The sequence below is a fragment of the Zalophus californianus genome, chromosome 4 (genome assembly GCF_009762305.2).
Source record: "Zalophus californianus isolate mZalCal1 chromosome 4, mZalCal1.pri.v2, whole genome shotgun sequence".
NCBI lineage: Eukaryota > Metazoa > Chordata > Mammalia > Carnivora > Otariidae > Zalophus > Zalophus californianus.
The window spans coordinates 60,596,757-60,885,114 of NC_045598.1; the positions used below are offsets into that span (position 1 = coordinate 60,596,757).

A 288,358-nucleotide genomic window follows, 5' to 3' on the forward strand; every position below is an offset into this window, starting at 1 on the left:
AAACTGTGCTAAACATCATTACTCAGCAGGAAAATGCAAACAAAACCACAATGAATTATAACATTTCACTTGTTAGAATGGCTTTCATCAAATAGAGAGGTGACAGCAAATGTTGGCAAGAATGTGGAGAAAAGAGTATACTTCTGCACTATTGGTGGGAATATAAATTGTCTTAGCCACTATGGAAGACAGTATGGAAATACCTTTAAAAAGTTATTTAGGTACCATATGATCCAACAATCCCACTTCTGGAAATATATCCAAAGGAAATGAAAAAAGGGTATTAAATAGATAGCTGCACTCCTGTGTTCACTGAGCACTATTTGCCTAGCCCCGATATGGAAACAATCTAAGTGACCAACTACGGATGAATAAAGAAAATATGGTGTATATACACATGAAATATCAGTCAGCCATGAGAAAGAAATAGATCCTGCTTTTTGTGACAAAATGGTTGGAACATGAGGGCATTATGCTCAATGAGATAAGTCAGACAGAGAAAGATAATACATGGTATCCTTTACATGTGGAATCTAAAGATTTTTCTTAAAAGTCAAAGTCATAGAAACAGAGAGTAGGAAAGTGATTATTAGGAGCTGAAGGATGGGGGTATTAGGGAGAGATTGGTAAAAGGGTACGAACTTTCTGGTATAAGGTGAATAGGGTCTGAAGATCCAATGTAAAATATGGTGACTAGAGTTGATAACAATATAATTGAAATTTGCTGAGAGTAGAACTTAAATATTATCATACACATAAAAGTGAGGTGATGGATGTGTTAATTAACTAGATGGTAGGAATCCTTTTGCAATGGGTACACATATATAAAATCACCACAATGTACACTTTAAATATCCTACAATTATATTTTTTCAATCATACTTCAATAAAGCTTAAAAAAAAAAAAAGCCTTGTCTCTATGACCAGTGGTGGAAATGAGAAGTGTAGCATCTACATTTTCTTCTGTTTAGTGTTCTATATATTCCCACTTTTAAATGATCTATTTCCTTCAATTCCACTTTCTATTTTTAAACATTGTTGGTGGTGGTTAATTTGACAATTTCACTCACAAATTGAAAATTCATAAAATAAGGAGTCCCTGGGTGGCTCAATTGGTTAAGCATCTTGATTTCAGCTCAGGTCATGATCTCAGGGTTGTGAGATGGAGCCCTATATGAGGCTTTACACCAGGTGTGGAGCCTGCTTAAGAGTCTCTCTCTCTCTCTTTCTCATTACAGACCAATATCCCTGATGAACATGGATGCCAAAATATTCACCAAGGTACCAGCCAATAGGATCCAACAGTACATTAAAATGATTATTCATGGGACGCCTGGGTGGCTCAGTTGGTTAAGCATCTGCCTTTGGCTCAGGTCATGTTCTCAGGGTCCTGGGATCAAGTCCCACATCAGGCTTCTTGCTCAGTGGGAAGCCTGTTTTTCTTTCTGCCTGCCACTCTCCTTGCTTGTTCTCTCCCTCTCTCTCTCTTTCTATCTATCTCTATCTCTCTGACAAATAAATAAATAAAATCTTAAAAAAAAAGGATTATTCACCATGACCAAGTGGGATTTATTCTTGGGCTGCAAGAGTGGTTCAACATTTGCAATCAATCAACATGATACATCACATTAAAAAAAGAAAGGACAAGAACCATATGATCCTCTCAACTGATGCTGAAAAACCATTTGACAAAATACAGCATCCTTCTTGATTAAAACTCTCTAGTGTATGGATGGAAAGAACATACCTCAATATCATAAAAGCCATCTACATAAAGCCCACAGTGATTATCATTCTCAATGGGGAAAACCTGGGAGCTTTTCCCTTAAGGTTAGGAACACAACAGGGATGTCCACTCTCACCACAGTTCAACATCATACTAGAAGTCCTACCCTCAGCAATCAGAAAACAAAAAGAAATAAAAGGCATTCAAATTGGCAAAGATGAAGTCAAATTCTCACTCTTTGCAGGTGACATGGTACTTTATGTGGAAAACCCAAAAGACTCCACCCCAAAATTGCTAGAACTCATACAGCAATTCAGCAATGTGGCAGGATATAAAATCAATGCACAGAAATCAGTTGCATGTCTATACATTAACAATGAGACAGAAGAAAGAGAAATTAAGGAATCAATCTGATTTAAAATTGCACCCCAAAACATAAGATATCTAGGAATAAACCTAACCAAAGAGGTAAAATATCTGTACTCTAAAACCTACAGAAAAATTATGAAAGAAATTGAGGAAGACAGAAAGAAATGGAAAAAAATATTCCATGCTCATGGATTGAAAGAATAAATATTGTTAAAATGTCTATGCCACCTAGAGCAATCTATACATTCAATGCAATCCCTATTAAAATACCATCAAAATTTTTCACAGAGCTGGAACAAATAATCCTAAAATCTGTATGGAACAAGATAAGACCCCAAATAGCCAGAGGAGTGTTGAAAAGAAAACCAAAGTTGGTGACATCACAATGCCAGACTTCAAGTTCTATTACAAAGCTGTAATCATCAAGACAGTATGGTACTGGTACAAAAACAGACACATAGCTCAATGGTACAGAATAGAGAACCCGGAAATCGACCCTCAACTGTATGATCAACTAATCTTTGACAAAGCAGAAGAGAATATCCAATGTAAAAAAGACAGTCTCTTCAAATAAATTGTGCTTGTAAATTGGACACCCACGTGTAGAAGAATGAAACTGGACCATTGTCTTACACCATACACAAAAATAAACTCAAAATGGATGAAAGACCTAAATGTGACAGGAATCCATCAAAACCCTATAGGAGAACACAGGCACTTCTTGCTAGACATGTCTCCAAGGGCAAGGGAAACAAAAGCAAAAATGAACTATTGGAACTTCATCAAGATAAAAGGCTTCTGCACAGCAAAGGAAACAGTCAACAAAACTAAAAGGCAACCTACAGAATGGGAGAAGATATCTGCAAATGATGTATCAGATAAAGGGCTAAAAGATCTAGGCTATCCAAGATCTATAAAGAACTTATCAAACTTAACACCCGAAAAACAAAGAATCCAGTCAAGAAATGGGCAAAAGACATGAACAGACATTTCTCCAAAGAAGACATACAGGTGGCCAACAGACACATGAAAATATGTTCCACATCACTTTGCATCAGGGAAATACAAATCAAAACCACAGTGAGATACCACCTCACATTAGTCAGAATGGTTAAAATTAACAAGACAGGAAACAACAAATGTTTGCAAGGATGCAGAGAAAGGGGAACCCTCTTACACTATTGGTGGGAATGCAAGCTGGTACAGCCACTCTGAAAAATGGTAGGGTTCCTCAAGAAGTTAAAAAAGGAGTTACCCTATGACCCAGCAATTGAACTACTGGGTATTTACCCCAAAGATAAAAATGTAGTGATCCAAAGGGGCACCTGCACCCCAATGTTCATAGCAGCAATGTCTACAATAGTCAAACTATGGAAAGAGCTGATATGTCCATCGACAGATATATATACACAATGGAATATTATGCAGCCATCAAAAGGAATGAAATCTTGCCATTTGCAACGATGTGGATGGAACTGGAGGGTATTATGCTGAGCGAAATAAGTCAATCAGAGAAAGACATGTACCATATGATCTCACTGATATGAGGAATTCTTAATCTCAGGAAACAAACTGAGGGTTGCTGGAGTGGTAGGGGGTGGGAGGCAAGGGGTGGCTGGATGATAGACATTGGGGAGGGTATGTGCTATGGTGAGCGCTATGAACTGTGTAAGACTGTTGAATCATAGACATGTTCTTCTGAAACAAATAATACATTATATGTTAAAAAAAAGGAAGAAGAAGAAGAAGAAGATATTAGGAAGAGAAAAATGAAGGGGGGGAAATTAGATGGGGAGACGAACCATGAGAGACTATGGACTCTGAGAAACAAACTGAAGGTTCTAGAGGGGAGGGGGGTGGGGGGATGGGTTAGCCTGGTGATGGGTATTAAAGAGGGAACGTACTGAATGGAGCATTGGGTGTTATCCGCAACAATGAATCATGGAATGCTACATCAAAAACTAATGATGTAATGTATGGTGATTAACATAATAAAATAAAAAAGATGTAGTATTATATATACAATGGAATATTACTCAGCCATCAGAAAGAATCAATATTTACCATTTGCATCAATGTGGGTGGAACTGGAGGGTATTATGCTGAGTGAAATAAGTCAATCAGAGAAAGACAATTATCATATGGTTTCACTCATATATGGAATATAAGAAACAGTGTAGAGGATCATAGGGGAAGGGAGGGAAAACTGAAGGGGAATTCATCAGAGAGGGAGAAAAACCATGAAAGTCTCCTAACTATAGGAAACAAACTGAGGGTTGCTGGAGGGGAGGTGGGTGGGGGGTGGGGTAATTAGGTAAAGGCATTAAGTAGGGCGTGTGATATGATGAACACTGGGTGCTATACGCAACTGATAAAATACTGAACACTACATCTGAAACTAATGATGTACTGTATGTCCGCTAATCGAATTTAAATAAAAAATTGAAAAAATAGATTATCTCTCTGCCTCCCTTCTTGAAAAAAAAATCATAAAATGAAATTGTGACCTATCTAAAAGAGGAATGGATACCCCTCAAAATTTTTCTTACTTATACCATATGTACAGCAACTCCAAAACCTTGGGTTGTTACAATTTGGGCAACAGGTAAGCACTTTTGTTATCTGGTTCTGTTGGTTTTCTATTAATGCTATAGCAGATTCCTAAAAGCTTAGTGTCTTCAAACAGCACAAATTTATTATTTTACAGTTTTTTTTTTCCATTCAGAAGTGGTTTAGGTCTCAGTACAATAAAGTTGTCAACAGACTGTGTTCCCTTCTTGGGTCTACAGGGAAGAAAACTATTTTTGTTCATTCAATTTGTTAGTAGAATTCAGTTTTTTGCTGATGCAGACCAAGATTCACATTTCTTGCTGGCTGAAATCTAAGAGTAGTTTCCAGTGTCTAGAAATCACTGCATTCTGTGGGTAGTGATCTCATCTTCTCTCATCTTCAAAAACAGCAAAGGCAGATCAAGCCGTTCTTTTTTCATATCTCTGAGTAGAGTCTGGAAAGTTTCTCTGCCTTTAAAAATTTATGTTTTAGATGAGACCCATCCAGATAATCCAATATACTCTCCCAACCCAAGGACTTTAACCTTCATTATGTCTGCAAAGTCCTTTTGCCATGTAGGGGAAATATTCATCTCTTCCAGGAATTATGTTTTTCTCTTTTTTAATTTTATTAAGTAATCTCCACACTGCACATGGGGCTCAAACTCACAACCCCAAGATCAAGAGTTACATGCTCCACTGACTGACCCAGCCAGGAAACCCCAGGATATATCTGGGGACATTTATTTTACATCCCACAGAAAGGATAATTGCATTTTGTCTGTTTTGATTATTACAACCAGAATATAGACATGTGACCTGGGTCATGCCAATCCAATGTATGGTCCCAGGCTTGAAACAGGTAGATAATGACATAAAGAAGCAAGGATCTTGGAGAACCCTCTCTGGCAAGGATGAGATTTGTAGGGAATTTCCTGAGGAGCAGTGGTAATAGTGCTGTTTCCTTTCCTAAAGTTTTTTTTTTTCCATTTTCCACAATTCATTGCTTTGTTCCTTGTGCTATCCCAGTGTATTGTCAGGACTGTGATACATATTATATTTTAACTCCAAACTATTAGTCTCACAGAGGTACACATTTTATTGCCTGAGGAATACCATGCTCTTCCCAGTACAGACCTGAATATATAAATGTGTCAGTCCTTTAGTGAGGACATTTCTGGCATTTTAGATGGAATACTTCTTTATTGTTCAGGACTGTCCTACACACAGCAATATGTATATTGTCCATGATCCCTATACACTAAACATGTCTTGTCCTCAGTCTCTAGACACTGCAAAATAACTCTTTGCATTTCAACTTTTTCCTTAGGAGGTTATATTAACGCTAGTTGAGAACTACTGTTCTAAATATTCAATATATTTTTGAAAAGGTTGTAAAATGAAGTCTGGTGTTAGTAATGTTTATTTTTCATTAATTCCTTTGATCATTTCCTTAACAAACAAGTATTGAGAAATTGCAAAGTGACAAATTCTATGCTGGACACTGCAAGTAGAGTACATAGAAGATTCTTAACCTAACATTTCATCCATTTTTATGTCCTTGCCCTCAGATTAGACGGGCAATTAACATTGTCATTCAGACATTATGGCACTGAGTGCGGCACATGTATAATTGTGTTCCAAAAAGATAGTTCTCTCCTATCTTTGATGACTCTGCCTTCTGGATAAACACTGCACTGTATTCTTTTTTTTTTTCCTTTTTCACTCATATATACCAAGTGACACACTCCTTCAAGTTACAAACCTGTAGCAAAATTGGAAGAAAACAGGGAAGAAGAGGCTTTGCTTGAGCCTTGAGTTCAATTTACATGTTGTCATGGTACATTATAAAAAGTCCTGCATTGGATAAAAGGACAAGTCAGGCTAGTAATTTCTTTTATTTATCATTCGCTTGTGTGCATAAATCCCCTAGCAACTCCACATGAGCAATGACCAGACCAAAATAAGATTATAAGCCTCTAATAGTATGATCTCTCCACACTATAAAACTGGCCATGCTTTGCAAATACTTGAACTCTTTCCACCTCCCACCCTCTAGGTTCCCATAAGATAATGCTAATTGTTGAAATATGAACCTCCCTATAGAGAGTAAAAAAAACAAATCCAAGAACAAGTAATAAAAATAATACAGAATTCACACAAAATAAGAGATGTAGAAATAGGGAAATAAAGATTTAGGGAAGGTGAAGAAATAAAGATTTCTTTATTTAGGAAATAAAGAAATAGGGAAATAAAAAATTCAAGACTGGCAGAACAAGCTCTGCAGTCCACACCAGACCCTAGAATTAGGCAGGAATTTCACAAAGAAAAAAGAGGGCTGTGGGTGCCAGTAAGGGAGGAACACAGTAAATGTTAAGTAGGGCTCATTCCCTGTGGGGAAATACTGAGAACAGATGCTAGCCCTTGTGATTCAGAGCTCAAGTTATCAAGGGTTTGAAAAAGAAGAAATTAGAAAGTGCCTGGGACCAGTGTCTGGGAAAGGTGTAGTCCTTGGAGGACAGCAAAACATGGTAGAAGAGAGTAGAGTAGACTTGAGCCTTGACAGTCAAGGAAAAAGGGATATATTGAAGATAAGAATTCTACTGAAATAAGACAATATCAAAGAATCATGAAGAAGTTTAAAGAATCTTTTACTCATTTCTAAAGGTGCTGAGATCATCAAAGGGTAAAAACACTCCTTCTTATTCTATTTTTAAAGTTTGATTCTGTTATCTCAAGGGTTTCTGCTGTCAGTAGCAGTGGTAGTTATATGAAGGAAGCTGAATACACATAGATATATTTTGAAACCTGGAAAATTTAACTTAAAGTACATTTTAGCTTTGTAGTGCCCTTGAGGGTGGAACTGATTTGCTCAGGAGATGAATAATGGGATTCATTACTATAACTAGTTGAAATCTAACATAACCCAAGGTATTCCCTTGTTGTTGAGCAGCTTAGATATTTTGGAGAGTAATGCAGCCCCACTTCTAGTGGTTTCTTATCTTACCACTTAAGTCATCAACAAATGGCTATTTTCTTCCTACAAGTGAGAGGTGTATTTATGTTCATAAATATGGAGAACATAGGCCAACTCTTTGCATATTCACATGACATTCTTTTCGTTTTATAAAGCAAAAAATAAAAAAGCATTTATCACACATGCTGTAAAAAATAGACTTGATCAATATCTTATGGGTGTAAATAATTACCTATATATTTTGCTTGTGTTAATGTTTCCAAATAGTCACATGAATGATGATGTTAGAACTTCTAATTAAGAGATGCTTTTTGTGTTTTTCACTCTATGTGCAATAAAATGTTATATAAATTCAACAAATTTAGCCCAGTGTTTTCTTTAGAGTATTTAAAATTCAGAGCCAGAATGCTTCTGTAAGGTTTATCAAATAATCAATGGAAAAATTAATTATTTCACAAAATTTTCCAGATAATAGGAAAAGAGAGTTCAACTGACTTTTGTTTTGAGAGACTAAAATTGATGCAAACACCTAACCAGTATGGTGTAAAAAAGTTGTAGGCCAATTTATCTATGAATATATGTAAAAATAAGATGAGTCTCAAGAATCTGCATTTAGGAAGCTCCAATAAGGGACAATTGCCACACTTAACAAAATCACACCAAACCAAAGCGAACACTGTAACTTCAGAATATTAAAGTGACTTGTTCTAGTCCTACTTATTGTCAAAGTTTAGATCAAAACCCATAAATTGATGTCTACTACTAGGCTTTTCAATTCTATGATTGGATCAGTTAGGATAATGTGTGTCACTATTGCAAGTCAACTCACAAGCACTATGGTTTAACACATTTAACATCGGTTTGCTGCTCACCTAAAGTGAGAAATACTGACAGCCTTCCCCCTAGGGGATTAAGGCCTGCTGGCACCTTCCATCACGCGTCTCCGCCATTCTCTAGGGCCAGTTAACAGAAAGAGAAAAGAAATAGAAAAACTCATCTTCTTAACTATCATAGCAAATGTGACATAATCAGTTAAATTCACATTTCATTCCTGAGAAGCTGTCAGATGATTTCCAGGGACCCGGAATGGGGTCTGGGAAGTGGAATCCCTAAAAGCTCCACAAAGATTGTGGTGAAATGCTATCTCTTTATGGTAACCATACAGTGTTCTATTTTACACTTGTCCCATTTAAACCTACTTATTAGCATCCAATCCAGGGGACTTTAATAGTTCTCAAAACTGTCCTGGTTTGAATGACAGATCATATGGTCATCCTATGTTCTATGACAATGCTCTTAGAAAACTGCAGATTTTTAAACTGTTATTTGAATTTGGTTTGGTCTTAATATGTAAAAAGGAAGTGAAAATGCCAACATTATAATTATATTATTAACATACTGTTTAATGTTTCTAGTCCATACAAAATACTTAACTCCAGTGATCCAGAATGTTGCGATGATTTAAAGAATGTTTTCCAGGGGCGCCTGGGTGGCTCAGTCGATAAGCGTCTGCCTTCGGCTCAGGTCATGATCCCAGAGTCCTGGAATCGAGCCCCGCATCAGGCTCCCTGCTCGGCGGGAAGCCTGCTTCTCCCTCTCCCACTCCCCCTGCTTGTGTTCTTGCTAACTCTCCGTCAAATAAATAAAATCTTTAAAAATATATTTTCCAGGGGCGCCTGGGTGGCTCAGTTGGTTAAACCGCTGCCTTCGGCTCAGGCCATGGTCCCAGGGTCCTGGGATCGAGCCCCACGTCGGGCTCCCTCCTCATGCGGGAAGCCTGCTTCTCCCTCTGCCTGCCGCTCCCCCTGCTCGTGCTCTCTCCCTCTCTCTCTCTCTCTCTCTCTCTCTCTCTCTCGCTCGCTCTCTCGCTCTCTCTGTGTGTCAAATAAATAAATAAAATCTAAAAAAAAAAGAAAAAAAATTCCTTCTTAAAAAAAAAAAAAAAAAATATATATATATTTTCCAGACATATTTAAAAATAAAAATTTCAAAGCAATGGTATCAAACTTGTATCATAAATTTATCAAAATAGCATGTATGGGGTTTTTGACCCTAAATAATGTAGTTTTGAACAAATTCATGCATAGATTAGTGAAACACAGATGCTCCATGGTACAGTGAATATTTTAAGAACATGTTGGAAGCAATTTTAAATACACAATATAAGTATGCCTCAAAGAAAGAAAGACCGCTGAGGTATTCTACTGCCTGGAGACAAAAATTGGATGTATGTCCCTTTAAAGTTCCTTACAGTCCCATAGTACTATAATAAATTCTCCTGCAGAGTATAATTTGAATATAAAAAAATGTTTTAAAATGATATGATAAAGGAAGTGAAGATATAGTAATGGGACCCTCTAAGCAGTGAGATGCCCAATATCCTAACACTAGCATTCTGTGATATCATGTAAAATCTGCTTATGAAATCTGAGAAATAGAACTTAGCATGACAAAGTGTTGAGATCCGAGGGTAAAGGCAATAATATTCTATTTCTTGAAATATAATGAAAACTACACTTCATTAAAATGCAATTGTCAACTTGGAGGAATGATACTACTTTGCTATGTCAAAATAACACAAGTAAATAAAATAGAACATGAATTTTCAAAATTCTTGGGACAGGAGCATGTATAATTTAATAAGATATCTCTACTATGCATTTTTGGAATAAAGGAATATTAAATGTGAACATTTATGATCCATTCAACTTATTTTCTTTCCAATCTGCCCAACTTTACCCCAATGCCCTGTTTGCCCTTCATCCTCATCCCAAAATAAAATAAACATAGCTGTCAGATGCCAATGTCACAGTGAAGACTTTATAAAATCTTAACTATTTTGAACTCCAAAATAACAGCCTGACCAGCACATTCTGAGCTGAAATCCCTTAAATTCTTAAATGTACTACTTAATAGCAGATGTTCTGAAAACTTTCTAATAATGACTCATCCCACAGAAAAGGAAAATAAGTAGAATTGGATATCTTCATTCTTTTAATAGAAAATGTCAAAAATTTTCCTTAATTATCTGTCACTTTTGAATGCCCTAAGATTTGCACATTTCCAAAGTTTCACAACTGTCTTTTGGGAATTACTGTCCATTATACCCACCTTTATTCACCAAGATATCATTAATTATCCTCTGAAATCTGAGACTCTCTAACTAGAAATAATTTTAGGTATTACTTAGAAACATGTTATTGGGCTATATAGGGCAATATTAGCATAAAATAGAATTTTATATATGAGATGTTTTATGTAAGTCTCATGGTAACTACAGAGTATTGCCTATTGTGGATTCACAAAATAGGAAGAGAAGAGAATCAGAGCATACCACTATGGAAAAACATCAATTTACAAAAAGAAGGCAGCAAAGAGGAAGAAAGGGAAAAGCGAACAGGCAAAAAATAATAAGATTAATAACAATTAATAAGATGGCATTAGTAAGTCCCCACCTATCAATGATGACTTTAAATATAAATGGATTGAATTATTTAGTAAAAAGGCCAAGAGTGGCTGGATGGATAAAAGAAGATCTAACTATATGTTTCCTACAAGAGATTCATTTCAGCTTTAAGAGCACACATATGCTCAAAGTAAAGGAATGCAAAAAATATATATCTATATTCCATCCAAGTTGAAACCAAAAGAAAGGAGGGACACCTACATTTATAATAGACAAGAGACTTTGAAGCAAAAGTATGAACAAGAGACAAAGAAGATCATTATATAATAATAAAGTGGTCAAATCATCAGTTATAAATATTGTAAATATATGCATTTCAAGTTGCAATACCTGAATATATTAAGCAAATACTAGCAGATGTAACCAGTAATAGTAGGGGACCTCAACACCTCACCTTCAACAATGAATAGATCATCCACGCAGAATATCAAATAAAATAGACCAGAGAAACAATAGAAAAGATCAATGAAATTGAGCTGTTTCTTGAAAAGATGAACAAAATTGACAAACTTTTTGACTAAGAAAATAAGAGAGAAGACTCGATAATTAATAAAATAATAATTATATAATAAATAATAAAATAATAAAAATCAGAAATGAAAAAGAGGACATTATAACTGATATTACAAAAATAAACAGAATCATAAATAATTTCCATGAATGATTATATGCCAACAAATTAGAAAACCTAGAAGAATTTGATAAATTCCTTGAAACATACATCTTATCAAGACTTTCACAAAGATCTAGAAAATATGAACAGAACAATACAAAGTAAACAGAAAAGACTGAGTCAGTAATCAAAAACCTCCCAATAAAAAAGAGTAGAAAACCAAATAGTATCATTGGTGAATTCTAGCAGATATTTACAGAATTAGTTGTAATCCTTCCCAAACTCTTCAAAAAATAGAAGAGGAGGTATCACACCCAAACTCCTTTTGTAAAACCAGCATTACTCTGATACCAAAGCCAGATAAGGACACTGCAAGAAAACTACAGACCAATACCCCTGATGAATACAAAAATTCTCAAGAAGGGCACCTGGGTGGCTCAGTCATTAAGCGTCTGCCTTCGGCTCAGGTCATGATCCCAGGGTCCTGGGATCGAGTCCCATGTCGGGCTCCCTGCTTGGAGGGAATCCTGCTTCTCCCTCTCCCACTCCCCCGCTTGTGTTCCTGCTCTTGCTGTGTCTCTCTCTGTCAAATAAATAAATAAAATCTTTAAAAAAAAATTCTCAAGAAAATATCAACAAACCAAAATCAGTAGCACCTTAAAGAAATATATACTACAACCAAGTCAGATTTATATATGGGATGCAAGGATAGTTCAACCCATGCAAATTAATAAATGAGATATACCACATTAAAGCTAAAAATCATATGATCATCTCAGTAAATGAAGAAAAAGCATTTGGCAAAATACATAAAAACTCTTAAGAAATTGGGTATTAAAGGAACATAATTTTACTTAATAAGGGCCATATACATTTAGCCCATAGCTGAAGCCATAGTTAATGGTGAAAACTTTTCCTCTAAGATCTGGTACAAGACAAGGACAATCAGTCTCACTACCTTTATTCAAAGTAATTCTAGAAGTCTTAGCCAGAGTAATCAGGCAAGATAAAGAAATAAAAGACATCCAAATTGGAAAGGAAAAAGTAAAATCTTTATTGTTTGCAGATGATATGATCTTACAGGTTAGAAAGTCCTAGAGTCCACCATTTTATTGTTTTATATTCCATTATTCAATGTAATTTTGTCCAAACAGAGGTATCTTGCTTAGAATTCTCAAATCCCTTAAATAAAGCTGGCAGCAGCTATTTCAAAAAGAAGTGGTCTATAGAAAAAATTTGGATGGCTGGGTGATAGACATTGGGGAGGGTATGTGCTATGGTGAGCACTGTGAATTGTGCAAGACTGTTGAATCACAGACCTGTACCTCTGAAACAAATAATACATTATATGTTAAAAAAAAAAAGAAGATAGTAGGAAGGGAGAAATGAAGGGGGGGAAATCGGTGGGGGAGATGAAGCATGAGAGACTATGGACTCTGAGAAACAAACTAAGGGTTCTAGAGGGGAGGGGGTGGGGGGATGGGTTAGCCTGGTGATGGGTATTAAAGAGGGCACGTATTGAATGGACCACTGGGTGTTATACGCAAACAATGAATCATGGAACACTACCATCAAAAACTAATGATGTAATGTATGGTGATTAACATAATAAAATTTAAAAAATTAAAAAAATAAAGATATTTTGTGTAATAAAAATAAAAAAATAAAAAAATAATTTGGTGACCAGTGCTTCACTGATGATGGCAATGCAAGGAGAAAGACTATATACATGTAAATACAACTTGAATATAGTCTCATAAGAAGGTACTGCAAGCAGAGAGATCTCTGTAGTAAGATTTACATACTATAATTGAAAATGGTCACACTTAAACTTCATCCACAATTGTGCATGGGGTTGGCATTATAAAACATTATAAAAGGCCATTGCTAGAAAATGGACACACATCTATTTATATCTACATCTATATACAATGTGTATATAGTATATATTTTATATTAAATTTATATATTTATTTTATTAAATGTGTTATATTTATACATTAAATGTATATTACATTTGCATTATAAAACATATATTTATATATATATTTATAATATGAAAATTATAAAATATAATTATATATTTTATTTTTATATATCTTATATAAGTAAATATATAGATATAGAGGATATAGATTGTTTTTGGCACAAGCTCCCCAACTATTCATATCCTGTACCACACTAGTATTTGTATTACATTTGATGGGCCTGCATTTACATCATTATCACCCAGATTCCACAATTTATATTAGACTACACTCTTGGTGTTGTACATTTGATGGGTTTTGATGAGTGTATAATTTGATAAGGGTATAATGTATGGTGATATAATCATTGTAATATCATATAGAATGGTTTACCCTAAAAATCCTTTCTCCTCTGCCAAACCATCTCTCCCCAGCTGCAGTTCCTGGAAACCACTGATATTTTATTGTCTCCATAGTTTTGCCTTTTCTATCTAGCAGATATATCTTCTGCCTCAGTGACTTTATATTTCTGATAATGCAGATATTCTGCTGATGAATATTTTCAGCATTTATATGTATAAAAATTATTTCTTTTGACATAATTTTTTCTTTATATTTGATTGAATTGAATATTTTAAACTAATCCACAGTAAAATAGATTTATTTTTGTCTCTTGGTATATAGCCCTAGGAGTCTTAATACATGTATAGATTTTTGTAAACACCACCACAATCCAGATACAAAATAGCTCCATCATTTCATAGCCATCATTTTTAATAGTATTTTTACTGTGTATAGAATTCTAGATGGAGGGCTTTTGTTTTCTCTTCTTTCAGCGTTTTCTGATGGTCTATCTACTCTATTTTCAAATCTTCTAATCATTTCTTTTTAATGACTTCTTTTTCCATACATAGGAATAAAAAGCAAATCAAGCAAGTATAAAAGCAAATCAAGTGTTTGGGGATCAAAATCTATACAATTTAGAAGAACACCTTTACAAAAGAATAATATAAAATTAAAGTTATTAAATTAGGTACAGAGATTTCACAACAATGTTAATGTACTTAATCCCACATAACTGTATACTTAATGATGGTTAAGTGGTAATTTTGTTATGTGTAATTCACACCTATAAAAAACGCAATGATAAAAACACAACAGAACAAAAAAAATCAGATTAAGACTTTGAAGGTACTTGTGTAAGTAGAAATGAATTTTAAGCTTTATTAACTTCACAGAAAATTCACCTCTGCCTGTACATATTGTCAAGCTATTGTTTAACTATAACAAACATATGCATCTTGAGTTTATTTCTAATATCTGAAATGCATGTACTTTTATCCCTATTGCTGTTTATTGTCACAACAATCTTCATTACCTTACCCTTGGAGTGAGCTGAGGGCATCTTTATCAAGCACGTCCCACTTTTAAATAAATGTGGGGAGGATCTCCTCTTAGACTCATCTTTATTTTAAATTTTTTATTTAAATTCAATTTAGTTAACATATAGTATATTATTAACTTCAGGGGTAGAATTTAGTGATTCATCAGTTGCATATAAGACCCAGTGCTCATTCCATCAAGTGCCCTCCTTCATGCCCATCACCCAATGACCCCATCCCCCCACCTACCTCTCCTCCAGCAACCCCCAGTTTGTTTCTTATAGTTAAGAGTCTCTTATGGTTTGTCTCGCTCTCTGTCTTTATCTTATTTTTCCTTTCCTTCCCCTATGTTAAAAGCTGCTGACCTTTGAATTCTATCCTTCTTTTACTGATAGGTCTTCAAAATCAAATGTTAAGTTTTCCACAATTAAAAAAATCCCCTATGGCGCTATATATATATATATATATATATATATATAGCTTTTTTTTTAAAGCGTTTATTTATTTATTTGAGATAGAGAGTGAGAGAGAGAGAGAGAGAGAGAGAGAGAGAGAGCACAAGCCGGGGGAGCGGCAGGCAGAGGGAGAAGCAGGCTTTCCACTGAGCAGGGAGCCCAATGCGGGCTTGATCCCAGGACTCCAGGATCATGACCTGAGCCGAAGGCAGACACTTTACCAACTGAGCCACTCAGGTGCCCCAGTATTCTGCTTTTCTTGAATAACACGCTGTTGTTTCCAAAACAAAGGAAAATAAAAAATGAATCTACCTTTCATTTTCCCATTACTCGAATATGGCATTATGTTGGCATTTTTTCCCTCCCACTTTTTTAAAGATATTTTTTCATAGTTGTTATGTTCCATATATAATTTCTAAATTAATATTGTATTAAGGAATATTGTTCATGCTATCTCCTTTTTATAAACATCATTTTAGATAGTTGCTTGAGGGCAGGGAGTATGCCCTTCACATCTTCCCTGCTGTTAAACACAGATACCTACTCCCATTAGACATCAGGTTATGTTTTTAACTTGAAAGAGAGTACAGGCACTTTAAGTAGAAAGCTTTCTGGGATAGTCACTTCTTTCTGCCATATTATCTAATATAGTTCTGAAGTTGACATTCTAATAAACAATTGCTGAATTAAATGCTGTAAGACTCATGTTGCCAAGTGACTACACTACAGAAGGAGATGTGCTTTGTGTACCTGAGTCCTTGTAAAGCCCAGATTCCTACTGTGTTCAGTTTAGGGGTATAATAATGAGTTTACAAAGCAATGAATATAGTAACTTATTATTTACTCCAGATAAGAATATTTATCTGGTGACCATTCTACTTGCTTTTGTCTTAGTCTCCCTTTAATCAGTTCTCACTACAGTAGCCAGGATTATTCTTTTATTCTTTTTACATTTTATTAATTTTTAATTTAAATTCAATTAGCCAACATATAAAACATCATTAGTTTCAGATGTAGAGTTCAGTAATTCATCAGTTGCATATAACACCCAGTGCTCATCACATCATGTGCCCTCCTTCATGCCTGTCACATCCCGTTACCCCATCCCCCCACCCACCTCCCCTCTTTCTGATTTTTTTTAAAAGATTTTGTTTATTTATTTATTTATTTGAGAGACAGAGAGTGGGAGCAGAGGGGAGGGGCTGGGGGAGAGGGAGAGAGAGAATCTCAAGCAGACTCTAGCTGAGTGTGGAGCTGGAAGGAGGGCTCAATCTCACAAACCTGAGATCATGACCTGAGCCAAAACCAAGAGTTAGACACTCCACTGACTGCACCACCCAGGCACCCCAGGATTATTCTTTTAAAGTCAAATTGATCATGTCACTCTTCTCCTTATACCATCCAATACTGTTTCATCTCAGAGTAAGAACCAAATCCCTTAAAGTGGTTTAAAATGCATTATATGATCCAGTCATGTTGGTTCTCTGATCTCCTGTCTCACTGCATGGTACTTGCTGTGGTTCACCTCCACTGGCATCTCCACGGTTTCTTAAACACACCAGGTATGCCTGCTTCTCTCCCAACGGTTTGGCATTTGCTATTCTGCCAGGAAACATCCTTCCCTCAAATTATCTCACTCCCTCAAATCCTTAATGTCTCTGTTGAAATGTCCTATCTGAGAATTCTTCCCTTTCTTCAAACAGGCACTCCTTGACCTCTTTGCTACTGCATTTCTTCCTTAGTCCTCAAAATCACTTAGTGTTGTACTTACTTATTTTTCATTTTGGTTTTGCTTTCATCAAACTAGAATATAAGCTTCATGACTAGAGTGTCTTCACCTGTTTTTAAATTAATACAAAACTCCAATGCCTAGCAGCTGGAATATCTGTTTGGTAAATATTTGTTAAAGATATAAATTAAGGAATGCTGAATACTTTATCATGCAGTCAATGCTTTTTTTTTTGTATATAGTCTTCTCTAAAATGTAGAACAACATTGTGAAATTATTATTACCTCAATGTTAGAGGAAATGAAATTGAGAAGCTGAGAAGTTAAGGACCTTGCTCAAGGCTCTACTATATATGTATATCTTTCTCACTCTCCCTTTCTTTTTAGAGAGACAGCAAACATGATGGAATGCCCATGCACCCATGTGAGAGAACCCAAGTTTGGGCTTCACACTAAAATCTTTTTTTGGGGGCGCCTGGGTGGCTCAGATGGTTAAGCAACTGCCTTCGGCTCAGGTCATGATCCCGGGGTCCTGGGATCGAGTCCCGCATTGGGCTCCCCGCTCAGTGGGAAGCCTGCTTCTCCCTCTGCCTCTCTCTCTCTCTCTCTCTCTCTGTCTCTGCCTCTCATGAATAAATAAATAAAAAAATCTTTAAAAAAATAAATAAAATAAAATCTTTTTTTGGTCAAAGTCCAAATCCTTTTCTTTGTATCACGATGAGATATGGATTGAATGCAAATAGTTTAATAATTTTCTGATAATTTTACAACCTAATTTAATGTTAGCTTCTGGGCTGTATTTGTCATTGACATAAAGGAAAAATCCTATGGTTATGGATCTTGAGATTCACATAGTACCCCATAGTAGAAAATAAAATCTTTTAAATTTAAAGGTAAAGAACTCTATGATTTCTCTGTAACATTAAGATAGTATGAAACCTTTTGTTTTCTGGGTTTTTAGACCTCAAGCTCAACATCTGCTCTTAGAGTATTACAGTGGGTTTCATATTCTGAGATGCATGCCTTGAGCCTTGTTTGTAAGGTCTTTCCTTCCATAAACTTTCACTTTGAATGGCTTAACATCTATGATACTGGAATTAGTAGGAAATAGCTCAGAAATAAAATAATTATAGGACCAGAATAATTCTAAAATGTATTCTAAATTTGTATCGCATGCTTAGTAGATTATCACTTTTCTCTCTGTATCTCTTATATTCTAGGTATATTGACTTTTTTAATAAGAAAATTAATAAACCTGAGCTTAGGGCTAGATCCAGTTTCCAAACTCTTTACTCTTGTAATTGTGTTTGACGGCAAAATGGTTGTAAAATTAAAAAAAAAAATTGTACTTCCCTTTAGATGATGATATTATGCATGTCTTGGCCATATATAGGACCAGAACTTTGAATTTATTTGATAGTACAACTATGTTTTTGATGATCCTGTTACAGAGAGTGTTGAATATATATATAAGGTCACCAACTGGGCTAAAATTAATTCAAATATACTTCTTATTTTTCTAATGTGTGTCATATATTTTTCTAGATGATTTTAGGATCTTGTAGTAATAGGATGGAACAGAGAAATGTTGACTGATCCACCAAAGTCTTGGTCCCATTTTCACCCATATTCTTTCCAATGAGGACTAAAACATTGGATTATAAGAGTCTTGATTTATCTTAGATGCCCCCAACTCTACCATCACCAAGGGTATTTGACTCCAAAGTATTACTGTAAAATTACTGACACACATCAATGGCCACATAAAGTTATCACTAACCTATAAGAATATTTAAAGTTTGGGATAAATAGCAGAGAGTTTAGTTCATCTGCCCCCAAAAAATCTTAAAAGTGTGAATATGAAGTATAAAGTGTCTTGTTTTGAATTCCATTATTAAGACCACTTGATCCAAATTGTTTATGTATCTTTCCACTTAATTTGACTTCTTTTGATTTGGATTAGCTTCTTGACTGATTCTGCATCCTCTGGGAGAGGCTCTCAGCACTTGACAAGCAGAATGAGAAATTCAATTATTGCTATGTTAAATCCATCTTCAATTTGACATTTACCCTCAATTGAATATTTTCATTGAGTCTGAGACTCCATTAACCATTCCCTTACTTTTTTTTTCTCATTACTCACATCTCCAGATTTATTTCTTACTCTTCATCAGAAATCCTTCCATTTTAACAAGCTTAAACAAGCAGCATAGAAATTCTTTCTAGAAAATTAGCCTGACTCTATATTCATATATAATGGATATAATATTTAGCTTATAATATTTTAAAGGCTAAATAAGATAACATAGAAGAAATTGCTTAGGAAAACATATATTCCACGGTTAAATGTATTTTTCTTGGACAGGTGATAATATGTGAATATTTATACAACCCTAATAATTAGATGACAACATGATTATATGATTTAGAAAATAGTTTTGTTGATACAGGGTTAAAAATTAATGGTAAAATATCAAGGGTTAGAAGAATGAACCACAAATAAGAAAATGATTTACAGAAGCAAACAAAGAACCACAAAATGAAAAAATAACATGCCCAAGGCCACATGCTATTCATTAATTCATTCATCATTCATTCACCCATTAAGCATTTATTAAATACAAATAATACAATGATGAGCAAAATATACTCCATGTTTTCATGGAGGTTCTAGAGTCCAAGAAAGAGCTCTTCCCAGAAAATAGTAATGCCTCTTGAAACAAAACTATCTAATGTTAAGAAAACAACTGAGATCCTGAAACACAGAGAAATTAAATAGCACTTGAGAAGTCCTCAATCTCATTAGAAATATACATTAAATCTAGTCATTCTAGCTAGATAATTTAAATTTCCTCTACCATTAAGATAATATGATTACTTAGTTTTCTGTATCCATTAGGAAACCATTTTCCTTAATGAAAAGTACACCTTTCCTTCAATGAATTGGGAAAATTTCAAGAGGCACCTGTTTATGAATCATTTTTCTTTCAACGTCCCTTTTTTGAAAGATATTGAAAGATGTTATGCTTCTATACAAAGATTAAAAACATGATTCTTTGTCCCAAATGATCCAAAATCTAATAAGGAAGATAAATGTAATATATAATTGCAAGCAAATGTGAAATAGGCAATCCCATAAGCAGGAGGAATGAATTCTATTGAAAAATGCAAAAAAGGCATTGCATAGAATAAGGCCTGCTCTAGAATAAGCTTTCAAATAAATAGACTTTTCTGTTCATTCTTTTCTACTGCTAATTTGAAATTAATTTTATCAGGTAAGTTGTGTTGTGGCATTTATTCAATAAAAATTGATTGAATATCCACCATTTCACAGATTCTGTGATAATGACTAGGGGAATAAGAAAGAAAAAGACAGTCTATGTCTTGAAAAACCCAGCCAGACAAGAAACAAATCCATTCAGCAAGTACTAGATGGTCTCTTACTACATGTTCAGGATTGGAGTAGAGCAGCAGAAAAAATAAAAACAAAAAAGTTTACCCTTGTGCTGGAGTTTATATTTTATTCAGATAAAACAGACAATGAACAATTTTAAATAGGAAAGGCACTGATGATGGTGGGGACTACTGAAACAAATACTGCAGAAGTATTTACAAGTTACTATGAAATCACAGCCAAATAACTATCAGACAGAAGGAACAGTTGATAATCAAAGGATTCCTGAAATTAGTTTTAAAAGCTAAATAATAATTTAATAATTGTTAAATGAAGGGAAGAGCATGTCAAGAAATCAATCCCCATTTCATTCATTCTTCATAGTATCCTACAATGACATGGGAGGAGATAAACAAGTTCCTATGACTTTCATGAGGATCAAGGATATAGCCACAAGAATTTTGATGGAACTAAGAAGTGAAAGCAGAGCTGTACATAGTTATTACCAATGATCTACCTGGCCACCAAATATGATGATAGGAGTGCATATCTGAGTGGGGATGTAGCAGTTAACAGACTCTCAAAACACACTAGGAACAGTATAATTCATAGATTGCATTGCAGAATAACAACTCAGTAACATTTACTTTAATGACATTATAACACATGAGATTCTTATAACAGGAATGCTAACTTAGGGAGAAAATGAGGGGAAAGCAGTAAGATTGTAAAGTGACTAAGTAGTGAACAACAAAAAAAGACTGTATAATCTAAAATTTTTGATGTCATGTTTCATTGATAAATGTCACTTACTCCTACTGAGTGAAATAAAGCAATACTTTTTTTTCCAAAATTTTATTTAAATTCTAGTTAGTTAGCATATAGTGTAATATTGGTTTCAGGAGCAGAATTTAGTGATTCATCACTGACATATAACACCTAGTGCTCCTCATGACAAGTACCCTCATTATCTTTCACCCACCTCCCTCCTTCAACCCTCAATTTGTTCTCAATCCTGAAGAGTCTCTTTTGGTTTGCTTCTCTTTTTTTCCCCCTCCCTTATGTCATCTGTTTTATTTCTTAAATTCCAGAGATGAGTGAAATCATATGGCATTTGTTTTCTCTGACTGACTTATATCGCTAAGCATAATGCACTCTAGCTCCATCCATGTCATTGCAAATGGCAAGATTTCACTCTTTTTGATGGCTGAGTAATATTCCATTATATTTATTATATATACTGCATATTTATATAAATATATACATATGTATATATAAACACACTCACACATATATGTATATACACACACCACATTGTCTTTATCCATTCATCATTCAACAGGCATTTTGCTCTTTCCAGAGCTTGGCTATTGTTGATAATACAGCATACTTTTAAATAGAAGTTCACTACTTATGAGATAATAAACACATAAGAAATTCTTTGATTATTAAATGTAAAGGTCTGGATAAAATGAATGTTGTTATAAGAAAATGTATTAACAAAATTTACAGAATAAAGAAACCATGCAAAAAATAAGAAACGCTAGCACGCAACTAGCAATAAACCTAGGCACTCTTACAGGTGAGCTATTTAAAACTTCTAATAAACAGGGTGTTCACAGACTACTAAACTAGACTAAGGAAAACTTCCAAAGTATTAAAAGGAAAATTAAACTTTAACATACAAAGTTAATTCCAGGAAAGTAAAGTTATTGCAGTATTAAAAAAATTTACCATAATAACATGGAGGCTGAAACATGAAATTGCCAGTATGTGATCATTTTTATCTTATAGATATTACAGTAGAAAATAGAAATAACAATTTCCTGTGTTGACATATCATATTAGAATATCAAAGAGGAAAAAAATAATATAAATCATTTTGTTAGGTGACAAAGCATTTGAAAAACTCAGCATTTACTTTATCAGTGTTAATAATTAGTAGTCCACTTTTTCCTTATTAATAAATACACCATTGTATAAATATGCCCCAATTTGTTTACCTACTTTCCTGTTAAATACATCGCTTGTATTTTGTTTTTGTCCATTATTAATAATAGTGTTATAAGCAACAGAGTACAAGTCATTTTGCAGATAATTTTTTTCTCTCTTCAGTAAATATCTACACAGAATTGCTGAGTCATAGGTTAATTCATTTTTAACTTCATAAGAAATTATCAGGCTGTAAATACATTTACCATTTGTACCATTTTAACTACCACCAGCAATGTATGCAACTCTATTGCTCCACATCATTGCCAACAATTGATATAATCAGTCTTTATATTCATCCATTATCGTGGGTCTATAGTGGTATATTATTATGATTTTAGTTAGTATTTCCCTGATGATTAAATGGAGTTTATCATTTTTCCATATGCTTATTGCTCATGCTTATCTATTCTTTTTTGAAGTGTCTTTAATCTTTTGCCCATTTTATTTATTTATTTATTTATTTATTTATTTATTTATTTATTTTAATGGAGTTATAAATTCTGGATACAGAATCACAGAAAGCCCGGGGGTGCCTGAGTGCAGCAGATTTCCCAGGTATTGGAGTGGGGAAGGCAGCTGCAGAGACAGAGCTGAGGAGTGGGCTCTCAGCTCAGGGTTGCCATAAACTGTGATCCACGGTACAGTCGGGCCACTGCTCTTCCAGCAGGGACCCAACAAACGTCAGATCCAGGGAGACTCCCCTTCCTCCCCTGGGAGGAGCGGCATGGGAGAGCACAGCAGGGATCTGCTGGGTTTGGAGACTCCACACAGGGCCGAGTGCCAGAGATAGAAATGCTCGTTCACAGGCTGGGTGAGCACGGAGTGTGGCCAGAGACCAGGGAGACAGGAGTGACTGACAGCTTTTCTCTGGGGGGTCACTGAGGAGTGGGTTCCCATCTCCTCCAGGTAGGAGATTGAGAGGCTGCCATTTTCACTCTCATCCTCCAAAGCTGTACAGAAAGCTTGTAGGGAACAAAAGCTACCCAGATCAAACCCGAGCAGATTACGTAGCCCAGACTGGCAAAGATATCTGAGAACCACAGCAACAGCCCCTACCCCAGAAGATCAGCAAGAACAGCCAGCCGAGACCAAGTTTACCAATCAATGAGAATGGCAGAACTCCAGCGCTAAGGGAATGCTGCACATAGAATTCATGGCTTTTTTCCCCATGTTTCTTTAGTCTTTCAAAGTTAATATTTTTTAACTTTTCTTTTGAATTTTTCTTTTTCCCTTTTTCAACATTATCAATCCCCTTTTAAAAAAAATCTTTTTATTTTTCATTTTTAGAGTCATATTCTATTCTTTCATAGTAGTTAAACTTATTTTTGTTTTTATATATATATATATATATATATATATATATATATATATATATATATATATATAAAGTTGTTCTCTCTTTAAAATTTTGGGATACAGTTTCTTCTAACAGACCAAAAAACACCCTAAATCTCTAGTGTATGGCTTTGTTCTAGTCACCTGCCTGAGCACATTCTCTCCCTTTAAAAAAAAACAAAAACAAAAACAAAACACCCTCTTTTGTGTTTTTCAACCAACTTCTTATCATTCCTTTTATACAATCATTTATAATTTTCATCTTTACAGTCATATTCCATCCCTTCATTGTATTAACCCTTATTTTTGTACATATATAAGTTTTTTTTCTTTAAAATTTTGGGAGGCACTTTCTTCTAACAGACCAAAATACACCCAAAATCTAGTGTGTGGCACTGATCTATACACCAGCCTGATCATATTTGATCATATTCTGGTTTGTCTGGTTTTTGTTTTTTGTTTTTATCTTTTTCTTTTTTTTCCTCTTTTTTCTTTCTTTCCCTTTCTTTTCCCCTGGTTTCAGGTCTTTTCTGATTTGTTTAGTGTATGTTTTTCTGGGGATGTTGTTACCCTGTTAGTATTTGGTTCCCTCATTCATCTATTCTCCTCTGGACAAAATGACAAGATGGAAAAAGTCACCTCAAAGAAAAGAACAAGAGGCAATACCGACTGCCAGGGACCTAATCAATATGGACATTAGTAAGATGTCAGAACTAGAATTCAGAATGATGATTTTAAAGATACCAGATGGGCTTGAAAACAGCATGGAAGATATTAGAGAAACCCTTTCTGGAGAAATAAAAGAACTAAAATCTAAACAAGTCAAAATCAAAAAGGCTATTAATGAGGTTCAGTAAAAAATGGAGGCTCTAACTGCTAGGATAAATGAGTCAAAAGAGAGAATTAGTCATATAGAAGACCAAATGATGGAAAATAAAGAAGCTGAGAAAAAGAGAGATAAACAACTACTGGATCATGATGGCAGAATTTGAGATATAAGTGATATCATAAGATGAAACAATATTAGAATAATTGGGATCCCAGAAAAAGAAGAAAGAGAGAGGGGCAGAAGGTATACTGGAGCAAATTATAGCAGAGAACTTCCCTAATTTGGGGAAGGAAACAGGCATCAAAATCCAGAGGGCACAGAGAACCGCCTTCAAAATCAATAAAAATAGGTCAACACCCCAACATCTAATAGTAAAACTTACGAGTCTCAGAGACAAAGAGAAAATCCTGAAAGCAGCTTGGGAGAAGAGATCTGTAACCTACAATGGTAGAAGCATTAGGCTGGCAACAGACCTACCCACAGAGACCTGGCAGGCCAGAAAGGACTGGCATGATATAGTCAGAGCACTAAACGAGAAAAATATGCAGCCAAGAATACTATATCCAACTAGGCTGTCATTGAAAATAGAAGGAGAGATAAAAAGCTTCCAGGACAAACATAAACTAAAGTAATTTGCAAACACGAAACCAGCCCTCCAAGAAATATTGAAAGGGGTCCTCTAAGCAGAGAGAGAGCCTAAAAGTAACATAGACCAGAAAGGAACAGAGATAATATACAGTAACAGTCATGTTACAGGTAATACAATGGCACTAAACTCATATCTTTCAATAGTTACCCTGAATGTGAATGGACTAAATGCCCCATTCAAAAGACACAGGCTACCAGATTGGATTAAAAAACAAGACCCATCAATATGCTGTCTGCAAGAGACTCATTTTAGACCCAAAGTCACCCCCAGATTGAAAGTGAAGGGGTGGAAAACCATTTACCATGCTAATGGACATCAAAAGAAAGCTGGGGTGGCAATCCTTATATCAGGCAAATTAGATTTTAAACCAAAGACTGTAATAAGAGATAGGGAAGGACACTATATCATACTTAAAGGGTCTATCCAACAAGAAGGTCTAACAGTTGTAAATATCTATGCCCCTAACATGGGAGCAGCCAATTATATAATCCAATTAATAAAAAAGCAAAGAAGGGCGCCTGGGTGGCTCAGTTGGTTAAGCGACTGCCTTCGGCTCGGGTCATGATCCTAGAGTCCCGGGATCGAGTCCCATATCGGGCTCCCTGCTCGGCAGGGAGTCTGCTTCTCCCTCTGACCCTCTTCCCTCTCGTGCTCTCTATCTCTCATTCTCTCTCTCTCAAATAAATAAACAAAATCTTTAAAAAAATAATAATAAAAAAGCAAAGAAACACACTGACAACAATACAATAATAGTGGGGGAATTTAACACCCTCCTCACTGAAATGGACAGATAATCTAAACAAAAGATCAACAAGGAAATAAAGACTTTAAATGACACACTGGACTGAATGGACTGCACAGAAATATTCAGAACATTCCATCCCAAAGCAACGGAATAAACATTCTTCTCTAGTGCCCATAGAACATTTTCCAGAATAGATCATATCCTAGGTCACAAATCAGGTCTCAACCAGTACCAAAAGAAATGGATCATTCCCTGCATATTTTCAGACCACAATGCTTTGAAACTAGAACTCAATCACAAGAGGAAAGTTGGAAAGAACTCAAATACATGGAGGCTAAAGAGCATCCTACTAAAGAATGAATGGGTCAACCAGGAAATTAAAGAAGAAAAAAAAAAAACATGGAAACAAATGAAAATGAAAGCACAACTGTTCAAAATCTTTGGGATGCAGCAAAGGCAGTCCTGAGAGGAAAGTATATAGCAATACAAGCCTTTCTCAAGAAACAAGAAAGGCCTCAAATACACAATCTAACCCTACACCTAAAGGAGCTGGAGAAAAACAACAAATAAATCCTAAACCCAGCAGGAGAAGAGAAATAATAAAGATTAGAGCAGAAATCAATGATATAGAAACCAAAAGAACAGGAGAACAGATCAATGAAACTAGGAGCTGGTTCTTTGAAAGAATTAACAACATTGATAAGCCCCTGGCCAGACTTATCAAAAAGAAAAGAGAAATGACCCAAATCAACAAAATCATGAATGAAAGAGGAGAGATCACAACCATCACCTAGGAAATACAATTATACATTTATAAGAACATATTAACAACATATTATGAGCAACTATATGCCAGCAAATTAGATAATCTGGAAGAAACAGATGTATTCCTAGAGATGTATAAACTACCAAAACTGAACCAGGAAGAAATAGAAAACCTGAACAGACCTATATCCACTAAGGAAATTGAAGCAGTCATCAAAAATCTCCCAACAAACAAAACCAGGACCAGATGGCTTCCCAGGGGAATTCTAACCAACATTTAAAGAAAAATACCTATCCTTCTGAAACTGTTCCAAAAAATGGAAATGGAAGGAAAACTTCCAAACTCGTTTTATGAGGCCAGCATTACCTTGATCCCAAAAATAGACAAAGACCCCATCAAAAAGGAGAATTACAGACCAATATCCTTGATGAACATGGATGCAAAAATTCTCACCAAAATACTAGCCAATAGGATCCAACAGTACATTAAAAGGATTATTCACCACAACCAAGTGGGATTTTCCCCTGGGCTGCAAGTTTGGTTCAACATCCACAAATCAAACAATGTGATATAATACATTAATAAAAGAAAGAACAAGAACCATATTTTCCTCTCAATAGATGCATAAAAAGCATTTGACAAAGTACAGCATCCTTTTTGATTAAAACTCTTCAGAGTATATGGATAGATGGTACATACCTCAATATCATAAAGCCATCTATGAAAAACCCACAGTGAATATCATTCTCAATGGGGAAAAACTGAGAGCTTTCACCCTAAGGTCAGAAACGCAGCAGGGATGTCCACTATCACCACTGGTATTCAACAAAGTTTTTAGAAGTCCTAGCCACAGCAATCAGACAACAAAAAGAAATAATAGCCATCCAAATCGGCAAAGAAGTCAAACTCTCACTCCTTGCAAATGATATGATACTTTATGTGGAAAACCCAAAAGACTCCACCCCAAAACTTCTAGAACTCATGCAGGAATTCAGTAAAGTGGCAGGATATAAAATCAATGCACAGAAATCAGTGCCATTACTATACACCAACAAGACAGAAGAAAGAGACATTAAGGATTCAATCCCATTTACAATTGCACCCAAAACCATAAGATACCTAGGAATAAATCTAACCAAAGAGGCAAAGAATCTGTACTCAGAAAACTATAGAATACTCATGAAAGAAATTGAGGAAGACACAAAAAATGGGAAAATGGTCATGCTTATGGATTGGAAGAACAAAATATTGTGAAATGTCAATGCTATCTAGAGCAATCTACACATTCAATGCAATCCCTATCAAAATACCATCCACTTTTTTCAAAGAAATGGAACAAATAATCCTAAAATTTGTATGGAACCAGAAAAGACCCCAAATAGCCAGAGGAATGTTGAAAAAGCAAAGCTAGTGGCATCACAATTCCGGACTTCCAGCTCTATTACAAAGCTGTAATCATGAAGACAGTATGGTACTGGCACAAAAACAGACACATAGATCAATGGAACAGAATTGAGAGCCCAGAAATGGACCCTCAACTCTATGGTCAACTAATCTTCGACAAAGCAGGAAAGACTGTCCAATGGAAAAGACAGTCTCTTCAGCAAATGGTGTTGGGAAAATTGGATAGCCACATACAGAAGAATGAAATTGGACCATTTCCTTACATCACACACAAAAATAGACTCAAAATGGTTGAAAGACCTAAATGTGAGACAGGAGTCCATCAAAATCCTAAAGGAGAACATAGGCAGCAACCCCTTCGACCTCAGCTGCAGCAACTTCTTCCTAGAAACATCGCCAAAGGCAAGGGAAGCAAGGCAAAAATGAATTATTGGGAATTCATCAAGATAAAAAGCTTTTGCACAGCAAAAGAAACAGCCAACAAAACCAAAAGACAACCAACAGAATGGGAGAAGATATTTGCAAATGACATATCAGATAAAGGCCTAGGATCCAAAATCTATAAAGAACTAATTAAACTTATTAAACTCAACACCCAAAGAACAAATGATCCAATCAAGAAATGGGCAGAAGACATGAACAGACATTTTTCCAAAGAAGACATCTAAATGGTCAACAGGCACATGAAAAAGTGGTCAATATCACTTGGCATCAGGGAAATCCAAATCAAAACCTCAGGAAATCCAAATTAAAAACATCAGATGAGTAGTTTTGAAATCGACAGGGTCCAGTAGAATCTCAGCTGCAATATTTCCTAACATGTCAAGGCCTAATTGCCTTAGAGAAATAAAATGACTATGTGCAGAAAGTAATAGGAAACGAAGACTGGTACGATTAGCTGCCAAGAACTTAACATTGCCCTCTTCAAAGGAAAGATTTCGCAAAATCACTGCAATCTGAAGTACCCATTGTTCTTCAATATCATTAATGCCCAGCTTTCCAGGTCGATGAAATAAAGATTCCCAAATCCATTCTCCTGAGGTACCTTCATGAGACTTGTTTCTGTCAGAAATGAGGTCACGTACTTCATTATCATCAACAATGTCTTTCCAAAACTTAACAAAATCTCTCTCAGTCTTCTCCTTCCATTCTTCACCAAATACAGTAGAAAAGGATCCTAAACTGTCATCAAACACCCCGGCATTAGCAAGTAAAAACCATCTCACACCAGTCAGAATGGCTAAAATTAAAAAGTCAGGAAACGACAGATGTTGGTGAGGATGCAGAGAAAGAGGAACCCTCTTATTCTGTTAGTGGGAATGCAAGCTGGTGCAGCCACTCTGGAAAACAGTGTGGAGGTTCCTCAAAAAGTTGGAAAGAGAGCTACCATATGACCCAGCAATTGTACTACTGGGTATTTACCCCAAAGATACAAATGTAGGGATCCGAAGGGGTATGTGCACCACTTTATAGCAGCAATGTCCACAATAACCAAACTATGGAAAGAGCCAAGATGTCCATTGACAGATGAATGGATAAAAAAGAGTGGTATATATACACAATGGAGTATTACACAGCCATCAAAAGGAATGAGACCTTGCCATTTACAACAATGTGGATGGAACTGGAGGGTATTATGCTGAGCAAAATAAGTCAATCAGTGGAAGACATGTATCGTATGACCTCACTGATATGAGGAATTCTTAATCTCAGGAAGCAAACTGAGGGTTACTGGAGTGGTGGGGTTGGGAGGATGGGGTGACTGGGTGATAGACATTGGGGAGTGTATGTGCTATGGTGAGTGCTGTGAATTGTGTAAGACTGTTGAATCACAGACGTGTACCTCTGAAACAAATAATGCATTACATGTTAAAAAAATGACAAAGAAGAAGAAGATAGCAGGAAGGGAAGAACGAAGGAGGGGAAACTGGAGGCGGAGACGAACCATGAGAGACTATTGACTCTGAGAAATAAACAGGGTTCTAGAGGGGAGGGGGGTGGGGGGATGGGTTAGCCTGGTGATGGGTATTAAAGAGGGCACGTACTGCATGGAGGACTGGGTGTTATACACAAACAATGAATCATGGAACACTACATCAAAAACTAATGATGTAATGTATGGTGATTAACATAACATAAAAAAAGTTTTAAAGGAGAAAAAAAATAGTGAAAAGCAAGCTTGTCCCTTAAATCAATGAGAGCATTCTCACTAACTACAGATGAAGTATCCTCTTGCATTTTTATTTATGTATTTGACTTTTTCTAACATTACCCTCTAAGAAGTATGTATGTTATATTTGATCTGAATTTAAGTCTTAAGGAGAAGACAGAGCCATGACCTCAGTAGCAAGTAAGTATTATTAAAATCATACAGTTCACATATTTATTTTTTGTAATAGAATTCACTGTATAAACCAAAAGTCAAGTTTATGTGAAATCTCTTCCCATGCCTCACATATTTTAAAATTAATTTCTGATCTAGGTCAATAGTTCTATCATGTATCTTTGTTTTTCCTACAGCTTTTTTCTTACCAAAAAATGCTTCCATGAAGTTATTATAATGACCTGTGCACAAAACATATACAGTTCAGAACTGTTTTAACAGCATGAGACTGAATGAAGGAAATAAATATGTCAGGGTTTGTATTATGCTATATGTTTAACTAAGACAAAAGTAGCTGTGCACAAATTACATGACTGCCTAAATTAAATATGTATATCCCATATTCTCATAATTTTTAACATCTCATGTACTAGTATGAATATATTTGGAGGACTAAGCACTCAGTTGTTGTTGTTCTTTTTGGTTTTGATTTTACACATACTATTCTCTATATTGAATGATACCACCCTTACTATATTGTATTTGAATGATGTGTTCATTATTCAAGTTTGTATTTTCAATTCTTAGAGTAATGGCTGCAGAAATATGATCACCCTACAGCTGTGTGAGGTAAGTATTACCCCTTACAGAAGATAAGATTCAGAAAGATCAATTGCTTGCCCCAAGTCATAGAATTTAAACCATCTATTAAGTCCATGACATTTTCACTATATGAGTGTGTTATTATTAATAGAATGCATCAATTGAAGTTATATTTCAACACCAATGGAATCTAAAAATTAGCTAGTTTATTAAAATGTTATAATAAAATATATAGAGTAATCAATTACAAATTGCAGAGTCCCATTTCAATTGGAACATGGTCCTTGCATAATCCATGATTTTCCCCCAATCAAGGTTGGATTCCATAGAAAAAAATTAACTTTTCTATTATTTTAGTTGCAGAATTCTCTACTTCAAGGTAATATATTGTCATTTTTTCTTAAAATTATTTTGTATACATTAAGCAAATACATTTAGACCTTGTTTATGTTTAGTATTGTTTGTTCTGAAAAGAAGAAGTTTGGAGGAAGAATAAATGGTGACAATTTCTGAGGCTCTCAAAGTTAACAACACCTTTACAAACATCAAATTATAAATGAACAGAGTGTAAGAATCAAAGAATAACAGTGAGTAAACAGGGGAGGGCTGCACTAAATATTTTTCATTTGCCTCATCAGGTTCACTGTCCACATTTCTCCTTTCTTCATCCTTGCTCTGTGCCCCAAGAAGCTCTCAATGCCCACCACTCTGTATCACTGGACTGTATCACTGGGCTTCCTCAAACCCTGACTTCCATCTGAGTGTGTCCAAGGGGAGCCACTGTAGGAAACAGGGTGTCTAGGTTAACACTGTCCTCACTGTTTCTGCTAGATCTCCACAGGCTGATTACAGAGATTCTCTGATTTTCATCTGCTTTCAAATCATTTGCTGCTTACTCCCCCATCACTACTACCATTACCAACTTACTTTGTGGGGGCCTGTGGAGTTTTGCCACATGAACGTGAGTGGTCAGAAGTCCCAGCTCTGAGTCCTTCACCACATCTACTATCAGAAAATGCCATACCAAGGACTTTAGGATCTGACTTCTGGAGCAGCTACTAATGGGATCAGGTAACTAAACCTGTACTAATAGAAGTTAACTTCCCATGGGGAAAACTGGAGAGATGGTTAAGGGAGGATAAAGATCCTCTCCCTTTAGAGCTTGGATAGACTGTTCCAGGGTATAGTTTCTAGTGTCAGTAAGCATAGAGAATTCTGCCTCCAAGACCAAGAAATTTTACTTTCTGAGCAATCACTCTTATTTCTTTGGCTCATTGTCAAACAAAGTAGACAGCAAAGTATTACATTTCTTTCTATTTTTAGAACCCCCCTGCCATTTTCCTGTATCTCTACTGTTATGAGATTTTACACCCCACTAAAATAGCACTTAATCCTTGAATGAGGTTCTACTTAATAAGGAATGTAAGCAAATTATGTAGAGAGGTATATCACCCCTAATCAAATCTTTCAAATTCATTTCTGCTATTGTTAGTCTTTGTAACTTTGTAAGGGGTAGAAGAGATTTTTTTTTCTTTTTAACTGTTTCAACAGCCATAGTCAGTATCTCTTAACTTTCCTATTTTGTAAGATGACCTTTCCCTTCAGCTCATCTATCTAAATTCCCCTCCCAAACTCCGGTCAACCACACTTTAATTTTTTCATTATGAAGACTATTATATTTTTCTTAAACCATCATTTTTAGTTTAAATTTAATGTGTTTTCTGTATATCAGTTATGAAACAATACAGTAAATATTGCTTATATCATGATATGCAAACACTGTTTACTGCAGAGGTAGTAATGTTATACTTTTTTCTTTTACCACTTATTTATCTGAGATTATAATTGTCTTATTTTATACTGAGATATATGTGTGTGTGTGTGTGTGTGTGTGTGTACACACACACAGATATATGTATGTAACTTCTCCCATATAAAAATATTTTCCACATAACTCTTTTTTAGGGTCTTCCATCTTCTTACACCACACTAATAGATTATTCCTTAGGTGTGTTGCACAGTGCCATCCTAGGATTTTACTCCTAGGATTTCACTCCTTGTTTTAAGTTACTTCTCTTGTTTTTTGGAAATAAAATTCACTATTCATTCTTGGCATAAACTCTCAGGAAAGTAGAATTTAGAATTTCATCAACCTAATACTTTGGGAAACAATCTGACAATTTATTAAAAATTTAAACATGTACAATATGATCCAGCCATCTACTTCTAGGTATTTTCTCAAGAGAAATGAAAGATAGGTCCATACAAAGACTTGAACATCAATGTTCATAGCAATTTTTCAATAATCCCCAAACTGAAAGCAATCCAGAAGTCTATCAAAAAAGAATAATTAGTAATACATGCTATAACATGGAGGAATCTCAAAATAGTTATGCCAAGTAAAAGAAAAGCAAATATATACTGTATGCTTCCATTTACATAAATGTCAGAAATTTATGCCAGTTCATACCATTTCAGAAATACTCAGAAATGGTAACTAATGTAGAGTGAAAAAAAAAAAAAGTTTATATGACAATGGAGACAAAGACGGAGAAGTATGGGAAGGGGGACAAAAGAGGTCTTGCCAAGGGGCAAGAAGAAATTTTGGATTCTATTATTCCTAGTAGGAAGTAGTCAACATGGAAAAAATAAGTTCTGAGATACTGGAAGCCACATTTTCATTCCCCTGAAATAGCTTTAGGCCAGAACTAGCCCAAGTGTCCATTGACTGATGAATGAATAAAGATGTCAAACACACACACACACACACACACACACACACACACACACACACACACACACACACACACTGGAATATTACTCAGCCATAAAAAAATAATGAAATATTGTCATTTGCAATGACATGGATGGAGCTAGAGAGTATTTTGCTAAATGAAATAAGTGAGAGAAAGACAAATACCATATGATTTCACTCATATGTGGAATTTAAGAAACAAATGAGAAAATGGAAAAAAAGAGAGATGAACCAAGAAACAGACTCTTAACTATAGAGAACTGATGGTTATGAGGGGACGTGTGTGGGGGGATGAGTGAAATATGTTATGAGGATTAAGGACTGTACTTTTGATGAGCACGAGGTGTTGTATGGAAGTGCTGAATTACTATTTTGTACACCTGAAACTAATATTGCACTTTATGTTAACTGAAATTTAAATTAAAAGTTAAAAAAACAGAACTGAAATATCACGGATAATATTTAGCTCAAAAATTGAGCTAAGACACCTAGCAATATATAAAAACAATAATAATTCTATAGTCCAGGTATTGTGTTAACAACTCAGTATATACTATCTCATGCAATCATTCCATAAAATAGCCCTATGAAGTAGGTATTCATTTCCCTAATTTAATGAGGATGAAAACAAGGCATGGGTAAATCATGTACCTTGCCCAGTAATGTTGGTGGAGTTTATTTTTGAGCTGACAAATTATTATTCTAGAGTCTGGAATCTCTTACTTCAAGTATTATGTAAACTTCAGTGCATTACAAATGACATTTTTTTGTGTGATTCTAAAAAATGTGAATAGTTATCATGAACCATATTATAAAATGCATTCATTATGGTATTTTTTATAGGGTTATTTTAAGGGCTTCTAAAAAATTGGATGGATTTTTATCCAGGTGAGTTCTACAAAGATTTACATGCAGTGGGAATCAGTGTCAATCTCCTTTTAAGTATCAATAGGTATGTATAGATGATTGAACAATGAAGGCACCTTTATCCAACTCCTCATTTTTTTGACTTTGAAGATACTCATCCAGCAGAGTACTGCATGAGTTTTCATTTAATTAACTTGGGTTTTTTAAAAAATATGTTTGTAGGTATCTTGATCATCTATCACAACTGGAAGACTGGAGTCTCTCCTAGAGACATTTCATTTGTATGTTATGGAATTCTAATGACCACATGTATTTAAACCTATCTGATATATTTCTTTTCAATTTTCTGAGTTAATACATTTCAACTGAATTCTAGCTCAAGTGAGTAAAATGGTTATTGGCTTGCAAGATCCATGTATAGATACAAATAGAATAAGATAAATTACAATGTGAAAAAGAGATAAAACTAGTTCATTTGCAATGCCAAATCAATAGCTTGCTGTTTTATTACATAATATGGTAACAGAACTGTTTTGACTGAATAATTCATCTCAAAAGGAATATCTGACTTGTTTTATAGAACACACATTGAAGAACAGTTAAAAGATAAAAGGTTAATAGAATCTGGCTGCCAAGAAAATAGAACATTTCTCTCCTTAAAAAAAAATACTCTTGCCCAATTCTTGTGCATTTTTAATTAATGAGCTGTGGAAATAAGTCAGGAAACTGTTTCTAGAATTCAGGAAATTAAAAATATAATTAAGAGCACATATTATCATGCTGTAGAAAGATAGTGTATCTGTCATCAAAAAGTAATTTGATCTTTCAAATCTCTACTCATGTACATATAATCAAATAAACTTGAGGAACTGAGGCATAACCTAACCCAGAAGAGGTACACATTTTGAGATTTTTACAGCCCAGGACACACATGCACACAAACAATATACCCCTTCATGAAGGCATGGGGAAAAAAGACTTGACATTTCAATTCTAAGGAATTTTGGTGTTTAAAAAAATCTGGCTATAAATTAAGAGAAAATATATCCAGAATATAAAATGTAATAGAGGATATAATGAAAATATATATCCCCTAATGAAACCTTGTGTCCCAAAATGAAATGTGGACCACTTTTATAATTAATATTTTACCTTTAAATGTTTTATTTTTCTTTGACTTACTCATTTTATCTCTGATCTGTACTTTTTCATTTATGTAATCTTTCTAACTTTTCTCCTTATAAAATTAACCATTCCTTTGTGCCTTACTCTTCTTGACAACATTGTTTCTGAATACAGTGGCCTGACCCTTTTTTTGGAATACAGAAATGTTGTCCCCACCCCAGATTTACTGAATCTGAATATGTGTTTTAATGGAATTCCCCAGTGAAATTACATACATGGAAGTCTGAGAAGTATCATTGAATTCTATCCATTTAAGTCTGTATTTCTTTGCCTTTATTTATTTGCCTAAATGTTTTTCTTCCTTTTTATAGATAAATTCCTTTAGATATGGAAAAAATACTGAAGTCCTTTATCACCACTTCTTAATGCACTGTTGGCACATAGGACTTAATTACTTACTAAATGTATCAAATGCTTTACCCCCACCAAATTATCTTTATTAAACAAGCTTAGACTTTCAAGGCTCTCAATAAGAGAGAGAAATTTAGACTTATTTGTCTCTTAGTAATGTACACTCATTCCTCTGAAATGCATTCACTGACCTTGTGACTAAGATCAGAAACCAAGGCAGACTACAACCATACCTATTTCTTAAATCAATAATTATTGCAGTCAAAGAGACATGGCTTCAATGACAAGCACAGAGGTAGCTTATGGTAGCCCTTTAACATTATGGGATAGTAACATATAATTTCGAATTCATGTCTAACCACTACATATATATATAGATAGATAGATATATCTATCTATATATATATATATATATAACTTTGAAAACATTATGTATCATTTGAAAACACTGAGCACTTTTTTCCTCATGTGTAAAACAGGCATACAAAATGTAACCTCATATAATAGTGTAAAAATCACATCAGTGATAGCAAGCAAAATAGAATACTAGTCTCAGCTATAGTTTCAAAAGCCAAAATAGTAGACTCTTGTCCTTCAGAGGAACTCAATCAGAACAGAATATCTCTCACTCCTCATATGTTATGCTCATGTTATGCAAAATGCAGTTTGGTGGAAATTGGACTTATGAAAATAAGAATATAGCAAGAAACATACTTAGCACCTAGATGTCGGTTTCTAAAAACAAGGCTCCTTGAAGAAAAGGCTAATTTTAAGAAGGGACAGGAAATATAAGCCTAGAGCATCTTGTAAATGCCAGAAAATAAGGGTCTGTTCAAACACAACTAAAGCAATAAAACAAAACACTGCATCAATAGTGGTTTGTAGAAAGGACTCCAGAACCAACTGAAATTATTGCCAATGGCCAAAGTTGGGTCACACTGAGCAACAAAAATAAAGTAGTATTGGAATCTACCCTAAAGTATACAACACATATTCCTGAATCCATACTGATATAAATCTGTGATTGAATAAACAAATAACCAAGGAGAAGAATTTTTCTTCCATGCAGAAGAATTCCAAAGAATTTATATACTCTCCTTTCAAGGAGGTAGAGCATAACTCCCACTCTTTAAGTGTGACCTGTATATAGAGACTTTCTTTCAAATAGTACAGGATGAAACAGAGGGATAAAAGGAGATTTACAGTGGAGAAACTTGATAAACAATACTTGAGCCTGATGACCAAGGTCAATATCAACAGTAATATGCCACAATTACAGTATGTACCATCTATGTGATATGATGAAATCACATTTTACCTCATTGGTGTCCTCCCCAAAACCCATAACCTCAATCTAATTATGGAGAACACTAGACAAATCCAAATTAAGACAGTCTACATATTATTTGAATAGTACTCCTCAGCTGTCAAGTTCATCTAAAACGAGGAATGTCCAAGGAGCTGCCACAGCCAAGAAGAGCCTAAAGACACATGACAACTAAATGTAGTGGCATATTTGTAATGACATTCCTAAACAAAAAAGGGACATTTGGTAAAAAACGAAATCTGAGTATAGACTTAGTTAGTAATGGTGCATCGATATTATTTAATTGTTGTCATAAATGTACCATATTAATATAAGATGTTGATAATAAGGGAAATTAGACGCAGGGTATATGAGAACTCTCCATATTATCTTTACAATTTTTCTGTAAATCTGAAATGGTTCTAAAATAACAATTTTTATCTTAAAATGTAAAAAAATAAATCCCAATGTTCTTAGCCATTAAATGATTTCAGCATTTGTGTAGCCTCTATGCTTCATTTACTTCAAATATATTTAAGAAAAAGCAAGAACTCAGTTGTTTAATTCATTTTTTGTGGAGTTCAAAAGAAATAATCCATGAGAAAATATTTTATAATCTGTAAGATAGAAGGCTACTTCTACCAAAGAGTCTAAAATTCCTATTGTTGAAGTGGTAAAGACTTTAAGTAGGTGAGTTTCTACTCTAGCAAATGGTATCATTAATGAGAAAGAGAAATGACCAAATGTTCAGCAGAATAAAAGGTCTTGGAGAAGTAAAGCAATACTTATTCTTGAGGAGTGTGGAGAAGATAATGAGGAATAATACATGTAAAGCCAAAAGCTTAAAACTTTGAATCCAGAGTGTTCACTAGAAACACTTTTCCCCTTTTTGCAGGATTCCATCTCTGTGATTAGGTTGCAGTTTCCTACAGAAGAACTGTATTTGTATTTGAATATGTTACATGCATTCTCCAGAGGATTAAATATATTGCCTAGCATACAAGCAGTTCTTAATAGTTATTTGTAGCATACATGAATATAACTGACCCCCACAGTCAGGGGGAGTAAACCTGTCAGAAAGCAGGTCTGATAAGGATGTCAACCAAGATGCTGAGTTTAATAAAAGATAGAGAGGGGCTAAATAGGTGGATAACAAGGCTTAAAATTGTTGGAATGGGAACAATATCAACAATTTTCTAAATGAATTAATTCTAAAAAGTATCATTTAAGAAAATTTCTACTAGATTTGTATTGGAAGCAGATTTTCTCAAATCAGAGTTAGAAAAAAATAATATATTTATAACTGGAATGTGCCTGGTCCCATATGGAGGAAAAAATGCTCTTGAAATATAACCATACATATATAATTCCTATATGGAATCACACAGAGCAAGAATTATTCCTACAATTGTCCCCTCCCTTAGGTCATTTAAATGGTTTAAATTCCATTTAGATATTAGTCCTACAGAAGCACCATAATTACTGAAGATAAATGCCTCATCTACTTTCAAATCTTCATTAAAATTAGCTTTGTTATTTTTGTGGTGCCCAATAGCACAGCTATTAGAGTTAAGAGTCTGTCAGCATTTCCATTTACAAACTATGTTTTTTTAGGGTTCATTATCTTTTCTGTTTTGAATTGCATTAGCCTGAAAATTAGCTGTCAGCATGAATATGTATTATATTACTTAAACTCCATGTACGCATCAGTTTGGCAATATAGAAAGCAGAGATCAGTAACCTCTTTCCTCCTTCTTCATAAAATTCTAAAGGTGTGTTGACTGCTTAATAGTTTCATGGCCAGGGACTGATTGAGCCTTTTAATCATGAACTTTCTCAGGAAATTGGTCCTAAATCTGACCTAATCATTTTAATACTTTAAATTTATGAAGAAGTCAAATTGAATATGGACTGTACTTGCTTTTCAGCATACAGTGCATGTTAAAGCTTCTGGACCAAATTACAATCTCACATAACTAGAGATCTAGGAGAAGTATATTTCTGAAAGGAAAGAAAAGATTCTGTGATTTGTGCTATTTCAACCAAAGAACAAAAGCAAAGTAAATCACAAGTGTCAATTTGTTCATTTTGTTAGAGCCATTTCTTCACTTTCAAGTGGGCAATGACAGGAGGTGATACAGTAATCATAACAGAAGTAGCAGCTGTAGGGTTTGTGAAATGGTGTAAATAACATCTGGAATTTGGGCCACACAATATACCCCTTCTGTCCAGAGTAAAATCTACAAAAGCAATTCTATGTTTCTCAGTTTCTCAATCTTGCTTTTGCAAATATACTCCTAACTTATGTCACCACCTGTTTTAACACTGAACATTTTTCAATTATCATTCAATATTTATCAGAAAACAAATCTCATCCCCTATTTTGCCTTTTTTTTTTAACATGGAGTTGAGAGAGGGGAGGAGATAAGGTACAAAGGAAGAACTAGCCTCTGTACTATATTTAAATAGAATACGGGGCATACATGATCTGTCAGAAATAAATAATAAATCTGCCCCTTATTCACCATGATCACAGGCAAGTGGTACTGATATGAGAAAAATATTGTCTCAGATGAAATGTTTGAGTGATCTATTTGTAATTAAATTGGAAATTAAAGTGAAAATGGGAAGGGAAGTCAAGAGTATTGTAATTATTTTTGCTACAAAATATGCCCATATGTCTCAGCCAGGGCTAAAGAGAAATAGTGGCTAATGTCCACAAAAGGAAGAATATGAACAAGTCCTGTTTAAGGTCACATACAAAATAACCCACCAAGTTTGAACATTTTTCAACAACATAGAAGTAACAGCCTGGCCTGGTTGAAAAAAAGAAAATACTTTTGTTTTATGCATTAGATGGGGGTTGTCAAAATTTATAGCTGAAGAAACACCATATGCAAATTCTAACATCTTATTAAAATAGAGGATCATATTCTGTCACTTAAATTATTAACCTTCCCAATAGAATGCTAATTCTTGCATAATGGTTCTTTCCTCATGTTGGATATTAATGAGTGCTTATCATTAGGAATATCTGATCCATGATGAACTTTGAGATCTTCATTATTATAATCTTCCCTTCTGCATTTGACAGTCACACTTATTAGATAATCCAAACAATTTGTAATAGATCTTCCATCTTTCCTCCATTTTAATAGAACATATCGCAGTTGCCAAATAGTTCAAGCTAATGCACGTGATTTTTGAGACATCATTTCAAATGATGATTCCTGTGGATCTCTGTTCCCAACACTGTACTCTCAGGACCCTGCATGTAATGAGGGAGATGAGGCATCCACTGTCCTTAAGCAACAGTAGAGACAGAATAATATAAAGAGCTAGTTATAACATGGGCTCTTTAAAATAAAATTATATGCAGCCAAATGAAGCTTAGTGTATCCCTCATAAAGCAGGTGATATTTTAACTATAGTGTTAATTCTTTCTTGTAGGGGCAAACGAGAACATCCCATGTTATGTGATATGTACCTAATGGATAAGTAATTAGAAATCAATCAAGAGCAAAATAACAGCAAAGAAGTAAATCTTGTAGAATAAGAGGGGTCATGTGTCTCAGACATGTTTATGCTATCAAAAATATTTGCTATATTTATGGATGAATTAATGATTAAAAATTATCAAAACTAACATTTATCTCACATTTTGAAACATGCATTTTCGTAAGTGCTACATACATAGTAGCTGTTATATTGCTATTCCCATTTAATAGATGAAAAAAATTCAACATAGAGAGTTGAAGCAGATTACCCCAAATCACAGAGCAATTTAAATTACAGAGCAGAGACTTGCTTGTAAGCAATTTTCAACCAGACTCCTTAACATATTTTTGTGAATTTTTCCTTTATGAGTTACTAAGATTGGGTATTTGTACAGATATTTCTCAATCTGTCCTAAATTGGACAATAACTGCTTTTTTTAAGATTTTATTTATTTATTTGACAGAGAAAAAAAGGGAGCACAAGCAGAGTATCAGACAGAGGGAGAGGGAGAAGCAGGCTCCCCGCTGAGCAGAGAGCCCAACATAGGGCTCTTTCCCAGGAACCTGGGATCATCATGACCTGAGCCAAAGGCAGATGCTTAACTGACTGAGCCACCCAGGTGCCCCAATAACTATTTTTTTAATAAAATCTTTGTCAAATATGGAATTATTTCTTAGTTTTTCTGTTGCTACTTATGAAACACGAGTATGCTATTATGACAATTTCAGTAGTCACAGGTCTTATCTATACGTTTTTGTAAAAATTACCTTTGTCTAAGGAATAAGTTTTAAAACTTCTTAATGTTTGGCATGTAGAAGAAGAGTATATTTCCAGTGCTAACTTCCAGGCCACTTTTTATACAAGCTATTAATTTTGACTAAAAATCTGTGTCAAATTATTGTTAAAAGCAATAAAAATAATCATTTCATTTAGTGATAAAATAACATTTCTTCTCTTCACTTATACTATAACTTCCACTAACTTCTATATTAGAAATTTATATGTGAATTTGATGTTAATAAATAATAAAAATGAGAAAGCCCCATTAATCTGTTAAAGCAACTATGCCATGAAGTAAATAGCACTGGAATGATGAATTGATATATAACAAGATCATAATTGAGCACTTGCATCTTTATATAAAAATTTCAGTTCGGTTCATGTAGTAAAAATTCCACTTAGTATTACTAATTTTATTTTGAGGTTTGTATTGGGATGTTTCCATTTCTGAAATAAGATGCTGAATTATACATCTTTGGCCAAGTATTAGTGCTTTTCAAGAAAGTAATTAATTGGCTGGAGGGGGAAATTGGAGAAGTAGGTTGATCCTGAGCAGACAGACACATGAAGTCAACAACTAAATATACTGCAACTAGCTCTGGAAACAACGTGAAGAAGGGCAGAAAAGATTATCCACAGCTAATCATAGAGCAAAAGCCAAGTTAAAAAGGGTATGAAAGACAGAAATGCAGTCAGAAACCAAACCCCCAGTGCCACAAATGGAAACACGTCACAAGCACAGTGGAGCAAGGGGATCATACCCCATTCTGGGCATCCCAGGCTGAGGACCTGCACTGGTAAGATGAGTTCCCATAACATTTGGCTTTGAAAATCAGTGGGGAATAACTTTAGGAGATTTAAAAAACAGCAGGCTTGACTCTGGGCTTGACAGGAAACCAAATCCCTGCTCTTAAAGAGCCAGTACACTAGATAAGACCCTGAGACATAGCACAGAAGAAGCAGTTTGAAAGTGCTTGAGATATATCTGAAGGAGATTTACTAACTAATTTTAATACATTTGCCAGAGGGGCAGGGGATATGCAAGAGAAATCTCCAGGAACAAAAGTGTTAGTGGACACCATTTTTCTTGCCCTCTCCCAGCATAGATGGCCAGATGCTTCCAGGAGCCAGTTCTAACACTCTCTATCTACTTTGCTAGCATGAAGTCCCGCCCCAGCATTTCCTTGCAGACCCACCCCACCCAACTCATTCACTTTAGCAGATATCCCTCCAAGGTGGGTCCTACCCTGCCACACTTGGCCGGCAGCCCTGATGTAGGCCAGCATCACTCCAAAGTGACTCTGGCCCTGGCAAGGAGGGGGAGGTAAGTCCAAATACCAGCACAAACCCAGTTGCTACAGTTGAGCCTTTTAGATGGCTCTGCAGGATAAGTCCTGTCTTTGGGTTCCTCTGCAGCTGTGGCAGAGGCTGACTGCAGACAGCAAAGTTGAGTGCCAGTCCCTATCATGGCTGCAGCCAGGGCTCTCAATAAAACAGAGAAAGAGAACCTTGCCCAGTGCACTCATAGCAGGCAAAGTGAGTCACTACAGCTGGGCAGAAGGCCAGCCCCACAAATTGTGTACATAGCTACTGCAGCTGGTCACAATATGAGGGTACACACAATACACATAGGGGAGGCCCCTGGAACATGTGGTTATGATGATGGGGGGGTGTGCTCTAGGGAACCATAGGACCTCTTCTACACAAAGCCATAGCTTCCATGACCAGGAAACATAGATGTCCTATCAAATACATAGAAACAAACACAAAGAGTTAGAAAAAATGAGAGGTAAGAGGAATGTATCCCAATTAAAGAATAAGACCATATGACAGAAAAAGAGCTAAATGAAACAGACATAAGCAATATGTCTGATAGAGAATTCAAAGTAATGGTCATAAAGACACTGGACGTGAGAAAATAGTAGATGAACTCAGTAATAATGTCAACAAACATGTATAAAATATAAAAAGAATTACTCAGACCTGAAGAATACAATAACAAATGAAAAATACACTAGATGGAATCAACAGATGAGAGGATGCGGAAGAACGTATCAGTGATCTGGAAGACAGACCAATGAAAAGCAACCAAGCTGAACAGCAAAAAGAAAGTAGAAAAAAAATTGGCATGTTAAGTGTTAAGGAAACATTAACACTATAGAGTTCTCAGAAGGAGAAGAGAGAAAGAGAAGGGATCTGAAAACTTATTTGAAGAACTAATAGCTGAAAACTTCCTTAATCTGGGTAAGGAAGAGAAATCCAAGTCTAGGAAGCAGAGAGAGCCCCTAACAAAATGAACTCAAGGATGTCTGCACTGAGAGACATAATAATTAAAATGGCAACAAGTAGTGACCAAGAGAGAATCTTAAAAGCAGCAAGGAAATTTAAAAAAAAAAAAAAAAGGAAAGAAAAAGAAAACCGTTACATTAAGGCAAACTGCATAAGGATGAGTTTTCAGCAGAAACTGTGCAACCATAGAAAGTAGCAATTATATATTCAAAGTGCTGAAAGGAAAAAAACAAAAAAAAAAAAACAAGACAAAACAAAAACCAAAAAAACCTATAACCAAGAATACTCTACACAGCAAGATATCATTTGAATTGAAGGTAGAGATTTTCTCAGATGAATGAAAGTTAAAGAATTTCATCACCACTAAACCAGCCTTATAAGAAATGTTAAAAGGAATTCTTTAAGTGGAAAGAAAAGGCCATAAGTAGAAGGAAACTATGAAAGGAAAAAAAGTCACAGGAAAAAGCAAACATATAGTAAAGGTAGTAGATTAATCATTTATAAAGCCAGTATGGATGTTAAAATCTGAAAGTAGTAAAATTAATTATGTCCACAAAATTTAGTCAAAGGATACACAAAAAGATGCAAAATATGTTATATAAATAAATGTGGAATGAGGAGTAAAACTTTCGTGCATTTACAGTGTGTTCAAACTTAAGAGACCATCAGTTTATTTTTTTTAAAGATTTTATTGATTTATTTCACAGAAAGAGACACAGTGAGAGAGGGAACACAATCAGGGGGAGTGGGAGAGGGAGAAGCAGGCTTCCCATGGAGCAGGGAGGCCAATGCAGGGCTCGATCCCAGGACCCTGGGATCATGACCTGAGCTGAAGGCAGACGCTTAATGGCTGAGCCACCCAGGCGCCCCGAGACCATCAATTTAATATAGATTGCTATACACGTAGGATGTTATATATGAACTCAACGGCAATCACAAATAAAAAATCTATAATAGCTATACAAGAAATAAAGAGAAAGGAATCCAAGGATAACACTAAGGAAAGCCATAAAGCCACAAGGGAAAAGAGGAGGAACAGAAGAAAGGAACAAAAAATATCTACAAAAACAACCAGAAAACAATTTTCAAAATAGCAATAAGTACATGCCTGTCAATAATTACTTAGATGTAAATGGAATAAATGCTTCAATCAAAAGACATGAGTTGTCTTATGGGAAAAAAAAGATCCATCTATATGCAGTGTACAAAAGACTCACTTCAGACCTAAAGGCATTTATAGACTGAAAACATAGGGCTAGAAAAACATACCATACAATTGAAACAAAAAAAAAAAAAAAAAAAAAAAAAAAAGCCAGAATAGCAGTACTTAGACAAAATCGAATTTAAAAAACAATGACTGTAGCAAGAGATAAAGAAGGGCATTACATAATGATAAAGGGATCAGTCTAACAAGAGGATATTACAATTGTAAATATCCATGCACCCAACACAGGACCACCTAAACACATAAGGCAAATATTAACAGACACAGAGAGGAATTGAAAAAGATACCATAATGGTAGGGCACTTTAACAAACCTCTTACTTCAATGGATAAACCATGTAGACAGAAAAATCAACAAGGAAACAATGGCTATGACCTACACAGTAGACAGACAGAGTAAACATTTATAAGAACAGAACATTCCATCCTAAAACAGAATATACATCCTTTTCAAATACACATGAAACATTCTCCAGGATAGATATGTTAGGCCACAGAACAATTTTCAATAAATTTAAGATGACTTAATTCATATCAAGAATCTTCTCTGACCACAATGGTATGAACTAGAAACAAATAATAAGAAAAAACTAGAAAACACATGAACACATGGAAGCTAAATAACGTACTAGTAAACAACCAATCACTCAACATAGAAACCAGGAAATTAAAAAAAATAACTGGTGACAAATGAAGATGGAAACACAACAATCCAAAATCTTCAGGATGCAACATAGCAGTTCTAAGAGGGAAGTGTACAGCAATATAGACCTACCTGAGGAAACAAGAAAAATCTCAAATAAGCAATCTAATCTTACACATAAAGAAACTACAAAAAAAGAACAAGCCTAAAGTTAGTAAAAGTGAGTAAATAATAAGATTAGAACAGAAATAAAAGGGAGGGAAAAAATAAATAACAAAACACTGGAAAAGATCAATGAAACAAAGAACTGGTTCTTTGAGAATAAACAAAATTGATAAACCTTCACCCACACTCATTAAGGGAAAAAACACAGTGGACTCAAATAAATGAAATCAGAAACAAAGAAGTAACAACTGATACCATAGAAAAAATTTATGAGAATATGATGAAAAGTTATATACCAACAAATTGTGCAACCTAAAAGAAATGGATGAATTCTTAGGAATATACCATCTTCCAAAACTCAATCAGGAAGAAATGGAAAAAGTGAACAATCCAATTCCTAGTAACAAAAGTGAATTCCCAACAAACAAATTTTTAAGTATTCCAAAAAATAGAAGAGGAAGAAAAACTTCTAAATTTATTCTAAGAAGCCAGCATTACCCTGATACCAAAAAAATAAAACCAAAGAACAAAAAAGAAATCCCCAAAAAACTATAGATCAATATCTCTGATTGACTGAGATGCAAAAATCCTCAACAAAATATTAGCAACCCATACTCAACAATACATTAAAAGAATCATTCCCATGATCAAGTGGGACTTATTCCAAGGTTGCAAGGATGGTTCAGTATTAATAAATCAATCAATGTGATACATCACATTAACAAAAGGAAAGATAAAATTCATAAGTTCATCGCAATAGAGTCAGAAAAAACACATCACAAAATAAAACATTTGTCCATGACAAAACCCTCAATAAAGTGGGTTTGGGGGAACATATCTCATCATAATAAGAGCCATATACATAAAAAAAACCCATAGCTAACATAAAAATGATGAAAAGATAAACACTTTTCCTCTAATATCGGGAACAAGAAAGGATGTCCACTATTACCTCTTTGATTCAAAAGAGTATTGGACATCCTAGCTGTAGCAATCACACACACAAAAAGAAATAAATGGCATCCAAATTAGTAAGGGAAAAGTAAAAACTGTCACTATTCGCAGATGACACAACACTACATATAAAAAAAAAAACCTATACACTCTAGCAAAACACTTTAAGAATGGTTAAATGAATCCAGTAAATTTGCAGGATTACAAAATTAATATCCAGAATTATCTTGTGTTTCTATATACTAGTATTAGAGAAATTAAGACAATTCTATTTATAATTGCACCAAAAAGATTAAAATACCTAGAAATAAATTTAATTGAGGTGAAAGACCTATACTAGGAAAACTATAAGACACTGATGAAAGAAATTGAGGATAACACAAATGAAAATCCAATGCTTATGGATTGGAATAAATAATATTGTCAAAGTGTCCATACTATCCAAAGCAATCTACAGTTACATTACAATCCCTATCAAAATATCAATAGCATTTTTCACAGAACTAGAATAAATAATCCTAAATTTGTATGGAACTACAAAAGACCTCAAATAGTCAAAGCAATCTTGAGAAAGAAGAACACAGCTGGAGGTATCACAATCCCAGATTTCAAGATATGCTACAAAACTATACTAATCAAAACATTATGGTACTGTCCTAAAAACAGACACATAAATCAATGGACAGAATAGAGAGCCCAGAGATAAATCACACTTACATGGTCAAGTAATCTGTGACAAAGGAGGTGAGAATACATAATGGGGAAAAGACAGTCTTTTCAATAAATGGTGCTGGGAAAACTAGATAGCTACATGCAAAAGAATGAAACTGGACTTTATAATACCATATATGAAAATAAACTCAAAATGGATTAAAGACCTAATGTGAAACCATAAAACCCCTAAAAGAAGACCTAGGCAGTGATCTCTTGGATTTTAACCTTAGAAACATATTTATGGGTATGTGTCCTCAGGCAAGAGAAAGAAAAGCAAAAGTAAACTATTGGGACTACACAAAAATAAAAAGATTTTGCACAGCAAAGGAAATAATCAGCAAAGCAAAAAAGCTACCTATTAACTGAGAGAAGATATTTGCAGATGATATATCTGATAAAGGGTTAATATCCAAAATATATAAAGAACTTATATAACACCAAAAACAACACAGCCCAATTAAAAAATTGGCAGATATCCTCAGTAGACATTTTTCCAAAGACATATAGGTGGCCAACAGACACATGAAAGAATGCTCAACATCACTAAGCATCAGGGAAATGAAAATCAAAACCATGTATCACCTCACACAAGTCAGAATAGCTAGTATCAAAAAGACAAGAGATTAGTGTTAGTGAGGATGTGGAGTAAAGGGAACCATTGTGAACTGTTGTTGGGAATGCAAATTGGTGCCACCACTGTGGAAAACAGTATGGAGGTTCTTCAAAAAGTTAAAAATAGAAATACCATATGATCCAGTAATTCCATGATTGGGTATTTCCCCAAAGCAAATTAAAACACTAATTTGAAAATATATATGTACCCGTATGCTTATTGCAGCATTATTTTCAATAGCCCAGGTAGGGAAGCACAGAAGTGTCCATCAATAAATGAATGGATAAAGAAGATGTAGTATATGTGTGTGTGTATACCAACATATATATATATATACACAAAATACACACACACACACACACACACACACACACACACACAATGGAATATTACTCAGCTCAAAAAGAATGAAATTTGCCATTTGCAATGAAATTTGCCATTTGCAATGATATGGAACCTAGAGGGTATTATGCTAAATGAAGTAAGTCAGAGAAAGACATATACAATAAAAAAAACAAAACAAACAAATCAGACCCATATACGCAGAAAACCAGTAGTTCAGAGGAGAGGGGAATGAGGGGAAGGGCAAAATAGGTAAAGGGGATTAAGAGGTGTAAAATTCCAGTTATAAAATAATTAGGTCATAGAGATAAAAAGTACTGCATAGGGTATATAATCCATAATACTGTAATAATGTTGTACAGTGACGTATGGTGACTACACTTATTGTGGTGATCCTTGAGTAATGTATAGAATTGTTGAATCACTCCATTGCCCACTGAAACTAATATAACATTGTATGTCAAATATACTTCAATAATATAAAAAAAGTAACTGTCAAATTCAAATGAGATAGTGGATATAACCTTGTTTGAGCTCTTAATTGTTTTGTATGAATTTATTTAATTCTTACAATAACTTTGTGAGGTATTTTATCAGAGCCAAAATTAAGGTGAGGTAATTGAGATGAGTCATGTACATGCAGGGTCATATATTAATGTAAAAGTTTGATATTTTGCTCATCATTCATACTTTGCAATAACTGTTATTTTTTTAAATTATGTATTAAAATATTCGTTATCTAGATTAATGCATCTAGAGGTGCCTCCTTTGGCATACAAGTCAACTCTAGTTCCAGCCCTGTATTTTATTACCTACATTTTACAGACGCAGTTGAGGATTAAATGTCTTAGACTTGCCCACGGTCACATGGTCAGCAAATGACAAAACTGGCTTTGTCCTTAAGTATTAGACTGCTGCATACTCATCTTTGCATTTCTGAGTTTACCTTCCACTTTCCACCTTATACTGTCTCATCAGAGAAATATAGATAACCTGTTTTTGGTAAAATGAATGCTGGAGACATAATATAAAACAATTATCTCCCTATTTTTTGTCATACCATGGCTTCAGTCCTCTAGTCCCAAAGGTTTATGCTTTGTATCGAGGAAGAATGAGGGTAAAAAATAATTTTAAGTTTGGAGTTATTTATTTTTTGTTTAAATTCTAGTTAGTTAACATACAGTATTATATTAGTTTGCAGTATAAAATATAGTGATTCAATATCTCATACGATAGCCAGTACTCATCACAAGTGCACTCCTAAATCCTCATCACTTATTTAACATTATGTTTATAAGTGAATATATAGAATACAGCTAATTCTGTTTTTAAAAGTAGTAAAAAGGGGACAGCAGAGCTGAAGCATTTGGGGATGGACATATGCTCACTTTTCCCTTGGAGATTATTCCCAATGAACTAGGGTATGGCCTAGATATGTGGACCCCCCCATCAGCTTCTGGAAATCTACCTTAAAGGTGGCTGAGGTATGCCCACTGCCCCTTCTTGTGCTTCCTCTTCTCAGACATTATATACGTGGTAATTGTGGCTGATGCATCCATCTCAGACTATAAATTGACTTTGGGAATGAAGGCTATGTATTGAACTTCATATGAGATAAAAATCCATGTTATTTTATTTAACCCAATATAATTTTGAGTCATATCTACCCTAAATGAACATATAATTACTAAACCCAGGGAAGCATATTCCTGGGAATGTGTTATTTAAATTTACAATGAAAACAAAAATAAAAACAGTGTTTTATGAAAATTGAAGAGAGTTATTCAATGAAATAACTCAGGGAAATGTCAGCAAAAATATTTCCTTTTAGACCCAGGCAGAATCTCCCCTGTATGTGCGTAAAGTGACTTTCCATTCTCCTAAATTGCCCTGTAATTTATCATAGATCCAGTCCTTATTGTAGCCCCAATCACACTGTTCTCGAAGTATCTGTTACTCTGTCTGCCTCTACCCTATACTGTGAGATTCTTGAAATAGACATGAATCATTCTTTTGAAACTCCTGGGGAGAATAATAGCTACACAGAGGCTATCAATAAAGATTGATTAATGAACTCATAAAATTATTTACCTCTTTTTCCAATGTCAGTGACATTCAGATTTACCCAAAGTAAAATAGAGAGACATAATTTTCCAAATAACTTTTATTCAAATTATCAAGGTAACTGAAACCAACCTGCCATGTATGGCATTAAACAACCAAATAATTCATTTTGTTATATGACTTTACTGTCTCAATGCCAATGTTATTCTTCCCATTAGCTAGTAATTCCACATTGTTGCCTTATATAATGCCCAAGCCCATCAATTCCTTTTTGATTATATCCATCTTCCCACATATACATTTCTACTTAAAAATAAATCATGATAATGCATTGAAATCACTACAATTCCTGGACAATGGGTATAGAAGGGGTGGGGGAGGGGCTAACATAGCATTAACATCCTTTAACTGAAATCAATTTAGCACATTTTAAAGCTCAAAATTTTTCATTCTTATTCAAATGAAAATTCCTCCAATGTGCTGTCTCCAAGTGCAGAACAAATCATTATAGAGAAAAATTATGATATCTATTCATATCTAGCATATATTTTGAATGTCAAGACGTGTCAGTATGAATGCATTTTTTTCTTTTCCTTTATAAATTATTATAAAATGTTAAATCAGGTTTGAACTATAAGCATCATACAAATGTCTTTGTCCTGCCTAATAAATTATACTACCTAAACTTTTTTCTTAAATTATTTTAATAAGAAATCTAAATGGAAACGAATCATATGCTTGCACTATTGCTGTCAAAATGAGTTTGCATAAAAAGAATATGTATTAATATTACATGGAGAGACCTTTAGGAAATAAAGAATGTGGTTATAGTATTTATGAAAAGACTACTTTTCTGAATTAAATTTTAGGAGTTTTATCTTCTTTCATTCTGTTACATTAAATACTATCAGATTAAAAATGCCAAAATGAAAATGCTCATATTAAAATACTGTATATCATATTTTAAAGAATATCAATTTTTCACAGCCCTATTTTCAACCCTTCCTCATTCTCTTTGAATGGATCAAATGCATATTAATTCTTTTTTGTGTTCTTCCTGGCAATTTTTCTAGCCTTTGGGGTTCAAACCCCACTCCTGACATTGGCAAACTGTTTGTGGTACCATAAAGAAAGGATAAACAAAGATATCAAAATGTGTTATTTTCCTTAATACATTCTTGGAGCAATTTTCCAAAACTTTGCAAATTTCAATTTTCTATAATGTAAAACTGCTTCCAGTGATATCATCCTGTCAAAACTCTATTGATTAATGAATTTGAAAAGTACATATTTAAGACATTATTATTATGGAAATAGTTCTGAGTGGGAAATTTGGGCAAACTCACTTAGGCTTTCATTGGAAAATTCAGTGGTAAAGTGAACATTATTTTGGCTCAGGGTCAAAAAACCTAGTATCCAAGTAATATCATGGAAGATGATGGAGTATGAAGCTCTAGGAATCAGTCCCTCCCTCTACCAAAAAAGCTATCAGGCTGGCAAGAACTATTAGAATTAACTATTTGGAACATGGCATTTTACTCAAACACTTATAGCATCCAGGAGAACACTTAATGAAGAAAGAGGCTGGTAATATTTAGTGAATTCTGGTGTTTTGCATGGCAGCTACTACCCCCCAGGTTCAGAGTAGGCAGTCATTTGGGAAATATCTGCTTTCATCTTGCAACTTGCTGTTGCCAGGGTGAGTAATTAGGACAGTGTCCTCTAAAAATCTGAGATGCATGTTTTGATCTGCACAGTCTATCACTGAGGGACTGGCATAGAGACTAATAATTTTTTCAATGTCATTGGACTGAAGCAATTTCCCAGGTGGCATCTATCAAAGGAATTTAAGGAGTTAGAACATTTTTTCTTTTTTTAGGATTTTATTTATTTATTTGAGAGAGAGAGAATGGGGAGAGCGGCAGGAGGTGAGAGAGAGGGAAAGGAAGAGAACTCAAGCAGACTCCCTGCTGAGTGTGGAGCCCAATGTGGGGCTCAATCTCACAACCCTAAGATCATGACCTGAACCAAAACCAAGAGTCTGATGCTTACCCAACTGACCCACCCAGGCGCCCCAGAACTTTTTCTTTTTTAATTGGATTCTGGTACGCAAGGAAAGCTCTGTCAGGTCTCTGGCTATCATGGTGACAGAGGAACAGAGACTTCAGTGACCACACATGATGAGGAATATAGTCTTTGCAAAAACAGTTTGGAAAAGTCACTAAACAAATGGATAACTGCAGCCCTTAACATGAAAAAACAATAATCCCTGGAAGCCTGTGAGAATTCTGCTACCCATAGTTAGCACATTACCATAGGTAAAATGCCCCATTATAAACAAAAATTACAGTGAATATAAAGAAACAGGAGAGTGTGACCATTTCAAGAAAAAAAAAATCACAAGGACCATCCCTAAAGAAGCCCACTGAACTTACTAGAGAAAGATCTTAAATTAACTGTCCTAAAATTTCTCAAAGAGGTAAAGAATACCAAATATTCTTTTTGGATGATAAGATAGTTTTGAAATTAGAAGTGGTTTTACAAAACAATATGACTGAACTGCTACTGAATTATACATTTTAAAATGGTTAATTATATGATATGTGAATTTCACCTCAAAACAAAACAAAACAAACAAAATCTGGTATTACAGAAACCACTAGACTAGAATATATAAATTCAATACCAAATTAAAAACAACCACACTTGAAAATCTAAATTGTGAATAATATAGATTAAAAATGATTTCATACATATCAATAAAATGGGTAAAAATATACATAAGGATTATAAATTAAATAATACAAGTGTTTAATACCATAAAAAAACATGCAAACTCTCCCACTTAGGTAAATGCAAAGTCGTATCAAGAACTACTGAATGGAAGTGTTGTAAAAGAGATGCCCTAACACAATGCTTATGGGAAAATATTTAGAAAAATTATAGGAAATTATATCAGGAATCTTCAAAATGTTTATGCCCTTTATCTTAGTAATAATTTCTAGGATTCTAACCAAAAGAAATAATCAGAAATTTGGACATCTTTCATGATATTTAACATTGTTATTTATGAGAAACTTATGACTTATCAGAACATTTAAATAGGGGCAGCTGGGTGGCTCAGTCGTTAAGCGTCTGCCTTCGGCTCAGGTCATCATCCGGGGTCCTGGGATTGAGCCCTGCATTGGGCTTCTCTGCGGGAAGCCTGCTTCTCCCTCTCCCACTCCCCCTGCTTGTGTTCCCTCTCTTGCTGTGTCTCTCTCTGTCAAATAAATAAATAAAATCTTTAAAAAAAAACATTTAAATAAATTATGGATAAATTTTGTTTTAAAAGGCTGTTTATGAAACTAGAAATTAATATCATTCAAAGTAAAACATATGCCTATACAAAATTTGATTTTAAGCATTTACCAATATACATATACTATTTCAGATTTTAGCTATAAACTTATATGTTTGGGTACACAGCAAAATATGGAAAATGCAGAAAATTTTAAGTGTTTATTTCTAATTAGTGTAACAACAGAATTATTTTTATGTTCCCCCTTATTCATGTGTTTCCAAAAATATTTTATAATGACTCTTCATTACTTCTCTGATCAGAAAATAATAAACTATTTTCAAAACAAACCTAAAGCAGGTTTCTGGCATTCACTAATGAAAAATAGCTTATATCAAACTAACCCTCCTGCTGATAAACATTAGCATCTCTGGACAAAATATGAGAAACAATTAATTGAAGGCACTGTAAAATGAACAAAAGCAGGCAGATTTTCAGAGAGTCAATCCTTGAAAGCAGGAAAATATAGAGGATGAAATACACAATTATATAATTTTCCCCTGAGAACACTTTCTCATCCATGTGGCCACCAGAAGGAACTGAAATAGAAAGATAAAGACTTATTTCTTAAGGGGTTAAGAGATATAATTTATGGCTCCAACAGGAGTTGGAAATTGAAAGAGAAAATATCAGAATGATAGAAATCATAGATTAAGAGCTCTAAAATATCCATAGAAACTCCCCTAAAATCTGTCAAGACCACTAAACTATGCTTATTTTAGGCAAAAGTCCAAGAAATCAATGAGAAGACCACGAATAGGAGGCTAAAAATCTAGGCACAGCTATCAGTGCATATAAACAGAGAGTTTGGAGTTTGAGTCCCACCAAATTAGAGAGACTTGTAACAACTTAGGCAGTCTGTTGTAATTCCAGAAGGTCACATGTGAAAAGAAAAGGTCATGTCCATAAACTAAGGAGTTCACAGTATAAATAAAAGCATAACTGAAATTTGAACAAAGTAACCAAGGCACAGATCTGGAAAGCTCAGCAAATACCAAGAAATGGTGATGACTGTGACAATCACAATTAAACACAATTTTAAGTAGCTTTTGATAATTCAAAAATGCATACTGTAATCTCTAGGTCAGCAAACAAAAATCAATGACAACCAAAAAGCTGTGGATAGTAAGTCTACAGAGAGAATGACATTAAAATAAAAAGACTGGAATGACACAAATGAAGACAGAAAAACAAACAAACAAAAAAAAACAGAGGGTACAAAATGATTCTAAACCATACATAACAAAAATTTATACTATACGTGTAAATGGATTAAATACTCAAAACTTAAAGGCAGGTATTTTCAAGCTAGTGGGAAATGGAAGACAGGTAATTGATGGAAAGTCAAAGGACAGAAAAAGATAAAAACAGTAATGTAAGCAAGCTGGTGTGGCTATAAAAATGTCAAATAAAATTGGCTTCTAGGAAACAAGTATCATCAGTAATAGAGGGACATTTCATAATAATGAAAGAATATATTGATAAAGGAAACTCAACAAACTTAAATGTACAGCAACTATAATTGAGATTTAAAATACATGGAACAAAAATTTTCAAAAATACAAAGAGAAATAGACAAATTCACGCCCACAGTTACAAATTTTTAATATGTCTCTTTTAGTAGGTGATAGCCAACAAATTAGTAAGTATATAGAAGATGTGAACCATATTATCCAATGTGATCTAGTAGACCTTAATAGAACACTGTATTTCTTACTAAGACACTGCACATGAAACATTAATATACATCTCACTCTAGGCCACAGAAGTCTCAAAGTACTTTAACAGTTTGAAACTTTACTGAATATACTAACCACAATGGAATTAAAGTAGAAATAAATACCATTAGCATAGCTAGAAAAATCCTAAATACTTAGAAAGTAATCATCGCAATTCTAAATCATCCAAAAATACAAAAATAACAAATAATATGTGTGTGCATATGTGTATGATTTATAGGAACAAAACTTCAAAAATCCATCAATATTTGTGGAACTCAGCCAAAATAGTGTTTAAGAGTAAATGTATATCTTTAAACACTTATTTAAAATCAATAGTCAAAGAATAAATATAATTATGGATTGGAAAACTCAATATTAAGACAGCCATTATACCAAAAGTAATCCCATAAATTCAATTTAGTTCCAATCAAAATATGATACACTATTTTATAGAAATTGACAAACTAATCCTAAAATTTATTTGGAATTTCAATGTATCTAGAATAACTACAGCAATCTTGAAAAATAATTTGGAGGATTTAATCTAGCCAAAGTAAAGGCTTACTAGTATGAAGCTACACTAATCAGGACAGTGTGGCTATATGGACAAATTGAAAAAAAGAGATGGTGCAGAAATAGATTCATGGTATATATCCAATAGATTTTACATGGATGCAAAGGTAATGAAATGGGTACTTCAAAAAAGGATATATTAATGACCCATGACACAGGAGAATATGCACAAAATCTTGAAAATCATTAGTGGTAAAGGAAATTCATGTAAAATTATGAGCAATTTTATATCTAACAATATCAAGTGTGGAGGATGTGAAGCTACTGGCTCTCTAAAACAACCACTTTGAAAACTATGTTAGCCAAATCTTATAAAGTTAAATATAGTCTATCCTGCGGCACTATACCTAGATATTTATCAAAGATAAATGGAAATGTATGCCCACAAATGACTTGTACACAAATGTTCATATCAGCTTTATTCATGGAAACCAAATAGATTTTAACCCAAATGTCCATCCCTAAGTCAAAGAATCAGCAAATTGTGATATATTTATTCAGCAATAAAAAAGAACATACTGTAATATTGATAAATTTAAAAACATGCTGTATGTATACACTTTACTTCCTATACCAACTAAATAATTTCATTTATATGAATTTCTAAAGCAGGCAAAATGAAACTTTGATGATAGAAATTAGAAGTAGTTGCCACTTTGTAGGAGTCAGGGATTGACAATAAAAGGGACACAAAACACTTTCTAGGGTGATGGGAATGAGGGTTATGCCTTTGTCAAAATTAGTATTCTGTACAATTAAAATGTGTGCCTTTTACCTATAAAAAAGATACTGCAATAATAAAAAAAGACACAGAAAAACAAAAATAGCCTATTGAACAAATATAGAATCAAATTTCTCCATGAGTATTAGAATATAGGTTGGCAATACTTCCACTTAAAAAAATAAATGATAATATGATTAAAGGTGTTGGGTACAAACAAATCCTTAGGCAAAGTAAAGAAATCATGAGCTCTATGAGTAGTGAGTTTCAGCAGTCAGTTTACTACCTACTATTAATAGGATTTCAATATTCCCCAAATCAGTACTTTCACTACCCATGCACTTCAGTATGGTGTTGCTTGCATAGTTGCGTGTCTTTTTCAAAATTTGTTCCTCCAGATATCCAGTCTCTCATTTCCATGAAGTACATATTTTATGAAAGTGCAACATATTAACACAATAAATATATTCTCTAGCTTCAAAACATCCAAATTTAGAAGAGTAGAAAAACACATAATCATTTTTTAAGCATTTTCCTGAGATAGTCAGGGTTTCCCGAAACTTTATTCATACCACTGTCAGAGATGAAGGCAAGGTTAATTTTCTAATCCTCTAGGCCTCCTAAATTCACTTCACCAAAGTAACTTGGCTTTTGTCTGCCTTATATCAGGGCTTCTCAAGAGATTTTGTTTGAATAATGCAGTCTGGTGTTAAAAACAAAAGCTATTTGTCCCTATACATAAAATTGATCAGTGGTTGCCAGGGGCAGAGGCAGGAAGAGAGAACTGATTGCAAAGGAGCCCAAGGGAACGTGTTTTGGGCTTACCAAAATATTCAATATCTAGATGTGGTGGTGCTTGCTTAACTGTGTGCATTTTTCAAAATTCATGGAACTTCATATCTAAAATTTGAGAAAATTATGTGCATCTAACCTTGAAAAATCAAAGCTTGATTTAAAGCAGATGCTCTCCATTCTGGTAAGAGCCTTCCTGAGAAGTTACATGTGAAATGTCATATGTTTATTTTTTCCATCCCCTCAGCCTGGATAATTAGTATGTTACCTATACAGAGTTGAGCTGGGAGACAGGAGGACATGGCTAAATACCTTTCATTTTTAAAAGTAAATAAACACACAGTGAGTAAATAAGGAAGGAAATACTTTCTCTTAATGTCACATTCTGAGTGTTTCCTATCTATCTCTTATATTTAGCAGAAAATGCATTGAGAAAAAAATTCTAGGAAATTACTGTGTCCATTTTCTTCCTGCTGCATAATTCATCAAACATGGCTTTTTAAAAACATCCTATTTTAATTCCATTAGAATCAGATAAAATTCTCTATTTTTTCAATTATTTCAATCATCTTAAGTCTGTTAAGATATGTATTATTGTCTAGATTATGGGGGTTTTTTTTAGTGTGTTTCATATGCACTTGAAAAAAAATGTATTCTATTATACAGTTGGGTGGTCTCTGTCAATTATATAAATTTGGTTGATAGTGTTTTGGATATCTTCACGGATTTTCTGATAATTTGTTTTATTATTGAGAAAAGACTGTTGAAGTCTTCAACTGTACTTGTGGATTTCTCTACTTCACCTTTAGTATTGTCAGTTTGGTATCATGCACTTTGAAGCTCTGTTTTTTACTGTACACACATTTAGAATTGTTAATATCATCTTTATTTCTGGTTCTTATTTTTAACTAATGTTCTATTACCTGATCGCTTTCTTTTGGTTTTGGTTTGTATAGTTTTTTTATTTTTAACCTTTTAAGTGGATTTCTTATAGACATCATGTAGTTGGGTGTGTGTGTGTGTGTGTGTGTGTGTGTGTGTGTTTAAATCACAACTGAAATCTATTTTAATTGCCTTTTTAGACCATTAGGCTTAATTTAATTTTTGATATGGTTGGATCTAGTACTACCATTGTACTTTTTTTCCTGTCTACTCTATTTTGTTTTTCCTTCGGGTCTGCATTTTTGCCTTGTTTTCAATTACATATATATTTATATAGAGAGAGAGAATATTGCATTGTGTTTATCCATTGGATTTTTAGCTATGTCTTCTCATTATTTTTTACAGAGCTTCCCTAGGGACTACACTGTCAATCTACTTAGAGTAAATATAATATTTCAAGTATGTGGAAGCCTTGCAATCACATTGGTAGGTTCCCTTATCTTTTCTCACTAAACTGTATGATGTTGCTATCTTATTATGTGCCTTCAAAACTTCATTATAATTTCAAGAATCATAAAGTATTTTAAAATCTTTGATATGTACTGAGAGATTTACTATTTCTGTTGCTCTTCCATCATCCATGTTTCCCTGTGATATTTTGATTCATAATCATAAAAAACTTTCTTTAGTTTTTCATGTAGAACAATGGTACTGGAAGATAGTTTTCTCAGTTTCTTTTATTTGAGGTTTTATTAAGCCTTCATTCCTGGCCTTCATTTTTGATAAGAAATAGCTGATCACTGAACTTACTAACTTCTATGTAATGTGATAATTTTTTCTAGCAAATTTCAAGAATTTTTCATTATTTACTTATTTATTAGTTTTTAGCAATTGATTATGATGTGCTTAGCTGTCATTGTCTTTAACATTATTTGGGCTTTGTGGAATTTCTTAAATATTTTTATGATGTTTGCTAAACTTGGAAAGTTTTCAGTTATAATTCAAATATTTTTCTGTACTCGTTTTTCTTTTCCTTTTTCAGACTCAAATGATAATGTGCAAAAAATCATTGAAGCTTTATTCATATTTTTAAAATATTTTCCAAATAAAATTTACATTGATTTATTATCAGGTTCACTGATTTATTCTTGTGTCATTTCCATTCTAATATTGAACCCCACAAACAATTAAAGAAAACTTTTTGCATTGAATTTTTGGCTGTTAACAATTCATGTTAGATATTTTAACACTTTTTATTTCATTACTGAAAAATTGTATTGTTCCGTTTATTTCAAGTATTTAAGCTTTACCTAATGAGTGACAGTTATAATAAATGCTTTAAGGTATTTGTGTGATAATTCCAACATCTGAATCATCTCAGTGTTAGCAGTTATTATATTACATGAAAACTGATCACATTTTCCCAATTATTTTTTATTGTTATGTTAATCACCATATATTACATCATTTGTTTTGGTGTAGTGTTCCATGATTCATTGTTTGTTCATAACACCCAGTGCTCCATGCAGAATGTGCCCTCTTTAATACCCATCACCAGGCTAACCCATCCCCCTACCCTCCTCCCCTCTAGAAACCTCAGTTTGTTTTTCAGAGTCCATCATCTCTCCTGGTTCGTCTCCCCCTCTGACTTACTCCCCTTCATTCTTCCTCTCCTGCTATCTTCTTCTCTTTCTTTTTTCTTAACATATGTTGCGTTATTTGTTTCAGAAGTACAGATCTATGATTCAACAGTCTTACACAATTCACAGCGCTCACCATAGCACATATCTTCCCCAATGTCTATCACCCAGCCACCCCATCCCTCCCACCCCCAACCACTCCAGCAACCCTCAGTTTGTTCGTGAGATTAAGAATTCCTCATATCAGTAAGGTCATATGATACATGTCTTTCTCTGATTGACTTATTTCACTCAGCATAACACACTCCAGTTCCATCCACGTCGTTGCAAATGGCACGATCTCATTCCTTTTGATGGCTGCATAATATTCCATTGTGTATATATACCACCTCTTCTTTATCCATTCATCTGTCCATGGATATCTTGGCTCTTTCGACAGTTTGGCTATTTTGGACATTGCTGCTATAAACATTGGGGTGCACATACACCTTTGGGTCCCTACATTTGTATCTTTGGGGTAAATACCCAGTAGTGCAATTGCTGGATCGAATGGTAGCTCTAATTTCAACTGTTAGAGGCACCTCCATACTGTTTTCCAGAGGGGTTGCACCAGATTGCATTCCCACCAACAGTGTAGGAGGGTTCCCCTTTCTCCACATCCCCGCCAACATCTGCCGTTCCCTGACTTGTTAATTTTAGCCATTCTGACGGGTGTGAGGTGGTTTCTCATTGAGGTTTTGATTTGGATTTCCCTGATGCCGAGTGATGTTGAGCACTTTTTCATGTGTCTGTTGGCCATTTGGATGTCTTCTTTGGAAAAATGTGTGTTCATGTCTTCTGCCCATTTCTTGATTGGATTATTTGTTTTTTGGGTGTTGAGTTTGATAAGTTCTTTATAGATTTTGGATACTAGCCCTTTATCTGATATGTCATTTGCAAATATTTTCTCCCATTCTGTCGGTTGACTTTTGGTTTTGTTGGCTGTTTCTTTTGCTGTGCAAAAGCTTTTTATCTTGAAGAAATCCCAATAGTTCATTTTTGCCCTGGATTCCTGTGCCTTTGGTGATGTTTCTAGGAAGAAGTTGCTGCGCCTGAGGTCGAAGAGGTTGCTACCTGTGTTCTCCTTTAGGATTTGGATGGACTGCTGTCTCATGTTTAGGTCTTTCAACCATTTGGAGTCTATTTTTGTGTGTGGTGTAAGGAAATGGTCCAGTTTCATTCTTCTGCATGTGGCTGTCCAATTTTCCCAACACCATTTGTTGAAGAGACTGTCTTTTTTCCACTGGACATTCTTTCCTGCTTTGTCAAAGATAAGTTGACCATAGAGTTGAGGGTCCAATTCTGGGCTCTCGATTCTGTTCCATTGATCTATGTGTCTGTTTTTGTGCCAGTACAATACTGTCTTGATGATGACAGCTTTGTAATAGAGCTGGAAGTCCGGAATTGTGATGCCGCCAGGTTTGCTTTTCTTTTTCAAGATTCCTCTGGCTATTCGGGGTCTCTTCTGGTTCCATACAAATTTTAGGATTATTTGTTCCATTTCTTTGAAAAAAGTGGATGGTATTTTGATGGGGATTGCATTGAATGTGTCGAATGCTCTAGGTAGCATTGACATCTTCACAATGTTGGTTCTTCCAATCCATGAGCATGGAACGTTTTTCCATTTCTTTGTGTCTTCTTCAATTTCTTTCATGAGTATTTTATAGTTTTCTGAGTACAGATCCTTTGCCTCTTTGGTTAAATTTATTCCTAGGTATCTTATGGTTTTGGGTGCAATTGTCAATGGGATCGACTCCTTGATTTGTCTCTCTTCTGTCTTGTTGTTGGTGTATAGGAATGCCACTGATTTCTGTGCATTGATTTTATATCCTGCCACTTGACTGAAATCCTGTATGAGTTCTAGCAGTTTTGGGGTGGAGTCTTTTGGGTTTTCCACATAAAGTATCATATCATCTGCAAAGAGTGAGAGTTTGACTTCCTCTTTGCCGTTTTGGATGCCTTTGGTTTCTTTTTGTTGTCTGATTGCTGTGGCTAGGACTTCTAATACTATATTGAATAGCAGTGGTGAGAGTGGACATCCCTGCCGCATTCCTGACCTTAGGGGAAAAGCTCTCAGCTTTTCCCCATTGAGAATGATATTCGCTGTAGGTTTTTTGCAGATGGCTTTTATGATATTGAGGTATGTACCCTCTATCCCTATACTCTGAAGAGTTTTGATCAAGAAAGGATGCTGTACTTTGTCAAATGCTTTTTCTGCATCTATTGAGAGAATCATATGATTCTTGTTCTTTCTTTTGTTAATATATTGTATCACGTTGATTGATTTGGGGATGTTGAACCAGCCTTGCAGCCCAGGGATAAATCCCACTTGGTCGTGGTGAATAATCCTTTTAATGTACTGTTGGATCCTATTGGCTAGTATTTTGGTGAGAATTTTTGCATCCATGTTCATCAAGGATATTGGTCTGTAATTCTCCTTTTTGATGGGATCTTTGTCTGGTTTGGGGATCAAGGTAATGGGGGCCTCATAAAATGAATTTGGAAGTTTTCCTTCCATTTCTATTTTTTGGAACAGTTTCAGGAGAATAGGTATTAATTCTTCTTTAAATGTCTGATAGAATTCCCCTGGGAAGCCATCTGGCCCTGAGCTTTTGTTTGTTGGGAGATTTTTGATGACTGCTTCAATTTCCTTAGTGGTTATAGGTCTGTTCAGGTTTTCTATTTCTTCCTGGTTCAGTTTTGGTAGTTGATACATCTCTAGGAATGCACCCATTTCTTCCAGGTTATCTAATTTGCTGGCATAGAGTTGCTCATAATATGTGCTTAGAATTGTTTGTATTTCTTTGGTGTTGGTTGTCATCTCTCCTCTTTCATTCATGATTTTGTTGATTTGGGTCATTTCTGTTTTCTTTTTGATCAGTCTGGCCAGGGGTTTATCAATCTTGTTAATTCTTTCAAAGAACCAGCTCCTAGTTTCGTTGATCTGTTCTACTGTTCTTTTGGTTTCTAGTTCATTGATTTCTGCTCTGATCTTTATTATTTCTCTTCACCTGCTGGGTTTAGGCTTTATTTGCTGTTCTTTCTCCAGCTCCTTTAGGTGTAGGGTTAGATTGTGTATTTGAGATCTTTCTTGTTTCTTGAGAAAGGCTTGTATTACTATATACTTTCCTCTCAGGACTGCCTTTGAGGTATCCCAAAGATTTTGGACAGTTGTGTTTTCATTTTCATTGGTGTCCATGAATTTTTTTAATTCTTCTTTAATTTCCTGGTTGACCCATTCATTCTTTAGTAGGATGCTCTTTAGCCTCCATGTATTTGAGTTCTTTCCGACATTCCTCTTGTGATTGAGTTCTAGTTTCAAAGCATTGTGGTCTGAAAATATGCAGGGAATGATCCCAATCTTTTGGTACTGGTTGAGACCTGATTTGTGACCTAGGATGTGATCAATTCTGGAGAATGTTCCATGGGCACTAGAGAAGAATGTTGTTCCGTTGCTTTGGGATGGAATGTTCTGAATATGTCTGTGAAGTCCATTTGGTCCAGTGTGTCATTTAAAGTCTTTATTTCCTTGTTGATCTTTTGCTTAGATGATCTGTCCATTTCAGTCAGGGGGGTGTTAAAGTCCCCCACTATTATTGTATTGTTGTCAATGTGTTTCTTTGCTTTTGTTATTAATTGGATTATATAATTGGCTGCTCCCATGTTCGGGGCATAGATATTTACAATTGTTAGATCTTCTTGTTGGATAGACCCTTTAAGTAGGATATAGTGGCCTTCCTCATCTCTTATTACAGTCTTTGTTTTAAAATCTAGGTTGTCTGATATAAGGATTGCCACCCCAGCTCTCTTTTGGTGTCCATTAGCATGGTAAATTGTTTTCCACCCCCTCACTTTCAATCTGGGGGTGTCTTTGGGTCTAAAATGAGTCTCTTGCAGACAGCATATTGATGGGTCTTGTTTTTTAATCCAATCTGATAGCTTGTGTCTTTTGATTGGGGCATTGAGCCCATTTACATTCAGGGTAACTATTGAAAGGTATGAATTTAGTGCCATTGTATTGCCTGTAAGGTGACTGTTACTGTATGTTGTCTGTGTTCCTTTCTGATCTTTGCTGCTTTTAGGCTCTCTCTTTGCTTAGAGGACCCCTTTCAATATTTCTTGGAGGGCTGGTTTCGTGTTTGCAAATTCCTTTAGTTTTTGTTTGTTCTGGAAGCTTTTTATCTCTCCTTCCATTTTCAATGACAGCCTAGCTGGATATAGTATTCTTGGCTGCATATTTTTCTCGTTTAGCGCTCTGAAGATATCTTGCCAGTCCTTTCTGGCCTGCAAGGTCTCTGTGGATAGGTCTGTTGCCAATCTAATATTTTTACCATTGTAGGTTACATATCTCTTCTCCCGAGCTGCTTTCAGGATTTTCTCTTTGTCTCTGAGACTCGTAAGTTTTACTATTAGATGTCGGGGTGTTGACCTATTTTTATTGATTTTGAGAGGGGTTCTCTGTGCCTCCTGGATTTTGATGCCTGTTTCCTTCCTCACATTAGGGAAGTTCTCTGCTATTATTTGCTCCAATATACTTTCTGCCCCTCTCTCTCTTTCTTCTTCTTCTGGGATCCCAATTATTCTAATGTTGTTTCGTCTTATTGAATCACTTATCTCTCGAATTCTGCCCTCGTGATCCTGTAGTTGTTTCTCCCTCTTTTTCTCAGCCTCTTTACTTTCCATCATTTGGTCTTCTATATCACTGATTCTCTCTTCTGCCTCATTTATCCTGGCAGTTAGTGCCCCCATTTTTTATTGCACCTCTTCAATAGCCTTTTTGATTTCGACTTGGTTAGATTTTATTTCTTTTATTTCTCCAGAAAGGGTTTCTCTAATAACTTCCACGCTTTTTTCAAGCCCAGCTAGTATCTTTAAAGTCATGATTCTGAACTCTAGGTCCGACATCGTACTAATGTCCGTATTGAGTGGGTCCCTGGCTGACGGTACTACCTCTTGTTCTTTTTGCTGAGGTGATTTTTTTCGTCTTGTCATTTTGTCCAGAGGAGAATAGATGAATGAGAGAACAAAATGCTAACAAGTTTACAACATCCCCAGCAAATATACTGTATACAAATCAGAAAAGACCTGAAACCAGGGGAAAAGAAAGGGAAAGAGAGAAAAAAGAAAGAGAAAAAAAAAGAAAAAAAAAGATAAAAACAAAAGCAGAACAATACAAAAAAAGCAGAATGTGATCAAATATGATCAGGCTAGTGCATAGATCAGTGCCACACACTAGATTTTGGGCGTATTTTGGTCTGTTAGAAAAAAGTGCCTCCTAAAATTTTAAAGGAAGAAAGACATATATGTACAAAATAAGGGTTGATACAATGAAGGGATAGAAGATGACTGTAAAGATGAAAATTATAAAAGATTTTATAAAAGGACTTGATAAGTTGTTTGAAAAAAGAAAGAAGATTTAAAAAAAAAAAAGAAAAAAGGGAGAGAATGTGATCAGGCAGGAGACTAGAACAGAACCATACACTAGTGATTTAGGGTATATTTTTATCTGTTAGAAGAAACTGTATCTCAAAATTTTAGAGAATGAACAATTTATATCTATATATATGCCAAAAATAAGGGTAAATACTATGAAGGGATAAAATATGACTGTAAAAATGAAAAATAAAAAATGTTTTTTTTTTTTTTTAAAAGAGATTGATAAGATGTTGGTTGAAAAAGGGAAAAAGAAAAAGAAAAAAAAAACAGTTAACAAAAATTAACTTTGATGAACTAATGAATCATGGTAAAAAAAGCCATGAATTCTATGTGCAGTATTCCCCTAGCGCTGGAGTTCTCCCGTTCTCCTTGATCGGTGAACTTGGTCTTGGCTTGCTGGCTGTTCGTGCTGATCTTCTGGGGGAGGGGCCTGTTGCTGTGGTTTCCAAATGTCTTTGCAGGAGGCTGAATTGCCCCGCCCTTGTCAGTCCCGGCTAAGCAAGCTGCTCGGGTTTGATCTCAGGAGCTTTTGTTCCCTGCAAGCTCTCTGTACAGCCTTGGAGGACAGGGCAAAAATGGTGGCCTCCCAATCTCCACCCGGAGGAGCTGGGAACTCGGGGCCCCGCTCCTCAGTGCGCCCCCAGAGAAAAGCAGTCACTCCCTTGTCCCTGGTCTCCGGCTGCACTCCGTGCTCACCCGGCCCGTGACCGAGCGTTTCTATCTCTGGCACCCGACCCCGTGTGGAGTCTCCAAACCCAGCAGATCCCTGTGGTGCGTTCCCGCACCGCTCCTCCCCGGGAAGGAAGGGGAGTCTCCCTGGATCTGCCGCCTGTTGGGTCCCTGCTGCAGGAGAAGTGGCCCGACTGGGCCGCAGATCACAGTTTATGGCAACCCCGAGCTGAGAGCCCGCGCCTCATCTCCGTCTCTGCAGCCGGCTTCCCCGCTCCGATACCTGGGAGCTCTGGCGCACTCAGGCACCCCCGGTCTTTCTGTGACCCCGAGGGTCCTGAGACCACACTGTCCCGGGAGGATTCCACCCCCTGCTTAGCCACTGCAGCGACGTCCCTCAGCGGAGCCGACTTCTAAAAGTTCCGATTTTGTGCTCCTCGGGTCTAGCACTTGCCAGAAGCGGCCGACGGAGGCCCCCTCCCCCGCCGTCTATCCTCCCGAATATCGCCTCGGATTCACTTCTCCGCACGTCCTACCTCCCAGTAAGTGGTCGCTTCTCTGTTCAGATAGTTGTTGCTACTCTCCTCTTTGATCTCCTGTTGAATTCGTAGGTGTTCAGAATGGTTTGATCCCTATTCAGCTGAATTCCTGAGACCAGACGAAATCCAGGTCTCCTACTCCTCCGCCATCTTGCTCCGCCCTTCCCAATTATTTTTGTGTGACATAAACTTGGATTGTATTCTAGTTATTTTAAATGACATATTTTTTAGACTCTCAACTTCATTATGCTCGTATGGACTATGATGATGATTTTGGTTTATTTATTTTAGGAGGAAATCAGCATGATTAGGTTCATTTTGCAAGTTTTCCCTCACCTTTATGAGAACTAATTTTAATCTCAGTTCAGTTTTTGAAGCCTTTATATGCTGCTTTGGTTATATTCAATTCATGTATTGCTTAAGTGTTAGTCTGAGACTCAGGCAGAGGCATACATTTTAGTTCATTTCTCAAAGTCTTTCCTAGGATATTTTGGGTCACCCAGGTGTAGCTCAGATGTAAGCTCAAGAAAAGATATGTGTAAATCTATATACAGAATTAAAAGATCTCCTTTTCAGCACTTTCCCTTGGAAATCCCCCATACTCTCTTCTCTGCAGAGGCCATTTTTTTCTTTCTGTTTGTATTAGAGTTTACCCCCACACACTGCTGTTTCACCAAGAAGCAACATGACTGGGGGCTGGATTTGAGGCAAAGCCACAAGAAAAAAAAAAAAAGGAGTATGGGCAAGAAAAGGAAATTTAATTTGTGAAAATTGCTTCTCCAAGTTTTGAAAACCCTTCAGATTTCGCATGTTTTTGATTACTTTTAAGAGTCCTCAGGTAATTGCTCCTTTTTTTTAATTGGGGTAAAATACACATAAGACTTACTATCTTAACAATTTTAAGTATACATTTTAAGTATTAAATATATTTAATATCGTGCAATTATCACCATCTAGCTCCAAACTTTCTCATCTTATAAAACCAAAATCCTATACCCATTAAATAATAACTTCCTATTCCCCCAATACCCATCACATGGCAACCATCATTCCTCTATGATTTTGACTAAGTACCTCAGAAAACTGGAATCATACGGTACTTGTGTTTTTTTTTTTTTTTTAAAGATTTTATTTATTTATTTGAGAGAGAGAATGAGAGACAGAGAGCACGAGAGGGAAGAGGGTCGGAGGGAGAAGCAGACTCCCTGCTGAGCAGGAAGCCCGATGCGGGACTCGATCCCGGGACTCCAGGATCATGACCTGAGCCGAAGGCAGTCGCTTAACCAACTGAGCCACCCAGGCGCCCATGGTACTTGTGTTTTTGTGACTAGATTATTTCACTTATAATATCCTTAATGTTCCATGTTATAACATGTCATAACACTAAAAGTGGTGAAAATGGGCATCCTTACCTTATTCCCAATATTAAAGAAAAAGCTTTCAGTCTTTCACCATTTACTATGATGTTTACTGTGTATGTTCCATATATGGTTTTCATTGGGTAGTTTCCTTCTATTCCTAGTTTATTGGAATTGTTTATCATGAAAGGGTGCTGAATTTTGTCAAATGCTTTTTCTCCATCGAGATACTGGTGGGTTTTTTGCCCTCTTCATTTGGTTATGTAGTGTATTACACTGACTAATATTTGTATATTTAACTACTTGTGTTTCCCAGGAATAAATCCAACTTGGTTTTGATGTCTAACTCTTTTAATATGCTACTGAATTTGCTTTGTTCGTATTTTATTGAGGGATTTCAAAACAATGTTCATAAGGGATATTGGTCTGAAGTATTCTTTTGTTATAGTGCCTTGGTCTGCCTTTGTTATCAGAATACTGCTTGTCTCATGGAATGAATTTAGAAGGGTTTTCCCCTCCTAATACTTTGGAAAAGTTTGAGAAGGATTGGTGTTACTTCTTTTAAATGTTTGGTAGAGGGACACTTGGGTGGCGCAGTTGGTTAAGCATCTGCCTTCGGCTCAGGTCATGATCCAGGGGTCCTGAGATCGAGTCCTGCATTGGGCTTCTTGCTCAGCGGTGAGCTTGCTTCTCCCTCTGCCTCCCCCTGCTTGTACACTCTCTTGGTCTCTCGCAAATAAATAAAATCTTTTAAAAAAATGTTTGGCAGAATTTAGCAATGAAGCCATCATATCCAGGTTGTTTTTCATTGGGAGATTTTTGATTATTGACTCAAATTCCTTACTAGCTATAGATCAACTAGTCATAGATCCAGATTTTTTTCTAGTTCTTTATGATTTAATTTTGGCATGTTTGTGCTGTCATAAGCTTTTTCATTTTTCTGTAAGTTAGCCAACATGTTGGTGTATAATTATTTATGTACTCTCTTGTAATCCTCGTTTCTACATAATCAGTAGCAATGCCCCCACTTCCCTTTCTTATTTTAGTACTTTGAATCTTAGTCCATGTAACTAAAACTTTGTTAACATGTTATCTTTGCAAAGAATCAAATTTTAGTTTTTTAATTCTTTTTATTTGTCAGAGAGAGAGAGTGTGCAAGCACAAGCAGGAGGAATGGTAGGCAGAGGGAGAAGCAGGCTCCCTGCTGAGCTAGGAGCCCAATGCAGTACTCCATTCCAGGACTCTGGGGTCATGACCTGAGCTGAAGGCAGATGCTTAACCAACTGAGCCACCCAAGCATCCCTTATTTTTTTGTTTGTTTTTTATTCTCTATTTTATTTATCTCTGCTTTAATCTTTATTAGTCCTTCCTTCTATTACCTTTAGATTTAGTTTCTACTTTTCTTAATTCCTCTATTTGTACAGTTAAGTACTGATTTGAGATCTTAATATAAGCATTTATAGCTATAAATTTCCCCCTTAATATTCTTTCACAATGCTTCATAAAGTTTTGTTGTGTTGTGTTTTCATTTTCATTCACCTCCTTGTATTTTCTAATTCCCCTTGTGATTTTTTTATTTACTATTTAAGAGTATGCATAATTTTCTCAAATTTTTGGATTTTCCAGTTTTCTATTATTGATTTCTAATTTTATCCCATTGTAAATAGGAAGATACTTTGTATGATATCTTTTTAGACCTCCAGACTTAATCTGTAGCTCAATGTATGGTCTACCCTGGAAAATGTTTCATGTGCACTTGAGAATAATGTGTGCTTTTGTTACTATATAGAGTGTTCTAAACATGTTTACAAGATCTAATTGATTTGTTTATTTAATTCTGCTATTTCCTTACTTACCTTCTGTCTGGTTCTGTAGATTACTCAGAGTGGGTTATTGAAGTCTTAGACTATTTTTGTAGCATTATCTACTTCTCCCTTAAGTTCTGTCAATTTTAACTAGATACATTTTGATGGTCTTATTAGGTATATAAATGTTTATAATTGTTAAATCTTCTGGCTGTGTTAAACCTTTTATTACTGTCTGTTGTCCTTGACTCTTTTATTATTTAAAATCTATTTTGTCTGGAATTAGTATAGCCCCTCCTATTCTCTCTTGGTTACTATTGGCATAGAATAACATTTTCTATCCTTTTGATTTCAGTTTATTTGTGTTGGATCTAAAGTAATCTCCTTACTTTAGATAACTTATATATCCAACTTACAGCATATAATTGGGTCATGTGTTTATCCATTTGCCAATCTCTGTCTTTTGATTAGGGAGTTTAATCCATTTACATTTAAAGTAATCACCAATTAGAGGGAACTTACTGATACCATTTTGCTATTCATTTCCTGTATGCCTTATATTTTTTTGTCCCTTATTTCCTATATTAGTCTTTTGTGTTTGATTTTTTATAGTGAATTGTTTAAATATCTTTTTCATTTCCTACTGTGTATATTATACAGCTATTTTGGGAGCTTTCCATGAAGATTAAAGTTATAATACACTAATTTGAATTATTACCATCTTGCCTTCAATAACATACAAAATCACTACTCATTTAAAGCTATGTCCACACCTCTTTTGGTTTGTTGATATCACAAAATTATACCTTTAGACATTGCATGCCCTAAAACAAAGAATTATTTTAAATTATGCAGAAAATGAAATATGGTTGTAAAAACAAAGCTATAACACTATCATATATATCTAATATATAACATATATATATATATATATATATATATATATATATAAGTGAATTAGTCCCTGAAATCATGTACAAAACAGTTAAAAGGTATTGTTACAATATTACTAGTTTTATGCATTTTATGAATTTCAGGTCTTGCCCATGTATTTAAATATTTGAGATCTTTAATTCTTTAAATGACTTCAAGTTATGGTCTAGTATCCTCTCATTTCATGCTGCAGGACTCTTTTCAGCATTTTTCATATGGCAGATCTAGTGGTAAACTCTCAGTATCTGTTTATCTGGGAATCTTATATTCTCCCTCTCTCTTAATGGACATTTTTCCTGGACATAGGATTTTTGGTTAACATTTTTTTTTCTTTTAACACTTTGAATATATTAGTTCATTGGTCTCTAGCCTCCAATGTTTTTGATGAGAAATATGCTAATCTTTTGAAGATTTCCTATGTGATGAGTCACTTCTCTCTTGCTGTTTGCAAGATTCTGTCTTTGAGTTTTTAAAGTTTGATTAAAATATGTCTAGGTGTGGGTCTCTTTGAGTTTATCTTATTTAGAATTGCTGAATTTATTTGATGTTTATATTCATGTCGCCCATCAAATCTGGATGGTTTCAGCCACTATTTCTTCAAATATTTGTCAGCCCCTTTTGCTCTCTTTTCCTTTTGGGACTCCTGCAATGCATATTTATCCATTTGATATTGTCTCACAAGCTCCTTAGGCTCCAATTACTTTTCAATCTTTCTTTTCTTTCTGTTTCTTGTACTAAATAATTTTCATTGTCCTATATTCAAGTGCCATAATTATTTCTTCTACATGGACAATCTGCCTTTGAACTCTGTAGTGATTTTTTTCATTTCAGTGATTGTACTTTTCAGGCCCAGAATTTTTGTTTGTTTTTAGGTTCTCTATCTTTTATTGATATTTACATTTTAAATAAATCACTTTCTTGCCTTTTTGTACATCGTCATTTAATTCTTTGAACATCTTTAGGGTGGTTGCTTTAAACTCTTTGTATCATATATCAGCCCTTAAGTCTTTTTCAGGGACAGTTTTATTTTTGTTTATGTTTTCCTTTGAATAGTCCATATTTTCCTATTTCTTTGGATACCTTAAAATTTATTGAAAACTGGAATTTGTATCTAAAATGTGTTAACTCTGGAAATCATTCTTTTTCCCTTCAACAAGGTTCACTGTATTTTATTATTGTCTTTATTTTTTTAAATCTTATAAGCTGTCTCTAGACTAAGGATCAGCTGAGGTGTAAATGTAAGGTATTCCTAGGAAGGTCTTTTCTAAGCCTGAACCTTTTCCTGGACATGTCTGGTCACTTTCTAATTTTCCGTCTTTATGCAATTACTTTTGAATATTCTAATCTTTAATGTCTGGCTCCCCCAAAAAAAGGAAAAATAGAAAAAAATGTAGGGAATGGGGAGGAAGGGCACTAGCCCTTTAAATGCCGTGGAAGTTACTTCAGCCAGCCAAAGAGGGACTTGCAAGGATGGAGGGAAGGGGTGCAACAACACTGGCCACTGACCCCTCTTGTCTGTACCTTTGTGATCAGAAACAGCAATCAGAGTCCAGATCTCAGATGTTGGGAATATAGAATCTTTTTTTTTTTTTTTTAACCAAGTCTTGTTACTGTAAGCTCTGTGTTAACTGCAGGAGAACAAGTGCTCAGTGGTCTGCTATAAGTCTGTAAGTGGGAAGGGTAGCTACCCCTAGGCTAAGAGGTGAAATGGAGAGAATTCAACTTTGATTTACCCTCCAAGCCTCCCCCTGTAAAGCAAAAGCCTTCAATAGAAGGCAGAGTTACAAAATAGTTACAGGATTCTGTCATTGTAATTGTTTAGATGGAAAGACAATTCCTGGTGCCTTCTTTACTACCACCTTCCCCTGCTTTTTGTATTTTGTTCAGAATTTTTAGTTGTAACCAGTGGGAAAGATAGGCTATAGTAGACTTATTTAATCTTGGTCAAAATCAGAATCTTAAACAGTTGTTTTAGACCATATATAACCTTGAAATAAAAATACATAATCTGATTTGCTGTCAAACCATTTTCAATATAGAAATCTAATATGACTATGCAAATAAATATAAATTATATTGTTTAGCCCATTAGGATTATCAAATTTATTATGTACAGAAAAACAGATGTACATTTTTCCTCTGTATTAGACATATAAATTTCTATATGTAAATAAGTTATCTTTTAAAACAGTTTTTTCCGTGTCCTATACATTGATATAATTCTTTTTATGACTTTATGAAACCCTTAAAATTAATCAATTTACTCTGGAGCTTCTAGTGAATAGTGAGGAGGATACCATATTTTACCACATAATCTTTTTTTTTTTCCCACATAGCTTCTCAATGGTCTAGAATTCTACAAAAACATTTTTAAAGTACCTCTTAGTTGTCCATCTATATTAACTAATAGTCTTAATAGAAAATTACTCTATAGAATTACTTAAGAAATTGATTAGCTCACAGGATTCAAGGTAGCATTTTCAAGCAGGAAATAATTCTACTTTGGTATTAAATTGGAATTGGATCTAGCAGGATGCATTAGTTTTACTCTGGAGGGCTACAAGAAAAATGAAGAGAAGGTTTACTATATGTCAAAATAATTCTACAATCAAAGAGTAATGGACAGTCATGTGCAGGAAGAGGAATATCCATATTGGTTTGACTCATATGACTTTGCTTTATGAAGTTATACATTATCATAGTAGTTGGCAAAAAAAAAAGGATTACAGTATAACTACTACATTTAAATAAATGAGTTGTTTCATTATGTACTGAATGAAAAATTAATCCAACAGGAATTGTATTTCTTTTAATGTTTTTCTGATGGTCTTTGATTTGATAAAGGTATACTCTACCAGTTAATGTGAAATCAGAATGCTCACTACTCCAAGAAGCACACCTGTCATTCTCATTTGTACATTTAAACACTTGCACACTTACTCTAAATAGAGGCAATCGGTTCCAAATATTGTAAATGGCAGAATAAATTACAGATGTTTTGGGGATTGAATTCTAAATTTGCTTGATTTAAACTTACAAAATCAGACTAAAAACTACATAAATGCACTTTGATATTTAATTATCTAAAAGCATAGAAACATTATCATCTTGAAAGTGTTTTATTATAAAAATTCATATAAGTAATGTATGTTTTTAAATTACAAAGCTCTCTTCTAATCTTGTTTTCATAATGAAATTTATTTAAGTCTAATATAAGCATAATGTAGAATAATGTGTCTTCTGTACCACAAAATGAATGTGGAGGATAAATTCATTATTTCTTCTTCAGCAGATCTCTTTTTAATCTCAGAGCTATAGACAGAATAATTTTTTTCTCTGACTATACTGATGAGGATTCCAAACTAATTTTCAATAAAACGAGAAGTCTTTAAAAATATGGTTTTATCATATTCAGCCTCCACAACTTCCCAAGTGTACTCCCTTTTAATCCCCGTCTTAATTTTAATATGCTATTGTTTGCCCTGCATTATCAAATATGAGATAGTAGACATATGTATTCAAACTCTCTGAAGGTAATTTTGTAAATAATCTTTATTTGATACATCTTTTTATCCAGTATTCCTAGTTTTTGCATTTTGTAAATCAACTTTTTTTTATAAATGGAACAAGAATTTTATATGTAAAAACTCCTATTTGATTAAGTTTAAACTTAGTGACTTTGCAATGTAATCTCTCTTTAGTGGGACCAGTCCTTTTCAATCAATGGTCTAGAAATTGGATTAAAAATAGTCCATATGGCAATGTAAGTATTTGTGGAGGAGGTAAATAGTTGCATATGTTTTAGAGAATTGATGCAGACAAAATCAGTTGCAAATCTAAAATAAAAAGTTTATGTCTTACAAAATGTTTATTTATATTTATTTAGCATTTTAATTTATTTACATTTATTTAGGGATTGCAATTTCTGGAATTTTAACAATATGAGTATTTTTGTTTTGTTCTGTTCATTGTGATTTGATTCTCTTTATCACAAATGCTGCAATAGGTGGTTTCCAGTTAATTAGGAAATTAACACATGGAGTTTTAGACTTGCATTTTGAAAATTCTATCTAGAGTGAGACTGAAATTGAAGTGTACTTTATTCCTTTGCTTGATACAGGGGCTTCCTACTTTGAGTCTTTAGGAACGCATAGGCCTACAACCAGACAGGCTTCATAAGCATATTTAATCTGATACAAGACTAAATCTCATATGTATTGCCAATGAAAACTTGTATATCCATTATTCTTACCTTCCCACACTTCTGAATTTTTCAGTAGAAACATATTCTAAAAAATACAAATTCTAGGGATGCCTGGGTAGCTCAGTCAGTTAAGCGTCTGATTTTGGCTCAGGTCATGATCCCAGAGTCCTGGGATCGAGTCCCACATCAGGCTCCTTGCTCAGCCTGCTTCTCACTCTGCCTGCCACTCCCCCTGCTTGTGTGCATGTTCTCTCTGACAAATAAATAAAATCTTAAAAAAACAAATACAAAATACAATGACTGTATAAGAAGTCATTATTTAAGATTGATTGATTAACCTATATAATTTTCTTTCAAAAAAAGGAATTTAAGGAAAAAAAATCCATTCTCTCTCCTTGATCCTTGAGAAAAATATTAGGTACTTATTACTAGACATTTTATAAAATCAATTGATAATTTATGGAAAATATGTAATTTTAAAATTATATATCAATATGCTTCATGGTGTGTGTTCTTAAAATATACAGTTCAATGAGTTTTGACAAATATATCCAGTTATGAGTTCATATCACATTAAAACAAAATATTTTTATTACCTCCAAAAGCTAACTTATGTCTCTTTGTATGGTCAGTCCTTTCTCCATCCCCACAGTCCCTGGTAACTGGTCACTTGTTTTTTGCCCCTAGGATTTTGTTGTTGTTGTTGTCTTTTGACTTTTCTATAGGATCACATAAACAGAATTATACAATGTATAGCTTTAACATAATGTTTTTGAGATGCATGAATATATATATTATTTATTAAATATCTCATTGATATTCATTTGAATTGCTTTCAGTTTGGGTTCTAATGAATAAAGCTAGTTTGAGCATTATATACAAGTCTTTCTGTAGACATAGGTTTTCACTTTTTTTGGATAAAAACCAGAAGTGGACATGGTGGGTTGAATGGTAAGTTATTTATTTAACCTTATAAGAAACTTCTGAACTGTTTTCCAAAGTTGCTATGTCATTTTGCATTGCCATTAGAAATGGGTGAGAGTTCCAATTACTCCACATCCTCAACAGGTATTTTGGTATCTTCAAACTTTTTAACTTAAAATCATTCTAGAAGGGATATAGTGACATTGCATTTGTATTTCCTTAGTGATTAATGATATTGAGCATCTATCCATATTCTTATTTCTTAGCTCTGTATCTTATTTGAACTAGTTTTTGCTCAATTTCATTCTTACTCAGTATTACTGAGTGGCTTGTCTTATTACTGACTTTTAATGATTCTTTCTATATTCTGGAGGAAACCAGTCCTTTACCAGGCATGTGTTTTGCAAACTAAAGTGTATAGCTTATCTTCTTTGTTAGTTTTTTAAAAGAAGGTTTTGATTTTGATGATGTTCATCCAATCTATTTTTTTTTCTGATTCAGTATGTTTTGTGTTTTAGTCTAATAAATTGTTGTCTAACCCAAGGTCATAAACATTTAACATACGATTTATTCGTAATATTTTATAGTTTTAGTTTTTTCCATTCATGGCTATCATTCATTTTCAGTTAATTGTTATATATGATTTATGATTTATGTAAAAGTTAAGATTCATTATTTCCTTTTGAGATTTTATGTGCAAATTTTCCAACATAGGATGAAAAGACTTCCATCATTGAATTACATGACAAGTTATATTGAAAATAAAATAACCATTTATGTGTGGATCTATTTATGAGCTTTCTATTCTGTTGTTTTATCATTTTTAATCCATAAGTTAAAATCATGCCATCCTGACCTCTATACATTTATGATAGGTAAAAAATAAATAAATAAATCATGTGGTATGCATTCTCCCTTTCATTCTTTTTATGCATCATCTTAAATGGCAGAATACACTTAAAAATCATAAATCCAAGAGAGTACTTAAAAAATACAGAGTACCATCAGCTATATAAAAATATTGAATATAATTAAGAATACAATGAACATAATATTGATGGTTTCAAAAGGAAAACGTAAAGGGTTCTCTAGAGAAACACAATCAATAAAATATATAGAGAGAAAGAGATCTGGAAGTCAAGGTAATGGAAAGTACCCAAGATGAACAGCAAAAAGAAAAAAGAATAAAAAAAGAAGATAGGTTAAGGAATCTCTTGGATAGTATGAACAGAACAAATATTGACAATACAGAGATTCCAGAAGAAGAAAGAAAGAAAGAAAGAGGCAGAAAATGTTTGAAGAAACAATAGCTGAAAACTTCCCTAAGCTGGGGAAGGAAACAGACATCCAGTTGAGGACAAATGGAAAGTTCCAAACAAGATGAATCCAAGAAGGTCCACACCACACCATATAATAATTAAAATGTCAAAGATTATAGATAAAGAGAGAATTTAAAAAACCGGTAAGACTGGGGGCGCCTGGGTGGCTCAGATGGTTAAGTGTCTGCCTTCGGCTCAGGTCATGATCCCGGGGTCCTGGGATCGAGTCCCGCATCAGGCTCCCTGCTCCTTGGGAGCCTGCTTCTCCCTCTGCCTCTCTCTCTCTCTCTCTCTCTCTCTGTCTCTCATGAATAAATAAATAAAATCTTTAAAAAAAAAAAAACGGTAAGACTGTTGAATCACAGACCTGTACGTCTGAAACAAATAATACATTATATGTTAAGGGGGAAAAAAAAAAGAAGATAGCAGGAAGGGATAAATGAAGGGGGGAAATCAGAGGGGGAGACAAACCATGAGAGATGATGGACTCTGAGAAACAAACTGAGGGTTCTAGAGGGGAGGGGTGTGGGGGGATGGGTTAGCCTGGTGATGGGTATTAAAGAGGGTACGTATTGAATAGAGCACTGGGTGTTATATGCAAACAATGAATCATGGAACACTACATCAAAAACTAATGATGCAATGTATGGTGATTAACATAATAAAATAAAAATAAAATAAAATAAAATAAAAACAGCAAGTGGGAAGCAACAAGTTTTACACAAGGGAAACCCCCAAAGCAATCAGCTGATTTTCCAGCAAAAGCCTGGCAGGTCAGAAGAAAGTGGCATAATATATTCAGAATGCTAGAGGGGGAAAAAAACTTACAACCAATAATACTTTATCTGGAAAGTTTATTCAGAACTGAAGGAGAGACAAACAAGTCAAAGAAGAATTAAACGAGTTCATCACCACACTCAACTAGCCTAATAAGCAATGTTAAAGGGAAGTCTTTCAGTAAAAAACAATAGGCCATAAACAGAAGTAAGAAAATTATCAAAGGAAGTAATTTCATGAGTAAAAGCAAACATGCAGTTAAGATAATAGAACTATCACTTATAAAGCTACTATAAAGGTTAAAAAACAAAAGTAGTAAAATGTATTATATCGAAAAAAATAATTAAGAGAACTCACAAAGAGACATGTTAGGCCACAAAGCAATAAATTTAAGAAGATAGAAATCATCAAGCATCTTTTCCAGCCACAATGCTGTGAAACTAAATATCTATTACAAGGAAAAACTAGATAAAAAACACACGGAAGCTAAACAACATGCCACTGAACAACCAATGGATCAATGAAGAAATCAAAGAAGAAATAAAAAAAAAATTACATGGAAACAACTGAAGTGAAAAAACAATAGGCCAAAATCCTTGAGACACAGTGAAAGCAGTTCTAAGAGGGAAATTTATACCTGTACAGGCAACCTCAACGAACAACAACAAAAAACTCTCAAACAATCTAAACTTTCACCTTGAGGAACTGAAAATGGAACAAAGTTAGAGAAGAAAGAAAGATTAGAACAGAAATAAATGAAATAGGGAAGTAAAATAGATACATACATACATACTAATGATTAATAGCTAATTCTTTCAGGAAAAAATGAACAAAATTGATAAACCTTTAACCAGACTCATCAAGAAAAGAGAGAAGAACCAAGTAAATAAAATCAGATATAAAAGAGAAATAACACCACAGAAATACAAAGGACTGTAAAAGACTACTACAAAAAATAATATGCCAACAAATTGAACAACATAGAAGAAATGGATAAATTCTTAGAAACATACAATCTTCTCAAACTATTCCAAAAATAGAAGAGGAAGCAAAGCTTTCAAATGCATTTTACAAGGTCACCATTACCCTGATACCTAAACTACACACACACACACACACACACACACACACACACACACACACACAAAGAAGCAAGCAAACAAGAAAACTACAAGCCAATATCCCTGATAAACATAGATGCAAAAATTCAGTAAAGTTGCAGGATAAAGGATACATATTAATATACAGAAATATCTTGTGTTTCTATATACTAATAAGGAAGTAGTAGAGACAGAAATTAAGAAAACAGCTCTATTTATAATTGTACCAAAAAGAGTAACTAGGAATAAACTTAATAAAGGAAGTGAAAGATATGATCCGAAACTATAAAACATGGATGAAAGAAATTGAAGATGACACACACACACAAAATCTAATGATATAATGTATGGTGATTAACATAACATAATAATAAAAAAATAGAAAGATATAACATCATCATGGATTAGAAGAAATATTTTTAAAATATCCATACTATCTAAAACAATCTACAGATTCAATGCGATCCCTATCAAAACACTGATAGTATTTTTCAGGGCACCTGGGTTACTCAGTCAGTTAAGTGTCCAACTCTTGGATTTTGGCTCAGGTCATGATCTCAGGGTCATGAGATCAAGCCCTGTGTCAGGCTTTGAGCTCAGTGAGGAATGTGCTTGAGATTCTCTCTCTCCCTCTCCTTCTGCCCCCCACCCTACTCACAAGCACACTCTCTAAAAATAAATAAATAAAATCTTTAAAAAATTACCAATAGCATTTTTCACAGAACTAGAACAAATAATCCTCAAGTTTGTATGTATGGGACCACAAAATAACCTCAAATACTCAAAGCAATTTTTTTTAGGTGCTTTTACTTATTTATGAAGAGAGAAAGAGACAGGGAGAGAGAGTGTGGGGTGGAGCAGAGGGGGAGGGACAAGCAGGCTCTGGGCTGAGTATGGAGCCTGACACAGGACTGATCCCTGAGATCATGATCTGAGCCCAAACCAAGAGTTGGAGCTTCACTGACTGAGCCACGCAGGGGCTCCTAGCCAAAGCAATATTAAGAAAGAACAAGAGGTATCATAATCCCAAATTTCAAAACATACTAAGGTCGGATAATCGAAACAGTACGGTACTCGCACAAAAATAGACACACAGATCAATGGAACAGAATAGAGAGCCCAGAAATAAACCTACACTTTTATGGTCAATTTACAACAAAAGAGGCAAAAATATATAATGGGAAAAAGGCATTCTCTTCAACAAATGGTTTTAGGAATATTAGACAGCTACATGCAAAACAACGAAACTGGACCACTTTCTTATAAAAATAACCTCAAAAGAGATTAAGATCTGAAACAGTAAAACTCCTAGAAGGAAACATAGGCAGTAATCTCCTGGACATCAGCCTTAGCAACATTTTTTTATATAGGTCTCCTCAAGCAAGAGGATCAAAAGCAAAACTAAATGACTGGTATTACACCAAAATAGTGAGCTTTTGCATACTGAAGGATACCATTAACAAAAAGAAATGGCAACCCATTTCCTAAAATGCAAGAAAAGATTTATAAGTGATATATCGAAAATGGTTAATATTCAAAATATATAAGGAAATTATACAACTCAACACCAAAAACCACGATTAGAAAATGGACCGATGACCTGATTAGGCTTTTCTTCCAAAAAAAGACATACAGATGTCCAACAGACACATAAAAGAATGCTTGACATTACTAATCATTAGGGAAATGCAAATCAAAAGCACAATGACATATCACCTCACACCCATCAAAATGCCTAGTATCAAAAAAGACAAGATATAAAAAGTATTGGTGAGGCTGTGGAGAAAAAGAAACCTTCAATTCACTGTTGGTAGGAATGTAAATTGGGGCAGTCACTATGGAAAACAGTATGGAGTTTCCTCACAAAAATTAATGGTAGGAATATCATATAATCCAGTAATTCTGCTACTGAGTATTTATCCAAAGAAAACAGAAACACTAATTCAAGAAGATATATGCCCTCCTTTGTTTATTCAGCATTATTTATAATAGCCAAGAAATGGAAGCAACCCAAGTGTCCATCAACAGATGGATAGATACAGATGTGGTATATATATATACACACACACACACACATATATATATATAAAATTTTTTCTAGGATATTGTCATTTGCATCTCATTAATTGAACTGGTTCATATGCCTATCTAGTACTCAATGGAATGTTACTTAGCCACAAAAGAGAGAGAGAGAGAGAGAGAGAGAGAGAGAGAGAGAGAGAGAGAGAGAGAGAGATCTTGCCATTTGCAACAACATGGATTGACAGAGGGCATTATGCTAAGTGAAATAAGTCAAACAGGGAAAGACAAATACTATGATTTCACTTATACGTGGAATCTAAAAAAAAAAAAAACAAACCACCAGGCAAACACAAAAACCAGAAACAGGCTCATAAATAAAGAGAATTAACTGGTCGTTGCAAGAGAAAAGGGAGTAGGGCAATGGGCAAAATGGGTGAAGAGCAGTGGGAAGTATAGGTCTCCAGTTATGGAATAAGTCATGGGATAAAACGTACAGCATAGGGAATATAGTCAATGGTATTGTAATAACATTGTATCATGAGAGATGTAACTACACTTGTGGTGAATACAGAATAACATATAGACTTATTAAATCACTATGTTGAGTACCTGAAATTAACAATGTAACATTGTGTTCCCACTATACCGCAATTAAAAAACAAACTACTAAATCATAGTTTTCTGCTTAGGGTTGACTGACACCATGAGGCACTGGGTTGGGAGAATCTCTTTGGAGTTGTCCCTTAATAAAAGGAGGGCTTCAATGTTATCAAATGCATCTATGGGCTCAGTGGCATTTGGAAATGATAACTGTATTTAAACAACCAACCTTCCATTTTAGTTAGGATATTTTTAAATAAAGAACAAAATTAGAAAATAACCTAAAAAATACCCTACTAACTTTACTTATATAATATTTAATTTTTTTCCATATAATAAGGTTTCAGAAGGCAGGAGTTTCCAGTTGTTCATTGATAACATGGGTATATTTATATTCATGATTTTTTTGGTTGATCCTCATGGTTCAAGGAGAGCTGCCAGTCATTTAAGAAGGATGGAAGGTAGAGAAGGGGGTTTCTCTTCTCAATACTATTAAGGTTCAAATATATGAAATAGCCAAAGTTCAAGCATCTAGAAAATGTCCATAATGGGACTGTTACAGAGACTAACTCAAAAAATTACTACAGAATAAAAAAATTTTTTTCTAGGATATTGTCATTTGCATCTCATTAATTGAACTGGTTCATATGCCTATCTAATTTAAGGCAATCACTAGCAGTTGCAGGTTGAGCTCCCCAGGGAGTAGTTGCTGAGATAGACATTAGTATGCAGGACTTTCATCAGGGAGTCCTCTTGAAATCAACACCTATGAAAAGGCAGTGAGAGGAAACAGGATTGGACAGAGGGTGAAGTTCGGCTTCAATCAGGAGCATGAAGGCCTCCTCCGACCCATAGGAAGCTTTGGAAATGGGGTAGCCTTTTCAGAGTTTCCGATGTTGGGGTGAAGTTTCTGGGCTTTCTTACATTCAAGCTACTTAAAGGTTAATATAGGCTGACACTGGGAAAAGACCTTACATTTGGTGAGTCATCTGTCTTGAATCAAACCAATCCTCAAAGAGGGCTGATAGCTGTGGGGTATCTACAGCACATTCGACAGCTGGGAGAATCAATCCTTCATTCCCAGAGATGGTTCTGAATTCTGCATCACAAAATTGAAAAAGAGAGATGGAATTACCATAAATGGATGAAAATATTTATGAGTCTTGCTGAGTGGCTACAGTAGGGTACCACTCTCTTGAAGGTAAAAGTTCTCTATCCCATACTTACTGCAATTCTGCAACTCAGAGAGAAATTTGTTCTTTGGTAGACAGCAAATGTCTCTCTTTCTTGTTGCCCTTTACCCTACTCCACTCCCTCTTTTTCTCTTTCACTCTTTCTCATTTTTTAAAAAAGATTTTATTTATTTATTTGAGAGACAGACAGAGATAGCAAGAGAGAGCATGAGCAGGGAGAGGGAGAATCTGGCTCACTCCTGAGCAGGGAGCCCGATGTATGACTCGATCCCAGGACTTGGGATCATGACAGGTCTGAAGGCAGATGTTTAACCAATTAAGCCACCCAAGCGCCCTCACTCTTTCTCATTTATCTATACCTAACACACTACATAGCCAGAAGCAGTAGCCTTTACCCGTAGAATAAAATCCTAGGAGCTGCTCAAAAATACTCTGCATGGAGTTTTGTGGTTGGTGGGCCCTGGGAGAAAAGCAGCCTAGAGCGGTAAGTAACCTAGGATATCTACTCATCCCAGGGTAAAAAACAATTATGGAAGGAAAATTATATAATAACTCAAAATATTATTCTAATGTAGTAATTCTTTGAGTTAGTCTCTATAACAATCCCATTATGGACATTTTCTAGATGCTTGAACTTTGGCTATTTCATATAGTTGAACCTTAATAAATTTTTATTAATCAGAAAACATAATACTGAATTGGTAGAATCATGGTAGAAATATACATTTACATCTCACAGTGTGTACTTAACACAACGGGTTGGAGTTCTCATTACCTGGCCCCTGTATTTATTATTGGCTTCCTTTGTATTACCTCTTCATTTCTCACAGTGTAAATTTAACGAAAACCTTCAAATAATTACACATGCCATACTCTGTCTTGATTCTGTTCCATTCTTCATGTACATCAATCTTATTTTTTTCAATCTTATTTTTGATGGAAAAAAAACAAATTGTGTCTGCTTATTACAATGTTGGGCAAAGTGTGGAGACATTAAAAGGACTTTCTAAAACCATTTATGTTTAATTTGTGGTGAATACTCTTTATGAAAGTCAACTGAGATATACAGCTATAAGCAGAGTAGGATGTATAAGTAATAGAAGGTAATTACTAAATTTTAATTGTTGAGGTTTAGTTTATTTTTGCTAAGTTTCAGGAACATACTGAAGAAAAATCATTCATAAATTAATGTATTTTTAAATTTTTTATGTATGTTAATCACCATACATCATTAGTTTTTGATGTAGTGTTCCACGATTCATTGTTTGTGCATAACACCCAGTGCTCCACGCAGAACGTGCCCTCTTTAATACCCATCACCAGGCTAACCCATCCCCCCAACCCCTCCCCTCTAGAACCCTCAGTTTGTTTCTCAGAGTCCATCGTCTCTCAGGGTTTGTCTCCCCCTCTGATTTCTCCCCCTTCATTTTTCCCTTCCTACTATCTTCTTCTTTTTCTTTTCTTTAACATATCATGTATTATTTGTTTCAGAGGTACAGGTCTGTGATTCAACAGTCTTACACAATTCTTAACCTCAGGAAATAAATCAATGTATTTTTAATGGATTCTAACTTTAAAATTTGTAGAAAATTCTTAATAACTCGTAAATAACAGACAACACTGAATCTTCACATTAATCCCAAACATCCCTTTCTTATTAAACCTTGAGAGATAGCATACAATTTCCAAACAGAAAGCAATTTAGCCCTTTTTGTGCTTAGAATATTACCCATCACTTTGGATAGGCAGGTTTCCTTAATTGCTTTGTTGCAAAAACAATTTATGTGCTTTCTAAATGAGTTTAATTTTCTTTTAAGTTTTTCTTATAAAAACATGCAGCATAGTAAAATCAAATTATCCACATGGCAGACTCCATTCTCTCTTCTTCTATCAATAAAACTAAATCCCTTAAGACTCCATCACCAAGGCATATTGTATAGAAAGGCATATGTTGGTGGAAATTTTAAAAAAGGAAATTATTATTACCTGTATTATAAATCTCCCCCCCTCTTCACCTGAATAGTCATTGTAAATAAATAATTTCCTAAACCTAAATTGTAAAGATTATGGCCTGGAATACTGCTAAAGATAACAGATTATGGTGTGTTTGTAAAGAATTTTCATAACTAACTTTAGAGAAATTTTAAAATTCTATTTAGGATTTGAATGATTTTAAAAAATCATGGACATCTTTCAGCTAACCACAAAAATGTTTTAGTCTCATTTATTTTATACTGCAGCAGTGAGAACTGGAGAAGGAAACACTGAGTATGAGATAAAAAAAGAGATCTAAGATATTCAACTACTTGATTGAGCCACTTAAGAGGATAGTCATAGCATAAACTTTTAGTTAGGCTTTGTAACATAATTAAGTTAGGATTTAGGCAAACACTTTATATCTGATATATACCATGCTCAAAATTTCCAGCTGGAGATGAAAAACACTGCTTCTCCAGTTCACCAAGGGATAGCACTGTGCTTTTCTTTTCAGGAGAAGATGATAACTTTGGACACCACTGACAGAGCTTGTGTTTTAAGATGTTTTGTTCTCACATTACGTGTGTGAGTACGCCTGCATCTCTTGCTTTTATTTAGGAGCTATACAGACCTGTATTCCTTTCAAACTTTAAAGTCTCAAAGTGGGTTAAGATATGTAAAACCTTGATGTTGGCCTTTACTGGATAGATCTGAGGCTCTGTCTAAACAATTCCTTTCTCCCTCTTACTCCTCTAATATTGTATTTTTGTTTTGTTTTGTTTTAGGGCATCAAGTTGGAGCTCACAGCCCATTAATAAATCCTACTGCACTGTGCAATTGATTAAAGCAAACTTAGGAAATCTAACAAAAAAAAATCTCATTATGATATTTACTAGTATTATTCTTATGTATGATCTTTATTTAACCAGTATGTTCAGATAGCTTTTGCTAAGATGACTGCTTAAAGCTGCTAGCACTAAAAGTAAGATTAGCTACAACATATAACCTCAACTGACCTTCACTCCTTGGGAATAGGAGGGCCAGCAATAAAAGCCACGGATTCCCATGGGGCTGCCATGTTTAGACAGAAGAGCTACAGACCAGGTGGGAAGAGTCATCACTTAATGGATACTGAAACAGATCCTAAAACAATCTCTGGAACTTCTGGAAGAAATGTTGGTAGACAGGTCAAAATGGCTCCTTGATCCATGGGCTGAAGAATGGATATTGTATTAGCAAGCATGAAAACAGCATGATTGCAGCTGATCTCCATCAGATCTCTCAGGTGACCAGGTGCATTGTAGATGAACAGTAATATTCTAATTTTTTTTTCCCCTAAGCAGTTCTCAACCATCAGCTTAAAATATTCAGTAAATCTCATTGTAAATAGATGTGCTGTAATGCAGGCTTCGTTGTTTCGTTGATAGAGCACAGCAAGAGTAGATTTAGCATAATTCTTAAGGACCCTGGGATTTTCAGAATGGTAAATGAGCATTGGCTTCAACTTAAAATTACCAGCTGTGTTAGTCCCTCACAAGAGAGTTAGCCTGTCCTTTGAAGCCAGGCACTGACTTCTCTTTAGGTAAGAAAGTCCTAGATGGTATCTTCTTCAAGTAGAAGGCTGTCTAAACTGAAAAGCTATTGTTTAGTGAAACCATTTCCCTTAATGATCTTAGCTAGATCTTATGGATAACTGTTGCAGCTTCTCCATCAGCACTTGCTGCTTCACCTTGCACTTCTGGTTATGGAAACCACTTTAAAACAAAACCAAAACCAAAAAAACCTCATAAGCCAACCTCTGCTAGCTTCCAAGTTTTCCTCTGCAACTTCCTCACCTCTCTCAGGCTTCACAGATTTGAATAGAGTTGGGCTCTAGCCTAAGGGAATATTATGGCTGGTGTGATCTTCTAACCAGACCACTAAAACTTTCTTCATATCAGCAATAAGCCTGTTTCACTTGTTCCTCATTCATGTGTTCACTGGAGTAGCTCTTTCAATTTCCTTCAATAACTTTTCATTTGCATTCGCAACTTGTCTAACTGTTTGGCACAAGAGGCCTAGCTGGCCTTTGGCCTGTCTTGGCTTTTGACATGCCTTCCTCACCAAGGTGAGGCTTGTGCCAAACAGCTTTTGACTCAGAGTAAGAGATGTGTGACTCTTCCTTTCACTGGAACACTTAAGTGTAGGATTATTAATTGGCCTATTTTCAACATTGTTGTGACTCAGAGGCTGGAGGAGAGGGAGAGAGAAAGGGTTAAGTTGGGTTGGTGGAACAGTCAGAACACAGAGCATCTATTATGTTCACCATCTTTTATGGTTGCAGTTCATGATGCCCCATAACAATTACATTAGTAACATCAAAGATCACAGACAACAGATCACCATGACAAATAATGAAATATTTGAAATACTGTGAGAATTACCAAAATGTGACATAAAATGAGCAAATGCTGCTGGAAAAATGGTACAGACTTACTCTATGTAGGGTTGCCAGAAACCTTCAATTTATACAAAACATGGTATCTGAGAAGCACAATAAAGCGAAGTGCAATAAAACGAGTTATGCCCGTATTGCTGAGGCTTATTTTCAAATTTTTCTGTTACAAAGAAGTTGGTTAAATCCATGTGTTCATTCAAATACGAATTAAAACATCGCTATCAATGGGAAATTTCCCTACTTTTTGAAGTAAAAGTTTGATCATCTGAAATTTAATAATTATGATTCTTCATATTTATTCACACTAGCTTAATTTCAATAACATTCTTAACTTGAACACTTTTTTTTCTTACCCTTCATGAACTAAAATATTTGCTTTTCTGTGCCTGCTACTTTTCAAGTAAGATTTGTTGGCAAAAGTCAGACTGGGCGTGGAAGTGGGGTTTTATTACTATAAATTCATGATAAATACCCTGTCTAAATTTCCAATCTTATACTTAAACTTTGTATCTTTCTTTACTTATGTAACAAACCTGGACTAACACAAACAACAATGAAAACAAAAACAAAACTTCATGATGATTGAAATACCACCTGACAGAAACCCACAAATGACTCTGCAATATGAGGGTTGCTCAAATTAGTGCAATCCATTCTCACTTCATCTGTATTTCCCCTTTATTTTTTTAATATTTCCCCTTTTGTTTTTCTTAAAATTTTCTATTTTGCCCAAATTTTCAAACTTGCTGTCATAAATATTTTGTCTTCTAATTATTTTCTGGCTCTCGTATATCTACATTTATGTCTCCCCAGTTTTATTTCCGTATTTTCTATTTGAGCCTATTTCCCCCTTTTAAATAAAAATTAAGATTTTGAATATAGTCATTCCTCTATGGTAGGAATATAAGGGATATCATTCTTTTGTCCTGCCTCCTGAATTTCCCTCTCAGACAAGAAAAATTTTGTGCTTCATCTTGAAAGACTCCCTTTCTTAAAATTAGTGATCAGTGTGTGCCTGTTGATTTTACTTTACAATTGTTTTCAGTGGGAGAGAGAATACAGAGAAACAAAGACATGCTTTCTTCTCTCATTTGAAGGGCTTGCAACTAATTATTTTGAAACATCCCACCCATGCAGATTCATGAATCACGTTAAGCAGAATGTAATTTTATACATGTTAGCAATAGGTTTGAATTATATACATTCAACACATTTATTGATCTTACATTTGACAAGCATTTTCCTGGATGTTGGGGTTACAAAATACAATCTTATACTTAAGTAACTTACCAAGTCTAAAGGCAAAAAACAAAACAAAACAAAACAAAAACTATATATATATATATAAACAAACAGCATAAAGAATGTTGGGTGCCATGACAGAGATTTTTCTGTGTATATCATTGGAACCCTGAAATCAGCAGGGAACGTCTAAACCAGCCTTGGAGTATCTAAACAAGAGGCTCTCTCTCACACAGACTACCGCATCACTTGGCATTAGTGTGGTATACATTATATATTTAATTAAATTAAGTTTCAGAATTATATCTGAAGTCAGACTGCTTACCTCTGCTGTGTCCATGCTCTGTGCCCAAATTTTCTCATATATAAATTTTAAAAAATGGTAGTATTAATAAGTTGTTAAAATAGTAATAAAAAATACATGGTATATGCTTAGAATAGGTCCTGGCACACAATAATCAATCAATAAATCTTAGTTGCCATTACTTTTAAAATCCTAGTTTGTGACTAAAAAGCAGTATTTGATTTTAGAAAACGTGAGAATAAGTACATTAGCAAAATATTTTTAAAATATTCCCTAAAATAATTACTGTGAAAAATATTTCTATTTATCTTCATTAGGATCATTATCCAGAGATTAAGAATTCCGCATATCAGTGAGGTCATATGATATATGTCTTTCTCTGATTGACTTATTTCGCTCAGCATAACACCCTCCAGTTCCATCCATGTCGTTGCAAGAATGAAGGGGGGAAATCGGAGGGGGAGACGAACCATGAGATATGATGGACTCTGAAAAACAAACTGAGGGTTCTAGAGGGGAGGGGGGTGGGGGGATGGGTTAGCCTGGTGATGGGTTTAAAGAGGGCACGTTCTGCATGGAACACTGGGTGTTATACACAAGCAATGAATCATGGAATGTTACATCAAAAACTGATGATGTAATGTATGGTGATTAACATAACAATAAAAATTTTAAAAAAGATTTTCCAATATATTTTTGTTTGTGCCTTTATATGCATATACTTAAGACATGTGAATTATTTCATACACTAAGGAATCTTTTTTACTTATCAAGGTATTGCAAACATTTCAAATAATAAACATTTATAAAACTTTTTTTCTTAATGACTCATTAGCATGAAGGTTGAGTAGGTGTCCATGTCCAATGATTTATTAAGCACATCTTCTATTATAGGACACTTATGTTGATTCCTTATTTTCACTTATTAAAAAAGGCTATGATGAATACCATTGTCATTTAACTCATATATAGCTAACTACTGCCTTAGGATTCATTCTTAGAAGTTGGAATTGCTCTCTCAAATGTAATGTACCTTTACAAGTCTATAGAATATTACATTTCAGCTGTAAAATGAAACTCTACTATAAAATACATTCTAAATCTGCAATGAAAAGGTTATTATAAATGATTACTTGGAATTAAAAAGAAAGTGTAAATAAACAGCTAAAATGGATAAAGAATTTTCCTACATTTGCCATGGAACTAGCCATTATTCAACACTACATATCCATCAGCTTCTATAGAAAAAGTATGCAGAAAAACTCATGGAACTTGCAAAGGCCCGCTTCCCTTCTTGTATAAAGGAAACCTATTTGTATGAATCAGTATTTCTTTTGTGATTTTGTTTCATGAACTCTTTGCATAAATTTCAACTCCAGGCTTTTTGGTGGTGGTTGTGTTGGGGGAGGGAGAGGTTTTTTGTGAAAAGCCTCTCCCAAAGTGATGACAAAAGCACTTTTTATTTCTTTGTAGGAAATAGGAATATTTAGAAACAGTCTTCATTTCTTTGTTCACTGTTGAAAAAAAAAGCTTCATAAATTTCAATATACTTTTGAAGCTTTATATTTTACACCTAAGGTACTAAGTTTAAAAAGTATTTTTAAAAAATTTCCTCTTAAGGAGTGCTACATCTTTTAATTTGGATGATAACTACAATATTTGATTTGCACTCATAAATATGTATGTGCTCAGGAAGTATCTGAAAAATAACATTTCAAAGCAACTAAACTCAAAATAGCACTTTTCCTCATCTGCATATTTGGCATGAACAATGGGTCACAGGCTTTCTCTCCTGATACTGTGCCAATCCTTGATCTCGGTATGGAGAACAGCCCTAATGAAGTTGGGACTAGGGGAATCTTCAGAGCTGTAGTTATTCTTCTTCCCCTAAATTGAGTACTTATGCCCTACCAAGAGCTATACTGAGTGATTTAAAGTTATCTGTTTTCATTCTCACAACAGCCCTGTGATTTTAGTATTTTATCTCCATTTTTCAGATAAGAAAAAGGAAAATCAAGGGTTGAGCTCAATTTTGAAATCTAGTATCTTGAGCTGGAAATCCTTGGATTTCCACTTCTAGCTTGCTGATTCTCATTTTCCTCCTTGACTTACTCCTAGACATTTTTTTTTTTAATATCTTAGATAACATTCTCCAGCTGAGCACAATGTCACCATGTGTCTTTGTTGGCCATGGTGAAGACACCTTGGCCCCTCTAGCCAATGTAGTAGTCTAAGTTTTGCCTGTGTGATTCATTAAACCTTTATATATTTATAGATCATGCATTCTTTCCTAGAAAGAACAGATCACTTTTATGTCACCAGGCTCTCCTGCTCCACCCTGGGCACCAAGGAACCAGACCCCCTTGTACAAACTCCGAGCACCACGACAATGTCGGTAGCTGGCATCATGGAGACTTGTCACAGACCTCTGTACTCCTTTAACTGATTTTTATTTTTAAGTAGGCTCCACGCCCAGCATGGAGCCCAACACGGGGCTTGAACTCACAACCTTGAGATCAAGACCTGCACTGAAATCTAGAGTCCCACACTTAACCCACTGAGCCACCCACGTGCCCCACCTTTAACTGATTAACTGCCCTAAACCCTTTTAAAAATCTTTGGGCCAGGGACGCCTGGGTGGCTCAGTTGGTTGAGCGACTTCCTTCCGCTCAGGTCATGATTCTGGAGTCCCGGGATCGAGTCCCACATCGGGCTTCCTGCTCGGCGGGGAGTCTGCTTCTCCCTCTGACCCTCTGACCTTCTTCCCTCTCATGCTTTCTCTCTCTCTCTCTCTCTAATAAATAAATAAAATCTTTAAAAAAAAAAAATCTTTGGGCCAGGGAGAAACCTTGGAGTTCACTTTTGAATAAGAGTCCACCTTCTTCCCAGGTAGCCAGCCTCTTAAATAAAGCTCATACTCCTTTCCAATCAAAACTCATCTAAAAAAATCCACAAACACACAAAAAGATAAAACCTCATCTCTTGAATACTGACCTTTCAAGCTATGGGCAGCTATACTTGGATTTCGGTAATAATGATATCAACATTTGCTCCCCTGCCTTGATCTGCTATTTTTAATTTCTGTCTTTTTGAGTTTTCCTTTTATACCAAAATCAATACAATATTCTTTGTACTATACTGATATTTGGGGTTTCATAATTTCCCATTTTTTTAAAAATTTCCTATTTAAGGATCTTTATAGAGAAGTACTTTTGTTTATAAGAAAGATTCTAAAAAGACTTTTAAGACTACAGATTATATGCCTTACATTTTATAAGGTTATAGCAAAGTTATAGCAACTCACATTCCCAGACTGACCTATCAGAGAACCCAATTCTATACATTGTTGCCAGAATAAATGTCTTTGATGTGTTCTGTTTTAATTTAAAAGGTAGATGACTTTTCCTTGTTTTTTGATTGTACTTTCCTGTCACATAATTAGAGCTTTTCATTTGATTATTGACCATTCCTATTTCCTCTTTGTGAATAGACTACTTATAATCTTTGACATTGTTTTCCCATGGGCTTATCTTTTTTTAACCAAATATAGAACCCTATCAAATATTAAAGAGATATTAAATGAGCATTTATTATAACTATCATAACTACATCTTCTCAATCTATTGTCTTTCTATTTTGTTTGGGTATAATTGTCATACAGACATTCTAACTTGCATGTTGTCCAATCTATCAGTATTTTTATGGTTTCTGGGTTTTTGTTCTGCTTAAAACATTCCCACCAGAGGGCATTCACACATTCTTCTACATTTTTTCTAAAATTCATATTATTTGAGATATTACCATTTGAATATATACACTAAACTGCTCATCCTGCAGAAAGCAACTTATAGCCACTTGTAGTCATGTAATTAAAACCTGCCTTCCTGTTCAAATCCCTTTTTCTATTTGGTCTTGTATGCAGCTTTCCTGGGAAGTATATCCTGAGATCATGCTTTTTTACCAAATGTAATCTCCAGTTCTTTTCTTCTAAACAAGAATGATGAAAAAAGAGGGAGCCATTAATTCAATTTGTGCAAATTCAAACCTTTTTTCTAAGTAGCTATAATAAAATTGGCATTTAGAATAAACATAATGACAATAAGTCTGCCTCCCTTCTATCTTATTGCCTTTGGGAGAGCTTTCTTTAAGGATTCCCCAAAACAGATGTAAGCTTCATGTGCATGTGTACTTATCACATTATTCCTGAGCAATTCTTCTTATCTCCAAACAAAAATATATTTTAACATTCATTTTTGGATGTTTAACTCCACCCCCATCCATACATTTCAGCCGTATTTGTGTGAATTTCAGTTCTCTTTTCCCACCCTCTCCAACCTGGCTTATTGTCCAGGAGATGTTGTGTGAACTTCCTCATACATCTTTTCTCACTGATATCTCTCCTAGTCAAGCATTCAGGTCTTGTCCCATGATCCTGAATACTTTCTTACTGACCATTGCGAATACTGCTTTATCTTTTTTTTTTTTTTCAACTTTCTAAGTCAAGCAAGTCTCATTAAATATACTGAATTTTGCAAAATTTGTTTGGGTACCCACAAAAACAGAACTCTTCCATTCCTTCCTGGAAATGGGACAGTGACATTTTTCTTGCTCTTTGTTACTCCCTATCAACTTACAGTTCCCTCTTTTCCAGAAGATAATTAATGAAGCATGAGCCAGTTATCACCAATCAGTCACCCTATAAAAACATTTCTAACTCCAAAGTGAAAGAACACAGATCAAAATAACAATGAGACATATCAAACTGTTAAAAATATATCTAAAATAGGGGCGCCTGGGTGGCTCAGTCGGTTAAGCGGCTGCCTTCGGCTCAGGTCATCATCCCAGCGTCCTGGGATCAAGCCCCACATCGGGCTCCCTGCGCGGCGGGGAGCCTGCCTCTCCCTCTCCCTCTGCCTCTGCCTCTGCCTGCCTCTCTGCCTACTTGTTCTCTCTCTGTATCTCTCTGCCAAATAAATAAATAAAATCTTAAAAAAAAAAGAAATATATCTAAAATAAATGCTATAAGCAAGCAGTGACAGTATCAAAATAAGATCTCACTGGCAACCCCAGGAGCAAATAAACATTTTCAATTTTACATAATTTTTGTATAACAAAATAGGACATTTTTCCTTCTTTTGGCACCTCTTTCTTTGGAGAGGCAGATAAGAAAGGCAATAGAACAAATTACCAAACAGGGCTGGCTAGATCCCGAGTTCTATAAAAGATCAAGGGATTATTAAAGAGGAATGCCTGATGTTCCATTTTAGGATATTTGTTCCCCTAAGGCATAAATTCCAAAACCTCTCAAGGACAACTCTTAGCACTTACTGTGCATGCACTGCATGCCTAGCACAATTATAAATATTTATATAATGTCTAATTATAAATTAGTTATCTATGATAACTATTAATCATAACAATAGTTTTTAAAGATAGGTGTCATTATTGTGTCATCTTTACAGGTACTGATAATGAACAGAAAGTTTAAGTTATTTACTCAATGTCACACAGGTAGTAAGTATGGAGGTAAATTAGTGAAGTGAGTTGACTCCTGTAGCCCACATTAGCAGCATAACAAGTGTTTGTTCATTAAAGGGTGAGCTACACCAAAAAGTAGAGAAGTGTTTTTTAGTTGGGTGGGTGGGCACTGAATTCTACGGTGGATCAATCTGTAGCAAACCATGGAGCATACTGAGGATATTAAGGTGATTTCTTCATTGTCACTTCCTTGGTCCAAGGTCCAAGACACCACCTTTTTCTCTATGGACTAGACAGCTGTCTGTACTTTCTCTCTGGTTTCTCCATTTCCACTCTTACATTTCCTTCTTTCCTTTAGTAATATAACCACAAGTTTTTGCTGGGTATGTGGACACACAATTCTAGTCAGTAAAAGATGAGAAGTAGAAGTAACGTGTGTTACCTTCATTTAAAAGAGAAATTGCTTACCCTTCATTTTCTTTCTTTTCATCCTCTATTGGCTGGAATATTGACCTGATGCATGTGAACAGTGTCAGTGGAGGTAATGGAGATATTATAATAGAGATAATGGAGAATGACAACATCTACCTCCCTCTCTGAGAAATAAACTTTCATTTTATATGCTCTACTGAATTTGGTGATTCTCAATTACAGACATTATTCTCTACCCTAAGGAATGTATTTCCCTGAAATTCATTCACCTTAGTAAAGTCGCCAGAATAAACTTTTAAAATACCTTTCAGACATCTCTGTGCCTTAAAATCTTCCAGTAGCTTCTAATGTATTTTATTTGAAATGATTTTTTTTTTTTTTTTAACCACAGCTCACAAGGCTCTTCAAAGGAAGTACTCTCCTTTCTTTCTCTTACCTTACTCTTTCAACATGGGCCATACTGGCCTTTTTGCTGTTCCTTGAATAGCTTGTTCCTGTCTTTGGTCTTTGACAGTTAATGTTCCTCTGGCTAGGGTCTCAATGTTCTTTGCCTAGACAAATCCTCTTCCTCATGTAGATCTCCTAAGAGAGGTCTTCCATAGAGTTACTACTCATTCTCTTACATTTCTACAAGTTATTAGGTTTAGAACACTTTTCAATTTCTCAAAGTATTGTGTTTATATATTTTCTTGTTCATTACCTCCTTCTTCCTCCCAGAAGGCAAGTTACTTGAAGGCAGGAACCTCTGCTCTCTTGTTAGTTCTGTATATTGCCATCTAGGACAGGGTCTGCCTCCTTATAAACATTCAAAAAAATAATTCAGTAGATGGAGGCACTGAGGGGTGTGCATGAGAATGTTCCCTTCTTGTTCATCTTTTGCCATCCATTGTTTCCATGATTCTTGATAGTACATTGGGATTATGATAGTTCATAAAGGGAAAGGAGTAATATATGGAGCCAAATATATATTAAAACATAGTAAGCCCAGCTGAATTTCAAGTGAATTTCAAGTGAATTTCAAATCTATATTAAATACTTTAATGTTGTATCCAATAGAATGCAATTTTCTAAAGAAATTGAGTTTCCTAATGTAATCAAACTCTTAAATTCTAGTTTAGGGAGATAGTTGCTTGATTATTTAGGATAGATAATTAAGGAGAAGGGATACAGAAGCAAATATAGTTCAATGGAATTTTGGAATATTTAAAGAATTTAAGTTTATAGGTCAGAAAAGTATTTCTAATGAACATCTATACCATTCAATCTTTCTTTTCAAGAATGAACTGCTTACCACAAATCCCAGATGGGAATACTAATCCAGATTTAATCCTAGTGTTTTCAGAATATGGGAACTCCTTGGTTGAATTTTACAAAAATGAACTTAAAATCAGAACAAACAAAAACAAAACCTTGAAACTAAAAGTTCCTACAAACTCCAGGTTTGCTTGGGAGCTAAAGAGCAGAAATTATGTAATTGGTCTTTAAATTCCTGCTAACATCACAGTATGATGAAAATATGTATATTGGCAAGAGAACCGTTAGTAGGCTAAGTAGGACTAGTTATTTGGACAAGATTTATTTTCTATCTTGAGAGATGGTAGAATTTTTATACTTTCATTGAAGCTATGGAGCACTGAGGACTAATGTTTCACAATTTACACAGCTAATTTCATTTACCTTTGATGTTTCCATCACATTTTCAAACATAATTTTTTTCCTCTCTAATGCCATACTTCTGTCCCTGATAGCACTTAACATGGAGTTTTGCATATAGTAAGTGCTAAAAAATTTTGTTGAATAAGTTGTCATCAGGAAACATATCTTACATATAAATTACATTTTCCCAGAGGCTGTGTATAAAAAAGAAAACCTTTTGTCTGCGGGAGTTTAAAATCTACACCTTTTCAACACTTGTTCTCCAAACTCAATACAGCCTATATTGTTATCTTTGTGGAACCATGGTGTGTGTGTGTGTGTGTGTGTGTGTGTGTGTGTGTGTGTGTGTGTGTGTTTAATATATTAACTTCACATGAACTTAATGCTGATGAATTATATTAAAAAGAAAAAGAAAAGCAACCAAGCTTGAAGCAAATATTATAAATTCATACATCCAAGATTTCAAATGTTTAATTAGCTATCCCAGTGTGAGCCCTTCCAGGTATAGTATTGTTTAATTTCGTGGCAATATACAGCTTTCTTCTTTTCTCTTTTTGGTGTTAAGATTTTTATTGAACTATTTGATTCATTTTACTGCAGGAAACAAAAGAAAGTCAAGAGAAATCTTTGAATGTCTTCTCCAACATTTTAGCAAAAAAAAAAAGAAAAAGAAAAAAGAGAGAGACAAAATTCACATTTAAATTGTCTTTGAAACAGGAGGTTTGCAAAGAAAAGTCCACTTAGATGTTTTATTTTAATGCTAATGTATTTGGGAGATGACTTTGATTGTGTTACATTCACTCTATTTTGGGATAGCTAGGTTTATGAGCTACAGTTCAGTTTCTTAAACTGTATATGCAGTGGATTTATACACTAAATATGCCCACTAGGCTAGTAATGGGAGGAAAATCTCAGCAACTTGCCTCTGACAGCTAAAATTGACCCTAAGAGAATAACTTCTACAAGCTTGATAACCAATGTGGCTATGGAAATCACCGGTAATTTTTGGAATGGTAGCATTGTGTGGGAATTTAGTGTGTGAATGCCAGCTACTCTCACTGAGTACAAGGAGAAGAAATAGGAATAGTAGCATCATCTAGCATGGGATGTGAGTGCCCTTCAAGAAGATGAAGGAATGAAGTGACACCAAATCCCTTTTCAAATGTAAAATGTCCTTATTTTATACACACAAAGCACAATAAACAACTATAAAAGCTATAACTGGAATGCATACAAAACAAGAGAAAGATAAATGAGCCACCTGGTGTGGTTTCTCCTCTAGAATAGTTATGGTTTGAAGTGTGTCCCCAAAAGGTGGTATGTTGAAGTCTTAACACCAAGTATCTCTAAATACAATCTTATTTGCAAATAGTCTTGACAGATTTAATCAAGAGGACATAATGAGGATAGGCCTTAATCCAATATGACTGGTATCCTATCAGAGGGAAAACAGAACACAGACACACAGGTAGAACACCATGTGGCAACAGAGTTAGAGACTGGATGGATACATCTACAAGGCAAGGAACACCATGAATCGATGGGAACAACTGAAAGCTAATGAGGCAAGAAAGGATCCTTCCCTAGAAGCTTCAGAGGGAGCATGGACATATGAACATTTTGATTTCATTTCAGTCTTCTAACATCCAGAATTGTGAGGGAATGCATTTCTATTTTTTTAAGCCACCCAACTTGTGGTTCTTTGCTATTGCAAACCCCAGGGAATTAATACAAGATTATTTTTACTTAGAACGTTATGGTGAAATCCATCTAAAATTACTCACATAATCCCCATTCTAACAATCTACCGGGAATAATAAGATACTTATACAAAAACCCAGGTTACTATTTTGGTTCATATCTTTCTTTTTTCTTTTTTTTCCCCCTCAATTAATTTCCCCAACCTTGTGTACCTAGGATTTTTTTTAAATTGGGATATTTTATATGTACATTCTTTACATGAATGTGTGTTTACATTAATATTTACATGCTATAATAAAAATGTGGCAGAGAGTAGATTTTTAGGTTATACATAGTAACAGTATACTGCCATATATCAATATTTTAAATGTTTGTTATTAGTGACACCTGGATTAAAGGGTGTATTCCTGACTCATGGCTCCCTATTATAAAACATTGCTGGTCAAACACTACTTTCAGGATCATTGTTGACTGGTTCTTAAAACCTAGATTCTTACCGGTCTTCATTACAGTGCTAACAGTTAAGCTTTCTGTAATCAACGGTGATCTTTCTTCCTTCTATAACCCAAGCTCAACCCCTCACATGCAGTACTCATATGCATTGTTAAAGAAGCAAAATAATGTTTGAAAAATCTATTTCCCATAATGCTGCATCACCTCTCCTTTTCTTCCTTTCTTTTTCCTACTTTGACAATGGAGGCCTCTGCTCTTTCTAAGTTCAAAGTCACAAAACTTATTTTCACATCCTGCTTAGTGATTCTAATGGGTTTCAGATGAATTTTCTATAATTACCTGAGATATATTTGAATAACATTATTTCATACATCACTCACTCACAAGTATTTATCATATACCTACTATATGTCAGATATGATAGTTAATTGCTAGAGATAAAAAGATAAATGAAACATAGCCTCTTCTAAGAAGTGAGAGTTCCCCAAAAGAAGTAAATATGCAAATAAATTTCAATACAATATGGCATATAGCACTATAGGGACAAAAACTGTGCCATCATCAAGAACAGAGTAGATGTTTCTGTCTGAGACACATTTTGTGAAGTGAATGTGATAACCACCACACTATGGAAACACTCTACTTAAGAAACATTTTGGAGGACACACTGAAGTCATACCATTTAGCCTGTTGTGGCACAAGTTCCCTAAGTGTTTACCAGTTTTTCTGTAGTTTCTCTGTTGAAACTTTCTGCCAAGCTGCATTTTCTGGGCCTTTGCTTCTAGGTGAAAATGTGTGACTACTTCTCACCAGTGGAAGCAGAAATGATATGTCCTATTTCAGGAGGGGCTTTTAAAAATCTCTCAAATGATCTTTATTTCAACACATGGTTGAATATAGAAGATCCAGTGGAGGACACTGAGGCCTTTCTTAGAAAATCACACAAGAGCCTGGATCCCTGAATTACCATGTGGAAGGCAGCCTCCCAAATACTCAATGGTGTGAATACATTTTTTGTATTATGCTTAGTAAATGATATTTGAGGGCTATTTGTTATAACAATTAGTCCACCCTTACTAATATACTACCCTTACTATATGCTGTTAATATATTGGAAAATGAAAGTTTAATGAACAAAGACAGACAAAAAAAGATGAACATTCTAGGCATAAGCAACACCATGTACCAACAGACTGAGTCACAAAAAGTCGAATATCCAGGGAAGAGTGATAATCAGTGAAGAGTGATAGATCATTCTCTGGAAACACAGAGTGAGCCCAAGGGGGAATGTCAGGAAATGGGACAGTAAGTTAGATAGATTTTACAGGATTTTATATACCAAAAAGGAAACAGAAACCAGGAACAGAAAGGTTTTTAAAGCCAAAGAATGAATGACATGAGCAAGTCTAATTTACTTCTACCTTCCTTCCTTTTTCCTCTTCCTCTGATGGAGAAGGATAACCCTATAAATAGTGTAGTTAATGATCTTAAAAGTGAGAAAGGTTGGGTGGGTGAGAAATCAGAATACCACTAAAGCAGTTTAGAAGTGATATTATTAGGGCTTATGTATATAGTAAGGAATTTGGCCTTGCCCAAAGAAAATCTGGCCTCTGTTCCCAGCTCCTAGGAGGCAACTTCTAAATCCTTGTAATTTCCTGAGTGATAGGAGTATTTTTTTTTCTCAGTTTTTCATGGCAGGCCTATTGGACCACACTGATACTTTAAAGAGATAAATCAGGGTGGAGCCAGCCACATCAGAAAGCCCAAACACATGATTTAGGATAGGAGCTTTGGGTCATGCACTATTAGTTAACCTAGAGACTGAATTCAGTTGAAAAAACAAGCATATTTTAAAGTTAAAACAAGGGTAATCAATCATGCCTACATAATAAAGCCTCAAAAACTCTGCTCACCAAAATTTGTATGTTTCCAGAGTTGGCAGTGCTCTATGTGTACTATCACACATTGATGCTGATAGAGTAACATATCTGGAGGACAACAGAAGTCTTCCATCTGGTATGCTCCTAGACTCTGCCCTCTGTATTTCTTCATTTGGTGGATTTCTCATGCTTTTCCTATAATCATTGTAACCATGAGTTTAAGATGCTTCAGTAAGTTCTATAAGACTTTCTATCAAATTATCAAACCTGAGGGTGGTTTTGAGAAACCCTCAGACTTCCAGTTGGTGTCAGAAGTGAGCATGAACTTGTGTGAACTCTACCCTCTTTGTGGTTGAAACTTAACTGCTTGCAGATGGGGTTAGAAGTCTTAGATAAACATGGCCATATGGAAGATTGTGTCCTTAACTACACAGTGTGGCCAACTCCAGGTAATCTGGACTAGGAGTTGAGTCATCTTTAGTCATGATATTAGTGGAACACTTCCTTCCCCTATTCCTCTAAGTAATCCCAGCTTCTATGTGCTATCCCTTAGGCAGGTGTGCAGGTATCCACTGCCCAGGGAAGTAGAATAAGATAACTAAACATCTTGGGAGAGAAACAGTAATTCAGCCCACTTGGTCTTCCTTCTTTCTCTTCAAAAACAGCTTCCTGCAGGAAACAAACATACTCTTTTGTTGCTTTCCACTATAAGTTACTGGGCTGGCTGCAGTGGGGTGTTTGACAAACAGATTTCTAATATAGTAGTCAACCTACTTCTGAGATTCAGTATTAGGAAGTCCATTGTTAGCACACATATAAGCCTGTTCCTCCTATCTACCATTAGTTATTAATAAGTTTTCAAATTGATTTCCATCTACTGAGTTTGTCCATCTTTCAGTTCATCCAGAATTTGAGCAGGATAAATGAAGTTATTTATTGCTCCTCTGTCATCTACTTCTATTATTAAAATTTGGGACAGGATATCTGGGGAAAAATTTTCTTAATGAGAAAGAATGTAAGCTAGATTAATGATATCTATATGATGTTTGATGGCAAATTTCCACTTGCCACTCTACCAGACATTTCTTGAAAGTATTTACTATTGACTATTAAGATAATGGCAATAAAGATGTACAAGAATGGCTAGTTTGGGAAAATATTTTTGAAATTAGAATTAACATGATCTGAAAGCTATTAGGCTTGAGAAATGAAGAGATACAGGAGTTTATGGCTTGAGACTTGGGGTATGGTAAATTAAAAATCCAATGTGAATCTGGGGAAAAGATGATAATTTCACTTGTGAACATATTAATTTTAAGAATATATGTAGCACATATTGGTGTCTGGAAGATCGTCTAGACACCTGGAATATATAGCTATTAATCAATGCTAAGAAACCTGCATTTTTTCTTCATCTTTAGAAACCTATCCTTTCATATTCCTATATTGTTTACACAAATTGTTTTTGACATTACTCTTAAATTAGGAAGAACATATAGAGTTTGCTCATGCTTAGAGACCAGGCATGTCTTTAAGAAATTTCTATCTATCCATGGCATGGTATGTTAGTTCTATTAAAGACTCATATCGGAGAAGTAATGACAGTGAGGTGGTAGAGTAGGAGTTTACAATGCTTGTCCCCTCACAGAAACATCAATTTGAACAACTATCCACACTCAAAAATACCTTTACCAGAGTTAAAAATTCCAGGTGAGAGATTATAGCATCTCAGTGGAGAACAGAAATAAAGAAGAAGAAGAAGAAAAAAAAAAGCACTGAAAAAGGTGGGAAGGACAATCTCATATTACTCATATCATTCCTCCCCCAAGTCCAGGGAGCCCAGTGCCAAGAGAGACATATTCTCATGGGAGAAGGAAATGAGCCCTTGACTTTGATGTGGACCTGAGCACCACAGCACCAGTTTGCCCCAGTAAATCCCAAGCCTAGGCCAGCCCCTGTAGACTCAGGACTCAGCCCATAACCCTGGACCAAGGCATCAGTCCCAGGCCAGTAGTAAGCCAGCCCCCATGGACTCACGCTCAAGGGCCTCCCCAGCACCAGGCTATCTCCTGTGGACATAGGCTTCAGATTGACCCCCATGAACACCAGGCCCAGGCCCACCTTTTTGTATCTAGTCACCAGGCCTGACCTCACAGACCCATGTAAAGGGCTCATTCCAGTGGTCCCTGGTGCCAGGATGGCACCCACAGACTCATCCAAGCCCACCTATAGACTCACATGTTAGGCCTGTCACCACAGAATCAAGTGACAGGCGTGCCCTTTATATGGAAGCATCAGACTTGCCCCAGTGGACCCAGGCTGTAGACCCACTCCCATGGACCCAGGCATCAGATCTGCCTACTTGTAGACCCCACCAAATGGTCCTCCCAGAATCTCTGATGGGCTGACTGGTGAAGGGCTTTCCCTGCCAAAGCCAGCTAGTAAAGATTTAGAGATGCCTACTTCTTCAAATGTGTAGACACCAATGCAAAGCCACAAGTATCACAAATAATCAGAGAAACACACTATCAATGGAACAAAATAAAGCACCAGTAACTGACCCTAAAGAAATAGAGATCTAGGGGTACTTGGGTAGCTCACTCAGTTAAGTGTCCAACTCTTGATTTCAGCTCAGGTCATGATCTCAGGGTTGAGATCAAGCCCCAGTGTGGGCTCTGAGCTGAGTGTGGAGCCTACTTAAGATTCTGCCCCTCCTCCACCTCTCTCTCTCTCTCTCTCTCCTGCTCTCTAAAAAGAAAAAAATAAAACAGAACTGTGAACTATCAGACAAAAAATTCAAAATAATTATCTTAAAAGAGTTCAATGAGTTACAACAAAATCAGTAAAAATAATACATGAACAACATGAGAAGTTAAAGAGATAGAAGATTCCAGACAAACAAAAGCTGTATGAGTTCATCACCACTAGACCTACCTTACCTTATACTAAAAGGAGTTCTTTAAGTTGAAATGAAAGGATATTAACCAAAAATGTAATAACATATGAAAATATAAAACAGTAAAGGTAAGAATATAGTCAAATTCAGAATATTCTTTTTTTGTTACTCTAATACTGTAGTGGTGGTGTGCAAATCACTTCACTTTGATATAAAAGTTAAAAGATAAAAATTTTCTATAACTATAGAAATAATATAGCTATAACTATAACTATAGCTATAATAATTTATTAATGGATAAACAATATATAAAACATGTAAACTATGATATAAATAACAAATTGTACTGGGAGGATAAGTTGAAGTATTAATTTTTCTATATGGTCAATTTAACTTGTTCTCAGCTTACAATAGACTTATATGTTTTCTGTAAGGCTATTAAAAAACTGGTAACAGAGTCCAGAGGCTGCGGCTGCAGAGAAACAACCCAAGGAGAACCTGCAAAGATGCTGTCCGTGCGCGTCGCCGCGGCCGTGGCCTGTGCCCTCCCTCAGCGGGCCGGACTGGTCTCCAAAAATGCTTTGGGATCCTCCTTCATTGCTGCAAGGAACCTCCATGCCTCTAACACGCGTCTTCAGAAGATTGGCCCTGCTGAAGTGTCCTCTATCCTTGAAGAGCGTATTCTTGGAGCCGATATCTCTGTTGACCTTGAAGAGACGGGGCGTGTCCTAAGCATTGGTGATGGTATTGACCGTGTACATGGGCTGAGAAATGTTCAGGCAGAAGAAATGGTAGAGTTTTCTTCATGTTTAAAGGGTATGTCTTTGAACTTGGAATCTGACAATGTTGGTGTTGTTGTGTTTGGAAATGATAAACTAATTAAGGAAGGAGATATTGTGAAGAGAACAGGAGACATTGTGGATGTTCCAGTTGGCGAGGAGCTATTGGGCCGTGTTGTAGATGCCCTTGGTAATGCCATTGATGGAAAGGGTCCAATTGGTTCCAAGACCCCCGTAGGTGAGTTGGCCTGAAAGCCCCTGGGATCATTCCTTGAATCTCTGTGCACGAGCCAATGCAGACTGGTATTAAGGCTGTGGATAGCTTGGTGCCAATTGGTCATGGTCAGCGTGAGCTGATTATTGGTGACTGACAGACTGGCAAAACATCAATTGCTATTGACACAATCATTAACCAGAAACGTTTCAATGATGGAACTGATGAAAAGAAGAAGCTATACTGTATCTACATTGCTATTGGTCAGAAGAGATCCACTGTTGCCCAGTTGGTGAAGAGACTTACAGATGCAGATGCCATGAAGTACACCATTGTGGTTTCAGCTACTGCTTCTGATGCTGCTCCCCTTCAGTACCTGGCTCCTTATTCTGGCTGTTCTATGGGAGAATATTTTAGAGATAATGGCAAACATGCTTTGATCATCTACGATGACTTATCCAAACAGGCTGATGCTTATCATCAGATGTCTCTGCTGCTCTGCCGGCCCCCTGGTCGTGAGGCCTATCCTGGTGATGTGTTCTACCTACACTCCCGTCTGCTAGAGAGAGCAGCCAAAATGAACGATTCTTTTGGTGGTGGCTCCTTGACTGCTTTACCATAGAAACACAAGCTGATGATGTGTCTGCTTACATTCCAACAAAAGCCATTTCCATCACTGATGGACAGATCTTCTTGGAAACAGAATTGTTCTACAAAGGTATCCATTCTGCCATTAACATTGGTTTGTCTGTGTCCCGTGTTGGATCTGCTGCCCAAACCAGGGCCACGAAACAGGTGGCAGAGACCATGAAGCTGGAATTGGCTCAGTATCCTGAGGTTGCTGCTTTTGCCCAGTTCGGTTCTGACCTCGATGCTGCCACTCAGCTACTCTTGAGTTGTGGTGTACGACTGACTGAGCTGCTGAAGCAAAGACAGTATTCTCCCATGGCTATTGAAGAACAAGTAGCTGTTATTTATGCTGGTGTAAGAGGGTATCTTGATAAATTGGAGCCCAGCAAGATCACAAAGTTTGAGCATGCTTTCCTGGCTCATGTTATCAGCCAGCACCAGGCCCTGTTGGGCAATATAAGGACTGATGGAAAGATGTCAGAACAGTCAGATGCTAAGCTGAAAGAGATTGTAACAAACTTCTTGGCTGGATTTGAAGCTTAAACTCCTGTGGATTCACATGAAATAACCAGTTATGGTTTTGTCATCGTTTATTCTAGTAATCAGTTCCATTTGTAAAAGGATTACTCTCATACTCCAGATGTACAGAAATTACCTTAAAAATAAAGGTTCCATATTGTTTAAAAATAAATAAATAAATAAAATAAAAATAAAAAAACTGGCAACAATTAAAAACCTGTAGTAAAGACACAAAAGATAATGAAAAAGGGAAGCATACTACTACCAAAAAAAAAAAAATCACAAGGGAACAAGGAAGGAAGGAAGGGAGGGAGGAAGGGAGGGAGAAAGAGGGAGAGAAGAGAGAAAAAGAAAGAGAGAGCGAGAGAGAGAAAGAAACTAGAAAACAAAACAATTTAAAAAATGGAGTAGGTTGAATGGATAAAAAAAATTAAGCTCCAATAATATGTTGCCTATAAGAGACTCACTTCTACTTTAAGGAAACATATATGCTGTAAATGAAGGGATGGGAAAAATATTGAATGCTGAGGGTAAACAAGAAAGAGTAGGGGTATAATTTTTCAGACAAAATAAACTTTAAGCCACAAACTGTCATGAGACAAGGAAGGTCACTACATAATGCTAAAGGGGTCAATTCATCAAGAAGATAAACCATAAATATAGATGCATCCTAAATTGAAGCACCTAAATATATAAAGGAAATATTACAGAATGGAGGGGAGAAATAGACCAAAATAATAATAAGGGACTTTGATACCTCACTCTCATAATGAATAGATCATACAGACAAAATATGAAAGATGAAACAGCAAACATAAACAATATTATGGGATGAAATGGATCTAACAGAGATTACATAATGGTGCATCCAATAGCAATAAGATGCACATTCTTCTCCACTACACTTGGAATAGTCTCCAAGATAGGGTAAATGTTAGGCAAAAAAACAGGTCTTAACAAATTTAAGAAGCCTGAAATCATATTAAGGATCTTTTTCAGCCACACTGGTATGAAACTAGACATCAGTAAGAGGAGGAAAACTTAAAAATTCATAAATATATGGAACTTAACATAGTATGGAACAAATGAGTTAAAGAAGAAATCAAAAGGGAAATCAAAAATATGTGTAGACAAATTTAAATGTAAGGACAACATACCAACTACTATGGGATGCAACAAAAATAGTTATAAGAGGGAGGTTTATAGCAAGAAGTGCCTACATGAAGGAAAAAAAAAAAAAAAGACCTCAAATAAACAACCTAGCCTTACACCTCAACAACAAAAAGAACACCCTAAACCTAAAGTTATCAGAAGGAAGGAAATAATAAAGATCATAACAGAAACAAATAGAGGCTAGAAAAAGAATAAGAAAAAGAATATGAAACTGAAAGTTGGTTTTGAAAACAAAAATAAATTTGACAGAACTTTAGCTAAACTAAGAAAACAAAGAAAATTGTAAATAAATTATGAGTGGCAGAAGAGACATTACAACAGGTAATACAGATATGCAAATGATCACAAGAGACTACCATAAACATTTATACACCAACAGATAGGATAACTTAGAATAAATGGATAAATTCCTAGAAGCATACGAAGTACTAAGACAGAATCATGAGGAGGTAGGAAGTTTAATTTTTTAAAATATTTTATTTATTTATTTGAAAGTGAGGGAGTGAGAGAGGGAAAGAGAGAAAGAGAGAGTGGACACAAGTCAGGGGGAGGGGCAGAGGGAAAGGGAGAAGCAGACTCCCCGCTGAGCATGGACCCACCCCCCATGCAGGGCTCAATCCTAGGACCTTGGGATCATGACCTGAGCTGAAGGCAGATGCTTAACCAACTGAGCTACTCAGGCACCCCCAAGTGGTAGGAAGTTTAAACAGCCATATATCAAGTAAGGACACTGAACCAGTATGGGAAAGCCTCCCAACAGACAAAAACAAAATCCCAAGCCTTAGAGCTTCATTGGTGAATTCTACCAAACATTTAAATAAGAGCTAATGCTAATCTTATTCAAACTCTTCCAAAATGTTGAAATGCAGATACTTTTGAACTCATTTTACAAGGCCAGGATTATTCTCATACCAAAGCTGGACAAATACACTACCAGAAAAGAAAATTCTACACCAATATGCCTGATGAATATGAATTCAAATATCCTCAACAAAATTCTAGCAAACCAAACTCAATGGCATGTTAAAAGGATCATACACCATCACCACGTGTGATTTATCCCTGGATGCAAGGATGGATAAATATATGCAAACCATAATTGTGATACATCTCACTAACTGAAGTATAGCATATGATTATTGCAATAGATGAAAAAAGTTTAACAAAATTCAATACTCTTTCATAAAAACTCTCAATGAGAGAGGTATAGATTGATAACTTCAACATAATAAAGGCCATGTATGACAAGTCCATAGCTAACATGATACTCAAGTTTGAAAAGCTGAATCCTTTCCCTTAAGATCAAGAAAAATACAAGGATGCCCATTCAAGCCATTCATGTTCAAAATAGTGCTGAAAATACAAGCCAGAGCAATTAGGCTAGAAAATAAAGTGCATCCACATCACAGAGAAGAGTAAATTTACTTCTGTTTGTATAAGACATAGTCTTCTATATAGAAAACCCCAAAGACACCACTAAAATACTTTTAGAACTAATAAATTCAGTAAAGTTGCAAGGATATGAAATCAATATACAAAAATTTAGTTGTATTTCTATACACTAACAATGAATTCTCCAAAAAAGAAATTATGAAAACAATTTCAATAATTTCATCAAAAAAATACCTAGGAATAAATTTAACCAGAGATGTTAAAGACCTGTACATGAAAAACTATGAGACATTCATGAAAGATATTGAAGAATGCACAAATAGATATCCCCTGTTCATGGATTAGAAAAATTAATATTATTAAAATCTATACTACCCAGAGAGATCAACAGATTCAATACAATCCCTATCAAAATCTCAATGGAATAATATTTTTCACAGAACTAGAACAAATTATACTAAAATTCATATGAGAACACAAAAGACCATCAAAAGCCAAAGTAATCTTGAGCAAAAAGTACAAAGCTAGAGGCATCACACAACCTGATTTGAAAATAAACTACAAATCAATAGCAATCAAAACATCATGGTATTGGCATAAAAACAGACATACAGACCAGTGGAATAGAATAGAGAATCCAGAGGCACCTGGGTGGCTCAGTCATTTAAGTGTCTGCCTTGGGCTCAGGTCATGATCCCGGGGTCCTGGGATCGAGTCCCTGTCAGGCTCCCTGCTCAGCAGAGCCTATTTCTCCCTCTCCCTCTACTTCTCCCCTGCTTGTCTGCTCTCTCTGTCAAATAAATAAAATCTTGGAAAAATAAATAGAGAAGACATATTTACGGTCAATTGATTTTTGACAAAGGTGCTAAAAATACATGATGGGAAAATGGCAATCACTTCAGTAAGTGTTGGGAAAACTGATTATTTACATGCAGAAAAATAAAATTGGACCCATATCTCACTCCCACCAAAATCAACTCAAAATAAATTAAAGACTTAAATGTAAGACTTGAAACTGTAAATCTACTAGAGGAAAACATAGGGGAAAAGCTTTATTTTTTTTTGGTGGTGGGGGGAAGCTTTATGACATTTGTCTTGGCAATGAATTCATAGGTATGACACCAAAAGCACAGGCAACAAAAGCAAAAATCAACAAGTGGACTACATCAAACTAAAATCTTCTGCACAGCATAGAAAACAAACAGAGTGAAATGGCAACCTACAGAATGGGAGAATATATTTGCAAACCAAGTATCTGATAAGGGGTTAATTTCCAAAATATATAAGGAACACAAAGAACTCAATAGTAAGAAAACAAACAAAACCCAATTAAAAAAATGAGCAAAGGACCTGGATATTTCTCAAAAGAAAACATACAAATGGTTAACAGGTACAGAAGAAGATGCCCAAAGTCACTAATCATCATGGAAGTGTAAATCAAAACCACAATGAGAGATCACCTCACATCTATTAGAATGACTATTATCAAAAGGACAAATGATAACAAGCGGTGAGTATATGGAGAAAAAGAAACCCTTGTGCAACTAAGTGTTCATCAATGGATGAAAGGATAAAGAAGTGATAAATACATAAAATAGAACATTATTCAGGCTTAAGAAAAGAGAGTCCTATCATTTGAGACATGAATGAACCTGGAGGACATTATGCTAAGTGAAGTAAACCAGGCACAGAAAGACAAATACTGCATGATCTCAGTGATATGTAGACTCTAAAAAAGCTGAACTCAAAGGAACAGACAGTAGAATTGTACTGGTACTGGGTGTATGGGGAAATGGGTATATGTTGCTCAAAGGGCATAAAGGGTATAAAGTTGCAGTTATGTGGGATTAATAGGTCTAGAAATATAATGGATAACATGTTGGCTATAATTAATATTGTATTGAACACTGGAAGTATGTTGAGAGTAGATTTTAGTTGTTCTTATCTCTCTCTCTCTCTCACACACACACACATACACACACACACAATGGGTAAAAAATGTGAAGGGGAGTAAGAGGTACAAAATTCCAGTTATAAAATAAATAAGTCACTGGGATAAAAACCATAGCATGGGGAAAATAGTCAATATTATTGTACTGTTGGTGTATGGTGGCATATCATAACTACACTCATCACGGTAAGCAATAGCTTAATGTATAGAGTTGTTGATTCACGATGTTGTATACCTCAAGCTAACATAACATTGTATGTCAACTATAATTTTTAAAAAAGGGCAATTATGTATGAAGACATTAATTAGCTTCACTGTAGTCTTTTCACTACGTATATGAAACCGTGTTGTACATCTGAAATACTATTTTATTGTAAAAATATGAACCTAGATTTATATATGTAATTAGATATACACACAAAATCTCATATCCATATAACTTTGGCATAAGTTCAGAGAAGATGAAAAATATAACCAAAAACTGTTTTTTCTTTATATCCAAATTTTCAGGGGAAAGGTTCAAAAAGGTACCAGGCAAAGATAGAGGATTTAAAAAATGAATGATCTGAAAGACAACAAATAAAGGACTAATTAACAATGATACAATCAATTTTCCTACTTTAAAAGAAGTAGATAGTATAACTCACTTGGAAGTATAGGCAACCTAAGGTTTTTTTTTTTTTTTTTTTTTTTTCACTTTCTGATCCTTATTTGACTTTTTCAAAGTTTTAGTTAGAAAACTAGCTCAGGGAACATAGGTTTATCACTAAGTGCTCTTATAAACCATCAATCACTTTAAGTTCTTCAAACTGTGTCATACTTTTTCATCTGGAAATAAAACCACTGTGTGCATCTAATTTCAATATGCTGATTACTATCACTAAAGGCCCTGTGTAGAGTTAGGAAAAGTAAAAAAAACTCAAGTTTTTAATTTTTAGGCAGTCTATTTGGGTTGAGAATGTGTGATTATATGTTAGAAGACGTCAGGCAGGAGAAGAAATAAGAAAATGCTTAAGGGATTGGGGTAAGTAAAGAAACGAATGCAATGTATAAGTTCGTATTTAACATCAAGGACCTCAGATTTTAAGATCCATATTCTCAGCAAAAAATGGCTGTTTTACTGTGATAGGATTTCTCTGGAGGAAATTGCTGAGCAGGCAGCAGGCAGTTTGGAACAGGAAGCATGTTCCAAAATGTTTTGCAATAATACTAAACACACACATAGCACTTAACTATAAGCCTTCCTCTGTTCTAGATATGCTAAAAATATACAAACTTAATACCAATGAAGTCTATGATTTTCCCATTTAATATATGAGTGAGCTTAGACAAAGAGTGATTTGATAACTTGACCAAGGTCATATAGCTAGTGTATTTTTCAGAGCTCTCCACAGAAACAGAGCCAATTGGATGTGTGTGTATATTACATTATAAGTATATATCTGTGTACATATGGAGAGATTTTAAGGAATTGACTCCTACAATTATGGGGATCGGCAGGACAGTGTGAAAGGCTGGAGACCCAGGAAAGAGCTTGTTATTGCAGCTTGAGTCAAAAGTAAGTCCAGACCAGAATTCACTCTTCCTTAGGAGAAAAAGACTGAGGTCCCCCAAAGCCTTAACTGATTGTACAAAGCTCACCCATATTATGGAGGGTAATTTGCTTTATTCAAAGTCTACCAATTAAAATAATCTCATTTTAGGGGTGCCTGTGTGGTTCAGTTGTTTAAGCAAACAACTCTTGATTTCAGCTCAGGTCATGCTTTCAGGGTCCTGAGATAGAGCCCTGCTTTGGGCTCTGCACCAGGTGTGGAGCCTACTTAAGATTCTCTCTCTCTCCCTCTGTCCCTCCCTACACCCCCCACTCACACATGTGCACTGTCAAAAATAATTTAAAAAATAAAATATTTCATTAAAAAAATACCTTTTCAGCAACATCTAGGTATTGTAGTCTAGCCAAGCTGACAGATAACATTAACCATTATATCTAAGTAGTAGAGTCAAAATATAAACTCAAACAGTGCTCAAACTTTGAAAAGTTCCGATTAAGACTAGGAAAAAATGGTGACTGTGTGGCCCAAAAGAAAATTAAGTGTTTGCCATGTTGATTTTATTTCCTTTCTATAGTCCATTTTTTCTAGAAGTCTCTTATTTTTTTTAAACATTTTATTTATTTATTTGAGAGAGAGAGAGAAACAGCATGAGAAGGGAGAAGGTCAGAGGGAGAAGCAGGCTCCCCACCAAGCCGGGAGCCTGATGTGGGACTTGATCCCAGGACTCCGGGATCATGACCCGAGCCGAAGGCAGTCGCTTAACCAACTGAGCCACCCAGGCGCCCTAAAAGTCTCTTATTTTTATCATCTCTTTGGTTAATGGTACCAAAGTGTCCATTGACAGTAAATGAAGGCTTACCATTTCAAATGATTTTGTTTTCACCATGGGATAGCATGATAGAATAAGAAGGCACAGGCACCTGGGTGGCTCAGTCGTTAAGTGCCTGCCTTCAGCTCAGGTCATGGTCCCAGGGTCCTGGGGTCGAGTCCCACATCGGGCTCCCTGCTCCGTGGGAAGTCTGCTTCTCCCTCTCCCACTCCCCCTGTTTGTGTTCCCTCTCTCACTGCATCTTTTTCTGTCAAATAAATAAATAAAATCTTAAAAAAAAGAAAAAGAATAAGAAGGCACATGCAGATTTGTGGCCAGTCCTCATTTCTACTCTAGTTTCGAGACTTATAGCACATCTGTAGGACCCTAGGCAAGATAGCAAGCCTTAGTTTCAGATGTTTTAAAAGAGTGTAATAACATAAAAGTTTTAAATTTAAGTCAAAAAAGTCAAATATGCTCAATTCAGTATGTCTCATACATATAGTTATCCAATAAATGCTGTTATTCTTCCCTCGAAGCACATATAATTGCCAAAATTATTTCAAAACTCAAATGAAACTTTCTATTGGTAGAATTTTTAATGGAAGTACTAGAGATGATTTAGACAAAGAGGGATCCTACTTTTTCAGTCTCCTCCCTTTATCTATGTATTTATCTACTTTTCTATTTTCCACCTTAAAAAAAACTATATTCATATAGTACTGATTCCATTATATGAAGTACTATGTTGGACGACACATATTACATCATTTTATTTGACAATTCAAAAATATTTATTGAATATAAACTGTGTGCCAGGTGCATTTTATATCCATGTTCAATGGTCTTTTGTAGTTTTTATCTTTATTTAATAATATTTTATCCATAGGAGATGGGTAGGAAATAACAAAGATGGTTAGAACCCATGACTATCTACTCTCAATGGCCTCACTTTTCCAACCATGTAACTTATAGTAGCACTAAACAAATCTACATAAATTTAGTCCTAGAGAAATGACTCCAGGACCAACAAAGTCAGAAATATTTGTTGGTCTAGTCAGTTCTCTTTCAGACTAGTTCTAATTTTCTCTTTTATTGATTTGCTTGCTTCACTGTGAAAGGTAAAATTATAATACTGTTTATGTGCCAGAGTACCAGTATTAGTTAAAATCATATTCTGAATGCAAATGGAGTTCATTTTAAACAGCACGCTGGGGTAACAGTAAAGATAATTGTTGTTACCTGATGCACTAACCATGAAGATTAATTAAATAAATCTCCCAATTGTCCAGCCTATTAATATTGAATAACTCATCTGTGAACAGATGGACCACACTTGGCAGTTTTTTTCCACATTCTCTAAAAAAATATATATCCTGACAGAATTTGTGCAGTCCTGCCATATTCCATTTCAGCCAGGCTTGTTTTAGCTAATGAAGCTTTCCAAAAACTTAAAAGCGTTAGTCATAACTTGAAGCAAACAGAGTATTTTTTATAGTACAAATGGCATATGAACCAGTGGTCACATGGACTATGTACATGATTCAAACTGCTACATCATGTTTCAAACACAGGCAGGAGTGTGGCTTGAGTCTAATTGCTCTTGGTTCTAGGGTTTAAACCAAATCACCATCATAATCCAATAAAATGACATTTCCATTGCATTATGCATCATGAGTGGGGATATAAAAGGTCCTAGTCATTTATACTTGAAATTCACTATTCTCAGTAACTTAATATGTCTACTCAGTAGGTAGGCACAACAAATAATGCAAGTGTCAAAGAGAGAAGCTTTAGATATATTATGGGGACTTTTTAAAAATGTTCTCTCCGAGCGCTCTAAGAATAATTTTTTTTTCCTTTGGTGTATGTAGAGTATGCCATGTAGTTGGCAGTGAAATTTTAATATTTTATCCCATTTAACCCTAGGACAACATAGAAATGTTGGCATTTCTATCCCCATGTTACAGATTAGGATACTGAAGCTTAAAAAGTTTAAGTAACTCACCATTATCAAATAGTGCTTGGTAGAGCCAGGAATTGAGCTCATTTTGTCTAACTCAAAGACCAAACTCTTATCCACTAAGCCATAGTATCTCTCTGTATATGGGTTGGGGAAAATAAGCGTAGAAAATGGATAAGGGCTAATTTTTATAGTGTCTGATGCTGTCCACTAGAAGTTGTGGTTGGTACTTTATGGATATGCTAATATTGATACACAACCATATTAAGTAGTTAATATTTTCTTCATTCTGCAGTCAAGAAATTGTTTCAAACAGGCTAAGCAATGTATCTTAGGGAATGCAGTTCATAGGAGATGAGGCCAGGATCCAAAACCAGATAAGTTCTCTTCTCTACATTGCAGTCTCATTACTATGAAACTAGGCATCCAAAACTAAGCCCAGAACTAGGGACACGCTTTCAACTTCTCCCTCTGTCCTACTACACACAACGAAGTAAAATCTAAATACCACTTATTTTAACTTCTAAATAAGCACAGACTCCATTTTCCCTTCCCCCAATCTTCCAAACTGTTCTGTTTCAGAACTTCCTTATATTTGACCAGAAAAATTCCGTCTGTCAAGAGTATGACTATTTGTTGAAAGTCTTATTCTTCATGAATGCTGTCAGACCATTACAAAACCACATCTTTAAAACACACAAGCAAAAAACAAACTTAGTTCTTAAGGTTTATGACATCTTTTAAAACCCTCCTCTCTCCATCTCTGTTGCTGATATTCTCTGACCTTATAATCTCTTTCCTTATTTATTGTTCTGACATATGATCACAGTATCTATTGCAATATGTAAATGATCGTGGGTAACTTCTGCATTCACATAGATGCCTTATGTATTGCTCTAACCTCTCAATCTCATAACTATATTATTATATAGTCAGAATACTGTGTCATGTTATCAAACCCTCAGTGCCTCCATAACATTAACAGAATAAAGCCCATATTTCTTTATATGTTATAGATAGCCCTTCATGACTTGGCCCATCTATTCATTTCCACATTCAGCTTTCATCACTACCTGCTCTGCACTTTAAATTCTAGCAATACTGAACTAATTATAGTGTTTCTTATAAACACCAGACTCTTCCTCATTTGTATGTTTTTGCATGCAATATTGACTCTGCTTGGAACATATTTTTACTTTTATTCACCTTATTCAATCTTACACATCCTCAAGATTTGTTTCAATATCATCTTCTCCACCTTTCCTATATCAATGTTGAAGTTCAAGTTCTTTGTATTATACCATGATGACCCTAGGTTAGAAAAAACTTAGGACTTTTCATCTATTATGCTGTGAATGTGCTTGCCCTAAAGCCCTAGTATTGCTGTAGTCTCTGGATATTCCAGAGTTCAGGCTGCTAGCAAGTCTCATGTCTTCAGGATGGGAAACTGGATTACTATATTTTAAAAAAACCTTGAAAATCAGGATGCCTGGGTGGCTTAGTCAGTTAAGTGTCTGCCTTCAGCTCAGGTCATGATCCCAGGGTCCTGGGATCGAGTCCGATGCCGGGCTCCCTAGTCAGTAGGAAGTCTGCTTCTCCCTCTCCTTCTGCCTGCCACTCCCCTCTGCTTGTGCTTTCTAACAAATAAAAAATCTTAAAACAAAACAAAACATGAAAACAGGGCTAGAATTACAAATAGGTGAGTTGGAGGAAAATCTTATTTTAATACTTCTGCTGTATTATGGGATATGTTGACTTAGAGACTTGTTAGAAACAGTGGTTTCTGAATCAGTACAAAATTCTTGCCTACTTATAATGCTGTCACATACACCACACTCACTTTAATTCCATATATTTGTTAATTCAACATTTACTGATTATATTATATATATATATAAAATCAGTGAACGATTGCACATTAAAATATTATGGCCAATATTTCAAAACCTTACCCTTTTAAGAAGTAGAATAGTTGCATACAACTGTATCACCAAAAAAAGAAAAGTCTGTATATCTCAGAAGAAAATGCCAAATTAAGTGCTCTTACAGTTTTATTATCTTAATCACCATACATTACATTAGTTTTTGATGTAGTGTTCCATGATTCATTTTTTGCGTATAACATCCAGTGTTCCTTTCAGTACGTGCCCTCTTTAATACCAGTTTTGAGAAAAAGAAACACTTCTGGGTGAAAAGTCAGGAAGTGTGTCATGGGGTATGTACTATTTGTGCTGGACCATCCTTAAACAGTTACCAGGATTTGGCTATATAGAATCTGGAAAGGGGGCGCCTGGGTGGCTCAGATGGTTAAGCATCTGCCTTCAGCTCAGGTCATGATTTCAGGGTTCTGGGATCAAGCCCCACATCAGGCTCCCTGCTTGGCGGGGAGCCTGATTCTCCTTCTCCCTCTACTGTTCCCCCTGCTTATGCTCTCTCGCTCTCTCTGTCAAATAAATAAATAAAATCTTAAAAAAAAAAAGAATCTGGGAAGTTGGAATGACTTTGTCTTATTAATAATCTTAAAAAAAAACAAAAAACAATTTTCTTTCTTAGATCAAAAGATAAAGTGAAGAGTAAATTTGTGTAGTCATAGAACAGAGGCTTAGAGATATTAATACATCAGTTAATTGTGAATTGCTATTGATATATAATTTACATCAATATAATAATTATGTGTTAATAGCAATTTAAAATTTCATAATGATTAAAATGTCTGGACTTCTTTTAGTCTTTCTACCAGTAAAGGCAAATACTCTTTATCATTGGGGTAGATCATAGAAAGTAATCTATAAACATTTGCAGAATGAAACGAGTGAATGGGCAAATAGAGTCTGTCACTTTTCCTCCCTTTATTGGGAAGTTGATTCAGCATATAAAAGACTTTGGGGAACTTGGAAAGGAAGGTGATCATTGGGATTTAAAAGTAATTAAGAGAAATTTCAATTAGTAAAACTATTCCAGAGCTTTGAGTATCTTTGTAAGGAAGGTGTAGTTTTGTTTTCATAACAATACAAGTTCATAGAAATTGATTCAGAAATATGTCAGACTTTTTAGGGACCCTTATTATGGATGTGGGTAGAAATCAGTGCTTTAAAAGCTAGCCCTTCCTATCGGTTAGTCAGCCTATACCATGTAGGGACTGGGCATTTGGGCAGATAATTATCTTCAGGCAGCCATTCTAAGCACAATTCATTTATATGCCACAGGAGTCCAAGTTAGCTACTTTCATTATTCAGATAATTTAGAAAATCATATTTACTTTAATGTTACACAAATAGAAGTAACATGGCTAAAATATGTTTTTAATCAGTATCTCTTACATTGTCAAATATTTTTGAAAATATTAATGATAGTCTATCATATGTATATACCATTAAGTTTAACCAATCAAATATATTATTGGATATTAGATTGTTTTTGTTTTTCTCACTGTAAAAATAATTCTGAGTACCCTTTTATATAAAAAGTACAACACTTTATGATTATCTACTTAGAAGTTCTAGAGTCTCAAAGGGATATAAGTCTATTGATGTGCATTGCCAAATTGCTTTCAGAGAATATGTACTAAAAACAGCAGAATGGGAAAATATCCTGTAAACTACAGGAGTACATTAAATGGACTCTACCTTTCTAAAAGAGTTTTTTAGCTGATTGAAGAAAAAAGGGTTTTTACTTTTAACGTAGAGTATATTTTCATTGCTGAGGTTTATATTCTGCCATATTTATTGACAATTTATATTTAATCTTTTACAAATGACTTACCTTAGTTCATTTTTAAATTAAGTTCATTAGTCTTGTCATTGTTTTGTGTGTGTGTATGTGTATTATTTGTAAGGTCTTATTTCTTAAAGATATTAACTATTTGATTAATTTGTTACAAAAACTTAACCCAAGGGTTACCTGGGTGGCTCAGTTGGTTAAGCATCCAATTCTTGATTTTGGTTGATGTCATGATCTCAGGGTTATGAGGTCAAGCCCTGCATGGGGCTCTGTGCTGTGCATGGAGCCTGCTTAAGATTCTCTCCTTCTCCCTCTCCCTCTCCCCCGACCTAAAAAATAATAATAAACAAAATTTTTAAAAACCTAGTTTATCATTTTCTTAAAATATACTTTAAAATACTGAATTTCATCTGGATAAATGAATGGCAAGTTCCTAAGGAATGATTCAAACAGTAAATATCATTAATTCATAAACTAGTCTATTGTGGATAGCTTATCCATAAAGTTGAAATACCAGATTTAGGAATCACTTACATTGGTCATCTGCAGTGATCCAATTAGCTAAATGATTGCTAGCCTTTATTACTTGAACTTCCATAGTTCTGCCTGAAAAATGGCTGTATAACTAAAGATGAATATACATAAAAAATATTTAGGTTTCTGGTAATCAAATTTTAGACTAACGGGTAATCAAATTTTAGAATATGGTTTAGCAATAAAAAAAAGTGAAATAGATACTAGAAATTACAGGATACGTTTGATCTATAAGAGGCCAATATAAATGAGTCACTTCTAAGATTAAATTGCTATTTTTTTTGTCAGTCAAAACTTTCCACCTTGAGTGACTTTTTTTTAAGATTGTATTTGAAAGCAAGCAAGAGTGAGTGAGCAAGAGCAAGCACAGGTGTGGGGTGAGGAGCAGAAGGAGGAGACTCCCTGCTGAGCTGGGAGCCTGATGTGGGGCTCAATCCCAGGGCTCTAGGATTATGACTTGAGCCAGAGGCAGATATTAAACCAATGAGCCACCCAGGTGCCCCAATTGACCTTATTTCAATTAGTTTTAGGCTTTACTATTAATGTTTATCTAAAAAAAAACTCTTATTAAAAATTGTATAAGTATGAACCTGTATAAAAGTGCAGAAAAAAGGGAACATATAAATAAGCACATACACACACATGGAATTACAATATTGCAGTACTTTATTCTTTGCTCCCATCCATACACTCTACTTTAGAAACTTTAGTTTCAGCCTTATGTATCCTTCTTACTCTATTTTCCCTACTGGTTATCAAATCCTATCATCTTTGTTTTTTAAAACACTCTCCAACTTTTTTAATTCCTCTCAAGCTTAATGTCACAAATAGAGTCTAGGATTACTTCCAAACTTGATTCCCTTCTTCTGATTTGAGTATTCTCAATTATATTACCCATATTACATCATGAGCTATCTTCTTCAAACAATTCTGATCAGACTGATCTCTTTTATAAAAACTTCATGTTTTTTCTTCATGTTATTTCTCTTCTCCTTAGGATAAAATCCAAACATTCTGAAGTGGTTATAAGACCTTCAAGATCTTGCCCTGCTTTCTTCAGTATAACTTGCCCAAAATATATGTTCCCTTTTATTTATATCCCAAATACACAGGGCATATTTCCTCAAATATACCATTATTTTTCTTATCTGAGTTCTTCCAGAAAAAAAAAATTGAGAAAATAATGAATGTCAATGGTTTATTTGGGAGTAAATACCAAGAAGCCAGTGCAGTTGTATTAATGAGTGAGTTACTATCATGAAGCAATGGACCTGGAGCCTCCGGGGGACTATAGGTAACATTCTAAGTATTCTCACCTTAGTGGAGAGGAGTTGGGGTATTTGTCTACCATCTCTGATCATTTTTGTGGGCTGCTCACAAGACTCCCTAGCAACTCTGTCCTGCCCTGAATGTGGGTCAAACTAGGGCTGACTTATGCATTAAGTAGTGTCTATGACCCATAATACTTTTAGAGACCTTCAAAAGTTTTAATTTTCTTTAAACTCATAACAATGAATATAATATAGTACAGATTTTGTCTTTATATAAATAAAGGCATGAAATATAATACTTAATACATTTTTTTATGGATGGGGTGCCTGTGTGGCCCAGTCCATTAAGCATCTGCCTTTTGGCTCAGGTAATGATCTCAGGGTCCTGGGATCAAGGCCCATTGTAGGGCTCCCTTCTCAGCAGGGAGTCTGCTTCTCCCTATCCTTCTGCCCCTCCCCCACCTTGCACGTGCATGTGTGCACTCTCAGATAAAATCTTATATTTTTTTATGGAGAAAAGGGCCCCATGATGACTAATTTAGGGTCCACAGAAGTTGTAATATGGACCTAGGATAAACGTGCTCATGTAGCCAGAAAGCTTTCAGGCAGACAGACATGGTTACAAAAATAAGGGCATCACAGCATCTTTCCAGAGTATCTGCAAGTGTTAAAATATTTGTTTTCTGTGGAACACTCACTCTGTGTCATTTACTCCATACCCTGTCCCTGCAATAATCCCCTAATATGCACACATACATTCTCAAAAATGCTTCTGAAAAATTGTATTAACTCAATTCCAAATTCAAAAGTCACTGTATCTGGGAAGTGTTCCCTGATCCCCATGTCTGGATTAGATGCAGTTTTTATGCACTTTGAGATCTCCTTTTATTTCCCCATCACTGTGTTTTTCCCATAGGGGTCTCATCTTTACTTACATTCCTCCCCTCTACTAGATTACATGATCTGTGAGAGTAGGATCCATTTTTGCGTCTACATGCACCACACCATGCAAGCAGTGATTAGCACATAGCAGGTAATCAGTTATTCTCAGGTAAATTAAACTGATTAGTCATGAACTTAAACTGTTGAGTTATATTTGAAGTCAAGTTGTTTAGAGAGAGTGCACTGGATCATGTTATGTCAAGTTGGCTAAGGCCGGACACTTTTCCAGAATAACTTCCCTTGTACACTTCTGAGTGAAAAACCGAAGAAGAAAGTACATGAGATTTGGCAGACAAAGCAAAAATCATTACTCTCAAAAGGTTATCACAATCAGCCATGGTGATGGACAGAGGTGCCCAGCGATTCCTCATTCTTCTCTGTTGCATATTCAGCTTATCTTCCTGACTACTGGCCATGCTAATCAAAAGTGGATTCAAGCCTGCCATTAAGATCTTGGCTGTGGACCTGAAGTATGATGACTACACACAAAGAATAATTCCCTAGAGGTGGCAGTTTCAATCGATCTTTGTGTGTGAGTGTGTGTGTGTGTGTGTGTGTGTGTGTGTGTGTGTGTGTGTGTGTCAGGGAGGGTCCTTCTTCACAGTTCCTCTCTGGTATCCACATGTACTCAGCTTCTTGCTTTAGATATTATTTCTAGATATTATTTCTGATTCTCCCATTCCCAACTTCCAGATTTTCACTGTTCCAGTTTTTCTATATTTGTTATATCTAATTCCTATAATAAGTCTATTATTCCCATAATATGTATAATGGATCTGCTTTTATCCCCTGAATTCTGATGGAGGCAGTACAATATTTAATTGCATGGATGTACCACAATATTTTAAACTGTAGCCGCATTGCCATATATTTAGTTGGTTCTCATCTTTTCAATCTTAACAGTATGATGAACAATCTTACCTATAAATATTAACATCATGATACTTTGCAGTCGATATGTTTTTCAAGCTTGTCATATGTCTTGTTCTTTTGGTGAGCATTCTTGAAAGGGAATTGAAAGAATTATTTATGTTCTGTTTTTAACAAATATTTGTGTAATAGGATGTCACTGTAAACATTTTTCTATCAGCTTTGGCTGAGACACAGCAACTAGAGAACTAAATAAATGTCAACCGTTCCCTCAGTCCAAAGTGAGATGCTGGACTACTGTTGCTGGACCTACTAGGAATGAAAAAAAAAGTAATTCTGTCATAAGCACAACTTTGAACTTGAAGATCTAAAAAAGCTGAGGTTGAATAAGTCTGGCCCAATTAAGTGTAGATAATTTTTTCTCTCTGAGCCTTCCTGATGCTATGAAGAATATGAGGTGGGCTCAGTGTAGTGTGAAGGCAGTCTTTCCATTCACCTCAAGTCTCGTGAAAAAAAATTTCAGAGGGCCACATGGAAAATTTTATATTTATTATCTGGAGTCATTTTGGAGGGAAAGGTGATGGGGCAGAAGAGGCTGAAAATAATATTACTGACCAACATCCAAAAGACTAAGATAAAAACCTTTATCTAGAACAGTCCATGTAGTGGCAGAAGGAGAAAGGCAGCTACAATGTGAAGAAGCTCTGCATGGCAGACTTAAGTAAGGCCCATGAACTAGATGTGGGTCACTTTGTAGGGAGCCAGCTAGGAATCATCTTTAAAGGGAATTTGCCCATGAGTCACTTAGAGATATGGTAGGGCTCCATTAGAATTGGTTGTGTTGAATAAATTATAGGACACTAGAAACTGAGGACTAGGGGTGGGGGGTGGAGGGAGGGTGGTAAGCCATAGAAAATCCAGCTCTCACAACATTTTTTGTTGGATGTTCCCAGTGAGAAAATCTGAGAAACCCACAGAAGCATTCATGAGTGAAAGTCAACTTTCAAATCCACTATTTTCAGTCTATGCCAAACCAGATCACATACGTACCAGTCAAATAAAACCTTTTTTAGTCCCTTATTTCATCTCCTCTGTTCTTCTCACAGCTACAAAATAGAGGGTGGGAAACAGAGAATGGGGCAGAGGTAGGCGGAAAGGGGGTATTAAAAATTATGTGGAGGGAGAGAGAGAAAAAAGGGAAAAGAGATTGATGAGGCCCTTCCTTCCACTATTGCAGCCTCCCCCGACCCAAGCCATTTCACATTGGGTGAGATGAAAAGATACAATTTTAAAAGATATTTGGATTTTCCTTATTAAAGTCTATTGGGTATTGTAACAGCTAAACTGTGAGTTTTCATTTGGCTAAAGTGATCAGAAATAAGTTTTAATATATAAAACTGACCAAAAGATTTTGGCAGACTGAGGTGCAAAAAAAAAAAAAAAAAAATGAGTCACAGATTTAGATTTAAAATTAAAAAAAATGCTTTCTATTGAGCCCTACAGAATCGTGTACTTTCAACACAGTTGATTTTATTTATAAAAAGACAAAACCATTGAGCATGATGATCAACTCTACATATAGAGAAAGATTATGTTCCTTCAACTATTACAAAATAGAAATCACCAAAAGGAGAAACAAAAACCAGGATGCCCTATGTATTATATGAAAAATCAAAGTTTAACATAATTGCTTCATTTTATGTTTTTAAATATACAATATATTCAACAACCCTTTAAATTTATGGATTTCTTTCTAAAGGCTATCTATAATAATCTGGCCATGTAATTCTTGGCCAAGAAATAAATCTTTATTCCCACCTATACACTAAATGTATAATACAGAATGTGAACTTTGTTGTGAGAGCATAATATAAATATATAATAATGGCATCAAGTTCTGACTGAAAATATTATGATCAATATTATTGTTGTGCACTGACAAAGAGATATTTTGTTTTTGTTTTAGACAAAATTGTATTCAATGACTATCAATGTTATGTGCCAAAAGACATGCATTTTAAAATGAAATACTTCTCTTTCCTTGACAAAGAAAAGGACTCTCAATTACCTATGAGGAAATGCATATGTAAAGGGCATAATTTCTAAAAATCTATTTATAAATAGAAGATATTATTGGACACAAAGTAGAAAGAATATTGGTCATAGAAGCCACTGGACTTAAATTTTAGTTCACTTGTTTACTAGCTGTTGGTCTTGGGCAAGCCATTTAATCTTTCTCTATATGGCAATTTATCAGAAAAACAAAATCAAAAACAAAAAGGAGGTAATGTGTAGAGATTACTGTAGGGCTAAAAACAATTTGCTCACATAATATCTTATTCTATTCTATTACTGTTCAAATACTATTTTCTCTGTTCCACAGATTTTTGAAGAATGAAGGTTATATAAGTTTAGTGATTTTTATAAGACACATAAAAAGAGACATAGTCAGATTTTCTGGCTATCTTGGTTATTTACTTCTGCATAAAAACCTTACCTCCCCAACTCCACCCCAGAATTCTATGTTTTGAAAGAGCAATGGTTTTGCTAGCTTTCATGGTTTGGTGCCCTGACTGGCATTAGCTGTTCCACATGGTGTCAGCTGGTGCTACAATCATCTGGTGGACACTTGGACCATAGTTTCAAAGATGGTTCTCCTAAAAGGAAGAGCTGATATAGACTGTTGACTGGGCATTCAGCATGGGCTCTGAAACAGAATGTCTACACATTGTTTCTCCATATGGCCTGGGTTTATCATAACATGGTGGTTGATTTCTAAGAGGAAGATTCTCAAAAGCAAGAGTTCCAAAAGACCAAGAAGGAAGCTTCAAGATCTTTTATGTTCCAGCCTTGGAAGCCAAGTGGTACCATTTCCACCATATTTTATGATTACAGAGGACCAGCCCAGATTTAGTATGTAGGGGAACTACACAAGGGCATGAATAGTTGGAGACTGGGGTCACTGGACGGGGGCATCTTATAGATTAGCTATTGCATTGATTATAAGGCCACTGCATCAGATTATTTTTATGTAATGTTACCTGCTCTAATGACTTCAAAACGTGGTTGGATAAATATAAAATGTGGAAAAATGACTCACTAAAATATTATTTGTCATCTTTGTCTATTCTACTCCTAGGGCACTCTAAGCATATGACATGCTTATAGATATCTAAAATAAAAATTATCTGTTTGCACCTCTAACTACCCTCCTACTGAACACTCCTTATATTTAAAATAGAGCATAAGAACATAAATATCAATGTCAATTTGACCTGTGTCAAAATGCTGACTCCAACAATTACTAGCTGTATAGCTTTCATATAAATGGATGTTACAGACATTTAATATACTTGTTAGTAAAATAGAGTAATAATAAGTGGTTAGGAAGTAGCTACTCCTCTGTTGGTTGTGAGGATTAAATAATATAGTGCAATGAGAAAGCTTAGTATGAGGGCTGAAAGGTAATAAGTTGTTAAATATATGGTAGCTACTTCTATTATATCCAAAGAACAATTAAATGTAGCAAATATAAATTTTAGTCTATAAACTTAGGGAGCAGGAAATGTAACTATTTTCTTTATAATGGAATTTAATTTCTATTTCAATGCTCCATTCTACAAAGGATGGCTTTATCTCAGTTAATGCAAGTAAATTTCAATAAATGTAGGCCTTGCCAACCTTTCACTAGGTCAAAGTCTAAGAGTGTGAGGTGAACAAAGAAGTATTAAATAACCTTAGGGAAACTGGAGAGCAGAGAAATCCATGTTGTGTTCTAAGTAAGACCCCCCAAAAATGTAAGATGCCATTTTTCTCACTCCTACCTAGCATGTAATGCATCTGAGTCAAAAATTTTTAAGTGTTGCTAGTTGCCTCATGATCTCAGATTGATTTGGAAACAGGAAATGTTTGCCACATGCTAGAGAGGAGTAAGGAAGTAGCTGAGAGAACAAACCAGACCAGGAGAGATCTTCTATTTAGGTTCAGGGATTGCAACAATGCTCGGACCTGAGGGAGGGTATTTTTGCACATGACAATACAGTTATGTAACCAGAGGCTGGGAAGCCCTCCTCTACACACACCCTGCACCACTCCTTGAGGTTCCAGAACCAAAGATATAATACAGGGAAATAAAGTGGTAAGGTAAAGTACTAAATTGATAGAGATTACAATTCTCTTCCTCATTAGAATAAGATTTCAAAAAATAATTTTTATTTAATTATGAAAGGAATGTAACATTTTTTCAACTTTAATTTCTGCCTTAGACTTTATCAGGTACATATGCATCAAAAAGAAATCACAGCCTACCACAAAATCAGTTTAAGAAGTCATCGTCATTGTTGGATAAACTAGCTTGTTGATATAATTGGAAATGTACTAAATTGGGCACTCTGAATGACTTCCATGTGTAACTTTATGAAAATTCATGTTAAATTTCAATCTAGGGTGTTTTGTTGGTTTTTAGATAATTGAGTCAATTCTCAGGAAAATAAAATATAGCCATAGACTATCAGTCAGCATAAGCAGAGGATACTTATGCACAGGATATCAAAGTATCTTAGAGTCTACAGAGATCTTCCTGGCAGTTGCTCAAAAGGCCATTTTCAAGTAAAAAGGGCAGCAATATTCACTTCTAATGAGTCTTCATTTGTCTTGCTATGGCATGGGACTTAAGATCTCAAAAAAATTGGGCCACTGTGACTTAATATATCATTTTCTATTGTTTTCCAAGTAGCATAGTGTTGCATTTATAGAAAGCTATGTCACACTTCATAAATCAACCTCTGAGACAGAGGATAAACAGTCACATAACAAAAAGCATGTGGACAAATGCTTGAGCTCACAAGTCACAGCTCACTGAGCAGCCTTCCCAAAAGCATCTACCTAAACTCCTGTCAGCTACTTGCCCAGAACTTACTGCATTTTGCATCTTTCCTTTCACTAAAATCACCCAGGCTGATGACATGTGATCAAAGCATCAGAAACAAATCAATGAATGCCTTACTTTCCAAGGTCTTTGTTCTTGTTTGGTGATTGGTCACGGTGGATCCAGCATCTAAAGAAAAGTGTAGCATGGCCAAACCATGTGTGTTTTCTGTTTCAGTGCTTGCTGAGCAGGATATAGCATGAAATTTTTTCAAGTCTATATGCAGTGCCTTTTGGTAGAATACTGTAAAAACAAAACAGCAACTGCACCTTTTGCAGTCACTTTATAATTAGTTCTTAGAAAATGGCAGAGTGAAATGTTCATCTACTCATGCAAATATTATATCACCATGTAAACTTCTGACTTAATATGGAGACAACTGGACTAACACACCTAGACCACAGTGGGAGAAAGTGATACTAGTCAAAGTATTCTTAGGAATTTCATCTGTTTAATTGCCCAACTGCTTGCTGTCTACTGTATCCATTAGAGCCTTTAGCATATTAATCATAGTTTGCTTTAAATTCCTGATGGTATGATTCCAATATCCCCACCATTTCTGGTTCTGATGCTTCCTTTATCTCTTCAAATTATGCTGACTTTAGGTAATTTTCTTTTTTGATAGCCAGACATGATATACCAGGTAAAAGGATTGCTGAAAATAGGCCTTTAGCCATATGATGATGAGGTGTTGAGGAGGGAAAGAATTCTATTGCCCTATGATTAGGTCTCAGTTCATTAGTGAGTATGCCTCTGGATAGTGAACTTCACAGGTTTTTTTTTTTTTTTTTTTTTTTAATCACCCCTTATGAGGGAAGGAATAGCTAGAGTGGGCTGGAATTGGGTATTTCCCTTCCTCTGGGTCAGTCAGGATTGGATAGTAACCAAACTAGGCTCTGGTTAAGTAGCTTCCTACCCACCCCAAGGCAGGCCTTGTTTAGAGTGCCCCATATATTAACATGTGGTGCCTTTTCCCCTCCCACTGCCAGAAACAGAGGGAAATTTTTTCTGACATTTACTGTGGGAACCTAGTTCAGCTCCTGGTACCTCATTGAGCTCGTGGAGCTCACAAAATTGTGCCTCCCACCCCCACCGACTTTCCTTGGAGTGTTTAATACTTAAGAGTTGTCCAGGGGCACCTGGGTGGCTCAGTCGTTAAGCGTCTGCCTTCCGCTCAGATCATGATCCCAGGGTCCTGGGATCAAGCCCCACGTTCCCTCTCCCACTCCCCCTGCTTGTGTTCCCTCTCTCTGTGTCTCTGTCAAATAAATAAATAAAAAATTAAAAAAAAAAGTTGTCCATAATGAGCCTCCAGCAATTCAAGTACAGTATTGGGTTCCTAAGGTAGTTACTACTCTTGAGTCTCTGCTACATTAAGTCGTTAGTATCTGTAGTCTCCTGTTAGCCTCTCCAGTCTTGGGTGCTATGGTTTGCCCTTTGTCCTCACCTCTACTATGAATCCTAGATGAGTTGTTAAATTTTTCAATCTGTTTAGCTTTTTACTTGTTGCTAGGATGAAGTGGCAACTTCCAAGCTCCTTACATCCAGAATTAGAAATTATGAATTACTCAAAGGATTTTTAAGGCAGTGAAAATACTCCGTATATTATAATGATAGATACTGGTCATCATGCATTTGCCCATTCTATGTAATATACAACAGCAAAATTGAATCTTTAGGTATATGACTGGCTTTGGTTGATTATAATATGTCAATGTAAATAAGAAAAGCAAGAGGTATATGATAAATCTCTGTACCTTCCTCAATGTGCTGTGAATTCTAAAACTACCGTTAAAAAAAAAAAAAGTCTTAAATAGAAGGTTGGAATCATACAAAGTATGTAAAAGTGTGTTCTTTTTTTATTAGGATGAAATTTGTTTAAATTTGTTTATAAGAACAACAGAAGAAAATGTGGGAAAAACCAAATTCACAATTATGTGGAAATTACTAAATAACCAAAGGATCAAAAAAGATATCATTAAATAAATTAGAAAATGCTTTAAAATGAATGAAAGCAAAAATAAAACTTGTAGGATATAGCTAAAGCTTAGAGAGAAATTAAAAGATATAATTGCCTATGATAGGCATCTCAATAAATTGATACCTACCTTAATAAACAAGGAAAAATAAGCCAATCTCAAAATTAGCAGAAGGAAGAAAATCTAGAGGGAAATAAATGAAATAGAGAACATAAAAACAAAAGGGGGAGGTGGTCAATGAAACCAAAAGTTGATTCTTTTAAATATCAATGCAATTTAGAAACCTTTAGCTAGTCTACCTCCTCCTCTCCAAAAAGTAGACTCATGAGTAAAATCATGAAGGAAATAGGAGTATCACTTCTGTCATTACAAAAATAAAAGAATTACAAGAAAATGCTATGGAAAATCACATGACTAAATTAGGTAACCTAAGTGAAACAAATTCTAGAAAAACACATGTCTAAAACTAAGAACAGATAATCTAAACAGATCTCTAACAAGGTATTAGATTACTAATTTTAAAACTTCTAAAGAAATTCTATCTCTAGATGGCTTCACTGATTTCCAAACATTTAAAAAAATTAATTCCAATCCTTCATAAACCCTGACACAAAACAGAATAGGAGGGAACTCTTCCCAGCCTATTATATTAACCCATTACCCTTATTTAAAAACAAAAACAAAAACATCACAAGAGACTACATATCAATACCTCTTATTAATATAGACATAAAAAAATCCTTAACAAAATACCAGCAAATTGAATTCATCATATAAAAAAGATAATATACAATGACCAAGTGGAATTTATCCTAGAAATCTAGTTGGTTCAAAATATGAAAATCAATGAAATAGACCATATTAGCAAAATGAAGGATACAAAATGCTTTATTATTTAGATAGACTCAAGGAAAGTACTTGACCATCTTATACCTATTAGAATAGCTAAAACCAGAAAGACAATCATTAGCGTTGGCTAGATGTAGAGAAGTTGGAACCCTTATATATTTCTGTGGGGATAGAAAACGCGATATCATTTTGTGAAAAAAATCTGGCAGTTTCTAAATATGCTCAACATAGAGTTACCATTTGACCCAGAAATTTTACTTGTCAATATATAGCCACATGAAATGAAAACCTGTCCAAATGAAAGGCTTGTACATGAATGTTTTCTTCTAAGATTTTACTTATTTGAGAGAGAGAGAGAGAATGAGTAGGGGAAGTGCTGAGGAAGTAGACTCCCTACTGAGCAGAATGCGGGGCTTGATCCCAGGACTCTGGGATCATGACCTAAGCCAAAGGCAGACACTTAACTGACTGAGCCACCCAGGCACCCCTACATGAATGCTCTTAACAGCATTATTCCCAGTAGCCAAAAGTGGAAATAATCTAAGTATCTACCAACTAATGTTGGACAGATAAAGAGTGGTATATCCACACAATGGAATATTATTTCACGCATACACACACACACACACACACCAATGTGCTGATACATGAAATATGGGTAAATCTTGAGATCATGGTTACTGAAAGAAGCCAGACAGGAAGAACCACAATATTGTAGGATTCTGTATATAAGAAATCTCTAAAATAGGCAAATCAATAGAAATGGACAGAATAATGGTTGCCTTTTGCTGTGGGATTAGTAGTAGTGAGTGACTGCCTAGAAGCTCAGGGTTTTGTTTTATGTTTTGTGCTTTTTTTTTTTTTGGCTGTTGAAAATATTATAAAATTAGATTGCAAAGGTAGTTCCATAACCCTAGGAATATACTAAAAAGCAGTGAATTATACATTTTACATGAATGAATCTTATGTTATATGAAATGTATCTCAATAAAACTATAAAAAAGAAGAAGACAGACAATAGAGCAAATGAAACACATCAAGGAAAAAAGGTATCGTTGGGAAGAAGACCTTCCTGGGCAGCTAGCAATGGGTTTAGAGGTTAACAACAAAAAAGTGGCCAAGAGAAAATTATTCACAATTCTGGTACTAATTATGTGCCATTTTCTGTTAAAGAATGTAGGTAAGCTACATTTGTGGAATAGATGGTAAAAACAGTCTAATTAGAAATATTTCCATAGTTGATGATTCTGAATGTTAAGTCTGGACACATGACAATATAAACAAATTGTGTCAGAATTCTTAACACAAAGTAATAAAAAGTGTTAATAGAGACACATTTATTGTTGTTATTGAATATGCTAGCCTTTGTACCTGAACCACCACTGTGTGTTTTTATTGGCTTCTTGAAAACTTTAATATACATGTAAACTGTTTAGTAACTGTGCACAATTAACCATAAATTATAGATTCAATGGGTCATGAATCAGGACTCAACAAGTACAAAATATTGAGATCATACCATGCATATTTTAAGACCTTATGAAACATGAAGTCAACCACAAAAAGAATTTGGAAAATGCACAATTACCTGGAGGTTAAAGAACATCCTTCTAAAGAATGAATGGGTTAACCAGGAAATTAAAGAATAAAAAAAACACATGGAAGCAAATGAACATGAAAACATGACAGTTCAAAACCTTTGGGATTTAGCAAAGGCAGTCATAAGAGGGAAGTATATAGCAACCCAGGCCTTTCTCAAAAAACAAGAAATGTCTCAAATACACAATCTAGCCGTACACCTAAAGGAGCTAGAAAAAGAACAGCAAAAAAAAGCCTAAAATCAGAAGAAGGGAAATAATTAGGATTAGAGCAGAAATTATACAGAAATTTAAAAAACAAACAAACAGAACAGATAGACAAAACTAGGACATGGTTCTTTGAAAGAATAAAACTGATAAACCCCTATCCAGGCTTATGAAAAAGAAAAGAGAAAGGACCCAAATAAATAAAATCATGAATGAAAGAAAAGAGATCACAGCCAACACTGCAGAAATACAAACAATTCTAATTTTGCCAACAAACAGCGATCTGGAAGAAATGGATAAATTCCTAGAAACATACAATGAAAAATGAAACAGAAGTAATAGAAAATTTGAACAGACCCATAACCAGAAAAGAAATTGAATCAGTAATCAAAAATCTACCAACAAATAAGAATCCAGGGCCAGATGGCATTCCAGGGCAATTCTACCAGACATTTAAAGAAGATTTAATACCTATTCTTCTCAAACTGTTCCAAAACATAGAAATGTAAGGAATACTTCCAAACTGATTCTAGGAGGCCAGCATTGCCTTGATTCCAAAACCAAAGATCCCACTAAGAAGAATTACAGGCCAATATCTCTGATGAACATAATGCAAAAATTCTCAACAAGATACTAGCAAATCAAATCCAACAGTACATTAAAAAAAATATTTATTCACCTCAATCAAGTGGGATTTATTCCTGGGCTTCAGGGATGGTTCAATATTCACAAATCAATGTGATACGCCACATTAATAAAAGAAAGGCAAAAACCATAACATATGAATAGATGTGGAAAAAGCATTTGACAAAATACAGCATTCATTCTTGATAAAAACCCTCAACAAAGTATAGATTGAACATACCTCAACATCCTAAAGGCAATACATGAAAGACCCACAGCTAATATCATCCTCAATGGGAAAAAACTGAGAGCTTTTCCTCTAGTGTCAGGAAGACAGGTGTGTCCACTCTTACCATTGTTATTTAACAAAGTACTAGAAATCTAGCTTCAGCTATCAGACAATAGAAAGAAAGAAAAGGCATCCAAATTGTCAAAGAAGAAATCAAACTTTCACTATTTGCAGATGACATGATACTCTATGTAGAAAACCCAAAAGATTCCACCAAAAAATTGCTAGAACTAATACATGAATTCAGCAAAGTTGCAGGATATAAAATCAGTGTACAGAAATCTGTTGCATTTCTATACACCAGTAATGAAGCAGCAGAAAAATAAATCAAGGAATCAATCCCATTTACAATTGTGCCAAGAATTGTAAGATACCTAAACAAATAAGTAAAAGATCTGTACACTGAGAACTATAAAACACTGATGAAATTGAAGAGGACACAAAGAAATGGAAAATCTTCCATGCTCATGGACATTGTTAAAATGCCTATATTATCAAAAACCATCTACACATTTAATGCAATCCCTGTCAAAATACCACCAGCATTTTTCACAGAGCTAGAACAATCCTAAAATTCATATGGAACCACAAAAGATGCTGAAGAGCCAAAGCAGTCCTTAAAAAGAAAAGCAAAACTGGATGCATCAGGATTCTGGACTTCGAGCTATATTACAAAGTTGTGGTCACCAAGACAGTATGGTACTGGCACAAAAACACATCGATCAATGGCACAGAATAGAAAACTGAGAAGAGGACTCACAACTATATGGTCAACTAAACTTCAACAAAGCAGGAAAGGATATCCAATAGAAAAAAAGACCGTCTCTTCAACAAATGGTGTTGAGAAAATGGACAGCAACATGCAAAAGAATGCAAATGGACCACTTTCTCACACCATATACAAAAATAAATTTGAAATGGATTAAAAACCTAAACATGAGACAGGAAATTATCAAAATCCTAGAGGCGAAAACAGGCAGCAACCTCTTTGACCTTGGCCATGGCAACTTCTTACTAGGCAGGTCTTTGGAGGCAAAGAAAACAAAAACAAAAAATGAATTATTGAGAGTTCATCCAGATAAAAAGCTTCTGCTCAGCAAAGGAAACCATCAATAAAACTAGAAGGCAGTCTATGGAATGGGGGAAGATATTTGCAAAAGACATATCTGACAAAGGGATAGTATCCAAAATATTAGAGAACTTATCAATCTCAACAGCTAAAAAATAATCCAGTTAAGAAATGGGCAGAAAACATGAACAGACATAGACATTTTTCTAAAGAAGACATACAAATGGCTAACAGACACCTCCTACTAATTGCACTACTAGGTATTTACCCAAAAGATACAAAAATACAATTCGAAGGGGCACGTGCACCTTGATGTTTATAGCAGCATTATCAACAATAGTGGAACTATGGAAAGAGCCCAAATGTCCATTGACTGATGAATGGATAAAAAAGTGGGGTGTGTGTGTGTGTGTGTGTGTGTGTGTGTGTGTATTACTGTGCCATCAAAAAAATAGTGAAATCTTGACATTTGCAATGATGTGGTTGGAGCTAGAGTGTATTATGCTAAGTGGAATAAGTCAGGTAGAAAGAAATTCCATACGATTTCCCTCATGTGGAATTTTTTTTAAGACTTATTTGAAAGAGAGAGTGTACATGAGCAGGGGGAGGGGCAAAGTGAGAGGGAAAGGTGAAGGAGAGCCACTACGGTGTGCAGAGCCCTTTGCAGGGCTTGATCTCAGGATCCTGAGATCATGACCTGAGCTGAAACCAAGAGTGGAAGGCTTCACCAAATGAGCCACCCAGGCATATCAATAGATGGAATTTAAGAAACCAAACAGATGAACATATGGGAAGGAAAAAAAGAGAGAGGGAAGCAAACCATAAGAGACTCTTAACTACAGAGAACAAACAGGGTTGATGGAGGGAGGTGGGTGAGGGATGAGCTAAATGGGTGAGGGGTATTAAGAGGGGGCTCTCCTTTTGATGAGCACTGGCTGTTCTATGTAAGTGATGAATCACTAAATTCTACCCCTGGAATCAATTTTACCATATATGGTAACTAATTAGAATTTAAATAAAAACTGGAAAAAAATTCTCTCTATAAATAAATAAAAATAAATTACAGATTCAACTGCTTTTAGGAGTAAAATTCTCAAGTAGGTAGCCCTTAGGTGAAAATACAGTCAAAATTCAGGGTGGTTTTTTGTTTTTGTTTTTGTTTTTAAATAGACCAGATAAACTATAATCGGATAATGGTGATATACCAAGTTTCTGCATTTTCTGACTAAAGGTATTATACCAGTAAACTGTATATCACCCAGTACTGTGAAATAAAAACTCACCTTAGCTACTAAGAAAGTAATAAAGCTTTGATAGTTAAAATGAATTCTTGAATCTTGAGTGCATTCCTGAACGGATACAGGCGTTTCAATTACCTTCTTGCAAGATGGTGCAGAGAGAACATTCACTCAGTAAGTATGAATTATATTCTTAGCAACTACAAATTATTTTTCTATTTTAGTGTCAGAGGACAGGTTTCTAAGCCAATATTGGCAAAAGCCTTTGTCTTTTAAGTTTTGTTGCAATTTAAAATATATCTTTAATATAACTAAATAAATCCTTAAATACAGAGATAGAAAAGCAATTAATACCAAAGAACATTATAACAAGCATGTGATTAAGAGGTTGTATTCCAAGAATGACAGCAATGAAGTTTCTAGAGAAGCATTTTGTCATGTCCCTTACTGACCACTGACTTCTTGCCATTTCTCAGAATAGCTTCCTGATAATAACTGTGAGGATAACCCTCTCTCTTTTCTCTATCCCTTTATACTCTGAATAATCAGACTAAATCCTTCGTTTTAATAACAACTCCTTATCTTATGAAGTGAGGATTATGAAAGTAAAACAACTATGCAGCATGGGCATGCAGGTTGGGTTCAGGTACGATTTTAGAAATTGTCACCTGAACTAAAATCTCTTTCCAGTTTCTTTGTCATTTTTCTTCCTGGTATAGAAAAAAATTCACAAACTTAAATTCTTCATCTACTCATTCATTAACTTTCTCAACAAGTATTAAGTCCACAGTATATAACAAACCCTATAATGGCATAAACCAGATAGATATGCTCATAGCCTTATGAAACTTAAAATATAGTAATTTACATGTTTAAAATTTTGATGAGTAATATGAGGTATATTCATAGGATATCATGGGAGAACATAATGGGGCTTTGGGCTCAAGGGAGACAAGAAATGATGTTCTCCTAGACCAACTTAGTAGCAACAGTGAGTAGAGAGAAGTAGAGAAGAGATTCGAGATATAATTAGGAAGTATAACTGACAAAATTTGAATGGACATTTTTAGAATGGACACAGAGCAGGAGGGAAAAAAGATGAATCAAGGTTTTTGTCACCAAGAATATACAGGCTGAGGAGTAAATGTGTTGTCAGATGTTATAAATCCACATTCATATCTGCTGTGTTTGAGATGTCTGAGGTCTTTCTGAGGTGGGTATTCAGAACTGAGGTAACTGGAAGAGATTAGTGTATTCAGCCTGAAATATAGGGGAGATTCTGCATATAGGATTTTGGAGTCACATTATGGACACTGAAACCATGAGAATGGGTGACTTCATTCAAAAAGAGTGCACAGAATGAGATAATTTCAGGAAAAGGCAAAAATCCTGAGTGTACAAACTTAAGGCAGAGGACGAAGATGTTTCACAGGAGACATGAAGATGTACTAAGAGTTACTGGAGTCTTAGAAGTCAAACAAATAATGTACTAAGGAGAGACTGGTCATTCTTGTCAAATTCCAACAGTAGGAAAATGAGATAGGGAGTAAATTGTGCCTAGTAGAAATGATAACAGGGAAAATAGTTCTGACATGGCAGGAGGTTCTTTCAGGAAAGTGATAAAGGCAGAAGTAGGATTGCTCCAGATTGCAGAGTAGGTTATAGCAACCAGACTGATCTTTTAAAGATGCATATATTAATCATTCTTTCGTAAAAAAACGCGGTAGCTTTCCATTACACATGAAATAAAACACTGTTTCTTCACCGTGGCCTCCCCAAACTCATCCTAAACCATTGTCTTGTACCTCATATGCTTCTTACTAATCTCTTTACATTCCTATAAAACAAGAAAAGTTTTACTCTAGTAAGTTCTTTGAAATTTCGTTTTCCTTTCAAACTTTTCTTTTAGAAGTTTTCTCTTTATTTTAAAAAGCTCTTTACATCTAATATATCTTAATTATATGTCTATAACAGATATTACAAGTATTTTTCTAGTATCTATGTTCTATTTTCAAAATGCAAAGATGTTCTGAAATGTTTGTTACCAACAGAAAAATGAGAAAAAACATTAAAAAAAAAAAACCTCTCATTTTGTAAGGCCAAAATATGGTCTTTTACATATGTAAATGAGACCATAAAATGTTAACTTAAAACTTTCCAGTGGGTTTCCATTATACTTGCAGGAAAATCAATCTGCAGCCCATAAAAGGTAGCCCCTTTTAGTTCCTCCCTCTCTCTCCCAGCTCACCTTGTACTAAGCTTCCTCTTGCTTGCTGTACTCCAATCACAATCAGTGCCTAAAATACTCCAAGTTCCTTTAGCTGTTTTTGTCTTTGAATTTATTGTTCCTTACTAACTTCTTGGTCGCTCAGGTCTCAGTTCAAAGGACACTCCTCAAATACTACTCTATTTTCCTTGGAATTTTATTTGCTATTCTAGTTATCTTCTCTTTTGTTGTTTCCCCTGCCAGAGTGAAGTTCCATGAGGGCAGAGGTTTTGTTTTGTCCCCTGCTGTAGTCCATCATATTGCACAGTGCTGGGGTTTGCTTGTTTTCTTGAGTCAATGAATTAATAGATAAATGAGGGCAGTACCTGAGGGGGTTGTTGATTATATAAAAGGGTTTTGTTGGTTTGTTTTTTAAACTAAGAGAAATTTGAGCATTTTCATTGTTGCTGGGAAGCAGGCTATATATATGAGGACAGGTTAAATATATCGAAGACAGAAAGAATAACTGACAGAATAAAACCCCGGGAAGATTTAAAACACAACACCATTCTCTGCAGTAATTTACACTTTCTAGTTCACATAAGCTACTTATACTTCCTTTAAGATGATAATTTTTCAAGCCCTGTGGTAACAATTTGAAGACAACAATTACATTTTTGAAATATACTATTTCGGGGAGAAAAAAAACCTCAAAAACTAGTGCTTGAAAATGAGGTCAATAAGGAAGACAATTTCAGAATTCTTCACACACACTAACGTACATCATTCAGCACGAGGCAAATGGGACCAAGGCAATATCACGGGAACTCCAGAGAAAATTATTTCTCCCATTTATAAGAGCTAAAAGATATAGGTATATTTCTTTTGTTGACTTTCTGTACCTCTCACATCAGAACATTTTCAACAGTCTTTTGACTATGCTACAGCTAAACTGTAATTCTTAAAGACCACAAAATGACCCCAGGAGTTCTTCAAGGAAAACTCACTGATTTCTCATTCTATTTCATTAACTGTATTAAGCACTGTAAAAGGGCAAGTAAAAAGATGAATTTATGTATGCGTGTATTTTATATATTATATATATATATAAACATTAAATAGGTCACCTATACCATGATTAACTCTTCTATCAAAAACAAAGATGCAGTATGGAATGGGAAGACATAAAGGAGAGCTGATTTTTTAGAAGGTAAAACAAAGGAACAGTTGATTTCATATCTAGACAATTATAGTAACTTCTCAGTCGCCTAAAAGTCATCTTACATTTCACTCCATAAACCCAGAATTACTATTCTAAAATACAAATTGAATCAAAGTAACAAAGTGATTTCCACCTTCCATTGACTAAAACACTTCATTGATTCACCAGGATTAATTTGCCAGGCCCCTTCTGCTTGATCTCTTTTCTCCTTTCTCAACTTTATCCATCCCTCCTCCCAACATGCATCTTATGTCCCAGTCATGGTAAACTGCTTACATTAATTTGACATAAGCCATGCATTTGTGTCTCTGAAACATTCTACACATACATTCTCATTTCCTGAAATCCTAGACTCTCTATTCTTGTAATATAGGTGACAATCCACTATATGTTCCCAGACTAACACCTCCACCTTCATCCTTACCCAACACTTTAGCTAGCCTTCCTCTTACTGATTTTTGTAGCACACTGAAATGGTCACATTTTACCTTAACCGTTGGTAGATTTCTGTGAAGAGACTGCATTTGGAAACAAACCGTCTTATAAAATGTAGATCCACTAAGTATTAGATGTGAACTTTTGAGCAAATTATAGGTAGGCTTTCTCAGCCTCCGTCCTTCATCTGAATTGTTGGATTAATAATCATGAAATCATTAATTTGTCACAGAACATGGCATATAAGACATTAATAAAAACTCAATCTGTATTAGTTTCTGTCCCTCTATTCTCCATTGATACACAAGCTGCCAGAGAACAGTGACTGCCATATGTCTCTCTCTATTCCAACATTTGACTTAGCATTAGAACATCACAGTTCTCAATAAATGTTACTGGATAGTGAATTAATTGTGATCATTATAACCATGTGGTGAGACATGGAAATTTTTTAGAATATTGTCATAACAGGCTGCAAAGTATATTTGCTTCATTATACAAAGACCGATTTGGTATTTCGAAGTAGAAATTCCACATTTTTACCTACTGTAAAAACTTTATATGATTTATTCTAAAGACTGAAGTAATTTATTTTCCTTATGAAGAACTCTTAAATATTATACTGCATGTTATCAGAAAAGAAAGATCTTAGTTTTAGGGCCAGTACATGTCTTCAAATGGGTGTGCCATAAATAGTTTAAAAAGTTAAAATTACATATGTGGCTTTGTTGTAGTATTTCTGGGATGCATATAATTATGTTCATCTTACAGACTACTTGAAACAGTAGAGTCAAAGCAACAATGTGTAAACAAAAGCATACCAGCATCAAGGGGAAAACCGTAGTTTATTTCTTAGGACATAGACAATCTGGGTTCTAGATACAGATTAGCTACATTCTTGTTCAGTGACTTTAAGCAACTCTCTGACTCTTCTTCCCTCACTACCCTTGACTATGTAACAGGACTAACTACTTTTGGCTAACACATGAATTATCATTAGGTCCAAATGTGATAAAAGTTAACACAGATGTTAACAAGGAGGTGAAAAAAGGGGAACCATCTTACACTGTTGGTGAGAATGCAAACTGGGGCAGCCACGCTGGAAAACAGTTTGGAGGTTTTTCAAAAAGTTAAAAATAGAACTACTCTATGACCCAGCAATTGCACTACTTGGTGTTTATCCAAAGGATACAAACATAGTAACTCGAAGAGGCACATGCACCCCAATGTTCATAGAAGCAATGTCCACAATAGTCAAAATATGGAAAGAGCCCAGATGTCCACCGACAGATGAATGGATAAAGTAGTATATATACACACACAAAGCAATATTACTCGGCCATCAAAAACAATGAAATCTTGACATTTGCAAGGACATGGATGGAACTAGAGGGTTATGCCGAGTGAAACAAGTAAGATAAATACCATATGATTTCACTCATATGTGGAATTTAAGAAATAAAACAGATGAACATAGGGGAAGAGAAGGAAAAATAAATTAAGGGTAAAACAAAGGAAGCAAACCATAAGAGACTTAACTGCATGGAATAAACTGAGGTTTGTTGGAGGGGAGGTGGGTGGGGGATGGGGTAACTGGGTGATGGGCATTAAGGAGGCATTTGAAGTAACGAGCACTGGGTATAGTGTGCAACTGATGAATCACTGAATTCTACCTCTGAAACTCATAATATAGTATATGTTAAATAAATTGAATTTAGGGGCACCTGAGTGGCTTAGCCAGTTAAGCTTCTGACTTTGGCTCAGGTCATGATCCCAGGGTCCCAGCAGCCCCCACCCCGCACGGGGCTTCCTGCTCAGCAGGCGTCTGCTTCTCCCTCTGCTCCTCCCCCTGCTTGTGCTCTATCATGCTCTAATAAAATCTTTTAAAAAATAAAACAATTGAATTTAAGTAAAAAATTTAAAAATAAACACGGTTTGAATTTTTTTTAGAGCATATAAATTTAAAGGACTCTTTTAAGTGTTCATAAAAGTGTAGCACTTGAGATGTATAAATGCATTCATTTACAGATTTATTCTTACTAACAGTGAAAGCAAGTTAAAAAAAAGTCATTAATGGCTACTTTGGCTACCCTTGTTTCTGTAAGGGTAGGTGTATTTTTGAACAGGCTCGAGAATAGTTTTTCTTTGTTTAAACATGTACCACGATAAATGGCTCTATGTTATGTTAGATGAGTAAGAAAAAATTGTACCTAAAATGATGGTCATTCAGCAGATGAAGGATCGGTATACAGTTTTAAACAATGAGCAGTTTTTGCCTCAATCCCTCTAACACCTGTGTACGTGGTATGAGTGTCAAGGTATTTACTCATTGCAATAAATGAAAGGGCAAAGCTAATGGGAATGTACAGGGTGTTTTTGTTACTTGGCTTTTCTCTTCTGCTCACAGGTTTATATTTGATGGCTTTGTGTTTGATTCCTCAATTGCATCACTGCTAAAAAGAACAAAATTAGACTTACAAGGGTTTTCTATTTAAGAAAAAATTTAAGGGTTTTTTTGTAAACTCATTCTAGAGATTTTGAGGTACAAAACCTTAAGCATTTTTTTTTTAGAATAAAGACAACTTTTCTTCAAGAAAAATAGTTGTTGATAGACATTGGACTTATTTCAAGGTTTGAGATTTTGGGATGCAATTATTCACGAACCACTCCCTTTTTCATATAGCTAGTCATTCATGGACTCTGAAAAACAAACTGAGGGTTCTAGAGGGGAGGGGGGTAGGGGGATGGGTTAGCCTGGTGATGGGTATTGAGGAGGGCACGTTCTGCATGGAGCACTGGGTGTTATGAACAAACAATGAATCATGGAACACTGCACCAAAAACTAATGATGTAATATATGGTGATTAACATAACAATAAAAAATTAAAAAAACAAAAACAAAAATATAAGCAAACAACTATGGAGAAAAGGAGACACTGACTCCCTCTGGAACAGATTCATTTACTTTCCAGAGAAAGAGAGATCTCTTTTTCCCTTGGAATAAATTTACTTACACTGCAGGATAATAATGTTTTTCTCTAGAGGGGAAGATGAACCAGTTTGCTAGCAGCCGCTTTGCAAGATCAGGGACTACTAATCCCAAGGGTTCTCTCTTCTAGTACAGCCCACTACATAGGCAGGCAACATCTCACCTTGTGGGAATTCCCACTCAAAGAACCTGGGCCAAGATATTACCCTGGCTAATGTTATTACTGTAAGTAATAAACTATCTTTTGTCTCTAATCAAAGGACCTGTCTTCTTTCCAGTATCCCTGAAACTGTAGAAGACTAGCTCACAGATAAGGTAAAACCCAAACCCTTCATGGTTCTTGACAATTTAGCACTTTTATTTATATATCAAGTGGGTACAAATATTCTTGTGCACATCTTTTTTGTGATTAAGTTCTCATTTCTTGTTTTTTAAGTAAAGTTTAACACATTTACCTACCAAACAATTCCCAGAGGAGTTACACAGTATTATACTTTCACGCACAAACTAGGAAGGTTCCTTGTGTTCTTCATGCTAAACTCACATTTAGTGTTTTTTTTTTTTTTTTCATCTTAGCAACTCAAGTGGGTGGGGAGTGATATTGTATTATGCTGTTTAGAACTTTGTTTTAAAGTAAACTCAAATTTAAAGAAAATTCACAAATAACACAAAGAACTATTATATATGCTTCATGCTTCAACCACACTCTCCAATTATAACATTTAAGCACATGTTCCCTTTCTGTCTTTCTCAAAAGTCTGAATGATTTGAAAAAAGTTAGATATGATGTCCCAATTGTCCTTAGCACATTTTCTTTAAAATATTTCCCCATATTAGAATAAACCATTAAAACAAAATTAATACTAATACAATATTACCCCCAATACAGATCCTTATTCAGATTTTGCTCTGCCCTAGTAATTTCCTTTATAGGTCCAAGATCCTATCCAAGACTAAACATATTTTGTTGTTAGGTCTCTTTAGTTTCTTTTATTATGAAATTGTTTCTTAGTTTCTCCTCAGTGCTCATAATCTCAATATTTGGAAGGGGCAGGGAAATTATTTTGTAGATTATCAGTTTCAGTTTATCTGATGTTTCCTCACAGCTTTGACATTTTTTCAGAAATAGTAAAAATTTTGTTGAGTATTCTCAGTGAATCCCATCAGGAAACCTATAATGTCAATTTGTGTCACTATGAGTGATAGTAACTTTTAGCAATTCATTAAGATGCTTAAAATGATGTCTGTCAGTTTTTTCTACTGAAACCTAACAAATATTTTATATGTATTAATTAGTAGGAATAGAATATTAATAAGTATAATTTTATCCATACAATTTTAGAGATATACATTAATTTTTAAAATAGCCTGTCCTCCAAACATTTAGCCATCAGTTTGACATTTGTTAAAGATTCTTGCTTGAATTAATCACTTTTCATTGTTGTTCAGTAGTATTTAACTTAATTCCATCATTCCTTCCACATTTATGAGATGCTATTCTGCTATAGTGCAGAACTTGCCCTTCTCCTTGATTGGCTGATTCATTCATTCACGTATATAAATGGGGATTGATGTAATTCTATTAACCTCTTACTTTATTCGGATCTTCAAATTGTTCCAGACTTAGCTAGTGGAAAATCACTCAAGCTAGATACAGTGTTCTCTTAAGTGCCCTCCATTATTCTTTGCATATTTCATTACATTGGGAACAAGATGCCCCATGTTCATCTCATCTCTAATTTCCCTGTTTCAGCCTAAACTATGTCATTTCTCTAAGATACCCTTGTTGATTTTAGAAGAAATAGTATTTCCAACCCAAAATCTAGTGTTAAGTATACTAATAGAGCTGTGATCGTCTCTAGAATTTCTCAGCAGAGAAAGCTAGGAAGTATATATTCATGTATAACCCCTCCGCCTAGCCTCTCCACTCTCATTCAGTCTCTAATGTACATACAATTTTTAGACATATACCAAAATATACTGAAAGCCTCGCAGTCACACTATTTCCAATCCCAATTCAAAACCACAAGATTTAGTTTAACTTTTTCTCATAATTTCCATATAAAGAAACTTGGCTTACTGTCTCAGTAGGTTTACTTATTTCCTTAATCCTCCTATATATTGTTAATTTCCTGGCTATACAGACCATTTCTTTAACTCAGCCAAACAATCTCTATACTGCCCAGATTATTTGGCAAAATTATTTTGAAATAAAAGGAGAAGGATGAAGAAGCCTATAATTTCTTTGGAAAATATTATTTTCTTTTAAGTAAATTCTCTGTGTGTACACATGCTCACCTGTGATGGCTAGAATTCATCAAAGTAGCTTTCCTTATGTGTTATGAATTTTAATATCCAGACTTACCTACAATGGAAAGTTTTAGTTTTTTTTTTACTTTGTTTTTCTCTTCTCCTGCTCATATTTTTATATCTGATGGTTTTGTGTTCAATTCTTTTTTTTAGAAGACAATTTTTTCAAGAAAAATAAAACATGTAAGCATAGCCACCCTAAAAATAGAGGATTTGTAAAATAAAATTTACCTAGCAAGATAATACAAATACGTTATGAAGCAATAGCAATTAAAGTGTCATATTGGCATAACTACTGCCTACACCATAAATCTAAATGTTTTGTTATGACATTTTAATATTATTCTGTCACAGGCATTTGTTAATTTTTATTATTTTTGTTCTATATTTTAAATTATATATAAAAAGAGTATGTCTACTCAATTTGCAGACCCTATTTCTTTAAACACATAAAACATACATATTTTATTATCTGAGCACGATAATTCCAATATTTGAAACTTTGTGCTTGGCTTCATACAAACTATAGTTCTTTTTATTGATAATTCTGTTTCCCAAGTGTTTTATTTTTTATTTTTTTTACTCATATACACAGTTATTTTATTCCCAATGTGTACTCCTGATGCTGAGGTAGCTTGCTCAAGAGCTGATTCAAGCCTCAGGACATTCTGAGGCTGGAATAACCAACTTCTCCTTCCTGGGCACTAGACTCTGGCACGGAACTGTGATACTTTTAGAGACCTCTTTCCTTTAATTAAGAGTTTTCTCATGGGGAAATTTGGTTTCCTTTCTGTCAGTTGATCTCAGCAGTATAATTTAATTCCTTTACAGAGGCACTAAAAATATTGCACCTCAAATTCTATGTAAATTTGCCTATATACTACATTACCCAGTCATAAGATGTCCTGTTGTCTTCTCCAAGGAAAATTGGTGTTCACCTACCTTCTGTTTATAACACCAAGAAAAGTCAGTACTTGATTCTTTCAAAAAAAAAATTATATATATACATACAATGTTCTGGGGTGCCTGGGAGGATCAGTTGGTTAAGTGTCTGACTTCAGATCAGGTCATAACCTGGGGGTCCTGGATTAAGCCCTGCATTGGGCTCCATGCTCAGTGGGGAGTCTGCTTGTCCTTCCACCCCTCCCCTCCTTATTCTCATTCTATCAAATAAATAAAATCTTTTAAAAAATATATGTTCCAAGGTCACCTGGATGGCTCAGTCGGTTAAGCATCCAACTCTTGCTTTTGGCTTAGGTCATGATCTCAGGGTCCTGGGATCTAGCCCCACATCAGTCTTCACACTCAGCAAGGAGTCTGCATGAGATACTCACTCTCCATCTCCCTCTGCCCCACCCCCTACTCTCGCTCTAAAATAAATAAATTTTTAAGAAAAAAATATGTTCCAAAGTAATTTGATGTCTCCATATAGAGAAAAGTAACAAATGTTCAGTGGTAGCTGCTTTAAGATGGGAAGGTGGTAAAAAATAAATACATTAATAAAAGAAAGAACAAGAACCATATGATCCTCTCAATAGATGCAGAAAAAGCATTTGACAAAGTACAGCATTCTTTCTTGATCAAAACTCTTCAGAGTATAGGAATAGAGGCTACATACCTCAATATCATAAAAGCCATCTATGAAAACTCACAGCAAATATCATTCCCAATGGGGAAAAACAGAGCTTTCCCCCTAAGGTCAGGAACATGGCAGGGATGTCTACTCTCACCACTGCTATTCAACATAGTATTAGAAGCCCTAGCCACAGCAATCAGACAACAAAAAGAAATCAAACGCATCTGAATCGGCAAAGAAGAAGTCAAACTCTCACTCTTTGCAGATGATATGATACTTTATGTGGAAAACCCAAAAGACTCCACCCCAAAACTGCTAGAACTCATACAGGAATTCAGTAAAGTAGCAGGATATAAAATCAATGCACAGAAAAGAGTGGCACTCCTATACACCAACAAGACAGAAGAAAGAGAAATTAAGGAGTCGATCCCATTTACAATTGCACCCAAAACCATAAGATACCTAGGAATAAATCTAACCAAAGAGGCAAAGGATCTGTACTCAGAAAACTATAGAATACTCATGAAAGAAATTGAGGAAGACACAAAGAAATGGAAAAACGTTCCATGCTCATGGATTGGAAGAACAAATATTGTGAAGATGTCAATACTACCTAGAGCAATCTACACATTCAATGCAATCCCTATCAAAATACCATCCACTTTTTTCAAAGAAATGGAACAAATAATCCTAAAATTTGTATGGAACCAGAAAAGACCCCGAATAGCCAGAGGAATGTTGAAAAAGAAAAGCAAAGCTGGAGGCATCACAATTCCAGACTTCCAGCTCTATTACAAAGCTGTCATCATCAAGACAGTATGGTACTGGCACAAAAACAGACACATAGATCAATGGAACAGAATCGAGAGTCCAGAAATAGACCCTCAACTCTCTGGTCAACTAATCTTCGACAAAGCAGGGAAGAATGTCCAGTGGATAAAAGACAGTCTCTTCAACAAATGGTGCTGGGAAAATTGGACAGCCACATGCAGAAGAATGAAACTGGACCATTTCCTTACACCACACACAAAAATAGACTCAAAATGGTTGAAAGACCTAAATGTGAGATAGGAGTCCATCAAAATCCTAAAGGAGAACACAGGCAGCAACCTCTTTGACCTCAGCTGCAGCAACTTCTAGAAACATTGCCAAAGGCAAGGGAAGCAAGGGCAAAAATGAACTATTGGGACTTCATCAAGATAAAAAGTTTTGCACAGTAAAAGAAACAGTCCACAAAACCAAAAGACAACCGACAGAATGGGAGAAGATATTTGCAAATGACATATCAGATAAAGGGCTAGGATCCAAAATCTATAAAGAACTTCTCAAACTCAACACACAAAGAACAAATAATCCAATCAAGAAATGGGCAGAAGACATGAACAGACATTTTTCCAAAGAAGACATCCAAATGGCCAACAGACACATGAAAACATTTCAACATCGCTCAAAATCAGGGAAATCCAAATCAAAACCTCAATGAGATACCACCTCACACCAGTCAAAATGGCTAAAATTAACAAGTCAGGAAACGACAGATGTTGGTGGGGATGCGGAGAAAACAGAACCCTCCTATACTGTTGGTGGGAATGTAAGCTGGTGCAGCCACTCTGGAAAACAGTATGGAGATTCTTCAAAAAGTTGAAAATAGAGCTACCCTATGACCCAGCAATTGCTCTACTGGGTATTTACCCCAAAGATACAAATGTAGGGATCTGAAGGGGTACATCCACCCCGATGCTTATAGCAGCAATGTCGACAATAGCCAAACTGTGGAAAGAGCCAAGATGTCCAACGACAGATGAATGGATAAAGAAGATGTGGTGTGTGTGTATACACACACACACACACACACACACACACACACACACACACACACACACAGAATGGAATATTATGCAGCCATGAAAAGGAATGAAATCTTGCCATTTGCAATGACATGGACAGAACTGGAGGGTATTAAGCTGAGCGAAATAAGTCAATCAGAGAAAGACATGTATCATATGACCTCACTGATATGAGGAATTCTTAATCTCAGGAAACAAACTGAGGGTTGCTGGAGTGGTGGGGGGTGGGAGGGATGGGGTGGCTGGGTGATAGACGTTGGGGAGGGTATGTGCTATGGTAAGCGCTGTGAATTGTGTAAGACTGTTGAATCACAGACCTGTACCTCTGAAACAAATAATACATTATATGTTAAAAAAAAAAAAGAAAGAAAAGAAAAGAAGATAGCAGGAAGGGAAAAATGAAGGGGGGAAATTGGAGGGGGAGACGAACCATGAGAAACTATGGACTCTGAGAAACAAACTGAGGGTTCTAGAGGGGAGGGGGGTGGGGGGATGGGTTAGCCTGGTGATGGGTATTAAAGAGGGCACGTTCTGCGTGGAGCACTGGGTGTTATATGCAAACAATGAATCATGGAACACTACATCAAGAACTAATGATGTAATGTATGGTGATTAACATAATAAAAAAAAAGAAATATCAAGTTCTGCCTTACCAGACTCACCAGACTCTTACTAGTATAGAAGGAATTCTACAGAATAAATTCAAAGATGTAAGTTAAAAAAAACAAAAACAACCTCCACAGAGATGAAAAACAGCACTAAATTTCTTTTTCCTTTGTCAGTAAATACTCTGCTATCTCACATTTTGTTCCAGGTGTGCACAAGACCCACTGCATACAAATCCCTATATTTTGGGGATGGACCATAGGTACCAGGAAGGCCTTTAGCGGTTCTTGTTAGGGGTTTTAGCCAATAGATGGAGGAACAGCAATTAAAAAGTAAAGGTTCACCTAATCTTGTAAAAGACAAGTTTTTTTAATATAAAAGCAATAGAAACTTGAAAAAAATTAGAACATTTGATTCCATAAAATTCAAAACTGTGTACCAGTACCAAAAAAATATGTTGATTTCTAGATTAGTAATCTGTTTTAAACCTTGATATATATATAGACTTCATTAAAATTGTTATAAAAAAGATTGTAAAAGAAAACAGGCAAATGACAAATGTCTGATAAGCTTTAGAAATGTTCAGCCCCATTACTAATGAATGCAATTTAAACTCACCAGTAGTTGGTGTAATGCAAATTTTATATACATAATTCAATAAGTTCATTAAAACAATTATCATTTATGGAGTACTTACTCCCTTCTAGGTACTAAATGAGATGATTCACATAAAACAATTGCCTTTTTTCATTTATCAACCTTATGAGGTAAGTATTTTTCCTTAAAGAGAAAACTAGACCTAGAATTTCTCAAGTCTTTCCAGTTCCAAATCTGGTTAACTTTATGGTCTAGCAATAACCATTATACTAAACCTTTTATAACCAGTTATTCTTTTTTGACTATCTAATTAGAAAGTGAATAATGATGTTGTGTTAGCTAGTATAATAAAATAAGCAGTCATTAACTGTTGATACATTTATACGTTGATACACTTCTAGAAATAATTATCCAATCTATATTAAGAACCATAGAATAATGAAAACACTTGGATCCAGTGGTTTTCTTCCAGAAATCTATCCCAAGACAAAATCTGATATGCAAAGATTTGTGCAGGACGTGTGTGTGTGTATGTGTATATATATCTTGCAGTACTATTTACAATAATAAAATATTTGAAACAGACTAATAGTATGGAAATAGGTAAACAAATGATCAGATGTCTTGAAAATGAGATACCATGCAAATGTTAAAAACCACACCTCATGAATATTTAATCGCATGCAAAATTTTCCCAGATATAATATTAGCTCAAAATCTTTGAAAACAGGCAGCAAAAATTAGGGCACACTGGGCTGTGCCCAGCTTTGCAGCATCCTGTTTGCAGAAATATCAGGAAAGAAATGGAAAGGAAAGGGAGTGACTGTGTAGGCAGAGCATATTAACTGGGGTCCAATTTCTATAATCATTGAAAGAGCTGCAGGAGAAAATGTGACACAACTACGACAATGTGCTATCTTTATATATGGCAACGTTCAGCTGTATTTTGTTATGTGCTTTATGTTACTTTGTTACGTGCTTCTTGTTACATTTATAATTATTGTGCTTACATTGTATTTGCACTTTTATAGGTGTTAAAATACACATATAGGTACATATATAAAAATAAGCCAGATGTTATTGGTGCTTATTACTAGATGTTAACATTATGGATTTCTTTTATATTTTTTGTTCTAGTCTTTTTTTCCTGAAGTTTTACAATGACTATGAATCACTTTTACATTAAGAATAAATATAATTTTAAATAGCACTGCTGCCTAATGCAAATGGCTATTTTGAGGGTTAAGTAAAAAAGCATACATAAATAATCAAAGAACTTACTACACAATAGATAACTTTAGAAAACTAACTCTAAAATTGGTGAATACATCCCCTTAAGATAATGTATGTACAGCTGTTGGCTCTGAAACTAGCTACTGGATATCAAAAATTAAAATTTATATATTCCTTCATAATTCTGTCTTCTTTACCATCATGTACCTACTATTCCAGGGAGAAAGCATGGATGAAGAGACCAAGATTAAAGCCGTAGCCAAATATTATCCCACTGCTTTACAATTATGTAATGTTTCAGATGCTGGGGTTCTCAAGAAAGGAGAAACAGGGAAATGTCATTCACTCCTGTAGCATTCTCAAACTTCAGGATTCACGTGTCTCCATAGGGTATATCAGAGAAGGATGGTGGGGAAGGTGAGAATGAGTCTGGAAAAAGTTCTTCAGGTAACTATAATATACCTCTCCTCCCATCTTAAAAACAGTTGTATTTATTCCCTTTCTACAAGTTCATATTTAGAGCCACACAATAATCTTTTCTAGGGAGGTTTGAGTGAATGGGATAGATTGTGGTTTACCACATGGATCAGAACCACAAATCTGATAGGACCAGAGCAAAGCTTATTTTACGTAAATCATTCAGTGATAATTTCTTTAAAACTGTTGTTTCTTCTGGACTTCTCAGTGTTATTTGAGAGAAACGATCACTGAAGTAGGAAAGGGTCTTACATTAGATTTGTGATCCCTCACTCTTGCTCAATGCCTGGAAGGCTTATCAGGTGTATACCATTAGGAGGGGATGGTGTTTACTTTCTCTCAGCCTGTCACATGTGTACAGGGAGCTGGTGCGAAATACTTTAGCTTTCTCATCATGGTCACCTTGCTCTTGACCTACAGCCAGCCTTGGATGGGTATCTTCTTCCTGTTCTCCCTCCTTTGTTTCCAAGACCTCTCACCTATTCCTGTAGTCCTTCCTGGGTTTTCTTAAAGTCCTATTTACTAAGCGGGTCTCACTGCCCTATTTTTTTAAGGATGCATCTTTCAGTTTCTTAACATAGTCTAGGAGACTAACAAAGCCTACTACCTGCCCCACCTCCCAACCTCCACTAATAATTACCACCTATGATACACACCTGAGGAGCAATTATAGTTAACAAAATCTCTACTTTTTGTCTGAAACACCATCCCTCTTAATCCCTTCAATGGAGAGAGAGAGAGAGAGAGAGAGAGAGAGAGAAGGATGAAGCCGATACAACACCCCATTCTGCCATACAAATATTAGAGCAAACCAAATATCCATCCTACATCTCAAAATAAGAGCTCCATATTCAACTATTGCTCCTCTGTAATTTATGAGAAAACCAGAAATGTGGCACTGTTCCAGGTTATAGCATGGTTATTTCTTTATGAAATAATCCATTCCATAAATCAGTTACATTTTTAAAATAGAACTACATAGAATGTAGGACAACAAACAAATTCTATGAAACAAAGTCTTCTTTAACAGGCAGGGAGACCCTAGGACTTCCTATGGATGGCTTTCAAATGTAGTCTCACCATTAATTCTGTGTTGCTGCAATTTTTGCTTCTCAATTTAAAAGTTGACATTGACTTGTAATTAAGCCTGTCTGGGCTTGCAGGCTGGGTGAACTCAAGGGAACTTCTGGCGCTCTCTTGGTTATAATTGTCACTGTTGTGAAGAGAGATGGCATTAGTTTAATGAGAACTATGAGCTACAAAACCACAATTAGGTCTTTCCCTATGGTTGGTGAACCATCGTATGTGTGCCAACAGGAGCATAAAAAGGTTTGAGGCTGCCAGTGGAGAGGTGGTAGATACAAATCCAAAGTGCCTAGTAAATGCATGGTTAGCCATGAGAAAACATTTCTGTACAGCATGGGGGAAAGAATGGGAGAATATTAATCAGCTAAAATGTAGAGTAGGAGAACTATTTTAGTTGATTTTTTTTTTAAATGCACCTACAATCAAAAGAAAAAAAAAAGATACAAACACCACTTATAAACATCTCTGTCCACCAAGAGTTGAAAAACAGCCGTTGTTAGAATCCAGACGGAAGAGTGTATTTAAATGAGAGAATGGCAATTTTAATTGCTGGAAACCCTAAGGGCAAGCTATCCTCAGCAACATGAATTAAATGCTGTGGGACAAAGAACAACTTCTGCATGGATAGGCCATCTGCACTACACTGATCTTGCCAAGAAACAAGAAAGTCTGCAATTGACATTGTAATAACAAGATACCAGGACCTTGGTCCCTCCATAGTTTTCTAGGCCATCGTGGGTGAGACAGCTTCCGGGCTGGCCTGGCAGTCAAAGCAAGCAAAGTAAGTGGATCTCAATCATTATTTTAAGCGCCTAAGTGTGTTCAGGAGCAGGACTGCCTCCAACTATCTTTACCCAAGAGAAGATAAGCACATTCTAGATGGGATTAATACACTTTGAGCTCTTTCCCTCCCAAAGTGCTTATTTGCCTTAAAATATGTATTAGTTTTCTATTGCTGATATAGCAAAATCATTACAAATTTAGTGGCTTAAAACAACACTCATTTATTATCTCACAGTTCTGGAGGTCAGAAGTCTAAAATGGATTTTGTGTCTAAACTTAAGGTGTCAGCAGACCTACCTTCCTTCCAAGGATCTACCCCTGCTGTGCTTTGTAGATGCTAGAGCCCACCCACTGTCCCTTTCCCACAGCCCCTTCCTCCATCGTCAGAGTGCATCACTCCAATCTGTCCTTCCATTGTCACTTCTCCCTGAATGTGACTTTCCTGTCTTTTTAAGATTCCTTCTGATTACATTGGTCCCACCTAGATCATCCAGAATAATCTTCCCCTCTCAAGATCCTTTAAAGTCTCTTTTGTTATAAGGTAACATTCACAGGTTCCAGTAATTAGGATATAGACATACTTGAGGGGGCGGGGGATGCAGACAATTATTCTGCTACCATAAACTATAGGTTAATAATCTTAAATTTATCTCCACATGGAAGGGAGGAATTCCATTTCAAGGACATCAGAAAAGACAGGAGATCGAGGAGACAAAAAGAAAAATCAAAAAGGATTGAATGTACCTATAAAAATGAAGTGTCCAAATACCTGTAGGTGTCATTTGGAAAGGAAGGAATGATGCCTAACTACTGTGAATGGCATATATACTATAAAACTCCCTTAAGTTGGGGAATCAGGTAGACATGTGTCAACTGCCACTCTTCAGCAGTTCCCCCTTGTTAGCAGGAATGATATGCAGCTGTGCAGGAAACCTGGCTCGCTGGCTGATAGGAGGCTCGAATGCATACCCTTAATCTTGTGAGCTCCACAGCCATTATGTTAATAAGTCACAGTTGTATCAAAAGTGAGCCTAGAGATAAACATTTTATATTCAGTTCTACTCAGCAAATATTCAGTAGAGGAGTCAGAGTCCTGTACTAGGACAAAGCTGCAAAGGACTGACAAAGAAACACCCTTCCACTCCTTGCTGAGTTCGAGTCCTACCATACATTTGTTTCCAGAACAAATTAGGTCTTATTCACATTTCTCTCACCTTTGCCTTGAGCCATTTTGTTTTCCATTCAGAATTCTTCTTTTTTCTGTTTATTAAATTGCCTTATATTTCGATTCTCGGCTCAAAGCCAGTCGAGAATTTACCTCCAACCTATCCAAGTGACATTCATCACTGCACCCCTGCAACTCATATAGTGCTCGAAGTAGTACCACATTGCATTTATCTCTGTGCCCTCCATAGCAGTTTGCACATCCCTAATCAATAAAAGTGACTGAACTGATTGGATTGGCTGTTTTAGAACAATACCTACCTTAAAATAATGTGTCACTTATTAAAGGAAGTTCCTACTCATGATTAAAAAAAAACAATTTCTCTACCCTTAGATCAGTGACTCTAAAACATCCATGTGTATAAGAATCACCTGAATAGTTTGTAAAAAATGCACCCCAGAGTTTCTCTATCAGAGTCTAAATCAGTAGGACTGAGGTAGATGCCAGGGACTTATTAAAATAAGAACCCTCGACTATATTATCTAATAAAAAAAACTGATAATCTCAATGGATAGAGGTAACTTCATAGAACCATCTCCTCCTTAAGAATTAAATAAGATACTCTGTCGGAAATTTTTCTTGATGAACAGAGTCCTCCATGGGGGAAGGGGTGGACATAAAAGGTGGGTTGACAGAAAGCACAGTCGGGTTCCTAATATCATCTGGAAGGAAGCATTTGCTGTCAAACCTGGAATTCCCTGTCTCCTACTAGGTCATAAAAGCCAGCTTAAGATTTTATCTATCTACACAGAACTCTTCAGGTCAAATAAAATGAATTCCTAGATCATATACATTTTAAAGTGGTAATAGAAAAAAAATGGAAGCTAAAATGAGCATCTAGGGGGTGCCTGGGTGGCTCAGTTGGTTAAGCGACTGCCTTCTGCTCAGGTCATGATCCCGGGGTCCTGGGATCGAGCCCCGCATCTGGCTCCCTGCTCAGCCAGAAGCCTGCTTCTCCCTCTCCCACTCCCCCTGCTTGTGTTCCCTCTCACGCTCTCTCTCTCCGTCAAATAAATAAGTAAAATCTTTAAAAATAAATAAAATGAGCATCTAGTCTATGTACCTTATTCTAGCTAATTTTCATTTAACTCCAAATGTTGTACATGCCCACTCATATCTCCTGTCCTCAGACCAGCAAGATTTCACTATACTTGATTTTTTATTACTATTCTCATTTAGCATTAGTCTAGTTTCTTAAGCACAGTTATAAGTTCAGCTTTTGTGAGCTACGATAATACCTGATTCAGCACTTGGCACCATGAAAATTTATTCATGAGACAGAAGAAAAATGTAATTTTAAGAAAAATATTTTTAGAGGTGATGTTTAAATTTAAGAGATTCTCATATGTAAGGAATATCCTACTCATTTATTTTGTGTCACTTAGCCTTTGTAATAGGTTATATTCCTACACACGTGCATGCACCTTTAGCTCATCTTGCCTTTAAATTACAATTTGGCTTCGTTAGCACATGTCTCATCATAGCCTTTCATTGTTCTAATTGCTTTCTTCCATAGGATGCCTCCTCCTATGATTGGCTCACAATACAATATACCTAATATGTAGACCTGATTTTGTTGCATGTATACAAACAACCATCTCTGCTCACATAAGAGCAAAATAGTAAGTATATCCTTACAGCAAAAGTCGACTTATTTCTTGCCAATGTGATTTTCAAAGATATATAAGCAAAAGCAGTCATAGTTTACTTGTCAGGTCTTGGTAAACATTTTTTTGAGTAAAGTTACTCCCTCCAAGTGTTATATCTTGCTATATTTCCTCTAAGGTATTTGGCAAAACCATCAGAGTAATTATTTCCTAATTCATCCCTACTCTTTCATCAAAGCCACAGAGTAAACTGAAAAATAAAAAAAAAATATTCAGAACTATATATAGGTCTACTCATTCTATAGTTGAAAACATAATTGAGCTGGCATAATTCCCCACCTCTTTATTATTGTGTATGTACAGTGGTAAAGGACTTACTTTGTATTTTGTGAGTACAGTTGACCCTTGACCAAGACAGGGGCTAGGGACATTGGCCTCCCAAAAATCAAATATCCATGTATAACTTTTGACTCCCCTAAACTTTACTAATAGGCTTCTGTTGACTAGAAGCATTACTGATAACATAAAACAGTCGGTTAACGTACATTCTGTATGTTGTGTTTTATATAGTGTATTCTTACAATAAAGTGAGCGAGAGGAAATGTTAAAATCACAAGAAAAAATACATTTACAGTACCGTAAAATATCCACAGTTCACCCAGGGGTCCCTTGCACTGGTATCTCACTTCAGCAGTATTTGAACAGACCCAAGGATGCTGCTTCTTTCAGCTTTCCACGACTCTTCAAGCTCTTTTCCAGTTACAAACTTCAGGAAGAGTTTATTGCCATCCTCTGCCTCTAGCACTAACACCATTATTTGAACTTAACCACTTATTGCCCACCAACCTTGATCTCGCAGATTCGTCAGAATTATTCCACCAAGGTGGAGGCTGTGGTCAACTGTTTGATCAACATGCATCTGCAGGCTTCTTACACCTACCTCTCTCCCTGGGCTTCTAATTCCACTGCAAGGATGTGGCTCTGTAGGCATGGGCCACTTCTTTCCTGAATTGGCCCAGGAGAAGCCAGAGGGCATCCAGTGCCTCTTGAAGATCCAAACCCAGTGGGGCAGACCACACACTCTTCCAGGACAGGCAGAAGCAGTCCCAAAATGACCCTATGGAAGCTACCAGTGTTACGAGAAAAGAACCTCAACCAGGCCCTTTTGAATCTGCATGCCCTAGGTTCCGCCCACACACACACACACACACGCCTCTCTGTGCCTGCCCTGAGAACCACATCCTAGATGAGCAGGTGAAACTTATCAAGAAGATGGTGACCACCTGACTGAATGCTGCAGGCTGGCTGGTCCCCTGGCTGATTTGGGCAAGTATCTCTTACGTTCACCAACAACTAAGAGCATCCAGAACCCAGGAGCTTTAGAGGGCTCCCTCTGCTATCCCCCTACTGTTTGAGCCTCTCCCTGCAGCCCACAAGCAACTTTTTAAGCAACCCCATAGCCTTTCCCCAAACCCTGGACCAAATGGAAACAATGAGGCTTTTTTCAGGAAGAAAAAAAATAAAGAAAAAGCACCTATGAGTGGATCCCTGCAGTTCAAACCTGCATTGTTGAAGTGTCCACTGTATATGTGTTGCAGGTGAAGGGGAAGCTAACAGAATAGGTATAGAAAAAAAATGAGAAATATTTGTTCACTAAATTTAAAAGCTTTTGACTTTAAGAAGATAAATCTAACATGTACACTGTAAGTACAACAAAGAGAGCTGTGATATGTCATTAAACGATTCTGTGTGCTTCAGAACAACGGGTTAATGGAAGAAATGTCTAATAAAATCAAAAAAGACTTCCTGAAGGAAGCACCATTAGAAGCCTTGAAAGTCTTCAGCAAGTAGAGTGAGGGAGAATAAAGGGAGAATGCTTTATGCATTTTTTAGTAATATGAACAACCCTAGAATGCAGAAGGGTACAAAGTGACTTTGGGGAAAACCATGGAGTTCATTTTGATGTGTGAAGGGAAATCAATTTTGAGATTAATGCAGAAATTGGGTTAATAAAAGATAGTGATGAGCCTCAAACTATGTCTCAGAATTAATATATTCTGTGGGATTTTAGACCAGTGAAAAATTTTTGAATGGGGAGTGGTAAGGTAATTCTGGTAGAGTTGTGAGTTAGGGAAGGGAAAGGAATAACACCAGCCAAGACACATTTGAGGTACTCCCTCTCCTGGTCAACATAGGAGTAACAAGGACTAGCTTTATTTTCTTACCTGAAGCAACTAAAAAAATCACACAAAACGTATGAAAAAATAAAACCGAAGACATTGAAAATCAGACAACAAAGGTCAATGGTCTCTGACAGATGGTGAAAGACGTAGGTCTTTTCACTGCACCAGCTCATTGCCTAGGAAAAGTCTCTAGGTCCCCCTGAGTTGAGGAAATGGAATTAAATCCAGAGAAAACAGGTTGAAAGTGTTTGCTAAGCAGAGTCCTGCAGAGAAAAGAGAGTTGTGCCCAGAAAGAACTTGTGAGAACTGCACAGAATTCCCATCAGGTATTTAGTTGAGTACTGATCAACACGTGCATAGGATGATATCAACTGAGCCTAGGGAGTATAGGGGATAGTACTTGGAGATGTCACCTAGCCAGGAAGAGCTACTGTTCCCAACAGCCAGAGTGGAAAACCCCATAATAAAGGAGGCTTCGGTTAGCGTACTGAGAAGGATACTGTCCCAGTCCTGGGAAAAATTCACCTTAGACTAACTGGTGCTCTAAGCCTAGTAAAGCTGGCAGACAGATTTCTAAAGTATCCCCAAGATTCTTGTCCCCTGAGGTAGGTGCTCTGTATGATTCCATCTCTTAGAGTATGAGCATGACCTGTGACTATGATGAGATATCATGCTTATATTTAGGTTATGCTATATGCCAAAGTTGAGGAATTTTACAGATATAATTAAGGTCCCAAATTAGCTGATTTTTTTTTTAAGTTAATGCAAAGGGAAATTATCTGAGGCAGGCCCAGTTTAAACAGGTGGAGGCTCTTAAAGAAGGGCCTGACTTCTCTTGAATAGAGTGTTTTTCCTACTCTGAAAAAGTAAGCTGCCATGCCCTATGAGGGCCCGTGAGAGGGATACATGCCAAAGAGAGGCAGACACCTCTAGGAGTTAAGAGTGGATCCTGGACGACAGCCAGTCAGAAAATTAGGACCTCAGTCAGACAGCTGCAAGGAACTGGATTCTGCCAATAACCACATGAGCTTGTAAGAAGATTCTGAGCCCCAGGAAACAATGCAGCCCAATCAGGATCGCAATCTTGTGAGACTTTGAAAATATGGCCCAGCTAAGCAGTGACCAGTCAGCTAATCTACAAAAACTATGAGGTAATAAAAGGGTGTTATTTTAAATCACTAACTCTGTGGTAATTTGTTATGCAGCAATAAAAAACTAATACACTAAGTAAATCTGAAAGTAAGACTTAAAAAGATCAAACTGTTTGCAAAGAACTGTAGGTTTGCAAACAAAGATCAAGGATACTTATAGGTCTACAAATATATCAAATGCCCAACAAGATAAAATTCATAATGTCAGACAACCAATAAAAATTACCAGTATTCAAAGAAGCAAAAAAACAAAACAAAACAAAAAACAACTCACAAAGAAGAGAAAAAAATAGATCCAAGTTGACTCAGAAATTGTACATATTAATTAGTAAACAAATATGTGAAATATTAAATACATTTAAAATATAATAACATTAATTATTAAGTCTGTATTTATGTTCAAGAAACTAGAAGAAATAACATGGAAAATAGAAAAGAGATGCAACTCTAACTTTCAAAAGATAAGTACAATGTGTGATGTGAAATACACTACATGAAATTAAAGATATATTAGACATTGCAGAAGAATAGTGAACTTGAGCATACAACAAAAGATACTAAACAGAGAGCTGAAAAAATATTGGAAAGAGAATCAGTGATGGATAGCACAATGTCAAAGAGCCAAATATATGGGTTATTAAAGTCCCCCCAAAAAAGATTTTAAAAAATTAAAAAAAAAATTGCCAAATTTTTTTCAAATTAGATGAAAACTATAAACACATAAATATAAAAATCTTAATCCCAGTGAAAAAAATACACCAAGATACATGATCATAAAATTGCTTAAGACCAGTAATTTAAAATATCTTAAACAGAGCCAGAGGAAAAAAATGCATTATTTATGAAAAACCAAAATAAGGATGACAGTGGCAGAGTTCTCATCACAAACAGTGCAAGCTACAAGACAGTAGAGCCACATTTTTACAGTGCTGAAAGAAAAAAAATATTAAAGTAGCTTTCCTTATGTAGTTGAGCTATCTTTCTAAAACCAAAAATATTGTAATAAAGGCTTTTCATATTTACAGGAGCTGAATTAGTCACTAGTAAACTTGTACAACAGTAAATATTGAAGGAAGTCCTTTAGTCAAGAGGAAAATGATAAAAGGAAACCTAGTTTTACATGAAGAAATGAAGAGCATTGAAAATGGTAAAGACATAATAAAAATGGTATAAATATAAAGAATTTTTCTTAGTATTCAAATATTTTGAGAAAAGATAATGTTGAAAGTAAAAATAACAACTTGTGTGGTACATAATATGTGTAGAAATAGAATGTGTAATAACAGTAACATAAAGGCCAGGATAGGAAAAATATATATTTTTATGAGGCCCTTAATGGTATATGGTAAGTTGTATATTATCACTTGAAGGTATGTTGTATCTTATAAAGCTTAAAGCAATTAACATAATATCAAAATAATGGGTTATAGCTAATACAACACAAAATGAAACAATAAAAATTATTCAATCCAAAAATAGGGAAAAAAGTAGTGTCTATTCTTCCAATTCTGTCTTCATTAATAGACCAGTATTATATTGTGATGCTCGAAACTCTGAAGTTATCTTAGATCCTTCTCTCTCCATTGTATACACTCAATCATTAAATTTTTTTTTTTGAGAGCGAGACCGTGTGTGTATATGTGAAAAGGTTCACAAGCTGGGGTGGGGAGGGGCAGAGAGAGAGAGGGAGAGAGAGAATCTTTAGCAGGATGTACGCTCAGCACGGACAGACCTCAGGGCAGGGCTCGATCTCGCAATCCTGAGATCATGACCTGAGCTAAAATCAAGAGTCCCGTGCTTAACCAACTCCTCCACCTAGGAACCCCACAATCATTAAATCTTTTGATTCTCTTTCCTAAGATCTCCAAAATGTATCTCTCTCTCGTGTTTCCTCAGATTGTCCATTCCCTCATCATCCTCTATTAATTATTATCCTTGATTCTTAATATTTAACAATAAAATTGGCAGTTTCACTAAGGCAACCAGAAATATATACATATTATCCCATAGAATGTCATTTTATGTTTTTAAAAAATTGATGAAGTTATTAGTTAATGTATTAGATGCATTTGCATTTTTAAAAATTAAATTGTTGATATTTCAACCATTATTTTAAATACAGAATTGGGTCAAATCAACTAGGAAAACAACTCATTGAATGAAAGAGTTGCTTTTCAGACTGATTTGTAGAAATTGAAAAAAAATAAACCTTAAAGAGTCAGTAATGATTATTTATATTTTATCAGACCAGTATAATTCTAAAAATTAAAAAAAAGGAAATATCTCAAACGTCGGTTATAATAAAAAAATAATCTCTAAAGATTTAAAGGCCTAATAAAATAGAGGGCTATTTTATTTGAACTTAGGAGTGTGTGTGTTTGTATGTGTGTATGTGAGTTTATACACATATAATACATTTGGTTATTCTGATTTTCATATTTTAAATAATATTTTCTCACTTTGATTTAAGTGCATTCTCAGTAATATCTTTTTAAATTCAAAAGGATGTTTTTCAGTCATTTCGTGCCAGCATTATGAGAAAACATTAGAACCAGTGCCTAAAGAAAAACGAGTGGCATAGTTTTCATTCATTAAGCTGGAAAAAAATCCCACAAAAATTTATATGCATTAAAATTGCATAAATGATAATACAGTAATCCTAGCTCTAATTCTGACATGAGCTGTTAAGAACAAACCATATGTTATGTTCATAAATGTATTAAATACACACAAATGAGTCTCACTTATGTAAGATTTCTAAATTATAATGTTTAGATTATGAATAGAGTGCTGATCAGAATTTAAAAAAATGAAATTCCAGAAATATGCATATTCTGCGATATCTTTAGTATTCCAGTGTGAGTAAGCAATAAACAGCCAGTTTGCCATGTGCCCTTTATATCTGAAAGGCCACCTGCCAGCTCATTCCCATTTTCCCCTCAATGGGTTATCAGATGAATATAAATTAGTACAGTTAGGAGATTTTCAATAAGAGCTGCATTTCCTACTCCATTGTGAAATGGGTCAGATGGCAGCATATACTTTGATACTACCATTCAGATCCAAAGTCATGAAGTGCAACTTGCAAACCATTGTCCCCCAAATGATTATCGCACATGGGCTAGGCAGCATGACAATGATTGAGTGTCAATTAGTCCAGTCCAAAGGCAACCAGTCCAAACTGTTAGGGATTTTTAAAACAAAACATGTGTTCCCAATTCCCTTTAATACCCAATTGGCAGCAAGTCACTGGCAAAATCTGATCAGGGCAAGTTGTTAATGTGTCTTTCTCAAAGGTAACAAACAGATGTGAAAAGAACTGGTCAAGAAGGGGAGCATATTGCTCTAGTTAACACAAATCAAACTTTTTTTTTTCAAATCAAACTCTTAATAGGAATGAAAAAATATGCAGATAATCTATTGTGATGTTTGTAACACCTGCCAACTTTAAAATAACAAAGAGGAATTAATGTTCCTCTCCTGAAAATTTGTATCTCATTTCATCAAATACTAAGAACATTTTAATTCAAATTTATATAATCATATAAAGGCTTTTAAAATGTCATAAATCCTCATGCATTTTCTTAGTGCCTGTTGTTTTCAGTCTAGGTTACTATGGAAAAAATTATTAAAAGATTTGCTTCAAACATTAAAAATATCCATCAAATGACTCTAAATTAAAAGGGCAGAAAATACCAAGTGTTGGCAAGGATATGAAGAAGTAAGAACTCTAATACACTGCTCATGGGGAGATAAATTATTATAGTCACTCAGGACAATGGTCCAATATGATATTGATATCATATAAAATTGAAGACACACAAACACTACAACCTAGAAATTTCAATCCTATATGTATATATATATATATATATCATATAGCACTGTGTGCACATAAGCCCCAAAAAACATGTACAAAATTTTTCAGATCAAGATTGCTAATAAAAGTCTAAAATTAAAAAGAAAAATCCCAGTATAGCTCCAATATTATAAATTCTGCTATATTCAGACAACAGATGTGTTCATATAATACAGTCATGAAAATATGTTAACAATAGCTATTTATAGCTACTTGGGTAAATCTTAAAAACATAAGATATATATTCAATAATTACATTTATATAAATTTTTAAAATGCAAAAAATATTTCTACCTCCAGCCAACAATTTGTATCTAGAGTAATGTAGATTAGCTCTCTAACGGTAAACAACTACAAAGTGGACAAATACATGAGGCTATTGTTTTTAGGCATTGGACTACAAGCAGCTTAGACTGTTATACCAGAGATGAAGAGTCATGAAGTGAGCCCCATAATTGCTCAACTGTGTGCCTAGAGACAACTGACAACTTTGGTGAAGAGCTGAATTATAACACAGTGGTTCTGCTGATTTTAGGAGACAGAGACCGCAGTTGAGAAAAGTTCAAGTTGCTGGAAGATGCAGGGCAGATCAATGGAGAAGGGGAGTCTCATAAAAAAGAGAGCAGAAATGTAAGTAGGGGTTTCCTATGTATCCTTGGCTGAGATCTGGGCTGTGCATAACAAAAGACTTGCTAGAAAATGCTGATAAAGCAGCTGCTACCTGGTTAAGAAAGAATCAGAGATTCTAGAGTCAAGCAATGCTGGAAGATGCTGGAGGTGCAACTCAAACAGAGAGGCTATACTTTTATACTATTTATACTATATTATATTTATACTATTCTTTAATACCTTCTACTTCAGTACACCCCTTGTATCTAGCTGAGACACTAGAAAGTCCTCAACTCGAGAGTAAGAATCACAATCTGGAGGAAAGTCTACTCTAAGTCTACTCTGACAAAATCTAAAACCAAGTCGTGACAAGATCCTAAGGAGAGAAAGAATTTCATCATTGGGCCTGCTTGAGTTATAAAAACATGGGAAACACCTTAGACATTCCAAAGAATTGTCCTAACAAGCATGAAACCTAGCCTATATCAGTACAAAGTGATTAAACAATAATTGATCTGCCTGCAAGAATAAAAACCAATAATCTCTAAAAGAAGATAACAGAATAAAAATTCTTTACAGTATATCTACAAAAGTCATGCAACATAAATTTATTAGACATGAAAAAATATTAAATAACAAAATAGAACAGGAAAATATCACCCACAGGATAAGAATAAAGTCATTCATAGCAATGAATCTCTAGATGCCTCATGTGTTGGATTGAGCACCCAAAGACTTCTCTAAAGTTAGTAAAGACTCATTCAAATAACTAATAACAATAAACTAAATTAAAATATTGCTTTAGTGAGCTAACAGTTCACAAGAATTTCAGCAGATAAATAGAAACTACACAAAAGAAAAAGATGGAAATTCTATAGCTGAAATGTAAAATAATTAAAACAAAATTTGGTTAATTTTACCAGCGGACTGTAGATAATAGAGAAAAAGTCAGTAAATGTGAAGGGAGATCATTAGTAATAATCCAATTGGAATACCAGAAAAAAAAAAAGATTATAGAAAGTGAACAGAGATTCAGGGACTTAGGGAGCATATCAAGCTAAACTATTTATAATAAATATCAGGAAGAAGAGAGTGAGATTGGGCCCAAAAATATGAGGATTATGAGATAAAATTTCTTCAAATTTGATGAAAAAAGTATTGATTTACAGATTGAGAAAAAGATTAGAAAAACCCAAGCAAAAAAGTCTTTCCCTGGAACATAGGCTCTTCCGGTCCCTGGTCACATCGAAACTTTCTGAGAGACACTGAGAAAATCAGAAACATCCATGCCTCCTCCTGCTGACCTATGACCTCTGTAAATTCCCAATACTATCAGTTTTTTAATATTTTTGGAAGATTTGTAATTTCTCCTCTACCTAATATGTGAGAATTGGAGAACTAGGTGGAAGTCACCTGGAATGAAAAGTCAAGATCCAGAAAAGATCCACCTTTCTCAATAATAACAAATACCACATACCTCATTTTGATTTGTGTAGTGCAAAGGGTCAATTAGTGTAAAGGAAAACTTCTGGAATCTAAACAGAAGATAATTACTGGTTCTGGGTTATAAAGAGAAAAATAGTTCTTGTATGAAGTTGTGTGCAACTCCATTGAAGAGAGAAAGCATATATATATATATATATATATATATATATTTTGAATGTATGTTGTAGGAATCTTCAAAAACTGAGTTGGAAGAATGAAGAGTATAATTTAAAGGAAGAAAAAAACAAAGCAGACGTTCATCTTCTATAAACTTCCTCTTGGGGCACAATCAGGTAAAAAGTGATATTTATTTGGTGGGGGGCAATTAAAAAAATGGTTTTAAAAGGTGAATTTAGATCTAAGTCAGGGATCAGCAAACAATGCTCCACAGGGTAAATCTACCTATAAAAATAAAGTTTTATTTAACACAGCCATAGTCATTAGTTTACATATTGTGTATAGCTTCTTTGCTATTAGAAGGTGGTGCTTCCATGTTAAAAAATGGTTCTGCCTGTTGTTGAGGCTCTATAAGAAAAAAAAAAAAAATATATATATATAAGTCACTGGGCCAGGTGTGGCAGGAGGAGCTCACCAAGGAGATGTAGCTTAAATAGGTCTCCACTAGACTGGTGCTGATTTTAATCTCCAGCTTCCAGGGAGAGTTCATGCATGAGATATTTACCCTCATGTTTAACTACTTAACCCACTGTTTTTCCATGAGAATTTATCATAGACTTCACCTTCTCAAAGAACCCTGCAACACTGGGTTAGGTGCCTGTATTATAGTAAATGGGCTAATGCTATCTACTGCAATAAATAAACCGAAAAATTGCATATAAAAAATTAAAATATTCTTGAGCGCCTGGGTGGCTCAGATGGTTAAGTGTCTGCCTTCGGCTCAGGTCATGATCCCAGGGTCCTGGGATCAAGTCCCTCATCGGGCTCCCTGCTCCTTCGGCGCCTGCTTCTCCTTCTGCCTCTCTCTCTGTCTCTCATGAATAAATAAATAAAATCTTAAAATAATATTAAAATATTCTTTTTAAAAACCCTGACATGACTAGTTATAAAGACACTGTATTAATCACAAAGCCTAGAATATTTATTATATGTGCTTGTACAGAAGAAGTTTGGCCACTTCTTAAGTTCTTAAACATTAAAGAGAAAGGGAATAGGAAAGAAACAGAGTGGTGTCTGCAACTAAACAAAGAAAAGAAACTGGGAAAATGTTATACTTCATGGAAGTAAAGCCATTGTCATTAAGAAAAAAGAAGAAGGTAGTAGGAAGGGAAAAATGAAGTCGGAGGAGGAGATGAACCATGAGAGACTATGGACTCTGAGAAACAAACTAAGGGTTCTAGAGGGGAGGGGGGTGGGGGGATGGGTTAGCCTGGTGATGGGTATTGGGGAGGGCACGTACTGCATGGAGCACTGGATGTTATACGCAAACAATGAATCATGGAACACTACATCAAATACTAATGATGTAATGTATGGTGATTAACATAACATAATACAAAAAAAAGAAAGTAAAAAAAAAGGAACAATAAGAAATGACTGTAAAAAAAATTAGAAAGAGAAAGGAAGAGGTGAAAGTCAGAAAACAATGGACCCAACTGTACAAGACTGCAGAGTATACTGTTATGTATTTGTGATAAGTCAGGTGAACTCTATTAAGAAATGTTTTTAAGTGGAAGACAAAATGAAATTCTTAGGTACAATAACATTCCCATTCTAAGTTTTTCTTAAATCTATGATTAAAAACAGATGACCCTTTCTATTTTTTTTCCATAAATTCCTCTTTGGGTCATAAAATAAAATAAATTGCTACTTCATGTGCTGAAGACCTGAACATAATTGAAATGGACCACATTTAATTTGTGCTGTAAATACATTTTGCAGAATTTTGCATATTCTGATACTTTGTCATAGTCACTTGTGGATTTATCTTTATTGCAAACTACAGTCATACAAGAAATAAAATTTCATCTATTCTGAAATAGAACATATGCTCTCATAAGTTGATAAACACTTCATTAATTGAGAAAAAAATTGAGGAAGAAAATAAAACAAATTCATGTATATCTTGTTGAACAATCTTAATATTGCACAGTCTGACAAATAAGTAGATCCAGTTATTCTTCTATTTCTTGGAACTTTCATTTGTGAGAGGTAGGTAAAATGTGAAAAAATCACTTTTACTGGACACTTCACTGGGAATTGCACAAAATACTTGAAGTTTTGAACTGGAATCAAGTCACTATTATACTTATTCAATTGTTAAAATTTCAGTGCTTTGACATGTGACTATTAGTTCTCAGCAGTTTTAGTGACAGAAAGAGATCAAATACACAGTCTCACTGTTTGTTTCCTTCCAATGAATTTCATCCAATATCTTTATTTTTTTTATCCTAAAGTTGAATTTTTTCCTCTAATGCCAAACTGAGGACTTAAAACTAAATGATACTCCCAAGCAGCATTTGTCAGTAGGCAAATCCTTGTGCTACATTCAGAGTCAAATGCATGACTGATATGGGGAATATAAAAGTGTATTGGATGACATTTGTGGCAAACGGAAATCAGAATTTAGAGATTCTTCTGTATGTACAATCAGAAAGTGACTTCTACATCAGTGGTATCTATCCAAATTTTTGCATACGTTTGGTTATTATTTGTGGACAATAATTGACCAGGGAAAGGGACACTTACTACTAAAATCCAATTGTAACATTTCAGTTAAAAGTGTTTGAAATCTTTATCTTTACTATTGTGATTTCTCAGTAGTTGCAACAAGTTTTGGCATGAGCACATAAAGTTCCTATGTATTTCTTGAGATCTGGAAAACAACTTAAATGTCATTTGGCAACATGTTTTGCTGGGGACAAGAGCCAATATGTTTCTAGATCGTATATTTTAAAGCAACATGTTATGAAATGTAGAAGACAAGTTCAACGTGATCAATGGACACAAAAAGGGCATTTAAAAGACCAAAGCTGTCTTTCTCTTCTTTTTCTCCTACAGAATTTAATGAGCAAAATTTGGTTATGTTAACCTTTCCTTTCTAAGTCATCATTCACCTTTTAATGATGTTTATATTTCTCTAAATTTCCTCTAGTGAAAATATGTTTTTCCTCCATGTTGACATAACCTTTAATATGGTTTCACCTCTGTGTATATTCTACAATTATAATGCTGTCCTTTGAATAAAATGTTCTGCCAGAGTCTGGAACATTTTCTTGGGGGTTACAGTATTTATAATATTCAGCAAGAGACCATGTAGATTGTTATTAGGTATTCGGTATTAGCTTCACTCAGGGAGACTTTCCAAAAATACAGCAATGGTTATGTGGACATGACTGGGCTAAGCTCCACTGTCCTCAGTTACTGCCCTTCACTACCACCATCACCCTCACCACCAGCACCACTGTCACCACCACCATCACCACACTGCCCCTATGCAGATAGCACATAATGTCTCTATGGCTTTCCAGAAAGAATACTCCTCACTCCCATAACCAGGTAAATTAGCTGCATCTCTAGTAATCATTTCCTGAAGGAACTATGAAAGGAAAAGTTTTTTTGAAATACTGGTGGAAAATAAACACTGGCCATAAGGTATTCAGAGAAAAATAATAAAATCTATCAAAGAAGTAACTGAAGCTGGCTAACAGTATCTTAAAGAGACTATTTAATTCCATTGTATTTCACCGTTTTTCCAAAATAGGTAAGCCTACACGTATCAGGCTAAAACCATTTGGGACTTCACTAAGTTTTCAAATTCAATTCAACTTGGGGTTTCTATAAGAAATGACTCATTACAATGATTAGTTTAGAGCTAGAGTTAAATCCTCTGACTAAAAGGATAAAGGATGACTCCAAAGTGAAGATCAATGTTCCACATTGAAGAAAACGTTTTTTTTTTTTCCTTTTCTTTTTTTTGGCTATTAATGTTGACAGATATCCATTAAAGGGGAGAAATGATGTCATGCTACCAGATATTTCTCTGACATAGTATTCCAACTAAAGATCCTGGCTGTCTCATAGAATGGCACAATAATACAGATTTTCTGCACAGTTAAGAATAACATTGGAATCTATGCTCATAAAATGTCAGAATATTATAATAATCTGCCTCCGAACTATATACAGGCAATTGTAACAGTGGATCTTTGGGGCTGGGGGGAAATTATGTCCTTGTTTTGTAAAATAGAGAAAGTAAGACTCCTTGGGAGAATAGGGGATATTTTTCCAAGTTTTGATACCATTTCAAAATTCCAGAATAAAATGAAAAAAATCTTTAAATCATTATTGCAAAGCTTGAATCTAATAAAAATTCTGGTTTAGACATTTAAAATAAAAAAAGTATCTTAACATATGACTCAGGAATCTCATACCTACTATTTTCTGGAGAGGAAAAAATATGTGTATCCATACAAAAATCTAAGCATGATGTTTATAGCAGGTTTTTTTAAGATTTTATTTATTTATTTGTCAAAGAGAGAGAGAGAGAACAAGTAGGCAGAGCAGCAGGCAGAGGGAGAGGGACAAGCAGGCTCCCCACTGAGCAGGGAGCCTGATGTGGGGCTCGATTCCAGGACCCTGGGATCATGACCTGAGCTGAAGGCAGATGCTTAACCAACTGAGCCATGCAGGCATCCCAATGTTTATAACAGTTTTATTTGTCACTGTCGACAACTGGAAGGAACTTACATGTTTTTTAGCTGGTAAATGGGTAAACAAATACTGATATATCCATACAATGTGATACTACTCAACAATAAAAATAATATACCTATTGATATGTTCAGCAAGATAGATAAATCTCAAAAACATGCTAAGTGAAAGAAACCATCGCAAAAGGCTAAATACTGTATGATTCCATTTATATGACAATCTGAAAAAAGGAAAAGTATAGGATTGCTTTAAGATCTAATTTTGAGATTATTTAAAAAAAATTTTTAAAAAACAGATTTCAACTTTTTTAAGTAAATATTGGTAAGTCAGTGAAGGATGCCTTCTCTACAGAATAAGCTAAAACACATAGAACTATTAATAACACATAAAACACATGACTAATGACTTTCCCAAAACCAGACAACTAAGTAATAGTATGTTATATGTAATAAAGAAGAGTTTTTTTGCATATAAAAGTGCAGTTATTTTACATGCCAACTCCAAGATGATTACCAAACAATTTTCTAATTAAAAAAGACTAAAAAAAACAAGCATAAAGATCAAACACACCTCATTATCAGTGACTATAAGTTGAAATGAGAGAATCTATCAACGTGCCATGCTGAGAAGATAAAGATCATGTTATCTCTGAATTTTTTATATTCTCCAAAGGTCAAAATTACTGCATCATAAAAACTGTAATGCCACAAAGTTTATAAGTTGTATGCTTTTTAATTCAAATTTTGCATATGTATTATTGGAAACCTTAAATTTCTAAAACATGAAGTGCCAAAATCAGGTCATGTTAGTGGTGATCTTGATACTCGCCGAGACTTTTTTTAAAACCTAATCTACTGTCAATGATTATGGCTATATTATTACTTAGGACACTAGTTTTTCCATGCCCCCATGATTGAAAGAGAATTGAATTCACATTCTCTGTGTACTAAGAGGAGAGATGATAGAGATCTCTTTTAAATATGCAGATTTTAATGGGTGCCTGTTCAGCATCTGACTCTTGATTTTGGCTCAGATCATGCTCAGGGTCAAGATCTCAGCGTCCGGAGATGGAGCCCTGCTTTGGACTCTGGGCTCAGTGGGGAGTCTGCTGCTGTCCTTCTCCCGCTGCCCCTCCCCCTGCACGTGCATGCACTCCTCTCTCTCTCTCTCTGAAATACATAAATCTTTAAAAAATAAACAAATATTTGGATTTTACTGAGGTTTTGATCTTTCTTTGAAACGTGTTAGTCAAGGCAGCCTTTCCCAAAATGCAGATTTGTATTTAAAATATTATGGGCTTTTATTTATTTATTTCAAGCAAAATCACTAAGAAATTCTCACTTTAATGGTCTTATATCCAAGTTGCATAAGGAAAGGCTAGCTTCCATGATAGTGGTAATAGCTACTATTTACTGAGAACCTATTATGTGCCAGAGTTGCTACATATGATATTCTTTTATTTTCATAACATCCTTACAAGGTACACCCTATTATCTTCATTTCACCAATAAAACTAATAGCTGACATTTAATAAAAGCTCTGTTACTTTGCATGAATTTACCCTTTTAGTGCCTGCAGAAACAAGGGTTCCTAGAGAGCACATTTAAGAACTGTTGACTGTTACTATGAAGTAGACTCTATTCCCCTTATATGGTTGAGGATACCAAAACATGGAGATGTGTTAAGGAACTTGCCCACCGTCACAGAGCTAGTGTGGATTAAGCCATGCTGTCTCATCCCACAGTAGCAATCTTAATCACTACTCTATTCTATTCTATTCTAAGCAGGAAGCAAATTCTTCACTGTCACCCAAATTTGACCACGAAAGTGAAATACCACAACATACCAAGGCCATGACTTCACAATATGTATACTTCATGATATGTGCATATTCACTCCAACACATCTCTATTAGACTGTTTAGAGGAGTATATATGCCAAAGTCACATAAATTTAGTATTTTTATCTTTAATCCTGGAGTTTTCAAAACAACATATTATAAAATACATACACCTATTCATTGCATTTAATTCTTACACAGCAACATGTAAATGAAAGTATAAGATTATTGATAAACATGTTTTTAAGGTTTTGATAGATTTGTTGACATTCTGAGAGATATCCAATATCATAATATGATCTTAATTCATATAACTATCATGATTCTGCAGATACAAGGGTCTTTGATGGCTAGATTCCTTAGTTATCTCCTATCAAATATGATATCATTGGCTTAAAGTATCAGCTGTTTACTCTCTCAATCATACTACATCTGATTGATGTTATGTCCAAGAACTATGCTGGTAACATGCTGGGGTTTTTTCTAAATAATTTGATGCTAGAGGTGTTATTATTGAATTATTGAATGCATTCTGTTTAAAACATGGGTGTTTTATATTGATTACAATATAAAGAAAGAAAAATATTTCCTTAATGGATTCTTTCAAAATATCATAGGAGAACGTTGGCCTGTTTTTTCATAGTTAATATTTCTGCCCTTTCACATAATTGCATTTTGACATATGTTCATAATTGTTATTATATATATAACCGGTTTTAAAATGGAAGAAAATACTAAATTAGAGTATACTAAATAGAATATGATTTACCCAAATGTTGTTTAGAGCTTTAATAAAACAAAGGTTTCAGTAAATTCTTAAAACTCCAGGGACAGAAGGAATTTAAAGGACATATAGTTTCCAATGATACAATTTATACTTGTATCACCTGAGCAATATAGTCTTAAAATTTAGTTATATATCTATTTGTCTGAAAAAGATACTTAATATACAATTATGACCATAAAAATATATCACATTTTTCTATAATAGATTCTAGTTTTATCTCTGAAATTAATTTTTTCTTAATTAAAATAGCTATATTTGCCAATATCTAGAAATTTCACAAACTCTCCTACTGTTCTGCAGTAAAACTCAACTAATCAACAGACTTGAAGTCATTGAGAGTGGGTAAGTTTTACCTTTTTGTCCTTACCTGTTAAGACTTATTTCTTTGCAAGGAGAGAAAATTCACCTCGAGGTGGTTTAAATTAAAAAAAAAAAAAGTCATACAATGGTTTGCATAATGGCAAAGGCTGGCTAACTGTTTGATTTAGAAACTCAAATAATATCATCAGAACTATTTCTCAACCTGAGGTTTTGCATTCCATTATGTTTGCCTCATTCTCAGGATCCAAGTGAAGCCTTCTTAACAACCAGATGAGGTTGTTTGTTTGTTTGTTTGTTTTCTTGCCAAGTTCAAGCAAATCAGAAGTAAAAACACTCTCCTTGAGATTACCCTGTTAGGCTTGATTTGAGACATGCTCATTCAGAGGTGGCTAGAAGAATGTGATGTTATGAATAATCTAAATCTCAGAATATTTCCTGGAACATTCTAAGAACTGAATGCATGGTCACCATTTGTATTATTAACAAATGCTGGTTTCTGTGCTACTCCTGGAATAGAAAAATTAAGTAAAAGGGGTACCCCAGGGGAAGCTGGGGTAGTATTACTGAGGAAAGGGTCCTAGATGATACCCAGCCTGAAATGTCCAGTGTCCACTACACCAATCCCTCATCCACATTGAATTTTCATTTTCTCTCACCAACATTGTTCTCATTTGTCCATTATGGAGATATTTTTAAAGGTAAAGGAGACTCAAATTTTTCCCACTTTTCACAAAATTAATTCAATTTATCTTTAATTTTTAACTACTGAAAGGTTTCATTGGATACTACTACAACTAGGTTAACTTTGTTTTTCAATCTTTTTTCTCTATTTTTGCTTCAATTTTGATGATTGCTATTGATCTGTCTTCAAGTTTAATGAACCTTAGAGTCCAATCTACTCTGAAGTCTACCCAGTGAAAACGTATTTCTAAGACATTGTACTTTTCAGTTCTAGAAATTCCATTTGGTTTTTTATTAGAGTATCAATTTCTCTCTAAAATTGCCCCATTAGATCCATCCTTTTCTGAATTTGCTTTAAGATATTTATAATTGTTTTGAAATACTCTTCTGCTCATTCCACTAACTGGTTGGTTTCACAATTTTCCTTCTGCTGATAGTGTTGTCTATTGATCATAAGTAAAGTTTTCTTGCTTCATTTGATTTCTTATGCTATTTCATATAATGTACTTATTGTATAAAAAGGACCATGGAGATTGAAGTCGTATTTTTGTTTTGTTTTATTTTAACTTTCTACCAAAATTAAGTCATATTCTCTCTCTGACAGTTTTTATATATTGACTGTGTATTTAGCAAACTTGCTAAAATTTCTTAATGGTTCTAAAAATATATCTATATTGAGCGGTTATCAACATGGAAAATTATATAATCTGCAATACCTTAGTCTATTTCTTACATACTTTATTTTTTTACATTGTCCTACCTCATTCCAGGACTGTTTTGTAGGACATTGCAGGACTGAATTATCTTACTATTGCATTGACATATAAATCATAACTTTCTTTAAATGGAGGAGTAATATCCAGAAAATACTTGTATTCTTGATCTTAAAGGGAATTGCTTCAGTATTTCACCCCTAACATTGTATCTGATAAGATGACTTTTGTTTTTGTTTATTTTGCTGTTGTTCTTATTGTAGCTGCCCTTAATAATTTTCTCTCTCTCTCTTTCCTTCTCTATCTATATATAGATATATATCTATATATATCTATATATATATACATATTTACATATGAACAAGATTTGTATTTTAGCAAAGGTTCTACTGCATTTGCTGGAGTAATCAAATGAGTTTGCCCTGTAATGTATTATTACAGTCAATAAATGGTAATCCATTTTTTAAAAAATAAAGAGTCCTGTATTCCTGGTACAAATCATAGAAAGTCATTTACATAGCTGGATTTGGTTTGTTGATAGTTTATTTTAGATTGTTGCATCAATGTTTGTGAATGAAATTGATCTAAAGTTTTCTTCTCTAGTATTACTGTGTCTTGTTTGGCAATCAATGTGTTCCACTGCCATAAAATGAAGAGAATGTCTCCTTATTTTTTAACTCTGGAATTATTTCTGAAAAATTAGACATATTATATCCTAGTTGATTTCATAGAACTTGGCCTTATGCTAACCGAGCTAACTTGTCATTTGTAGGAGTTTAATTACTGCTTTGATTTCTATTAAAACTACAAAAATTAAGGTTATTTATTCCAAGGTTAGTTTTAATAAGTTGTATTTGCTAACTATAATCCATTCATTCTAAAATTTCAAATGCACTGGCATGATTGTTATAATATTTCTTTTCTTTTCTATGTAATCCCTGAAATACCTGTACTTATGTATCTCCTCATCTCTAATATTACTTACTAATGCCTTTTGATTCTGATCACATTCGTCCTTTTTTTGTATTTTGTTAGTTCTTCTAAATGCCAGCTTTTGGCTTTATTGTCTCTCTTTTTTTTTTTTTTTTTTAAAGATTTATTTATTTATTTTTGAGGGAGTGAGAATGAGAGAGAGAGAGCACATGAGAGGGGGGAGGGTTAGAGGGAGAAGCAGACTCCCCGCCAAGCAGGGAGCCCGATGCGGGACTCGATCCTGGGACTCCAGGATCATGACCTGAGCCGAAGGCAGTCGCTTAACCAACTGAGCCACCCAGGCGCCCTTATTGTCTCTCTTTATTTTGTATGTTTTCTGTTTCCTTAATTTCTAACTTTATCATTCTTTTACATTTAAATTTTTGAGATTTATGAAATATTTCTTTCTACTATTTAAAGTGGTGACTTGACTAATGTTGAGCTTTTATTCTTTTCCAACCTAAGCATATACACTTTTTTTAAGATTTTATTTATTTATTTGACAAAAAGAGAGAGAGCATAAGCAAGGAGAGTGGCAGGCAGAGGGAGAAAGAGAAGCAGGCTCCCCGCAGAGCAGGGAGCCCAACGCGGGACTTGATCCCAGGACTCTGGGATCATGACCTGAGCCAAAGGCAGACACTTAACCGACTGAGCCACCCAGGTGCCCCAGTAAGCATATATACTTTTAAATACTCCTTTATAACTGGAATGATTTGGGGACGCCTGGGTGGCTTTTAGTTAATTCATCTTTTAGTTCAATTACTATTTCTTTAAAATGGGATTTGTCTTTTTTCCTTTGGCTAACTATAAAATATATTTGTCTTTGGTGTTCCGCACTATTAGTACAAGGAGTTCATATGTGGATTTCCAACAAATGAAGTCTTCTTTATATGTCTATTTCTTTGTTGTTGCTTTGGATTTTCCCGTATGGCTCATTTTTTTTTCTTGTATATTTTGTTAGTTTTGTTTGAAAACTACTAATTATTCTCAAACTTATAATATGAATTTTCTTCTAGATCTAGATTTGAAGGGTGAGTTCCTCCAGAAAGGATATATGAAATATTTTCTCTTACTTTTTCTGGCATGCAAGCAACCTGAGTAATTTTCAAATATGTTCCCCTGCTTGCTCTTTGTTTACTTGTAGCACAACAAAAAGTATGCGTTCAAACTCCAACTATTGGTTAGAATTTGTGGTTTCAAATGTCAAAGGATATATTTACCCTTCATTCCGTGTCAGAGTTGAAACAAGTTTCTTATAATTTCCTAAATGGCAAGGCTTATTTCTCATTTAATTTTGTAATATATGTACACCACTTTTAGGTTTCAGCTTTACATAGGGATTCTTTTAAATTCTTCACTTTAGACTGGTTTTTGACTTTATCTTCATTTCTTGACATCCTGTGAAGTTATCAATGTGAAACCTCTAGTAACCTAGGTTCATCACAAAATTTCAAGTCAAAGGAAAACTTTGAAACTCACTAACCTCCCAAAGCCCTTGCTTTCACATGATTTTGAGGTTTTAAATATCCCCTATCTTTTGCTAGATCAATAATTTTAGTTTAGTTTTTTTTTTTATTATTGCTTTAGTTCTTGGTTGGTAGTTCCCACTCTGTTTCCTCACAATGTGAGAAATACAACACGAAGGCATTTTTTTCTTTTCCTCACTGAGGGATTTTACATTACATTTCATGAGGACTGATTTTGAGTTACTCTTTTATCAACAGTTAAAAAATTATCTGAATGAATATCTTGAGAATATTTATCTCCTTTTTCATTCTTCTATATCTTTCATGTTTCAAAGGATTACTGAATATAGAGATTCTATTGGAAAGCTCTAAAATTTTCTTTTATACAAATTTTACTTGTTTGCCTTTCAATGCATTCAGTGAATCCACTGTCATTGAAATAAATGGTGCAAATATTTAAGATTATCAGAGCTTCTAGGTTCTCTTCCTGGCTAACTACATTAGATGAATAGATAAAAAAGATGTAAGAGAAACACACACACACACACACACACACACACACACACACACACACAGTAGAATTGTCAGCCATAAAAAAGTATGAGACTTTGCCATTTGTGATAACATGGATGGACCTAAAGGGCATTATGCTAAGTGAAATCAATCAGAAAGATAAGTACTATATGATTTTACTTAGATGTGGAATCCAAAAAAACAAATGAATAAACAAACAAAAAGCAGAAACAGACCCATAAATACAGAGAATAAATCAATGGTTGCCAGAGGAGGGGGGAGTGAAGGAATAGGCAAAAGAGGTAAAGGGGAGTAGGAGATACAGGCTTCTTGTTATGGAATGCATAAATCATAGGGACAAAAGGTATAACTTGGGGAATATAGTAAATAGTATTGTAATAGCATTATGTGGTGACAGATGGCAGCTACACTTGTGGTGAGCATAGCACAATATATGCTATAACACAGCATAACTTATTGAATCACCATGTCATATATTTGAAACTAATGTAATATTGTGTATCAATTATACTCAAAATTTTTTGAAGTAGAGTAAAAATAAATAAGTAAATTTTATTAGTTAATATTGATGTGTAGTTTAATAAAAACAATTTGATATTTGTTTTAAACATCATGGAAACCTCTGAATGCATCTAGTTGACTTGACTTTTTTTTGGTAGTTTTTCTTCCACCTTCCCATAGCCACATCTCATCTAGTTCTAAGTGCTACACCCTCAGCAAGTTATAAGTTAAGTTTTTATACACATGTGTTGCTGAGGTTTTTTCATCTATTAATAAGAATTTCATGAACATAGGTTTTAACTAGATCTATTTTTCAGTTATAGTTTTAGTTTAAGCTAGGTTACAAAATATGCATAAAAATTTATCACATTTTCTAATGAGAAACAGAGAAAGTGAACAGCAATGTAGGCTCCAATTTCAGTTAGTAGTTGAAGGCAGAACTTTTAGAAATACCAGTTTTCCAGGAGATCGGCTGGGAAACTGGTGGAGTAGAAGAATCTTAAGTTCACCTCATCCCATGGATACAACTAGATAACACTCACATCAGTGTAAATAACCCAGAAAATTACACAAAGATTGACAGAACAAACTCCACACTAAGTAAGGTAGAGAAGAGGCCACATTGAAGAAGGTAGCAAGGGCAGAGATGCGGTCTGAGAGCAAAACAGACCATGACTGTGCATAGTGGAGAGGGAGCAGGTGGTGCAGAGAAGGGTAAAAGGCAGACTTTCACATTAGGGAGCCCATGAACAGGGAGCATGACATTTGCCTTTGAAAGTGAGAGAGGCAGAAACTTGTGAGTTCTTACAACCAATGGGACTTAACAGCTGGAATTTTAAAAATCAGTGGCAAAAACTTTGCAGGCCAGAAGGGAGTGGCATGGTATCTCCAAAGTGCTGAATTGGAAAAATCTGCAGCCAACAATACTCTATCCAGGAGGCTATCATTCAGAATAGAAAGAGAAATAAAGAATTTCTCAGACAATAAAAATTAAAGGAGGATATGACCACTAAACCAGCCACACAAGAAATATTAAAAGGAACTCTTTAAAGTGGAAAGGAAAGACCACAAGTGAGAGTATGAAAAGTAAAAAACAAACAAAAAAAAAAACTACAAAAGCAGTAAAAATGAATATTTCTGTGAAAATCAGTCAAGGTATTCATAAAATCAAAGAATGCAAACTATGATGTCATATACCTAAAACATGGTGGGGGAGTAAAGAATAAGTCTAAACTTAAGCAATCATTAACTTAATATAGACTATATGCAGAAGGTGTTATGTACAAACTTAATGGTAACCATAAATCAAAAACCAGTGAAAGATATGCAAAGAATAAAGAGAAAGGAATCTAAGTATATCACTAAAGAAAGCCAGCAAACCATGAAAGAGAGCAGAAGAAAGGATCAGAGAAAATCTGTAGAAACAACCACAGAATAAGTAACAAAATGACAACATATATCTATCAATAATTGCTTTGAACATAAATGGACTAAATGATCCAATCAAAAGACATAAAGTGACAGAGTGGATATAAAAACAAGACCCATCTATATGCTGTCTACAAGTGACTAATCTCAGACCTAAAGACACCTACAGATTGAAAGTGAAGAGATGGAGAAATATTTATCATATAAATGAATGTCAAAAGAAAGCCAGAATAGCAATACTCATATTGGACAAAATAGACTTTAAAACAAAGACTATAAAAGGGACAAAGAAGGACACTATATAATAATAAAGGGGACAATACAAGAGGATATAAAAATTGTAAATATTTATGGACACAAAATGGGAACACCAAAATACATAAAACAGTTAATAACAAACATAAAGGAACTAGTTGATATTAATACAATAATAGTGGGGGAATTTAATACCTCACTTCCACCAATGGACATATCATCCAAACATAAAATCAACAAGGAAACAGTTGTTTTGAATGATGCACTGGACCAGATGAACTTCATAAACATATTCAGAATGTTCCAGCCTAGAAGAGCAGAATATACATTCTTTTCAAGTTCACACAGAACATTCTCCAGAACAGATCACATATTAGGCCACAAAACAAGCCTCAACAAGTTAAAAAAGATCAAAGTCATACCCTGCATCTTTTCTGACCAAAATGCTATGAAACTAGAAATCAACCACAAGAAAAATATGGAAAGACCACAAATACATGGAGGCTAAATAACATGCTACTAAACAATGAATGGGTCAAATAAGATATCAAATAAGAAATTTTAAAAATTACACAGAAAAAAATGAAAATGAAAACATAATGGCCCAAAATTTGGGGGATGCAGTAAAAGTGGTTCTAAGAGGGGTATCTACAGCAATGCAGGCCTACCCCAAGAGACAGGAAAAATATCAAATAAACAACTTAACCTTGTAGCTAGAGAAAGAACAAATAAAACCCAAACCCAGCAAAATGAAGGAAATAATAATGATTAAAGAAGAAATAAATGATATAGAAACTAAAAAAACAATAGATCAATGAAACCAGGAGTTGGTTCTATGAAAGGATCAACAAAATTGATAAATCTTTAGCAAGACACATCAAAAGAGAGAGAGAGGAGAGAGGACCCAAATAAACAAAATCACTAATGAAAGAGAAGAAATAACTACAAACACCAATTGTAACAGTATACTATGTAAACCTATATGCAAACAAATTGGACAACTTAGAAGAAATGGATAAATTCCTAGAAATATATAACCTACCAAAACTAAGGCAGGAAGAAATAGAAAATTTGAATAGACCAATTACCAGCAATGAAATTCAATCAGTAATCAAAAACCTCCCCCTCAAGAAAGTCCAGGATCAGATGGCTTCATAGGCAAATTCTACCAAACATTTAAAGAAGAGTTAATACCTATTCTTCTCAAAATATTCCAAAAAATACAAGAGGAAGGAAAACTTCCAAATTCATTCTATGAGGCTAGTATCACCCTGATACCAAAACTAGATAAAGACACCACAAAACAAGAGAACTACAGTCCAATATTCCTGATGAATATAGATGTAAAAATTCTCAACAAAATATTAGGAAACTGAATCTAAAAATACATTAAAAAAATCATACACCATGATAAAGTAGGATTTATTCCTGGGATACAAGTGTGTTTCAGTATTCACAAAACAATCCGGGTGATATGTTACATTAATAAGAGAAAGGGAAAAAATCATATCATCATTTCAATACACAGAAAAAGGTTTTGAAAAAGTACCACATCTGTTCATGATAAAAACCCTCTGCAAAGTAGGTCTAGAGAGAATATACCTCAACATAATACAGGCCATATATGAAAAACCTACAGCTAACATCATACTCAATGGGGAAACACTAAGAGCTTTTCCCCTAAGGTCAGGAACAAGTCAAGGATGTCCACTCTCACCACATTTATTTAACATAGTAATGGAATTCCTAGCCACATCAATTAGACAACAAGAAGAAATAAAATGCATCCAAATTGGTGGGGAAGAAGTAAAACTCTATCTGCAGATGACATGATACTATATATAGAAAACTCTAAAGACTCCACCAAATAACTACTAGAACTGATAAATGAATTCAGTAAAGTGACAGTATACAAAATTGATGTACAGAAATCTGTTTCATTTCTATACACTAATAATCAAGCAGCAGAAAGTGAAATTATGAAAATAATCCCATTTATAATTGCACCAAAAATAACAAGACACCTAGGAATATACCCAACCAAAGAAGTGAAACACCTGTGCTCTGAAAACTATAAAACAGTGGTGAAAGAAATGCAAGACAACACAAAGAAATGGAAAAACATTCCACACTCATGGATTGGAAGAACAAATATTGTTAACATATCTATACTACCCAAAGCAATCTACAGATTTAATGCAAAACCAAATACCCAGAGCAGTTTTCACAGAACTAAAACAAACAATTCTAAAAGTTTGTTGGAACCACAAAAGATCTCAAATTGCAAAGCAACTTTGGAAAAGAAAAACTAAACTGAAGGTATCACAAATTCAGATTTCAAGTTATATTACAAACTGGTAGTAATTAAAACAGTATGGTACTGGCATAAAAATAGGCACATAGATGAATAAAAGAGAATAGAAAACTCAGAAATAAACCCACAATTATATGGTCAATTAATCTTTGATAAAGGAGGAATGAATATACAATGGGAAAAAGACAGTCTCTTCAACAAATAGTATTGGGAAAACTGGACAGCCACATGCAAAAGAACGAAACTGTACCACTTTCTTTCACCATTCACAATAAACTCAAAGTGGATTAAAGACCTAAATGTGAGACCTGAAACCATAAAAATCCTTGAAAAGAGCACAGGCAGTAATATCTCTGATATTAGTCACAGCAACATTTTTCTAGATATGTCATCTGAGGCAAGGGGAATAAAAGCAAAAATAAACTACTGGGACTGCATCAAAGTGTTTCTGCATGGCAAAGGAAACAATCAACAAAATTAAAAGGTAACGTACTGAATGGAGGAGATGTTTGTAAATGACATACATAATAAATGATTAGTATCCAAAATATATAAAGAACTTATCAAAAACAAAATAATCCATTTAAAAAAATGGGCAGAAGACATGAATAGACATTTTTCCAAAGAAGACATATAGATGGCCAACAGACAAAAGATGCTCAACATCACTCATAATCAAGGAAATGCAAATAAAAACTATAATGAGTTATCACTTCACACCTGTCAGAATGCCTAAAATCAAAAACACAAGACACACAAGTGTTGGTGAGGATGTAGAGAAAGGGGAACACTCTTCCACTGTTGGTAAGAATGCAAACTGGTATAGCCACTCTGGAAAACAGTGTGGAGTCTCCTCAAAAAAATTAAAAGTAGAACTACCCTACAATCCAGGAATTGCACTACTGGGTATTTACCCAAATAATACAAAAACACTAATTCAAAGGGATAAATGCATGCCTATTTTTATTGTAACATTATTTACAATAGCTAAACTATGGAAGCAGCCTAATTGTCCATCAATGGGTGAAAGGATTAAGAAGATGTAACGTATATATGCATTGTAATATTATTCAACCATACAAAAGAATTAAATCTTGGCATTTGGAACAACATGGATAGAGCTAGAAAGTATAATGCTAAGCTAAATAAGTTAGTAAGAGAAAGACAAATACCATATGATCTCACTCATATGTGGAATTTAAGAAACTAAAACATGCAAAGGAAAAAAAGAGAGAGAGATAGAAACAAAGAAAAAGACTCAACTATAGAGAATAAACTGGCGGTTACCAGAGGGGAGGTGGGTGGTGGATAGTTGAAATAAGGAATGGTGATCAAGAGTATACTTATCATAATAAATGAATGAATGAATGAATGAATGAATGAATGAATGAATAATAAGAAACACAAGTTTTTCTTTCCTCTTCTTAAATGAAGCAATTTCATTGTATCCAGTGTTGCTAGAAAACACCCTTCATAAATTATAAACATCATAGAGGCCTCAAGCAATACTGGTTTATATAGAATGCAAAGGCTTGAAGGAATACATGCCATGTCCACACATCTCCACATATCCTACATAATCAGTTTCTGAAAAATATAAAGTGGAAGCTTTTCCCCAACATATATTTGTGGATTCCATATCTAGTGATTTAAACATATCCATGGGACAAATAATACAGTAAATACTGCTTTTCTAAATGGGTTTTTAAATTATCCAAATGGATAAGCTACTCACTGAATAAGATCACATTTATGAAGGGTGAATGCTAGCCCTAACTAATTTTCATTAAAGAGAAGGTCAGTTTTATTATAATCAGCAAGACTCATCAAAGAACATGAAACTTCATCCAGGTTATCAAAACAGCAGTGAAGTTTTCTAGCCAGTTTGGTATTTACAGAATTAATTTTATTTTTTTATTTTCATTTTCATTAAAACAAGTAGAGCTTTAACAAGAATTCTTTTACGTGCTTTTTCATTTTTTCACGTAGCACTTACTAGTTCTACTTTTAATGAAAAGAAATGCAGGGTTGATATCTGGAAACAGAACAGTAACTAAAGCATGGATTAAAGGCATGTCACACCTTGCATCATTATTTGCAGGAAGACATGTTGAATAATGCCTTGCCATATGTTAAATAGTAGAAGTGTTAATTAAATGCAAACAGTAAATGCATATTACCATACACCTCTACAGGGTCCAGATTTTAGTTCACTTAGCTTAAGCGATTAAGCCTGTTTGTGCAAACTGAGCAACAGATAATGGCACAATATGACAATATTCTTTAAAAAATTCTTTCTTCTGTTTCAGAAATACTACACATCAATGCTGACTTGCTTGAACTTTCTCTCAGTACATATATATGTTTAAATCAAGGCTGAGTGACTGCCAAACCAACACTGACCTCTCAATAGGGGTGACATTAAGAATTTTTTGCAGTTTGTGCTTTTGAACAAACTAACATATAACTTCCAGAAGCTCCCATCCAATGCATACATTCATAGTTCTTTGTTCATCTTCTTCTTTTGTGTCAGTGACTTTTAGATGGGAAAAAATATAGTTCTATCTTTAAGCTTTGCTCTTTTAACACTTGCAGATTGTAATATATTTTTTTCATGACACCTACTAACACATAAAGATGATTTTATTATGACACATGAGAAACAGAAAGAATGTGTGAGAATAGGACATTGGATATCTTTAGAGTAAAATACCTATATTGCTGAATTTTTACAACAAAAAACACTCTCTCAAGAGGAACAGATATTTTTTTTAAATAGGGATGGTGTCCTATTTCTTTTCCCCAAGGTTTGATGATTCCCTACATACTATGTAATATAATCTTACAAGGCAAAAGCAGAGACTTGTAAACCACATTCCTCCTTGAATAATATAGTACTTAGTTTCTTGTATTTAAATGTCAGTAAGGACTGATTTATTAAAATGCATGCAGGTAAGTGTGTTTATTCTTTCATCATAAATTGCACAGTTGCTTAATTTTATTTACTTCTGAAAAATATCTGTAATATCACTGCAGATATGGCAAGCAAGGATTCAACTGCATACATTTTACAGATCTCTCAAACAAACAAAAGGTGTGTATCCATGACAACCAAGCCAGTGAGATCCATCAGTATGTGAATAAGGTACTCTTTAGCATTATGTAGATTTTCTTTTTAAAAACTGACATGTAGTTATTGAGATAGAATTTATAAATGTGTAAATGTAAGTGCACTATGTGTTGCTGAATTTGTGTATAATTTACTTGACCAAAAGCACTAGAAATGTTCAACCTCAGGAATGACACTGGATAGAATCAATTTTTTTTCTATTTTTTGCTTTGATTTTCATTTGAAGAGAAGAGGCTTTGGGGATTTTATTTTATTTATTTTGTTTTTTAGGGTTTTGATGGAAGAGGAGGAAGTAAGAGGAGACAAATCCTTTTAAAATAGATTGTCCAAAAAATGTAATCATTAAGCTCTTGTACTACTGCTTCTAAGGGGAGAAACAAGAGGAGATGAATTTGAATTGTACCAATACTTCAAAAATAAGACATAGTTTTCTATTTGGTCACTAGTAATATATGCTCCCTATTTTAGTTGGTATAGTCTGATTCTAGCTAATTCTATGCTAAGTTTTAGTGCTAAGTAATGCCTACTTGTTCTCTCTTTATCCTTAAAATAATTCCATCTTATTTTTCCATGAAACTTATTTTTGTCTACATATGTCTTTATAACAGTCTAACTTATTTGATTATTATAAATTGCATGCAGTTTATGTTACTTTAATTCATCCAAGAATTTGGAGCAATTTAGGTATATAAAGATCAGAAAATACTTATAAAAGAATAATATCAGAAGAGACCAAACTACTTTTAAAATATCCCAATCTCATCATTTATGTAAAATTATCTACCCTATTTGGGTCCCAAAATTTAAAGTGATGTGAAAGGCTCTGTCTTTCCTATCACACTTAAGTAAATAGGATTTGATCATGGAACTCAAGACCATGCATTTACTTACCTCAAACTTCTGTTCCATTTTCATTTTCCCCTACTCCTATACTTATAGCCCACATTCTAGCTAAACTGGAGTCATAATGTATGAATTTATCTCCCACATCCAATGCAGTGACTGACACATAATTAGTGATTAAAAATAAAACAAAACAACAACAACAAAAATGAGGAATTTACATATTTGATGGAGCAAATCTTGGGGTAGCAGAATCAGGTTTGTTTTGTTTTGTTTTTATTTTTGTTTTTTTTAAATTTTTTCCATACTATTGATTTAAAGAGTTCATGTAGGAGCTTCCATTTGGCCTTAGGATAATGGCACAACTAAAGCAAATATAAAATCACCTACAGAAAGACAAATTTTATCACTAAGTGCTAAAACACTGAATATAAGTCTGGGACTTGGTAACATACAACACTGACTATAAGAAATGAAATAAAAATGCGAGGGACTAAGCAGCATTCTCAGAGAACATCAATTCTGGTGTAGAAAGAAATAGAAAGAAGGTGGGAATTTTTCAGCTCATGAAAATCCATTCAACAAAATCAACTATGAAGGAAAGAAAACTGTAACATAGTCTCCATACAAAATTGAATGTAATTTTAAGAATTATAGATATGAGGGAAAGGAACTTCAATTAACCAACATAAGGCCAGAAATGGAAAAAATAGAGATAAAAGAAATGTGATTTTCTCAAACTCAGGTGAACAATTAAAAAAAAAAAAAGACAAAACTATCCTAGTATTAAAGAATAAAATACAAGATGTACAAACTAGAATATATTTGAGTAAAATTTTACTAAAGGTCATTGCAGAAAGGATGGTAAACATCCAAGAGAAAGAAATAAATGAAATAAAGAAATAAGTTAAAAAAGAGAGAAAATAATTGAATAAGAAGTCAGGCAAAGAAGATCAAACAGACATATAATTGGACCTAGTAAAGCAGAAAGAGAAAACAAACAAAAGAAACCAGAAATAATATTTGAACTACAATTTTAGAAAGATTTCTCGAAAATAAGATAAAAATAAAATCTACATATTTAAAGGATCCATCATGTATCTGAGATAACTGGCCCCAACTGCTAGACATATTTTATGGTAAGGTTAGCCTTTAAGGACTGAGAAAAAAATTTTCAGAGCCTCTAACAGGAAACAATAAAAATATTTTATAATAGTATATAAGACTAGAATAACTTTTTAAAACCAACAATTCAAAAAATTAGAATGAAACCAGCATTTTCAAGAAACCTACAGAAAAAAAGGGTAAAAAAAGCATTGTGTATATCTAGTGTACTTCAAGACTATAGAAAAACATTTTAAACATGCAAAAATTTAAGACATACTATACTGCAGAATCTTTCAGAAAAATCTATTGGAGAATGATCTTCATTGAACTAAGAGATATATGAGAGACTTCAGCAAAATAATTGTGGTTAAGCATTTAACATATTTAACTATAGATCAAATACAGATGAATACAATGTTTAGAACAGAGTTAGTAGAATAATATGTAAATAGAATGATAAAATAAAATAAATGAAAATTTTAAAAAGGAGAGAGAAGGGCAAAGTATAATCAATTCATTGATGTTTTACAAGTAGATAAGAATTAAAGGATACCATTTAAAAGTGACACAAAATCAAATAGTAGAAGGTTAAGGAGAAAAAGAGGTTAAGGGCACCAAGATGATATAAATACAAAAGTAACCAAGGTAAGCAAAAATGCAAGTTCCTCAATGCCAAAGGATATTAAAAATCTCTGTGAACTGAAAAGAAATGATCTTTTGATAAGATATTATGAGGGGAAAAACAAAGTACAGAAAAATAATATATATGCATACACACATATTCTAACTTTTCTAAATAAAATAAAGAAAAAGCAGAAAATATATCTGTCCATAGGTCTGTTTAATTTTGCAAAGAGAAACATAGGAAGGATAACCTTGAAGATAATCAAACCTATTTATCTACCAAGTGGAGCGGGGGAGGGTAGGGAAATGGGATGAAAGGGGTAGGAAAGAAGCTATACTTTCTGAATATATCTTTTTGTGTAGATTTAACTTTGGAATTATGTTAATGCCTTACATATTTAAAATATAAAACTGAATTTTAAAAGATGGAGGAATAATGCAAAATAGAATAGAAACATGAATATAATTGTATTTCAAATGAATAATATAGCCACACCAAGAGAAAACAATATAATACTAATTTATGTAACTTTTGAAGAGAAATTTTGACTCCTTATCTTCAGTCTAAAAACAAACAATGTTAAAAACAATCAACTTTACTAATAGGCCAAGGTTTTTAGAGTGCTATTGGTATAGCAATTCTGAAACTGTATCATGTGCACTGTAAGCTTATAAAAAGAAATATATTCTTTGACATTGTTAGAAGCCAGGTTCTCACTATAAAAGAGAACAGATACAAGATGAAGTGGTGAGTCAAAAAAGAAATTTGTTGATGGGCGTAGGGACAGAAATTATTAGTAGAAAGGCATGAATTCCAAATACTGAGTTCTGGGGGTCCCAGGTAGTTCAGTTGGTTAAGCAACTGACTCCTGGTTTTGGCTCAGGTCATGATCTCTGGGTGTGAGATTGAGCCTCAAGTTCGACTCTACGCTCAGTGTGGAATTTGCTTGAGATTCGTCCCCCCTCCTTCTCCCTCTCTCTCTGCTCCCTCCCCCACTCGTGGCTCTCTTGCCCTCTCTCTCGCTTTCTCTCTCTCATTCTCCCTCACTCAAAAAGATAAATAAATAAATAAAATCTTAAAAAAAACAAATACTGAGTTCTGTCCCTTAAAAAGTCTAGAAGGAATAAACACTATATGGAGATAAGACAAAGATTTTTCCTGCAATGAAATTTCAACCAATAAATGTGGAACAAATGTTAGAGTTAGAACATCACCATTTTTCAAACCTCAAAATTATATCTGTTTTAGGCAAGAATCATTAAGAAATTCTAAATATAAACAGTGAAAAATTTATGAGGAACATACATTTACATAATCACAAAGTATATTCCACAAATTACTTCTTAATTACAAAAGAAAAAGAATAAATTTACAGTGAAGATATCTAATGGATAGTACCTTAGCACTCTACATCTTATTAATAATTCCCATCTGTTTTATCTCTGCGTATGATTTGGCACTACAAAGATCGTTAACTACTTTAGCAAATGCAGTGTCATGGAATGATACTGTTAATAATCAGTTATATCATTATTCAGTGGTTTGAAGAATGAATGAAATATCAAAAATTAGAAAAAGTGGAGACTAGTCACAAGAAATTTGGCTGTGAAGAGGAGAGAAATTTGTAGCTGGAAAGGGATACAAAATTTAAGAAAGAATTATTTCCTAAACATAACAGATATTTTAGCATATTTATATACTAAAAAGAAATCACCACTGGTGTGCTAGTAAAGTAGCCCTTTAAAAGAAAAAAAAAAAAGACCCTAATCTTTATAGTTCACTGATTTTGGTAGTTGAAGTATCCCCACTATGGATGTTTCCACACTACCAACAGTTTAACAACCTCTTAAAATCCTTGAATATTGGGGGCACCTGGGTAACTCAGTCAGTGAAGTGTCTGCCTTCACTCAGGTCATGATCCCAGGGTCCTGGGATAGAGCCCTGAGTCCATCAGGCTCACTACTCAGTGAGAAGTCTGCTAGCCTGCTGTCCCTCTCCCTCTCCCTCTGCTCCTCCCTCTTGCTCATGTTCTCTCTCTCTCTCTCTCTTCCTCTCTCTCTCACTTTCTCCCCATTTGCACTCTCTCCCTCTCTCTCTCAAAATGAATTAATAAAGTCTTCAAAAAATAATAATATGCTAAAAAATAAATAAAATCCTTGAATATTTAACAGGAGCAGTAGGGCTTGGAGACCTCATTATTGGAATCCGAAGCATAGTTGAAGGAATTAACACTTGGGATGCTAACGAAGAAAAGCATAAATGGAAATGTATGTGTGGGTATTGTGAAAGAAAGTCATGTGACTTCTTCATTGCAACCCTTGATTATCTAGAGAAATAAGGGTTAAAGATTCCTAGTTAGATCAAAAGAAAAGATTGTAGATCGAGTTTTTGAGAAGAAAGTAGAACATCAGAAAAGCTAACAAGGTAAGAGCAAGGAAGATAAACAATAGCATTAGGAAGGGTCCCAAATTCGACTACAGCTGAAGATCATCCTCAGTGATACATTTTCTTCAACAACCTTTAGCAGACAGGTTGTAGGAGAAGTCAAATAAACTGATGCAGAGAATTCCAGAGTAGATAAAATGGAAGGACAAAGTGTTAGTAGAGCTAGGGGCAATGGTGAGCGTTTATTTATTACCATGGTATCAAAGTTGCTTGGGAAACCAGAGCTCAACAGAAGGGTAAGCATTGGGTAGTGCTATTTTGGACATGGCAATGATTCATTCATTTATTCGCAAAATGAGTTGATGTATCTGTATCTGATTTGGTTTCTGTGTAAATGGAGAAATTTTCTGTCAATGGCGAAATTTTCTGCCTATATCCAAGAACAAGCTTCCCCTCCACCACCACCATAATCAACCTCATCTATCTACTCAAAGACTGTTTCAGCAATTATCCAGTCTCTCTCTTCTTCTCTAGAGAGTTATATCTTGACAGTATTTTTTTATGCCCATTTCTATGCAAACCCTCTCACATCCACATCCCCTTCCATCTATGGTTCCCTTTCTCTGCTTCTCTTTATAAAATAGCTCCCCCCAACAGTTGTCTATATATAGGCTACTCTACCTTCTTAATCCCCATTCCTTTTTGATTTGTGTTTTATATTTTCAACAAATAATTATTTTGTTCATAGTATGTCAATGACTAATCTATGCTCTGGGAATACAGACATAAACTAAACAGAGTAAGTCTATGATCTCATGAAGCTTACATTTCAGTTGGGAGTAAGGGAGAAAAACAAAAGCAAATAAATATTTGTCAGGTCACACAATTAATGCTTTTTTTGTATAGTAATTATATAACAAATATTCAATGAGTGGCTGACTAAAAGATAAATTAAACTTCAAAAAGAATAAAGTGATTTCTCAATTCCATTAGAAATTGGTTCATAATGATAGTATTTTACTTTTAGTAATGTAGCTAAACAAGGGTTGCTTGTGATGTATGTAGAGCATCACTACAAATAAATATATTGAAATTTCATGTATAATAAAATGCTAACCACCTTTCTTTTTTGAAAATTAATAATTATAAGTAGCATGTATACACAAGTAAATGATAAATACTTGAGAATCCATTACTCAGAGAAGAAAATGGAGTATTATCAATATGTCAGAAATCTCTGCTATGTTTTTCCATAATTGGGGAAAAGTTTTACAAATACAATATAGGTATCAATCCTTTGTCATTTATTTGTCTTACAAATAACTTTTCTCAGTGTTTAATCTTTCACTTTATACTATCTACTAATAGTCATTTTTATTGAGGTATAATTAACATATAACATTATAGTGGCTTCAGATGTACAATATAATGATTCAATATTTGTATTATTGCAAAATCACCATAATAAGCCTAGTTAACATCATCACCATACATATAGATTTTTTTTCTTTTGATGAGAACTTTTAAGATTTTCTCTCTTTGCAACTTTCAGATATGCAATGCAATACTATTAACCATAGTTACTATTCTGTTCCTTACATAACTGGAAGTTAGAACATTTTGACTCCCTTTACCCATTGCACCAACCTCCCCACCCTTACCTCTGGCAACCACCAATCTGTTCTCTGCATATAGGTAGCTTATTTTTTGTTGTTGTTGCTTTTTGATTCTACATATAAGTAAGATCATCTGGTATTTGTCTTTCTCTTTCTGACTTATTTCACTTAGCATAGTGCTCTCAAGCTCCAACCATGTTGTCATAAATGGTAAGATTTTATTGTTTTTTATGTCTGAATAATATTCCGTATATATATATATATATATATACACACACACACATACATATATGAATATATATGAATGACACATTTCTTTATCCATTCCTCTGTTGATAAACACAGGTTTTTCCATTATCTTGGCCATTGTAAATAATGCTGCAATGAACATGGGGTTATATATGTATGTTCAAATTAGTGTTTTCACTTTATTTTTTATTTTTGATAGATACCCAGAAGTGGGATTGCTGGATATATGGTAGTTGTATTTTTAGCTTTTTGAGGAACTTGCATAATGTTTTCCATAATGGCTGCACCGATTTACATTGCTACCAACAGTGCACAAGAGTTCCCTTTTCTCCACATCCCAAGCAACACATATCATTTCTTGTCTTTTTGATGAAAGTCATTTTAACAAGTGTGAGGTAGTATCTCATTACGATTTTAATTTGAATTTCCCTGATGATTACCCATGTTGAGCACATTTTCATGTATGTGTTGACCATTTGTATGTCTTTGAAAAAATGTCTTTTTAGACCTTATGCACATTTTTAAGGAGATCATTTTTTTTAAAGATTTTATTTATTTATTTGAGAGAGAGAGGATAAGAGATAGAGAGCACGAGAGGGAAGAGGGTCAGAGGGAGAGGCAGACTCCCCGCTCAGCAGGGAGCCTGATGCGGGACTCGATCCAGGGACTCCAGGATCATGACCTGAGCCGAAGGCAGTTGCTTAACCAACTGAGCCACCCAGGCGCCCTTAAGGAGATCATTTTTGCTACTGAGTTGTATGAGTTTCTTATATATTTTGGATATTAACCTCTTATCAGATATATGATTTGCAAATATTTTTTCCCATTCAGTGGGTTTTTTCATTCTGTTCATGGGTTCAGATTGCTGTGAAGAAGCTTTTTAGTTTAATGTAGTCTCACTTGTTTATTTTTGGTTTTGTTGCATTTGCTTTTGGTGTCCAATCCAAAAAATCTTCACCAAGACCAACGTCAAAGAACTTACCTGTTATATTTTCTTTTAGACATGATCTCAGGTCTTACATTCAAGTCTTTAGCCCATTTTGAGCTATTTTTTTTGTTTAGGGTCCAGTTTTATTCTTTTGCATGTGGCTGTATAATTTTCTCAACACATTTGTTAAGGAGACTTTTCTTCTCCTCTTTGTATATTCTTGGCTCCTTTGTGATAAATTAATTGACCATACACGTGTTGGTTTATTTCTGTGCTCTGTATTCTATTCCATTGATTTATGTGTCTGCTTTTCATTCCAATACTGTTTTGATTACTTTGTAATATAGTATGACAGCAGGAAGTGTGATATCTCTAGCTTTATTTTTTTTTTTTCAGGATCGATAGTCTTGATCTTTTGTGGTTCCACACAAATTTTGGGATCATGTGTCCTATTTCTTTGAAAAATGATTTTAGAATTTAGATAAAGATTATATTGTGTCTGTAGATTGCTCTGGGTAGTATGGACATTTTAATAATACAAACTCTTTCAATCCATGGGCATGGAATATCTTTCTGTTTATTTTTTTCTTCTTAATTTTTTTTCATCAGTGTCTTATGGTTCTCAGTCTACAGGTCTTTTACCATCTTGGTCAAGCTCATGTCTAGGTGTTTTTGGGGGGTTGATGTAATTGTAAATGGTCTTCTTTTCTTAACTTCTTTTTCTGATAGCTCATTATTAGTGTATAGAAACACAACTAATTTTTGTATATTGATTTTGTATCATGCAATTTTACTGAATTCATTTATTTAGTTCTAACACTTTTTGGTAGAATCATTAGGATTTTTTTATATATAATTTCATGTCATCTGCAAACAGAGACAGTTTTACTTCTTCCTTTCCAACTTGCATATATTTTATTTCTATTTCTTGCCTAATTTCTCTGGCTAGGACTACAGTATTATGTTAAATAAAAGTGACAGGAGTGGGCATCCTTGTCTTGTTCCTGATTTTAGGAAAAAAACTTTCAGTTTTTCACTCTTGAGCATATTATCAGTAGGCTTGTCTTATATAGCCTTTACTATGTTGAGTTATGTTCTCTCTACACCCAGTTTGTTGAGAGCTTTGTCATGAATGAATGCTGGATTTTGTCAAATGCTTTTTCTCCATCTATTGATATGATTATATCATTTTTTCCTTCATTTTCTTAATGTGTTCCTCTCTTTAATTTTTAGGGGGAAAATTGTAGGTTCACAAGACTCTATAAAATTATTACAGAGAGGTTCATTCATCCAGTTTTCCCCATAGTCACATTTTATGTAACTATAATAAATATTAAAACCAGGAAATTGAACTTGATATAATGTGTACATGTATATAATGCATACCCCACACCATATCATTTTTATCATGAGTGTAGATTCATGTACCAATCACTGAAATAAAAATTGAGAAATATTCCTATCACCGGGGAAATTTCTTTTGTGTTACTCCTTTATATTCAAACTCACACTCTTCCCTGCAACATCCCTAACACATGACAACTATTAATCTTTTCTATGTCTCTATAATTTGTCATTTTGAGAATGTTGTAAAAAATTACTCAGTATATAAGCTTTGAGATTCCTTTCATTTAACAAAATACCCAAATTGTTGTATTTGAGGTGAGTTTCTTGTAGAGAGTGGACAGTTGGATCACTGAGTATTTTTATCCACTCCGCCAATCTGTTTTTTAATTGGTGCCTTTCGACTACTTATATTTAATGTAATTACTGATGTTAGAAGTTAATTTAGCCATTTATGGGTTTTTTTTTTCCATTTTTTAATTTCTCATTTTTGTTCTCCCTATCTTCCTGTTGATTATTTAAACATATTTTAGAATTTCACCTTTACTTATCTATGGTGTTTTTGAGTGTATTTTCATGCACACATTATTTAATGGTTGTTCTAGGTGTCACATTGTATATACATATCTTATCACAGTTTACTGATATCAACATTTTACCAATTCAAGTGTAGAAATCTTACCTCCCTTCATATCTCCCTCTCCTTTACCATCTTCCATTTATAATATAATTTTCATAAATATTTTATCTACATACTTGGAGAACCACATCTGAGAGCATTATAATTTCTGTTTAAATTGCCAAATGCTATATAGTAAGCTCCAGAAGAACAATCTATTTTATTTATCCATATGTTTGCTCTTGGTATTGGTGTTCCTTCCTGATATGACAAGATTTCTTTTACTATTTCTTTTCTGTTTAGAGAAATTATTTTGGCCATTCTTTAGGTTAGGTTTCTGGGAAACAAATTCTTTTCCTCATCTGAGAATTATTACTTCCTTCTTCCTTCCTGGATAATATTTTAGCAGATACAGAATTCTGTTTGATAGCTCTTTTATTTTAGCACTTGGAAGATATGGTGTCTTTCCTTCTGAACTTTATGGTTTCTGATGAGAACTCAACTGTCTTTTGCATTCTCTTTGGCTACTTTCAAGATTTTTCTTTGTAGTTTTTGGAAATTTAGTAATGTACATTTGTATGTATTTCTTTGTGTTTTTCCTCTTTAGGACTCAATCAGCTTCTTGAATCTGTAGGTTATATCTTTTGACAAATTAGGGAAATTTTCTACCATTATTTCTTTAAATTTTTTTGCAGTAACTACCCCCAACCTTCAACAACACCTACCCCCTCCATCTTTTAAGACTTTGATGACAATAGTATTAAATTATTTTCAATAGACCCAGATATTTCTAACTTGATTTCTTTGTTTCTTTTCTCTGTGTCATTCAAAGAGATTATAATCTTGGTGTTGGCACCAAGTTCATTCAAATTGATATTTGCATGGTTTTGGTATAATAAATGATTTTTTATTGAAATTTTAAAAATTGGGGTATTATTTTATGAGGCTCTGAATCTTATTTGAATCTTCTCTTAATAGGACTTCTCTGACAAACCTAGCAGGGGAATCATTAGTGCCTCATTACTACAAGGGGACAATATTTCCAATTTGGCTTCCTTTGACACTGTGTTGGGAGAAGTCTCCATACCACTGGCTGGTGTGATAGTCCTGATTCTCCACTAGGCTTCTTCTGACATCATCCCCTTAGGGTGAGGGAAGAGTATCTCATTACTGTCAAATGGTGGTGGAAATTCAGGCTTCTCAACTGGTTTCCATGGACACTATATAAGGTGGTGGCCTTTTTATCACTTGATACAGATAAGATTTTGATTCCTCACTCAGCCTTCTTTGCTGACTGGGCTGTGGGGTACTATCTTAGAGTCTAGCAAGGATGGAAGTCTAGGCTCCCTATTCAATCTTTGCTGAGGTAGCTGTGAATGGGGCCAGAGTCTTCTCTGGATTATTTAGCTGGAATAGAGTGGTTATTTTCTAAAACATTCCCAACTTGTTACGTAGCCGCTTTATTGTTCCTTTGGTTAGCACAGTAGGTCTTATGGCTTTTATTATCTGAATTCTTTGGTATCTCCAGGTTGCCTGTTTTTCTAGCAGAAAACATATGTGAGATAAAAAGAAACTCAGGGAACTCATTGACATTTTGTTTCTTGTTCCTTAGGTTCCTAGCCAGTTTTCCTTCTCTCCATCTTTCTGACTCTTATTTATGTTTGTTTTATATATGATATGCAGAGTTTTTAGCCATGTTTAGCAAGAGAAATAGGGAAAAGAAGGCTACTCCATCTTTTCAAAAGCCTGGTGACCATGTTTTTAACCTTCATTTTATCCTACCTCTAAGTGAAATTATGTGTATCAATTTTTGCTTAATATATGACAACATAAGAATTCCCTAAATCTTATTACCTGGATTTATAAAATTGGGATAATAATATTGCATCCAAGATTGCTATGAATATTAAATCACATGCAGTAAGTGAAGATTTTGGCACAGTGCCTAGAGCTTAGTAGGTACTCAGTAAACTGTAGCTCTACAAATAGGAACTGCAACTTCAAAAGATTTTAGTAAAAAAATCCCTGGTAAAAAAATAAGGCAAAAACTAATATCAAGAATAACACTAGAGGGAAATTGATATTCAACTAATAATAATGATCTTTAATATTTTTGACTATCAATTATGCCCCAGTCTTTATAATTGTTGAATGTTTAATTCTGAATATCATCTTATGAAGCAGATAATATTATCATGCATTTTAATAGATGAAAACACTCAGGAAAAAAAGTGATAAGTTGCATTACCCAGTTTTCAAAGAATACAATATGTGGATAGTACTTGTAACTTTCTCCAGGCAATATCCCACCAGAGAGTGATCCTTTCTGAGTCTGCAATATCTCAAAATTTCCATATTGACCTCTTCAAATTATATATGTTAAGTATATACTTAAGACTTTTGGAACCACATGAGCAAAATCATGTAGAGTATTTTGAACTTAAACAAATAAAAATATGAATTACAATCCATATCCCATGCAGGAGATCAAATCAATTCTCTATGCCCAATCCACAGAAAGTATGGTACAGGGGAACAAACTGAATTCTTTAAAAGCACTTACAAAAGAATAAAAACTAATGGCTATATGCTTTAAAGAAAAAAACAGATTTGAAAAGTAGAAAAATAATCACTCTAGAACAAATTAGACAACATAGTATCTTGCAAAAAAATAAACACAAAAAGAAAGAAAGAAAAAAGAAAAATAAAGAAAGGAAGGAAGGAGAGGGGGATTGGAAACAGGGAGGGAGGGGAGGAAGGGAAGAAAGGAAGGAAGGAAGACCATGGATTTATCATCACTTTAGATATTCAAAATGAAGCAAAAGTTGCACTAATACATTAAAGTTACAAATTTCCTCCCATAGTAATACTGAAGGAAAGAAAAGGAGAAAAAAATACCTTTCTACTTTAATTCCTCTCACCTGTGGACCATATGATTCACTGTTGGTGTTACCTCTTTAACCATACAGTAAAACCTATTAGTGTCTGACATCTTATTCCATTTGTTTGTTTGCTTGTTTAAACTATTGGAGGAAGAAAGTAGGGAATCATTCGGGCTGGTAAAATACATGTGATTCCATTGAAAGTAAGAGTCCAATCAAGTGCAGTATTTGCCAAAATATGGTCTCTAAAGAAGCAGCAACTACATAACTAGAAAATTGCTTAGAATGCTAATTTTTGTCCTTACCCAAAACAGGGCTGACTCAGAAATTCTGGGGTAGAGCTCCCAAATATGTGTTTTAAGAAACCCTCTATGTAATACTTAGGTATGCTAAAGTTTGAAAATCACTGGTGTAGAGAGCATAACCAGCTTTCTCTTTAATTCCTATCAGTTGGTGCCACTAATATCTACATATCTATTCAGCACAATACAATTCTAAAACCAATCCAAACAAGAGCAGAGACATAAGGTATATGCTCTCTGATGTCTTATTGTATGGACATGAAATATGATGTCCCATCCATGGGCACTGGATACTCACTTTCCCACTAACATATTCTTGTTGGTGACCTTCACACACCACCATCTTCCCCAGTGCTTTTGCCTTGCCATGCTACTGAGATATATCTTAACTATCTCCACTGACAATCAACTCTTCCTTCAAACTTTACTTCTTTCTTGAAATACTATTCCTTCCTTGACTATCAGCCTTCTTGACTCATACTCTGCTTGATACTCTATCAAGTTCCATCCAATCTTGGAAACTGGGTATATTGCTGCCACTTGATGATTGTCAACAGTATGCCAGTCTGTAAGATTATAGAGATAAACAAAATATGTGAGTTTTTTTATGTTTATATAGTTTATAATCTAGAGTGGATAACAAATATTGATGAAATTATTTTAAGTGTTAACTGTATAAAAGAAAACAAATAGAGGCAAGTCCTAAGAGAATATTGCACTCCAGATTGGAGATTCACAGAAGGGTACTCTGATAAAGTGCATATAAGTTTAATCCTAAAACAAGAAGAACAGAAATTAGCTAGATGCAGAAGACATGAGGATGAACATGGATGAATTTCCTAAGGAAGGAAGATAGGGTATTTAAGCACCCAAAAGAAGTGTAGTTAGAAGACAGTGACATGGGCATGAGTATATGTAATTGTACACATAGCATTCAGCTTGAGAGTTAGATACTCAAGACTCTGATGTTAGGTAAAGAGTATTGAACACAATCTCCAATGCAATTAAAAAAAAATGATGACGAGTGGTGTGAGGACATTTGCCATCAAGAAATGTTGCTTAGTTGACCACAGAAAATGAATTTGAGGAGGATAAGAGTGGATGTCAAGAAAGGAGCCAGAAATCTACTGGCATCAGGTAAGGGAGAGATGATGATAACCTGGACTGAAGTGATAGTGTTGGAGATAGAGTGTTGCAGATGGATTTGAGAGATGATTAATTATTGCCAGGGGGAGTCAAGAATAAAACCTGGTTTATAGCATATGAGAATTGATAATATCAAGATCATATTTTTCAATATCATTTATAATTCAATTTTTGTTGTCATAGAAGTATTCAAATTTTTACAGCATTTGCATATATACATTAGTATACATTACATTAGTATCCTCATATACTCCTTATACATTAGTATCCTCATATACCTCCTTGAATCAGAGTGAAGAAAGCACTAATTCTTAGGGAAGAGTAAAACTCTTGCCAATTGCCATTTGTATCATAACTGGTATTCATTAGAAACACAAACATTCTCAACATTACACATAATGATATTTTGAACTTGAAGTAAAAGGCTTAGGCTCTTTATAATACAAAAATATCACGTCTGGATAATACATTCACATTTTAAATATTAGCCATAAAAAAGAAGGAAATCTTGCCATTTGTGACAACATGGATGGACTTTGAGGAAAGTATGCTAAATGAGATAAGTCAAATGGGGAAAGACAAATTTTTCTTTTAAGATTTATTTATTATTTATTTTGAGAGAGTGAGAATGAGAGAGAGAGAGAGAGTACATGAGAGGGGGGAGGGTCAGAGGGAGAAGCAGACTCCCCGCTGAGCAGGGAGCCCGATGAGGGACTTGATCCCGGGACTCCAGGATCATGACCTGAGCTGAAGGCAGTCGCTTAACCAACTGAGCCACCCAGGCGCCCGGGAAAGACAAATATTATATGAAATCATTTACATGCAGCATCTAAAAATGTTGAACTAATAAAAACAAAGTACAATAGTAGTTACTACTGGGAGTGGGTGAATTAGGGATATGTTGTTTAAAGGTAAAAACTTGGAGCTAGTAAATAAATAATCTCTGGAGATCTAATGTACAGCATAGTGATTTTGGTCAACAATACTGTATTCTAAATTTCAAACTAGCAAAGGAACTAGATCTTAATTGTTCTCACCACAAAATAATAATAATTATGTGACATGATAGAAGTGTTAGGTAACACTATGGTGGTAATCATATTGCAAAATACTGATATCTACACATTTTTGTATCTTCACAAAACAATCACCAACTTGTTTTCTTATAATTTGGATTAAATATTAAACTAAGAAAAAATTCATTGAACTTCAGTTTCAGCTCTGAGATGTAGAGAGCTAAAAACAGCATTGCTTCCACTTATAACAAGAAAGTAGATAAACAAACTGCAATTCAACATTTTCTTGATTCTATCAGAGAACTGAGGTTACACAGCAAATAAATAATCTAAAATATGGAGAGAGACAGAAACCTGCAGGGAGAAACAAGATTGGAATAACTGTTTACCTAAGGCAGAAGAAACCAAACATCACAGAAACTAAAGAAGTTGCAGCTAGGAATCTTAAGAAATTGTTATGGTTGAGCGGGCTAACATGTGAGTTTGAAAACCTTACAGGTTTCAGATAGTAAATTCATACCCTCTTTCAGGCTTTTCCTTCAGAAAATTCTCCAAGAGGATTAGAAAAAGTCTTACCAGAAGGAGAAGAATGAATCCAAGGAAAGCTTTCTTTGTGGTGCTGACTTGGGGAAGTAGAAGCAAATTCTGTTGAAACTCTACCCATGACCATATGCCTATTGTCCTTAAGAAATAAGAGCTTTAATTTCAGTAGAAGAGTAAAAAACCCAAAACAAACAAACAAATGAAACCAAATCTATAGCTTGGGTGCACTGATGGAAACCTACTGCAGCTTGGAAATAACAAGAGAGAAAAATGAAAAGTTCAACTTTTATGGAAGGGGCAGGACTATATGCCAGCATTACATCTGGAAGAGGACAGGAACACTTATGAAGGTCACAACCCCAAGACTCAGGTTTACAGTGCCTGCCTAAAACTATGGCTAAATAAAAGAATGCCATTCTGGAGCACCTGGGTGGCACAGTCAGTTAAGCATCTGACTCTTGGTTTCAACTCAGGTCATTATCTCAGGGTTATAGGATCGAGCCCCACATGAGACTCCCGCTCAATGCAGAGTCTACTGGAGATTCTCTCCCCCTCTCCCTCTGCCCTTCCTGCTCATGCTTGCTCTCTCTCTCTCTCTCTCTCAAATAAGTAATTCTTTAAAAAATGTGATATTTCATTTCCATCCTCTATCAGCATAGTAAAAAGTATCACATAAAACTAAAGTAAAATACAGGGACAGCTATAAAAGAATGTACTCTGGGAAGCAGCACAGATGAAAGATCCAAAGCCAAGTGAGCAGCAAATTCAACAAGGAAATTTGAAGCCTCTGATACACTGGGGGTAACCATAGCAACAATAAACCTCAAAACCAACCCAAGTCTATAATAGGTAAAAACAAACCCCTATACTAAAGGCCTAGTAGAGGGACACCTGGGTGTCTCAGTCTGTTGAACGTCTGCTTTCAGCTCAGGCTGTGATCCAGGGTCCTGGGATCAAGACCCACATTGGGCTCTCTGCTCAGTGAGGAGCCTGCTTCTCCCTCTCCCTCTTTCTGCCGCTCTGCCTACTTGTGCTCCCCGCCTCTCTCTCATTCTCTCTCTACCCCAGTCAAATAAATAAAATCTTAAAAAAAATAAAGGCTTATAGAAAGGAAGATGTAGTCATCTCCAAGTATAATCCTCAATATCTACTGTCCTAAATAACATGTACAGCTTTCAACAACAGCAAATAAAACTTTAAATTATACAAAAAGCACAATCTGAAAGGACAAAGCAATCATCAGAACTAGTTTCGAATATAATACAAATGGAACTGTGAGACAAAGATATGAAATAAAGATACATATGTTAAAGGCTCTAATTGACAAGGTAAGCAATATGATAAAGCAGACAGATAACTTCAGCAGGTTGAAGGAAGCTACAAGAAAAATCAACTGACAAACAATAACAGAGATAAAGAATGCCTTTCAAAATTCTTGTTACTGGGATTGACATAGACAAGGAAAGAATCAGTGATTCCAAAGATACGTTAATAAAAATAAGCTAATTGAAATGCAAAAAGAAAATAAAAGAGTGAAAACAAATGAACAAACAAAAAACAAAATAGAGCTTCCAAGAAAGAAGAACAAACCTGGAAGCCTTACACGTCCTGATTTCAAACTATATTACAAAGCTATAGTAATCAAAATAGTATGGTATCTACACAAAAACAGACACATAAATCAATGGAATAACATAGAGAGCTCAGAAATAAACTCACACATATATGGTCAATTAATTTACAACAAAGGAACCAATAAGAAAATAACAGTCTCTTCAATAAATTGGGTTGGGAGAATTGGACAACCACATTCAAAAGAATGAAACTAAACCACTATCTTACATGATACAAAAGAATCAACTCAAAGGGACTAAACCCTTGAATGTAAGACCTGAAACCATAAATACCTTAGAAGAAAACATAGGCAAAAACTCCTTGACATTGGTCGTGGTGATAATTTTTTGTATCTGAAACCCAAAACAAAGACATCAAAACAAAAATAGATAAGTGAGACTATATCAAAATAAAAAGGTTCTTCATAACAAAGGAAACCATCAACAAAAAGAAAAGGCAACCTTTTGAATCAGAGAAAATATTTGTGACTCATATACCTGATAAGAGGTTAATATCCAAACAATATAAGAAATATACAACACAATAGCAAAAAAAAAAAAAGCAAAACCAAAAACAAATAAAAAATTGATTAAAAAACGGGCAGAAGATATGAATAGCACTTTTCCCCACAGAGTTATACAAATGGCCAACAGGACATGAAAAGCTACCCAACATCACTAGTCATCACAAAAATGCAAATAAATCAAAACCACAATAAGATATCACCACATACCTGTTAGAATGATTGTCATCAAAAAGATAAGAAATAACAAGTGCTAGTGAAAATGTGGGAAAAAATAGAAACCATGTGCACAGCTGGTGGGAATATAAGTAGGTGCAACCACTATAGAAAATAGCCTGTGTCTGTGTGTATGCAATGGAATATTATTCAGCCATAAGAATAAAATAAATCCTGCCATTTACAATAGCATGGATGAGCTTGATAGCATTATGCTAAGTAAAATAAATCAGATAAAGACAAATACCATATGATTTCATTTGTATATCAAATCTTAAAACAAAAACAAAAACCCAAACTTGGATTCAGAGACTAGAATAGACTGTTGATTGCCAGAGGTACCTTGCAGGGGTATGAAATGGGTGAAGAAGGTCAAAACATACAAATTCCAGTTAGAAAATAAATAAGTCCTGGAGATGTAATGTACAGCATGGTGACTATACTTAATAATACTGTACTATATATATACAAATATATATGTATATATATATATATACATATATAAATATATATGTATATATATATATATTGAAAGATTAATTTATTTGAGGGGGGAAGGGACAGAGGGAGAGGGAGAGAGAAAATCTCAAGCAGATTACCCACTGAGCAGGGAGGTGACCCAGGGGTTGATCTCACCATCCTGATATCATGACCTGAGCTGAAACCAAGAATCAGACACTTAACTGACTGAGCCACCCAGGTGCCACAATACTATACTGTATATTTGAAAGTTGCATGGAGAATGTATCTTAAGAGGTCTCATCACAAGAAAAAAATTATAACTACATTGGGTGATGGATGTTAACTGGACTTATCATAGTGGTCATTCTGCACTGTATACATATATTGAATTATTATATTGTATACCTGTAACTAATATAATGTTATACGTCAATTATATCTCAATTAAAAAAATTAAATGGGGAGCTTGGTGGCTCAGTTGGTTAAGCATCTGCCTTCAGCTCAGGTCATGGTCCCACGGTCCTGGGATCAAGCCCTACATTGGGCTCCCTGCTCAGTGGGGAGCCTGCTTTTCCCTCTCCCTCCCCACTCATGTTCTCACATGCTCTGCTCTCTCTCTATATATATCTCTCTCTCTCAAATAAATAAATAAACAAATAAATATTTAAAAAATGAATTAAATGAAATAGAGAGACAGTAGAAAAAAAATCAATAAAACCAAATGCTTATTATTTGAGATCAATAAAGTTAATGAATCTCTAGCCAGGCTAAACCAGAAAAGAATGAGAAGACACAAATTACCAGTTCTTAGAAGGAATGATGGAACTTTACTACTAATCCAACAGACATTAAAAGCATAGTAAAATGATACATGGATATCACTAGGCCAATAAAATCAACAATTTATATGGAAAACACATATCACTCGAAATTCAGAAAGAAATCAGGATGCCTGCATGGTTCAGTTGAATAAGTGTCTAACTCTTGATTTTGGCTCAGGTCATGATCTCGAGGTCCTGGGATTGAGACTTGCATCGGGCTCCAGGCTCAGCACAGAGTCTGCTTGAGGATTTCTCTCCCTCTCCCTCTCTCCGTCCTCCCATTTATACACACCTTCTCTCTCTCTCTCTAAATTAAATAAATAAAATCTTTTGTTTTAAAACAAAGAAAAAAGTTCAGGAAGAAATAGATTATCTTGACAGGAGTATATAAAGAAGAATTGAAATTTAGAATAAACACCTTCCAAAAAAAGAAACTTTAGCACCATATACCTTAACTGGTGAATTCTACTGAATATTTGAATAAGAAATAATACCAGTTCTACACAATATCATTCAGAAGGAATAAGAGGAAGAAATACTTACCAATCCATTTTATGAAGTCAGATTCATTTTACTACCTAACAGAGACAAAGAAATCTATAGAACAATAACCATCATGAACATAAACACAAAATACCTCATCAAAACATAAACAAATCCAGCTCAATAATATATTAAGAAAGGGACAAATATATTAGAATCAAGGAGAGTTCAGCACAGGAAAGCAAGGCTAGGCTAATCTGACAATTAAAAACCAAACCATAAGTTATAGACTGAGTTGTGCATTCCCCAAATTCATATATTGAAGTCCTAAGCACTGATATGATGATATATGGAGATAAGGCCTTTAAAGAAATAGTTAAGGTTAAACGAAGTCATAAGGGTGGGACCCTAATCCAACATAATTGGTGTCCTTATAGAAGAGGAAAATACACCAGGTATGTGCACACACAGAGAAGGCTATGTGAGGACACAGAGAAAAGTTGGCCATTTGAAAATGAAAGAAAGAGGCCTCAGGAGAAGCCAACATTGTCAGCATATTGATCTTGAACTTCCAGCTTCCAGAACTGTGAGAGAATAAGTTTCTATTGTTTAACCCTGTAATATTTTGTTATGGTAGCCCTAGCAAACTAATATACTATATAATTCATCACATTAACAGACTAAATTAAAAACATAAAAGCTATGATCACCTCAGTAGAGACCAAAAAAAATAGTAAAATTCACCTTTATTTATGACAAAAAAATAAATTTCCCAGAAATCTAAGAATCAAAGGGAACTGTTTTAACCTACTAAAAGGCATCTATAAACTTACAGGTAACATAATATTTAATGGTGATACACAGAATCATTTCCCTCTATGTTAGAAAGATGTGTTTTCTCCTCACCTACATCCAACATCATACTGGAAGTTCTATCCAATGCAATAAGCCAAAAAATATAAAGGTACACAGTTCAGAAATGAAGATGTAAAGCTTCTCTATTTGTAGAATACATGATTATCTATATAGGAAAATCCCAAAGCCTCTTTTTTTAAAGATTTTATTTATTTATTTTAGAGAGAGAGAGAGCAGAGGGAGGAGCATAGGGAGAGGGAGAGAGAGAATCTCAAGCAGATTTTACACTGAGCATGGAGCCTGATGTGGGGCCCAATCTCACCTGAGATCATGACCCTGAGATCATGCCCTGAGCTGAAATCAAGAGTCAGTAGTTTAACCGACTGAGCCACTCAGGAGCCCCCAGAAGACTCTTGAAAAAAGCTCACTAAGTGAAATAAGTCAAGCAGAGAAAGTAAATTATCATATGGTTTTACTTATTTGTGGAACATAAGGAATAGAATGGAGGACATTAGGAGAAGGAAGGGAAAAATGAATGGGGGGAAATCAGAGGGAGAGACGAACCATGAGAGACTATGGACTCCAAGAAACAAACAGGGTTTTAGAGGGTAGGGGGGTGGAGGGATGGGCTAGCCCAGTGATGGGTATTAAGAAGGGCACGTACTACATGGAGCACTGGGAGTTATATGAAAACAATGAATTATGGATCACTACATCAAAAACTAATGATGTAATGTACGGTGATTAACACAACATAATAATAAAAAGAAGAAGAAGAAAAAACCTAAAGATGTATTGTATGATGACTAACATAACATAATAAAATTAAATTAAAAATAAAACCTCCTATAACCAAGATTCGAGTTAGGCAAGATCATAGCATCAGTCTAAAAATATAATTACATTTCTAGATACCACTAATGAATAAATGGATTTTGATGTATTTGTTTATATCTACTTATAATAGCAACAAAAAATGAAGAATTTAGGTATATCTAACAAAATACATAGTACATTGGTGTGTTAAAAATTACAAAACAGTACTAAAAGAAATCAAAAGAAAACTTAGTAAATGGAGACACATACACTATTCATGGATTGAAATGCTCAGAATTATTAAGATTGCAATTCTCCTTCACCTTGATCTATACATTCAACAGAATCCTACACAAAATCCTAGCTAGCATTTTAGTAGATAAGTACAAGATTCTAAAATCTATATGGGAAGGTGAAAAAGCTAAAATAGTCAAGGGCGCCTGGGTGGCTCAGTTGGTTAAGTGACTGCCTTCGGCTCAGGTCATGATCCTGGAGTCCCGGGATCGAGTCCCGCATCGGGCTCCCTGCTCAGCAGGGAGTCTGCTTCTCCCTCTGACCCTCTTCCCTCTCGTGCTCTCTGTCTATCTCATTCTCTCTCTCAAATAAATAAATAAAATCTAAAAAAAAATAGAAATAAAAAAAATAAAATAGTCAAAACAATTCTGACAAAGAACAAATTTGGAGGACTCCTGATATCTGATTTCAATACTTAATATAAAGCTACAATAATCAAGATATGGTCTTGGTGAAAGTATAGACACATAGATCAATGGAATAGAATTCCAAAACCAGAAATAGTTTCACAAAAACATAGACAGAACTTCTAATTTCCAGTGCTGCATATAAGAAGCTTGGACGTCACCACTCCATCTAAATAAGTACAAAGCTTAACAGACTGAAAAATCAACAATTCTTAAATCCATAGTACAGGGGAGAACACCAGGCAAATTTCCTCACTATTGTTGAGACAGACAGGAGAATCTAGGGAATCACAGCTTACTAGAGCAGACTCATGGGCTGAAACTATCACAGGAACCAGTGCTGGGGTAGGAAAACCTGAACTGTAATTGATGAATTGCTGGAAACTCAGTGTGGACATGTTGAGAGTTAAAAACTCCAAAAAGATCCAATCATGGGGACCCCCTCCAATATTATGAGATTTACCTCCAAGAGCTCAACCTGGTTAACACAGTAAATATTTGAAGAAAATCTCAGCCTTCTGGCAGGGTAAGAAGGAAAGGAACGGTTTTGAGCACAGAGAACTCTGCTCTTAACAAGGCCTGCCCTCAGGGGAAACTAGTTAAGCAGACCCTAACCCGTTGGGGTATTATCAGAGCCTAACTGACCTGAACCCAACTCCATCCCACTCTAGTCATTTTGTCCCACGAACAAGGGGAGAAAAAAACTGATAAACACTTGTGAAGTTTACAGTCCAGAAGCAGAGACTCACTAAAAGACGAGACCTAATCATAGGACCATAGAACTCCCCTCCGCAACCCTCACCACCATATTCCCAATGGCCTATTGACAGCAGTTCCTTTTACCTGGTACATCATGCTTGGCTATCAAGAAAGATTACAAGGCATACCAAATGGCAAAACAAACAAACAAACACACAAACAAAAAACTTGATTTGAAGAGACAGATTGAGCATCACACCAGACATGTCAGGGATGTTGGAATTACCAAACTGGAAATTTAAAAAATCAATGATTAATATGCTAAGGACTCTAATGGATGAGGTAGACATTAAGCAAGAATAGAGGGCAATGTAAGTAGAGAGATATAAATTCTAAGAAAGAACCCAAAAGAAATGCTAGATATAAAAAAAAAAGCTAATAGAAAGGAAGAATGCCTTTGATGGGATTATTAGTAGACTAGACACAGCTGAGGAAAGAATCTCTGAGCTTGAGGATATATCAGTAGGATCCTTGACACTGAAAAGCAAAGAGAACAATGACTAAAAAAAAAAAAAAAAAAAAAAAAGAATATCCAAGGACTGTGGGAAAACTAAAAAAGATGTAACATATGCATAACTGCATAACAAGAATATCAGAAAAGGAAGAAAAAGAGAAAGGAACATAATAAATATTTGAAAAGATAATGACTGATAATTTCCCCAAGTTAATGTCAGACACCAAACCACAGATTCAGGAAGCTCAGAGAACAGCAAATAAGAGGTTAAGAGGTACAAACTTCCAGTTATAAAATAAGTGTCATTGGGATGTAAATAATGTACAACACAGGGAATACAGTTAATAATATTGTAATAACCTTGTATGGTGACAGATGGTAACTAGACTTTTCATGGGGATCACTTTAAAATGTATAAAAATATCAAATCACTATGATATATACCTGAAACTAATAGGGTATTATATGCCAATTATACTTCAGTAAAAAAAATAACAGTAAGCAAAATAAACAGCAAAAAAATTAAAAACTACATATAGATATATTTTCAAATTACAAAAAAACAAAAATAAAGAAAAAATACTGAAAGAAACCAGAATGAAAAAATGCCTTACTTATAAGGCAAAAAGACAAGAATTTCGGATGATTTATCCAGAGAAGCATGGAAGCAAGAAAATAATGGATTTAAAATGTTGAGAGAAAAATACACCAAACTAGAAAATTCTTGCCTGAAAAATTTCCTTTAAAAGTAAAAGAGAAATAAAAACTCTCAGATAAAAATTGAGGGAATTTCTTGCCAGTAGAGCTATCTTGCAAGAATGTTAAAGAAGTTCCTTGGAGGGAAAAAAAAAAAAAGTAATATAGGTCAGAAGTTGGATCTACATAAAGAAAGGAAAAGTATCAAAGAAGGAATAAATGAAAGTAAAATAAAACTTTTCTTTTTATTATTCTCAATTGACCTCGCAGATATGTTTATTCAAAATAATAACAATAATGTACCCACTTATGTATGGTTAATATATATTCTATATTATGTACATATGCTTATACAAATATGAAATGAATAGCAGCAAAGATAGAGAAATCTGGAAGGAATCAGCATTACTTTGTTATTATAAGATACTCATACTACCCGAGAAATGGTATATTGTTATTTGAAAGTGGACTTAGATTAGTTGTAAATATATATTGTAGACTCTAGGGCAACCACAAAAAAAGAAGTATAGCTAATATGCTAAGAAAGAAGAAAAAAATGGAATCATGTTCAATGTTCAATTAAAACCATAAAGGCAGAAAAAGATTGGAAGACAAAGTAGAACAAAGCTATTTTATGGATATAGACAAATGAATTTTAAAGTTTATATGGGAGGCAAGAGACACAGAATAACCAACACGGTATTGAAGGAGAAGAACGAAGTTGGAAGACTGACCCTAGTCAACCTCAAGAATTACTATAAAGCTACAGTTATTAAGAAAGTGTGGTAGTGTCAAAAGAATAGACAAATAGATCAATGGAACAGAATAGAGAGATCAGGAATAGACAGACATAAATACATAGTCAACTGATCTTTGACAGAAGAGCAAAAGCACTACAATGAAACAAAGGTAGTCTCTTTAACAATTTGTACTGAAACACCTGGACATGTAAAAAAAAAAAATTGCATTTAGTTAGAGAACTTACACCCTTCACAAAAATTAACTCAAAATGGATCACAAATATAAATGTAACAAACCGGGGCACCTGGGTGGCTCAGTCGTTAAGCATCTGCCTTCAGCTTAGGTCAGGATCCCAGGGTCCTGGGATCGAGCCCCGCATCGGGCTCTCTGCTCCACAGGAAAGCTGCTTCTCCCTCTCCCACTCCCCCTGCTTGTGTTCCCTCTCTCACTGTGTCTCTCTCTGTCAAATAAATAAATAAAATCTTTATTTTTTTTAATTTTATTTATTTAAGAGGGAGAGAGCACAAGAGGGGGGAGGGCCAGAGGGAGAAGCAGAGTCCCCGCTGAGCAGGGACCCCTCCCCCCCATGCGGGACTCAATCCTGGGACTCCAGGATCATGACCTGCGCTGAAGGCAGTCGCTTAACCAACTGAGCCACCCAGGCGCCCAAAACTAAAATCTTTAAAATAATTAAAAAAAAATAACAAAAAATAAATGTAACATGCAAGACTTAAAATTTCTAGAAGACAATATCAGAGAAAACAGATGACCTTGGGTATATATGACCTTTTTAGTACAACATGAAAGACATGTTTCATGAAAGAAATAATTGATAAGCTGGACTTCATTAAAATTAAAACTTATGGTCCACAAACAATAATATAAAGACAAATAGAAGACAAACCACAGGAGAAAACATTTTCAAAAGACACATCTTTCACAGAACTGTTGTCCAAAATATACAAAGAACTCCTAAAACAACATTAAGAAAACAACTTTATTTTAAAAAATGGTTTTAAAAATGGTCTAATAACCTTGACTCACACCTATCCAAAAAAGAAATACATATGGCAAATAAGAATATGAAAACATGCTCTACATCATAAGTCATCAGGGAAATGCAAATTAAAACGAGGGGCGCCTTGGTGGCTCAGCTGGTTAAGCATCCTACTCTTGGTTTCAGCTCAGGTCATAATTTCAGGGTCCTGGGATTGAGCCCCGGATTGGGCTTCCATGCTCAGTGCGGAGCCTGCTTAAAATACTCTCTCTCCTTGTGCCCTTCCCCCATGCGCCCCTCCCTCTCTCTCTTTCTAAAATAAATAAATAAGTCTTTTAAAAAATGAAACAACAATGAGATACTTCTACATACCTACTAGAATGGCCAAAATCAGGATCATTGATAACACCAAAGGCTGACAAGGAAGGGGCAGAACAGTAACTCTCACACACTGCTGGTCAGAATGCAAAATGGTGCAGCTGCTTTGGAATACAGTTCAGTGGTATCTTACAAAACTAGACACAATCCTACCACACCATCCAGCATTTGTACTTTTTGGTATTTATTCAAAGAAATTGAAAACTATGTCTGCACATGGACATTTATAGCAGCTTTTTCATAATGTCAAAACTTGGAAGCAACCAAGATGTCCTTCTGAAATTGAATGAATGAATAAACTGTGGTACAGCTAGACAATGAAATATTATCTAACACCAAAAGGAAATGAGATAAAAAACCATGAAAAGACATGAAGGAAACATAAATACATACTATTAAGAGAAAGAAGCTAATCTGAAAAGGCTATATACTGCATGATTCCAACTCCATGACATTCTGGAAAAGGGAAAACTATGGAAAAAATAAAAAGATTGGTGGTTACCAGGGTTGAGGCAGGAGGAAATGAATAGGCAGAGAACAGAGGATTTTTAGGGTAATGAAAATATTCTATATGATATTATAATGATAGATATATGTCATTAAGCCTTTATCCAAACCTACAGATTCACAATGCCAAGAGTGAACCCTAAGGTAAACCCTGGACTTTGAGTGATTATGATGTGTCAATGTAGGTTCATCCTTTGTTTCTAAAAAATTGTACCAATCTGGTGAGTGATGTTGATAATGGGTAGGCTATCCCATTATCTCACTATGCCCATATGAGGTATGTGGGAAATCTCTGTACATTCCTCTCAGTATTGTAAACATTGTAAAACTGCTCTAAAAAAATAAGGTCATTTCAAGTAAAAATAAATAAATAAAAAGAAAAGAAAGAAAGGAAGAGAAAAGAAAGGAAAAGAAAAAAGCAACTAATTTTTGACCAAGGTGCAAAAGCAATTTGATGGAGAAAGGATAAGCTTTTCAACAACACATCTGTTTCAACAAACAGATGTAAGCCAACTAAATATTCATATACAAAATAATGAACCTCAGTACATGCTTCACACCATATACAAATATTAACTTAGAATAGATCATTGGCCCCAGTGTAAAATGTAAAACTATACAATTTCTAGAAGAAAACATAGGAGAAAATCTGCATGACATTAGATTTGGTGATTAGTTTTAAGATATGACAGCTAAAGCAAAATCCATAAAAATATTAATAGATTGGGCTTCACTAAATTAAATCTTTTGCTCTGTAAAATAAACTGGTAAGAGAGTAAAAATGCAACTCACAGACTGGGGTAATATATTTGCCAATCACCTATCTTTATAAAGGACTTATATAATAATACATACACACACACACACACACACACACACACACACACACACCAATTAAAAAAATCAATGGAAAAATAGGCAAAATATCTAAATGAACACTCTTCCAAAAGATATACAAATGGAAAATAGCCTATGAAAAGATGCTCAACATTATTAGTTATTAGAGAAATGAAAAATAAAGCCAAAATGATAAAATAAGCCTATGAAAAGATGCTCAACATTATTAGTCATTAGAGAAATGAAAAATAAAGCCAAAATGATATAACACAACATATCTTTAGAATAACTTAAAAAAAAAGAATAAAACTATCAATATGAAATGCTGGGGAAAAGGCAGTACAGAGCATCAGGAACTCTCATTCATTGCTATTGGGAATGCAAAATGGTACAGGCACTTTAGAAACAGGTTCACAGTTTCTTAAAATGTTAATCATATACTTACAAAACAACCCAGCCATCCCACTCCTAGATATTTACCCAAGAAAATTGAAATTTTCTGTTCATACAAAACCTGCATGTGAATGTTTATAGCAGTTTTATTGATAATGGCCAAAGCCTGAGAATAACAAGATATCCTTCAACAGGTGAATGAATAAATCAACTGTCACACATTCATAGAATGGATTACTACTCAGATCTAAGAAAAATTTTCTATTGGTTTACACAACAACATAAATTAACCTTAAATGTATTTTGCTATTTGAAAGAAGCTAAACCCCAAGGCTACATTTTGTATTATTCCCTTTATACAGCATTCTGGAAACAGCAAAATAATAGTGATAGAAGACTGGTCATTGATTGTCAGAGATTTGTAAGTGTGTGTGGCTGGGTAGAGGGGGCTACATCAGAGAATTTTTAGATGCTGGAACTGTTCCTTATGATACCTCTGTGCTGGATACATAACTCTATGCATTTTCACAGCCAATAGAACAGTACAACAGAAAGCATGAACTTTATGCAAACTATAAGGAAAATCAAACAGGATATCAATCACAGTATGGAATGTAAGCTGTGACAAGGGAATCTAATTCTGTTACAAATGTATCCATAGGTTACATGAGGGTGAGGGGGGAGGATCTGACCTAGGTAACTTTCAAAAACAATGTTTTGACTAGATAAAGACTGAAGACTAAACAAATAAAACTGTATAATAACATTGTGCTTGAGTTTATAAATTTGTTACTAATAGGGCTTCATTGAACAATTCTGATATTGATTTACATGCATGCTAGGTTGAATAAATAGGTATATAAATTAAAGATAAGGAGAACTAAGTTTCTCACTGTCAGAAAAATAAGTTACATAAATACATATACAAGCAAGGTGGAAGGCATGAATGAACCCTGTGGTAATGGATTAGAGTAGACTATATCATCATGAACTCATATTTATCTTAATATATTTCAGATAAATAGATATACAAATGTAGGTATGTGTGGACACATATGTTAGAATACATATACATGTTTCTTAGTTTGTCTACTGAGAGGGTCTACAACCGGTAACACCCCAAGTGAAACGAGTACACTTGGTACCAAGATATTGGATTCTAAATTCCAATCTCCAATAAAAGGATCAGTGCTCTTTTGAGCAATAGCTGATTCAAAAACTGTATTTAGGAAAATATAAGATGAACCTAGCATCTTGCAGTGCCAAGAAGAAAGTGTTGGAAACAAACAAAAGACTGGGTACATTTCAAAAGGATACAGCAACCAACCTGAAATGGCTCCCAATGTTTAAAGCTGGAATTTTTGATCGAAAAATAAATCATTATATTATTGGATTATAATGCAAAGAATAAGATAAATATCCATGAGTATATATTCATATAAATAAATGATTAGAAAAATAAATAGAGGAAAAGGGACAAATCTTACTTATAGATGAATTCCAAATTATTCATGAATTCCAAATAAAAAAATGAGGGAAGTAGAAGATCACCATTAAAATACCACAGTAATAATTGCTGCAGGCAAGGTCCACTGCTGACTGATATAATTAGCAGGCAAACTTTGAGGAAAAATAAAACAGTTCCATAACTTCAAAGTATCTCCCTGCAAATATTTCTTAATTACTATGGTTGTTTAACTTATGTTCATAAAGTCTTTGATATTTTTCACTCCAGGAGGTGGAGCTTAATTCTCCTTTCCTTGAATATGGGATAGAATGAGTGGTTTGCTTATAACAAACAGAATATGGAAAGAAAAAATAGTAACTTTACAGTGGAGAAACCTAGCAGACATCACCTTAACTATGTCACAAAGGTTAAAATGACCAGCAATAGGCCATATTGCTAATATATACTGATGAGATGAGAAGGGCATTTCCCTTCTGTATTCATCTTCCCTCAAATCCTTATCCCAGTTGAATTAGAAGAAAACATCAAACAAACCCAAATTGAGGGACCTTCCACAAAATGTCTGAATAGTTTTTAAAAAGTAGCAATGTTATGAAGAACAAGTAAGGACAGAAAATTTCACAAATTGAAGGAAGCTAAAGGTAAAGTGATGATTAAATGCAACATGGTAGACAGGGTTGTACACTGGGACATAAAAAGGACATTCGGGGAAAAATTACTGAATCTGAATAAAGTACATATTTTCCAATTTTGATTAATTTATCATAGTTATATGAGATGGAAGCTGTGAAATATAGGAACTCTCTGTGCAATCTTTGTAAAACTTCTATAAGCCTAAAATTATTTCAAAATAAAAAGTTAAAAAATAAGTCATTGGTTCTTACATAGATTCCAAACATATGCCGAGGGCTGATTCATACTTTGATATTAGTTGTTTTAGACAACTCTAAATTGACATATCTATTAAGACACATATGGGCTATTAATTTTTCTTCTATATTATATGCCACTGATAGTGTGTAATGACAAAGAATGCCATTTGAGAGAGGAATTCTGCCAAGTGCTAATTCTGTTTTCTTTCTGAGCATATTATTTGTCTGGTTTTCTAAGACTCTTGGCAGTAGTTTATGTCATGTCTATTAATGCCATACGTGGAGTGAAACTTTGAATGATTCTTCTATACTTGGTCTTTCTTCTGAATTTACTGACAAATTTCTTCCTTTAACTAGAAAATATTCATTTGTAGCTTGGGAAAAATAAAAGAATTTGATTAGTTACCAAAGATTACAATATTTAATTTGAAAATACCTAATAATCAGTGATGATGTAGTACTGTTGGGAAGAAAAGTTTTATAAGAGAAAATAAACTTTGTAATAAACTAATCACATTCCAGTGAAATCAAGTAGAGAAATTTCTCTGCTTTTTGTATACATGCATTAAACTTTCAGATTCACTTAATTAGCAAAAAAAGATTTTCATTATATATCCATAATGCAGCCCTGTTCACTATGATTACAATTTGATTCTGAGTTCTGGTATTATGTTGCTATTTTCAGTTCTTCGGTGAGCCATTTTTAAGCCATAGATACATCATTGTGAATTAGTGATTTTATTAATTTTCTATTGCTCTATAACAAATAATGACTACTTCAAGGGCTTTAAAAAAGACACACTCTTTATTTCACAATTTCTGTAGGTCAGGAGTCTAGACATGACTTGACTAAGTCCTCTGTTCATGATTCCACAAAGCTTCAATCAAAGCATTAGCTGGGCTGCATTCTCATCTGGAAGTATGACTGGGAAAGAATCCATTTCCACTGCTCACTCAGGTTGTTGACACAATTTATTTTCTTGTTACTCTGTGACGCAGGGCTCTAGCTTTCCATAGTCTAGAAGTTGCCTTCTGTTTCCAGAGGTCACCCACAGTCCCCAGAGGCTTCCCAAAGTACCTTGCCATAGGGGTTTCTCCCCATGGTTGTTGCATCAGATCAGCAAGCAGAATTTCGATTTCCAGTTTATTGAAGATACTGTCTTATGTGAAGTCACTTAATCATGAAAGTGACATCCTATCACCTTGCCATGTTCTGTTAGTTAGACCCAAGTCATAGGTCTCATCCACTCCCAAGGGAAGTGATTACACAGTGGCATGCCCACTAAGAGGTAAGGATCACTGGAGATCATCAGAGGGTCTATCTGCCATGGCAATGTAATATAATATATAATACCATCATAAAATGGAAATTAATAAATGAAAAAGCCAAAACACAAATCATGAAATTATGTTCACTGAGAATTTTTGTGCCCTATCACTGAATACTAGGTGAAAGATTCTTGTAAAACAGCACCAACATTTACAGATTTTATGATTATTAATAACATAATGGTAATGCATGTAAAATTATAAATTTACATGTCATAGGTATCCATGAAAATTTATTTTTCTCTGAAACCACTAAAATGCCTATCAGCCATTTAACAGATCACCTGAGACCACCAGTATCGAACATTCTTCTTTAAGAAACAGCGCCTGGAGTATAGATCTATTAGAAATATGTTATCTCATCAAGATAAAGATATGGATTTGGGGTATTTTCCTCACTCTGATTATAAAGTGATGCTTTGATATTTTTTTCTTCTCAATAAATTCCTTCTTGGTTAATATTTCAGAGAATGTAAAAAATGTGGTAGAACTGTTACCATATGCAACATCTCCTTATCTTCTAGGGAGGTAATTTATGTGCAGAGGTGAATGCATAGCATTTTTTGAAACATTACTATGCTGGAGCTCCAGCTAAGTTGTGAAAATGTAGAAGGATGAGTAAGACAAGACCTCAGATTTTCTGGCTATTAAAATGTGCCATGGCAACTATTTGTGTAAAAGATGGGCAAGAAGTGATCTCAGAAAGGATAATAAAGTTAATCACTTATTTTGAAATTGGTTTGGGGTAGATCTATTTAGCTCAATTACTAGGAGCAAGTATCATCATAAGCACAATTGAAATAAGGAAAGGAATATATTACACTTGGAGGTCTTTTCCTAAAGACCTATTGTTTTCTGTGTTAACTGGCCTATTCCATCCAGTCAGCTGCAGTGCACTCTATTGTCTTTAGTTACTTCTTTTTCCTGGCCTAGAAAGCCTAAGTGTGCTATTAAACTATATAAGGAAATAGATATGAAAGGCATTAAGAATATAAATGGAGCATTTCAAATATGGCACTGTAATGGGAAAGTGATATGCCTCTCTTACAGGCCTAGATGAAGCACAAAAGAAGATGGATATAGCCATACACTTATGGAATGTTGCAGAAAGTTTTTTGTAAGTTTTTAACGTATAGGTTTTCACCTGCTTTGAACTAACTACCACTTCAGGTGGTGGAACTGACACATAACACACAATTTCATTGCTGTAGCTCAACTTGTAAATAGCATAAAGGTGTATTCCTCTGAAATATTTGCTTTATTTGCTGTGTGTCCATAACATTATCAAGACATTGATAACTCATCTAGATATGCTTAAATCACATCACATAAAGACCTCTTTAGTTACACTTTCGCTTAAATTCAATAGCTACATACAAGAAATCTCATCTAACTGTGGCAGAAAATATGAAAATTATATCTTAGCGCTATATAATGGGTTTAAAGTTAAATACATTTTACAAAGGCATAGGTCTCATTGTTGTGAAGCAAACTCTCCCTTTAGCAATATTTTTCTCTGATTAAGTTAGAGATCAGATAAACTTCTTATGCAGTATATGCCCAATAGCAATATAAAATTCGATATCAGCTGCATTATTCTATAGACTTATGCCATCATACATGCAAATGAATACAAAGTAAACAGATAAACCAAATACAAAATGTAAAACGTACAAAATTTATCACTTACAAGTATGAACAAAAAAGGCAAGATAAAAGAGAATAAAATTTGTGGTAGCAATAGAATATAGCAAAAACATAAGTCTGCAACTTTACATTTTTTCTTTAAGATTTTATTTATTTGATACAGAAAGAGAGAGAGCGAGAGAGCACAAGCAGGGGGATCAGCAGAGGGAGAGGGAGAGACAGGCACCCTGCCAAGCAGGGAGCCTGATGCCAGGACCCCAGGATCATGACCTGAGCCAAAGGCAGACGCCCAACCGACTGAGCCACCCAGGCGCCCCTGCAACTTTACATTTTCAATAAGCATTTTAGATGGGCTTTGTTAAGGCATGGATGCTGTGAAACAGGAAGTATGAATTGTAGAATCATCTCCATTAACATGCATTGCTACTGTGGGCTAGATATCATATCCATTTATATTTTTGTCTTTCTCCTGAAAATGCTAAAATTATTTCATTCAAACAAAATCAAAGCATGAGTTCAACAACTAAAGCTACTGTTGGCTCACTTATTTTATGGTAGAATAAAGCGGCTGCAGTATTTATAGATTTGAAAGTGATCAATTAGCCTCTGAAAAATGGACTCTCCAGCCATGTTAGATATCATTATTGCCATTGTCAAACAATATGCACTAAATATTGGTTGAGACAATGTGATGGGGTGGAAGCAATTGCAAACACTTTTAAGGTTATCTAGTGTAAATTCTCCAGTGGAGGCAGAACTGTATTTAGAACACTATTGATTTTATACAATTTACTGAACTATATGCAAGCTTATGTTACAGACATTAGATTAGGCTTTCTAAGAGTTTTATTTTCCTTGGATCTTCTGAAGCTGGATAAGGGTGAGATCTGCTACATAGACAAAAATCAAATACACTTGGAAAAATAAATTCGTTCTACTGTCAGAACATATTTAGTCAAAATTCAGTTTGAGAATTGCCAAGTCAAAGCTTGCAATTCTAAAACTCCTCCTTCCTCCCCTTCTTTGGCAAATTAGAGTGAGATGAGTAAATACATCTCTGAACATTGCATGCTTTTTATCCCTTTTTATAACTTTCTACTTCTCATATTCATACACAGTGATTCTTTTCCAGTTTTAACAACAAGAGTTGATTTCAATAAAGCTTACTTTTAATTTTTCGGTGAGGAACAGTATCTGTTAAATCTGCTTACTTTTTTTAAAAATTTTTTATTGTTATGTTAATCACCATATATTACATCATTAGTTTTTGATGTAGTGTTCCATGATTCATTGTTTGTGGATAACACCCAGTGCTCCATGCAGAATGTGCCCTCTTTAATACCCATCACCAGACTAACCCATCCCCCTAACCTCCTCACCTCTAGAACCCTCAGTTTGTTTTTCCGAGTCCATCATCTCTCATGGTTCGTCTCCCCCTCTTACTTACTCGCCTTCATTCTTCCCCTCCTGCTATCTTCTTCTTTTTCTTTTTCTTAACATATGTTGCATTATTTGTCTCAGAAGTACAGATCTGTGATTCAACAGTCTTGCAAAATTCACAGAGCTCACCATAGGATATACCCTCCCCAATGTCTGTCACCCAGCCACCCCATCCCTCCCAGCCCCCACCAATCCAGCAACCCTCAGTTTGTTTCCTGAGATTAAGAATTCCTCATATCAGTGAGGTCATAGGATACATGTCTTTCTCTGATTGACTTATTTCACTCAGCATAACACCCTCCAGTTCCATCCATGTCGTTGCAAATGGCAAGATCTCATTCCTTTTGATGGCTGCATAATTTTCCATTGGGTATATATACCACATCTTCTTTATCCATTCATCTGTCGATGGACATCTTGGCTCTTTCCACAGTTTGGCTATTGTGGACATTGCTGTTATAAACATCGGGGTGCACATACCCCTTCGGATCCCTACATTTGTATCTTTGGGGTAAATACCCAGTAATGAAATTGCTGGATCGTATCGTAGCTCAATTTCCAACTGTTTGAGGAACCTCCATACTGTTTTCCAGAGGGGTTGCACCAGCTTGCATTCCCACCAACAGTGTAGGAGGTTTCCCCTTTCTCCAAATCCCCGCCAACATCTGTCATTTCCTGATTTGTTAATTTTAGTCATTCTGACTGGTGTGAGGTGGTATCTCATTGAGGTTTTGATTTGGATTTCCCTGATGCCGAGCGATGTTGAGCACTTTTTCATGTGTCTGTTGGCCATTTGGATGTCTTCTTTGGAAAAATGTCTGTTCATGTCTTCTGCCCATTTCTTGATTGGATTATTTGTTCTTTGGCTGTTGAGTTTGATAAGTTCTTTATAGATTTTGGATCCTAGCCGTTTATCTGATATGTCATTTGAAATATTTTCTCCCATTCTGTCAGTTGTCTTTTGGTTTTGTGGACTGTTTCTTTTGCTGTGCAAAAGCTTTTTATCTTGATGAAATCCCAATGGTTCATTTTTGCCCTTGCTTCCCTTGCCTTTGGCAATGTTTCTAAGAAGAAGTTGCTGCGGCTGAGGTCGAAGAGCTTGCTACCTGTGTTCTCCTTTAGGATTTTGATGGAATCCTGTCTTACGATTAGGACTTTCAACCATTTGGAGTCTATTTTTGTGTGTGGTGTAAGGAAATGGTCCAGTTTCATTTTTCTGCATGTGGCTGTCCATTTTTCCCAACACCATTTGTTGTAGAGAATGTCTTTTTTCCATTGGACATTCTTTCCTGCTTTGTCAAAGATAAGTTGACCATAGAATTGAGGGTCCATTTCTGGGCTCTCAATTCTGTTCCATTGACCTATATGTCTGTTTTTGTGCCAGTACCATACTGTCGTGATGATGACAGCTTTGTAATAGAGCTGGAAGTCCGGAATTGTGATGCCGCCAGCTTTGCTTTTCTTTTTCACGATTCCTCTGGCTATGCGGGGTCTCTTCTGGTTCCATACAAATTTTAGGATTATTTGTTCCATTTCTTTGAAAAAAGTGGATGGTATTTTGATGGGGATTGCATTGAATGTGTAGATTGCTCTAGGTAGCATTGACATCTTCACAATGTTGGTTCTCCCAATCCATGAGCATGGAACGTTTTTCCATTTCTTTGTGTCTTCTTCAATTTCTTTCATGAGTATTTTATAGTTTTGTGAGTACAGATCCTTTGCCTCTTTGGTTAAATTTATTCCTAGGTATCTTATGGTTTGGGGTGCAATTGTAAATGGGATCGACTCCTTGATTTGTCTCTCTTCTGTCTTGTTGTTGGTGTATAGGAATGCCACTGATTTCTGCGCATTGATTTTATACCCTGCTACTTTACTGAATTCCTGTATGAGTTCTAGCAGTTTTGGGGTGGAGTCTTTTGGGTTTTCCACATACAATATCATATCATCTGCAAAGAGTGAGAGTTTGACTTCCTCTTTGCCGATTTCGATGCCTTTGATTTCTTTTGTTGTCTGATTGCTGTGGCTAGGACTTCTAATACTATGTTGAATAGCAGTGGTGAGAGTGGACATCCCTGCCGCGTTCCTGACCTTAGGGGAAAAGCTCTCAGCTTTTCTCCATTGAGAATGATATTCGCTGTAGGTTTTTCATAGATGGCTTTTATGATACTGAGGTATGTACTCTCTATCCCTACACTCTGAAGAGTTTTGATCAAGAAAGGATACTGTACTTTGTCAAAAGCTTTTTCTGAATCTATTGAGAGGATCATGATTCTTGTTCTTTCTTTTGTTAATGTATTGTATCACGTTGATTGATTTGCGGATGTTGAACCAGCCTTGCAGCCCAGGGATAAATCCCACTTGGTCGTGGTGAATAATCCTTTTAATGTAGTGTTGGAACCTATTGGCTAGTATTTTGGTGAGAATTTTTGCAACCATGTTCATCAAGGATATTGGTTTGTAATTCTCCTTTTTGATGGGGTCTTTGTCTGGTTTGGGGATCAAGGTAATGGTGGCCTCATAAAATGAGTTTGGAAGTTTTCCTTCCATTTCTATTTTTTGGAACAGTTTCAGGAGAATAGGTATTAATTCTTCTTTAAATGTCTGATAGAATTCCCCTGGGAAGCCATCTGGCCCTGGGCTTTTGTTTGTTGGGAGATTTTTGATGACTGCTTCAATTTCCTTAGTGGCTATAGGTCTGTTCAGGTCTTCTATTTCTTCCTGGTTCAATTTTGGTAGTTGATACATCTCTAGGAATGCACCCATTTCTCCCAGTTTATCTAATTTGCTGGCATAGAGTTGCTCATAATATGTTCTTAGAATTGTTTGTATTTCTTTGGTGTTGGTTGTGATCTCTCCTCTTTCATTCAGGATTTTGTTGATTTGGGTCCTTTCTCTTTTCTTTTTGATAAGTCTGGCCAGCGGTTTATCAATCTTGTTAATTCTTTCAAAGAACCAGCTCCTAGGTTTGTTGATCTGTTCTACTGTTCTTTTGGTTTCTAGTTCATTGATTTTTGCTCTGATCTTTATTATTTCTCTTCTCCTGCTGGATTTAGGCTTTATTTGCTGTTCTTTCTCCAGCTCCTTTAGGTGTAGGGTTAGGTTGTGTATTTGAGACCTTTCTTGTTTCTTGAGAAAGGCCTGTATTGCTATATACTTTCCTCTCAGGACTGCTTTTGCTGTATCCCAAAGATTTTGAACAGTTGTGTTTTCATTTTCATTGGTGTCTATGAATTTTTTTAATTCTTCTTTAATTTCCTGGTTGACCCATTCATTCTTTAGTAGGATGCACTTTAGCCTCCATGTATTTGAGTTCTTTCCGACTTTCCTCATGTGATTGAGTTCTAGTTTCAAAGCATTGTGGTCTGAAAATATGCAGGGAATGATCCCAATCTTTTGGTACTGGTTGAGACCTGATTTGTGAGCTAGGATGTGATCATTTCTGGAGAATGTTCCATGGACACTAGAGAAGAATATGTATTCCGTTGCTTTGGGATGGAAAGTTCTGAATATGTCTGTGAAGTCCATTTGGTCCAGTGTGTCACGTAAAGTCTTTATTTCCTTGTTGATCTTTTGCTTAGATGATCTGTCCATTTCAGTCAGGGGGATGTTAAATTCCCCCACTATTGTATTGTTGTCAATGTGTTTCTTCGCTTTCATTATTAATTGCCTTATATAATTGGCTCCTCCCATGTTAGGGGCATAGATATTTACAATTGTTAGATCTTCTTGTTGGATAGATCCTTTAAGTAGGATATAGTGTCCTTCTTCATCTCTTATTACACTCTTTGTTTTAAAATCTAATTTGTCTGATATAAGGATTGGCACCCCAGCTTTCTTTTGGTGTCCATTAGCATGGTAAATGGTATTTCACCCCCTCACTTTCAATCTGGGGCTGTCTTTGGGTCTAAAATGAATCTCTTGCAGACAGCATATTGATGAGTCTTGTTTTTTAATCCAATCGATAGCCTGTGTCTTTTGATTGGGGCTTTGAGCCCATTTACACTCAGGGTAACTATTGAAAGGTATGAATTTAGTGCCATTGTATTGCCTGTAAGGTGACTGTGACTGTATATTGTCTGTGTTCCTTTCTGATCTATGCTGCTTTTAGGCTCTCTCTTTGCTTAGAGGACCCCTTTCAATATTTCTTGGAGGGCTGGTTTCGTGTTTGCAAATTCCTTTAGTTTTTGTTTGTCCTGGAAGCTTTTTATCTCTCCTTCTATTTTCAATGACAGCCTAGCTGGATATAGTATTCTTGGCTGCATATTTTTCTCGTTTAGTGCTCTGAAGATATCTTGCCAGTCCTTTCTGGCCTGCCATGTCTCTGTGGATAGGTCTGTTGCCAATCTAATATTTCTACCATTTTAGGTTACATATCTCTTCTCCCGAGCTGCTTTCTGGATTTTCTCTTTGTCTCTGAGGGTCCTAAGTTTTACTATCAGATGTTGGGGTGTTGGCCTATTATTATTGATTTTGAGAGGGGTTCTCTGTGCCTCCTGGATTTTGATGCCTGTTTCATTCCTCACATTAGGGAAGTTCTCTGCTATTATTTGCTCCAATATGCCTTCTGCCCCTCTCTCTCTTTCTTCTTCTTCTGGGATCCCAATTATTCTAATGTTGTTTCATCTTATCATATCACTTATCTCTCTAATTCTGGCTTCGTGATCCTGTAGTTGTTTATCTCTCTTTTTCTCAGCCTCTTTACTTTCCATCATTTGGTCTTCTATATCACTGATTCCCTCTTCTGCCTCATTTATCCTAGCAGTCAGTGCCCCCATTTTTGATTGCACCTCATCAATAGCCTTTTTGATTTCGACTTGGTTAGATTTTAGTTCTTTTATTTCTCCAGAAAGGGTTTTTCTAATAACTTCCATTCTTTTTTCAAGCCCAGCTAGTATCTTTAAGTCATGATTCTGAACTCTAGGTCCGACATCGTACTAATGTCCGTATTGAGTATGTCCCTGGCAGACGGTACTACCTCTTGTTCTTTTTGCTGAGGTGATTTTTTTCGTCTTGTCATTTTGTCCAGAGGAGAATAGATGGATGAGAGAACAAAATGCTAACAGGTTTACAACGTCCCCAGCAAATATAATGTATACAAATCAGAAAAGACCTGAAACCAGGGGTAAAGAAAGGGAAAGAAAGAAAAAAGAAAGAGAAAAAAAAGAAAAAGGAAAAGATAAAAACAAACAAAAACAGAACAAAACAAAACAAAAAAAACAGAATATGATCAAATATGATCAGGTTAGTGCATAGATCAGTGCCACACACTAGATTTTGGGTGTATTTTGGTCTGTTAGAAAAAAGTGCCTCCTAAAATTTTAAAGGAAGAAAGACATATATGTACAAAATAAGGGTTGATACAATGAAGGGATGGAAGATGACTGTAAAGATGAAAAGTATAAAAGATTTTATAAAAGGAATTGATATGTTGTTTGAAAAAACAAAGAAGATTTAAAAAAAAAAGAAAGAAAAAAGGGAGAGAATGTGATCAGGCAGGAGACTAGAACAAAGCCATACAGTAGTGATTTAGGGTATATTTTGATCTGTTAGAAGAAACTGCATCTCAGAATTTTAAAGAGAGAACAACTTATATATATATATATATATATATATGCCAAAAATAAGGGTAACTACTATGAAGGGATAAAATATGACTCTAAAAATGAAAAATAAAAAATGTTTTTTTTTAAAAAAGGGATTGATAAGATGTTGGTTGAAAAAGGAAAAAAGAAAAATTAACAGTTAAAAAAATTAACTTTGATGAACTCATGAATCATGGTAAAAAAAAAAGCCATGAATTCTATGTGCTGTATTCCCCTAGCGCTGGAGTTCTCCCATTCTCCTTGATCGATAAACTTGGTCTTGGCTTGCTGGCTGTTCGTGTTGATCTTCTGGGGGAGGGGCCTGTTGCTGTGGTTTCCAAATGTCTTTGCCAGAGGCTGCATTGCCCCGCCCTTGTTGGTCTGGGCTAAGCAAGCTGCTGGGGTTTGCTCTCAGGGGCTTTTGTTCCCTGCAAGCTCTCGGTACAGCTTTGGAGGACCAGGGCGAAAATGGTGGCCCCCCAATCTCCACCCGGAGGAGCTGAGAACTTGGGGCCCCGCTCCTCAGTGTGCCCCCAGAGAAAAGCAGTCACTCCCATCTCCCTGGTCTCCGGCCGCACTCCGTTCTCACCTGGCCTGTGACCGAGCATTTCTATCTCTGGCACCTGACCCCGTGTGGAGTCTCCAAACCCAGCAGATCCCTGTGATGTGCTCCTGCGCCGCTCCTCCCGGGGGAGGAAGGGGAGTCTCCCCAGCTCTGCAACTTCTTGGGTCCCTGCTGGAGGAGCAGTGGCCCGACTGGGCCGTGGATCACAGTTTATGGCAACCCTGAGCTGAGAGCCCGCGCCTCGGCTCCATCTCTGCAGCCAGCTTCCCCACTCTGATACCTGGGAGCTCTGCCACACTCAGGCACCCCCGTTCTTTCTGTGACCCCAAGCGTCCTGAGACCACACTGTCCTAGGAGGATTCCACCCCCCGCTTAGCCACTGCAGTGACGTCCCTCAGCGGAGCCAACTTCTAAAAGGTCCAATTTTGTGCTCCGCGGCTCTATCACTTGCCAGAAGCGGCCACGGAGGCCCCCTCCCCCGCCATCTATCCTCCCGAATATCGCCTCGGATTCACTTCTCTGCACGTCCTACCTTCCAGAAAGTGGTCGCTTTTCTGTTCAGAGTGTTGTTACTATTCTTAACTTCGATCTCCTGTTGAGTTTTAGGTGTTCAGAATGGTTTGATCCCTATTCAGCTGAATTCCTGAGACCAGACAAAATCCAGGTCTCCTACTCCTCCGCCATCTTGCTCCGCCCCCAATCTGTTTACTTTTGTCCTGTTTCTCTTAACTAGGCTTGGTTTATCCCTATAGGAAACAGATATTAACCACATTTCCCATTCTTAGCAGCATGATTCTCAGATAAGCCATTAAAAGCAATGATAAGTAAGTATATGTTGTGTTACTTTCTTGAGCAGATAAATTATACAACTTGAAAATTAAGAAAATATTTTCCAGTTTTCAAAATCATAATGTGAAAAAATAAATTCTCCATTTCAGAACTTTTCATTAAATGTTAGACATCTATTTGTCCTGGGATAAATTGCCATTTACCTTCTTGGACATATTTGGTAGGGAAATCATTTAGCAAATTCTGTGCTAGGAAATTTGCTAGATGCTATGCATGTACTTGAGAGATACTCTTTTGCTCCATCAAGGAGCATGCTGCCCATTAGAAAGGACAAAAGCATTCATAGTGTTTTGCATGCTAACACTGAGATAAGCATAGGACACATGGAGCAGACAGGAAACCCTATCCCAGGTAAGTTGGGGAAGGCAGAACCAGAAAGAGATAACTGAATGGGGTACTATCTGAGATTTTTTTTGGCATTATCAAAGGAAAATGATGCACTGAGCATTAGCTACAAACTTCTACTTTCATAACAAATCACTGAGTTAAAAAAATGATATAGCAAGTTTAGTTAATGCAGATCCATACTCAGATATGACTATAAACACTGGGAAATCTTTTGAAGCTTAAGAAGCTCAAGAAAGAACTTTAACAGGTACCCAAGCAGACATATAAAAGTGCCAAAGACAATTAACTTGGAGTTGAGAATTTTAAGCACCTCTTTTACTTTCCCTCTCTTAGCCATCTGTTGTCCAGGGCCTGGGGATATAATTTGGAAGTGCTCTTAAATGGGCCAAAGGTGAAAAGCATCTTTGCCATTAAGAGTGAGCACTCAGCTCATAGTTTTCAGACTAGAGCTCTCCAAATGGTAATGGTATTGGGGAACATTGCTGAATAGCTACACAAAAGGTCATAGTCATGAATCAGAAGCACTGGCAGCTCTCCCTAACCCCCCAACACAATAGATGTCCACCCTACCTGATAATAGGAATACAGCAATAACAGCAAGAGGAAGCAGGCAAAGCAGAGTAGGTACATGGGTAGATTGAGAAGAGTGGTCAGAATATACCAATAGGTACAGAATAGTTGGCTAGTTTCTGTCCATTACTCATGAACCAAACCATGTAGTTCCAGTAGCTGGGACATACAGTGATTCTCCCTGCATGAGTACAATGCCTGAAATTTTAAAAAACTGAACAGAGTTATTCTAGGGTGTGGGTGATGGGGTTTATTCTAGAATAGTGAGTGGATTAGCCTTGAAGAACAGTATTAGAAGAAATTCTTAGAATAGAAAAAGATATTCTTCCTATGCTTCAAGTTAACCAGAGGAGTACAACCCATACCCTGTTTTGTGCTTTACCTAGAGATGGCTAATATTATATAAGAGAATAGCAGAAAATAAGTAATACAAGAAATTGAAAGAAGAAAATGTGGTTCATATAATTGATATTTCAAATGGAAAATTTTGAACAGGAAAATAAGGTAAGATAAATTAAAAATTAAAATAAAATAGAAGGGAAAGTCTCAACACATCATTAATTACAATTCTGTGTAGATTAACTTTGATAATTTAAAAGATAAATGCTCTCAAGTTGAATTCAAGAAAAAAAAAATAAGATCTGGCCATATGTGGTTTTTAGAAGAAATACCTAAGACAAACACAAAAGGAAGGAAAGTGAAGGGATGGAAAATACAACAAACAAATATGAATTGGAAGAAGAGAGAGCATTTTAAATATCTAAAATAATAAAAAAAGTGTACTCAAAAAAGATTACTGAAAAAGAAGCTTCTAGTAAACTAATTAAGAAAAACGGCAAAATAGGAAATTCTGAATAAAAACTCCAACCACAGACATGGCTATTTTTTAAAGCATAAGACAATGGTATGAACAAATAATGCAGATTTTGAAAATATTAAAAACTTGTATGTTTGGAAAAGCATAAAATGCTAAAATATGTCATTAGCCAGAAAAAAAAGACAGTCATCAGAGAGAGCAGCATGAATAAATGCAGAAAGGACACCAAATCATCATAAAGTAGTTGCCATAAAGTGGAAAGAAACAACTTTACTGGAAGAAAATAGGGAACCTTAGGAAATTTTAAAGCTGTGGAATAAAATGACCAAAACTAAATTTAAGAAGATTAAGAAGCTGCAAATTTTAAGGTGACCAGTGTTCCAGTTTGCCAGAGTGAGGGAGTTCCTGGGATGCATGCTAAAATCAGGAAAGTTTCTAGTGAATTGAGCCAAGTTGGTCACCCTAGCTGTGATATTAAAAATAATAAATAAATAACTAAATAAACAAACAACAACCAATTGTGAAACCAATGATTTAAAACAAAAACAAAAACACATGACACAATCCTGCAGAAATATCTAGTATTTATATTACCAATAGGAGTAAATTAAAAAACACACATTTTTGGACTATAAAACACATCCTACTATCTACAAATGAGAAGAGGAGAGAAAAGATCAAACAATGTAGTATAGTATCACTATCCAACTAAGGCACCTAATTCCAGTGCATGGAGCTATTCTGACCAGATAAAAGTCAGTCATCCCCCAAGACAACATTCTAAAGCTGCTGAAGATAGCTCCATTAACCCTCCCTGTCCATCTGCAGTTCTCTTCCTCCTTCCATTCAGAATGTATAATTGCCATTAGATATAAAGTCATTATTTAGAATGATGAGGTAGGGCTGTGTTGTATTTGAGGATGCTGTGTAAAAAAGGGTTTTATGAAAGTCAAGGTGGGTGTTAGGAGCTTTGCATATAGGAGACTGTATTCATCCTTTCAGTATACATCCTAGATGAGACAGAGAACATGAAAGACAGATTACTCAGCCCAGATCTTAAAACATATCTGAGTGTTCACAAATCATGATTTGCAAGAGATTGCAGAGATTACGTAGACATAATCAACCTGGCTTTTATTATTGAATTTGAGTGTGAGGAGGTAGCAGATGCAAGTGGACAATCATCAGAGGCATCACAAACCTCACATGCAAACACAGCACCTATAAATATCTGTCCTAATTTGAAGATGAATAAAGAAGAAAAATGATATCCATGAAGGAAAAAAAAATCACAGCAATGGAAATAAAAAGAACATTATCAGGAAGTCTCAGTGTACGGGTGTATTTCTAGAAACAATATTTTATTTAAAAAGCGAAATTTCATAAAATACCAGTGAATTATCCTGGGGGGTGGGGTGGGAAAGAAGAACTTAGAAAGAATAGCTTCTACAAAAGGGCACAGTTAGATATGAAGATAGTATTAAAATAAAGGTGTAAAAGAAGATTATAGAAAATAGGAAATCTTTCAAGGCACTCAAAGTGCAATAGCAGGATTTAATGTATATGTATTTTAATGTAATATACATTTTACATATAAGACATAGATCAGGATTAGAGAGAACATCAGGTCACCGATGATCAAGAAACACAACAATCTCTATTAAAATTAAAGGGGAAGAAAAACCAAAACAAGAAACTAAAATTCTAAGAATAGAAGTGATAAATAAGAATAATGAGTATAAATCCAACTAAGAATGATAGATTTACGAGGAAGAAAAAGGAATGACAGAAATAAAATCAATTATATCAAATATAGTGATGAGGAGGAAGAGGTAAAGAAAAAGGATAAAGGTAATGGTAACAGTATTTGTGGGAAGACAAATTCTAAATGCAGGCAAAATTATTTGATAATCAGAAAATTTAGCACTTATACAACTATCTAAAAAAGTTAAGTGAATTCTAATTCTCTAGTACTTGTTATGATTCTTTAAAATATATAAAAATAGTGTGGTTTTATTATTTAAAAATCTGAGAATTATGAGAAAGGAGAACCAGAGCAGGGTTTATCCAATTGTCTATTCCATGTGAATATGAGACAAAACCTATTATTTTGTTTTGTACGTTGGTAAGTAGAGAAATAGGTTGGATTGGACAGATGTGCTTTACTTTTTTCCACCTTTACTGAGGTATAATTGACAAATAAAATTATGAGATATTTGAAGTGAACAGTATGGCAATTTGATATACATACACATTGGACACATTCACTTTAAAAAATTAAAGAAAATCACTAGAAGAATTAAAAATTGATTTTCTATCTACTAAATTACTATGGAATCTGATTCACTTTCAGATTCCCAAGGGAGTCACCAACAAATATATGAAAAGGGTAAAAAAAAAAAAAAAAAAACTGTATACTTGCTAAAAACTAAGAACGACTGCAAGTATTTTTTTAGATTAAAACAAAGATGAGATTATACTGAAGAACTACAAAGAATTTCTTCTCACTCCTTTATTTAAAAGGAAACAATGTTATGGAGAGTGAAAATGACAAGGACAGAACTCCATATCACAGACAAAATTGGAAAAATGAGGCTAGATCTGGACATAGGCAGATAAAAATGTAAACAGCTGCATGTTTCAGGAATAGGAAACTGCTTTACAGGAATCTGTAAGGGCGCCCGGGTGGCTCAATCAGTTAAGTCTGACTCTTGGTTTGAGCTCAGGTCATGATCTCAGGGTTGAGGCTAGGTCTGGACATAGACAGATAAAAATGTAAACAGCTGCATGTTTCAGGAATAGGAAACTGCTTTACAGGAATCTGTAGGGGCGCCTGGGTGGCTCAATCAGTTAAGTCTGACTCTCGGTTTGAGCTCAGGTCATGATCTCAGGTTGTGGTTGAGCTCAGGTCATGATCTCCCTGCATTGGGCTCTGCGCTCAGCAGGGAGTCTGCTTGAGATTCTCTCTCTCCCTCTGCTTTTGCCCCTCCCCTCTTCTCTCTCTTTCTCCCTCCCTCTCTTAAATAAATAAATAAATCTTAAAAAAAAAAAAGGAATCTCTAAAAGGGAACCATCTCCCTGGGAGCAATCAGACATAAACAATGGTTTACCAGTATGTACGATGGATGGTGGAAGCAGTCTGTCCTAGGCCAGAATGTAGAGGAGACAGGTGAAGGGATAAACATTATGTAGATAGATAGATGATAGGTACATACATACAAACATAGATGATAGGTAGATTTGCATATATAACATATATATATATATCTTATCATATTACTTTATATTTTTGGTAAGTCTAAGTGAACAGCAACAACAAAAGAAAGAATAATAGGAAACTTTGTTACATAATTCTTCTACGAATCTCCCCTACAAGTATATTTATTTGCACATGTAGAGGAAGATTTATGCATGGGATGTAAATGGCAGATCTATACATAGGAGTAAATATCTGGAAACAATCTAGAAACCCATTAATAGGTTATGTAACTAGAAATGATAGTACATCTATATATAATAGTGTAGTCCTTAGGGTAAAAATGAGTTCAATCTAATTATATTAGAATATGTGTGATTAAATGAAAAAATGAAGCAAGGTACAGAATAATGCCAGTGGTATGTTCCTGCATTTCATTAAAGATGATAGTTATGCATATCAATGCATGAGACATGTCTGTATTGAAAATCACCAAACTATTGAAATTATTTACCTTTATGTTGTACAGCTGAGAGTCTGGGATACCAGAAGAGTATTTTCCATTGCACTACTTTTGTAATGGTTGAATTGCATGTGTCACATTTATTTTAAGCTTTTAGAAGAAAACTTCCTTATGCTAAAATTTAGAGTTGGCTACATATGAATATGAAATGACTATGAAAACTGAAAAACTGTACTGATATTTTCAACTAACATGTCTATTATCATGTACTAGTATTATGCAATATTACTTAGGTAGAATTATAAGTAGGCAATTTCAAAATTGGAATAAAGCCAGATTTAAGGCTTGAGATTATTTGTTTTCTACTATAATTAATACCTGTTGTCAAAAATACAATTTTGTCCTTCAGGAGAGAACCCACAGCTTTTATGTATCTAACTCTGGCTCTGCAAAAGCAATTGGTCAAATGAAAGCAATTAGCCAATTGTATGTTGACTGTACAAACAGTTGTGGGCTAGAATAGGAATAGTTGCCAACACACATCAGATGAGATTGGGGACACTGGCCATAAATCTCCAGATATTAGAGAGCCACTGGAACACACTAAATACCAGGAGTCACACACAATATAACATGACCTTGGATGAAGAGAAGGAGAAGAGGACAAATTATATTCAGTGACATGATTTTTACTAAAATAAAAGAGAGTTTTGAATAGTAAGTTCATGTAGAGATTGGCTATATATGCCAGACACAACTTGAGGCAGGCTTGCCTCCTAAAAATTAAGAAATGTTTAGGCATTAGTCCTTTCTGTCTGCTAGAAATTCCTTGCATTTACAAATCAGTAGAAGAAATATCAATCCTTTGGTGGCAGACCACAGATTGTCACCCTAAATCCATCAGCTCCTTCCTCCACAGTAATTTTCAGTGGGACATAACGGCCACCCAATTAGTTTAACAATTCCTAGTCTCTCTTGCAACTTGGTATGTCAAATGACTAAGTTCTCAGCCACGGAATGAAAAAAAAATTATAAATGTAACTGACACGTAATATGCTTAAAGGGAAGTGGTTTGCCCTGGACTCCCCTTTTCCCTTTCCCAATAGTCTGGAGCACAGACGTGGCATCAGCATAGCTGCACCCCAGCAGATGTAGGAAATTCCCTAGAAGATGGTGGAGCAAAGAAAACAATATAAGAAACCCAGATCTCTGAATTCCTTGTGAAACACAATTTTTAGAATAAGAAACAAATGTCTATTGCATTGCAACCATTATGTTTATGGGTTCTTTTTGCAGCAAATTAGCCATTATCCTACCTAATAAATCTTTATTTTCAATCAAGATATTGAGCTTCTGATGCAGTGACTTGACTAAAGTCACAGGTAGAACTAGCAGCTACCTCTATCTGTTCTGATTACATTCCTCCACACTCCTTCTCAAAATCCTTTTCCTAGGTGTATTTTAACCCAGATATTTTCAAGTCTCTGAATCTTTGGAATAACCACTTGTCTCAGGGTCAATTTCTTTTTTTTTTCCCCCACCCTAGTATTACTCTGCAATAGGGGTTTCTAAGAAAATGTTTAAATTGGCACATTGCCTGAATGGTAGAGATTATTCACAGGGGGAAAAAAAGACTGAAAGCCTTCTGTGGATCCTTGCCTCTGAATCCATACACTCATTATGTTTTGTTTTGTTTTTTGTTTGTTTGTTTTAAGTACTGGGTATGTTCACATCATCAGAGCTTTAAAAGCTAAATTAAAATAATGTGTGAAAATACCTGCTACCTCAGTATCTGACACCTAGGGAGTCTCAAATCTAATTAATTCCTTTCCCCAAACTAATGGCCAAAAGTTCAATCCAAATATTTTATTAAAAAAAGAAAACACAAACTAAAACCCTTATTTCTATTCCATTTCTTAGGGAGGAAAAAAAAAGATGAACTAAATATATAAAACAACAGATCCTAAGAATTAATATTCTTTCCTTAAAATGCAAACAAGTTATAAGTTATGCTTAACAATACCTGACCAGAGTCCAAAAGTGAAACAGTAGCCGTGGATACTGTAGGAATTGATAACCAAGATAACCAAGAATTAACTACAATTGAATCTGAATATTTATTCAAGAGATCCAGTCTTGGATTTACATATTCAAAATGTATCTTCCCGGGCTCCTGGGTGGCTCAGATGGTTAAGCGTCTGCATCTGGCTCAGGTCATGATCCCAGGGTCCTGGAATCGAGTCCTACATCGGGCTCCCTGCTCAGCAGGGAGCCTGCTTCTCCCTCTGCTTCTCTCTCTCTCTCTCTGTCTCTCATGAATAAATAAATAAAATCTTAAAAAAAAAGTATCTTCCCTTAGTAACTTTAACCTATCTCTTACACTTGAATAGTATACATATGTATGTTGACACACACCTAAGTAATACATATCATATGTATGTGGTATCTTTTAATAGTTTATAATTCATAAATAATACTTACAATTATTTACCTAACATGTTGATGATAATACAACTTTGCTTATTAGTGTGAATCCAGGAAGAAAATTAATATGATATGGATACAGTAAATTTCAAAGTTCAAGTTATTATTACCTGTTTTATGGAGAAAGCACATTAGCCAATTCCAAGTTATAGATTAGGAATGAGAAGGAATTCTCCCTGGTTTCACAAAACATTTTTTTTCCCCATCTTTCCCACAAAGCTCTTTTATATTACTACTCTAATAAACTCTTCCAATCTGGAAAAAACTATCCTACCCTTAATATAGAAAACAAGTCTTTTATTTCCCACATGAGTGTGCTTATTAGTTCTCACTACTTAAAATTTCTCATTCCAATCTGTATGGACATCCTTTCAACCTACTTTGTACCTCTACTTCACCATTGAGCCTCTTTGGCTATCTTTCTAGGACTAGTCTTTGCTATATCTTTTACTTTTTTTTTCCCCACAGATTTATTTATTTTATTTTTTTAATTGTTTTATTTAAATTCAATTAGCCAACATATAGTACATCATTAGTTTCAAATGTAGAGTTCAATAATTCATCCGTTGCCTGTAACACCCAGTGCTCATCACATCACATACATGCCTATCACCCAGTTACCCCATCCCCCCACCCACCTTTCCTCCAGCAACCTTCAGTTTATTTCCTATAGTTAAGAGTCTCTCATGGTTTTTCTCCCTCTCTGATGACTTCCCATTCAGTTTTCCCTCCCCTCCCTCATGATCCTCTGTTCTGTTTGTTATATTCCATGTATGAGTGAAACCATATAATTGTCTGTCTCCAATTGACTTATTTTGCTCAACATAATACCCTCCAGATCCATTCACATCAATGTAAATGGTAAGTAGTCATCCTTTCTGATGGCTGAGTAATATTCCATTGTGTGTATATATATATATATATATATATATATATATATATATATATATATATATATATATTACACCACATCTTCTTTATCCATTCATCTGTCAATGGACATCTTGGCTCTTTCCACAGTTTGGTTATTCTGGACATTGCTGCTATAAACTTTGGGGTGCAGATGCCCCTTCAGATCAATACATTTGTATCATTGGGGTAAATACCTAGTAGTGCAATTGCCGAGTCATAGGGGTAGCTCTATTTTTAATTTCTTGAGGAACCTCCATACCATTTGCCAGAGTGGCTGTACCAGTTTGCATTCCCACCAACAGTGTAGGAGGGTTCCCCTTTCTCCGCATCCCCGCCAACATCTGTCGTTTCCTGACTTGTTAATTTTGGCCATTCTGACTGGTGTGAGGTGGTATCTCATTGAGGTTTTGATTTGGATTTCCCTGATGCTGAGCGATGTTGAGCACTTTTTCATGTGTCTGTTAGCCTTCTGTATGTCTTCTTTGGAGAAATGTCTGTTCATATCTTCTGCCCATTTCTTAACTGTATTCTTTGTTTTTTGAGTGTTAAGTTTGATAAGTTCTTTATATATTTTGGATACTAGCCCTTTATCTGAAATGTCATTTGCAAATATCTTCTCCCATTCCTTAGGTTGTCTTTTAGTTTTGTTGACTGTTTCCTTTGCCGTGCAAAAGCTTTTTATCCTGATGAAGTCCCGATAGTTCATTTTTACTTTTGTTTCCCTTGCCTTTGGAGACGTATCTAGCAAGAAGTTGCTGTGGCCGAAGTCAAAGAGGTTTCTGCCTGTGTTCTCCTCTAAGATTTTGATGGATTTATTTATTTTAGAGAGAAAGTATGAGTTGGAGGGACCGAGGGAGAGGAAGAGAAAATCAAGTGGACTCTGTGCTGAATGCGGAGCCTGAAACGGGGCTTGATCTCATGACCCGGAGATCATGACATGAGCCGAAACCAAGAGTCAGACACTTAACCAACTGCACCACCCAGGCACCCCTGGTATTTCTTTTCTGAATCCATCATGTGACATTTAAACACAAAAATGGCTTAGATGCATTGAGTGCCAGAGAGTGTGCCAGTCATTCAGTATCACTATGTATGTACTATAGGTATTACTGTGTTTTAGGAAGTATGCTGATGAAGAGATTGAATCAAATAGGCCAATGTCACAAGCCAAGTAAATGGTGGAACCAGAATTTTAGATCAGGTCAGTTCGACTTTATTTTCTAATATAGCACTGCCTTGAGGAAACTGTTTCAGAAGTCCAAATCAGATGAGTGATATTCAGCTTAAAAACTGCAAATGGGAATTAATTGTGCATTTTCCTATAACTCTGTTATCAATGGCATGAAATACATTGAAATATGTACTTTGACTAAGTTTGGAATAATAGTGAATAGTACTAACAAAGTCTCTACCATTCTGAGATTTTATTCTTATGGGGAGAAATAGACAAGGGGGAAATAAGATTATTTCAAAAAGCAGTACATGTCAGAAAGCTGGAAAATAGTAATATGACAAAGTAATAGAGACCATGGATTCCTCATATTAGACCTGAGAAGCCTCTCTGACACCTAAATGATTAAGAAGATCCAGTCATGAAATTATCTGGAAGAAGAACTTTATAAGAAGAGGGCATAGCAAATGCAAATGCCCTGAGATAAGAGTAAGGTTGGAGAATTTGAGAAACACACAAAAGGCCTGTGTGCCTGGACAATTCTGTGTAAAAACAGGCTAACATGGCATGAAGTCTGAGAGGAAGGCTGGGCCAGATTATAGAGGCCTTTGCAAGCCCCTTGGATCTTAGCCTAAACTCAACAGGAAGCCAGCCACCAGAAGGCTTTAAGCAGAAGATGATGTGGTAATATGTGTGGTTTTTTAAAAAAGATTCTGGAAATGAGTCAAGAATGAAGTATGGGATAAAGGGCAAGAGTAACCACAGGTAAATCAGTGAGGAAGTGAATACCATAGTCGAGGTAAGAAATAATGGTAGCTAGGGCCAAAAAGGGGACGGGAAAAGCACATGAATTTGGGACTTAATGGAAGGGGGTATTATCAACAAGACCTCTCAATGGGTTGTATGTGGGGAGTAAAGAATAGAGAAGAAACTCAGAAGGACTCTAAGTCATATAGATTGGAGCCAAAAAAGCTTGAATTTGAATCCAGGCTACGCCATGAATTAGCTCTGATACCTTTATCAAGCAATTTGCCTTCTTTAACTTCATTCTCCTTATCTATAAATGGAGACAATACCCACTTTCAGATATAATAAACGAATTGAGTTAAATAATACTAAAATTGTTAACATAGTGTCAATACATAGTAAACACTCACTAAGGTAGATATTAGTATTAAAACTCTGTTTACTTCAAAATGAAAAGCACTAATTAAATTGCAATTTTTGTTGGAATCATGATTTTCTCAAATCAGTTCCATTGTCTCAATTCTGTCAAAAATAAACAAAAACAACATAAAAAATTTTTTTTCTTACCAGAAATACAATACCATCTATCAAATACTCAGTGATCACTTAGTGCATACAAGAACTGTAGAAGGCACAAGAAAATTAAAAATAAGCAAAAAATAGTCCCTGATTTCAGAGATCTCAAAGGCTAGCAGGGGAAACATGCAGGTAAAAGTAACTGTACCATGAGTTAAATGCAGCAATGTAGATGTACACACACTATTGTGGTAGCATAGATTTCTGAAGAGGAATGTTAGAGAAAGAAATAGAGAAGAGCTTTCCTCAGTCATCCCGTAGAAAAGAGGAGTAAAAAGGGGAGGAAGGACATTCTAAATTGAAGAAACAGCATCAGCAAAGGGAGTATGGATGGAAAATGCTGGGTGTGTTTCCTGGGCAGAGAGTGGTCCCCGGCACCAGTGCAGAAGGTAGATAAGAGAGAGCAGAGCAGTCAGAGATGAGATAGTAAGTCAGGTGCCCTGCTCCGTCCATGTCAAAGATAGGCTGCAGCAATATTCATCCAGGGCTTTGAAGGCCATGCTCAGGAGTTAGGAATTATTCTCACTGACCACGCGGAGCCAGAATTATCAGAATGTTTTAAGCATGATCAAATTTATGTTTTTAAAATATTGCCCTTTTGGCTTTTGAAGTTTAAATCAGAGTTAAGAGCTGCTAGAGAAGTAAAATTAGTTCAGAGACTGTGGGGGTCTCCCTGCCCCCCTTTTTTGATGGAGGTGAAAATGGCACACACTTGGTAATTATGAAAATTATTAAGCATATAGAGTTTTTGTTATGCTTCCACCCCCCTCATAACCAGTCATGGGGTAAGTCAAGGTCAAAAAAACAGGTCAGAGACATAAACCAAACCCACAGCTCCCGATTCTCAGTTCAGTACTTTATGCAGTTAAATAATGTGAAAATGTGCCTGGATGCTGCCTGATAGAGGGAAGGTTCCATTTTTATATGTAAAAACTACCTTTATAAGCACAAAATAAATTAGAAGAACTGTGCCACTTTAATCAATCTGTATTGCTAGAACTAGGCTCTATAACTAGTAAAAGACTTCTACTTCCTGAGACTTCCTCATGCCATGCAGCTTAGTCATGCCTCCTTGAGCACATAGAGGCATGAATAAACTTTAAAAGAGAAAGAGGAATATGCCTTCACTGCTTTTGTAAACACAGCAGCTGATGTGTTTGCCCTGAAGGGAGAAATCTGCCACTTTGTAAATTAAGCCTGAGTGAATTGCAGGGCTTCTAGACAGATACTCAGGAAATGGGAAGGCAAAGTTTTAAAACAAAATCATTACCCTCCTTCCAGAGCACAAGATATAGGGTAACCGGCTGTTCAGGAAGAAGGTCTAAAAGGTTCAAGCAGTATGGTATGTGCCCTTTATGATCACCTGAATCTATGGAAGTAGCTTCTTACAGAGACCTATTTTAAAATGAAGAATCATAAGTAAATTAATTAAAGTGACTTCTCCAAGATCAAACAGTTACCAAGTTGAAGTCCTGTAATTACAGCTCTGACCTCATGATGGCACACAAAGGGGATTTTTTTTTTACCAGGCCACTCCACATGCAGTGAAAGCAGGGGCAGGTGATTGAATATGGTTTCATCCTGTCTTCTGTGTTTCCCAAGAAGTTTGTCTTTCCTGTGAATTTCCCTCCTTGCTTCCTGCTATTGAGAAATGTATTCCGTGTAATGACAAACTAAATTTCCTATTAATTCCATCCATTCATTCAGCAAATATCTATTAAGCATCTATGAGCTAAGTGCCGTGACAAAATCTCCAAGAAGTTCAAAATTGAGAGACAAAGTAGGAAAGAAAGATACTGAACATGTAATCACCAGAGAGGGTGGAAAGTATTTTAATTATTTTTTTAAAGAGCAGGTGAATCACAGATAAAATGGAATGACTAAAACTTCTTTCCCTTTAAATCGCTGAAAATATACTGCTTCAGGTTTTGTTAAGCCCTTAAGAAATATCAGGTGCTAGACACTGACATATTCAGAACCACTTCCTAATCTTGACAGTGAAATGAAATATAAACTACATGATGAAAAATGGGAGTTCCCCCAAAACACTGGCCAGTCTGCCAAAATTTGAAATTCTCATAATTTGAATCATTAAAGTTATTAGACAACAAAAGCAGCAACATTATTATTTAAGGAGGCTCCATGCCCAGCATGGTGCTCAAACTCACAACCCTGAGATCAAGAGTCACATGCTTGACCAGCTAAGCCAGCCAGGCACCCCAAAAGCAGCAACATTGTTTTTAAAAAAGTGAATCCTAGTTAAAACCATATTAATTCACTAAGAGGATTCATTCATTTAGATTAACCTGTTGATAGACCAGATCCTTAGACATTGATAATGGAAAAGGTGACCTCCCTGAGCTTTTGGATTGTCAGTAGATTCATCTAAAACACTCTCCCCTGGTGTCTTTAAAAGGCGCTCTAAAGAAGCATGACAAAGGATCTTCAAATGAATAGTTTCTAGAGATAATGCCCTCTCAGGAGATAGAAAAAAAAGCAATCATTTTCCTCAAACTATACAAAGACAAAAGGCCAATAAAAGAAACTTACTTAAATTTAAAAATCCACTTGCCTCCTAAAAACAGGGTAATTAAATGTCATTTCAAATTTTAAACAAAGAATTTTCTCTGGCCTGCTATCACACAAACTGGAAGTTATGAATAAGCCACTACTTACCTGTGGAAGAGACTTTAGCACAGTCTTTCAAGTTGTTTTCAGTACTTTCTATTTCTGACTTTTTCCCTTTAGAATAAAATCAACAAAGAACATTTTATCAGCAAAAAAGAAAGGTATTTGTGTTTAATGCAATATACTAAATAATATATTTAGATTTATGAACTATATTTCAAATGAATTAAAAAGGATCATTATAATGCTTTTTCTGAAAATCCTGTTGAATGTTTCTGTTATTTTGTATATGCTACGCTTTTCAAAGCTTGCCATACTTTAAAATCTCTCCCTTTAGAGTTGAATTTAAAAAGTAGGTGATTTATACTTCATTTAAATTAATCTGTGGCTACTGATATTAAAAGTAGTGTGGTCATGACCTCTTCTCCAGTTTTGGGAAGAAGGTTGTTCAAGGCTTCTGATGAGTGTGTCCCTGCTGAACAGAGACTGAGGCTCCCCTGAGTGATGAAACCCACCGCAATCTACAGGGCCTGCACCTGGTGACTGGACATCATACATAGACTAACAGACACAAATCAACTAGCACTGTCTGAGATTTAAAAAAAAAAAAAAAGGCCAAGGTCAAGATTGTTACCTTTTTGATGTTTCTAACTCATTCTGATGAGCTCTCTTTGATGCTGCATTTCCATGACCCAGTTCACGCCTGTCTTGTCTGATGGACCCATTAGCTTAATTACTGACCATCTGCCTTAGAATGTGCAGACCTTACTGTTGTCAAATACATTTCACAAAGTTTGGCTCATAAGTCATCTGCATCAGAATCACCTGAGATCCTTATTAAAAATGCAGATTACTACAGACCTACAGTCTGAAGATGGAGCTGAGACATCTTTATTTTAAACCAGTATCTCAAGTGATACTTTCCAAGCTAAAGCTGGAGAACGAGTGACTTATAACATGAGAAATTCTTATTCTAGAACTTGGTATCATGCCTCTAGTCACAAAATGGGGCCAATACTTTAATGGCCTTTCAGCTTATTGATGAGTTTTTCTATTTTCCTTTTTTTGTTACTTAAAAAACTATTTATTTGAGAGAGAGGTAGAGAGAGAGAGAGAGAGCAGGGAGAGGGGCAGAGGAAGAGAGAGAATCTTAAGCAGGCTCCACGCTCAGAGCAGAGCCCTACGTGGGGCTCAATCTTAGGATCCTGAAACCATGAGGCCGATATCAAGAGTTGGACGCTTAACCAACTGAGCCACCCAGGCATCCCTCTATTTTCCTTTTTAAGATGCAGAAATGACATAACTCTGAAAAGCTCTGGCTTTAAAATGAGGCAAACCTAAGTTCAACTTGTCTCAGTCTTCTCACCTATGGAAGAGAAAATTCAGGAGTAGCTCATGTGGTTGGTTATTGTCTGTCTAGTCTAGAATGTAAACTCCATGAAAGAAGAGTCCTCTGTTGTCTACAGCGTTCTGTATTCTCAGCAATTTGGACAACAGCACATAGTAATTGCTCAAAAATATGTTGATTATGAGTTTGTTATAGAAGTTACCTTGATGAAAGGTATATATAAAACTGTAATGGCACCCGCAAAGTAAACTAAGCTGTTCTTGTTGTTATTTTTGCTACTATTATGACTTTAAAATACGAGAATGTTAAAAATAAGAGAAAATAGTAATAACAGACGTGTGGACTATGGTTTTCTTAGGAAGAAACAGAAAGTAATATTAACTTTTCTTCAATAATGTATATATCAATTCAGCAAGGTAGAAAGGTGATTCTGATTCAGAGAAAAAAACTTGTCCTGTAGAAGAAATTATGCAATCAAACTTCAACTTTTCTTAGAGTTATGAGTGCTTAGAAAAGCATACATGGACTTGAGAAATGCTTTTTTTTTTTTAAGAATTGCTTAAGTTTAGATTTAGAACTCCGCTGAATGAAAATCAGAATGATACCAATTAACATTTTGTTAATAATTTGGTATATCTTTAAAGAGGGAGAAAGGTATTTATATCTTTCCAGATAAGTGAACTTGAATTATGAAAATAATCATATACCCGTACTGCTAGCAATTCTCAAATGGATCCTACTGGTGGTCCTGAAAAACAATAATAACGTTTCACCCAAAGTTACCTTGAGGCCCACTTAATCTACTGGCACTTGTTACCAGCAATTCACTTATGCACCTCTGATTTGTCTCTGTCCAAATATCACCCAATCAGAGAAGCCATTTCTGTCTTCCTTATATGAAATAGTAACTCATCTCTCATTTTTTTTTAATGCTTATCTTTCTTAATTTTTCTTCATGGCATTGATCACCATTCAGCATACTATTCTCTTCTATTCCTGTTTTGTCTGTGTCCTCACCCAACATAATATAAGCAGAAGATCTCAGTCAGTGGACCACTTAGACCACAGACTGTTTGTCCAGAGTTAGGCAAGGTTGTCAAAAAGGCAAAATTTGGGCCAAGACAGTGTTGGACATTGAACAGTCAGTACTAGTCTTGGGCAGTGATAGACTTAGTGATGCCATCTCCAGCAGGCGGCTAATAGGCACTGAAAGTCACATGAAAATAATCTATTTGAATATCAGAGGCTAAGTTAGCATTTCCTAAAGCAGATTCTATGAAATGGTTTGGGGAAAAAACAGACAAAACACAGGTAAATTGGGAAAATAAAATAAGGAAATATTTCTCCAAATCATACCTTGTCTTTGAGGTTCAGATACCAAAAACTATGAGAAACCTTGGAACAAAAAAATCTCCTTACTTGAATACTCTGTGTTTCTCACACTTTTTTCATCAAGGAGTATTTCTTCTTCCCCATGTCACATGCATTAACAATGAGTTTTAAATAAGTGATCAAAGAGAATTAAGAATGCAACAGGTTTAGCCATTTGGGGAGGGAAGTAAACCTCTAAGAGAATGCCAATGAAAACTCCTTTGGCTCCCACAAACTCAAGTTAGGTAGATATGACTTCATCCTGAGATGTTCATTTCCCTCATAGAATTCATTAGATAGTTCATCTTGCTCGGTCTGAGTTTGGGGTCTAGATGGGGGTAGCTAATACCAAATAACAATCCCATATGCATTATTTATTTATTTCCATGTGATTCAGTGAAATACTAAGGTCACAACATTCAAACTGAACCCAAATGTATAGTGGGGTCCCTGAAGTAGTGCCGTTTATTTCATTGATATGTAAAACAGATCATTTTGATTCATGTTTAATCTAAAACCTGAGTGCAACCTGGGAAATCAAATAACATTTTTTTCCAGTAAGTATCTGTTCAAAGGGCATTTTGGAAAATACCAAATTTAAATGACCTCTCTTTTGCTCGGTCCTGAAACTGAGAAAAGGGAATTTTAGTATTCGAGGAGAAACCTGAGCCTGGGCCAGTAAATCTCTGCTGTGTCCTTTCCCAGGTCCTTACCATCAACCTTGATGGGTCTTTGAAGTCAGAGTAGGGATGGAAATGGTGCCGTGTTGGAAGCAGTGGCAACATGAACTCCAGATGTGCTGACAGGTGGCCTCCAGGAAGGCTTCACTATAAGGGCAATTAATATGGATGTGACCTTCATCCTGAAATGAGCCAAAGAGACTTTCTGATATTTTCCATGTGTCAGGTCTGAGACTATTTCACAGCAGTCAGGATCAGATAGAACAAGCCTATTAAGGCTCCCTGGATTCAAATTTGCAGAGGGTGTTTAGAGGAAAGAACATTTATCATGGAGGGTCCAAACTATTTTAAGTTTTTTGCCCTCAATAAATGACAAAACTGTATCTTAGAAGCCTCTATTCCCACCCTAGTTCACGCCATACACACATACACACACACACACACACACACACATACACACACACACACACACACACACACACACCTCTACAAATCTACAGATACACACACACAGATATACATTTTACACTCTCATAGTATAATCAGTAAAATACATAAATGGAATATAAATTCCATTTGGAGTTATATAACACACTGCATCATTCTTTACATCATGGAGTTCACATAGAATATATTTATCCACTTCTTATGTGACAAATCCTACTCATATTTTAAATTTTAACTCACCCCCTCTAAAAATCTTTCCTTACTTTACTTCAGAATGAGTTAAATGGTATTTTCTCTGGGTTTCCAAAGCATCTTGAAACATCTGTCTCTTGGAAACCTTATTGTATTACATTGAAATATGATTAAGCGTCTTATGATCTGAAGATTTCTCAAAGGGCAAGAACGTAGTCTTATATTTTCAGAACCAAACACAGTGTCTGACACACACTATATTATCAATACTGCTTGTAGAATTTATCCATATCTGAGCCTGTGTACACAGTTAAATAGCAATTTATCCAGACAAGTTGGTTGAATGCCTAAGAGAAGACAAGCACATGAAAATATAATGGGTTAATATACTAAGTAATTCTGTGTGTATGAGAGACATTTCTTAAACCCACATTTGACTGATATGTTTAAATAGAGGTAATCATCTGATTAAGTATGTTTAAATGAAATAAGCAGGGGCACCTGGGTGGCTCAGTCGTTGAGCATCTCCCTTCGGCTCAGGTCATAATCCCAGGGTCCTGGGATTGAGCCCAGCATCTTGCTCCCTGCTCAGCAGGGATTCTGCTTCTCCCTCTCCCTCTGCCATTCCTCCCTGCTTGTGCGCTCTATCTCTCTGTCAAATAAATAAAATCTTTAAAAAAAAAACAAAAGGAACTAGATCTTGTCTTTTCAGTATTCATTCCCTACTGGGGCGCCTGGGTGGCTCAGTCGTTAAGCGTCTGCCTTTGGCTCAGGTCATGATCCCAGGGTCCTGGGATCGAGCCCCACATGGAGCTCCTTTCCCCGCAGGAAGCCTGCTTCTCCCTCTCCCTCTCGCCCTGCTTGTGTTCCTTCTCTGGCTGTGTCTCTCTGTCAAATAAATCAATAAAATCTTTAAAAGTAAATAAAAAAATAAATACAATAAACATAGTTTATAATTGTGGTGCTAAATTCCCCTCAAAATTTTATTTCATGGTAGAGGGTCTAAAATTTTTTAATCTAATAATTTAATTTTAGTTTGAATTAGGTATTGTTTAGTCAAGCAAGGACAATAGGATAAAAAAATGATTTTTCCCATTGTCTTGAACAGAATATCTCAATCAAGGATGCTTGCTCTTACTGAATAAATATGATATATACAAATTGTTTGTATTTGGCTTGCAACCATCTTTCAGCATTATGTATTCCTCATATCTTTGAATACCTACTTTCTCTGGTTTTCCCAGTAGGCATAATCACAAGCAAAGAAGTGCACTCCTTTTGAGAAGTGAGATCATGGGATCATGGCAGCTGTCATTTAGATTATGAGTTGCTAACAAAGTACTTTTATTTCCCATATGGTCACAACTTAAACACCTATTTGGCTCTAGACCCCACAGGGACTGACTGAACTGTCACAAGGTTAAAAATCATACATAGCTGAGATTATTTTCAACTACTTATACTATTTTAGGCTTGTCTGATATTTTCTGAGAGCATACTATCTAATACCCCATCTGGAGTTTCTAACCATCATCTGAAATATTTACTTTCAGAAACTTAGTATAATGGGTAAACTTTACCAACTTCATATCTACTTCATCTTCCAAATTATTAATAAATATAGCACATAAACCATCTTAACCTCTAATCCAATGTTGTTAAATAGTTTGAGGCTGATTCTATTTTCCAAAGTTGTTTCAACTGCCCCTCATGCTGGTGTTAAATATTTCTCTAAGTGCAGTCTCATTTTAAGTCCATTGTTCATCACTCCTTATAAGAAGATGACTCATCCACCTCCCCAAGGAAATAGCACTCCACTGTGGAAACAAATTTATCCTTTCATAATCATAGTGAAAACTGCTTTCATCAACTACTCAATGTCATGCATCACAAAACTAAGTGAAGGCTTCCATTCTCCTTTCTAGGCACCAAACAAGGTATTCAGAGCAGTGAGTTGTTTATGAGAACAGGAAAATTGTTCCCCATACTATCTTTCCAATTTGTTGCCGAAGCAGGTAATTCTTCAATAATTAAGCTCATCCCTTATTATTTTCAATGTGAAATGATTTTGCACCCTACTGTTATTTGATTTATAACCTTTGCCTTTCAACCATAGTAAGAATTAACCACATTTTATGAGTTTCTCCTCTCTGTTTTGAGAGAAAAGCACGTGTATGAACGCGCGCGCACGCACACACACACACACACACACAATAGCAAAGGACAAGCTTCAACAAAGGTACATCATATATAATCAGGAATGATGCCACTTTTCTCAAGATGGTAACTGCAAGGTTAAAATTTAAACCATTGGGAGCGCCTGGGCGGCTCAGTTGGTTGGGCGACTGCCTTCGGCTCAGGTCATGATCCTAGGGTCCTGGGATCGAGTCCCACATGGGGCTCCCTGCTCAGCTGGGGGTCTGCTTCTCCCTCTGAACCTCTTTCCTCTCGTGCTCTCTATCTCTCATTCTCTCTTTCAAATAAATAAATAAAATCTTTAAAAAAATAAAATAAATATTAAATCATTGGATGATTTAAAAAAAATCATCTTTGTCATTTCCTTTGTTTTTTAGAACAATTTGCTTAAAAAAGAATATGGCAAAAAGTCGAAAGACCTAAGTTTGAATACTCTATCTTTTTCATTGGCTATGTGACTTTTAGAAAGCCCAGCTAACTCCTAAATTTCATTTCTTTATCTGTAATGTGGATGATGATGACTGACCTGTTTACCTTGGCAGGTCATTATATGACTCAAATCAGATAATATATGAAGGAACTTTATAAGATGTAGAGCAGAATAAAAAGTGATGCAATATTATCAGTCTTCCCAGAAAATTAATAATGTTGAAGAAAATTAAAAATTAAGGCAATATCATGATTTTTTAACATAAGCTTGTGAGACCATATTTTTTTAAATTTTCCTGAATGTTGGGGCGCCTAGGTGGCTCAGTCTTTAAGCATCTGCCTTCAGCTCAGGTCATGATCCCAGAGTCCTGGGATCGAGCCCCACATCGGGCCCCCAGCTCAGCGGGAAGCCTGCTTCTCCCTCTCCCACTCCCCCTGCTTGTGTTCCCTCTCTCTCTCTGTCAAATAAATACATTTAAAAAAATCTTAAAAATTTTGTCCTGAAGGTTAAAAGATAATATTAAAAACCAAGCCTAGCACACTTAAGCTGGAGTATTGTTTAAGAGATATGGTTATAGCAAAACTGTACTTCTCTTTAATAGAAATAAACATCAAGTAATAAGAAATGAGAAAGGCACAGGCAAGTAATTTTCCCACAAAATAAAATCAAATTATTCTTCCCAATAAGACTATGTATAATGGTGGTCATCCACTAGGCGGGGTAAGAGAGCCAAAGAATAAAGTAGAAATTTGAATGGAGTCCTTAAAAATGTAATCTAGAACGATGTGTCTTTATGTCTTTGGCTTCAAAGCAGTTAGAGAAATAAAGCACTCAGTTACAAGTAATATCAATAAACTTTGCTTAAAGAGAAACAGTCCAATGCCTTCACTGAGCAGTTGAATAAATTGTTTCAAAAAGAATTGCTGCAAAAGAGAGGGAGAGAGATAAAATGGATTGCTGTGAACTGGGTTACTAGAAGCTGACTATGGTTGAAAGGAAGAATTGATACATTTAAGAAAAACAAAGCCTATTGAAGGACATCTTGGATAGTCAGGCCATGGCGATAATTCTGTTAATCTCTTGTTCATTTCTTTCCCTTTCTCTAATTTGCTAAGAATATAGGTAACAAAAGAACTGAGATTGAGTTATATCCCCACTAGTAAACTAGGTTTGCAACCTTAGACAGGACCATGAAGTGGGACACTGTTACTTGATCTATAAAATGGGAAGTCAAAGTAGGGATTGGGATTCTTCCAAATTTTAGTTATATTTTGTAAAAATCCTTTTTCTTTGAAGTGCTCTTCATGTATGCACTAAAGCTAATTTTTATTGCTTTGCTTCTTTTAGGATAAGAATTGAGACTTACTGCTTTCACTCTTAGCCACCAATGACTAATATTGGTATGCTCCACTCTGTGTCCTTCATGGCTCCTCACAGTTACTCTTCCCTCCTCTGTTTTTGAGCATCCATTTCTGTTTTAAGAGGTTTCCTTGATGTTTTAAGGTTCTGAAAAGTTCACCAGTCTAGAAATCTTTGAAGAGAGGAGTGACTAGAGATTCTGGAAAGCTAGGATAGTTGTGTCCAATAATTATCTCCATGATTGTTTAAGAGGTATGGTTATAGCAAAACTGTACTACTCTTTTATGAAAATAATGGTTTGGATATTTGAACGCTCATGGTCGACAGACATAACTGGGGGTTGGGAAAGGAAGGAGGACATCCTCCAATGATCTTCTCAAATAGGCAACACCTTGACTCCTAGGCCAGATATTTCTGAAATTCTTGATCCATAATGAAAACACATTGACAACAATGTCCTAGAGAAATGAGTCCTACCATGATCTTAGTAGTAACTTTGGTTCTAAGAGAAGATATGATAGCTGTAAGGAACAGATGCTCCACCTTCCACCATATTATCCATCCATAACAGGCAAAAATGCTGGCATGATATGTGGCCAAAATGAAAAGTAAATAAGACATAGGCACTTACCATTATAGCTATAATGCACTGTGTGCCTAAAATATAATAGGGTATTTCCTTCATTACTGATAATACTATTGTACAAAGGGACAAACTGTCTCTGAAGGGCTTAGTAACCTCCCAAAGTCATGCAACTAGAAAGAAATAAAGTCAAAGATTTAATGCCAGATTTATCTGAGCACAGGCATTAGATGTCCAGGATTTTTTCAGGTGCCATCAAGGATAAAAGAAGCAGTGGTAGCTAACAGAACTGAGTACTTGCTACTTTCCAGGCACTGGTCTAAGAATTTTGCATATCGCACCTCATTTATTCTTCACAATAAGATTTTTAGATAGATATTATTATAATTCAATATTTAAATTTAAAAAATGGACATAGAATTTAATTAACTTGCTCACTGTTGACCATCTAATAAGTGGCAAAAATTCTTTTTTTTTTTTTAATTTTGACCTCAAAGCGAATGTTCTTAGCCACTACTCTTAATATACAATGTTTGAACTCTAAAAGACTATATTCTATTTGGAACCAGAATTCCATACTCATACACTCAATGCATTCATTCAATGTATCTTTATTAAGTACTGACTATATGATACACTCTATTAGAAACTGGGGATCCAAATAAAAGTAAACCAATGTGTCTGCCTTTGGGAACTGATAACAGTACCAGTAGCCAAAACCAAACCTGATCACAGAAGGCCATCTATACTTACATGATCACATATGATAAAAATCACAAATCCTAGCCTGGGTAGAAATAGAACAGAAATAGAATACTAAAAGCAAGATGAAAATGATGGTAGTATTTATTTCAGATATGCGTAGAGTCATGCTATATGTTGAATTACTTAAACTAAACCCTCAACAAACATCCTGTACTGGGCCTTTTTTAGATACTCAGGAAACTGCTAGTAAAGGGAAAAGAGAGAAAAATTCCCTATCTTAATGGAGCTCAAATATGATAAAGCCCCAATTGTCTTTACTGTATTACCTTTATTATATTACCTTTATCAGTAGAAGTACTATTAGTCTAATTAATATATAAATAGAAGACATTTGCTATTGATTTTGTATATTTCCTGGTATATATGGAAAGACAAAGGAATATGTGATTTTATAAACAAATATCATTCACTCTTCAGATCTACTGATTGAAAAAATAGTTAACATTAAATACTGACGATCATTATATCTCCTGTTTAGTTTGAATATCATTTTCCTCTAGCAGATAGTGAAATAATACCTTACTTCTACTTTTTTTTTTTTTTCTTTTTTTGTGTCCAGGAAACCTCCACCAGTTTCGGAAACCCAGATCGGTGGGCAAAGAATGGTCAACAGAATTAACCAGCAGCATATAGCCCTCGTGGCTGGTTGTCCCCTCCCCCAAGAAAATCGAAAAGACCTCCCAAGCACCCTAAAAGCAAGTGTCCTGAAAAACGTAACTGTTCAAGGCGGGAGAAAACAAAACAAGCTCAGCAAACCCAAGTTTGTCTGAAGCCGTGTGAACGCTCTACTGTACCCCGTCGCGGTTACAGCCAAAACTCTGCCTTTCCATAAACTGCAATAACCAGGGGAAAGCGCGAACGCAGTCCCCCACTACCACAAATTATGCAGTCGAGTTTCCCACATTTGGGGAAATCGCAGGGGTCAGCACATCCGGAGTGCAATGGATAAGCCTCGCCCTGGGAAAACCACCTTCATGATCATGGTATCTCCCCTGCCAGGTACCTTACTTCTACTTTTAAACCCCTTTGTTGAGCTGTTGAGTTCCATCCCAGCAGTGTGCGTGCATATAGGACTGCATGCCAGTCAAGCACGTTCTCTCACTACCTGGCAGTCTTCCACCCCCACCCGATGCCACAGCTGTCCTAAATCAGTTAATATTAAGTAAAAACAGGATACTACACCTCTACTTTAAATCCACACCATCTTATATTTTATCCTAAAATATTCCTTTTCTCTTGGTATCTCTGAAATTTTCTTTTAACCAAATGTATTGTGCTTTTGACTTCATGGCAAATAGGCAAATTAAACATGAAGAAATAAAAGCACTGCCCAATCTGGCTTAAGTGCAGAAGTCCATTTAATTCTACTGCTCTTCCCAAGTAGTTCCCAGGGTCCACACTGAATGGATATAATTTTGCAGCTACTAATTTTCTTAGGGGTTCAAAAGAAGTCATGAGAAAATATGTATGTGGCCAAAAAAGAGCTTTTTAATGCATTTTGCAATTTATGCAAATCCATACCTACTATAGCTTGCCATTTAGGAAATTACCTTAAACCATTTTCCATTCACCCACCATTAACCTAGCTTGACGGATGTCCACTAACTTCTCTACAGTTAAGGCACTATAAAATCTCCATTTATCCCACCAGCTCGGTTTTATTTCACTCAAAAGCCTCCTGCCACCCCCAATGGTTGTTAGCCACCATGCAGAGCCTTCCCATTTTTGTTTTAGTGAAAACCTTTCAAACTAATACTCAAAAGCATTTACCTCAGAACCCCCTCCTCCATGGCTCAATGTATTGCTGAAAACAAAGCTCAAAGATATTTTCTTTTTATCTTTTTTAAAAAAATAATACAATGGTACTTAACAGATTGCTCCATTTGGGAAAAGATTGATACGAATCATTTCTGCTGTACAAGCATCCCTCAGTAATGCACATGCCGTTACCTGTTGGTATTTTTCTCTAGCTGCTTGAGTGTACCTGTCAACTTTGAAAGAGGCAATAGCTGATTTTCAATGCAAGCTCATCTGCAAGCTGAAGCTCAAAAAGAAACTCTCAAATAGAGCTTTTACATAATGCCTTGTTCCTACGGAAACCATTTTTGTTTTGTTTGGAGAAGAACTGACCCGTTTCTATCTTATGAAAGAGTGTGTGTGCATTTGTGTGTTTTAGTTTGCTTTTTGATCCTCAGACTATAATTATAAACCCTGATTCATTCATGTTGAAATGACATTATCTTATATGTTTTCTCTGTTTATTCTTTACTCAGTGAGAGGGTTTGAATTTGAACTGAGGAGACTGGAGACAACCTTTGATATTATAAACATTTTAATTATTAATATAAATAACTATGGATTTATTGAGATCAGGAAGGTAAATACAGTAATATCACTATGTTAATTTATTGATAAAGTATCTCAATGAGAAGGTAGTTATTCTAGGCTTCAGAGAAAAAAGAAAAGTACTTTTTTACAAATTGTTCATAATATATATTTCTCCATGTTTACTAAAAGATGTTGACATTCACACACCTTCAAGTACATTTAGTCAAAAGTTATTGTTTATCTTCTATATATTGTGCAATGTGAGGATCACTGTGCAAATCGGACTGTTTTGATCCTAAAACTTCATTTTCCTTTCTTCCCTTGGGGAAAAAACCCTGTTCAATTTTCAATGACTTTCAATAGAAATTCTAGTTATTCCAGATTGTTCATATCTCTGAATAAGGGAATCAGGCCCAAATGGAAAACTTCTTTTTCTATCTGTAATATAAAATGTTTTTGAAAATTGGTGGCCCCAATGTCAACGCATTGTGGGAAATAACAAATACAATCAGTAATTTCTTTGTTTCTGAGATGTATTCCAAAGTGCAGAGTATATCTCAGGGGCAAATCTGGATTTATCTTTCTCCTTGATTACAAAATCCATGGAATTAGGAATGAGAAAATCATAAAATAATTGTATATGATAGGAATGATTCTCCTTCTTTTTTGCCCCATTTCCTATCAGTATGCATGAAGTAATTACCTCCTTTTTCCTTATAAATAACACCTAACAGCCTGGGAAGCATGGTTCATACCATTCATTCTCAGGACTATATCTCCTGCCTTTGATGTTGTAAGGCACACAATGAGAGGGAGATTTGTTCATCATTCAACTTTGCTTCCTCTCCAGTATGGCTATCACTCAACAAAGATATTGTATAATTAAAGCACTATGCTCTGAGGGGACAAGAGAGCCCAACATGAGTAAAGTTCCCGTTATGGATTTGTTTTTTCCATGATTATTCTGTTTCTGTTTTTTGTTTTGTTTTGTTTTGTTTTTTTAATCATCACTCCCACCAAGCAGTGTTTGCCTATTGAGACAGTAACTAAATGAGTTGAGAATTCTGTCAGGTTTATATCAGCAGTGGGTACCACAGACATTACCAACTCATTAAAAAAAGAAATTCAGAAGAAACAAATGCAAATTCTTTCTCTCACTTTCAGATATCAGTTCTTGGTTCATAAGGTAGAGATGCAAACTATGGCTCCACAGTAGACCAAGTTATTTTTGTATAAACAACATTAATAAATGCTTAAGTAAAAGTTGTCTTATAATTTCATTTCTGTTTCATTATAGCTATGTGCATTACATACCCAAAAGAGTTTAAATGACCCCACATTAGCACATCTTTTGATAATAGTAAAACCTCAGTAAATATAAGCTATTATATTCATAAGAATGACACTTTTGAAAATAAAACCTACCCTGAAAGGATAATATTGATATTCCATCATTGAAGAAAATTAAAACTATGTGTTGGAGGCTTAGAAGTGAATTCCAAGTAAGGAGATCCAAAATTATTTTAAAAAAAATAGGACTTCATTTTTTAAAATCACTTCATCTTTGAATTCAAATGTATTAGATTCTTAAGGTGAGAATGGTCATAAATAATTAAATGTCCAGCGGACATGTTTGTAAAGACTTAGTCCTTTCACTCTAAGAGTATTTTTGAAACTTTTATTTACAGAACCATGAGTTTCAACAGCGTTGCCCCAGCTCCTACTGCCAGGATCTGGGGAAAAGGGGTTGGGACGGTGATGCTTCATATGTAGGCAACTAAAATACTCAAAGTAGAAAAAAAAGTTGAGAAGAATCTTGACGTAGAATATGGCACAAGGTTTTACGAAAGCATTTTTTATTATTAAAAGATAATATATGATGATACTACAAAATGAAAGGCGGTAGGATAAGGTTGAAAGATCACTGACTTCAGAGACAAAGAGACCGGGTTTGATTACTGTGATTATTACTTAAAAAGGTGACAGTCCTAGGCAAGTTATTAAACCTTTGAGATTGCTTATTCATGTGCAACACAGTAAATACTTTTAAGAGCTATTGTAATGAGTATACTAAGTAACATGTGAAACTTTCAACACAGCGTATGGAACATACAAGCAAAAATCCTGCACTTTCTAAGACAGCCTTGTGAGTATGCTCAGCTGAAGTGAATGGAGCAAGATACTAATGTAAGAGCTATTTATGAGTGTATAGAGAAAATGAAGATTAGATTTAAATTATAAGAGCCATAGCTAAGATTAGTAACAGTACAGTACTACAGTACCATGGTTCAACTTATGCTGTGAGCTGCAACTCCCAGCCAGCCACAGGATCACAAGGGTAAACAAGTGATACACTTACAACCATTCTGTACTCAGACAATCATTTTGTTTTCCACTTTCAGTATAGTATTCAACAAATTACATGAGATAGTCAACACTTTATTATAAAATAGGCTTTGTGTTAGATGATTTTGCCCCATTGTAGGCTAATGTGAGTGTTCTGAACACGTTTAAGTTCAGCTAAGCTAAGCTATGGTGCTCAATAGGGTAAGTATATTAATTGCATTTCAATTTACAATATTTTCAATTTATGATGGGTTTATCAGGACATAACCCCATTGTAAATTCAGGAAGATTTTGTATGCAAAATATTTTTACTCCCTTTTATCAGAATAGAATGTCTAAATTAAAGTAATTTCCCTCTTTCATGTGTGAATATAATTAAAAAGATATATATATATAAAGATGTTTTGGTATTGTTATTTGGAAGACAGGAGGTAAATGGCAGGCTTTAATAAATATCCTGCTGCCATTTTGGAGAACATGAACATTTTAAAACCTCATGATTTGAGGCAGTAGAAGGTATGTTGCAATCCCTCATGTACCATGATGTTTCTGTAGTATTTAACATTATTAACAATTTTCATAAATTACCTTTTCACATTTAAATCCCTTCTCCAATTTCCCCTACAAACATTGAAAGCTTTTGTCATCCCAGCTGCGTACTTTCTCTCCTTTCACTTGGCATAAGGAACACTAAGTGAGGGGGAAAAAGTGCTTTAATATCACTATAGGATTGTAGTCCCCAACTTCATTTGGGACCTTGGTTATGACCATGAATCCTTTAATATGCCTCTGTTTTGCTTCCTTTTGCAACTCCAGCTGAAACTGTTCCAAAATCTCCCATCTCATTAAGACATTTGCACCTCACATTCACTTTTAGCAGATGCCTTTAACTTTCATTTCAGAGAAAAAGGTGATGTTTCTGTTACCTGGGATGACAAGAATCCCAACTTTTTCTTCCACCACCCACAAATATATATCTACATCAAAAAAATCCTATTTTATTTTTCCTGTTTTAGTAGGCAAGTGTTATTCTATGTTCTAAATAGACCTCTTCAGAGACCTATCTCCCTATCCTTTAATTCTTCCTCTCTCCTCATTCTTAAGGATATGAACACACTTAAAATTAACAACATTAAAAAACAGCAAATAACCATTACCAAACCAATAGTGAAGTAAGATGCGAACATCACTGTTACCCATTTTATCACCATTCACTTACTTGTCAATTCACTGTTAGCTGGATGCTTTTTCTCATCCATCACTGAAACTGCTGTGGCTGGGGTTAAAACATCCTTAGGAAAATAATACCAGATAGATAGTTGGAAAACCCAGGCCTATGAAAAAGAATCTTTGTTTCAGAAATAATAAATATAAAAAACTCATTCTTCCTTGTTCTTAATTTAATTAAAAGATAATTGACATTTATGTGGCTAGGAAGATGGGGTAAACATATGTTTCCCTACTTATTCCAATTAAAAAAAAACTAAAACCATTGAATATAATTTATTAAATAAACACAAAAAGTCTGTGAAAGGTGGAGCAAAGATAGACTATGTATCTTAGCATCCAAGGGATGACATGATGGTGATTTTTTGGAGTTTCTATTTTTGTCTCAGAGATCTAAGACCAGGGACTGAATAAGCTAGCAACCTGAAAAGACAAGAGCAGAAAAGAGAGGCCTCACCAGAAACTGTTCTCTCTATCCAAAGAACTGGTTAAGAGGCAGCTTAGCACAACAGAGATGTTTTAGACATAATCACTCTAGTCCACCCAAAGAACACACACATACAAAAATTGTGGTTCCACCCAATCTGTGTTAGCAAAGGGCAAGTGGAGAGCCTGGACTTCCACTTTTGTGAAGTTGTGATGAGGTGATCTAACATCTGTACTAGGGTAGTGTCAGAGAATGCCAAGTAGGGAGCCAGAGTTTTCTTACCAACCAACAATATACTCTTCCCCAAGGAGGGATAAGATAAGTGGAGACTTAAAATATCACTGTACTCCAAGGAGAATATTACATTGCATATATATATACATGTATATACTATACATACATATTATATTATATATATTATATACTATATAGCAACACCAAATGCTGGAAGATGCAGAGAAACCAAATCACTCCTAAAATGCTGGTGAGAAAATAAAATGATACTGCCATTCTGGATAAACAATTCAGCAACTTCATCAAGAACTAAATAAACAGCTACTGTATAACCCCAAAATTGCACTCTTGGGTATTTATTCCAAAGAAATAATGACCTATGTTCAGACAAAAAGCCAAACACAAATCTTTATAGCAGCTTTATTTGTAATAGCTCCAAACTGGAAACAACTCAGGTTTCCTTCAAAGTGTGAAACTATACCACTCAGCAATAAAAAGCAACAAAATCCTGATATGGGCAACAACTTGGGTGGATCTCCAAAGAAGTGTGTTCTGTGTGAAATGGCTGAGTGAAAGAAAGCCAATCCTAAAAGAAAAAATTACTGTATAATTCCATTTAAATAACTTTCTTAAAGTGACAAAATTATAGAAATGGGAAGCAGATAGCATCCCCAGGGGTTAGACAGGGGTGGAGTGGGAAGGAAGCGGCTGTAACTAGGAAAGGGCAGAATGAGAGCTCCATGTTCCAATGGAGACATTCTGTATACAAACTGTGTGTGCATGTCCAGTTTCTGGTTGTGATATGTACTATAGTTTCGGAAAATGCTATCATTGGGTGAAACTAGATAAAGGTTACGTGGAATCTCTCTACAACTGCAACTGCGAATGAATCTATCTCAAAATAAAGTTTAATTGAATAAAGTAGAGATAGGAAAAGACTGTTGAATATTGAATGCAAAAAAAAAAATAACAAGCTGAGTGGTTTGTTGCATTTATAGAAATGACATAGAAAATTAAGCAAAATATTTCTAAATTTCCCACTGGCCAAAGAATGAAAACACAAGGAAAATTAAGAAATATTTTGGACTGAATGATTAAAATAACAAAACATCAAAATTTATAGTATGCCACTAACACATTTTTAAAGGAGAATTTTTAGTTTAAATGCTTATATTAGAAAGGAAGAAAATTCAAAATTATTGATCTTAGTGTATAAATGTAAGAAGCTAAACAAAAAGATTAATTAAAGCCAAAGTAAGTAGAATGAAGAAAATTATAAATACATGAGAAAAATTAAATAAAACAGACCAAACAACAGAGTGAAATCAATAAAACTAACAGTTGCTCCTATGGAAAGATCATTATGATCAATAACCATCTAGCTAAACTGATTACACAAAAATATGATTTAGGGGTGCCTGGGTGGCTCTGTTGGTTAGGCATCTGCCTTCAACTCAGGTTATGATCCCAGGGTTCTGGGATCGAGGCCCACGTCAGGCTCCCTGCTCAGCGGGGAGTCTGTTTCTCCCTCTCCCTCTGCCTCTCGCCTTGCTCATGCTCTTTCTCTGAAATAAATGAAATCTTTAAAAAAATACATTTTAGAGAAAACACAAATTATTAATATCAGGAAATAAAGATATGACATTTTTACAGATACTACAGACATAAAGACTTTAAGAAAATACATTTGACAACTTAAATGAAATGGATACACTACTTGAAAAGCTAAAAACTACTCAAACCAAAACAAGGAAAAATAGAAATTCCATTAGGCCTAAATCTGCTAAAGAAAATGAATTCATAAGTTAAATATTTCTATAAAGTAAATGCTGGTCCAGATGACTTCAATTTTCTTCCAAATATAAAGAAGATATAAGACCAGCTTTACACAAGAAATAGAAAGAGAAGACTTTCCAATTCACTTTATGTCAGTGAACTTTGATACCAGGCACAAAAGAATATTATAAGAAAATAACATGTGATTTTAAATTTAAAAAAAAATATATATATATATGTATAAGAAAATACAGGTCAGAACAACATAATTTATCTACATAGACATAAAAACTCTTAAAAAGTGAGCAAATAAATGCAGCAGTATATAAAAAGAATAGATTAATATGATCAAAGTGGGTTTAGCTCATGAATGCAAGTTTAGTTTTGCTTTCCAAAATCAATTAAAGCAAGTGGTGAGATAATTAAAGATGATAAGATTAGCCTAATAAATGCAGAAAACTCATTTGACAAAAAATAGTATTTTTTTCAAAATTTTTATGAAAAAAATTTTCAGCAAACAGAAGAAATAAAAACGTTCTTCAATGTGGTAGAGTATAATTAAATTTATGTATGTATATAAGTATGTACATGTGTATGTTTGCACACATACACACAGCCACAGCTGATAGCATAATTAATGGAGAAATACAGAGCACATTTCTTCTGTCCTATAATATGTGAGAGGTCCTATCCAGTATAAAGAGGTAAAAAAAGTATAAAGTTTAAAAAGAGAGAATAAAGCATGATTATATGTGCAGAAAAGCTAAAAAAAAATCTACACACACAACCCCCCCCCAATTACAAGAATACTTTTAGCAAGGTCAGTGTACAGAAGGTCAATATAAAAATCAATTGTGTTTTTTTACTAGCAAAAATTTAGAAAAAAAATTAAAATATATATTATTTAGGGTATATAAAATTATAAAATACGGTGGCATAAATTTAACAAATGATGAGAGAAACACCTACACTGAAAACTGATATGAAATGCCAATTTTAGTTAAGGCAGTCCTAAGTAAATGGAGAGATATGCTATACTTATGAGTTGGAAAACCCCTAATTGTTAAGATTTAAATTCTCCCTAAAATGATCCATAGAATTAACCCCTTCCCAATTCAAGTCCTAGCAAGGCTTTTTGGAAGAATTGACAAACAGATTCTAAAATGTATATGGAAATTTTAAGGATCTAGAATAGCCAAACAAATATCAAAAGAACAAAGTTGAAGAATTTCTATTGCCTGATTTATTTTTTTTTCTATTGCCTGATTTAAAGTGTTACTAGATAGCCACAGTATCTAACACAGTGGGATAGTCCTAAGGATATATAACTTAATCACCGGTAACTAGATCAATGGAATAGACTCAGGAGTCCAGAAATAACCCATACTTTTACTTTTAAAATTGATTTTCTACAAAGGTACCAAAGCAGTTCAGTGGAGGAAGGGAAGTATTTTAACACATGGTGCTGGAACAACCACAAGAAACCTTCAACCTTATCTCATATACAGACAAAAAATAATTTGAGAAGATTCATAGTCCTGAATGTAAAACACAGGGGAAGATCTTTGAAACACTGATACCATGATTTGTTAGACAGCACCCAAAATACTAACAATGAAAGGAAAAAAGAGTAAATTTGACTTCAGCAAAATGTAAAAATAAATTCTTATTTTTTCAAAAGAACCATTAAGGAAACAAAAAGATGTCACAGATGGTGAGAAAACATTCACTCTATATCCTATCTAACAAAAAAATTTGTTTTCAGAATCTATAAATATATTTATAACTCAATAATAAACAAAATTTTCAGATTTATATAGACACTTCATAATATATGTTATGGGCTGAATTGTACTTCCTCAAAATTAATATGTTGAAGCCCTAACCTCCCAAATGCAACTGTATTTGGATATAGCATCTTTAAAAAAGGTGATTTATGAAGTCATTGAAATGGGCCCTAATCCAATCAGAGGACATTTGGCCACACAGATAACAGGAAATTTGGATACACAGACAATAGGAATTGCCTTGCATGGAGGAAAGATCATGTGAAGAAGCAGTGCTGTGCAAGCCAAGGAGAGAAGACTCAGAAAAAACAGACCTGCAAATACCTACATCTTGGACTTCTAGCTCCCAAAACTGTAAGAAAATAAATTCCTGTTGGTTTAGCCACCCAGTCTGTAGTGTTTCTTTACGGCAACTCTAGCAAACTAATACAATGCAGCTGTAAAAGTAACCAATAGCACTTAAATAGGTGTTTAATACCACTAGTCATCAGAGAAATACAAATTTAAACCATAATAGGGTACTACTTGCACCTACTAGAGTAAATGAAGTTAAAAGGCCAACAATACCAAATACTGGTGAGGTTATAGAGCAATTAGAACCTCCATACATTGGCAGTGGGAGAATAAAATAAAACAACCACTGGAAAACTCTATCAATTTCATACAACAGCAAACATACATGTATCCTCTGATCAAGAAATTCCACCGATGGGTCTTCACCTAAAAGAAATTAAAATATATGTCCACAAAAACATTTACAGGAATATGTAATCCAAATTTAATATAATAGCCTAAAGCTGATAACAACACAAATATATATTGACCTATAGAATTAATTAAAGAGAAATACACAGAAGAATATAAACAGTGGTATATTTGAAAAATGTAGTATTACTTAGCAATAAAATGGAACTACTGATACATGAGGCAACATGGATGAATCACAACATTATGTTCAGTTAGAGAAAAAAGAACAAATATACATTGTACTCTTCAATGTATATGAAGTTCAAGAACAGACAAAATTAATAGGTAATAGAAATAAAAACTGCAATTATCTCTTGGAGGGAGGACAGAGATTACTTGGGGATGAAAATAAGGGAAATTGGGGGAGGGTCATTCTTTATCTTTATAGGAACATAATTTACATTTATGCATCTGACAACACTGACAGAACTATATATGTAAAATCTGTGCATTTTACTCTCTATATTTTAAAGTTTCAGTCATGGAAGACTATCCTAAATATTAGTAAGAAGACTTCACTTCGGGATGAAATTTGAATGCCAGCGGGACAGCATGAACATGTTCACTTTTACAGCTTTTGAATTTTGCACCATGTGCATGTATTACTTATTTTAAAAATATAGCAAAAATAGTTTCAAAATTTTGTCAAAACAAACCACAAACTCCATTTTGATTAAGCTAGGAGCTAAGTATAATCTCTATACATTATAAAGTCTGTCAATGGGGCAAGAGCAAAGTGAGAGAAACAGGTCAGAGGTCAGGCACATCCTGGAAAAGGTTTCACAAATGGCAAAGGCAGCAGATTTCAGAGAGTACCAACCCCGATACACTTCAGGAAGCAAGGGATACAACTGACATACTGATTGCCAAATCAATAAATATAAATGATTTTAGCTCAACTTTTAAAAAGCACATCAGATTATATCACAAAAGAAAGCCTATGGAACGCCTGGGTGGCTCAGGTGGTTAAGCATCTGCCTTCGGCTCAGGTCATGATCCCAGGGCCAAGCAAGGAGCCCTCTTATCCTTCCGCTTGCCTCTCCCCCTGCTTGTGTGCTCTCTCTCTCTCTCTCTCTCTCTGATAAATAAATAAATAAATAAATAAATAAATAAAATCTTAAGAAAGTATAGCTTTGTAAAATGTAAATGTCATATCAAAATCAAAACTGTCTAAGAAGTTCTGAAAATAAATAAATTGGTGAAAGTATATACCAACACAGAGTAAGCAAGCACAATTAATATTGGACATGGTGGAAATTAGTGCAAAAGAGCACTGACTGGAAAAAGAAGAAAACCTAAAATGCTAAAAGTTACAACTCAAAAAAGGACCTAGAAGTTCATAATGTATATGAATTTATATAATATAGCAACATTTGCCAAGTCTAAAAACAGAAAATTAAAGGAGAAGTAGATGAAACACAATTGAAATGGAAGATTTTAATTCATAGCTAACTTCTCTTACTCTAGTACAGCTCACATAGGCAAAAAATTAATTAGGAGGTATGTAGGACATCTGATTGTAGTCCTGAGCAATCATAATAACAAAGACTTAATTATAGGGTTCAGAGTCCCCAAAGATGAGGATCACACTTGAAAAGCAGAAGTGTAGCTTTAAATCTTTTTATGGCAACTTTAGGAATTGGCTGAACTGGCTGGCTTCAGAAGTCTTCTTGGATTCACTTTGGTTCAGTGAATCAGGGGAGGTAAATTCAGAACCACACAAACAAACCATATTTGCAAGAGGCAGTCTGCTTGTCTGGCAGCAGAGCAGAAGGGACCTTGGAGTTAGAAGAGCCAACGAGGCTGGAATGCTACTCTGGCTCCTTCCCATCCTGTCATCCCTTTCCAGACCCCACCGTAAATTTCCTGCCAGCTAATTTCCTGCCATGAAAACCCAATTCATTCAATGATGATTAATAAAAAAGGATCAAACACACATATAATACCTAAAATAAGAAACAGAGAGGCAAAAAGACTAACTACTGAACTCAAGAGTAAAACAAATGTATCAGAGTGAGAGAATATAAATATTATGTGCCCTACTATAGTAGAAATAATGTAGAAATTATAAAATAAGTAAAAGTGGAGAAGAGGAAGAGAAGAGAAGAGAAGAGAAGAGAAGAGAAGAGAAGAGAAGAGAAGAGAAGAGAAGAGAAGAAGAGAAGAGAAGAGAAGAGAAGGTGGGAGACAGAATAAGATAACTGGTTACATTATATGATAAAACCTGGCATTAAAAGATCATTTTCAGCTGAAAAATCAAGTAAAGGAGATCTCCTTTATCCTGAAATGAAGAATGTCTCTTCTTTTCAATTGTCTATGTAGTGGTTACTAAAATTTTTCATTTAGGGGGTCCCAAAGTAAACCTTCCAAAAAAGAAATAGTGAGTGTGTGTGCACACACACAACACAGTCTCTAAACAAAATGGAATAAAACTAGAAATTAACTATTAAACCACAACACAAAAAGTTTCTACCAACTAGAAATTTAAAACTCTTAAGAATCTCTTTTTTGAAATAGTGGAACCAAGTATAAGGTACAGAATATTTAGAAAATAATGTGAATAACTACACTACATGTGAGCGTCTATGGGATGAAGGACAAATCCGGATAGCCCTGGAGCCTCATTTCTCACTTGTGTTTTAGGGATAGCTTAACAGAGAGCTGGCATAGCTGAAATGAGTCCATCTGTAGAAAGGCACCACCATCTTCATGTGATGTCATCGTTCCTGACTGACAAGGCAGCTCTCAAGGGTCCTTGTATACACACTCTTGGCCCTTGGTTTGCAATCTTTCTAAAGATGTCCCTGCATGCAGAGATCTTTTCATGTATTTCTTTTTACTTAGAAGAGGATGATGAGAATGGTGTTCCCTAGCCTCTCCTATACTCACCAATAAGTATGAATCACGGTGTAGATGTGGGACCTGTTCTTGCTCATGTGGTGGGGCTTCTGATTCCAGTCTTGTCTGCTAGCAGAGACAGACGCTTCTTGGTGGTTAAATTGGCCATGGTACAGGCAGAACATTTATGGTGTGGAATAACAAGGGTTCCAGGACCTCGTGTGCTCTGTTACTTCCCTACTTATATTATTTTCCCTTATATGACCTTTGTTATATCTGCCTGAGAGTTTGCACATAATGTGGGTTTCATGCTTATGGAATTACAGAGTTTAACTGGACCACCCCAAGGGTTGAAAGCTTTTCCAACTAAGGGCAAGGCCAAGCCACCAATGAGGCTAATACACAGGTGTCCAGTAACCCAAGAGTGGACAATGTGACCAAAGTATCCTCTAGGGTGGCTAGGGAAGCATCACTGGTTTAGATCAGAAAGGAACAAAGCAGCCTTGGGAATCCAATAGTACAGGACACAACAAGGTGTTGGAGATGACTATTTGGGGCCCCTAGAAATAATAAGAGAATAAAGCCCCCTAATAAGCAGACTAAATAGCAGGAAAACCTATAAGTTTTACCTATAGGAAAAACTTATAGGTTTTCCTATACCACAAAAGGAAAACCCCAGATAGTAGCACTTGTAGGAGGCCAGATTATGTGAGGAGATACTAAAACACATGCGTTATTTCTGAAGGCTGCTAAACTGATAAATTTACAAAGACCAGGGAATAGCTGAAATGTAGTAGCTGCTCCTATACCAATAACACTGGTGGGCCAATTCCAAAACTCATATTTGACTTCAGAACATTGAGAAGATGTGAAGAACAGGGACAAGGTTTAGGTCTGGGACCTGCTCCCTCACTCTTCTCTCAGGTGAACATTCCAAACATTCTTGAGCTTGTTGGAAACTAGAGTATACATACCTAGTATTTGAGGGTTTCTTTTTTTTCTTTCTTTCTGAACTATAGTTGCTTATTTTATGCCATCCTGTCCTTTTGTCTTGATAAGTATTCTTTGAGCACTTGAGTGCTATTTTTTCTATTGCTACACAAAAATAGTACATAGAAGGTTGAAAAAAAGTATGTATGTATGTATGTATGTATGTATGTATTTATTTATTTATTTTAGCTCCAAGTTTTGTAAGTCAGAAGTCCAGGCAGAGCCTGGCTGGGTTCTCCACTCAGCATCTCCCAAGACTGAAATCAAGTGATCTACAAGTTACGTTCTTATCTGGATTTCTGAGCCCTCTTCTAAGCTCGTTCAGGCTGTTGACAGATTTCAGTTCTTTGCAGGTGTAGAACTGAAGTCCCTGTTCTCTGGTTTCTGTCAGGCAAAGGCTGTTCTCAGTTCTTCTGGGACCTTCTCAATCCCTTCCCACATGGCCCAACCTCCCTCCACCTTCCAAATGAGCAAAGAGAATCTTCCCTCATTTAGAATTCAGCTCATGCTTCAGATGTTTCATCTTCATGGTTCTTTTACCCTCAGATAGAAAAAAAAAAATCTCTGCTTTCAAAAGGTCATATGGTGGGGCGCCTGGGTGGCTCAGTCAGTTAAGCGTCTGCCTTCGGCTCAGGTCATGATCCCAGGGTCCTGGGATCGAGTCCCGCATCAGGCTCCCTGCTCAGTGGGGAGTTTGCTTCTCCCTCTACCCCTCCCCTCCCCTCTGCTCATACTCTCTCTCTCTCTCTCTCTCTCTCTCTCTCGTGCTCACTCTCTCTCGTGCATGCACTCTCTCTCTCTCTCAAATAAATAAATAAAATCTTTTAAAAAAATAAAATCTCATATGGTTAGGTGAGGTCCAGATAATCTCCCTATTTTTAAGGTTAACTTACTTGGCACCTTAATTACACTTTCAAAATCCCTCCAGAGAGGTACGTGTTTGACTGAAAAACTGACAGAAGTGCTGGAACCCCAGTGTTTGGGGGTCATAGAATTCTGTCTACCACATACATAAGCAAGTTGATTAGATACAGTTATCTTTGGAATCAACCAATAAGGGAATATACAGCCAAGGATGGTATGCATCTCACCCAGCTTGTAGAACTGAAACAATAACTCAGACTGGGAGGAAAAAAAAATATTTGGTCTTCTCCTAGAATAGCTAGTTCAGGCAGTTGTGTTCCCCAATGTTTTTTCTAAATTTAATTTCCCTGACTGGCTAATGGAAGCCAATGATGCTTGGAGCCTTTCTGGGGACCAGAGGCTTAGATAAGAAAGCAGCCCTGTTCTTCTCTTTTATCTGACATCCTAACAGTGAATGAATGTGCTACCATTAGTGGCGCTTAGTCCTGAGTCTTGGACTTTTATTTTGCATATATCTCTTGAAAGGAAAACAAAATCAATTTACCTTTATTACAGGGTATCCATATGTTATACAGACTCTAATACAAACGAGAACTGTTGCTGGATGTACAATCCATATGAGGATGACTTTTTGATAATGGCCATGGCTGGGAACACTGCTTAGATGGCGTTGAATGCCATCTAAACACAACTGACTAAAGGTGGATGGACTTTGATGGAGGACATAATCTAAGATTTCACCACCCAAGTGTTGACCTTGGGAGTTGGCTGAACTATAACCCACAAACGATACAGGCAAACTTTAAACAACTACTCAGGAGGCCCAACACCTGCTTAGTCACTTTGGGTATTAGAGACAGCACATCTGACTCCCAGGAGTTTTGTAACCTCTATATCAAGTCAACAAACATACAGTCAAATTTAAGTAGAAGTCCTTATAGCAAGAAGCTTTGAAGGCAGTATAGGCAATAAAAAACTAAGTTCAGTGCTGGAATCCTCTATGTCACTTCATACCACTGCATTCCAAGCTAACTACAAATCTATCCCAAATCACTTCTCACCCAGACTGTTGCAATAGCTTCCTGAATTGTCTTGAGCCTTGCCTTTGCTTTATCACAATCTATTCTCCGTTCAGCAACCAATGTGATCTTTCTAAAGTGTAAGTAAAAGATCATATCACTTTTCTGCTCACTGCTCAAACTGCTCCCTGACTTACCATCTCACTCAGAGTAAAATGCAAAATTCCCACACAGAGCTCTCTCAACCTGATAACTAATCAAGTGTCTGACTTTATTTCCTGCTATTCTCCCCTTCCTCGTTCTGCTTCAGTCATGTAAGGCTCCTTATTTTAAAGGGAATGTGCCATGTAAGCTCCAAGTTCAGAACTTTGTGCTGTTTCCCCCTCCTGGAGTTCTCTTATCCCTTATACTTCAAAGCCCTATTTCTTACTCCTTCATGTTACTTGCTCAAATACTACTTTTCTTTTTTTTAAATACATTTATTTTTTAAATATTTTATTTATTTATTTATTTATTTATTTATTTATTTATTTATTTATATGACAGAGAGAGACACAGAGAGAGAGGCAACACAAGCAAGGGGAGAGGGAGAGGGAGAAGCAGGCCTCCCTCGGAGCAGGGAGCCTGTTGCGGGGCTCGATCCCAGGACCCTGGGATCATGACCTGAGCTGAAGGCAGTCGCTTAACCACCTGAGCCACCCAGGTATCCCTCAAATACTCCTTTTCCATGATGCATTTGCCCTATTTGAAATGCCAGCAGCATTTCTCCCTCAGAAATCTATCCAAAAGAAAGAAAGAAAGAAAGAAAGAAAGAAAGAAAGAAAGAAAGAAAGAAAGAAAGAAAGAAAGAGAGAAATCTATCCTTACTCCTTGCCTTATTTTCTTCTTAACATTTAAGAGTATTCATAGTATGTTATTTTCCAGTGTTGCAGTCTGTCCCCCCTATTCAAATATGTTTTCCAAGGGCACAGAGTTTTGTGTGTTTTATGCCCTGCTGAATTTCTAGTCCCCAGAGCAATGGTGATACACAGTCAGTATTTGATAACTACTTGTTGAATGAATTGAGTAAATAAACAAAAGATAACATCTCAAATCACAGAGGAATCTACTGGTATTTATAGCCCAATAAATGATATTAGTAGAGTGCTATAGCTATGTCAGAAAAATAAAATTGGATCCATACTTTACAACTTGAAACATGATACTTCCCAAAGATTCAAAGATATAAATATGGAACAAAGCATACAAACTAGAAGAAAATTTAGGAATGTTATTTCATAACCTCAAAGGAAGAAGGTTTTTATTTTATTTGTTTTTAAGATTTTATTTATTTATTTGAGAGAGAGAATGAGACAGAGAGAGAGAGCATGAGAGGGGGGAGGGTCCGAGGGAGAAGCAGACTCCCCGCTGAGCAGGGAGCCCGACGCGGGACTCGATCCCGGGACTCCAGGATCATGACCTGAGCCGAAGGCAGTTGCTTAACCAACTGAGCCACCCAGGTGCCCCAGGAAGAAGGTTTTTAAACTATGACACAAATCCCAAGAGCCACAAAGGAAAAGATTGATAAATTATACCACAAAATCTAAACTCTAAGAATAGGGCAAATGCTATGATAAATAAACTCAACAGGCAAATAACAAAATGGAAAAAATATTAACAATTAATAGAGTAGAAAAAATGAGTAATGTCTCTCATATATGTGTCTATAAATGGATGTGAAAATGACCAAACCAGTAGAAATTATAGGCAAAGTATATGAACAAACAATTCATTGTAAAGGAGATATAAACAACCTTTAAATGCAAAAAGATGCTCAGTAAGTAAACCACAAAATCTAAATATATAGGGGATTTAGCAAAGACCTGATCATTTGGTAACAACTTCATTGCCAAGAGTGTGAAGAAATAGAAAATACTGTTAAGACATATATTAGTACAATGCCTTTGGAGGGAAGTTGACCAAAATCTATCAGAATTATAAATCCATATGCCCTTTGTGTCAGCAGTTTCACTTCCAGGAATATATACTTCAGACATTCTAGCATCATTAAAGCACTGTCTGTAATAGAAAAATATTAATAACATTTGTTTTTTTTTTAAGATTTATTTATTTATTTATTTTTAGAGAGTGGGGAGGCAGAGGGAGAGGGAGAAAGGGAAGCTCAAGCCGGCTCCCAGCTGAGCATGGAGCCCCACGCAGGGCTTGATCTCATGACCCTGAGATCAATGACCTGAGCCAAAATCCAAATCAAGAGTAGGGCGCTTACCTGCCTGAGCCACCAGGTGCCCCATATTGATATTTTTTTAAATGGACATTAACAGGGAACTGGGTTAAATAAATTGCACTAAAGTAAATGAAGAAGAAGAAAGGCCTATATATAATATGCAAAAATTTCTAAGTAGAGAACCTAGTTATACAAGAGGAGTTATAGTATACAATTATTTGTGTTAAGAAAGCAGAGAAAAAAAGACATTTTTGTATTTTCTTGTATATATGTTTTACAAACTTTGGAAAAATATTTGGGATATCAAAAACAAGAGCTACCTCTGTGATCAGGTGATAAATAGGTTGATGAGGCAAGTGTGGATGGGTTTCAGTACATAGTTACATAACTCAGTTATCTTTTCCTACATAACTCAATATTTGAACTGTGCAAATCTTACTGCTCGGCTGAGTGAATATTGTTATGCAAAAGCCTTAATCAATATTGTAATAAAAAAATAAGCTCTCTACAGAATATAGACCCGTTGTTTTAATCATACTAAACCATGTGCCATTCCCCAACATTGCCTCTTAGGTCTTCATGCTCTTACATGTGTCCAAGTAAATCCCAGAAGGATAGTCCAACAATGATGATACAACCTATTAGCCAGCAGCTCCTACTAAAGCATTCCCAATTTCCCATTCATATAGAAAAACATAATTCATAAATAGATAAAAACTAATCATAGAAACTAAGATAGAATGAAAACAAAATGCCAGAACTCTGGAAGAATGTTCACCACCCCTAAGAAAAATGGAACTAGATTGAAAAGTAGACACAGATTTTAGTTTATGGCCCAAGGGAGCCTACTAGCAAGCATTAAAAGTTATTTTAGGGCGCCTGGGTGGCTCCGTCGTTAAGCGTCTGCCTTCGGCTCAGGCCATGATCCCAGGGTCCTGGGACTTAGCCCCGCATCTGGCTCCTGCTCGGCGGGAAGCCTGCTTCTCCCTCTCCCACTCCCCCTGCTTGTGTTCCCTCTCTCACTGTCTCTCTGTGTCAAATAAATAAATAAAATCTTAAAAAAAAGTTATTTTAAACATTATAACATCAAAACATAATACATCAGAAGAACAAAGGGATTATAAAGCTTCATTCAATAAAAACAATGGGCTATATAATATGTTAAAGGATATGTTGAAGAATGCTGTTAACAATCACTTCCTATCTGAAAACATATCTACCTTATCATATAGTCTATGCACAAAATCAATAAGTGCCTTCCCAATTATACTACATTGGGGAGATTATTAGAAATAAGATATTTGATATTTTAGCAAGCTCAGTATCATTCTCTAGGTTGCCTAATTTTTATTATTTCAAAAAATCATGTCCTATAACACCCTTCATTTGACTTTGTCACATGTTAAAATGTTTACATCATGTGTCGTTGGTATCTTCAGATATAAGGAAAAAGGGAAAAGAAAGAGTTGGATACATGATGACCAGTGTAGCCTTGGATAGTAACTTTTCAAAATAGAACAGCTAAATTCACCAAGTTTATTTAATTAAATGTGAAACCTTTTAAAGCTGTCTTCTTGAAAATGTCCCAAAAAAACAAAGTTTTAATCAGATGACTTTAAAATAATCTGAAAGCATATGAATAAATTTTATGTCTACATTACTCAGATATTTTAAAATTAAGGATAAAAGTGACTGACATTTTGTTGCATTGAATTTTAGAAAGATCTTTCATTTGAAAATATTTCCAGACATTTAACAAGTCCAAAATGCGACAGGATTTATCCTTTCTCAATTTAGATGTCTGATTTGACTAATGAGGCAGGGCTTTTCATTTGAAAATGCTTCCATTTTGGATTTATTTTGGCTTAATCTTTCTTAAGATTGAGACAATGACACAGAGCACCCATCTTGACATAACTTTTCTTCTGTCCTATACCTAGCATTTTATTTTATCTTTCTCATTGTTGGGCAGCACTGGCCACTGAAAACATTCATCTGTTGTTGAACTGCTACCTAATTTATTTAAACTTCCTGATTCCTGATCCATTTTTTTTTTTTTTTAGTTCAAAGCTTTTATTTAAATTCCAGGTACTTAACATACAATGTAAAATTAGTTTCAGGTGTAGAATTTAGTGATTCATCACTTACATTCAACACCCATTGTTTGTCTCCTTAATGCCCATCACCCATTTAGCCCACCCCCCACCCTAGCCCCTTCCAACAACTCTCGGTCTGTTTTAAGGTTTGCCTCTGTCTCTCTTTTTCCCCCTGATTCCTGATTCTTGATATTGAGTCAGCATCAATTACAGAAGGTATAATCTTTCCCTTTCTTTCTCTCACACCTAAAGACAACCATTAAGAACTTTTCCAGGTGGGGGAACCTGGGTAGCTCAGTCGGTTAAGCATCTGCCTTTGGCTCAGGTAATGATCCCAGGGTCTGAGGATCAAGCCCAGTGTAGGGCTCCCTGCTCAGTGGGGAGCCTGCTTCTCCCTCTCCCTCTGCATCTCCCCCTGCTTGTGCTCTCTGTCTCTCTTAAATAAATAAAATCCTTTAAAAAAAAAAAAAGATTTTTTCCGGGGATGTCCTCCAATAGGAGCCGGGAAAAATAAAAATATAGACACCAAATAGTAAGCACCTTCTCTTGTTTGATATAAATTGTATATATATGAAAGCCCTCTTTCAGCTTTCCAGTGAATGTTTTTCAATTTTTATGTAAGCAACCAGTAAATCATAATGATAATATAATCTGTAGATAAAGCCACCATTCTGATAATCTTCCTGAACTGACAGCTACCTGGAGTTACATTATTCCAACCAGTGTAAATTTTGCATAATATTATCCCAGATATGATTTGATGATTAGAAATGACAAATACTTTTAAAAGAAGAATATAGCAGGGTCAAAAAAGGGAGCAATAGAGAAATGCTCCCAGCAGGACTAAGAGAGTCAAAGTGAAGCCTTTATCAGTCATCTCATCATTCATAGAGTGATTCCTACAAAACAAAAGGAGGAAAGGTGATTAAATGTAAATCTTCAGAAAAGGAGAAGCAAATTTGAAGGTGAAATACTCTAAGCGAGCGTATTCATAAAGGAAATTATAGGGTTTGTGCACACAAAGCTAAGTGACCCTAGCCAAAATTCTGCTGCCAGTGCTTTTGCATCTCCCCTAGCATTTTCTCTTTGACAGTGAGCTGATGGGCAGAAACACTTGATTCCCAGTTCACTGACAGACTTTCATTAAAATGGACATGGGAAACAACAGTCTATAAAACAAATGCCCCCATAATGCAGAGTAATAATAATGGAATGGAATAATTTATATTGGCATTCAAAAAAGAAGGCTTACATATAGAACATGCAAAAGACTCATTATCCAGCCATGAAGAGTATTACAAAATCAAGAAATTGCAATTATCAACCATCACGTTTAGTGCTAGAATTTTTCATGACTCCATTCCTATGGAAATGAGTGAAAAAGAGCATATGCATTTTTCCTCTAAAATGCATGTCTACTTTATTGTTTAAAGCATATCTGTGATTATTAGCCTCTTAATGAAATGTGTATAATTTAAAGATGAGACTGTACTCCTTACTTTTCCAGAAATATTCAACAGTGAGAATGAAGAAAAGTAGATTTTAGCTTTAAGTCCTCTGGCCTATATTTGTTGCATGTTAGTTTACTCATTGGGTTTCTCTATGTAGAGTGAGCAAAGGCATGGCACGTTCTACTCAGATACTTTCTGGTTTCTCATTTTATAATTGTCTGGTTATCACATAGCCCATTGAGGCAGCATGATCAACAGTTCATAAAAAACACACTCTTTTATGGCAAAGTGAGACACCAATCATTTTATTTCGACATTGAGTTTTCTCCTCTAGAATATTACTTTGATGGTGTAGTGAAAGATCACTGGACTCAGGCTGGGGCTCAAGTTGGCAATCACAGCAGCAGCTTTGTATCTTTGTGTACATTTCATTCTCAATTTTCTTATCTACACGTTGAAGTACCCTTAGATTCCCTTTCAGTTCTAGCATCCCGTAAAGTTATGTGGCAAATCTGCATATAAATCATGTGAGCTGTTTTCTGAAGAGGATGGTGGTGTAAAAAAGAATAAAGGCAGATAGGAAAAGTGTGTGTAGTTAAGAGGGCAAACGACTTTGTTGCTAATTGTGATTCACTCTTGTCCTAACTGTAAAACTCTAAATGAGTGTCTTAAATTCTGTAGCCATTGGTTTCCTCAACTGTAAAATATGAAAGTGCTCTAGATCAGAGGTTTCAACACCCCAGTTTACATATCATTTATACACTACAAGTTGTTAATGAAGAATAAATAACTACCACATCAATGTTTTGTAGCAAATCTAAAGGATGGCATGACATGTAATGCAATAACCCTAGGCCATTAAGTAATCCAAGAATGTGTATGATCTTAAAATTCCTATAACCATAGGAAATCACGAGACTCACAGAATTTTAAAACTAGAAGGTAGTAAATATAATCTAGTTTAATGATATATGTTATGTAGATATCCTCTGCATATTTCTAATAAATCATCACTTCAGTCTATAATTTAAAAAAATAAATCTGGTATACATGTTCAGGATAAATTTTTGGTTTCTGCAGTTGGCCATGATATCAATCTCATGGATCCCAAAGATGGAGGTTTCTGAAGTTCCCTCCTCAGGGTCCCAATGACTACTCTATTACAAACTACAGGAGTTACTTTCATCTAATACAGTGACTATAAGTGATCACCTAATACAGTGATCACATAAGCACAGATTAGTAAGGATCCTTGGGCACTTCTTGATAAGTCCTTTTGCATGACTAAGGAAAGAGACCTTGAAGTTCTTAGATGAACCCACAAAAGTAACACATCCAGCATAGCAGATGTGAATTGTTGCCAAATATCCTAGACAGATTTTGTTCAGTTCTGAAAATGTGTATTGGCTACCTTTAATATACCAGAAACTATAGGGTTGGGAAATTAGGAAGTCAAGATTTTAGATGAAGTAAGGGGGCTAAGCAATGAATGAAGGACTACCTTAGAGCCAGAACATTGAATTAAAGGGCTTAGGCAAATTGGAAGGGTCTTAGAGTTAATGAAAATTGAGTTCTTAAATCTACACACTAACCAGAGATAGAACATAAGAAGCAGACTGGCAGCAAGTAAGAGATGGTACAGAAACATTAAAAGTCCGGCTATATTGTGTGGAGTTTTTCCTATGATCCTGACTGGTAAGTTAATTCTAACATCATCAATGTATCTGAGTCTCTATAGCCTGTTTATCATTATCTTAAGAGACAGAGATGAGGTTGATGTTTAAAGATGGAAAGAAGAGTCATACCTATAGAGGCTTGCCTAGTAAATGTGGACATAAAGGGACACCACAGGTGGGAACCACAGGATTTCTGTTATGGGGGATTTGGAAACATGACAACAGTTCTTTAAATTTCCATGTTCATTCTCAGGAGGTAAGAAACCTCAACACTTAACCACAAAGATGTCTGATTTTGATTAAATCCTATCTCTATCAATCAATAGCTATGAATTCGGGGTCAAGTTCTTTATCTTTTCTGAATTTCAGTATCCCACATGTAAAATAGAACAAATAGAGTACCTACCTCATTGGGTTGTTGTCAGGATTAAATGAGATAATCCACATAAGGCAGTTAGAACAGTGCCTGCAAAACAGTATGAGCTGCATAAATGCTGGCTATCATTTTATGTAGAAGCTCTGCACCCTCCTCCCCATCCTCCATGTACTTTTTGTCTGATGAAGTCTTGCTGGCCTTAAGTTACCTTACTCTAGGTCCCTGTTAGCAGCAGTACTAACAGTTAGCAACTACTCTGAAAAGAACAGTGGAAATATTATTTTAGTATTATACTAGTTGCTTTATAAGGCACTATTCTTTCAAAAACCAAGGATGTATTATAAATTCCTTCTAAAGGCATAGCAACCACGGCTGTGTGGCAACTGCTGAATTAGACTTGCATTGTTCTCAAACACTAAAATCAAATTAAGTGGCTGTCCTATTAATAGCAGTACTTACTCAGCTCCTTTCCTCTTTAAGGCACTTTATAAACATTAACTAATTAATCCTCACACTCTTACGGGGTAGGTAAATACTTGTTAACTCCCAGTTTGAGGAAACCAAGGTTGAGGTTAAGTGGTTTGCTCGCTCAGGGCAAAAGAATGAGGCAATATTTAAGCCCTAAATTAGGGCATTTTAATTTGTAATAATTTATTTTGGACACGGTATTGGATTTATAGTGATAATTTACTATATTGTATTATCATGCACTATTTCTGTCATACAGCAGATGAGAAAATATAATTCATTGCTGAGTGAATGAAAATGGGTAAACAAGTACTCCACAATGACTGTTCCCCGTAGTTCACTGTGACACCAAGAACTTACAGGCCACACAGTTAACTAGCCAGAAATTGCCAGTCATTTCATTTGACATTCATTCTTTCTACAAGTGCCTGTGTGGGCATGCGTGTGTATACACACAGGTCCTATTTTCCACAATAGAATATAGGTTCTTTAATGTTAGAAACCATATCTCACTAAGCTAGATATCTCCAAAACTTTATGTTAGTAAAGAACTACTACCTTGGGGTATCAGAAGTGTTTAAGAAACAAATCTTCCTGATAACCTTCCACTTGTTTTTTCCTCTTCCAACTTTAAACCTCAGATTGTCTATTTCTATTCCGCTTATAAATAACAGAACATAAACATAGTCATATTTCTCCCTTGCTCAAAGTCACAAATGCCTCCATATTTCTGCCCCTACCTTCAAGCCCTTTACTTTTTCTAGCAATTTTGTAATGTGAAACTCATCGAAACATTTATTATCATAGCACTTAAAACCTTACAACTCTTTATATGATTTATGATTGTCCTGTGAGGGTAGAGAAGTATATTCCAAACTAAACGTCGTGTCTCAGTGCATGACACAAAGCAAGTGCTCAGTAAACATTTGGTAAATGAAGAAATAGTGGTAGAAATGATGCTGTGCTGTGCCTTTTTCCGAGGCAGATTTTGCAACCTATTAGTTATGAATTTTATTACTTATGAATCTCCTCATGTTTAACTTTGATGTCCACCAGAAGAAATCCTTTGTTGTTTGTCTGTACTTGGCCTTTTGAGTCTTCCTATCATCTCTCTTCTGTCATCCACATGTCATCCATCATGCCCTCCTGTAATCTCACTTTTGGGAAGCTCCTGTGAGAGCAGGTATATATTAGGTCTAGAGTTAAGGAAGACCAAGTTTGTGAATGTGAAGGAATTCTTGCAGCAGAAATTTCTGACACAGTATCCATGTGATTAACCCTTTGTACTAACCTCTACATGAAGCCGCATAGGTTCTTACTTATGTTATCTGCTTTCCTTAGTTATAGAAATAATAAATATATATATATATATTTTTTAAAACACTTGATCCAAGTGATGTGGCAGTTTTTCTGATGCTCTAGCAATGGCTCTTTGGATTCAAAGCTTGGTAGGAAACTGTTTTAAGCCTCGTGAGGCTGTGTAACCCCAACCATCATCCCAGGCCCTTACTAATCCCTAAGCTATCTAGGTACATGAAAAACTGAGATCAGGGGAAATTTTCAGAGCCAGTAGTTTTCAGTCTATTGGGGAGTACCAAGGCAAGTAAAGGGAGCTCCAAAAGAGTTCCTTATAGAGATTTGTTGATGGCACAGTGGCAAGATCGGTATCTCAAACCCTGAATAGAAGTGTGATTATGTGGAATCCTCTCTGATCTACTTTTTGTGTTTATATAAATAATGGTAGAAGAGAACCGGAGGCAATATGGAGGCAAACAGAAGGAGCCCTCAGGGAACAGTCTGCATTCCCACAGTTTGACATAACATGGATACAGGAGTTTCACACAAGCCAAGTAGACACCATGCAAAGTTGTCAGACTTTAGCCATTCTGTCAATAACCCCACCTCTGCAAGTGAAGATCCTCGAGGATGTCAGATGGATTGCCCAGGGTGGGATCTCAGAGATTGCACTGACACACTGAGAGACCTATCCAATGAAGAGACCTTTGAAATTCATTCTAAAGAGCTCCTAGATGCACCCCACGGGACTTGGATGCCTGCCATTGAGAGGGCTGGGGGATGTTAACCAGAGAAACAGTGGAATCAAATGAGGACAACAACAGTTTCAATTAGGCAAATCCCAAAGCAAGAAAAGAATATAGAGAGAGAAGAGAAAGAATAAAGTCACAGCTCACTTCCCATTATAACTGAAGAGGAGTGAGGAAGCTCCTTCTAATTATTAAGGTTCAATGGTCTACAAGGGAACAGAGTCTCAAGTATTTTGCACAGCAAGTTCACCCTTGCTCAAAGCCCTGAAACTTTTCACCGAGGTCTTCCTTACTAGCTTACTAAATCAAGTCCTTCAAGCTGGAGCCTGGGCAAGACTGGAAAATGGGATGAGGTAACCACTAATTTGGATAGAAGATTGACATTTCCAGCCACAGAAAAGTAGACAGAACTGAAAAAAGACTGGAAGGCAATGAGATCTGCCTGAGGTATCATTAATGGCCTGGAAAGGCAGGCTTGAGACAGCATGGCTGAAAGCAGTAATTGGCGAAAATCAAAACCATTTCACATTTGTCTTCATTGAATTCAGACTGTTCAGTAAACTGGCTAGAATGGCATTTAGTAATTACTTAGAAAATAATTAACTGACCCAATTTTTAATATCTAATTCTTTTAACATTATAGTTTAAGAGTAAGCCACCTGTAAGGTTGCTTCTGGAAAAAAATAATCTATTTCAGATTCTTGATAACATTGGTATGGTACTTTTTCTAATAATGATTGCTTCTTTTGGTAATATCTGCTGTCTTTCTGAGATGTTCTGCCAGTAGTAAACATTTGATATGAATGAACAAATGAGTGAATTGATAGTTATGGAATATAGGAATATAATGGAATTTTCAGAAGTGTATAGTAAATTATAAGCCACCATTTTTGAGGAATCTATGGAAGGGTGCTCTCATGCTACCCACACCCAAGAAGATTGCATTAAACCCCTTTTATGTTATTCCTATTTGTATACTTTTGATCTTCTGTCCTATTTTTTTTTCAGAAGCAGCATTACAGATGGCTTACTCTGTCCCAAGGATTTCAAGGACAAATGAAATAAAATATAATACTTTGTCACATAGAGTTCTTGAAGCCAGTGATCTGAAAGACAGTCTGTTATGGAATCCCCTACAATACAGATAGGATTATGCTTTATCTAATGCCTCTGACCTAATGATGACTCTACACTCAGTTCTATACCTATTCCCTCTATTAAGTCAAAAATCCGTCTACAATATCTATATGATATTTTTGTGTTTTATATATTTCAAAATTACCATTACATTTATTAGATGGTTCTATCCACAACATTTTCCATGGTAAAAACAGAGAAATCCGGATAGTAAATTCTTTTAAGAACACTGTGCTGACCTTATAGTGCCCAGAATACCAAAGGGAGATAGAAATTGATGAAAATAGCAGTGATGACTCTTGAATAAATTTAAAAATTATGAGATATGGACAAGAACTAGCCTTTCCAGTAATCAAGCAGATGCCTTATTATTTCTTAACCCCAGAGCACTACAAGTTCAATGCATTCAATTTTAGAAGTCTAATTGCAGCAAATTTAAGAAGATACATATTTTTCTAAGCAATAAATAGAGCCATTTCATCTTCCCTCTCTGAAGGATAAAAAGCCTGGTGCTAGAAAGCAGCTGCAACTCCAAAAAGATAGGCTCAGTGTCTCAGAATACATGGGTTGGGTTTTTTTCTAAGTGGACTAAATGAATAGCCAGTTCCATCTCTCTGCCCCAAGGAAAAAGATGTGAGGGAAACATTCTTTCAGACAGCTGCAAATATGAATGATTAAAGTGACTCCGACAATGATAGAATTGAAACCTGCGTTTGCAGATGTCACCTTCAAAATAGCACAGAGTTGACAGCTTTGTTTTTTATCTGCTCCCTTCACCTAAAAACAAGCAAATTGATTTAAAAACTAGGAACCAGTATGTTCTTTTATATATATATATATATATATATATATATATATATATATGTACACATACATATATATATATAAACACCAGTCAAGTCTGGACTCTGTATTTTTGTTGTTTATCCAGAGGACCATGCACTGCAATGGTATTATTTTCTATAACCATAGAGTTGATTTTATCTTCAACAGTCAATGAATGCAAAGATATGTAAACAACGAGTCCTCAGTAATTTTGAACCTCATGGAATTTCATGGGGCTTAGTCTTTCATTTTTTCGGATCTTCAATTTGATTTAGAAGGGTTTCTTTTTCATATTGCTCCATGCAAACTATGACAATAGCAATCGTCATCAGTGGATGTGTAGGGAAGGTCTGCTTTTACAAAATTTAATTCACGTTATTTATACACACACACACACAAAATATTTTGTGGGGATGAAGAAGATGGTGTAGTAGCAGAGAATGTTTTCACTTTGCAAGTTTGTTGGAACTAAGATTTCTGTGAAGTCTCAAAATTTCTTTACTTTATGTCACTTCCTTTCCTGGCTTCTGTGAAATTCTTAGTCCCCATTTTGTATCCTACAGCTGTTTTCCTTATGTGCATTTGAACACCCCATTAAATAGCATTCAACACAGGCAGCTATATGTAACAGAATTTTAGTGGAAGCTAAGCAGTAATGGTTCCATGGATGCAAATGAATGGAAAGTTGAAAATTAAAAATAAAATATCTCAATTTTTCAAGAAGACCCTGGATTTATTTCCATCAACTTGGGCTCCAACAATCTAAACTGAATCTTGGCTCTCACCTCCTATTCTTTGCTCTTCTTCACTTTTCTTTCAAATTCTTGTTATATCTCAGGCAGAGATATTTAGCTGTTTCTTTTTTGCCTTCTTCAGAAATGTGCTCTAACCTCTCACCTTAACTCTCCAGGAAGATTGATGGATATTTTACCAGATCAAGAAATTTTTCTTTTCTTTGGAAGCAATTCTGATGGTAGCTGTTAATACAATAATTACCCTCATGCTATACAAAAAACTTTCTCTCGTGCCATTCTGTCTCATTCTTGCTATGCATTTTCCTGCTGTAGCTCACACTAACCTCATTTCCTTCTTAGACTCCTTGCACTGGTCATATCCTCCATTTGATCCATCTGAGCATAAATTATTCTTATAGCTTGCATCATCTTGTCATTCAGCTCTCACCTCAAAGGACCTCTTCTCAGAGAATCATTCTTTGACTACCCTATTTAAATCACATTCCAACCATGGGGCACAGTTGGTTAAGCATCTGACTCCTGATTTCAGCTCAGGTCATGATCTCAGGGTCGGGAGATCAGCTCATTGTTGGGCTCCACACTCAGTGGGGAGTCTGCTTGAGATTCTTGCTCCCTCTCTCCCTCTGCTCCCCCCACCCATGCCTGCTGTCTCTCTCAAATAAATAAATAAATCTTTAAAAATAAATAAACAAATAAATAAATAAGTCACATTCCCATCATATACTCGTATTGGCTTTTTATCACTTAATGCTGTGCTTATAGCATTTAGTCTTATGTAAATTTACTGTGCTTGTTTACTTCTATTCTGATTTATTATCTGGAGGTGAGACAGTAGAAACAATACAGCCAAGGTTCCAATGTCACCACCACTGCTACTGCACACCACCATCTGCTGCAGCACACGTAGTACTGGGACACATAACCATACGTGAAAACCCAACCGCTCCTTCATTCCCATGTCAGTCACTCCGACCCAAACTTCTGCACAGGAGTGTCAGATTGTCCTAGCCTTGGGTAATGGGACTTCATTGGCTGTCAATGCAGTGAATGGACAAATGTTAACAAGAAGGGATACTGTAGTTCAAAAGGACAAAGTATTAACATTGTTCCCGAAATGCAAATGATTGGTTTGCTTGGTTTTCCAGTATTTTCCTCTTGAATTAGAGAATTTAACAGAGCAAAATTTCTTTACTTTTCTCTTGGGCCTTCAGTGTGGTCTTCAGACCAATTCTTTGTATTACGTTCTGTTGCCCCTTGGCTATATAACTTCTGAATGCAAATCATGGAACTCTTTAATGAAGTATTGTATAGAATAAATAAATAAATAAATAAATAAATAAATAAATAAATATATATATATATATATATATATATATATATATATATATGAAAATACCCATAATATATTTAGAGTTGAGGTAGATCAAGTATTTAGAACACATGGTCTATACTTCACTAAATATATGTTTATGACCTCTATATTATAGCACTACTACCTTTGGACACAAGATTAGTGTTCTACATATGAACTTTAAAAGCACAAGGCATTCTTCTTTAAAAATATATATATATATATGTAGGGACACCTGGTTGGCTCAGTCATTAAGCATCTGCCTTTGACTCAGATCATGATGCCGGGGTCCTGAGATCAAGTCCCACATTGGGTTCCCTGCTCAGCTGGGAGCCTGCCTCTCCCTCTGCCTCTGCCCCTCCCCTTGCTTGTGCTCTCTCTCTCTCTCTCTCTCTGTGTCAAATAAATAAATAAAATCTTAAAAAAAGATATATATATATATATATATATACATATATTTACCCATTCTACAGTATTGAACAAGAGAAAATGAAACAAACTCACTTTTAGGGTTTCAGGACAGTTTTAAAGTGAAATTGGAGAAAAACAGTTTCAAACCCTAAATTATAAAATCTCACAGGATACATATCTATCTATCATCTCTGTATCTATCATCCATCTATCATCTCTCTACTTATGTAATGCACTGGTGGAACTTATGAATTGTAGCTATGAAAAAAAAAAAGTTTAGTTCATGAGAAGACTGCTGCAGTTACCTAATATGGAAATGCCACCTGAACACTTCATTTGTATTCAGAGGAGTTATGGAAGGAAAGTGCTATACAATTACAAGCTCATTTAATTCATCCCCTAAGCAAGAGAGACCATTCCCTACAATGTGTTTCCTAGAAGTTTGTGATGAGTGTGTGATTGGGCCTAATTCTTGCCATTTTTTCCAGAAATCTAGAAAGTTGTCTCTCATTCTTAGGCTTTGGAAAGGTGAAAGAAATGCTTATGCATGCACAAAGAAAATGATCTTCATTTGAGTCTCCCTGGTTTGTGATTTAATGTCTGTGCTAACGTTATTAGGTTATATGTATTTGAACAGACATCTGGTACTTCATTATCTCATCTAGTAAAAGTTACCATTCTCTGCAGTTCAGAATGATGAGGAACTAGTGGAGTTATTAGAAGTCCATTTTTACTTATGTTGTAATAACAGCTAACATACATTGAGCAATTACACTGTGAAAAATACTTTGTGATTCACATTAGTATTCATAACATATTTAATCCTCACAACAACCCTAAAAGCTTAGTATTTGTCTTCCCATCTTAGAAGTAAGAGAAGTTTGAAAACTGAAATAACTCATTCAAGATCATACTACTAGAAAGTGGCAGAGCTGAAATTCAGATACAGGCCTCACTGATTCCAGAGCTCATGTTAGTAACAGTCTATTAAATCAATTTACTTTCAATAAAATAATAAACAGCTTGCCTCAGTTTGGAGTTTCTATTCAACTGGGGCCAAATCTATAGGTCTTTCTTTGACCTTTTATAATACATTACAAGATTGTTAAATTTATTATCAGACATTAGGAAAATCATAAAGATAATTAAAAACAGCCTCTCATTTTTTGTCCATCTCTGTAAATCATCAATATTTTCCTTGGTGATGCTATTAAGCATCCCTGCAGCAGAACTTCCTATGGCTTCTTAGAAGCAGACAGAAGAGGGTAAAAGGAAGTGACCTTCCATGTATTGTTTAAAATCCAACGATTTCATAAATAACCAACACCTTATCAATCAACCTAGAGGTACTTCTTGAACAATTTTTGATACTAGGTAACATGGGCAATTTTGTGCCCCTTTTTCCTGGGTGGCTTAGTTGGTTGAGTGTCTGACTCTTGATTTCAGCTCAGGTCATGATCTCAGGGTTGTGAGATTAAGTCCCACAACAGATGGGGCTCTGCACTCAGTGGGGAGTCTGCTTGAGATTCTCTCTCTCCCTCTGCCCCTCCCCTGACTCATGCACATGCTCTCTCTCTCTCAAAATAAATAAATAAATATGTTTAAAAAAGATTTATGGAAAAGAGCACAGAAAAGATAGGGAATAAGAGACACAGTTTCACAAACACCATTTGCCAAAAATCCTTAGCTAGACTTTCTAATGATGACTTTCGGTATTTAAATGCTGCAATAAGAGTTTCTGATTACATACACTTAGATGCTAAATGGATATATCAAAATCAACATATCCAAAAATTCCTGTGGCATACCTCCCCTTAAACTTGCTCCTTTCATGGCTCTCCTCCACATTAGCTGATGGCCATTCCATTCTCCCAGTTGCTGTGACCAAAACACGAGGGTTCACCCAAGACTACCTTATGTCCAATTCATCACTAGTTTGTACCTTTAAAATGCAAAAAGTTACTCCAAAATAACCCAAGGATTATGGAGGTAGGAGGTTGGTGGGGTATAAACAAATGTGTCTGAGTTGGTAATTGAGGTGAATAACAGGGAATCCTTTCACTCAATGTTTTACTGTCTTTGAAATATTTTCATAAGGCAAGTGTATATAGAAGTGTATGCATACATCTTTTTTTAGAGAGATAGAGATACAGAGACATGGAGAGAGACAGAGAGAGACAAAGTTCAATCTAATTTGCGTCATAAATAGTATTTTGGAAGATAATTGCAATAGCCCTCTAGGTACACTCTTTAACCCTTAGAGTTTATTGTAAATGAAGCAGAGTAATATTTATAAAATATAACTTTCTGCTGAAAACCCTGCAATTGCTCCTCATTTAATTCACAGTGAAAGTCAAGGTCTTTATCACATTTTTCCTCTTGTCCTTCTCACACATTCCTCTTCTCTTCCTTCACCCTCCTTCGGCCATCTGGCCTTGCTCTGACTTAATCACACCAGGTCCCTAACTAAGAGCCTCTGACTGACTCCTCTTTGCACAAGGAAATCTTTGCCTGTATATCATCATGGCTTTCTCTCTCACTTCCTTCGGTGATGACAACCCTGATCACTGTGTTATACCCCCACTTCTGGCACCCCCTTAACTCTATTATGCATTTTCTTTGTGCCAAAGCAAGTATCAAATTGAAAAAACTATATGTAATGATGCATTTATATATCACGTGTTTGTTTTTCTCCTCTTATCTACAGTATTACCTCCATGAGAACATGTTTTTGTCTTGTTTTGTTTTTTATCATTCCTCTACCCTAAGTACCTTGAAGATGCCTGACTCATAGGGCACACTAGATTATATTTATCAAATGAAGAACTAAATGAATGATTCATGGAAGAGGTTTTGATGATTTAAGGTGCTATGTAAAATAAAAAATAAAAGGCACCTAATGAAAAGATATCATCAGCTTTAAACTTCTAAACAATTCAAACAATCCACTTAATGCTCTTCTACATTTTTTAAGAAATGATGTTAGAATCACTTGAATCTTTAGATAAACTTTATGATAGCCAGCCAAATAGTTTGGAATCAAATGTTTGATAATAGTATTTTATATTCTGTACATTCATCATAAAATACAACGAAGCCCTCACTCTGAAATACAACATTGGCTAAACATTTACATCTATCTTATGATACTCAAAACATCATTTTTTAGTAACTGAAGAATAAGAATATTGTATACATATTTTTTTATCATATACTGTTGGCCATGCCTCTGGTTTATCCTATAATTACTAATCAGGAAGTAATTCCTTCCTTTATTTTATAACATTGGTTCCATAGGAGTTTGAATTTGCCTTCAAATTTGAATCAGTGACCTAATTCACAGCACAACATTCTAAGACATATGATTATATAAAGCAGGCACCTTTCTCACCTGGGTTTTCTGCTGTCATTTAATGCTGCCATCTGCTGTAATTTTGGAGATACTTATTATATATACCTTTTTGGTGCAGTTCTCTGAATCCTCAGGCATATGAAAGCAATTTTTACTCTATATCATCAATATACACTATGTTTTTCTTTGTCATCAAAATCATCTTGTTTTATTATTACTTAGTATCAAACTATCCATATTGAGTAACAATCAAGTAATGATCTCTAAACCATGGTATACACATCTAAGAATGTGTGTAGCATGGAAAAACTTAGGTTGAAGGATGAAATATTAGAAATTGCATTTCTAATTATTATTTTTAATAATATTTAAAATTTAAAAATTTAATTTTTAAAAAAATTTAAAAATTTTAAAATAGGAATTTTTCTTATTTTTAAATAAAAAATTTAAAAATGAATTATTAAATTTTCAAATTTTTTAAATTTAAAAAAATATTAAATTTTTAAAATTTAAAATAAGAAATAACGTGAAAACATTCTTGCTTTCTGCTCATGTTGTTTTGCTTTTTTTTTCTTTTTAATCATTTACATTGTCTACATTTGAGTTGCCTGCAAGCATTTTATATCCATGTATTTGTTCTTGGGGGTATACATTTCTAATGTAAATAATATAATAGGAAATTTGAGAGGCATTTAAGTGGCTCAGTTGATCAAGTGTCTGACTCTTGATTTTGGCTCAGGTCATGATGTCAGGGTTGTGAGATGGAGCCCCATGTTGGGCTCAGTGCTAGGCATGAGCCTGTTTAAGATTCTCTCTTTCTTCCTCTCCTCCTTATGCCCCTCCCCTGACCCACTCACACTCTCTCTCTCCCTAAAAAAGGCAATAATAAAATAAATTTTAAAAAATAGGAAATGTGAATAACATAAGTAAATTCATTAAATGTGTAAAATATATATATTTTTTATAGCAAAATGATACAAATAGTGGAGACATGCAAAACTTGTAATGATGGTGTGCAACACTGTAATTACTTTGAAGTCCTCTGGTTTAGAACACTTGAGAGGACAGTGTGTTTATAATTGTGTGTCCCATTTATCTATTGTGAAGTAGCACACCAATTCAAAACTTAGTGACTTAAAATAATTTCTCTCTCACAGTCTTTGAATTGACTGGTTCAGGGCAGTGGCTCTTTTTGGGGTGTCCTGAAATTCAAGTTGGATAATGGCTGGGAGAGACTGAAATCAACCGAAGGCTATACTGAGTAGGACTCCAAGCTGTTCCCTTTCTGTTTGTGTCTAGTTCATTTACTCTTCCTACAACCTCTGTCTCTAGGACAATAGCCTGGACTTCTTACATGGAAACACCATGTAAGACCACCAAACAGGGTTCCCCAGAAGCAGGTAGCAAAAACTGCTAGGGCTCTTAGAGGCTAGATTTGGAACTGGCACAGCAGTCAAAGCCAGACCAGATTCAAGCAGTTGGAGGAAGAGATACTATCTGTCATTCAGGGAGTTACATGTGAGTACAGGGAAGATTGATGGCAGACACCTTTGTAGATAAGCTAAATAGTTTGTACTTATAAAATTTATTTCACTTGCATAAATTTGTTTTTCTCCTTTATAAAATAGAAATAATAATAATGTCTAAATTCTAGAATTATTGTTAGAACTGAAGGAGATAATGCATGTAAAGTCCCCAGTACTTTGCCATGTACATATTCCCTAAACAAATCCCAGCTAACATTACTTTTATTTCCCATGACCTTGGGGCCTCCTAAAGAACAGATATTGTATTTTACATCAATATATCAGCATAATACAGTATCTGATAAATTGCAGGCTACTAATAATTATTATTTAATTAATATATGAATAAATGAATGTTCTCCTAAATATTTCTGTATTTATAAAGTTGTAGGGTCTACCCATTGCCATCAAGTGGAAAAAGCAAACTGTGTTGCTTTTATTTTATTTTATTTAATTATTTGGCAGGTATTATCTTTCCTAAATTAACCAATCTTTAATAGAATTGATTTACTCTTGTTTCTTGTGTCATATAGACATAGCCTCAGGATGAAAGATTAAAGTATCTTTTCTTTACAGCAAAAAAATATCTGAAGCTGGAAAACAAATATGGCACATGCTAGACTCTCTTACATTAACTGAGTTAAAGTTGCTTGTCTTTCTCAGTAGTCTAAATAAAAGAGCAATACATGGATATAAAATGCTTGCAGGCAACTCAAATGTAGACAATGTAAGTGATTAAAAAGAAAAGAAAAGCAAAACAACATGAGCAGAAAGCAAGAATGTTTTTATGTTATTTCTTATTAATTTATGAAGTATTGGTAATACAACACAATCAGCGAGCAACACCATATTAGATAGACATAGATAATCCCTTAAAAAAAAAAATCAGTTTACCAGGACTTCTGAGGAAGACAGAAGAGTAGGAGGACGTTAAGCTCACCTCATCCCACAGATACAATTAGATAACACCCACATCAGTGTAAATAACCCAGAAAATAACTCAAAGATACTCTACACAGCTAAATACAGAGATGTGGCCACGTTGAAGAGGGTAGGAAAGGCGGAGATGTGGTCAGGAGCTAAATGGATATGCAAGAGGGACAGAAGGCATAATGCAGAGAGAGAGAGGAAAAGAGCAGATCCCTATGCCAGGCACCCCAGGCATGAGGAACCCACACAGGGAAGACAAATCCCCATAACATTTGACTTTGAAAACCAGAGGGGCATTATTTTGTGATTTCTTATAATCAGTGAGGCTTAACTGCTGGAACTTTAAAAATTAGCAGGATGGTTTTGGGGAGAGCATGGGGGCAATAGGAAACTGAGTCCTCACCCTTAAAGAGACAGAACAACAAACAGCCCAGTAGAGATCAGCATCGAAGCTGCAGTTTGAAAAACACTTGGGGTATATGGAAGGGAAATTTGTTTATTAATCTCATAGCCTGTGCTGGAGGGTCAGGGATCTTTGGGAGACTTCTCCAAGAACTAAAGAGTTGGTGAGTACCATTTTCCTTCCCTGTCACCCAGCCTAGACACAAAGATACCTGAAGGACCAGCACAGCAACAATACTTGCTACCTAACTTGTTAATAACATTCCGCACTGCAATATTCTCCTGAAGATACACTCACTCCAACCAGGCCTCCCCTCCAGGTCCTCTGCCACAGAAGACCTATTGCAAAACATTGCCAATACCACATACCTTGCCCCTGGATTCTCCTGCAGACCTGCCCCTTCCAATATGTTCTTGGCCTGAGCCCCTCCAAAGCAGTTCCACAAGCCTGGCAGCATGCAAGCAGCCCCAATACAGACCAGCACCCCAGCAAATTGACTCCTGCCCCAGGGAGAGGAGACGATAAGTACACACATACCAATCAGACTATGGCCCAAGAAGTGTGTTAGGGGCAGACATCTGGTCTGACTGCAGACTCCACCCACCAACAAAAGCTTCTCAAGAATCAACACAGGAAAAGTGCGTTGCAGTTCTGTTCTACAGCATCTTTGGCAAACACCTGGTCTGACTCAATTCAAGCCCAGGGTGACTCCAGACTGTCCCACTAACAACACAGGGACCAAACACTGTCCACAACAAGTGGGAAAGAGAGCCATTGTAGATGACTGAAGGCAAAAGTTACTCAGCCACAATAATAGGGTACATGCAACACATAGGAGGCACCCCTGAAACACCAGTTTCTTGGAAACTGGTTTCTTGGAAAGAAACCAGGTTTCTTGGAAACAGAAGACATTGCACTGCAGGACACTGCTGGACCTTTTCTTCATAAGGCCATTACTTTCAAGAACAGGAGATAGAGCTGACTTTTCCAACAAAAAGAAATAGAGAGTTGGACAAAATGAGGAGACAGAGGAATATGTCCCAAATAAAGAACAGGACAAAATCACAGCAACAGAACTAAATGAAACAGAAATTAGTAATATGCCTAATAGAGAATTTAAAGTAATGGTCATAAAGACACTCACTGGACTTGGGAAAAGAGTGAAAGACTACAGTGAGACCTCAACAGAGATAGAAAACATAAAAAAATAACCAAAAAGAGATGAAGAACTCAATAACTGAATTAAAAACACACTTAAATGGAATAAATAGTAGACTAAAGGAGGCATGAGAGAACAGTGGCTTGGAGGACAGAGTAATAGAAAGCAACTGAGCTGGAAGGTGAGTGAAAAAAATAAAAATATAAAAAGAATGGGTTCAAACTTAAGGGACCTTAAACTTAGTAGAGACTGCTATATGGATAAGATGCTATATACAAACCTAGTGGTAACAACAAAAACTAGTAATATATGTAAAAAATAAATAGAAAGGAATCCAAGTATATCACTATAAAAAGCCAGCAAACCATGAGAGAAGAGAGCAAGAGAGAAAGAAACAGAGAAGAACTACAGAAACAAGCGTAAAACAAGTA

The 288,358-nt window shown here is 35.2% G+C and overlaps 1 non-coding gene and 1 pseudogene across 1 annotated transcript; one reads left to right on the top strand and one right to left on the bottom strand.

Annotated features, from left to right (window-relative positions):
- The first annotated feature begins 104,574 nt into the window (after window positions 1-104,574).
- Window positions 104,575-106,234, top strand: LOC113909432 (annotated as a pseudogene).
- Window positions 106,235-250,002: 143,768 nt separating this feature from the next.
- LOC113917701 lies at window positions 250,003-250,166 on the bottom strand. The gene has a single exon (XR_003518328.1). It is a non-coding gene; the product is annotated as a U1 spliceosomal RNA (small nuclear RNA).
- Window positions 250,167-288,358: the final 38,192 nt, after the last annotated feature.